Here is a 288,358-nt window from a genome sequence, read left to right as displayed (position 1 = left end):
TCTAATATTTGATGACCCGCTCTACTTGTCCAGCTCAATTTCGAATAGCCGGCAAAGAGCTATCCAGAGCTTAGAGGTAAACTGGACTCTGCAATCATAAACAATATGCCAAGGTAGACAATACAAGCGGAATATGTGTCTAACGAACAGTTTAGCAAGTTCAGCAGCCGAGGGCAGTCCAGTGCATCATCTTGGAGAACCGGTCCACGACCATCCAGATAGCTTTACATCTGGCAGAAGAGAGCAGATCTATAACAAAGTCCATGGCAATGTGTTTCCATGGGGCATCAGGAACAGGTAGAGGTAACAACAGCACAGGTGGTTTGGTCCTGGACACCTTATTTGTGCAGGCAGACTCATAATCACACACATCCTTAGACAGTGTGGGCCACCAGTAGTGGCAAGACAAAAGTTCTGTGGTTTTGCAGATCCCTGGGTGACCAGCTAGTTTGGAGTTGTGCCCCCAAGCTAGAATACGTTTTCTCTTGGCAGATGGCACAGATGTCTTCCCGGGAGGGATGTCTTTTACCAGGACAGGAGCCACCTTGATCAAGCCAGCCGAATCTACAATGTACTGGGGCTTCTCCTGCTGGTCAGAGAAGTCAAATGACTGAGACAGAGCTGCTGTTATGTTCTTTTTGGCCTGGCAAAAGTGAAACTCATAATTAAAATGGGAGAAGAAGAGTGCCCATCTGGCTTGTCGAGGGTTCAGACGCTGGGCCGTCTGCAGATATGTAAGGTTCTTGTGGTCGGTGAAGATTATCACTGGATACTGGGCCCACTCCAATAGATAATGCCACTCCTCCAAGGAAAGTTTTATGTACAGTAATTCCTCTCAGCAGGGGAGAAGAGCTTGGAGGAAAATCCACATGTAAACACCTTGCCCTTGGAACCTTTCTGTAGTAAAAAGCACCGGCTGCTATGAAGGAGGCGTCCACTCCTAAAAAAAATTGGCAGGAGACATCGGGGTGATGCAGAACAGGTGCAGAAGCAAAGGACCTCTTTAATTGGATGAAGGCAGCTTCCGCACCAGGTGTCCAGACTCTGGCATTCACCCCTTTCTTAGTAAAAGCGGAGATCGGAGATGTAAGAGATGAAAAGTTCGGGATGAACTGACGATAGAAATTAGCAAATCCTAGGAAGCGCAGTATAGCACAAAGACCCTGTGGGCGGGGGCCAGTCCATTACTGCATTCAATTTTTCAGGATCCATCTGCAACCCTGCATTCGAGATTTCAGTATGTATCTGAGGAATGGAACCGTAGATTTTTCTAAGATGCATTTCTCGAGTTTGGAATAAAGTCGATTCTCTCTCAACCGCTGTAAAACTAAACGTACATGCTTCCAGTGAGTGGACAAATCTGGAGAATAGATCAGCATATCTTCCAGGTTTACTATCACTTAGACATAGAGCAGATCCCAGAAGATATTGATTACAACTCCTGGAATACTGCGGGAGCATTGCACAGAACAAAGGGCATGACGAGATACTCGTAGGGTCCATCAGGAGTGTTGAAAGCAGTCTTCCACTCATCGCCCTATCGAATGCAAATAAGGTTGGATGTGGCAAATTTTCTGAAGACTAGGGTTGAGCGAACCCGAAAAGTAAAGTTCGGGTTCGTACCGAACTTTAGGATTTTTGGACCCCGGACCTGAACCCGAACATTTCAGTAAAAGTTCAGGTTCGGTGTTCGGCTATTTTATGGCACTTTTTGAAAGGCGGCAGAGCAGCCAATCAACAAGCGTTTAACTCTGTGCCCTTAGAAGCCATCACAGCCATGCCTACTAATGGCATGGCTGTGATTGGCCAGTACAGCATGTGACCCAGCCTCTATATAAGCTGTAATCACGTAGCGCTGCACATCACTCTGCTGTTACTAGTGTAGGGAGAGGATGCTGCTGCTGTGAGGGAGAGAATAGCAAAGAATCTTTAATCAAAAGTGCTTGTTAACTCAGCGATCTACCTAGGTTTAGTTTTGTGGGTGCAGTGCACAATCTGTTTACCCTGCCCTGAGCCCAGTGACACAGAAAAAAAACTTTTAGCCGTCTGTTAGTTAGGTGGGCGGCGGTGGCCATTTTATGCAAGCTCAGGACACCAGCACAGCATATGTGCTTTTGTGACATTCAAAGCCATGCTTGAAATACTTAAAAAACACCCATTTTTGGCAATACCTTCCATCTGGGGCCTCTGCCGCATTAGTCAGTGTGCAATTTAAGCTAGAAATACAGCAATAATTTTCTGGGTTTTAAAAAACACCCTTTTTGGGCAAAATACTCAATTTTACAGCCCTTGCTGCATCTGTCAATGTGAAATTCAAGCGTTATATACTGCTGTCGTAATCTGTTATAAAAAAAACTCCCATTTTGGGCAAAATACTTAATTTGCGGTCTTGTCTGCATCTGTCAGTGTAAAATTCAAGCGTTATATACTGTTGTCATATTCTGTTATAAAAAAACACCCTTTTTGGGCAAAGTACTTAATATTGCAGCCTTTGCTGCATCTGTGATTGTTAAAAACAAGCTTGAAATACTTCAATAATTTTCTGGGTTTTAAAAAACACCCATTTTTGGCAATACCCTCCATCTGGGGCCTCTGCCGCATTAGTCAGTGTGCTATTTAAGCTACAAATACATCTATAATTTTCTGGGTTTTAAAAAACACCAATTTTTGGCAATACCCTCCGTCTGGGGCCTCTGCCGCATTAGTCAGTGTGCAATTTAAGCTACAAATGCATCTATAATTTTCTGGGTTTTAAAAAAACACCCTTTTTGGGCAAAATACAAAATTTTACAGCCCTTGCTGCACCTTTCAGTGTGAAATGCAAGCGTTATATACTGCTGTCATATTCGGTTATTAAAAAAACCACCCATTTTGGGCAAAATACTTAATTTGCGGCCTTGTCGGCATCTGTCAGTGTGAAATTCAAGCATTCTATACTGCTGTCATATTCTGTTATAAAAAAAAACTTTTTGGGCAAAATACTTAATTTGCGGCCTTGTCTGCATTTGTCAGTGAGAGATACACGCTTTTAATACTGCTGTGCTATTCTGGTATTAAAAAAACACCCATTTTGGGCAAAATACTTAATTTGCGGCCTTGTCTGTATCTGTCAGTGTGAGATGCACGTTTTAGATACTGCTGTGCTATTCTGGTATAAAAAACACCCATTTTGGGCAAAATACTTAATTTGCGGCCTTGTCTGCATCTGTCAGTGTGAAATTCAAGCGTTATATACTGCTGTCGTAATCTGTTATAAAAAAAACTCCCATTTTGGGCAAAATACTTAATTTGCGGTCTTGTCTGCATCTGTCAGTGTAAAATTCAAGCGTTATATACTGTTGTCATATTCTGTTATAAAAAAACACCCTTTTTGGGCAAAGTACTTAATATTGCAGCCTTTGCTGCATCTGTGATTGTTAAAAACAAGCTTGAAATACTTCAATAATTTTCTGGGTTTTAAAAAACACCCATTTTTGGCAATACCCTCCATCTGGGGCCTCTGCCGCATTAGTCAGTGTGCTATTTAAGCTACAAATACATCTATAATTTTCTGGGTTTTAAAAAACACCAATTTTTGGCAATACCCTCCGTCTGGGGCCTCTGCCGCATTAGTCAGTGTGCAATTTAAGCTACAAATGCATCTATAATTTTCTGGGTTTTAAAAAAACACCCTTTTTGGGCAAAATACTAAATTTTACAGCCCTTGCTGCACCTTTCAGTGTGAAATTCAAGCGTTATATACTGCTGTCATATTCGGTTATTAAAAAAACCACCCATTTTGGGCAAAATACTTAATTTGCGGCCTTGTCGGCATCTGTCAGTGTGAAATTCAAGCATTCTATACTGCTGTCATATTCTGTTATAAAAAAAAACTTTTTGGGCAAAATACTTAATTTGCGGCCTTGTCTGCATTTGTCAGTGAGAGATACACGCTTTTAATACTGCTGTGCTATTCTGGTATTAAAAAAACACCCATTTTGGGCAAAATACTTAATTTGCGGCCTTGTCTGTATCTGTCAGTGTGAGATGCACGTTTTAGATACTGCTGTGCTATTCTGGTATAAAAAACACCCATTTTGGGCAAAATACTTAATTTGCGGCCTTGTCTGCATCTGTCAGTGTGAAATTCAAGCCTTATATACTGCTGTCATATTCTGTTATTTAAAAAACACCCTTTTTGGGCAAAATACTTAATTTGCGGCCTTGTCTGCATCTGCCAGTGTGAAATTCAAGCGTTATATACTGCTGTCAGATTCTGTTATTAAAAAATAATAATTTTACACCCTTTGCTGCATCTGTCACTGTGAGATACACCCTTTAGATACTGTTGTTCTATTCTGCTATAAAAAAAAAAATATTTAGGCCAAAAATCTTAATTTTGCAGCCTTTGCTGCATCTGTCATTGTCAAATACACCCTATAGATACTGTTGTTCCATTCTGCTATAAAAAAAATCGTAATTTTGCAGCCTTTGTTGCATCTGTCATTGTGAGATACACCCTTTAGATGCTGTTGTTCTATTCTGCTATTAAAAAAACACCCATTTTGGGCAAGATCCTAAACTTGAGAAATATGAGGTGAGCGTCAAATAAGGGACGTTGCCCCGATCGTGGTGATTAGTGGAGCTCCTGTTGCAGGGAGAGGACGTGGTCGATCTGTGCCTGCTACATGCACAAGTAAAACACCTTCCTCAGGTGCGACTAGGCGACAGAACCTTCAGCGGTATTTGGTCGGGCCTAATGCGGCTCTACGAATGGTGAGGCCAGAACAAGTACAGGCTATAGTAGATTGGGTTGCTGACAGTGCCTCCAGTTCATTTACATTGTCTCCCACCCAGTCTCCTGCTGAAAGATCAGAGTTTGCACCTGCAGCCGATGTCGATCAGTCTTTCACCTCACCCCCTTGCAAATCAGCCAAGCAGTCTGAGCCCCAAATCATGCAGCAGTCTCTTCTGCTTTTTGATGACTCTGCTAGCAGGTTTTCCCAGGGCCATCCACCTAACCCTACCGCAGAAGTGGAAGATGTTAAGTGCGCCGATGCCCAACCACTTATGTTTCAAGATGAGTACATGGGAGGACCACTGCAGCTTGTTTGGGATGATGACGAAACATAGGTGCCAACTGCTGTGGCTTTCGAAAGTGTGCAGACCGACAAGGAGGGCAGGGGTGAAGACTGGGTGGAAGATGATGTGGAGGACGATGGGGTCCTCGACCCCACATGGAATCAAGGTCATGCGAGTGACCTGTGTAGTTCGGAGGAAGAGGCAGTGCTCGCACACAGCCACCAGCATAGCAGAAAAGGGAGCAGGGTGCAAAAGCGAAGCGGCCATCGCCTAGACAGTATGCCTGCTACTGCCCACCGCAGCAAGGGACCAAGCACACCAAAGCCAGCCCCAAGGAGTTCCCTGGCGTGGCAGTTCTTCAGACAATGTGCTGACAACAAGACACAAGTGGTTTGCACGCTGTGCAATAAGAGCCTTAAATGAGGCATAAACGTTCTCAACCTGAGCACAACCTGCATGACCAGGCATATAAGTGCAAAGCACGAGCTGCAGTGGAGTAAACACCTCAAAAACCGAGAAAGGTCTCTTGCTCCTCCTGCTTCCTCTTCTGCTGCAGTCTCGGCCTCTTCATCCACCTCTGGAGTGACAGTGCCACCTGCCACCCCGCAAACAGAGGATCTGACAGCAACACCACCACCTGGGTCACCAAGCATCTCCACATTGTCCCACGGAAGCGTTCAGCTCTCGATCTCCCAAAAACTGGAGCGGAAGAGGAAGTCCCCCCTCTAGCCACACGCGATCCCTGGCCCTGAATGCAAACATTTCTAAATTACTGGCCTTTGAAATGCTGTCATTCTGTCTGGTGGAGACAGGACAGAGTTTTAAAAGCCTTATGGTGGTGGCTGTCCCACAGTACGTCGTGCCCAGCCGCCACTACTTTTCCAGGTGTGCCATCCCTTCCCTGCACAACCAAGTGGGGGACAAAATCAGGTGTGCACTGTGCAACGCCATCTGTGGACCAGTAAGCATGGTCAGGGACGTTATATCTCCATAACAGCACACTGGGTAAATGCAGTGACAGCTGGGCCTGAGACGGATTGCAGGGTGCTTCAGTGTGCCTCCTGTTGCTTCCTCCTCCTACTCCGCTTGCTCATCCTCTACCGGCTCCTCATCCGGTCAGCGTAACATCTTCACCACCAACTTCAGCACAGCCAGGGGTAAACGACAGCAGGCAGTTTTAAAACTTATCTGTTTGGGAGACAAACCCCACACCGCGTAGGAGCTGTGGACGGGCCTTGAACAACAGACCGATGAGTGGTTGTTGGCAGTGAGCTTTAAGTCCGGTCTGGTGGTGTGCGATAATGGGCGAAATCTCGTAGCAGCTCTGGGACTAGCTGGTTTGACGCACATCCCTTGCCTGGCGCATGTGCTGAATTTGGTGGTGCAGAGGTTCCTTAAAAATTACCCCAATATGTCAGAGCTGCTGCATAAAGTGCGGGCCGTCTGTGTGCGCTTTCGGTGTTCTTACCCTGCTGCTGCTCGCCTGTCAGCGCTGCAGTGTAACTTTGGCCTTCCCGCTCACCGCCTCATATGCGACGTGCCCACAAGGTGGAACTCCACCTTACACATGGTTAATAAGAACATGCTGGCCAGACTGTGCGAGCAGCAGCAGGCAATAGTGGAGTTTAAGCTGCAGCATGCACGGTGAGCCGCTCTGCGGAACAGCACCACTTCACCACCAATGACTGGGCCTCCATGTGAGACCTGTGCTCCAGTTTCGAGTACGCCACCAACATGGCCAGTGCCGATAATGCCGTTCTCTGCATTACTTTCCCACTTCTATGCCTCCTTAAAAAAACGCTGCTGGCGATGATGGAAGAGGATGTGACACAATAGGAGGAGGGTGGCACCCAAACCAGCTCATGGCCATCACTGGTGCATGGCTGGGGGGATACAGAGGACACAGATGATACACCTCCCATAGAGGACAGCTTTTCGTTGCCTCTGGGCAGCCTGTCACACATGAGCAATGACATGCTGCAGTGTCTCCGCAATGACCGCCGAGTTGCCCACATTCTAACTTGTTCTGATTTCTGGGTGGCCACGCTGCTGAATCCCCGTTACAAGGACAACGTACCGTCCTTAATTCCGTCACTGGAGCATGATCGTAAGATGCGTGAGTACAAGCGCACGCTGGTAGACGCGCTGCTGGTGGCATTTCCACCTGACAGCGGGGGCACAGTGGAAGCACAAGGCGAAGGCAGAGGAGAAGGAAGAGGTCACCAACGCAGCTGGGGCACCACCAGCACCTCAGAAGGCAGGGTTAGCATGGCTGAAATGTGGAAAAGCTTTGTCAGCATGCCACAACAACCAGAAACATCAGCTGATATGGAACGTCTTAGCAGGAGGTAGCATTTCAGCAACATGGTGGAGCAGTATGTGTGCACACACTTACACATACTGAATGACATGGTAGAAAAGAACATCGAACGTTGATAGAGCAGATATCCAATTGTATCATGAACATCACCGGGACGTGCGAAATGGTGGGGCAGTATGTGTGCACACGCCTATACGAACTGACTGGTCTGCCCCCTGCAACTTCTGGGTCTCCAAATTGGGCACATGGCCTGAGCTTGCCCTTTTTCGCCTTGGAGGTGCTGGCCTGCCGTGCAGCCAGCGTATTGTCTGAACGTGTGTTTAGCATGACTGGAGGGGGTTATCACATTTTTCCCAATGTTTTGGGGTGTACCCTAATTTAAAAAAATACAAATAAATTTAAAACCAAAAAGCAGTGTAGGCTACCTCCTCCTCCACCGCCGCTTCCACCTACACCACCACATCCACTGCCTGCTCAACCTCCTACTCCATATGGACCTCGTCTTCCTAGACCAAGATTACTATTTTTTATTTTTACGTATTTTATGTTATTTTATGTTATTTAAAGTCATGTCCCTATCCACATTTGTTTGCAGAGCACTTGCTATGCTCTTAACCAAATTTTGATTCCATTTGCAGCCCTCTAGCCCCTAGACATTTTTAGAGCCATTTTAGTGCTCAAAAATTTGGGTCCCCATTGACTTAAATGGGGTTCGGGTTTGGATTCTGGGTCAGGTTCGGGTCAAGTTTGGGTCCTGAACTCAAACTTTTTTGTGAAGTTCAGCCGATCCCGTCGAACCCGAACATCCAGGTGTCCAATAAACTCTAGTGAAGACCTTAGCTTCCCGGATCCTGTCAAAGAGTTTGGAGATTAGCGGAAGAGGATGTCGATTATTGACTGTGACCTTATTCAGACCTTGATAGTCGATACAGGGTCGTAAGGATCAATCTTTTTTCTGCACAAATTAAAACCTGGCACCAGCTGGTGAAGTAGATTTCCGAATAAACCCCATCTTGAGATTATCCTTGATGAAATCAGACATTGCTTGTGTCTCAGGAAGTGAGAATTGGTAGAATCGACCACAAGGAGGAGTAGCACCAGTCATAAGGACGATAAGGAGGTAGGCTCTCTGACTCTTTTTTACTGAAGACATCCGCAAAACTGGCATACTGCTGCAGAAGTCCAGGCAGGTCTACAGGTACAGTAGGCGAGGAAGCAGATAAGACCTCTGATAAGCAAGTGGACTGGCAGGATGATCCCCAATGCAGAATCTGACCGGAACTGGAGTGTGCTGATGCAGCCAGGGAAGACCAAGGATAACCGGATTCACAGACGCTGCCAGCACATAGAAGGAGATCATCTCTGAATGCAGAAGCCCTATTTGCAACTTATGGGGCATAGTAACAGAATGCACAGGTTCAGGGAGTGGCAGTCCATTTACAGAAGCCACTGACAGAGGCCTTTTTAGATGGATTGTAGGAAGCCAGTACTGATAGACCAGAGCTTGCTGAATGAAGTTACCGGCTGACCCAGAGTCCAATAATGCAGGCACAGACAGTGTGATTCCCTTGTGAGAGAGAGTCACCGGAACTGAAAGTTTCGGATAGGACTTCTCCTTGTCTAGGACCACCTCTCCAAGTGATCCAAGACATTGGCGTTTCCCGGCTTCTGTGGACAATTACGCACAAAGTAGGCTTTGCCTCCACAATAGACACAGGTTCTCTGCTTTGCGGCATAAACATTCCTGGTCAGATAATTGAGATGCTCTATTTGCATGGGCTCTTCAGATGCAATGGACACTAGAGGAAGAACCGGCCTCTGGAAGGATGGGGCCAAATGAGGTGGTCTTCTGGTGTATGCAACCTCTTTAGAACATTCCCTAAAAAGCATATGTATATTTGTGGCCAAGGTGATCAGGTCATTCAGAGTAAACGGATGGTCGCAACCAGCTAATTCATCCTTAATCCAGTCAGAAAAGTCCTCCTAGAACACCGCCAGTTGAGTCTCATTGTTCCATGCAAGTTCGGCAGCCAGGGTACGGAATTGGATGGCGTACTGACCCACAGACGAGGAACCCTGTCGTAGGCGCAGCAGAGCTGATGCAACAGAGGACGTGCGGCCGGGCTCTTTAAAGACCAACTGGAAGGTAGTCAGGAAAGAATACAGATTGGTGGTCAATGAACCTTCATTTTCCGATATAGGATTTGCCCAAGAAAGGGCCTCATCAGACCGCAGGGACACAATAAAGGCAACCTTGGACTGCTCAGTGAAAAACTTCTGCCCATGCAAGTCAAAGTGAATCAGACATTGATTCAGGAATCCACAACAGGTTTTTGGATATCCACCATAGTGTGATGGCAGAGGGAGTTGCACACCAGTGGCACACAAATCTGGGTTTACCAGTGTGGGAATTGCAGGAGTAGCAGCGACTGGTGACCCTGCAGTAGCTGGAGAAGAGATGGCATCCAGACGAGCAGCAACATTTTGCATGAACTGCATTATGACATCCTGACGTTTGCTCTGACGCCTCACTTTATGTAACAATTCCTTAACAGCAGGATTAGTGCGATAGGCGGGGTCCATGGCTCAGTGTACTAACCAGCGGGTGTGAACTCACTGTGCCATGTGTCCTACCTCCTCTAAGGGCGTTGTCTAAGTTAATCCCTTGATCTTCACAGTACCCCGATAGACTTTTCCAAGGGGAACACCAGGTCGCTACCTCTTGAGGAGAATTGGCACACAAGGCAGCTGGTCCAGGCGGAACAGGAGGTACCAGGGAAAGGTACCAGAAGTACAGGCTGATTCAGGCAGGCGGAGTCATTACCAGGCGCAACAGTGCAGCACTGAAGGATGAGGCAGAGGCAAAGTCAAACAGGCAATAGGTCAAGGCAGATGGTACAGTTCAGGCAATCCGTCGGCAGCAGGAGAGTTAAGGCAAGCAGGCAGGGATCAAACATGTAGCAGAATCCAGGAATACAACTGCGAGTCAGGAACACAGGAACACAAGCAGATATTAATGTGTATAAAAATAAAGAGGGGCACTCTCTACATAAGGGATCACACAAGGACCAAGTGATTTGGTTATATTATATTACATTTAATATCTTCACTGCAGAATAACAACGAACCAATAGCAATCCCTAAAATACTAAAATAATAAAATTCCGTACACAAAGTATTAAAACTACACCGATCAGTAACACAATATAAAAATGCAGTCAAACATGTGCCTATCTTGTGAATGACAGGTATCAATATGATCCACTGTTTGTATATATATATATATATATATATATATCACTCCTTTGGGATATGTATGTCCTTGGGTACAAAATGTATGTCCTGGGGTACAGATGCAGCACTATATTCCAAGGGATGGTAATTAATGTCCTGGTTTCCTTAAAATATAACAATGCCGTTCAGGGTACAGACATTCAATGCAGCCCAATGTGTGATAATTCAGTTTTGTTCAAATCAACATGGGGTTTGCCTGGGTCCGTTATCGATTACACTGAATGTGTCAGCCAGCCGGCTGTAAGGTGCGCTGTTGGATATAAATTTCTCTTACCGGACTCTCAGGTGTGTCCCTTGCCCACCTCCTGATAATCGGCGTCTCTTACCGGCCTCCCGCTTCACGGCGTCCTCCTCTGTCCTGCTTCTCACCCTTTACGCAGCGTCCCGCGTGGTGACGAAGCTGGCGTCGGCGCAGTGTATCACGTGATGCGGAAGTGACTCTCCTTGCCGGTCAGCTGATTTTTCGGTCAGCTGATTTTTCTTACCGGGGATCCTGGCTGGGCTTAGGCTATTTCATAGACAGGCCTGTCATTAGAGATGGAATGTCCTTTATGTATACATCGATTGTCTGCGCTCACTTCCTGGGACCATACGCGTTTCAGGGACAACCCCTTCCTCAGTGGTTATACAAGCATATATTAATAACCTAAGCAGGACACAATTACCTTGACACTGAGGAATCTGGGAAGGGAACTGAGCCACTTATATATGTGCAGGAGGGCTAGGATTGGTCAGCGATGTCACATGACCTAACCAATAAAGCACAGGAAGTGACACACGCTGGCCCTTAAGGAAATGTTGCAAGGAACAAGCAGCAAGCATGCTGTGGCCAAGGCTGAGAGGAAACTGTGGAGCGGATCCCAGAACAACAGTACCTACACAGAGAGAGCCCAGGACTGCAGCGGTGAATGGGAAGCACTGGCAGCAGATCACCGATGACCGCAGTGATAAGCAGGGGAACAGCGGCGCACAGCAGGCACTGTTACAAGCAGACAGGAAGCAAGGTGATCTGGCACTTGTGAAGAGGTAAAAGAGAGAGATGAGACAACCCCTTTAATGTATTTATATATATTGATGATTACCTAGGTCAGGGTTTCTCATAATTTTTCTTGTAGGCCCTCACTAGCCAGAACATTGTGATTCCTGTGCCTCATCATTAGCTGATGTCTATGCCAAAAAAAAAATTAAAAATCTAACTTTTGTTTTCATTTGTGTCCTTAACCATGTACAACAATAAAATAAGCACCACAAGAGATGGTTTATTGCTGAAGCCAGAGTGTGCTCTTCATTAAATGTTGCTGTTCTTCAAATTATTATTTTTTGTTTATAACTGTATACAACTTACTTTATTTGCCACATTGTGTTGGGATTGTTAGCGTTTTTCTTTGCTTCAAGTAATAGTGTTATATTTTGAAACTGTATAATATATCACAGTCCAGTGTTATGGTGGCAGTTGGCCCAAGCTAAAAGGTAGATCTGGATATCAAGAGGGGCAGGAGTCTTGCAGTTGCTCCAGCAGAAATGATGGTCCATTCTCTGGGTGGCTAGTCAAGTACAGGGTCTACTTTGGTACACTTTAATGATGTTAGGAAACACAGAGTCACATGGACATTGTGACATTGCATACAATGGTTGGGGATAAGAAGCTACTAAATATAAAAAAAATTGGTTCCAGAATGTCAGTTGGTTGCACACCAGGTTTATGAACACTATCCCCAGCAGTGAGGTTTGGTCCCCTTAGTATGACGTAGTTAAAAAAGATGTTGAGACAGCAGCATGTAGAGCCCAAGAAGACAAAGTGGTGGAGAACATAGAGAAGTTCACTGTTCATTGATCATTAAGAGAGAGAGAGAGAGAGAGAAAAGCATGTACAGTACACCCATAGACATAGTGCTTTTAGGCCTGGCCATTAAGATGCATCTTGAAAGTGACTGTTGAGCTCTGCAGGGCCACTTGCAGGAAGTGGGCCCAGAATTGACCAGACATGAGACAATGTATAACTGGAATTCCAGCTACCATGTTGATTTGCTCTGCTGTGCTGACCCATGTTTTCTGGTGTTCAGCAATCCAGACAAGGTCGGGCAGCATTTTTGTGTTCAGTGGCCCACCCGCCGTTTAAAATACAAGGTCCACACATGTGCACAAAGAAGAGTGATGGTGAAATAGGTCCACCACAAACAGGGCAAGACTATAGTTTAAAGAAAAGCACACACAATTTACCATAAGATGGGAAACATTAGGGTAGCCCTCATACTTTTACAACTACATTTAATTTATGTGTCCTGGTACACCATCTTATCTGATATTAATGTCTATTTAAAATCTGTTTCTCTATCAGCCATTTTCCAGGTCTTGTGTGCGCTGCAGTAAGAATTCTCCCCAAAACAGCCTTGTGCCTGACACCCACATAAAGCCTTTATACACGCAGACAATGGACTGGATCTGGATGACAAATTTTAAAATAGACCAAAGGAGATAGACAGTAAGTGAAGAACAAAGGTCAATATACTCTGCATGTTCAGAGCTCTTCTTTTGGTGCCATTTGACCATGGTAATTTTTGGAGAATCAACAAATACCATGAAAAACTAATATTAAAAGGTTTGTCTGACTGTTGAAAAAAGACATCAAATGTTATAAAATATAATAAAAAAAAATATATACCTTTCCAGTCCTCTGCCGATCCAGAACAAACATTTTGATGATCCCCCTGGTATTTTCTTGACAAGAGGCCGACAAGAAACCATTGTAGTCAATTACTGACCTTAAATGTCCATTCGATACTACTACTGACATATAATCGCAGAGGGCATTGATTGGCAGCAGCAGTCACATGACACCCGCTTGTAAACAAAGACCAGGGGGTACCAACAGATCAACTATGCTGAATTGTTGGGGAATAAACCTGTGAGTTTTGAGTTTGATTGTTATTTTAGAATAATTGCTGCTGTTTTTACTTCTTTTAAAGGTCAGATAACACTTTTAAGGCACATTGTGACAAATGTCAACCTCAGCTCTATTACATTTGCTCTTTACATAATGGTTAACAAACTTGTGCTTTACTAACAAAGGTTCCAAGAAATGATTTCCATTCATGGCTCTGCAAATAAATAAAATTGCACGTCCTGTGCATCTGTTAATAGCCTTGGCACATATGGATGAGTCTTGTGTAGTACAATATATCTCTCTATACTTTCTCGACATCTATTAGCACCCGAACAACCTGCACATACATTATCTGCATCATAATGCAATTAATTAGTATGTCCTCATTCTGATGGCAGAGGAACACAAAGGTGGTGTTTGTACAAGTATGTTCATTTATCCACAATTAGGCTCAGAGAATGTTCTCAGAATTCATTTACTTGTTTTTCAAACTTGTAAAATGATTTCAGGAGAAGAAACATTTGCAATTACTTTGAATATACATGTGATTAAATTCTTGTTATATTCTATGATAACTCTATCATTCGCTTTCAATTATATTCTATTGCTTAAGGCTGACGCAATATATTGCATGAATGCAGCAAGCTGATTGGTTAGTATTAGTGTTGAAAGAAGTGACCCGGACGAAGTGGAATTCAATCCGAATTTCAGGGAAAATTAGCCGGTGAAGTTTGCCGTGCATGCAGTTGCCTGGGGCAACGTGTTGTTTCTGTATGTGTGTGCACTGCTCCTGTTTTCTGACCTCTCCCCAGTCTGGTGGTTATGGAGTTAAGGTGTGAATCTGGGTGTGGTCTCATGGCTCTACTTATCCTGTTGCTGTGAGCTTGAGATAAGTTGTGTTCCAGCCTTGGTTGGTGCTGGAGCCTTGCTTCTTTCCTGGATATTCCATCGGTCCACCCCTTTGACAGTGACCTCCACGGGGGCCCACCCCCTTAACAGTGACCTCTACAGCACCCGCCCCTTAACACTGACCATAGGTTACAGTCCCCTTAACTGTGACCTCCACCATAACCTGCCCCCTTAACAGAGAACTCCATAGCGACTGCTCCCTTAACAGTGACCTCCACTGTACCCCGCTCCCTTAACAGTGATTTCACAGTACCCTGCTGCCTTAACAGTGACCTCACAGTAACCTGATGCCCCGTTTAATTGTGGCCTCCACAGTCCCCTCCTCCCTTAACCCCTTAAGGACGCATGATGTACCGGTACGGCATGTTTCCCGAGTCCTTAAGGACCCATGACGTACCGGTAAGTCATGGCTTTAAATCGCAATTCCGCGGGGGTTAATCGGAACAGGATGCCGGCTGAAATCATTCAGCCGAAATCCTGTAAGAACGCGGGGGGGGGGGGGTCATTTGACCCCCTCGTATCGGCGATCGCAGAAAACCGCAGGTCAATTCAGACCTGCGGTTTTCTGTGTTTCCGGTCCATTTGGGTCTCCGGTGACCCGATGAACCGGAAAAAGACTGTGATCGTGGTGTGATTTGGAGAGGCGGTGCTGGCCATGGTGCTGATGCCTGCTGTCCAGGGTGCTGATTGGTGCAGGGGAGAGAGGCGCGAGATTCAAACTTCCTGCGCTCCTCTCTCCCCTCCTCTTCCTGTTCTGCATGAGCACCCTGCAGCACCATCCAGCACCAGCTCCTGAGTCCCGCTAATCGGCATCCATCACCCTCCTGCACCCATCGCCACCCAACACTTGCCCATTTTTTTGCCTGGACTTTTTAGTACGCAAACACCTGTGCCCCCACACACACGCACATAGAATAAAGGTTTCCACACACGCACATATACACGCACACACACCCATGGCCCGCCGGATGTTCTTGGCCGAGGAGGCATATGCCCAGATTGCCTCCGACTCCGAGAGCCCCAGTGAGGATGAGGATGTCCTCACGTTCCTGTTGTCATCTGCATCCTCCTCATCATCATCTGATGACGATGAGCCCCCAAGGCGGCGGAGACGCCGCCAGGCGGAGCCAGGGGCCCCACATGCTAGGGATCCTGTGGCCCACCCTAGTATGAGCCGCCCCGGGGTTTGTACTGGTTTCCCGGCCCACCAAATAAGCCCACCGGAGCCCCCTGCCGATGAACTTAGCTGGTTTACCCCAGTGGACTTTGAGCCTGAGATTCCGGATTTTGCTGGCAATCCTGGAATCCAGATTCCCACAGAGGGGTTTACTGAAATTTACTTTTTTAGTTTTTTTTTTCAGTAATCCACTGGTGAATCTGATGGTGGAGCAGACGAACGTGTACGCCCAACAGTTCGTCGCTCAAAACCCGGGCTCATATTTGGCTAGACCCGGTGGCTGGACGCCGGTCAGTGCAGCCGAGATGAGTACATTTTGGGGCCTCGTGCTGCATATGGGTCTAGTGCAAAAACCCAGTGTCAGGCAATACTGGAGTGGGGACGTCCTATACCAGACCCCACTCTACAGTATGGTCATGACACGTCCCCGGTTTGAGGCCATCCGGAAATGTCTGCATTATTCCGATAATGCAGCATGTCCCCCCCCCCCCGAGGTGATCCTGCCTATGACCGTCTGTATAAGATCACTTCAGGCCAAATTTGAGCAGGCCTACGTCGCGGTTGATGAGTCTCTCGTTGCGTTCAAGGGGAGACTCAGTTTCCGCCAATACATTCGCACAAAGCGGGCGAGGTATGGCGTGAAGCTATACTAAATTTGTGAGAGTACCTCAGGGTACACTTACAAATTTTGTGTGCACGAGGGGCGAGATTCCCGTATTCAACCCCCAGAATGTCCCCCCACTCTGGGTGTTTGCGGGAAACTCGTGTGGGACCTTATGTACCCACTGCTGGATAACGGTTACCACTTGTACGTGTATAACTTTTATACCAGCATTCCCTTGTTCAGGTCCCTTGCCGCCAGATCCACGTTCGCTTGTGGGACCGTGCGGAAAAATCAACGCGGCCTCCCTGCCCACCCCCTCCAGGTACCTATCCCCAGGGGTGAGACTCGTGCACTTACCAGTGGAAACCTGTTGCTGGTCAGGTATAAGGACAAGAGGGAAGTCCTTATGCTGTCCACAATCCACGGTAACAGCACCACCCCCCGTCTCTGTGCGAGGTACCGCGGCAACGGTCCTTAAGCCCGATTGTATCGTCGACTACAATCGGTATATGGGAGGAGTTGATCTCTCTGATCAAGTCCTCAAGCCATATAATGCCATGCGCAAAACCCGGACATGGTACAAAAAAGTTGCGGTCTACTTGGTGCAGGTTTCCATGTACAACTCTTTTGTACTATCCCGAAGTGCTGGCAGCACAGGGACATTCCTCCAGTTCTATGAGGCAGTCCTCAAGGCCCTGATCTTTTCGGACCGGGAAAGAGCAGGCCGGAGTACCTCGGGAACTGGAGGCGCCCGGATCGTCCCTGGCCAACACTTTCCTGGTGTGGTCCCCCATACTGGAAAGAAGGGACAAACCCAAAAAAGATGCAGAGTGTGTCACAAGAGGGGGATACGGAAGGACACCACCACTGAGTGTGACACTTGCCCCGATCATCCAAGCCTCTGCGTTATCGATTGCTTCAGGGAGTATTACACTTCCATGGAGTACAAAATTTTTATAATCCCCAACAGTCCACTAGAGAACATAAAAAACTATGGCTCTCAGACTTTGGAGACACGGAAACAATTTTTTTCCCCAAAAAAATATTTGTTTTAGTGCAGGCATCCTCAAACGCGGCACTCCAGATGTTGTAAAACTATAACTCCCAGCATGCCCAGACAACCTACAGCCATCAGCAGGGCATGGTGGGAATTGTAGTTTTACAACATCTGGAAGGCTGCAGTTTTAGAATGCCTGCTTAGTGTCTCCAAAGTCTGAGAGCCATACATATTGGGCATCAGCGCGTGCGTAAAAGTCGTCGCTATAAAAATAACATTTGACCAAACCCCTCGGATGAACAGCGTTAAAAATATAAAATAAAAACGGTGGCAAAACACCAATTTTTGGGCAAAATTTCCATTTGAATCCTTTTTTTCCGGTAATAAAGCAAGGGTTAACAGCCAAACAAAACTAAATATTTATTGCCCTGATTCTGTAGTTTGCAGAAACACCCCATATGTGGTCGTAAATGGCTATATAGCCACACGGCAGGGCATAGAACGAAGGGACCTCCATATGGTTTCTGGAAAGGAAGATTTTGATGGACTGTTTTTTTTTTACACCATGTCCCATTAGAAGCCCCCCCTGATGTAGCCTAGACTAGAAACTCAAAAAAAGTGACCCCATCTAAGAAACTACACCCCTCAAGGTATTCAAAAGTTACTTTACAAACTATGTTAACCCTTTAGGTGTTCCACAAAACTAAATAGCGAATGTAGAAACAATTTTAGAATTACATTTTTTTGTTACCTTGCCTCAAAAAAGTGTAATATAGAGCAATCAAAAATCATATTTACCCCTAAAATAGTCCCAAAACAACAACCACCTTATCCCGTAGTTTCCTAGATGGGGTCACTTTTATGGAGTTTCTACTCTAGGGGTGCATCAGGGGGCTTGAAAGGGTACATGGTTTAAATAAACCAGTCCAGCAAAATCTGCCTTCCAAAAACCATATGGCGTTCCCCTTCTTCTATGTCCTGCCGTTTAGCCAAATAGTAGTTTACGACCACATATGGGGTGTTTCTGCAAACTACAGAATCAGGGCAACCCATTATGAGTTTTGTTTCGCTGTTAACCCATTTTTTCCAGTAATAAAGTAAGGGTTAAAATGGAAAATTTAAAAAAAAATATAAATTTCTAAATTGTTTCTCCATCTGCCATTAACTCTTGTGGAACACCTAAAGGGTTAACAAAGTTTGTAAACCCAGTTTTGAATACCTTGAGGGGTGTACTTTCTTAGATGGAGTCACTTTTTTAAAATTTATATTCTAGGGGTGCAACAGGGGGCTTCAAATGGGACATGGTATAAACAAAACCAGTCCTGCAAAATCTGCCTTGCAAAACCCATATGGTGTTCCCCTCCTTCTATGTCCTCCTGTTTGGCCAAACAGTAGTTTACGACCACATATGGGGTGTTTCTGCAAACTACAGAATCAGGGCAACCCATATTGAGTTTTGTTTGGCAGTTAACGCTTGTTTTATTCCTGGAAAAAATTGATTATGTTGGAACATTTTCCAAAAAATATAAATTTCAAAATTGTTTCTCCATCTGCCATTAACTCTTGTGGAACACCTAAAGGGTAAACAAAGTTTGTAAACCCAGTTTTGAATACCTTGAGGGGTGTACTTTCTTAGATGGAGTCACTTTTTTAAAATTTCTATTCTAGGGGTGCAACAGGGGGCTTCAAATGGGACATGGTATAAACAAAACCAGTCCTGCAAAATCTGCCTTGGAAAACCCATATGGTGTTCCCCTCCTTCTATGTCCTCCCATTTGGCCAAACAGTAGTTTACAACCCCATATGGGGTGTTTCTGCAAACTACAGAATCAGGGCAACCCATATTGAGTTTTGTTTGGCAGTTAACACTTGTTTTATTCCTGGAAAAAATTGATTATGTTGGAAAATTTTCAAAAAAATAGAAATATCAAAATTGTTTCTCCATCTGCCATTAACTCTTGTGGAACACCTAAAGGGTTAACAAACTTGTAAACCCAGTTTTGAATACCTTGAGGGGTGTACTTTCTTAGATGGAGTCACTTTTTTATAATTTCTATTCTAGGGGTGCAACAGGGGGCTTCAAATGGGACATGGTATGAACAAAACCAGTCCTGCAAAATCTGCCTTGGAAAACCCATATGGTGTTCCCCTCCTTCTATGTCCTCCCATTTGGCCAAACAGTAGTTTACAACCCCATATGGGGTGTTTCTGCAAACTACAGAATCAGGGCAACCCATATTGAGTTTTGTTTGGCAGTTAACCCTTGTTTTTTTTCCTGGAAAAAATTGATTATGTTGGAAAATTTAAAAAAAAATCTAAATTCTTACATTTTATATCCATTTGCCATGAAGTCTTGTGGAAGACCTAAAGGATTAACAAAGTTTGTAAAAACTGTTTTGAATACCTTGAGGGGTGTAGTTACTAGAATGGGGTCATTTTTAAGAGGTTTCTATTATCTAAGCCTCACAATATGACTTCAAACCTGAACTTGAAGATTTCTGAAAAATTTCAAAATTTGCTTCTAAGCCTTGTAACTTCCCCAAAAAATTAAATATCATTCCCAAAATGCTACAAACATGAAGTAGACAAATGGGGAATGTAAAGTCATCACAATTTTTGGGAGTATTACTATGTATTACAGAAGTAGAGAAACTGAAACTTTGAAATTTGCTAATATTTAAATTTTTGGGGCAAATATGGTATTGTTTTGCAAAAAAATGAACTTTTTTGACCCAATTTTAGCAGTGTCATGAAGTACAATATGTGACGAAAAAACAATCTCAGAACGGCCTGGGTAAGTCAAAGCGTTTTAAAGTTATCAGCACTTAAAGTGACACTGGTCAGATTTGCAAAAAATGGCCAAGTCCTTAAGGTGAAATAGGGCTGAGTCCTTAAGGGGTTAACAGTGACCTCCACAGTGCCCGCCCATTTAACAATGACCTCCACTGCGGCCTTCCCCCTTAACAGCAACACCCACAGCACCCTTCCCTTTAACAGTGACCTCAACAGTGGCTGCCCCTTTAATAGTGACCTCCACAGTACCTCAGTCTCCTTAACAGTGATTTTTACAATAACCCGCCCCCTTAAAAGTGATCTCCACAGAGTTCCATTCCTTTAAAATGTGACCTCCACAACACCCCACCCCCTTAACAGTGGTCTCTACAGCACCCAGCCCCTTAACACTTAGCTCCATAGCGGACCGTCTCCTTAACGCTGACCTCCACAATTCCCTGCCCCCTTAACAGAGACAACCACAGCACCCCCCTTTTAAAAGTGACCTCTACAGCATCCTGCTGCCTTAACAGTGACCTCCACAGCGGTCTGCCCCTTTAACAGTGACCTCCACAGTTGCCGCCCCTTTTACAGTGACCTCCACATAACCCTGTCTCCTTAACAGTGATTTCCACAACACCCCGCCCCCTTAACAGTGGCCTCTACAGCAATCTGTTCCTTAACATAGACCTCCATAGCGGACCGTCCCCTTAACTGTGACCTCCACAGCAGCCTGCCCCTAGGGTGGACAGAGGTATGGTTTTAGGCCGGACAGTCCAGCTTTCAGACTCCCCATCCTCCGTCCGGCGCAGGGCCTGGACGCAGTGGCGTCGCCAGGGGGGGGGGCCAGAGGGGGCCACGCCCCCCCTACATCATGCTGTGCCCCCCCATGTGCCCCCCAACTAAAATGCCCCCCCCCCAAGTGAGCCGCCGGGCACTGGGAGATGAGCGCTTCCATTGCGCTCATCTCCATTGTAATCTGCCTGTGCTGCGGCGGTGCAGGGGAGGGAGAGGTGTGTCCCTTCCCCCTCCACATCATCGCGCCGCCTGAGCCTTACAGCGCGGGACACAGGCCGGAAGAGGCTGCATCGCATCGCTGACACTGAGGTAAGTATAATCTTTTTTTGTTTTTTTTAACAATAGTGCTACTGGCAGTCTGGCACATTGGGGGGGCTTATTACAATACTAGCACATGATGGGGGGGACTTAATACTGGCACATGATGGGGGGGACTTAATACTGGCACATGATGATGAGGGGGACTTAATACTGGCACATGATGATGGGGGAGACTTAATACTGGCACATGACGATGGGGGAGACTTAATACTGGCACATGATGATGGGGGGACTTAATACTGGCACATGATGATGGGGGGACTTAATACTGGCACATGATGATGGGGGGACTTAATACTGGCACATGATGATGGGGGACTTAATACTGGTACATGATGATGGGGGACTTAATACTGGTACATGATGATGGGGGGACTTAATACTGGCACATGATCGGGGGACTTAATACTGGCACATGATCGGGGGACTTAATACTGGCACATGATGGGGGGGACTTAATACTGGAACATGGGGGGGCTTAATATTGGCACATGATGGGGGGGCTTAATACTGGAACATGGGGGGGCTTAATATTGGCACATGATGGGGGGACTTAATGCTGGCACGTGATGGGGGACTTAATACTGGCACATGATGGGGGGGACTTAATACTGGCACATGATGGTGGGGACTTAATACTGGCACATGATGGGGGGGACTTAATACTGGCACATGATGGTGGGGACTTAATACTGGCACATGATTATGGGGGGACTTAATACTGGCACATGATGGGGGACTTAATACTGGCACATGATGGGTGGTGCCTTAATATTGGCACATGATGGGGGGGACTTAATACTGGCACATGATGGTGGGGGACTTAATACTGGCACATGATGGTGGGGGACTTAGTACTGGCACATGATGGGGGGGACTTAATACTGGCATGTAATGGGGCTTATTACTGGAACGTAATGGGGGCTTATTACTGGCACGTGATGGGGGGCTTATTACTGGCACATGATGGGGGGCTTATTACTAGCACATTGGGGGGCTCTTGTTACTGGCACGTGATGGGGGGCTCTTGTTACTGGCAGTGGCACGTTATTGAGGGCACTTATTACTGGCACATTATTGGTGGGCACTATAGGGGCATCTACTGAGGCCACAAAGAAGGGTTGTTTTATATGGGGGGCTCTGTACAGTAACATTTTATACTGGGACACATTATGGTGGGTACTATGGGGAAGGGGGGAGAGGAGTACTATGGAGTCATCTACAGAGGGCACTAAGAAGGGGTATTTTATACTTGCAAATTATGGGGGACACTGAGGGCATCTACTGGGGCACGATATATGGAGCATTTTATACTGGTACATTATGGTGGGCACTAGCAGGAAGGGGTGAGAGGGCACTATGAAGGCATTCACTGGGGGCACTATATAGGGGTATTTTATACTGGCACATTATGGGGGACATTAGCTCAACTGGGGGCATAAGGGGGTATTTTTTGCACTGTCACATTGTAAGGAGAATTATTTCTACTGGGGGGCATTATGGTGGGCTTTATTACTCCCCCATGGTATGACCCCTTAGTAGCAGCACCAGCCTCTCCCTGCTCTGCTATCCCTCTGTCCCTTCTCCAAATTCTTATTATGAAATCTTTCTCTTTAGGATGAAACACAACATCAGCTCCGCCGAGCCCCCGGACAAGTGTTGAAGTGGCGTCCGAGATCCCCAAGGGCCAAGCCAAGTAACTGTAAGTGTTCATGTGAAATATGTTTATGTTATATATGTACACTCCTGTGAGAGGCGGGGAGGGAGATCTGTGGATGACACTGTTATGGAGGGGAAAATGGGGATGACACTGTCATGGGGTGGATCTGTGGATGACACATATAGCATAAGATGCTATATACGGTATGTGGCATCCACAGATTCCCCCCCCCCCATAGCAGTGTCATCCACAGATCCCCCTCTCTATAAAAGTGTCATCCACAGACAGCTGGACTTTTCTTTCCTGTTGCGGTTTTAGGTAATGGGTAAAGTATCGCAGCATTTCTAAGCGTACTTGTGTAAATGTATCGTTGTTATAGCTGCCCCCCCTACTTTTCTCCTGGCCCCCAGTGTGCCCCCCCAAAATTTAAAAGCTAGAGACGCCACTGCCTGGACGGACTCATGGATGTCCTTTTGAACAGCTCACTCTCACACAGCAGCATTGTGCTGTCTGAGCGTGAGCTTCAGGTAGAAAGTCATCCTCCCTCCCACCCCTGCAGCTGACAAAGCTTTTTGCCTTCATTTTTTCAATCCCTGTAGACTGTGGAGTGGAAAGAAGCGTGGCTTAGCAGGTCCTGGGGTTTTTAAGTATGTCTTTTTTGAGGGTGGCCTGAATGGCCACCCTACCTGCCCCCTGAACTGTAACCTCCACTCCAGACCCTTAACAGTGTCATCCACAGCGCCCTGCACCTTTAAAGCTGACCTACAGCAGTGAAGAAAAATGGCTGGATTGTTATGGAAACCTGGTGTAAAACTGTGTGTATGTGGAGACTAAGTGTCTGCGAGCATCTATTGGCTGATAAGGGACATGTGACCATGTGTATGGCAGGCTTCTATTGGCTAATGCATTTTTTGGGAATATCTCAGGGACAGTACATACTAGAGAGCTGAAACCTGGTCTAAAACCTTCCCGGACAACTGATGTACCTGTGTGATTGTAAGTGCGACTGTACTGTTTTCTTTAGCAAACATACATATTTGAACCGAGGGCAAAGCAGAAGAAAAAGAACGCACATGCAGTGGTCAAGAAAAGAACGCACACGCAGTGGTCAAGTACAAGAAAAATGCATTTACTAAAGGTTAATAAAGGCAAGTTAAAGGTAAAAGAGCAGGGAGAAGGACAAGCAAAATACAAAGCATAGCATGAACAATTTAAGGCAGATTCTGCAATAGTTTCCACTTTTACTGCGTCTGCTTCTACAGTACGGACACTAAATAAACAATATTCCCAAAACTATCCCCAACTGACCAGAATGTCACAGTTGGGTGCACACCCCTTGTTTCCCAGTGGTCCAAGTGGACAGCTTACAGTCCATAGAAGTGCGCAGTGGGGCCCAATGTCGTTCCTTTCTTTGATAGCGAATCGTCCTCTCCTCACAGTTATCGCAATACCCGAAGCAATGAAATCCTCCTCAGCAGGCAGGGATACCAAATGGATGCAGTGGAATCCAGCAGCAGGTATCACTCAGCACACTGACAGTCCTGCAGAATCCATACACTGAGGTGTCATGTAAGCCGGGGTTTTGCACTTACTGTCCGGTACTCAACAGCACTGCGATTCTCTAACTTTGGTGCAATATACACAGCCACAACGTCTGTTTCACTGATTAGCCACTGGGCACAGTCCTCCACTAAACGTACTGTCTCTTTATACTCCGTCCGTCTCTGGACTGAAATACATACAGCTTGGCTGCACAGGAAAGTCCTCTAATATCTCTACACACTCTCGATACAGCACAGACACCTGTCTTATATCTTGCCAAGATGGCTGCTGCTCCCTGTCTCGTCTCTTCCTGCTTCTCTTCTCACACTCTGACTGCAAAAGCGGCAGGCTGACATCATTGGGGGCATGTCACTCCAGCATCATATTACAATAGCTGCTGTCTCAAAGGACCAGATTCACAGACACACAGGGACACATATACATTCAACTTTAACACAGTTTAAACAAACTAGTGAAACTTGGGACATCATTGGGCTGTTTCTTACACGTACACACATATACTCAGCTTTATATATTAGATATTACTTTTGAGACGTTCAGGGACAGCTTAGAGATAATGTAGGGAGCAGGGGCGTACATAGAAATCACTAGGCCCCATAGCAAGAATCGAAATCCCCGTTTATAGCCCCTCCCACTACCCATTCCATGCCTCTCTCTTTGTTCCGTGAACTATTCTTGCTGCTGCGTTTTATAATTTATGCCACCAGGGCCGGATTGGGATTACAAAACAGCCCTGGCACACAAAATAGGTATAATAGATGCAGTGTGTACAGATGTATAGAGTATACAGCAGTGTACTGTTATGTGAGGTACGAGGTATAATAGATGCAGTGTGCACAGGTATATAGTATATACAGCAGTGTACTGATATGTGAGGTACGGGGTATAATATATGCAGTGTGTACAGATATATAGTATATCCAGTAGTGTACTGATATGTGAGGTACGAGGTATAATAGATGCAGTGTGTACAGATATATAGTATATATAGTATATACAGCAGTGGACTGATATATGAGGTACGACCTGTAATTTATACCTCATACCTCACGTCAATACACTGCTGTATTTACTCTATACCTGTACACACTGCATCTATTATACCTCGTACCTCACATATTACACTACCGTATATACTATATATCTGTACACACCGCATCTATTATACCTCGTACCTCACATATTAGTACACTGCTGGATATATTATATATCTGTACATATTGCATCTATAATACTGTGTAATATATGCAGTGTATGTGTATATACATATATATATATATATATATATATAGAGAGAGAGAAAAAAAGAAGTCCAGTGGGAGCACCAGCCAGAGCGTGAGTGCACGGTCCAACGTAGGGTAGCGGCAATCCCCAGTAGTATAGGAAAAGAAGAAGTAGGACTGCACTCCGGAATAGTGATAAAAAGCAAACTGAAGTTTATTCACCCATATTATGGCAAGTTTTGCGACGTTTCGGCTCACAAGAGCCATTCTCAAGCATGAGACATGCTTGAGAAAGGCTCTTGTGAGCCGAAACGTCGCAAGACTTGCCATAATATGGGTGAATAAACTTCAGTTTGCTTTTTATCACTATTCTGGAGTGCAATCCTACTTCTTCTTTTCCTATATATATATATATATATATATATATACATACACTCACCTAAAGAATTATTAGGAACACCTGTTCTATTTCTCATTAATGCGATCATCTAGTCAACCAATCACATGGCAGTTGCTTCAATGCATGTAGGGTTGTGGTCCTGGTCAAGACAATCTCCTGAACTCCAAACTGAATGTCAGAATGGGAAAGAAAGGTGATTTAAGCAATTTTGAGCGTGACATGGTTGTTGGTGCCAGACGGGCCGGTCTGAGTATTTCACAATCTGTTCAGTTACTGGGATTTTCACGCACAACCATTTCTAGGGTTTACAAAGAATGGTGTGAAAAGGGAAAAACATCCAGTATGCGGCAGTCCTGTGGGTGAAAATGCCTTGTTGATGCTAGAGGTCAGAGGAGAATGGGCCGACTGATTCAAGCTGATAGAAGAGCAACGTTGACTGAAATAACCACTCGTTACAACCGAGGTATGCAGCAAAGCATTTGTGAAGCCACAACACGCACAACCTTGAGGCGGATGAGCTACAACAGCAGAAGACCCCACCGGGTACCACTCATCCCCACTACAAATAGGAAAAAGAGGCTACAATTTGCACGAGCTCACCAAAATTGGACTGTTGAAGACTGGAAAAATGTTGCCTGGTCTGATGAGTCTCGATTTCTGTTGGGACATTCTAATGGTAGAGTCCGAATTTGGCGTAAACAGAATGAGAACATGTATCCATCATTCCTTGTTACCACTGTGCAGGCTGGTGGTGATGGTGTAATGGTGTGGGGGGTGTTTTCTGGGCAAACTTTAGGCCCCTTAGTGCCAATTGACCATAGTTTAAATGCCACGGGCTACCTGAGCATTGTTTCTGACCATGTCCATCCCTTCATGACCACCATGTACCCATCCTCTGATGGCTACTTCCAGCAGGATAATGCACCAGGTCACAAAGCTCGAATCATTTCAAATTGGTTTCTTGAACATGACAATGAGTTCACTGTACTAAAATGGCCCCCACAGTCACCAGATCTCAACCCAATAGAGCATCTTTGGGATGTGGTGGAACGGGAGCTTTGTGCCCTGGATGTGCATCCCTCAAATCTCCATCAACTGCAAGATGCTATCCTATCAATATGGGCCAACATTTCTAAAGAATGCTATCAGCACCTTGTTGAATCAATGCCATGTAGAATTAAGGCAGTTCTGAAGGCAAAAGGGGGTCCAACACCGTATTAGTATGGTGTTCCTAATAATTTTTTAGGTGAGTGTATATACACACAGAGCAGTGTATTGATGTGAGACATACAAGGTATAATACTATAGATGCATTGTTTACAGAAATATGTGGTCAGTTATACATTATGGTCACTGTGTGTGTGAGGTACATGAGGTAGTGGTCACTGTATCTGTCTGAAGTATTATACATGAGTGAGCAATGAGTAAAAACAGGGCATGGAGTGGGGGGGGGGGGGTAAATATTGAGAAGTGGAGGACCTCTCTTACCATTCCATTACAGTCTGTATGGATCAATTGTGAACTTCTAATACTTGCTGTTAGGGGTTGAAGGATCTGTGATGATGTCATCACAGGTCCTGGCAGATGTACCTATTAAAACTAGGAACTACACCATTTTTGGTGCAGTTTCTTTGCTACATCCTGCAGGACCTGTGATGTTGAAGATTATGTCATCACAGGTCCTGGCAGATGCACTGTTCTAACCTGGGAACTACACTTTACATTGTGCAGTTCCCTTACAGGACCTGTGATGACATCAAAGGTCCATTAGCTTTAGAAAGATAGACAGAAGTAATTAGGGGGCGGGGCCTCTCCTCCGCTGCGGGGCCCTCTTCCTCACGGGCCCCATAGCAGCTGCGTGGTCGGCCTATATGGTAGGTACGCCACTGGTAGGGAGGCTTTATCCACACGATAGGGAGAGAACAGGGACCAATTGAACAGTTTAAAGCTTGGCTATTAGAAAATCTACTCTATAAAATCTGCCACACTAATTGGGGTTAAAAAGCATTCTAATAGTACTGATTTTAGGTTGTTCTCATTCTCTTACACTTAACTAATTCCATTAATCTTTGATTCTGTTATTGGTGTGAAACTGGGGTCTGAGACATTTTTTTTGGGGGGTGTTCATGTTCTTTTATTCATACAGTAAGTAAATCCATTCATCCTAGATTCTGGGGTAAAATTGTGGCCTTATACTACAGATTTTGGGGTGTTTACGTTCCTTTATACATAAGTAAATCCGTTAATCCTTAATTGTGTAATTAAAGTGACATTGCTACCTGATACTACACATTTTGGGGATTCACATTCTTTTATACATAAGTAAATCCGTTAATCCTTAATTGGGTAATTAGAGTGAAATTGCAGCCTGGTATTACAGATTTTGGGGTTCTTTTATACATAAGTAAATCCATTCATCCTTGACCCCATTCTTGGGTGAAATTACTGCCTGCCGCATGAGGCAGCAGCTGAGCCAGCAGGGTGCGTGAGTCAGCAGAGTGGCAGCAGTCTGAGGTCTGGAGCCAAAACGCGCCTGGGGTAGACCATCAGGAGCCTACCTGTCTAGAAAAAACTAGCGGTGCATGGGTTCACAGAGGCAGCGGCAGCAGGCAGTCAGCACACAGTGGTGGGGGAAAAATGCCATACTCTGTGGGCAGAAGGTGAAGCATGCCCGGGGTGCCAATGTGGGTACCACAGCCCTGCATCAACACAAACAGTGTCACCATAAAGTGGCCTGGAAAAACCGTGGAGCTAATGTTTTTGTACAGCCTGACACAGCAACCGCCGCATCTCCCAGTGGCCTGCATCCCTTCTCCAGCATTCAAGGCTACACTATGTCAGCAGAAGGGAAATGTGTTTCCTTACCATCATCTACTGGTCCTGATGCTCCTCCTCCTCCTCCTTGTCACTCATTTTGCCAGCAATCGATCCTTGAGGGGATTTAAAAAAGACAATAGTATGCGTGCACTCATCCAATGGCGCAGAAGCTGAACGTGCTCCTGGCCAATTTTCTGGTACTACAGTCCCTCCCTTTCCATATGGTTGACTCTGCATCTTTCAGAGAACTAATGGCTTGTGCCAAGCCAACGTGGAGAGTCCCAAGCCGTCATTACTTCTCCAAAAAGACTGTACCAGCCATGCACACGTATGTTGAGCAGAAGGTGGGCCAGTCCCTGTCTGTGTCTTCTAATGTTCACATTAGTGCCAGTGTGTGGAGCTGTAACTGTGGTTGACGACAATATATGTCCTTTACTGCCCCCTGGGTAAACGTGGTTCCTGCCCAGCCACACTAACAAGCTGGCCAGGTGACTGCACTGCTGCCTCCGTGTTCTCAAGCTGTCAGCCAATGTCCTCCCCTGCCTCCTCATCCTCCACCTTGTTCTCAGCCTCCACTGCAGGCACAATTTGCAGTGCTCCTCCAGCATACCACCTATACAGAGCACGGTGGTGTCAGTCTGTTCTACACCTAGTTTGCCTGGGCAAACGGAGCCTCACCGGGGAGGAACTGCTTCGCGTCCTTCAAGAGGAAATTGAATCCTGGCCAATTGAATATCAGAACTATGGTAACCGATAATGGGAAGAACGTTATGTCGGCGCTGCTTAAAGGGGGGCCAACCCATGAGCCCTTCACGGTGCATGTCTTTAATCTGGTTGTAAAGCGGTTCCTGAAGTCTTCCAATCAACTGCAAGACATCCTGAAAATGGCCAGGAAACTGTATGCACTTCAGCCACTCTTACCAGGCAGAATAGCGTTCCCCAACATCGCCTCATATGCGACGTTTCTACCCATTGTAACTCCACCCTCCACATGTTGGACTGACTATATGAGCAGAGGAAGTCCAGGAACGATTTCTTGATGATGCAGGCGGACAGGAGCACTCCCCTGTGTAACTTCGACATTGACCAGGGGCAGCTCATGTGTGACATCTGCCGTTTGCTCAGGCTCTTTGAAGAGGCTATTTTATTTGTCAGTCGCCAGGACTATGGGCAGGGGAGGATTGGGAAAGTAAAGTGTCCGTGGAAAAATTACTAAAATTGGCTCTGTTTAGTAGTTGGGTACAAAGTGATGGAAGGCAGGGCCAGGGATACCATATTGTGGCACATTATACCACCCCAACAGAGCCAAATACCACAGTCAATCACAAAATACTGCCAGAAGCACAAAATACATCCCCAAAAACTTCCACTGGCAGGCTGTGAGGAAGGCCCAGGCAGCCCCCTGGGCATTGGCCCACCGGAAAATTTCCCTCTAAGGTCTAAGGCCAATCCACCCCTCACTACGGGATGAACAATGTATTTCCACTCCTTCACGTCCTGGAGCAGATGCTGAAAAATCTGTCCGGCCAGCGGACAGGAGATGTGGCGCCTAAATCTCACGGCCACCTGAGCCCTGTGGAGGTTGAACTGGTGGAGGAGGAGGTTGACATTCACACATAAGCAATGTATACAGGAATGGGTGGCTTATCTGCACACGTGACAGGAGAGAAGCAGGAAGAGCTAAAGGGTGATGAGAAGATAAGGAAGACCAGGCAGATGACCCCGACACGCCATGGCAATATGCAGTGGAGATGGAGGCATCCCTCTAAATACCTTGCACAAATGGCCAGATGCATGCTGAGTTGCCTTTATAGTGACAGCCGCATTATCACCATTTGGCAGAGGGATGACTACTAGCTCTCCATGTTAGACCCTCGCTACCAGGCCAAAATGGAGGCCCTTTTTACACCTGTTGAGCGGGATGATAAACTCAACTACTATATAGAAATTCCATGTAGTCAGTTGGTCACTGCCTATGTGTGCCATCACCCATCCTCACTAAGGTCTGAATCTCTGTGCTTATGCTTCACTGCCATGACTACTGGAGCGGGGTGGAAAGAGCAACAGCTCCGTCAGCTGTAACTTGAGTCTCCAGTCTGATGAGCATGTTTCTTCACCCGCCTACTGAAGAAACCAGCCAGCAGCAGCAGGACATGGAGCAGACCGTGAATCTGCAGGTGGTGACATACTTGAACTGCACCTTTTCCCCGCAGATCCAAGATCCCATGGACTACTGGGCATCCAAACTTGAATTGTGACCGCAACTGGGCATTCTGTGACTGGGCCACTGTGTTGACTGCTCATGCATTTGCCACCCTGACCATTCTGTGACTGGGCCACTGTGTTGACTCCTCATGCGATTGCCACCCTGACCACTCTGTGACTGGGCCACTGGGTTGACGCCTCATGTGGTTGCCACCCTGACCACTCTGTGACTGGCCACTGTGTTGCCACACTCACCAGTCTGTTGTGATGACACTGTTTATTTTGCCATTCTCCTGACCTGTCATGGACCGTTGGGCTAACAATTTCCATGTTGTGTCATCATTGTTTAGGACACACTCCTGCTTTTGCCTTACCAATACTGATCAAATACTGATGCAAAAAACTGACCAAATACTGACTGTGTGACAGAGGCCTTTAAGGTCCTGCATGCAGGACACAAATGGCCAAAACTCATGTAAATTAAGCGTAAGACCTCTATCACACGGTCAGTATTTTGCATCATGATTTGGAAGCCAAATGCAGGAGTGGATCCAAAACACAGAATACATGCAAATATTTCCTTCACGTGTAATCTCTATTTTGTAGCAACTCCTGTTTTTACTTTACCAAAACTGATCAATTACTGACCAAATACTGACCATGTGAAGGCAGATACTCAAAAGACAGTATATGTTTTGTTTGGGGTGTTCTTCTGATGGATCAGAAGAAGGCAAAAAATAAACACTGACGTCAAAACAAACTTACTGCTGACACCCTCTCCACTCTGTCATAGCACCACTAGTTGCATCAGTTGGGTAACAGAACAGGTTCTCTAGCAATCTATATGGAAACAGCAGTATAAAATTAGACCTCTTTTTCACTGTATAGTAGAATGAGTGGGTAACACAATACCTTATCTATCAATCAATCAGTGTGGACACCCCACAAACAGTGAAATGAGACAGCTCTTTTACAATTTAGTAGAATTGGTGGCTAGCAGGTTAACTAGCAATCTATGTGGAAACGGCAGACAGTATAAAATGAGACTGCTCTTTCAGTCTATAGTAGAATTTTGGGCCACTGCAAGGTTAAGTATATTATACCTGACACAAATATTGACATGTAAGACTCAGTTCACAGTTAAGATATTTGGTCAGTTAATTCCAGCAGTTACTCTGGTGGCATTATAGGCAGAGCACAGTGGTGAAGTGAAATGAGAAAAATATATAAATAAAACTATTGTTTAGAAATGGAAAACAGAAAATTGGCATGTGCATATGTATTCACCCCCTTTGTTAGGAAGCCCATAAAAAGGAAGACATATAATAACAGATGTGGCAGATAATGGGCACGTAGTGAATTTATTTGAGTATATCAAGGGGAAAAGTAAACACACTTCTAAAATTACCTTTATTAATATTTTAAGAGTAACAGGTAAACAAAATACCCTAATAATAACCAAAAAAGATGACAGAAGGGCTCTCGCCTAACAAAACAATTTAAAGACAGATATACTAACAGGGATAGTACAGGTAATGATGAGCGTATCTGGGGTAGCAAAGGCTGGAAAAACAGGTAGATGAGAAATCTATCCCTGTTCAGCCCTAGGAGTAATCTCTGCCCAGGGATACCCCCTGATGGTGGAGGCACCCTGTCCCCGTGCCTAAAACCTGAAGAAAGCCCTGCTTCACGCGCCAATGTTTGGGGAGATATTGCGGCTAGTAAGCGGACGCCAGCACTCAGAGTTTAAGCGCAGACGCCACATGGAACTTCCGAACGCCAGAGAAGATACTTCCGGCCAATGGAGCACATAGATGAGGCGCAAACACGTGACTTCCAGTACTTGGAGCGCATGTGTGGAACGCAGGGCTGCAAAATCAGAAGTAGAGAAAGCACGAGGTTAAATATAGGATGCAAACGGGTATAGGTGCCTTATAGATGCTACCAAAGGATACTTATAATCGACCCCTTATTTTATAACGACATGACAAGTGTACAAACCTATTATTACTAGCTACATATTTATACATTGGAAGGGGAGAGAAGTAAAAATTGATAATAAAAAGATTAAAATGAAGGGGACTCCATATTGTAGTGGGGTACCTACAATCACTATAAAGAGGATGAGGGGACCTACAGTAGATATATGGGTCACCATAAATATTGCAGGTGCTTCTCGCGCCATCATGTTCATGTTGGGAACAATAAAGTTACTAGAGGTAGAATCTATAGTTGAAAGGAGAAACAGTTCAAATAAAGCAAGTGTAGGTCAGTCTTTCATTAAGGCCGCCTGTTGACTGGGAGCGAAAACAATATATCCATTCAGTCTCCTTCTGGAAAAAATTTCAGTCCCAGTCACCCTTTCTAGGAGGCATTGGAACAACCTCAAGTGCTGAAAAAATGATGGAGTTGAGGTTACCCCCATGGTCTTGATTAACATGATTAGCAATGGGGGCATCATTACGTTTGATGATGTCATTAGTGTGTTCGCACACTCTCCTTCTAAATTCTCTATATGACTTTCGAATATAGTCCTTGGGGCAGGTACATTGGCATATATAAATGAACCCCTAGTCTTACAATTAATGAAGTCTCTAATTGTATGAATGTGGTTAGTCACCAAGCAGGTTACAGTTTTTGTTGTTTGTATAAACTTGCAGGTGCCATATCTAAAGACTCCTATTGGTCTTCTATCTAGCCATGTACCCTTTCTTTTTGGACCAGTGTAATGACTATGCACCAAACGGTCCTTTAGACTTGTACCCTTTCGGTATGTAATCTGTGGGAAGGGTAGGATGACTTTAGAGAGATGCTTATTCATGGGTAAAATGAGCCAATAGATTTTTAGAATAGCCAAGATTTCCTTGTTGGCTGTGTCAAATGTTGAAATTCGGACGAATCAGATTGTCATCTTTTTTATCCCTAGCTTTGGGTACCAAGAGGTTGCTCCTTCTACTTTTCTCCGCTATCTGGAAAGCTTCTTACAATATAGAACTGGGATAGCCTCTCTGAGATGGTCTATTTTGTAATTTTTTTGATTCATTGTGAAAATTCTCATTTATTCAAACAATTCCTGTGTATACGCAGGTATTGCCCCTTGGGGATACCTCTTTTTACTGTGATTGGGTGATGACTACTCCTGTAGGATATTGTTGGTAGCGGTGGGTTTTCGAAACACCGAGGTTGTCAGGTTGCCAGTGGTAAGTCTCACTTCTACATCCAAGAAAGTGATACATTCAGGTTGTATTTCATAAGTAAAGATCAGGCCAATATCATTATCATTGAGAGAAATTATAAGGTCATTAAACTCCTCCCTGTCACCATTGCAGATCAAAAAGGCATCGTCAATATAAAGAGTCCAGAAAAGTATCTTATCGTTCCACCAGACATGATGGTCTGGGAAGACGTATTTATCTTCCCACCAGCCCAGAAGAAGATTAGCACAAGGGCTCCCCAATGCTGTCCCCCTGAGCTGGTGGTAAAATGGTCCATTAAACAGAAAGAAGTTTTGGGTAAGTGTGTATTCAAGAAGGACGCAAAATGAACTGATTGTGGTTCTGGAAATGAGTACCTCTGGTCATGAGATAGTGTGCTGTTGCTGCCATACCTCTATCATGGGATATAGATGTGTACAAAGATTCCACATCTATACTAGCAAGAAGGCAGTCAACAGAGATTAGTTTCAATATTGCGTAAAAAGTCCATGGTGTCTCTTGTATATGATGGCAAAGACAACACAAAATCCTTCATGACCCTATCTAAATAGACTCCGCAGTGATGGGTGAGGGAGTCAACCCCAGACACAATGGGGTAACCCTTAAGAGCATGCAGCCCCTTATGCACTTTCGGGAGACCATAGAAGGTCGCCAATTGAGGAGACTTTGGAACAATAAACAGATATTCAGTTTTATTGATGACTCCCTGTTCAAGACCCTCCTAAAGGATAGATTTAAGTTGTGTCTGGAACATACGGTAGGGATCGCTCGGGGAAATCCTGTAGCTGTTCTTGTCATTTAACAGATCTAAGCACATTTTCTGGTATTTTGGATGGTCAAGTATAACCAAGTTACCTCCTTATCAGTTTCAAGGCTTCTAAGAGCTATTAAATCACAATGGAGACAAGTTGTGATGTGTTGATTGGTTACTACTGAGTTGCTCTAAATCGGCAACTACCAGCTGTAAAAAAATATTTATATGTTCCGAGTTCATCGGCGGTGGTAATCTATTGCTGGTTGGATGAAGATTAGTGAATGGACCGTCACCTGGTTCTCTCGATCCCTCCTCCCAGAGGTCCATCAGGGTCTGCAGGTCAGGAAAGTCATCTAGGTTGATTCCTAGTTCAGTACATGCTTGTTTATTGGCCTGCAAGTTTATACAAACAACAAAAACTGTAACCTGCTCGGTGACTAACCATTTCACCTTCCAGCATAACAATGACCCCAAACACACTGCTAAAGCAACACTTGAGTAGTTTAAGGGGAAACATGTAAATGTGTTGGAATGGCCTAGTCAAAGCCCAGATCTCAATCCAATAGAAAATATGTGGTCAGACTTAAAGATTGCTGTTCACAAGCACAACTTGAAGGAGCTGGAGCAGTTTTGCAAGGAGTAATGGTCAAAAATCCCAGATGTGGCAAGCTCATAGAGACTTATCCAAAGTGACTTGGAGCTGTGATTGCCGCAAAAGGTGTCTCTACAAAGTATTGACTTTAGGAGGGTGAATAGTTATGCACATTGACTTTTCCTGTTATTTTGTCCTATTTGTTGTTTGCTTCACAATAAATAAATAAAAACATCTTCAAAGTTGTGGGCATGTCCTGTAAATTAAATTATGCAAATCCTCAAACAATCCATGTTAATTCCAGGTTGTGAGGCACCAAAATAGGAAAAAAGTAATGTGGGGTGAATACTTTTACAAGGCACTGTACACGCTTCCTGCAGGCCAAAATATACTTTAGCTGATTTAACATGCTTCTTGTCGAATTAAATCAGAATGAAGCAGATTCTTTTGGAAAAATTTGTCGAAGCATCCGATTTTCAAAAACTTCGCTCATCTCTAGTGACTGGCTGAGCAGTCACATGAATGATGGACATTAGGAGACCAGGACCCACAGTGGGACCCTGAGATAGGACCCGCAGTGATCGACCAGAGTAAACTTTAGCAGGTGAATAGCAGTTTTATATTTTTTTTTTATAAGGCTGTCTGTTGATTGGTTAATTGACCAATTAAGGTGATTGACAACTTCTTTAATTTATAACAACACTTTTAAGTATGCTTAATATGGCATTGAAACATTCACACATGTGATTATTCTGTCATCAGCATATAGAGTAGCTAACTACGACTAATTATTCATAAGTATAACCCATATATTTTTATTTTTCATTAGTACAATAGTGAGTGGTTCTATCGGCAGGTTGAAAATTAGAGGTAAACCCTATCTTGGACCATTGGAAATGTTTGTCCAGACTGTAAAACTATGGCTACTTTCTTACAATATCACAACACACCTGTCCACACGTTTTGTGTAGTATAATAGCTCAGCCACATTCAGTCCAATGGAGCTGAGTTGCAATACCAGTAACAACCCATGGACATATGTTGGGATAGAGTTATGTGGAGGGAATTCCAATGTATTCTTCAGCATTAATAGAAAGGAAAACACTGGGATAGAAATAGGTGAATCTATTTGAAATCTCGGGGATATGCAAAGAAGAATATGATATCTAAGTCCCATTATGCGAGGGGTATAAGCACAACAGCAATGCTACAGTATTTGTATAAGAAGAACCTAGCTTTAGAACAGTGGTCTCAGGTTTAAGTGACATATTATATATATATATCTTTTGTAAATTTCTGTTCCCAAGGACAGAAAGGTGAGCTAGATGAGCTTGAATGGAACTCTGTAGAAATCTGCCATTACTTACAATATTTTTTCATAGAAATGACTTAATTCAGACTCTATATCCAGTACAGGATAAGCCTGGGGACAACTTGCTTTGAAAGTGATTGAAGGCATCTATTCTATGAAACATTAATATTATTCAAAAGCCAAAATTGACTTAAGTAGTGCATCAGGCACCAAAGGCTTTGACGCGCATAAGCATTAACCGGAACTTATCTTATTTGGATTCTGCTTTCACAGCTGCGCTCTTGTGGAAAAGAATCTGCATATGCTGATGTGCCGAGCTTGTCTCTGGTTGTGCATCTGCGTTTCCACCACCTGAGGGCCCCGAGTGATTGTTTCCAGTTTTATTTTCTTACAAGACACTGATTCTTTGATATGGAGTTCATTGAAAGGGTCCTTTGAACATTGCGAAAACATATTTTTCTGTAAACTATTTAAAGCTACATTTTTATTGGCCTTAGAAAATAATGTACAAATATAAAAATAACACTGTGCATAAGAGGCGCTCAGGTATTTTCAAAGTTTTAACTTAGTAAATATGTTAGCGTTAAATATGCAGTTGAGTTTTTTGTGATGTGTAAATTCCCAAAGTAATAGTTTCATTATGATGATAATGATTATATTCTTCTTATCATTAATAGAGTGCCATTATCTTTATGGTGCTACACAATTTGTTATAAAAACATAAGTACAAAGAGAAACCATGCCATGGCCGGAAGAGCTTACACTTAAAATCAATAAGGCCTAATAACATGAAGTATTATGCATACTGCAGTGAGTCTCTGACACAGTATACACATTATTAGGTTATCAATTTCAGGGCACATTGAAAACCAGGCACCAGTACAATGTGAAATGACACAGGTCCATCAAGTCCAACCTATAATCCTGCTGTGTTCCTCCAGACAAAGACAAAAACCCCAATGCTTTGGATGCTGAATGCCTCATATTAGGGGGAAAAAATTGTTCTTGACTCTAATATGCTAATATGGGTCTAATTTTCTGAAATTTAGTACCAATAATATGTATAAAGAAAGCAATTTAGGAGTATCTATTCTTATGACTTTATGTTGTGCAATACCTGTATATGACAATAAAAGTTAATCCCTGGTAAGTAAATCCATAGTACCCATAAACTGTAATATTATGTTTTTCAAGAAATACTGCATTATTAGTTATAGTAGTATAAGTAGTAAGCAGGGGAGCAATGAGGAATTTTGGCTAGGGGGATTCCAGGAGGAATAAATGTGACGCATGTAAAATTTTAGGCATTGACCATTACTATAAACCCCTCCTACATATAATAGGCCACTACCAATAAACCATATAGCTGAAATTATATAACTATACCATCATGATTAGGGATGAGCGAACTCGAACTGTATAGTTCGGGTTCGTACCGAATTTTGGGGTGTCCGTGACACGGACCCGAACCCGGACATTTTCGTAAAAGTCCGGGTTCGGGTTCGGTGTTCGTCGCTTTCTTCGCGCTTTTGTGACGCTTTCTTGGCGCTTTTTGAAAGGCTGCAAAGCAGCCAATCAACAAGCGTCATACTACTTGCCCCAAGAGGCCATCACAGCCATGCCTACTATTGGCATGGCTGTGATTGGCCAGAGCACCATGTGACCCAGCCTCTATTTAAGCTGGAGTCACATAGCGCCGCCCGTCACTCTGCTCTGATTAGCGTAGGGAGAGGTTGCGGCTGCGACAGTAGGGCGAGATTAGGCAGATTAACTCCTCCAAAGGACTTGATTAACTGATCGATCTGCAGCTGTGGATCATTGAGCTGCTGATCCTCAATTGCTCACTGTTTTTAGGCTGCACAGACCGTTTGTCAGTCACATTTTTCTGGGGTGATCGGCGGCCATTTTGTGTCTTGTGGTGCGCCAGCACAAGCTGCGACCAAGTGCATTTAACCCTCAATGGTGTGGTTGTTTTTTGGCTAAAGCCTACATCAGGGTGAAGCTGTCACACCAAGTGCATTTAACCAGCAATAGTCTGTTCATTTTTTGGCCATATACAAAATCAGGGGCAAGCTGCGCCTGTCACCAAGTGCATTTAACCCTCAATGGTGTGGTTGTTTTTTGGCTAAAGCCTACATCAGGGTGAAGCTGTCACACCAAGTGCATTTAACCAGCAATAGTCTGTTCATTTTTTGGCCATATACTAAATCAGGGGCAAGCTGCGCCTGTCACCAAGTGCATTTAACCCTCAATGGTGTGGTTGTTTTTTGGCTAAAGCCTACATCAGGGTGAAGCTGTCACACCAAGTGCATTTAACCAGCAATAGTCTGTTTATTTTTTGGCCATATCCCAGTCTAATTCTGTCACTAAATCCATACCGGTCACCCAGCGCCTAAATACTAGGCCTCAAATTTATATCCAGCTAAATCTGTCCCTAGTGCTGTAGCTGGGCGAGTTATTTAGTGTCCGTTCAAGCACATTTCTTGTTCTGGGTTGAAATACAATTCCCAATTTAGCAATTTCATAATTTAGTGGTTTCTGCTATATCAGAGCTATTTGAAATCTATCCCTAAAAGGGTATATAATATTCAAGGTGCACATTGGGTCATTCAGAATAACTTCACACACACCCGCTACTGTGTATTTCCAAGTCTAATTCTGTCACTAAACCCATACCTGTCACGCAGCGCCTAAATACTAGGCCTCAAATTTATATCCAGCTAAATCTGTCCCTAGTGCTGTAGCTGGGCGAGTTATTTAGTGTCCGTTCAAGCACATTTCTTGTTCTGGGTTGAAATACAATTCCCAATTTAGCAATTTCATAATTTTGTGGTTTCTGCTATATCAGAGCTATTTGAAATCTATCCCTAAAAGGGTATATAATATTCAAGGTGCACATTGGGTCATTCAGAATAACTTCACACACACCCGCTACTGTGTATTTCCAAGTCTAATTCTGGCACTAAACCCATACCTGTCACCCAGCGCCTAAATACTAGGCCTCAAATTTATATCCCGCTAAATCTGTCCTTAGTGCTGTATCTGGGCGAGTTATTTAGTGTCCGTTCAAGCACATTTCTTGTTCTGGGTTGAAATACAATTCCCAATTTAGCAATTTCATAATTTAGTGGTTTCTGCTATATCAGAGCTATTTGAAATCTATCCCTAAAAGGGTATATAATATTCAAGGTGCACATTGGGTCATTCAGAATAACTTCACACACACCCGCTACTGTGTATTTCCAAGTCTAATTCTGGCACTAAACCCATACCTGTCACCCAGCGCCTAAATACTAGGCCTCAAATTTATATCCCGCTAAATCTGTCCTTAGTGCTGTAGCTGGGCGAGTTATTTAGTGTCCGTTCAAGCACATTTCTTGTTCTGGGTTGAAATACAATTCCCAATTTAGCAATTTCATAATTTAGTGGTTTCTGCTATATCAGAGCTATTTGAAATCTATCCCTAAAAGGGTATATAATATTCAAGGTGCACATTGGGTCATTCAGAATAACTTCACACACACCCGCTACTGTGTATTTCCAAGTCTAATTCTGGCACTAAACCCATACCTGTCACCCAGCGCCTAAATACTAGGCCTCAAATTTATATCCCGCTAAATCTGTCCTTAGTGCTGTAGCTGGGCGAGTTATTTAGTGTCCGTTCAAGCACATTTCTTGTTCTGGGTTGAAATACAATTCCCAATTTAGCAATTTCATAATTTAGTGGTTTCTGCTATATCAGAGCTATTTGAAATCTATCCCTAAAAGGGTATATAATATTCAAGGTGCACATAGGGTCATTCAGAATAACTTCACACACACGCTTCTGTGCATTTCCAAGTCTAATTCTGTCACTAAATCCATACCGGTCACCCAGCGCCTAAATACTAGGCCTCAAATTTATATCCAGCTAAATCTGTCCCTAGTGCTGTAGCTGGGCGAGTTATTTAGTGTCCGTTCAAGCACATTTCTTGTTCTGGGTTGAAATACAATTCCCAATTTAGCAATTTCATAATTTAGTGGTTTCTGCTATATCAGAGCTATTTGAAATCTATCCCTAAAAGGGTATATAATATTCAAGGTGCACATAGGGTCATTCAGAATAACTTCACACACACGCTTCTGTGCATTTCCAAGTCTAATTCTGTCACTAAATCCATACCGGTCACCCAGCGCCTAAATACTAGGCCTCAAATTTATATCCAGCTAAATCTGTCCCTAGTGCTGTAGCTGGGCGAGTTATTTAGTGTCCGTTCAAGCACATTTCTTGTTCTGGGTTGAAATACAATTCCCAATTTAGCAATTTCATAATTTAGTGGTTTCTGCTATATCAGAGCTATTTGAAATCTATCCCTAAAAGGGTATATAATATTCAAGGTGCACATTGGGTCATTCAGAATAACTTCACACACACCCGCTACTGTGTATTTCCAAGTCTAATTCTGGCACTAAACCCATACCTGTCACCCAGCGCCTAAATACTAGGCCTCAAATTTATATCCCGCTAAATCTGTCCTTAGTGCTGTAGCTGGGCGAGTTATTTAGTGTCCGTTCAAGCACATTTCTTGTTCTGGGTTGAAATACAATTCCCAATTTAGCAATTTCATAATTTAGTGGTTTCTGCTATATCAGAGCTATTTGAAATCTATCCCTAAAAGGGTATATAATATTCAAGGTGCACATTGGGTCATTCAGAATAACTTCACACACACCCGCTACTGTGTATTTCCAAGTCTAATTCTGGCACTAAACCCATACCTGTCACCCAGCGCCTAAATACTAGGCCTCAAATTTATATCCCGCTAAATCTGTCCTTAGTGCTGTAGCTGGGCGAGTTATTTAGTGTCCGTTCAAGCACATTTCTTGTTCTGGGTTGAAATACAATTCCCAATTTAGCAATTTCATAATTTAGTGGTTTCTGCTATATCAGAGCTATTTGAAATCTATCCCTAAAAGGGTATATAATATTCAAGGTGCACATTGGGTCATTCAGAATAACTTCACACACACCCGCTACTGTGTATTTCCAAGTCTAATTCTGGCACTAAACCCATACCTGTCACCCAGCGCCTAAATACTAGGCCTCAAATTTATATCCCGCTAAATCTGTCCTTAGTGCTGTAGCTGGGCGAGTTATTTAGTGTCCGTTCAAGCACATTTCTTGTTCTGGGTTGAAATACAATTCCCAATTTAGCAATTTCATAATTTAGTGGTTTCTGCTATATCAGAGCTATTTGAAATCTATCCCTAAAAGGGTATATAATATTCAAGGTGCACATTGGGTCATTCAGAATAACTTCACACACACCCGCTACTGTGTATTTCCAAGTCTAATTCTGGCACTAAACCCATACCTGTCACCCAGCGCCTAAATACTAGGCCTCAAATTTATATCCCGCTAAATCTGTCCTTAGTGCTGTAGCTGGGCGAGTTATTTAGTGTCCGTTCAAGCACATTTCTTGTTCTGGGTTGAAATACAATTCCCAATTTAGCAATTTCATAATTTAGTGGTTTCTGCTATATCAGAGCTATTTGAAATCTATCCCTAAAAGGGTATATAATATTCAAGGTGCACATAGGGTCATTCAGAATAACTTCACACACACGCTTCTGTGCATTTCCAAGTCTAATTCTGTCACTAAATCCATACCGGTCACCCAGCGCCTAAATACTAGGCCTCAAATTTATATCCAGCTAAATCTGTCCCTAGTGCTGTAGCTGGGCGAGTTATTTAGTGTCCGTTCAAGCACATTTCTTGTTCTGGGTTGAAATACAATTCCCAATTTAGCAATTTCATAATTTAGTGGTTTCTGCTATATCAGAGCTATTTGAAATCTATCCCTAAAAGGGTATATAATATTCAAGGTGCACATAGGGTCATTCAGAATAACTTCACACACACGCTTCTGTGCATTTCCAAGTCTAATTCTGTCACTAAATCCATACCGGTCACCCAGCGCCTAAATACTAGGCCTCAAATTTATATCCAGCTAAATCTGTCCCTAGTGCTGTAGCTGGGCGAGTTATTTAGTGTCCGTTCAAGCACATTTCTTGTTCTGGGTTGAAATACAATTCCCAATTTAGCAATTTCATAATTTAGTCGTTTCTGCTATATCAGAGCTATTTGAAATCTATCCCTAAAAGGGTAGATCATATTGAAGGTGCACATAGGGTCATTCAGAATAACTTCACACACACGCTTCTGTGCATTTCCAAGTCTAATTCTGTCACTAAATCCATACCGGTCACCCAGCGCCTAAATACTAGGCCTCAAATTTATATCCCGCTGAATTTGAATACAATACATTGGGCCAAATAATATATTTGTTGTTGTGGTGAACCATAACAATGAGAAAAACATCTAGTAAGGGACGCGGACGTGGACATGGTCGTGGTGGTGTTAGTGGACCCTCTGGTGCTGGGAGAGGACGTGGCCGTTCTGCCACATCCACACGTCCTAGTGTACCAACTACCTCAGGTCCCAGTAGCCGCCAGAATTTACAGCGATATATGGTGGGGCCCAATGCCGTTCTAAGGATGGTAAGGCCTGAGCAGGTACAGGCATTAGTCAATTGGGTGGCCGACAGTGGATCCAGCACGTTCACATTATCTCCCACCCAGTCTTCTGCAGAAAGCGCACAGATGGCGCCTGAAAACCAACCCCATCAGTCTGTCACATCACCCCCATGCATACCAGGGAAACTGTCTCAGCCTCAAGTTATGCAGCAGTCTCTTATGCTGTTTGAAGACTCCGCTGGCAGGGTTTCCCAAGGGCATCCACCTAGCCCTTCCCCAGCGGTGAAAGACATAGAATGCACTGACGCACAACCACTTATGTTTCCTGATGATGAGGACATGGGAATACCACCTCAGCATGTCTCTGATGATGACGAAACACAGGTGCCAACTGCTGCGTCTTTCTGCAGTGTGCAGACTGAACAGGAGGTCAGGGATCAAGACTGGGTGGAAGACGATGCAGGGGACGATGAGGTCCTAGACCCCACATGGAATGAAGGTCGTGCCACTGACTTTCACAGTTCGGAGGAAGAGGCAGTGGTGAGACCGAGCCAACAGCGTAGCAAAAGAGGGAGCAGTGGGCAAAAGCAGAACACCCGCCGCCAAGAGACTCCGCCTGCTACTGACCGCCGCCATCTGGGACCGAGCACCCCAAAGGCAGCTTCAAGGAGTTCCCTGGCATGGCACTTCTTCAAACAATGTGCTGACGACAAGACCCGAGTGGTTTGCACGCTGTGCCATCAGAGCCTGAAGCGAGGCATTAACGTTCTGAACCTGAGCACAACCTGCATGACCAGGCACCTGCATGCAAAGCATGAACTGCAGTGGAGTAAACACCTTAAAACCAAGGAAGTCACTCAGGCTCCCCCTGCTACCTCTTCTGCTGCTGCCGCCTCGGCCTATTCTGCTGCTGCCGCCTCGGCCTCTTCCTCCGCCTCTGGAGGAACGTTGGCACCTGCCGCCCAGCAAACAGGGGATGTACCACCAACACCACCACCACCACCTCCGTCACCAAGCGTCTCAACCATGTCACACGCCAGCGTTCAGCTCTCCATCTCACAAACATTTGATAGAAAGCGTAAATTCCCACCTAGCCACCCTCGATCCCTGGCCCTGAATGCCAGCATTTCTAAACTACTGGCCTATGAAATGCTGTCATTTAGGCTGGTGGACACAGACAGCTTCAAACAGCTCATGTCGCTTGCTGTCCCACAGTATGTTGTTCCCAGCCGGCACTACTTCTCCAAGAGAGCCGTGCCTTCCCTGCACAACCAAGTATCCGATAAAATCAAGTGTGCACTGCGCAACGCCATCTGTGGCAAGGTCCACCTAACCACAGATACGTGGACCAGTAAGCACGGCCAGGGACGCTATATCTCCCTAACTGCACACTGGGTAAATGTAGTGGCAGCTGGGCCCCAGGCGGAGAGCTGTTTGGCGCACGTCCTTCCGCCGCCAAGGATCGCAGGGCAACATTCTTTGCCTCCTGTTGCCACCTCCTCCTTCTCGGCTTCCTCCTCCTCTTCTTCCACCTGCTCATCCAGTCAGCCACACACCTTCACCACCAACTTCAGCACAGCCCGGGGTAAACGTCAGCAGGCCATTCTGAAACTCATATGTTTGGGGGACAGGCCCCACACCGCACAGGAGTTGTGGCGGGGTATAGAACAACAGACCGACGAGTGGTTGCTGCCGGTGAGCCTCAAGCCCGGCCTGGTGGTGTGTGATAATGGGCGAAATCTCGTTGCAGCTCTGGGACTAGCCAATTTGACGCACATCCCTTGCTTGGCGCATGTGCTGAATTTGGTGGTGCAGAAGTTCATTCACAACTACCCCGACATGTCAGAGCTGCTGCATAAAGTGCGGGCCGTCTGTTCGCGCTTCCGGCGTTCACATCCTGCTGCTGCTCGCCTGTCTGCGCTACAGCGTAACTTCGGCCTTCCCGCTCACCGCCTCATATGCGACGTGCCCACCAGGTGGAACTCCACCTTGCACATGCTGGACAGACTGTGCGAGCAGCAGCAGGCCATAGTGGAGTTTCAGCTGCAGCACGCACGGGTCAGTCGCACTACAGAACAGCACCACTTCACCACCAATGACTGGGCCTCCATGCGAGACCTGTGTGCCCTGTTGCGCTGTTTCGAGTACTCCACCAACATGGCCAGTGGCGATGACACCGTTATCAGCGTTACAATACCACTTCTATGTCTCCTTGAGAAAACACTTAGGGCGATGATGGAAGAGGAGGTGGCCCAGGAGGAGGAGGAGGAGGAGGAGGAAGAGGGGTCATTTTTAGCACTTTCAGGCCAGTCTCTTCGAAGTGACTCAGAGGGAGGTTTTTGGCAACAGCAGAGGCCAGGTACAAATGTGGCCAGCCAGGGCCCACTACTGGAGGACGAGGAGGACGAGGATGAGGAGGAGGTGGAGGAGGATGAGGATGAAGCATGGTCACAGCGGGGTGGCACCCAACGCAGCTCGGGTCCATCACTGGTGCGTGGCTGGGGGGAAAGGCAGGACGATGACGATACGCCTCCCACAGAGGACAGCTTGTCCTTACCCCTGGGCAGCCTGGCACACATGAGCGACTACATGCTGCAGTGCCTGCGCAACGACAGCAGAGTTGCCCACATTTTAACCTGTGCGGACTACTGGGTTGCCACCCTGCTGGATCCACGCTACAAAGACAATGTGCCCACCTTACTTCCTGCACTGGAGCGTGATAGGAAGATGCGCGAGTACAAGCGCACGTTGGTAGACGCGCTACTGAGAGCATTCCCAAATGTCACAGGGGAACAAGTGGAAGCCCAAGGCCAAGGCAGAGGAGGAGCAAGAGGTCGCCAAGGCAGCTGTGTCACGGCCAGCTCCTCTGAGGGCAGGGTTAGCATGGCAGAGATGTGGAAAACTTTTGTCAACACGCCACAGCTAACTGCACCACCACCTGATACGCAACGTGTTAGCAGGAGGCAACATTTCACTAACATGGTGGAACAGTACGTGTGCACACCCCTCCACGTACTGACTGATGGTTCGGCCCCATTCAACTTCTGGGTCTCTAAATTGTCCACGTGGCCAGAGCTAGCCTTTTATGCCTTGGAGGTGCTGGCCTGCCCGGCAGCCAGCGTTTTGTCTGAACGTGTATTCAGCACGGCAGGGGGCGTCATTACAGACAAACGCAGCCGCCTGTCTACAGCCAATGTGGACAAGCTGACGTTCATAAAAATGAACCAGGCATGGATCCCACAGGACCTGTCCGTCCCTTGTCCAGATTAGACATTAACTACCTCCCCATAACCATATATTATTGGACTCCAGGGCACTTCCTCATTCAATCCTATTTTTATTTTCATTTTACCATTATATTGCGATGCTACCCAAAGTTGAATGAACCTCTCCTCTGCCTGTGTGCTAGGCCTAAATATATGCCAATGGACTGTTGCAGTGGTGGCTGACATGAAGCCTGATTCTCTGCTATGACATGCAGACTAATTCTCTGCTGACATGAAGCCAGATTGTCTGTTACGGGACCTCTCTCCTCTGCCTGGGTGCTGGGCCTAAATTTATGACAATGGACTGTTGCAGTGGTGGCTGACGTGAAGCCTCATTCTCTGCTATGACATGCAGACTGATTCTCTGCTGACATGAAGCCAGATTGTCTGTTACGGGACCTCTCTCCTCTGCCTGTGTGCTAGGCCTAAATATATGCCAATGGACTGTTGCAGTGGTGGCTGACGTGAAGCCTGATTCTCTGCTATGACATGCAGACTGATTCTCTGCTGACATGAAGCCAGATCCTCTGTTACGGGACCTCTCTCCTCTGCCTGTGTGTGTGCTGGGCCTAAATATATGCCAATGGACTGTTGCAGTGGTGGCTGACGTGAAGCCTCATTCTCTGCTATGACATGCAGACTAATTCTCTGCTGACATGAAGACAGATTCTCTGTTACGGGACCTCCCTCCTCTGCCTGGGTGCTGGGCCTAAATATATGCCAATGGACTGTTGCAGTGGTGGCTGACGTGAAGCCTCATTCTCTGCTATGACATGCAGACTAATTCTCTGCTGACATGAAGACAGATTCTCTGTTACGGGACCTCTCTCCTCTGCCTGGGTGCCGGGGCCTAAATATCTGAGAATGGACTGTTCCAGTGGTGGGTGACGGGAAGCCAGATTCTCTGCTATGGAACCTCTCTCCAATTGATTTTGGTTAATTTTTATTTATTTAATTTTTAATTTAATTCATTTCCCTATCCACATTTGTTTGCAGGGGATTTACCTACATGTTGCTGCCTTTTGCAGCCCTCTAGCTCTTTCCTGGGCTGTTTTACAGCCGTTTTAGTGCCGAAAAGTTCGGGTCCCCATTGACTTCAATGGGGTTCGGGTTCGGGACGAAGTTCGGATCGGGTTCGGATCCCGAACCCGAACATTTCCGGGATGTTCGGCCGAACTTCTCGAACCCGAACATCCAGGTGTTCGCTCAACTCTAATCATGATGTCTAAAAGAGGACACTTGGCTAGACACTTTTTTAAACATTTTAGACATGAAACACGTTGTTCTAAACTTGAGAATTCTTGTTCATTGTGAAGTTCCAAGTGTCCTCATTTTGACAGCACTACCAACCACCCAGCTTTTCTAAGGTTCTGCGGGTATAACCTGGGTATCTCCAGTATATAATTATATATGTACAGCTGGTATAAGTTAGAAATCTGCTTGTATATAGTGATATGAACCATGCTGGTATAACCTGGGTATCTCCTGTATATAATTATATATGTACAGCTGGGGCTGAAGCAACCACCAGGGGCCCATGGGGCCGGGCAGCCGCTGGGATGCGAACCTTAGAATTAAGGACGGCTGGGGAAAAGATTGGGCCTTAACCCAACGGGTTTAGTAAGCAACTGGGACACGATAACCTAGAAAGACAAAGACATGGACTCGCATAACCTCCAACAGAAACCTGGGACACTAACCAGCCTACAACCATGTCGTACCCTTAACAAACAAAACATGAAAAGCGGTCTAGGGGCCCCTGGAGCCATGAGGCCGGATCGGTCATAGGGCCCCCGAAGCCAGAGGGATGACGCTGCGGTGACGATAAGTAATTAAAACGTAAGCCGGACCTGATGGCATATGAAGCGACTTGAATGATTGGATTGGCTAGAAGGTGGCCTAAGAAACATGACTGCCAACAGGCGTTAAAAATATAGACATTAGTAATCCGAAGCACGTACATACATAAAACACTAACCACCGCGAACCATAAACGTAAACATGAAATGCCTGGGGCATTGCAAGTTCGCTAAGAGAAGTCTCTTATCGTGACAAACTAATGAACAGCTTGTGAAAACATAGCAGGAAACGTACTCCTATCGGCCCACTGACCTCCGCTGAGGAGCTGTTTGGTGAACTGGGGCAGGAGACCAATCTGAGTGAATACGAACCAGAAGTAAAAGGAGACCAGTCTGAGTGAATATGAACCAGGATTAAACAGAAAGTAGGCCTATGGAATGTAACAGACCACTGAGGAAGGGAACGTAAGCCTGAAAAGAACGCAGTTATGTTTGTCAGGAGAGAGGTACCAGAGCGGTGGGTGCAGACTGCCCTGGTGAGATTGAGCAAAACCATGATGTAGCAATAAACAGGAGAATGCAGCTTTGGATGTGAGTGGTACCTAAAAACATGGTATAGGTGCAGCTTTGAGTATGGGTAGCGCATGAAAAGCATGGTATAAAGCAGACGTATAAATGCAACCTGAAAGTGATCAGAGTATTGACGTGATGCGAAAGCAGACATGTGGACGCAGCTCTAGTAGTGAAAGGAGTATAGGACAAGATGTGAAAAGCAGACATGCGGACGCAGCTTTGGATGTGAACGGAATATTAACTTGATGTGACCGCAGACATGGAAAGCGGCTTTGGTGAGTGGGGTATACAACCTGGTGTAGCAGTAGAAGTGTTAACACAACTTTGGGTATAAGCAGAGCATGAAAATTGGCATAAACGCAGCTCTAGTTGTGAGTGGAGCAAGGTGGGAACACCAGGGTGGTGCGTCCAGAGCATGAAAACGGAGTAACAGTAGCAGCTATGGCTGTAAGCCGAGTATACAACATGTAATAACAGGCATGTAATACGGATCCGGCTGTCGGCTGGGGACGGAATGAGATGTAACAGCCAACAGGTGAGAGCAGCTTGAATGTGAGACCAATCTGAGTGAATACGAACCAAGAGTAGAAAAGTGCAGTACAGTGAAGACGTGCGGATGCAGCATAAGACATTAAATAAAAGCCGAAAGTGTAAATGCCGCTCAGGATAACAGCGGAGCATGAAAGTATGAGATTGTGGATAAGCTCTGCCTGTATATTTATGTTTAAATTGTACTGGAGCTGTCATTTGGCATTCCGGGCACTAGAGGCCGCTGTTTTGCAGCACAGTCAGCATGCTTCTGGGTGAACCAGTAAGTGTTGATCTGACATGGAGGAAGGATTGTGCTGTGAGGGGCTGAATCCGATTCCATCCTGGCTTGCGGATGTCCGGCAGTGAATGGAACTCAAGGGAAGGAGAGTATCTGCTGTCCCCTTTCTGGATCCAGCACTTTGAAAGAGAGGTTGTCCCAGGAGGAAGACCAGTTCCAGTGTATGGACAGAAAACCTTAGCATCAAGCAAGGCCGCACGGTTGCTGAGAGCTTGGTGGCCATCCCGGGTAAGCGGAATCCTAGGGCCCAGAACGGATGCAGGTCAGTACACCTGATTACCAATTGTACTTTACTGTTTGGTGCCTAAAGTAACAGAGACTAGCCTAGGCCTTGTATCAGCTAGTTAGATAGGGTTATAGCTTTGTTAGGCCTTACTGTACTGGACTGCAGTGCAGTAATTGACTTGCAGGCTCTGCTGCATCTGCCACCAGTTAGGTGTGTCTTCTATAGCGGCACAGTGCGACTTGTAGGCTCTGCTGTGTACGCCAGCAGGCTAGGCCTGTCCCTCGGACAGGGACGGTGACTGTGGGCCTGGGGTATTACTTATACTGTTTGTACTTGTGTTAATACTGTTTCCAAAGTAAAGTTTATATTCTTGCATATAAAGATGGTGTTAGTGATGCTTCCATGTCTGTGACTTTGCTGTATCCTGGGGAGCCCACCCCGGTACACGGCTTACAAAAGTGAAATACATGAAGTTTAAAGATGGTGGTAGCGGGGGGAGGCGGGGGGGAGACACATGGCAAGGAACAGCTACAGCAAAAGGCCTAAACAATAAACGATGCGTCCGGGCTCCAAACATGACGTCACGTGCAGCCCGGGTAACTCTTACTTCAGCCGGATTGCTGTAAAGAAACTTTTCATACGAGACGAACGAAGCAAAGTGAAACTTGTAAGATTTATAGGAACCAACTCTTATTACCAACAAACAAAAATGAGAGCAAATGGAAGTAGAAGCTAGTGTGCTAATGGCAACCAGCAGCAGCTGTGCACCTGAAAACACACACCTGTGAGTGAGGGTGTGGCTCGTATATGAAGAGCCTCCGCCCCTCCCACAAATGCAGGCTGACTAATCAGCCTTACCAACATGTACAGCAGGTATTAGTTATACATCTTCTTGTATATAGTGATATGGACCATGCTGGTATAACCTGGGTATCTCCTGCATATAATTATATATGTACAGCTGGTATTAGTTATACATCTTCTTGTATATAGTGATATGGAGCGTGCTGGTATAACCTGGGTATCTCCTGTATATAATTATATATGTACAGCTGGTATAAGTTATACATCTTCTTGTATATAGTGATATGAACCATGCTGGTATAACCTGGGTATCTCCTGCATATAATTATATATGTACAGCTGGTATTAGTTATACATCTTCTAGTGTATAGTGATATGGACCATGTTGGTATAATGTAGGCATCTTCTGTATATAATTACAGTATATACTTATGTACATCTGGTATAAGTTATACATATTCTTGTACTGATATGGGCCATGCCGGTATAACCTGGGTATCTTCTGCATATAATTATATATGTAAATCTGGTATAAGTTATACATCTTCGTGTATATAATGATATGGACTAGTGTTGGGCGAGCATGCTCAGCCTAACACCTTTTTCACTCTAGCCAATAAACGTGCGGGGAAGTGGTGCCACTCACTGTAATGCCGTAGCCATGTTGGTTACTGGCATTACAGTGATTGGCTGGCTGGAAAGCGTCATCAGGTACTATATAGCACCTAATGACATGAGGCTGGCTCAGACTTAATCAGGACGAGATGCAGCAGAAGGGACAGATAGTGTAGTGAGAGTAATATATTTATTTTTTTAGGGAGTTTTGAGTGTTGAAAGGTGTTAGAGACCCAACAGTTCTTTTAAGGACTATTGTTTTATCTGGCTGCAAAATATATTAGCGCAACATGTGCTTAATTGCATGCCACTGTTTGGCTGCTGGTGAAAGAAGCGACATTACCTGCGCTACATCTCCTGTATAACCTTTGTGCATCATAAAAATCTGTGACATACAGTTACATTTTTTTTTGCCGCTAGTGACAGCAACATTACCTACGCTACATCTCCTGTATAACGTTTGTGCATCATAAATAACAGTGCATTCAGTTAAATTTTTTTGCCACTGGTGACAGCGACATTACCTGCGCTGCATCTCCTGTATAATGTTTGCGCATCACAAATATCAATGATATTCAGTTTAATTTTATCGCCGCTGGTGACAGCGACATTACCTGTGCTACATCTCCTGTATAACGTTTGCACATCCTAAATATCAGTGACATTCAGCTTCATTTTTTTGTCGCTGTTGACAGCGACATTACCTGCACTACATCTCCTGTATAACGTATAAGCATCCAAAATATCAGTGACATTTCGTCAAATTTTTTCGCCGCTGGTGACAGTGACTAGTGATGGACGAACGCACGAACGCCATCAAACGGTCGCGAACAGCAAGTTTGCGGCAGGCCCCATTCACTTTAATGGCAGGCAAACCTGAAAAACCTCCAGCTCATATTTGAAGCCACCAAATACTTAGTAGAAGTGCACAAATAGTCCCACAACATGGACACTGACATACTTGAGGGGGATCATTGACAAAATTCCAACCAAAAATATGTATCTTAATCAGGGGACATTTTTATGCATTTTAACCACTTCAGCTCCCCTAGCTTAAACGCCCTTAATGACCAGACCACTTTTTACAATTCTGCACTATACTACTTTCACGGTTTATTGCTCGGTCAACTTACCACCCAAATGAATTTTACCTCCTTTTCTTCTCAGTAATAGAGCTTTCATTTGGTGGTATTTCATTGCTGCTGACATTTTTACTTTTTTGTTATTAATCAAAATTTACTGAAATTTTTGCTAAAAAATTTCATTTTTTACTTTCAGTTGTAATATATTTAAAAAAAAACTACATTTCTATATACATTTTTCTCTAAATTTATTTTTCTACATGTCTTTGATAAAAAAAAATGTTCGGGTAAAAAAAAAATGGTTTGGGTAAAAGTTATAGCGTTTACAAACTATGGTACAAAAATGTGAATTTCCGCTTTTTGAAGCAGCTCTGACTTTCTGAGCACCTGTCATGTTTCCTGAGGTTCTACAATGCCCAGACAGTAGAAAAACCCCACAAATGACCCCATTTAGGAAAGTAGACACCCTAAGGTATTTGCTGATGGGCATAGTGAGTTCATAGAACTTTTTATTTTTTGTCACAAGTTAGCGGAATACCTTGGGGTGTCTTCTTTCCAAAATGGGGTCACTTGTGGGGTAGTTATACTGCCCTGGCATTTTAGGGGCCCTAATGCGTGAGAAGTAGTTTGAAATCCAAATGTGTTAAAAATGCCCTGTGAAATCCTAATGGTGCTCTTTGGAATGTGGGCCACTTTGCCCACCTAGGCTGCAAAAAAGTGTCACACATGTGGTATCGCCGTACTCAGAAGAAGTAGGGCAATGTGTTTTGGGGTGTATTTTTACATATACCCATGCTGGGTGAGAGAAATATCTCTCTAAAAGTCAACTTTTCCCATTTTTTTTATACAAAGTTGTCATTATAGAGAGATATTTCTGTCACCCAGCATGGGTATATGTAAAAATACACCCCAAAACACATTGCCCTACTTCTCCTGAGTACGGCGATACCATATGTGTGACACTTTTTTGCAGCCTAGGTGGGCAAAGGGGCCCAAATTCCTTTTAGGATGGCATTTTTAGACATTTGGATCCCAGAATTCTTCTCACGCTTTAGGGCCCCTAAAATGCCAGGGCAGTATAAATACCCCACATGTGACCCCATTTTGGAAAGAAGACACCCCAAGGTATTCAATGAGGGGCATGACAAGTTCATAGAACATTTTTTTGGGGCACAAGTTAGCGGAAATTGTTTTTTGTTTTTTTTTCTCACAAAGTCTCTCTTTCCGCTAACCTGGGACAAAAAGTTCAATCTTTCATGGACTCAATATGCCCCCCAGCGAATACTTTGGGGTGTCTTCTTTCCAAAATGGGGTCACATGTGGGGTATTTATACTGCCCTGGCATTTTAGGGGCCCTAAAGCATGAGAAGAAGTCTGGAATATAAATGTCTAAAATTTTTTACCCATTTGGATTCCGTGAGGGGTATGGTGAGTTCATGTGAGATTTTATTTTTTGACACAAGTTAGTGGAATATGAGACTTTGTAAGAAAAAAATAAATAAAAAATTTCCGCTAACTTGTGCCAAAAAAAATGTCTGAATGGAGCCTTACAGGGGGGTGATCAATGACAGGGGGGTGATCAGGGAGTCTATATGGGGTGATCATCACCCCCATGTAAGGCTCCATTCAGACCTCCGTATGTGTTTTCCACGGATCCGCAAAACACATACGGACGTCTGAATGGAGCCTTATAGGGGGAGAATCAATGCCAGGGGGGTGATCAGGGAGTCTATATGGGGTGATCACCCCCCTGTAAGGCTCCATTCAGACGTCTGTATGTGTTTTGCGGATCCGCGGTGTCCGTGTTTTGCGGATCCACGGATCCGCAAAACACATACGGACATCTGAATGGAGCCTTGCAGGGGGGGAATGAATGACAGGGGGGTGATCACCCCATATAGACTCCCTGATCACCCCCCTGTCATTGATCACCCCCCTGTAAGGCTCCATTCAGAGGTCCGTATGTGTTTTGCGGATCCACAGATCCATGGATCGGATCCGCAAAACTCATATGAACGTCTGAATGGAGCCTTACAGGGGGGTGATCAATGACAGGGGGGTGATCAGGGAGTGTTTATGGGGTGATCACCCCCCTGTCATTGATCACCCCCCTGTAAGGCTCCATTCAGACGTCTGTATGTGTTTTGTGGATCCGTAAAACACATACGGACGTCTGAATGGAGCCTTACAGGGGGGTGATCATCCCATATAGACTCCCTGATCACCTCCCTGTAAGGCTCCATTCAGACGTCCGTATGTGTTTTGCGGATCCGATCTGTGGATCCGCAAAACACATACGGACGTCTGAATGGAGCTTTACAGGGGGGGTGATCAATGACAGGGGGTGATCAGGGAGTCTATATGGGGTGATCACCCCCCTGTCATTGATCACCCCCCTGTAAGGCTCCATTCAGACGTCCGTATGTGTTTTCGGATCCGCAGATCCATGGATCCGTAAAAAAAATACGGATGTCTGAATGGAGCCTTACAGGGGGTGATCAATGACAGGGGGGTGATCAGGTAGTCTATATGGGGTGATCAGGGGTTAATTAGGGGTTAATAAGTGACAGGGGGGGTGTAGTGTAGTGTGGTGCTTGGTGCTACTTATTACAGAGCTGCCTGTGTCCTCTGGTGGTCGATCCAAGCAAAAGGGACCACCAGAGGACCAGGTAGCAGGTATATTAGACGCTGTTATCAAAACAGCATCTAATATACCTGTTAGGGGTTAAAAAAATCGCATCTACAGCCTGCCAGCGAACGATCGCCGCTGGCAGGCTGTAGATCCACTCGCTTACCTGCAGTTCCTGTGAACGTGCGGGCCTGTGTGCGCGCATTTACAGGAAATCTCGCGTCTCGCGAGATGACGCATAGATGCGTGACTCTGCCTGAGACAGCCGCCTCCGGAATGCGATCCTGCGTTAGGCGGTCCGGAGGCGGTTAAAGGGAAATTCTCTGAAATGTGCCCTGTTGAAGCCTAGAAAAATGTTATTTTAGGCCACGGGAGTATGGGCCTTAAAAATTAGGCATTCACCTGACATAAAAGAAATTCTGATTATGTGGCTCGAGGTACATTATGCAGTCAATGCATAAAGATTTTACTGTAGGCCACTGGACTACAGGCCCCAAACATTAGGCATTCACCGGACAGAAAAGATCAAGTGATTATGTGGCCGGAGGTATATCACACGGTCAATGGATATCAATTTTACTGCAGGCCAGTACAAATACAGGTCAAATACATATGTTTAAAAGAACTAAAAATATAAAATTGGATTACAAACATGGCTAACGAAATCCCCTCTCTTGAAAAAAAAACTAATGATAATAGTTGAAATTCGATAACACGTGGTCATCACTGGTGTTGAATTCCTCCGAGGTCCCAACAATTATTCATTCACTGTACGGAAAAGAACAAGTAAGTATGTGGCTGGCGGTATATTACACGTCATTGGATATCAATTTTATAGCAGACAAGTGTACTACAGGCCCCAAAAATTATGCATTCAGCAGACAGAAAATAAGAAGTTAGTATGTGGCTGGAAGTAGATTACACGGTCATTGGATATCAATTTTACAGCAGGACAGTGGACTACAGGCCCCAGAAATTATGCATTCACCGGACAGAAAAGATCAAGTTATTACGTGGCTGGAGGTATATTAGACGGTCATTGGATATCAATTTTACTGAAGGCCAGTACAAATACAGGTCAAATACATATGTTTAAAAGAACAAAGATGATAAAATTGCATTAAAAACATGGCTAACGAAATCCCCCCTCTTGAAAAATACCCTAATGATAATAGTTGAAACACGTGGTCGTCACAGGTGTTGAATTCCTCCGAGGCCCAAAACATTAGGCATTCAACAGACAGAAATGGACTTTTATGCCTCATTATTTACATAAGACATGGACCATTCTTTGTTCTTGGTGTTGTAGGATATGTGTGGGCTGGCATGAGGAAATTCAATTAAAAGTGGTCATTGATTTCCTCCGAGATGCATGCCTCATTCATTTTTATAAATGTGAGGAAGTCCACACTGTCGTGAGCTAGGCGAGTGCGCCTATCGGTCACGATCCCCCCTGCTGCACCTGCCTAACCCCTACCACCCCTGCGGAATGGCCTGTCTCTTCCTCTGCCTGTCATTTTCAAAATGACCCTGTGGCAAAAGTCCCTATAGAAGAGCAGTAATTGTGGAAGAAGGTATATCACACCCCTGCCTCAATCAGTTTTTTTGGAGAGCATCTGGTATATCACCCCAGTAGAAATAATTTGTTCAAATAGCGTTTGTCACTCTGTGTAGCTGCAGTAATGCAGCAAAACCGCAAACAAATGCTACACTACCCAAATGGACTATATAGAAAGTATATTATTGGTATTTCACACCCCTGCCTCAATCAGTTTTTTTGGGGGGGCAACTGGTATATCACACCAGTTCAAATTATTTGTTCCACTAGCTTTTTTTCACTCTGTGTAGCTGAGGTAACGCCAGGGGCGTAGCTAACGGCTCATGGGCCCTGGTGCAAGAGTTCAGCTTGGGCCCCCCTTCCCTCAGTGCATTGTGTGTCTTCTTATGTGGCACAAGGGTCTTTGGGTCCCCTCAGGCTCCTGGGCCCAGTAGCGACTGCTACCTCTGCACCCCCTGTAGCTACGCCCATGGCTCTGGCGTCCACATGTCTGTTCCGATTAGCTAGGCCTGATGAAGGGCTACAAATAGCCCGAAACGTTGCCTAAATTTATGTCCGGCTGAAAAAAAATCACTGATTACTTCACCTTCAATTTCAGAGTCCTGTCAATTTGTATATATATGGATGAAAGTGTTCCTGAGGTGGAGCTGGGAACGAAATTAGACGAGCACCCAGGAAAAGCCAGTGAATGCATGAGTGCTGTGATCATTTGAATTGTATTATCAACCATATAGACCTGATGCAGCATTTTGATCATATATCTACCTGTGCATCTGGGATAAACATTGTTTATGGTGAAACTCCTATAATGTCTCATGAAAACCACTTTTGCTTGTATACTCTATTATTGCTTATGGATATCACATGGGGGTCCCCTACTTGGGACCCCCTTCCTTTGTGATCAAGCCATTCTACTGTACAGAGGGATCTCCCATTCTTGCTGATTCATGTCCACATCTAATTACATGGTCTGTCGTTCATTTGAAAGCATGTCCTGTAATACTACATTCTTGCAGGTAATACACAGGGCTGGCTCGCCAAATCCCATCATCAAGCTGGGCTAGCCAGCGCCTCTGCTCTGCTCACTGCGCTGCCGCCACCTGTCACTAGTCTCAGACTCAGAGTCAGAGAGATTAGAGACTGTAGAGCCGAGGGCCGGGCCGAGCCGAGGCTAGTCAAGAAAACTCACCTCGCGCGCCGCACAGTCACTGCCGCCTGCTGATTCTTCTGACAGTATCTGACTGACTGGGAGCCGGAGATGCGCGCAAACCACGCCTCCGGCTCCCAGTCACTCAGACCTCACGCTGCTTCCGCGGCCGGCGCCACCCCCTCTGACACACGTGGTGAGCTGAGCTGCCTAGTGCCTGCCTACTACAGCCTGCGCTGCGCCGTGCGCACTGCCCCGGGCCCCGGCACTATTAGATAACATTTTGAATAGGAGGCGGTGGGGGGGGCCGTGGGCCCCCCTGGCTCAGGGGCCCGGTCGCAATTGCGACCGCTGCGACCCCTGTAGCTACGCCACTGGGTAACGCAGCAGAACCGCAAACAAATGCTGCACTACCTAAATACACTATATAGAAAGTATATTATTGGTATATCACACCCCTGCCTCAATCAGTTTTTTGGGTTGGCAACTGGTATATCACACCAATAGAAATGATTTGTTCCAATATCGTTTGTCACTCTATGTAGCTGCGGTAATGCAGCAAAACCGCAAACAATTACCTGAGCTACATCTCCTGTATAATGTTTGAGCAGTTCAGTTTCATTTATTTGCACATACACTTACAAAAACTGAGCTACTGTATGTGTAACATACTTGCAAGCATATATACCATTTAATATGCGCAAGGCGAGCAGTAAGGGACGGGGACGTGGCCGTGCTACTCATGGTGCATGCAGAGGCCGTGGCCCTGGGCGCAGTGAAACTGTGCCTGCTGCCAAAGCACAAGAAACACACTCATCCACGATACCTAGCTTTATGTCCCAGTTTGCAGGGCAGCGCAGGACACCACTCTCAAAGTCACACCAGTGCAACCAGGTGGTCTGTTGGATTGCAGCAGATAATGATTCTAGTTGGTTAAGCACCACCCTGTCTTCCACAAAGTCCAGTCTCAGTAGTCATGAGTCCAGTCAAAAAAATCCTCACCTTGATCCTCTTTCCTCCCACCATGGAGAGTCTTGGCAAACAAATAATCCCACACTCGGATATTCTGAGGAGCTCTTTTTATCGCCATTCCTTGATTTGGGCCTCTCACCAAGCCCGCTTGAAGAGGGACATGAGGAGATCTTGTGCACTGATTCTCAAACTCTTGAGCATCCACAGTCAGAAAAAGATGAGGGTGGGGAATGGCAATTAGTGTTTCACGAGGTGGATGATGATGATGAGACACAGTTGCCAATACATCAACCGCAATTAGTGTATCAAGAGGTTCATAATGAGGATGAGACACAGTTCTCAATAAGTGAGGTTCTTGTTAGGTCAACAAGTCAGGAGGATGACCAGTGTGAGGAAGTGGAAGAGGAGGTGGTGGACGATGAAATCACTGACCCAAACTGGGAATGGCAAGCTGAGCGAGGACAGCAGTACAGAGGGGGAGGAATCAGCAACACCGCAACATGCTGGAAGAGGCAGTGGGGTGGCAAAAGGCAGAAGGTGGGCCACACCAAACGGGCCCGCAACTGTTCCCCGGAGCACCCCTTGCAGCAATTTCCCTTGCCAAAGGGAAGGTGTTCTGTAGTCTGGCGCTTTTTTGAGGAAAGTACGGACGATAAAAGAATTGTCATTTACAACCTGTGCCATACCAAAATGAGCAGGGGGCGTGAACACTAGCAACCTCACCACCACCAGCATTATCCGCCACATGGCATTAAAGCACTCAAATTGGTGGACCGAACGCCTGGGTCCACAATCAGTGTCTGTGGGTCACACCACTGCCTCCTCTTACCTTGTGTTATGTGCTTGCCAATCCCCTTTCCAAGACGCAGGCCCGGATGCCTCCCACCCTGCACCTGGACCTTCGCAAGCACCATCAGCTAGCACATCCACTTTTGTAGCGTAAAGATGTCCATACCCCAGGCTTTTGAACGAAAGTGCAAATACCCAGACACCCACTCACAGGCCATAGCACTAAATGCGCACCTTTCCAAATTTCTAGCCCTGGAAATGCTGCCATTTAGGCTTGTGGACACTGAGGCTTTCTGCAGCCTGAAGGCGGCGGTCCCTCGTTACTCAGTCTCCAGCCGCCACTATTTTTCCTGTTGTGCCATCCCCGCCTTACACCAGCATGTGTCCCGTAACATCACCTCTGCCCTGACCAAAGCAGTTATTGGGAAGGTCCACTTAACGACTGACACATGTGCAAGTGCTTGTGGCCAGGGATGCTATATTTCCCTGACGGCACACTGGGTGAACGCTGTGAAGGCCGGGAGCGAGTCGTACCCTGGGATGGCACAGGTGCTCTCGATGCCAAGGATTGCGGGCCCTTCTTTCATCAAGATGTCCGTATCCACCTACATTAATGGCTGCAACCCCCCCATTCTCCTCCTGCACCTCCTCCTCCACTTCCACCTCTGAATTCTCATCTTGCAGCACCAGTCAGCCATCAGTCAGTAGCTGGAAGCAGTGTAGCACTTCAGTGGGGAAGCTTCAGCAGGCCATGCTGAAAATAATTTGCTTAGGTGACAAACAGCACTCCGCCGCAGAGCTGTGGCAGGGTATAATGGACCAGACTAAGCTGTGGCTCTCGCCACCCAACCTACAACCAGACATCGTTGTGTCTGATAATGCCCGTAACTTGGTGGCAGCTTTGGAGCTCGGCAAGCTCACACACATACCATGCCTAGCCCACGTGTTCAACTTTATGGTTCAGCTGTTTCTCAAAACCTAAACCAATTTGCCTGAACTACTAGTGAAGGTTCGCCGCGTGTGTGCCCATTTTCAAAAGTCATCTACAGCTGCCAATGGTCTGGCAACGCCTCAGCAGCGCTTGCAATTGCCAGCTCACCGACTGTTGTGCGAGGTGAGCACGCAATGGAAATCAACATTCCACATGTTGGCCAGGCTTTGTGAGCAGCAGAGCGCAGTAGTGGAAAACCAGCTGCAACATGGTCGTCGCCTTTCCAGTCAGCTTCCGCTCTTCACCACCCTCAGTTTGTCTTCTCAGCGCGAATTGAATGATAATGATGAGGACTTGCTGGAGACGGTAGCCTCCGCTACAGAAGTTAGTACCCATAGCAGGTTTATTCCATCTGTTCAGCGTGAATGGCCGAAGAGGAGGAAGAGGATTAGGAGATTGAGAGTCATCCTCTTGACGAGGACAGCAAAGTCTTGTCTATTGGGACTCTGGCACATATTGCTGACTTTATATTATCCTCCCTTTCCCGTGACCCTTGCGTTATATGCATTTTGGCCAACGCGGATTACTGGTTGTTCACCATTCTAAACCCCCCACTGCAAAGAGAACTTTTCATCTCTCGTTCCTGTGGTGGAGAGGACTAGCAAAATGGTGCAATACCAGAAGGTTCATGTGGAAAAATAGCTCCAAAAATTTCCAGCTGACAACACTGGCAGCAGAGTACGTAGTTCGTTGGGCAACCAAGGATTGGAGATGAGGGGAACACATAGCAGTTCGAACAGAGGCAGGGAAACACTCTCCAAGGCCTGGGACAATTTTATGACACCCTGCCAGCACCCTGATACGCAAGCCTAGTGTCACAAGAAGTGAAAAGTTTTGGAAGATGGTGAAGGAGTACGAAGAAGACCGTGTCAGCATCCTCAGTGATCCCTCTGTGCCTTACAACTATTGGGTGTCCAAACTGTACACGAGGCACGAACTGGCATTCTACGCCTTGGAGGTGCTGGCCTGCCCTGCTGTCAGCGTTTTGTCAGAGCGGGTATTTAGTGCTGCTGGGGGCATAATAACTGATAAGTGCATCCGCCTGTCAACTGAAAATGCAAACAGGTTGACTCTTATCAAAATAAATAAGGCCTGGGTTGCCCCTGACTTCTCTACTCCACCAGAGGAAAGCGGCTGAACATAAAGGCACTTTAAATGTGTCTTTTATCGTGTATTGAATACATTGTATTACCATGCACCTGTTCCATCAGTAAATAGGGTATTTGGTTCAATCTTCCTTTTCTCATCCTTCTCCTCCATCATATCAACATGCTTATTAGGCTGCCCTTGCTCCAAATGTTTTAGAGGGTCCGCTCAGCAGCAGACCCTCACCCCTAATGTTTTAGAGGGTCACCAGCAGGCCCTCGCCCATAATGTTTTAGATGGTCAGATCAGCAGCAGGCCCTCACCCCTAATGTTTTAGAGGGTCAGCTCAGCTGTAGACCCTCACCCCTATTTTTTTAGATGGTCAGATCAGCAGCAGGCCCTTGCCCCTAATGTTTTAGATGGTCAGCTCAGCATCAGACCCTCACCCCTTATGTTTTAGATGGTCAGATTAGCATCAGACCCTCACCCCTAATGTTTTAGATGGTCAGATCAGCAGCAGACCCTTACCTTTAATTTTTTAGATGATCAGCTCAGCAGCAGACCCTCATCCCTAATTTTTTAGATGGTCAGATCAGCAGCAGGGTCTCGCCTCTAATGTTTTAGAGGGTCACCAGCAGGCTCTTACTCCTAATTAGGGATGAGCGAACTCGAACTGTATAGTTCGGGTTCGTACCGAATTTTGGGGTGTCCGTGACACGGACCCGAACCCGGACATTTTCGTAAAAGTCCGGGTTCGGGTTCGGTGTTCGTCGCTTTCTTGGCGCTTTTGTGACGCTTTCTTGGCGCTTTTTGAAAGGCTGCAAAGCAGCCAATCAACAAGCGTCATACTACTTGCCCCAAGAGGCCATCACAGCCATGCCTACTATTGGCATGGCTGTGATTGGCCAGAGCACCATGTGACCCAGCCTCTATTTAAGCTGGAGTCACATAGCGCCGCCCGTCACTCTGCTCTGATTAGCGTAGGGAGAGGTTGCGGCTGCGACAGTAGGGCGAGATTAGGCAGATTAACTCCTCCAAAGGACTTGATTAACTGATCGATCTGCAGCTGTGGATCATTGAGCTGCTGATCCTCAATTGCTCACTGTTTTTAGGCTGCCCAGACCGTTTGTCAGTCACATTTTTCTGGGGTGATCGGCGGCCATTTTGTGTCTTGTGGTGCGCCAGCACAAGCTGCGACCAAGTGCATTTAACCCTCAATGGTGTGGTTGTTTTTTGGCTAAAGCCTACATCAGGGTGAAGCTGTCACACCAAGTGCATTTAACCAGCAATAGTCTGTTCATTTTTTGGCCATATACAAAATCAGGGGCAAGCTGCGCCTGTCACCAAGTGCATTTAACCCTCAATGGTGTGGTTGTTTTTTGGCTAAAGCCTACATCAGGGTGAAGCTGTCACACCAAGTGCATTTAACCAGCAATAGTCTGTTCATTTTTTGGCCATATACAAAATCAGGGGCAAGCTGCGCCTGTCACCAAGTGCATTTAACCCTCAATGGTGTGGTTGTTTTTTGGCTAAAGCCTACATCAGGGTGAAGCTGTCACACCAAGTGCATTTAACCAGCAATAGTCTGTTCATTTTTTGGCCATATACAAAATCAGGGGCAAGCTGCGCCTGTCACCAAGTGCATTTAACCCTCAATGGTGTGGTTGTTTTTTGGCTAAAGCCTACATCAGGGTGAAGCTGTCACACCAAGTGCATTTAACCAGCAATAGTCTGTTCATTTTTTGGCCATATACAAAATCAGGGGCAAGCTGCGCCTGTCACCAAGTGCATTTAACCCTCAATGGTGTGGTTGTTTTCTGGCTAAAGCCTACATCAGGGTGAAGCTGTCACACCAAGTGCATTTAACCAGCAATAGTCTGTTTATTTTTTGGCCATATACTACATCAGGGGCAAGCTGCGCCCGTCACCAAGTGCATTTAACCCTCAGTAGTGTGGTTGGTCAAGCTGTGACACCAAGTGCATTTAACCAGCAATAGTCTGTTCATTTTTTGGCCATATACTACATCAGGGGCAAGCTGCGCCCGTCACCAAGTGCATTTAACCAGCAATAGTGTGGTTATTTTTTGGCCATATCCCAGTCTAATTCTGTCACTAAATCCATACCGGTCACCCAGCGCCTAAATACTAGGCCTCAAATTTATATCCCGCTAAATCTCTCGTTACCGCTGTCCTGTTGTAGCTGGGAAAGTTATTTAGTGTCCATCAAAGCACATTTTTTGTTCTGGGTTGAAGTACAATTCCCAATTTAGCAATTTCATAATTTAGTGGTTTCTGCTATATCAGAGCTATTTGAAATCTATCCCTAAAAGGGTATATAATATTCAAGGTGCACATTGGGTCATTCAGAATAACTTCACACACACCCGCTACTGTGTATTTTCAAGTCTAATTCTGTCACTAAACCCATACCTGTCACCCAGCGCCTAAATACTAGGCCTCAAATTTATATCCTGCTAAATCTCTCGTTACCGCTGTCCTGTTGTAGCTGGGAAAGTTATTTAGTGTCCGTCAAAGCACATTTTTTGTTCTGGGTTGAAGTACAATTCCCAATTTAGCAATTTCATAATTTAGTGGTTTCTGCTATATCAGAGCTATTTGAAATCTATCCCTAAAAGGGTATATAATATTCAAGGTGCACATTGGGTCATTCAGAATAACTTCACACACACCCGCTACTGTGTATTTCCAAGTCTAATTCTGTCACTAAACCCATACCTGTCACCCAGCGCCTAAATACTAGGCCTCAAATTTATATCCTGCTAAATCTCTCGTTACCGCTGTCCTGTTGTAGCTGGGAAAGTTATTTAGTGTCCGTCAAAGCACATTTTTTGTTCTGGGTTGAAGTACAATTCCCAATTTAGCAATTTCATAATTTAGTGGTTTCTGCTATATCAGAGCTATTTGAAATCTATCCCTAAAAGGGTATATAATATTCAAGGTGCACATTGGGTCATTCAGAATAACTTCACACACACCCGCTACTGTGTATTTCCAAGTCTAATTCTGTCACTAAACCCATACCTGTCACCCAGCGCCTAAATACTAGGCCTCAAATTTATATCCTGCTAAATCTCTCGTTACCGCTGTCCTGTTGTAGCTGGGAAAGTTATTTAGTGTCCGTCAAAGCACATTTTTTGTTCTGGGTTGAAATACAATTCCCAATTTAGCAATTTCATAATTTAGTGGTTTCTGCTATATCAGAGCTATTTGAAATCTATCCCTAAAAGGGTATATAATATTCAAGGTGCACATTGGGTCATTCAGAATAACTTCACACACACCCGCTACTGTGTATTTCCAAGTCTAATTCTGTCACTAAACCCATACCTGTCACCCAGCGCCTAAATACTAGGCCTCAAATTTATATCCTGCTAAATCTCTCGTTACCGCTGTCCTGTTGTAGCTGGGAAAGTTATTTAGTGTCCGTCAAAGCACATTTTTTGTTCTGGGTTGAAATACAATTCCCAATTTAGCAATTTCATAATTTAGTGGTTTCTGCTATATCAGAGCTATTTGAAATCTATCCCTAAAAGGGTATATAATATTCAAGGTGCACATTGGGTCATTCAGAATAACTTCACACACACCCGCTACTGTGTATTTCCAAGTCTAATTCTGTCACTAAACCCATACCTGTCACCCAGCGCCTAAATACTAGGCCTCAAATTTATATCCTGCTAAATCTCTCGTTACCGCTGTCCTGTTGTAGCTGGGAAAGTTATTTAGTGTCCGTCAAAGCACATTTTTTGTTCTGGGTTGAAATACAATTCCCAATTTAGCAATTTCATAATTTAGTGGTTTCTGCTATATCAGAGCTATTTGAAATCTATCCCTAAAAGGGTAGATCATATTGAAGGTGCACATAGGGTCATTCAGAATAACTTCACACACACCCGCTACTGTGTATTTCCAAGTCTAATTCTGTCACTAAACCCATACCTGTCACCCAGCGCCTAAATACTAGGCCTCAAATTTATATCCCGCTAAATCTCTCGTTACCGCTGTCCTGTTGTAGCTGGGAAAGTTATTTAGTGTCCGTCAAAGCACATTTTTTGTTCTGGGTTGAAGTACAATTCCCAATTTAGCAATTTCATAATTTAGTGGTTTCTGCTATATCAGAGCTATTTGAAATCTATCCCTAAAAGGGTATATAATATTCAAGGTGCACATTGGGTCATTCAGAATAACTTCACACACACCCGCTACTGTGTATTTCCAAGTCTAATTCTGTCACTAAACCCATACCTGTCACCCAGCGCCTAAATACTAGGCCTCAAATTTATATCCTGCTAAATCTCTCGTTACCGCTGTCCTGTTGTAGCTGGGAAAGTTATTTAGTGTCCGTCAAAGCACATTTTTTGTTCTGGGTTGAAGTACAATTCCCAATTTAGCAATTTCATAATTTAGTGGTTTCTGCTATATCAGAGCTATTTGAAATCTATCCCTAAAAGGGTATATAATATTCAAGGTGCACATTGGGTCATTCAGAATAACTTCACACACACCCGCTACTGTGTATTTCCAAGTCTAATTCTGTCACTAAACCCATACCTGTCACCCAGCGCCTAAATACTAGGCCTCAAATTTATATCCTGCTAAATCTCTCGTTACCGCTGTACTGTTGTTGCTTGGAAAGATATTTAGTGTCCGTCAAAGCACATTTTTTGTTCTGGGTTGAAATACAATTCCCAATTTAGCAATTTCATAATTTAGTGGTTCCTGCTATATCAGAGCTATTTGAAATCTATCCCAAAAAGGGTATATAATATTCAAGGTGCACATAGGGTCATTCAGAATAACTTCACACACACCCTCTACTGTGTATTTCCAAGTCTAATTCTGTCACTAAACCCATACCTGTCACCCAGCGCCTAAATACTAGGCCTCAAATTTATATCCTGCTAAATCTCTCGTTACCGCTGTACTGTTGTTGCTGGGCAAGATATTTAGTGTCCGTCAAAGCACATTTTTTGTTCTGGGTTGAAATACAATTCCCAATTTAGCAATTTCATAATTTAGTGGTTCCTGCTATATCAGAGCTATTTGAAATCTATCCCAAAAAGGGTATATAATATTCAAGGTGCACATAGGGTCATTCAGAATAACTTCACACACACGCTTCTGTGCATTTCCAAGTCTAATTCTGTCACTAAATCCATACCGGTCACCCAGCGCCTAAATACTAGGCCTCAAATTTATATCCCGCTGAATTTGAATACAATACATTGGGCCAAATAATATATTTGTTGTTGTGGTGAACCATAACAATGAGAAAAACATCTAGTAAGGGACGCGGACGTGGACATGGTCGTGGTGGTGTTAGTGGACCCTCTGGTGCTGGGAGAGGACGTGGCCGTTCTGCCACATCCACACGTCCTAGTGTACCAACTACCTCAGGTCCCAGTAGCCGCCAGAATTTACAGCGATATATGGTGGGGCCCAATGCCGTTCTAAGGATGGTAAGGCCTGAGCAGGTACAGGCATTAGTCAATTGGGTGGCCGACAGTGGATCCAGCACGTTCACATTATCTCCCACCCAGTCTTCTGCAGAAAGCGCACAGATGGCGCCTGAAAACCAACCCCATCAGTCTGTCACATCACCCCCATGCATACCAGGGAAACTGTCTCAGCCTCAAGTTATACAGCAGTCTCTTATGCTGTTTGAAGACTCCGCTGGCAGGGTTTCCCAAGGGCATCCACCTAGCCCTTCCCCAGCGGTGAAAGACATAGAATGCACTGACGCACAACCACTTATGTTTCCTGATGATGAGGACATGGGAATACCACCTCAGCATGTCTCTGATGATGACGAAACACAGGTGCCAACTGCTGCGTCTTTCTGCAGTGTGCAGACTGAACAGGAGGTCAGGGATCAAGACTGGGTGGAAGACGATGCAGGGGACGATGAGGTCCTAGACCCCACATGGAATGAAGGTCGTGCCACTGACTTTCACAGTTCGGAGGAAGAGGCAGTGGTGAGACCGAGCCAACAGCGTAGCAAAAGAGGGAGCAGTGGGCAAAAGCAGAACACCCGCCGCCAAGAGACTCCGCCTGCTACTGACCGCCGCCATCTGGGACCGAGCACCCCAAAGGCAGCTTCAAGGAGTTCCCTGGCATGGCACTTCTTCAAACAATGTGCTGACGACAAGACCCGAGTGGTTTGCACGCTGTGCCATCAGAGCCTGAAGCGAGGCATTAACGTTCTGAACCTGAGCACAACCTGCATGACCAGGCACCTGCATGCAAAGCATGAACTGCAGTGGAGTAAACACCTTAAAACCAAGGAAGTCACTCAGGCTCCCCCTGCTACCTCTTCTGCTGCTGCCGCCTCGGCCTATTCTGCTGCTGCCGCCTCGGCCTCTTCCTCCGCCTCTGGAGGAACGTTGGCACCTGCCGCCCAGCAAACAGGGGATGTACCACCAACACCACCACCACCACCTCCGTCACCAAGCGTCTCAACCATGTCACACGCCAGCGTTCAGCTCTCCATCTCACAAACATTTGATAGAAAGCGTAAATTCCCACCTAGCCACCCTCGATCCCTGGCCCTGAATGCCAGCATTTCTAAACTACTGGCCTATGAAATGCTGTCATTTAGGCTGGTGGACACAGACAGCTTCAAACAGCTCATGTCGCTTGCTGTCCCACAGTATGTTGTTCCCAGCCGGCACTACTTCTCCAAGAGAGCCGTGCCTTCCCTGCACAACCAAGTATCCGATAAAATCAAGTGTGCACTGCGCAACGCCATCTGTAGCAAGGTCCACCTAACCACAGATACGTGGACCAGTAAGCACGGCCAGGGACGCTATATCTCCCTAACTGCACACTGGGTAAATGTAGTGGCAGCTGGGCCCCAGGCGGAGAGCTGTTTGGCGCACGTCCTTCCGCCGCCAAGGATCGCAGGGCAACATTCTTTGCCTCCTGTTGCCACCTCCTCCTTCTCGGCTTCCTCCTCCTCTTCTTCCACCTGCTCATCCAGTCAGCCACACACCTTCACCACCAACTTCAGCACAGCCCGGGGTAAACGTCAGCAGGCCATTCTGAAACTCATATGTTTGGGGGACAGGCCCCACACCGCACAGGAGTTGTGGCGGGGTATTGAACAACAGACCGACGAGTGGTTGCTGCCGGTGAGCCTCAAGCCCGGCCTGGTGGTGTGTGATAATGGGCGAAATCTCGTTGCAGCTCTGGGACTAGCCAATTTGACGCACATCCCTTGCTTGGCGCATGTGCTGAATTTGGTGGTGCAGAAGTTCATTCACAACTACCCCGACATGTCAGAGCTGCTGCATAAAGTGCGGGCCGTCTGTTCGCGCTTCCGGCGTTCACATCCTGCCGCTGCTCGCCTGTCTGCGCTACAGCGTAACTTCGGCCTTCCCGCTCACCGCCTCATATGCGACGTGCCCACCAGGTGGAACTCCACCTTGCACATGCTGGACAGACTGTGCGAGCAGCAGCAGGCCATAGTGGAGTTTCAGCTGCAGCACGCACGGGTCAGTCGCACTACAGAACAGCACCACTTCACCACCAATGACTGGGCCTCCATGCGAGACCTGTGTGCCCTGTTGCGCTGTTTCGAGTACTCCACCAACATGGCCAGTGGCGATGACACCGTTATCAGCGTTACAATACCACTTCTATGTCTCCTTGAGAAAACACTTAGGGCGATGATGGAAGAGGAGGTGGCCCAGGAGGAGGAGGAGGAGGAGGAGGAAGAGGGGTCATTTTTAGCACTTTCAGGCCAGTCTCTTCGAAGTGACTCAGAGGGAGGTTTTTGGCAACAGCAGAGGCCAGGTACAAATGTGGCCAGCCAGGGCCCACTACTGGAGGACGAGGAGGACGAGGATGAGGAGGAGGTGGAGGAGGATGAGGATGAAGCATGGTCACAGCGGGGTGGCACCCAACGCAGCTCGGGTCCATCACTGGTGCGTGGCTGGGGGGAAAGGCAGGACGATGACGATACGCCTCCCACAGAGGACAGCTTGTCCTTACCCCTGGGCAGCCTGGCACACATGAGCGACTACATGCTGCAGTGCCTGCGCAACGACAGCAGAGTTGCCCACATTTTAACCTGTGCGGACTACTGGGTTGCCACCCTGCTGGATCCACGCTACAAAGACAATGTGCCCACCTTACTTCCTGCACTGGAGCGTGATAGGAAGATGCGCGAGTACAAGCGCACGTTGGTAGACGCGCTACTGAGAGCATTCCCAAATGTCACAGGGGAACAAGTGGAAGCCCAAGGCCAAGGCAGAGGAGGAGCAAGAGGTCGCCAAGGCAGCTGTGTCACGGCCAGCTCCTCTGAGGGCAGGGTTAGCATGGCAGAGATGTGGAAAACTTTTGTCAACACGCCACAGCTAACTGCACCACCACCTGATACGCAACGTGTTAGCAGGAGGCAACATTTCACTAACATGGTGGAACAGTACGTGTGCACACCCCTCCACGTACTGACTGATGGTTCGGCCCCATTCAACTTCTGGGTCTCTAAATTGTCCACGTGGCCAGAGCTAGCCTTTTATGCCTTGGAGGTGCTGGCCTGCCCGGCAGCCAGCGTTTTGTCTGAACGTGTATTCAGCACGGCAGGGGGCGTCATTACAGACAAACGCAGCCGCCTGTCTACAGCCAATGTGGACAAGCTGACGTTCATAAAAATGAACCAGGCATGGATCCCACAGGACCTGTCCGTCCCTTGTCCAGATTAGACATTAACTACCTCCCCATAACCATATATTATTGGACTCCAGGGCACTTCCTCATTCAATCCTATTTTTATTTTCATTTTACCATTATATTGCAAGGCTACCCAAAGTTGAATGAACCTCTCCTCTGCCTGTGTGCTAGGCCTAAATATATGCCAATGGATTGTTGCAGTGGTGGCTGACGTGAAGCCTCATTCTCTGCTATGACATGCAGACTGATTCTCTGGTGACATGAAGCCAGATTGTCTGTTACGGGACCTCTCTCCTCTGCCTGGGTGCTGGGCCTGAATTTATGACAATGGACTGTTGCAGTGGTGGCTGACGTGAAGCCTGATTCTCTGCTATGACATGCAGACTGATTCTCTGCTGACATGAAGCCAGATCCTCTGTTACGGGACCTCTCTCCTCTGCCTGGGTGCTGGGCCTAAATTTATGAAAATGGACTGTTGCAGTGGTGGGTGACGTGAAGCCTCATTCTCTGCTATGACATGCAGACTGATTCTCTGCTGACATGAAGCCAGATTGTCTGTTACGGGACCTCTCTCCTCTGCCTGGGTGCTGGGCCTAAATATCTGACAATGGACTGTTGCATTGGTGGCTGACGTGAAGCCTGATTCTCTGCTATGATATGAAGACTGATTCTCTGCTGACATGAAGCCAGATTGTCTGTTACGGGACCTCTCTCCTCTGCCTGTGTGCTAGGCCTAAATATATGCCAATGGATTGTTGCAGTGGTGGCTGACGTGAAGCCTGATTCTCTGCTATGACATGCAGACTGATTCTCTGGTGACATGAAGCCAGATCCTCTGTTACGGGACCTCTCTCCTCTGCCTGGGTGCTGGGCCTAAATTTATGAAAATGGACTGTTGCAGTGGTGGGTGACGTGAAGCCTGATTCTCTGCTATGACATGCAGACTGATTCTCTGGTGACATGAAGCCAGATCCTCTGTTACGGGACCTCTCTCCTCTGCCTGGGTGCTGGGCCTAAATTTATGAAAATGGACTGTTGCAGTGGTGGGTGACGTGAAGCCTCATTCTCTGCTATGACATGCAGACTGATTCTCTGCTGACATGAAGCCAGATCGTCTGTTACGGGACCTCTCTCCTCTGCCTGGGTGCTGGGCCTAAATTTATGAAAATGGACTCTTACAGTGGTGGGTGACGTGAAGCCTGATTCTCTGCTATGACATGAAGACTGATTCTCTGCTGACATGAAGCCAGATCCTCTGTTACGGGACCTCTCTCCTCTGCCTGGGTGCTGGGCCTAAATATCTGACAATGGACTGTTGCATTGGTGGCTGACGTGAAGCCTGATTCTCTGCTATGATATGAAGACTGATTCTCTGCTGACATGAAGCCAGATTGTCTGTTACGGGACCTCTCTCCTCTGCCTGTGTGCTAGGCCTAAATATATGCCAATGGATTGTTGCAGTGGTGGCTGACGTGAAGCCTGATTCTCTGCTATGACATGCAGACTGATTCTCTGGTGACATGAAGCCAGATCCTCTGTTACGGGACCTCTCTCCTCTGCCTGGGTGCTGGGCCTAAATTTATGAAAATGGACTGTTGCAGTGGTGGGTGACGTGAAGCCTGATTCTCTGCTATGACATGCAGACTGATTCTCTGGTGACATGAAGCCAGATCCTCTGTTACGGGACCTCTCTCCTCTGCCTGGGTGCTGGGCCTAAATTTATGAAAATGGACTGTTGCAGTGGTGGGTGACGTGAAGCCTCATTCTCTGCTATGACATGCAGACTGATTCTCTGCTGACATGAAGCCAGATTGTCTGTTACGGGACCTCTCTCCTCTGCCTGGGTGCTGGGCCTGAATTTATGACAATGGACTGTTGCAGTGGTGGCTGACGTGAAGCCTGATTCTCTGCTATGATATGAAGACTGATTCTCTGCTGACATGAAGCCAGATTGTCTGTTACGGGACCTCTCTCCTCTGCCTGGGTGCCGGGGCCTAAATATCTGAGAATGGACTGTTCCAGTGGTGGGTAACGGGAAGCCAGATTCTCTGCTATGATATGAAGACTGATTCTCTGCTGACATGAAGCCAGATTGTCTGTTACGGGACCTCTCTCCTCTGCCTGGGTGCTGGGCCTAAATTTATGAAAATGGACTCTTACAGTGGTGGGTGACGTGAAGCCTGATTCTCTGCTATGACATGAAGACTGATTCTCTGCTGACATGAAGCCAGATTGTCTGTTACGGGACCTCTCTCCTCTGCCTGGGTGCCGGGGCCTAAATATCTGAGAATGGACTGTTCCAGTGGTGGGTGACGGGAAGCCAGATTCTCTGCTATGGAACCTCTCTCCAATTGATTTTGGTTAATTTTTATTTATTTAATTTTTATTTTAATTAATTTCCCTATCCACATTTGTTTGCAGGGGATTTACCTACATGTTGCTGCCTTTTGCAGCCCTCTAGCCCTTTCCTGGGCTGTTTTACAGCCGTTTTAGTGCCGAAAAGTTCGGGTCCCCATTGACTTCAATGGGGTTCGGGTTCGGGACGAAGTTCGGATCGGGTTCGGATCCCGAACCCGAACATTTCCGGGATGTTCGGCCGAACTTCTCGAACCCGAACATCCAGGTGTTCGCTCAACTCTACTCCTAATGTTTTTGAAGATCACCAGCAGGCCATCAATTATAATTTTTCAAGGGTGTTTATGATGCCCTACTTTATGTGTAATAAGGGGTGTATTTCGAGTGCCAGTTCCTTGCAATTTTTGGCAGCCCTTTCACTTAGTGCATAAGCTTTATGATTGTCGGAATCCCACTACCTGAACAATTGTACCACAATGTGAATGAGGCCCTCCTTTATGTGATATACAGGTTGTATTGGAGTGCCTCTTCCTTGTAATTTTTGGCAGCACTTGCACTTTTCAGGAGGTGGGTAATCTAAAATATAACATTTATTAATAATGCAGATAAAATATAGAGTAATTCCTAGATAAAGTGTGCAATAACAAACCCTGGGATAGAACAAGTTGGTGTACACTGGAAATAGCCTAGGTGTCTATCCCAAATGAAAAATACATATAAACACTTAAATAGTGCACGGCGGCACCAGTAACCAGTTGTCCTACCGGTACAGGATGCGGATCGTTCACCCCCGACAATTCGCCTATAAAAGCTTCTTCATAAATGTTGACAAATGAAAAAAGTGATGTCAGGCAGTAATACACAGGAATGCAGGGTCCCTGTATAGGCCCTATGGCTGACTGACAATTATTTCCCTAATTCTAGATATAAGTAGCAGCCTCACCACAGGGCACTCGTCCTTACAAGGACGACCCCGTCCGGAACCTGGCCCTGAAAGATAATACTAAATGTCCCTAAAGGATCTAGAAAAAAAAAAGCTCCCTACACGCATGTTTCACTGCCTGCAAATTTTTTTTATAACAAGCAGTTCATCAGGGGAGATGGAGGAAAGAGCACTAGGGATAAATATAAAATAAATATTCAATCCCTAGAGACCAGCCTGACAAGATTCGTCGGCCAGTAATGGAGGTTTGACCAGATGGTGGACATCTCCTGGGGCGGTCTCTATAGATGGAGAGACTATGGTATTTGCAGCTATGTGATGCACAGAAAACTGCACCTGGGACGCCAACTTTACTGGCGTTCCCACCATTTTTAAATAATTACCTGGCTGCCGCCTCCGCCGTCCACAATGTAGAAAGGCCAATGGGCGCATCCGTGCGTTCGCATGTCAGTGCCGCGCATGCGCCCATTACAGAGGCAGGAGCGAGGCTTGAGACGCACGGAAGTGCCCTGGATGCCGGCTACTTCCTGCGCATGCGCGGCATCGCTGGATCTCGCGATGCCGCGGCTGCCAGCTGAATTGAAAGCGGCACTTCAGACAGAAGATGATGCCACTCTTGCCTGTAATCGCTGCTAGGTAGCAGGGCAATCGGAACTCGCTCTGCTGCCACAGCGCTTAGGCCCCCAATTGGACCATCAGAAAATATACAGTATTTGGGCAACTGGTCTAATATAGACCAAGATTAGATATCTGGGCAATGACAAGCACTAGTACATCAGTATGGTGACCAATGAATATGCTGCTGACATGAACAAATTGAAAAAGGTTGTGTATTCAACAGTTGAGGAGAAATTAAATACATTTGGAAACCTTGAAACAGGGTCTATATAGATATACAGGCTGTACCTAGCTAGTTCAATTACATAGATTGGCTAGGTGGACCTGAATGAACATTGGATCTGTCTAAACAGAACTAGACCCGGCTGATTCCATCACAGAAAACAGCTGAAATTCAACTGTTCATTCAGGCCCGTCGGTGCGACTGTCCGTAGGAGAAAGATCCAACGGGCTTCCCGCTGTAATATGATTTTGTCCCAGTCACCTCCATGTTTTGGGGGAGCAACTGCTTCGATACCATTAACTTTAATGACCCGCGGATCACCTTGATGGAAATCACACACATGGCGGGCCACAGCCGTGTCCCGTCGTTTCTCTATATCAAGGAGATGTTCTCCTACTCGCCTTCGCAGCTCGTGTTTGGTTTTGCCAATATATTCTTTATCACAAATACATGTGATTTTGTATATCACGTCTACAGTTCTACAAGAAATGAAATCCCTAATATCAAAAGTACGTTTGAGATTATTGCACTTGCACTTTATATACAAGTAAATATACAGAAAAGAATGTTTCCTAACAATTTTTCTTAAAATCGATTTTATCTTCGGTTTGGTGCATATTATTGTCAGTCTGTAAAAGTGGCGTACTACTCGGACAACATCATTCCCAGCAGCGCGACCTGGGAGTCCAAAATGCATCCACACATCCTCCCCATGCTCATCCTGAACAATTTCAGTGGTGTTTCCATCAATTTCTGAACTTTTCCAATGAACCAGACACCCTCCCCTCTTCAGAGCAGGGGGTGCCTGGTTTAATGCTTGGCTTCTCCCATTGACTTCCATTGTGCTTGAGTGCTCTATAGAGCACCCAAGCATCCCAAAGTGTTCTACTCGAACACCCAAGCACTTTGGTGCTCGATCAACACTAATATGGACCATGCTGGTATAACCTGGGTATCTCCTGTATATAATTATATATGTACAGCTGGTATAAGTTATTCATCTTCTTGTACTGATATGGACCATGCTCCTGGAGATACACAGTTTACACAAGCATGGTCCATATCAGTACAAAAAGATGTATAACGTATCCCAGCTGTACACAGATACAGGAGATGCCCAGCCAGATGCCCTGATGTTATACCAGTGTGCTCAATAAATAACCAGAGTACTGGCTACAAGCGCATGCTGGAAGATGGCGCTGCCGCCTCCCTGTTACCATGCTGCTGAGTGCCCAAGGAGATGGCAGTAGCAGTGAGGCAATATCTGGTAGGTGGTGCCTGAGCGCTGGCAGCACTGGGATGGGATGAATAATACTAATAAAAAATGGACTGCTTCTAGCATATGCGTGCCTGAGGGCTAGCAGCACTGTAATCATGGGATAAAAATAAAATGAAAACTGGACTGCTTCTGGGGGGAAGGGGTCTAGAACCTCCCTGTGTGTACGTCCCTGGTAGTAAGTAGTAGTATAAAGAAAGGGGGGAGATTTAAAGAGAATTAGTAACCTCTCCTGCCATGTCTATTTTATTAACTACTTGTACAGTACCCCATGCAATAACAACTCAGGATCATCTATTCTTATGACTTTATGTTGTGCAATTTCTCTACTATTCCTATATTGTACGATAGGTTTATGAATGGTTGACAGCAGTTTGCAATACAAGACCATCTGGGCATTGCCAGATGGCATTGTGTCCCCTGCACAGTCTGTCACTGTCCAGTCAATTCTGCCAATGTCACACTGTGTAGGGACCCCCCTCCCTTTCAAACTGGTAACACCTACATGGAACTATTTCTGGTAATTAAGTCATAAGCTTCAAATAGGAATAGTAGAGGAATTACACATCACATACTTATATGAAAGCACTCAAGAACTGTGAGGCTTAGAGGAGATCTAAAATGCGCAAGATTTTATTGTAGCATTTACCATTATTTTGGCACAAAGTAATGGTGTAATCATTGCATATAGGTGAGAAAAATGTCTAACATATCTAGCAAAATATGACAAATGTATCACACCAGGCACCACTGTGATAGATTTGGCACCACTTCTACCTTGTCTAGTTTTATACAGTCTAAATTTAGAACAGTAATAATAAATCTCTCCAATTTCTGGAAAAAAATTCAGCAATAATGGCTACATTAACTTCCTAAGAAAACAGCCAATTTTGGCATGGAGGATGCCGAGACCTTTTCATTATGAATGGTGTAAGCTCACCAGATTTATCACAGGGGCTCAGGCTGGATGACATTGATAAATCTGGTGCCAGGTCAGACACTCATCTGTCTCTATACCAACTTTTGGTTGGCTTACTTTGAGACAGAATTGTGGTGCAATGTGGTCATGCCCCTTCCCCTGTGAATTTTTTTTTTATACATTGAGTGTGTCATGCTAGTGTCATCAATAACATGAGAACGTCAATAAAATTGGAAACATTAGTAAAGACCACAATTATAAAGGCATTCAATACTAATAGTATATAAATCCTTCAGAACTGTTTTTTGCTACCAAAAATCCATAAGGATCCGTAAACTATGTCAGGCATTCTGACAATCTCTCATCGTCATGCCACTCTGTGGCCTCCTCATGTTGCTGCCACCTCCACATTCTTTCGTCGTCGTGCTACTCTGGCCTCCTCATGCTGCTGACACCAACACAATCTCTCGTTGTCATGCTACTCTGTGGCCTCCTCATGCTGCTGCCACCTCCACAATCTCTAGTTGTCATGCCACTATGTGGCCTCCTCATGCTGCTAACACCTCCACAATCTCTCGTTGTCATGCTACTCTGAAGCCTCCTCATGCTGCTGCCACCTCCACAATCTCTAGCTGTCGTGCCACTCTGTGGCCTCCTCATGCTGCTGCCATCTCCACAATCTCTCATTGTTATGCTACTCTGTGGCCTCCTCATGCTGCAGACACCTCCACAATCTCTCGTTGTCGTGCTGCTCTGGCTTCCTCATGCTGCTGCCACCTCCACAATCTCTCGTCATCGTGCAACTCTGTGGCTTCCTTATGCTACTGCCACCTCCACAATATCTTGTTATTGTGCTACTCTGTGGCCTCCTCTTGCTGCTGCCACCTCCACAATCTCTCGTCGTCGCACCACTCTTTGGCCTTTCTCATGCTGCTGCCACCTCCATAATCTCTCGTCGTTGTGCTACTCTGTGGCCTTCTCATGCTGCTGACACCTCCACATTCTCTCATCATCATGTTACTCTGACCTCCTTATGCTGCTGACACCTCCACACTTTGTCGTTGTACCACTCTGTGGCCTCCTCATGTAGCTGCCACCTCCACAATCTCTAATCGTCGTGCCACTCTGTGACCTCCTTATGCTGCTGACACCTCCACAATCTCTCATCGTCGTGGCACTCTGTGGCCTCCTCATGCTGCTGCCACCTCCACAATCTCTCGTTATTGTTCTAATCTGTGGTCTCCTCATGCTGATGCCACCTCCACAATCTCTCATCGTCTTGCCACTCTGTGGCCTCCTCATGTTGCTGCCACCTCCACATTCTTTCATCGTCGTGCTACTCTGGCCTCCTCATGCTGCTGACACCTCCACAATCTCTCATCATCGTGTTACTCTGACCTCCTCATGCTGCTGACACCTCCACACTTTGTCGTCGTGTCACTCTGTGGCCTCCTGATGCTGCTACCACCTCCACAATCTCTCATTGTCATGCTACTCTATGGGCTCTTTATGCTGCTGACACCTCCAAAATCTCTAATCGTCGTGCCACTCTGTGGCCTCCTCATGCTGCTGCTACCTCCACAATCTCTCATCGTCGTGCCAACTCCTCCACAATCTCTCATGGTCGTGCCACTCTGTGGCCTCCTCATGTTGCTGCCATCTCCACATTCTTTCGTCGTCGTGCTACTCTGGCCTCCTTATGCTGCTGACACCAACACAATCTCTCGTTGTCATGCTACTCTGTGGCCTCCTCATCCTGCTGCCACCTCCACAATCTCTAGTTGTCGTGCCACTCTGTGGCTGCTGCCATCTCCACAATCTCTCATTGTTGTGCTACTCTGTGGCCTCCTCATGCTGCAGACAACTCCACAATATCTCGTTGTCATGCTATTCTGACCTCCTCATGCTGCTGCCACCTCAATAATCTCTCGTCATCGTGCCACTCTGTGGCTTCCTTATGCTACTGACACCTCCACAATATCTCATCATTGTGCTACTCTGTGGCCTCCTCATGCTGCTGCCACCCCTAAAATCGATCATTGTCATGGTACTCTGGCCTCCTCATGCTGCTGACACCTCCAAAATCTCTCATCGTCATGCCACTCTGTGGCCTCCTCATGTTGCTGCCATCTCCACATTCTTTCGTCGTCGTGCTACTCTGGCCTCCTTATGCTGCTGACACCAACACAATCTCTCGTTGTCATGCTACTCTGTGGCCTCCTCATCCTGCTGCCACCTCCACAATCTCTAGTTGTCGTGCCACTCTGTGGCTGCTGCCATCTCCACAATCTCTCATTATTGTGCTACTCTGTGGCCTCCTCATGCTGCAGACAACTCCACAATCTCTCGTTGTCATGCTACTCTGACCTCCTCATGCTGCTGCCACCTCAATAATCTCTCGTCATCGTGCCACTCTGTGGCTTCCTTATGCTACTGACACCTCCACAATATCTCATCATTGTGCTACTCTGTGGCCTCCTCATGCTGCTGCCACCCCTAAAATCGATCATTGTCATGGTACTCTGGCCTCCTCATGGTGCTGACACCTCCACACTTTGTCGTCATGCCACTCAGTAGCCTCCATATACAGCTGCCAACTCCAGACTCTGTCATTGTGCCACTTGGTGGCCTCCTCATACTGCTATAACCTCCAGACCCTGTCATTGGGCCACTCTGTGGTCTCCTAAGGCTGCTTCCACCTCACTACTATGTCATAGGTCCACTCTGTGGACTTCTCATGCTGTTCCCACCATCCCTACTTCATAACCATTTTAGCTTTCAGCCTGGCTGACATAATTTATTTGACCTTTCTTCTGATCTGTCAGAAGGAAGGAAAAATGAGACGCACAATGGATCCTGTCTGTGTAGCAGCTGTAAGGCCTGTATGGTTCCCATCAGAATTGGATTATGATTTGGTAGCCAAAAGCAGGAGTGGGTACAAAACACAGAAGACATGCAAATATTCCATTCACGTGTGATCTCTGTTTTAGATCCACTCCTGTTTATTTTTTTGCCTTTAGCAATACTGATGGATTATTGAGCAAATGCTGACCGAGTGAAGGCGTATGCTCCACAGACAGGATCCGTTTTTTGTTGGTTATTGTTCTGACAGTTTAGAAAAAGGGCGAATTAATGAGTGACGTCTACACAAACTTACTGCTGACACCCTCTGTACTCTGTCAGGGGGGCTCTACTTGTATAAGTGTTTATTAGAACAGGTTCTGTAGACATATATGTAGAATCAGCTGACAAAGGTGTAAAAGGGGTGCACTTCTTCTTGGCACTAACATCGACCTGTGAGGCTGAGTTATTTGGTCAGTTTTGGCCCCAAATAAGTGAAGTGTGCAGTGATTCTAAGAGTGACACCTGTCATCTGCATGTCATACAGACTCACAGTATTATTTCAAAGCAGACTCTCTATGCATGTTACTGCAAGACACAGTGTTCTACACCACTATAAAGGCTCTCTGCAGCCAGGAAATAGCCGTTTTTTTAACATAATTCGCCACAAATTTATTCAGTTCAAACCAAATTTTCCCCAAAAAATTTGTCGAACCGGCAAATAGATTTTTTTTATTTTATTTGCTCATCTCTAATGTAAACTATAAGGGGGGCATTTAACAAAACTGGTCTTAGGAAAGCTGGCTTAGTTTCCCAATCCCATTCTATGTTTCTTTATACAAAGCTCCTTTGGAAAATGAAATGATGCATCTGATTGTTTACTATGGGCAACAAAGCCAGTTTTCCTTAGCACCAGTTTTGATAAAAGCCCTCCTTTGTGTATTATAAACTGACATGTCAACGTCAATTTCTTAATGAAAATTTTCAATAATTAGTTGTTGTTTTTCTTTAAATACCAGAACCTAAGTGGAACCCTGGTGGATCTCATGAAAGTCAATGTGGTCTATCAGTCACTGTTTGGGATCAGGAAAATGAATCCAGCATAGCTTTATAACGGTGAGAAAGAGAAATTTAGGAATATTTGTTTATAGCCAATTCTACATCACTTACCGCTTGTTTGTATCCCTTTCTGCACAGAGGAGAAACACTGACGTACAGTTCTCATATATGAGGTGACAGGCCTTATATATGAGGTAAGATATGTGTCTCCTAGAATGGTGCAGGAAACTCCAGGTTTCACAGGTGGCCCATGTCCACGGTTCTCATTTAAAAAGTCAGCAACAATCCTCAGGTGTGAGAGGAATTGGGAAAGGAAGCCTGCAGAGGCTCTGTGTGGTCCCAGCAAGGAGGGCTGTGGGGCTACAAGACTGAGGAAGCCTGAATTTGGGGGGCCCAACGACGCCTGAGGAAAGAGGTGTCACCCGGTTAGAGTCGGGAGGACTCTTGGACCATATCCCCCCAAGGTATTGGTGTGGTAACAGCCATGAGGCTGCTGGACCGATTGGCTGAGTAAAGCCGGATCTCACCCCTTGTGTGAACTGTGTCTTAGAGGTGAATTAGGGAGACCTTTGTATTAGGTAGAGCCCAGACGGGCAGCTGTTTATTTTGATATTTGTGGTGCTGGTGCTGGACCCTTACCCAGTGACGTGATAACTAAAAAAGATCAGCTGTACTGCTTAAAGTGATACAATACAGCACTGTTTGAGCTTGAAAACCCCTTGTTTGATGAGAAGTCTGTGATTGCTGACCCCCTAAAAGAGAGAGCGATCCGTTACAATATATATACAGGTGAAACTCGAAAAATTAGAATATCGTGCAAAGTTAATTTATTTCAGTAATACAACTTAAAAGGTGAAACTAGCATATGAGATAGACTCGTTACATGCAAAGTTAGATATTTCAAGCCTTTATTTGTTATAATTTGGATGATTGTGGCTTATAGCTTATGAAACCCCAAAGTCACAATTCTGAGGTCCCCTTTGCTCAGGGGATATGGATTAATTAGCGGACTAGAGTGTGACACTTTGAGCCTAGAATATTGAACCTTTTCACAAAACTCTAATTTTAGGCTGCATTAATGAAACTTATTTGCATTTCATTTGCATTACTGAAATAAAAAAACTTTTGCACGATATTCAAATTTTTCGATTTTCACACACACATATATATATATATATATATATATATATATATATATATATATATTAAGGCTTATAATGCCGATAACTACTAAAAAGTCCAATTTCCTAATGTGGCTTCATAGACTTGGGAGGTCTGGAAAGTGTAATTATGTAATAAATGTAGCACTTTGGGAGTGCTCTAATGCAAATCACTTTTTTATCTTTCTTCTTCCCTTCCAACTTAAGTACTTATTTTAAAGTCCTGTCAGGCTTTTCTTTTTTTCTCCTACTGGGGAACAGTTACAGACCAGGAGGCGTGACCAGAGTACAGAATAGCAGCACTCATTTCCAGGCAAACAACACAGAAGCCGCACAACAAAGCTAGACCCAAGCAGAGCAGCAATTGGGACCAGGCACACACACATACACAAAGGAGATACAAGGCAGAGAACCGCACAGCCTGCCAACATGAGGTTAGTAAGAAAACTCACAAGGTGCAGGAGAAACATTGAGAAGTCATAACCTGGAGATGATTTATGATGAGTGTCTGACTGCTGGAGTGCGGCAATTGAAAGTTATAAAGAGTTTATTTAGAATCTGTTATACAGTAGCAATTGCTGCTTGTAGTTGTGTAGCACAGTTTGTCTGCTTGTTTAGCTAGCACGTGCCATTATATTATTGCTTCCTTCTATTATGCATCTAATCTATTGGTGAAAAGTTAAAAGAAAACCGACAATAACAATTTTCCTATAAAAGTAGGAGATTTATCAGCGATATAGTACAGTAGGTTTCTGAGTTATTTTACTGACATATTTTTCATATGTTCTCTATAATTAACAAATGGTAAAACGGACATGTGTAAAATAATATGATATCATGTGGAATGTGCACAATGCATATGTAAATCTAAGTAGGTTGCTGTAGTCTAAGTAGAATGTCTCACAAAAACGTAATGTAAATAAGTATTATTCAATATGCAAATGTAAAAGGCCACAGTATGGTTCCAGAAGCCACAGTAGTACTGTAGCCCATATACTAGGGCTACACAGTACTACTTTAGTTTATATAGAAAGACTTCAAAATAATACTACTACTACTAAAATAATAATATATTTTTTGATAAAGAAAATGTTGCACGAAAATAGTGATAATGATTTCTGAACATGGGGCATGTGCTTGAGCTATTTTTCGTGCTAGATCTATATTATGGGGGTCATTTATTAAACATAAATACTCCTAAATTAGGTGTATTTCTAGCACAGACTGCGGTGCAAAGGACTTGTACTTATATTTGTACTTTTGACATTTTAAAGAGAACCTGTCATGCCGAGCATGGTGTCAGAGCTGAAGGCAGCATTTTATAGAGCAGGAGGATCTGAGCAGATTGATATATAGTTTATGGGAAAAGATTCAGTAAAACTTGTAATTTATTCATGTAAATTCCTGAACATTCTGGACTTTGAAGTCAAGGAGGCGGTCCTATCAGTGACTGACAGCTATCTCTGTATACACAGTCATGGAGGAGGTCCTATCAGTGACTGACAGCTATCTCTGTATACACATAGAAGGAAGGATGTTAATCACTAGTAGGACCGCTTCCTTGACTAAAATGCCCAGAATGAGCAGGAATTTACATGTATCAATTACAAGTTATATAATGTTATGAGAAAAGATTCAGTATATTAATTTGCTCAGCTCCTCCTGCTCTATAACATGCTGGCTTCGGCTTTAACACCATGCTCCGTGTCACAGGTTCTCTTTAATGTTCACAGATTCTTAGATTTGGAACTATGGTATCTTCATTTGGCCCAACTTGTGGCAATGAAGATTTATCTTGCATTGCAGCTTCTGTTAAATTTCTCTCAAACAGGGGATGTGGAGCCTGATGTTGATGTTCCTCTATTTTTGGACTGTTTAGAGAAGATCAGGCAGTAGATGTTCCAAACATCAGTCATAGTCTAAAGCACCACAGTGTTCTGTTAAACACTCAGGTTGTACATTAGAGATTTTGATCAGGAGCACAGATGGTCATTTTTGTCTACAGGCCACAGACAGAGCAGGAACGTATCACAAAAAAGGAAGGTTCATTCCCGATTAATGATTCCTTGTTAGGCTACTTTCACACTTGCGTTCAGAGCGGATCCGTCTGGGGTCTGCCCAGACGGATCCGCTCATATAATGCAGATGATGGATCCGTTCAGAACGGATCCGTCTGCATTATATTGTAGTAAAAATTCTAAGTGTGAAAGTAGCTTCAGACGGATCCGTCCAGACTTTACATTGAAAGTTAATGGGGGACGGATCCGTTGGAAAATTGAGCCATATTGTGTCAAATTCAAACGGATCCGCCCCCATTGACTTACAGTGTAAGTCTGGACGGATCAGTTTGCCTCCGCACGGCCAGGCGGACACCCGAACGCTGCTCGTTCAGGTGTCCGCCTGCTGAGCGGAGACCAAACGCTGCCAGACTGATGCATTCTGAGCGGATCCACATCCACTCAGAATGCATTAGTGCTGGACGGATGATCACTGCTGTTTGGGGATGAACAATCTGTACTACAATGATTTTTACTCCTACAGTTTCCTTGCCTGGTAGCAGCATATGTGCTCCAGAGAACCTATGATTTTTACCTTTATTTTTTAGGCGTGGTCTAACCAGATCAGGGGCATGGCTTAGTGGGACCTGTGGGCGGGGTTTTTTAGTTTGTCTTTTGAGAGTGGAAACATTGTGGCAGGGGTCGTGTCTGGGCTCCTTCCTGCAATAGTGACGCCCCTCTGGGCACCTTACTGGCTCATTTGCATACCAAATAAACTGGATTATAAAAACATCTATTGCTGGCACATCTTGAAATAAGGTACTAAGTGCTATTAGGCCATGGCTTTACTTCAATAGCGATTATCCTAGTGACAATTTCCTGTAAAGCTCACCTACAGCAGTGAAGAAAAATGGCTGGGTTGTTATGGAAACCTGTTGTAAAGCTGTGTGTGTGTGTCTGTGGAGACTGGCCTGCGAGCTTCAATTCGCTGATAAGGGTCACGAGACCAAGCTTCTATTAGCTAATGCATTTTTTGGGGAATATCTCAGGAACCGTACACCCTAGACGGCTGAGACCTGGTCTAAAACCTTCCCGGACACCTGATGTACCTGTGTGCCAAATTTCATGATTGTAAATGCGACGGTGCGGATTCCTTTAGCGGACATACATACATACATACACACACACACACACACACACACACACACACATACACTCAGCTTTATACAGTCCTGATCAAAAGTTTAAGACCACTTGAAAAATTGCAAAAAATCATATTTAGCATGGCTGGATCTTAACAAGGTTCCAAGTAGAGCTTCAACATGCAACAAGAAGAAATGTGAGTGCGATAAAACATTTTTTGAGCATTCAATTTAATTGAAAACAACGAATAAACTGAAACAGGCTGTTTTTCAGCTGATCAAAAGTTTAGGACCACACCTCCAAAAAAAAACTAAACCCCCCCAATACAGAAATCCAACTTCCAAACATAAACTCAGTAATGAGTAGCTCCGCCATTATTGTTTATCACTTCAGAAATTTGTTTCGGCATGCTTGATGCAAGCGTTTCCATGAGGTGAGTGGGAACATTTCTCCAAGTGGTGAAGACGGCCGCACAAAGGCCATCTACTGTCTGGAACTGTTGTCCATTTTTGTAAACTTCCCTTGCCATCCATCCCCAAAGGTTCTCAATTGGAACACGCAGGAAGGGCCAAAAGAGTGATGTTATTCTCCTGGAAGAAGTCCCTTGTCCTGCGGGCATTGTGTACTGTAGCGTTGTCCTGCTGAAAAACCCAGTCGTTACCACACAGATGAGGGCCCTCAGTCATGAGGAATGCTGTCTGCAACATTTGGACATAGCCAGCAGCCGTTTGACGCCCCTGCACTTCCTGAAGCTCCATTGTTCCACTGAAGGAAAAAGCACCCCAGACCATTATGGCGCACCCTCCACTGTGGCGCGTAGAAAACATCTCAGGTGGGATCTGCTCGTCATGCCAGTAACGTTGGAAACCATCAGGACCATCAAGGTTACATTTTTTCTCATCAGAGAATAAAACTTTCTTCCACCTTTGAATGTCCCATGTTTGGTGCTCTCTTGCAAAGTCCAAACGAGCAGTTCTGTGGCGTTCAAGGAGACAAGGTCTTTGAAGACGTTTTTTGTTTTTGAAGCCCTTCAGTCTTAATTGCCATCTGATGGTTATGGGGCTGCAGTCAGCACCAGTAAGGGCCTTAATTTGGGTCGATGATCGTCCAGTGTCTTGACGGACAGACAATTGGATCCTCCTGCTCAGTGCTGATGACATTATTTTGGGTCTTCCACTTAACTTTTTTGTTCCATAACCCTCAGGATCATTTAAGAAATTCCAAATGACTGTCTTACTGTGTCCCACCTCAGAAGTGATGGCGTGCTGTGAAAGACCCTGCTTATGCAGTTCAACAACCCGACCACGTTCAAAAAGGGAGAGTTTTTTTGCCTTTGCCATCACAACGTGTGACTACCTGACGGAAAATGACAATGAATCCACATCTTTGCACAGATTTGGCCTTTTAAAGGCATGTGGTCCTAAACTTTTGATCAGCTGAAAAACAGCCTGTTTCAGTTTATTTGTTGTTTTCATTAAATTGAATGCTCAAAAAATGTTTTGTCTCTCTCTCATTTCTTTTTGTTGCATGTTGAAGCTCTACTTGGAACCTTGTTAAGATCCAGTCATGCTAAATATGATTTTTTGCCATTTTTCAAGTGGTTTTAAACTTTTGATCAGGACTGTATATTAGATGTGCAAGTGGTGAGCATAGTGTGTCGTGAGGCCATATCCACTCACCCTCCTAGGCAGCTAAGGAAGTGGTGGCAACCAGTCCTACTCACAAGCTAGGACAGGTTGGTGGCGTCCATTTTATTACATTCCTGGAGAATCCTTTTAATTTGTATATTTCTTCACTTCGTGTTCAGTGAGTTTTTCTTGATGTGTATGTCAGTTATTGAGGCTTTTAAACCATTGATTTACAATAAATGTACTTTGGCCTCTGGGTAGAAAACATTTCTGATTCTCCTATAGTGCAGGTAAGGAAACATTAACCTTTTTAATATAACTTTTTTAATGTGTTCAAGGAAAACAAAAGTATTTTCATTCATGATTGTTTTTTAGTTACATCCAAAATCTTACAACTGTCGCACCAGTCTGAATGCATTCATTTACACAATATGAGCCTCTCAGTGAGACCCTGGCTCCGGGTCACTACAAATGCAATTGACTACTTAGCTGTGACCCGGCAAAGTCCTGCAACAGTTACAGTTCAGTAAAACTGAATGGGAAATGTAACAATTGCAATTCCTTCCTATTGGAGCACAACTCAAAGGGGGTAAATTTGTGTGAATTCAAAGATGACATTTCTATGTAGTCAGGGACTTTCAGTTCATTTCAATTTAAGTTTGAGAAAGGAAAACTGTATAAAACCTGTGTGTTTTTGTGACAACATGTGGAAGCATAAGTCACTAATATTTATACTTGCGGTCCCACTCTTGTGCCTTTTTTAAGCAGTGAAATTATTGTTTGCCTGCAGGATGTTTCTCATGCTGCCGCTCTTCTATACGGTCATGGCTCCAAAACTGGCCTTTTAGACTTTCTTAAACACATGTAAAGAATGCTGTGTGTTTTTATACCATTATAAAATCTCCATTAAGTACAAATGCTATTCAATTATTTTTAAAGCAGTTTAAAAAAAAAATATTATTACTTCTGTTTCTGGGGGGGGGGAAGCATGTGGGGGTTGGAGGAAGCCATACAATACTAAATAAAAAAAAACTACATAGTCACCTGATAAATCTTCCTTCATTCCAGCACAACCCACTCAGGTGGGCCCCATCATTCTTTGCATGCTGTGCTACAACAATGATGTGTCCAACTATCCTGATAATTCTGCATTTACACTACCGTAGTCCCAATAGCTGCCTGCTCATCAGTGAGGCATGCAGCAATCACTTCCACTGTATGAGGATGGATGAGCAAAGGCTACTGCCATCACTCATCCTCATAAAGATTCATTGTTTCTGAACAGCAGATTGCTGTTCACACAGCACTGTCTGCTGCCCAGAAGCAATGATTAATGTGTTGCACCAATGATATTTCAACAAGCATTTTCTAATTTATTGGGTGATCGTGAAGAGAGTTACATGGGCTTATTATCGGTAACAAGCTGTCACGGCCTCGGTGTTGTGCGCCGTGACACTTTAGCTGTGCATGCTGGTTGCCAGGGGCAACACGTTGTTGTCGCAGCATGTATGTGCTTTGCTGCCCTTCTCCTGGTTCATCCCCTGTTTGGTGTCTTTGGGGTTAACCATCTGGCTGGGTGTGGCCACTGGGTTCATATTGCCTGTGGCTTGAAGGCTGGAGTTAGTTGTCCTCCAGCCTTGGTGTGTGCTGGAGTTTCTCCTGTCCTGGTTATGTCATCGGTCCAGCTTGAGGGCCACCTAGTTGGAGATCAATGTCACCTTGATGTCTCCCCTTTGTTCCGCCGTTTTGGTACCCTTCCTTTCATGTCTCTTTGTTTGGTGTGGGTTTATGTAATGGTGTGTTTTAATGTCTAGTTTGTTGTTACATGTCTTGTCTGTAGTCCAGCATGTTTTCTAGACATGTCCCCTGTGTTGTGTACCTCTAGAAGGGGGGTCTCAGGGTTCCCCAGAGGGGGAACCACAAGTCAGTGTGCAGCTCTTCCGGGGGCCGATATGCATCCTGTTCACATGGGGGTCCGGTTGCCATTGTCGTGGCAGGTAAGTGCTTGTTGTTTGTTGGCTCTTGCCTGCTGATTTAGTAGTGGTGCACTGTCCGTTCCTTCTCTGGCAGCTAGGTCAGTGAGACTCCTGTTCATCTGTGTCTGGGATAAGCAGGTTGTCTCATCCCCTTTCTCTATTTGAGGGATAATCAGGGCAATTCAGGGTCCTAGGTTTCCTGGGTATGAGCCGTCCTACCATCCAGGTCTGCTCATACGATGAGAAGTTAGGGCAAGGATTAGGGCTCTGTGATCCCGGCATCTAGGCCTAGTTGCTTTCCCATCTGCTCCTCATTATATGGTGGGGAGTTTTCCCCCACTTCCCACCGTGACATTCATATTAATGTCCGTTCCCAATAATTGTCCCAAAAATTGGGCTTGTGTAAACCAAACTTAACCCCAATGCAAATCATTGGCCCCAGCAGTTTACATTATGAGATAACTGAGAACAGTGGTTGGCTGCAGGTCATGTGGGTATATGGGCACATCATTGCTACAGCACATTAAACATAGACTGATTGGGATCAACAGAGTGGTAGTGCTAGAAGGGTGAGAGCATTACTCTGGGGTTTAAAAGGTTTAAAATTTTTACTGATCTCAGAAAAACCCTTAAAGTTCTATTAAGAAGCCTATTTAGAGAGTTTTCTAAAATAAAATGACAAACCTCACTTTATTTTGTATGTCTTCTTCTTTACAGATAGTCTTAAGTATGATAGTATGACATCAGTTATAACATTTTCATATATTTGTGCAACACTTTTGTATCTCCGAACAAATAAAGGTTAGTTTATTATAGTCCAATTAGAAAGTAGAACACAGCAAAAACAAACAACACATCTCGTTGCTTGTATTCCAAGGATAATGTAAGATTGCAGGTATTGAGTCGTGTGATGTAACAGTGATTGATGTTATACTGTCTTCATATTGATTTTCCTTTTGCTTAATTTAATATTCCTCTCTTTGAAAATCTCAATAAAAATATTATCACCAAAGAAAATAATAAACCTAAAATATATACTTTACATTGTACATCTGAAATAACAAGCATAAGATGCGCAGATTCTTCCAAGTTACTGTTATTGAGTGGATATGAGAAAACATAAATGCACACATTTTGCTTTGTTTGAGAAGATGATTGCAAATAATTGCAGCCCTGCACTGAAGTAATTTCTTTCATAAATCTCCCCAAACCTTTCTGGCACCAAAACATTATGTCAATAAAGGTAAAGTAAGTATTTTAGAGTTAGCAACAATACTATATACACCAATCAGCCATAACATTAAAACCAATAATAGTGATCATCTCACGGTGGCTCAGTGGTTAGCGCTGGTGCCTTGCAGCACTGGTGTCCTATGTTCTAAGCTAACCAAGGACAACTTCTGCATGGAGTTTGTATGTTCTCCCTGTGTTTGTGTGGGTTTCCTCTAGGTACTCCAGTTTCCTCCCACACTCATAAGACATACATATGAGAAACTTAGATTGTGAGCCCCATTGGGGATAGCTTGATGTTAATGTGTATAAAGTGCTGTGGAATATAGCACTTTATACAAGTGCTATACATAAATAAATAACCTTATGAAACTGATATCAGTGAAGGGGTGGGATATTCTAGGCAGCAAGTGAATATTTAGTTCTGCAAGATATTGTGTTGAAAACAGGAAAATGGTCAAGCACATGGATCTAAGCAACTTTGACAAAGAACAAATTGTAATGGCAAGATAGCTAGATGACGAGAAGTTTTTGGTATTTAGTGGTTAGTACTAGAGATGAGTGAAGTTTTGAAAAATTTGATTAGAAGGCTTTGCTGAATTTCTCCAAGAAATTTGCTTTATTCCAAATTAATTCATCAAGAAGCACGTTAAATCAGCTATTTCCCGGCCTGAAGTTAAACTTCAGGGAGAGTGAATCTCGGTGTACATCACTGTGCATTGCAGCTACTTGCACAGCTAGTCCTTTCTGGTATTGAAACAGTTACTGTGACAGGTAGGTACAGTATATAGACATGTGCATCGTCGTGGAGGCTACCAACAGTCCTAGCTAATCCCTAACTAAACTAAAAGAAAAGCATACAGCAGCCTTCAGTAAAGAAAAAAAAACACTGTGCATCCCTGCAGGAGCTGTGTCCTAATGACTCTTTAGTGGAACAATAGAAGGACATGGAGGCAGTGCCAATAAAGAAGTGGAGACATTTTTTTTTCTTTTAAGCCATGTTGTAGCAGTGCAAACACATGCTTTTGAATCACTTCTGTTAGCTGTAGAATGACTTTTGTCACTATTAGCCCCGGTTTGCAATTCACTTATTTGTTTAGTTACAGGTCAAAAACACAGTATAAGGCATCAAAATAGTGGTCCAGTTACAGAGTACGAAGGATGGAAACAGCACAAGGTTTTACAAAAGTTGCCCAGTCACAGAGTGGGGAAGGGGGGCAACAGCAGTGGCCGTAACAGCACAAGATGGTGGCAGTAGGAGAAGATGGCAGCAGAGGCAGCAAGCAAGTGGCATTAGGCAGGTGGCAGTATCAGAAAGGTGGCAGCAGCATGTGGGCAGAGGTAACAGGCTATTTTTCACAATGTTATGGTGTGGAAGCACACTGCAGAATGATGTACAGTAGTCTGATGCCGAAGACACCAATGTGTGGAAATCCTGGCTGATTCACTCCTGATTCATCTCTATAAAGATTAATCTCTCAACATTTTGTGTTGAAAAGTGAGTTCTCTTTGGGGTAACTATGCCCCCCACTATACTAAACACCCAGGGCCGGCTCCATGTTCATGTAGGCCCTTGGGCGATAAAGTCTCAGTGGGCCCCATTGTGGCATTTTGCACTGCGCTTACAGCAATGAAACTGCATGTTTTATAGATTAAATACCTTACACAGTACCATATTATGGGTGATCTTGTTTTCCCGGGCTTCCTACTTTCACTTTGTGACATGTGTAGCTGCCATCTTAGGAAAAAATTCTTTGTTACCTTGAAGTGTGAGGAAATTCGGATTCGTAGCAAATTACATTTTAAGATTCATATTTTCCTAAATTTCGGATCGAATTCCACCTCAGTTGCTTCAATTCGCTCAACACTAGTTAGTACCTACCAAAAATGTTGACAAAAATACAACCAGTGACCTGGAGACAGGGTAATTGGTACCCAAGGCTCATTCATGCATATGGTAAATGAAGGCTTGTCTGTTTGATATGGCTCAGTGGTTAGCACTGGGGTCCTGGATTTAAATCCGACTTAGGACAATATCTGCATGGAATTTGTATGTTCTCCCCGTGTTTGCGTGGGTTTCCTGCAAGTACTCCTGTTTCCTCCCACACTCCAAAGACATACTGATAGGGAACTCAGATTGTGAGCCCCTTTGGGGACAGTTGGATGATAATGTTTGTTATATATATACCAAGCACACTATAGATGTGTACTTGGTATATATATATATATATATATATATATATATATACAGTACAGACCAAAAGTTTGGACACACCTTCTCATTTAAAGAGTTTTCTTTATTTTCATGACTATGAAAATTGTAGAGTCACACTGAAGGCATCAAAACTATGAATTAACACATGTGGAATTATATACATAACAAAAAAGTGTGAAACAACTGAAAATATGTCATATTCTAGGTTCTTCAAAGTAGCCACCTTTTGCTTTGATTACTGCTTTGCACACTCTTGGCATTCTCTTGATGAGCTTCAAGAGGTAGTCACCTGAAATGGTTTTCACTTCACAGGTGTGCCCTGTCAGGTTTAATAAGTGGGATTTCTTGCCTTATAAATGGGGTTGGGACCATCAGTTGCGTTGTGGAGAAGTCAGGTGGATACACAGCTGATAGTCCTACTGAATAGACTGTTAGAATTTGTATTATGGCAAGAAAAAAGCAGCTAATTAAAGAAAAACGAGTGGCCATCATTACTTTAAGAAATGAAGGTCAGTCAGTCTGAAAAATTGGGAAAACTTTGAAAGTGTCCCCAAGTGCAGTCACAAAAACCATCAAGCGCTACAAAGAAACTGGCTCACATGCGGACCGCCCCAGGAAAGGAAGACCAAGAGTCACCTCTGCTGCAGAGGATAAGTTCATACGAGTCACCAACCTCAGAAATCGCAGGTTAACAGCAGCTCAGATTAGAGACCAGGTCAATGCCACACAGAGTTCTAGCAGCAGACACATCTCTAGAACAACTGTTAAGAGGAGACTGTGTGAATCAGGCCTTCATGGTAGAATATCTGCTAGGAAACCACTGCTAAGGACAGGCAACAAGCAGAAGAGACTTGTTTGGGCTAAAGAACACAAGGAATGGACATTAGACCAGTGGAAATCTGTGCTTTGGTCTGATGAGTCCAAATTTGAGATCTTTGGTTCCAACCACCGTGTCTTTGTGCGACGCAGAAAAGGTGAACGGATGGACTCTACATGCCTAGTTCCCACCGTGAAGCATGGAGGAGAAGGTGTGATGATGTGGGGGTGCTTTGCTGGTGACACTGTTGGGGATTTATTCAAAATTGAAGGCATACTGAACCAGCATGGCTACCACAGCATCTTTCAGCGGCATGCTATTCCACCCGGTTTGCGTTTAGTTGGACCATCATTTATTTTTCAACAGGACAATGACCCCAAACACACCTCCGGGCTATTTGACCATGAAGGAGAGTGATGGGGTGCTGAGCCAGATGACCTGGCATCCACAGTCACCAGACCTCAACCCAATCGAGATGGTTTGGGGTGAGCTGGACCGCAGAGTGAAGGCAAAAGGGCCAACAAGTGCTAAGCATCTCTGGAAACTCCTTCAAGACGGTTGGAAGACCATTTCAGGTGACTACCAATTGAAGCTCATCAAGAGAATGCCAAGAGTGTGCAAAGCAGTAATCAAAGCAAAAGGTGGCTAGTTTGAAGAACCTAGAATATGACATATTTTCTGTTGTTTCACACTTTTTTGTTATGTATATAATTCCACATGTGTTAATTCATAGTTTTGATGCCTTCAGTGTGAATCTACAATTTTCATAGTCATTAAAATAAAGAAAACTCTTTGAATGAGAAGGTGTGTCCAAACTTTTGGTCTGTACTGTATATATATATATATATATATATATATATATATACAAACATTTCATTTGTCTAATACTAACAGATGTCTGACTATTTGGGTGCAATTGAACAAAGATATACATTATGCACACAAAGTTCATAATATAGACTTTATAAAAATGACTGTGTATGTATGTGACTATATGTATGTATTCATACTGTCAGTTTTTGGTAATTGTTTGATCAGTGATTCCCATCAGTGATTGTGAGTCAAACCAGAAGCAGATCCTATATAGAATTAAGGTATAATGGAAAGATTTGCCCATTTTCTGAGTATTTGACTCACACCTGGTTTTGGCTAACAAATCACTGATAAAAATCACTGATCAAAAAATGGTCAAAAAGTAAGTGAAAGCAGTCTTAGGGTACTTTCACACTTGCGGCAGGACGGATCCGACAGGCTGTTCACCATTAGCGAAAAAATATGGGTGGACAGCACTCCTTGGTAATGATGTATTGGGTGCTCGTCTCCAGGAGGGGTGGTAAAAAGCCCCTAGTAGAACAACTTGTAGATATCCAGAAAAATAAAAAACGGAAACAGCACGTCCAAAAAGCATGCTTGAAAAAGGCTAACACGCAGCCGAAACGTTGCATCCGGAATAAATTCCACTTTTTGCACCTTTTTGGACGTGCTGTTTCCGTTTTTTATTTTTCTGGATATCTACAGGCTGTTCACCATGTCGGATCCGTCCTGCGGCTATTTCGCCGTGCCCGCGGACCGCCGCTCCGTCCCCATTGACTATAATGGGGACGGGGGCGGAGCTCCGGCGCAGCACGGCGGTGCACGGAGAAAGCCCGCCGGACTAAAATTACTGCATGTCAGGCTTTTTAGTCCGGCAGCTTTCTCCGTGCACCGCCGTGCTGCGCCGGAGCTCCTCCCCCGTCCCCATTATAGTCAATGGGGATGGAGCGGCGGTCCGCGGGCACGGCGAAATAGCCGCAGGACGGATCCGACATGGTGAACAGCCTGTCGGATCCGTCCTGCCGCAAGTGTGAAAGTAGCCTTAATGTGTCATCTTATAATTTAATAAATATAGCGATACATTGTATACATTTATCTTACTGTATATAATTAATGTCACATAAGGAGTGAAATAAAGAATTTGCTATTGCTATAAGTTAGTACAGTAATTACTTTTTTGTTTGCTAGTCTGTTTCATTTATATTTTTCTCTCACAACCTGCATTTAAGCTGCCAGGACAGGCTGAAAATAAGTGTTTATACTATATATTTAAAAAATACAGAAAATAAAAAGCAGCAGAAAATGAAACAATGGAACAAAGAATGCAGAGTGTTCTAATAAATCCAGTGTCAATTTACTAAACTGTATAATTTTGTTTTCTGCAAGCTTCTAATTGTCACATATGTTTATTCCTCTACACACAAATTGGAATCTTAAATCACTTGACTTACTCCTAAGATTTCTTTGAAGAAACTCATTTACATAAGAATTATGTGCAGCAAGACTGACTCTCATGCACAAAATGGAAATCATTCTCGCAAATGTCTTGAGTTGTAGAAGAAAATCTTTGAAATGCAAAATGCTGCAGTAATGAAATCATTCTCACGAATACGCTCAGTTGTACAAGTCTGAAGCTTCCATTCCCACTCTGTTATCCTTGAAATGTATAATTCTGTAATAGTTTATATACAAGTCATATAAATTTACTAAGACTGTATTTTCTTGATCAGAAAGTTTGTTGCTATTAAGGGCATGTCTTGAGTGACTCCTCATCTCACATATTTTAAAGCCTATTAAGAGATCTCTTATTGATTTTTTTCATAGATCAATGCATTATAGTGGGGGTCAGCAATCCCTGACACCCCAGCTGCTGGGAAACTACAACTCTCAGCATCTACACTAGTGATGAGCGCAGTGGCAATATTCAAATTTGCGATATTTTGCAAATATTTTGTAGAATATTCGTCAAATATTCGCAAATTCAAGATTATATTCTTGATTGCGAAAATCGGCAATGTAATATTTGCGTCATGCGCGCAAAATACAGGTGTGGGTCACTTATGCTACATTTTTCAAGCTGGTATAAGTTTCCTGAGACTGGAGAAAATGGTTGGCACGGCAGAACATTAGAATAGCTTTAGATGCAGATAGAGTGCTCCAATATATTTGCGCTTGCAAATTTTTGGCAACTTTTCTATTGGTTGCTAGGGATGTTGCTAAGCTGTGATAAAGCCTTCTCCTTGGCCCACAAGCTTAAAGAAGGGAGGGATGATCACCTGATTTGTACTGTGTTAAAAAAAAATATATATATATTCAATTTTACAAATATATATATATAGCGCTATATTCTAAATATTTGCAAATTCTCCAAGTGCAGATATTCGCGATAAAAATTCGCTATTTGAATATTCGCGCTCAACACCAATCTACACTTGCTTAGCTGATCTCAAAACTCTCATAGAAATTAATGTGGCATGCTGGGAGTTTTAGTTTCACAACAGCTGGAGTGCCGAAGGTTGCTTACCTCTGCAGTATAGAAATATATACAGCCTGAAACCTTGTTGAAAAGACATAGTTTACCAATATTTTGCTAATATATTTCATTGTCTCTGTCCTTTGATATAGTGCTTCTTAATTTACATTCAATAACATGATTTAATCAATGGTTTCCTCATTATATCTTAATAGTTACATTAGTCATGTTTTGTCGGCATTAGTTTACAGTTGATAATTCATTGCTTATGTTTTCACCCTTACTCTTAAAGGGGAATTCTAGATATAAAAAGTTATTCCTTCGGTAGTATAGGGAATAACTTTAAAATTGGTGGAAGTCTTATGTTCGGCATACCCATGGATAACGAGAACCAGGGTCCCCATACCCAGACATGTAAGGAGCGGCTGGTCATGCATGCGTCCTGCTGCTCATTCCATTCTCTATGGTACTGGTGGAAATAGCTGAGTGCTAGATTTAGCTATCTCTGGCAGTTTCATAGAGAATGCATTGAGCAGCAGGCTTCTTTACTGTAAGAGCAGTGAGACTATGGAACTCTAGGTTATAGTTATTAGATCTCTGGAGAAGGGCTGTTGATTGCGGGAGTTATTCTGTCTGATTGGAGTTGGGAAATAATTTCCCCCCTAAAATGAAGAAAATTGGCTTCTACCTCACAGTTTTTTTTGCCTTCCTCTGGATCAACTTGCAGGATAACAGGCTGAACTGGATGGACAGATGTCTTTTTTCAGCCTTACAAACTATTGGGGTTATTTATTAAACTGGTGAACTGTCTCAGCCTTAGTTCTCACTTCAGTTATTTGGTCAGTTATTGTGAGCCAAAACCAGTAGTGAAGCCTATTCAGAAATCAGGTGTAATGATCTGATTTGCACCCATACTTTGTTTTTGACCAGCACCTGGTTTTGGCTCATAATAACTGATGGTAATAACTGAAGAGTGAACTCAGCCTTAGTTGCCCATAGCAACCAATCAGATTCCACTTTTCATTGTTGACTGCTCCTTTGGAAAAAGAAAGGTGGAATCTGATTGGTTGCTATGAGCAACTAAGCTAGTTCTACTTCACACCAGTTTGATAAATGACCCCATATGTTACTATGATGCATGCTGCTGCTGCTCCATTCATTACAGGGTATGGGTCTCCTGTCAGACCCCCAACATTATCCCTTATCCTATGCACTTTACGTGTTAGTGTCAATGAATTGAGCAAAGCTAGTCGCTGCCAGATACCTCCGACACCATGTTATATCCTAAATGAACAAATAATCAGACATGTCGTCCACAGTCCATCATGCCAGATTGTTATTTCTCTCAACATCTGCTGTTAGGGGGGGGAGTCAGAAGAATCCTTTACATATTAGAAAATTGGCCAACTTTCATGTAATTTGGATGAGCACCTTTACATTACAGTCATTTAAGAAAATTATATTTGTAAAGGAAAAATATAAGAGAAAGAAATATAACTCGGACATAAAGACTATAAATTAAACTTCCATGCAGTGTTCCAGGACTCTTGGACTCCTCATAATAATAGTCTACTCATGACAAGAATTTATACATTCACATTTCCATGCATGATGGGGCCCCTTTGTTAAAGCTCTGACTTGTTCTTTCCTGTCAAAGTGATTTAAGAAAACATGAAACCTCTAAGAGTAGCCGGTGGACAGATAGCGTTTGATGTCTTGTGTGCTGTGCCTGCTGTTGATGTATTAGAGAGTTACTTTACATAAGTTTCAGACAGCCAGAGTCCCCAGTGCTGTTCACAGGGAACAGAGATTACTCTTTTAAATCCTGAATGTAGTATGGCTCATTTAATGGAAAACAAAGTATTTTATGTTTTATCCTATAGACGTTATAGATTTCTCAGGCAAGAGAAGGGTTAAAACCATTGTTTCATTTTTCCTCCTTATTCTAGTCACATGAATCATGATGAATTAAGTTTTTATGGATTATTTAAAAATACATTTGGTCGAAATTGTAAATTCTGTACTGTGTATTCACGTGATCAATCTTTTGAATATGCAGTATAAAATAAATTGGCAAAAATACCATATTTGCTCAGTAGAAATTAGAAATGTTTTAGAGACTACTGTGAAAAAAAATGTTTTCAAAATTATCTTTAAAGGAGTATTCCTATCTCAACATTGATGGCATATTGCCAGGATAGTCAATGTCAGATAGGTGTGGGTACCACATCCGGACCAGCTCCTACCCCCCGAAGGTAACAGGAAGTAGCCATGCAGGCATGGCTACATCTCCATTCCCTACTACGGGACTGCAAAACATCTCAGCCCATAGCTGAATTCAAATCTCTCGCAATTTGATTTGCATAAATTTCTAAAGAAAGTGTCCGCCATTATACAGTTCAAAAGACACCGAAGAAGGAATCTACCACCAAAAAGGGATAATTAGCAGACCACATTGATGCTTATTATACAGAGCTCAGAAACATATAGGGATTCCCTCATACTGCACTGCCAACTTAGTTAATTCAGGCAACAGACAATACTAATGTGCATTCCCCAAAATGCCAGAAAGAACAGGCAAAAATGACATACAGTAAAAGGGAAAGTAAGACTTTTTTTTGTGTCTATAAGCATAAAGGTATATGTGTATAACTTTGTATGTGTTTATAATGTGTTTGTAATATTCTTTTGATTTTCTTCTAGGTTTCTTCTTGTTTTCACTCCTTTTCTGTGGTTGCTCTGTAAAGGAGATGTCATTGTGCTCACGGAGATGTATGGTGAGATCAGAACACCGAGTTTTCCAGATTCATATCCCAGTGAAACAGAGCTGACCTGGAATATTACTGTACAAGAGGGATTCAGGATTAAGCTGTACTTCATTCATTTCGATTTGGAGCCCTCGTACCTATGCGAGTATGATTATGCCAAGGTAAAATAAATATCTGGAGACTTTACAATAGACAGTATTCATAAAAGCTTATTCATCTTACTTTGTGGTTGATGTGGCTGTTACTTAGTTTGGACGTTTATCCCTGGTGAATAAATGAAGATATTTTACTTGAGCATGGGATCAGATGGACCACCCAGTTGAGGCTCCACAGTGACAGTGAGTTGCACTAAAGTTTCAGGCCTTTTGAAAAGAACAGACATAGGAAATATAAAAGTTGCAGCATGGTTGCATTTATCCCACAGTTTTACAGTGACTCACGGGCAGGGATAGAATACTGAGGGGCATAGCTAGAAAAGGCTGGGCCCCATAGCAAATTTTTGAATGGGGCCCCCTCAAGCAAATTTCCTGCAACCGTCCTACCACAGCCAGTTAAGCCCAGCCATGCTCACCATACAACCCCCACCCACTTAGTAATGTAAAAAATATGAAAATAAAACACAAGTGCTGGACAGGAGGAGGAGTCGAGTTTACTTTATATTATGATGTCTGGGCTCTGTGTGCCCCCCTTAGTAGCTATCCCTCTTATGCCACCTTCATAGTAATGATGCCCCATTTAGTGCCCCCACACAGTAGAATGCTCCCTTAGTGCCTCCTTCACAGTAGTGATGCTTTCTTAGTGACCATACACTGTACAATGCCCTGTTAGTCCCTCAACACAGTAGCTATGCTTCTTTTTTCCTCCTATACAGGATTGTTGCCCCTTAGCGCCCCCATGTACAAGTCCCATTTAGTGCCCAAACATAGTAGAATTCCCCCTTAGTGTTCCCTTACGGTAATACTGGCCCCTTAGTGCCACCACGCCTGGGACGTAATGGATGACAGACACAGCAACCATACTTGGGCCTGAGTCCATCATGGCTGGGACTTGCCCTGCTATTACACACACACTGCTACTGCAGGCCCCATAGCCAGCAGTAGTTCTACCCTTGCTATGGGGCCTTAGCCATTTACTTCTGAATGAGAAACAGGATCTCTGTGTGCTTCCTTACAGCCTCCTGCTCAGGACCAAGTGCATAAAGCCTGTGCAGGGGGCTGTTGTCTAACTGTTGCAGATATTCTGAGAAAATGGAAATTATAAGCAACTAGACTTAAAGGAGGATATTTATCAAGACTGGCCTTCTCTATATCAGTTTTGATATCCCCTGCGCTGCGGGGGGGTATGCTTGATTTATGTTTAGGTGTACTCCCTTGTCATAAGTTAAGCACATCCCCCGTCAGTCCATGCCCCTAGAATGAAATATATTTCAGCCAAATTGCAGATCTCAGCCATCAGTTGTATGTCATCAGGGCGAATGTTCCTGACACATGTGACTGTGTCAGAACATAACCTTACAAAGAAAAAGCTCCACTTTTAGGACCATGTGACAGGGAGTGAAATCAGACCATCCATACAGTTAGTAAAATGAAAGTCTATTAGTAAAATTCTTTATTTCACACTAGCAGAGCAGTGAAGAACTATTTATGGTGTTGGACAAGTCCTTTAATGCATAAAAAATAGATTCTAGTTGCAAGCAATTGTCACTAATGTCAGCTCCAAATGGAGTTGTCTTCTGCTAGACATTTGGAGCCCATTATTGTGTTAAAACCTAGATGAACAGTAGGTCCATTGTAGACCTATTGATGCTCTCGTGGACCAGTCTGAGTATTGGGGAAAGCCATCTCACTGCCCATGTTCTGTCATAAATCTATGCAAATTATGATGGGAGAAACCAGGAATGTGGTTTTGTAGAAAATCTGTAGTATAGGATCTTATCTGAAAAAGTGTTCATTGAAGAGAATACAAACCAGAGAAGTGCCCTCTGCCCTTAAATAAACACACTGGTCACTGGTTGAGTTAATATTTGCCATTTCCTGTCCTATCTCTTTTCACTGGCTGATGGATGTGCATAGAGAGGTTGTTGCTAATGAAATGTTTTTTTCTTTAACCCAGATAATGATGTAAACATGTTAATATGATTGACAGCTCAACCGTTCCTCTTGTGGGAGATTTTCCTTAACCGCAAAATAGGGATTATGTGGACGTTGGGGGAGGGTAATACGCACGTAGAACATTCAGTTATTTCATGCTTGTAATGTACTGTTCAGTTTCATGAAAAGTATAATGTTTAACTATCGATGCACTGATTGATTAATGATAAATCTTCAAGGTGCATTATTTTATTGTGAGTAGTAATACGTTCCTGCTCTTTGTCAGCAGTTTACACATCTCTGTTCATATTGTTCCCTGGAGCCAAGGACTTTGTGAACTGTTCCCTGCTGATTTGTCACAATGGTCAGCGCTGCTATCTGCCTGAAAGTGGTCTCTTTTTGTTCCTTTTCTTTTGCCCTCCGCACTCTCACACAGCTTGTATAACCTTTGCCCTTAAAATATGAGATTGGATTCAAGAGGATCAAGTGGAGCTGCATAATTTGGAAGAGAACGAGATTCCCAAAACATATCAGCCCTCCTTTTCTATCTCTTTCTTTTCCTCTGCCCCTTGCTCCCTACTGAGTGGTTTCTACTTCTCCTTTTGTTGAATTGATAGATGGTACCTGTAATTCATTCAGTGGCAGAGGATCTGATGTGTGTGCATGTCTTTTGGAATGTTCTTGACTTGACTTGCAGTTCTCTTAACTTGTATGTAAATTTGTAGTATCTCCAACATCTCAGGAGATACTACAATAGATCTTCCAACTCCTTTAAATCAGTTGTCCCAGTTCAGTGGCATTTATCATGTAGCGAAAGTTAATACAAGCCACTTACTAATGTATTGTGATTGTCCATATTGCCTCCTTTGCTGGCTTCATTCATTTTTCCATCACATTATACAATGCTCGTTTCCATGGTTACATGCCACCCTGCAATCCATCAGTGGAGGTCGTGCTTGCACACTATAGGAAAAAGATCTCAGCCTCTCTGGTGGCCAGGACCATGGGAAAGCATTTAGGCTAGTGCTTTTTTCCTATATTGTGCAATCACGACCACCACTGATGGATTGCAGAGCGGTCTGTAACCATGAAAATGAGCAGTGTATAATGTAATGCAAAAATTAATTCAGGAAGCAATATGGCTAATCATAATACATTAGTAAGTAGCTTGTATTAACTTTCTCTACATGATAAATGCCACTTACTGAAGTGAGACAGCACCTTTTAATGATCAAATGATTAAAAGGCTTTTCCAGGAGTATAATATTGATTGCCTATCCTTAGGATAAGTCATCTATATGTGTTCAGTGGTGGTGACTCAGTGATCCACTGTTTGAAGAAGTTGCATTTCAGAGAGTGTTGCAGCGTCTTTCTAGGCCAGTGATGTCATGTTCATCAGGTTAATATGCAGTTTATTCCCATTTAAGCGATTGGGTCTGAGCTGCAATATGAAGCTCACCCACTAAACAATGGACTGTGCTGTGCTTGATATGTTGTGACAGGGCTCCAGCACTCACTGGAACATCATGGCACATCTATTTTGGGTAAGATTAGTGATGAGCGAGCATGCTCGGCCAAATATATGTTCAGCTCGAGCATCGCTATGCTCGGCACGTGGCGGTACTTGACCGAGTACCGCATGTGCTCGAGCGCAATGCTCGAGTCTCCTCCCCGAATGTTTTGTGGGTTTTAAGCAGCCAATAAAGGTGCAGGTAAGTACTGCCCTCACTGTAATGCCAGTAGCCATGTTGGCTGCTGGCATTACAGTGATTAGCTGGACGGAACGCGTCATCGGGTGTTATATAGCACCCGATGACGCATGTTCGGCTCAGACATAGACAGGGAGAGCAGGAAGGGAAAGGCAGTGTAGGCAGCGAATTTCACAGTTTTCATTCTGAGAAAGCTTTTCCAAGACCCAAAAGTCATTTAAGGACTACTGTGTGTGTGTGTGTGTGTGTGTTTTAGAGGAGCAATCTATTTACCTGCAGTCTCATGGACAGTGCTGAGGAAGGGACAGAAATTTGCTGTTTTTACTACCAAAAGCTTTTCAATGAGCCCAAAGTCCCTTTAAGGACTACTGTGTGTGTTTGACAGCAGCAAGATATTTTTATTTTATACCTATTAGTGACATATACTGTATATCATCCGCAGACTGTGTCTTTAATAATCTTGGCCACATCTAGTGTACATAGTTTGTGGCTTTGTGTAAAAAATACTGAACTTCATCAGAAAACTGTGTCTGTATTGCAAATCCAATAATCTGGGCCTAATATAGTGTCCATAATCTGTGGTGTTCTGTAACCAATACTGTACTTCATCAGAAAAGAGTGTCTGTATTGCAAATTCCAATAATCTGGGTCTAATATAGTGTCCATAAGCTGTGGTGTTCTGTAACCAATTGTCACGCCCTGCCCTGTGGGTGTTCTGAGGAGATCTGTCAGAATTTCAGCGTGTGACTCGATCTGACAGTTTGTTTTGTTGTGAGTTTGAGCAGAATCCCACCTCCTCCCAGGTGTTGGTCTTTAGGTAATTGGTGAGGCTATTTATTCCTCTCTCTCCCTATAGCCTTTGCAGGTTATAGTTCTGCCTTGTGTGAGCTCTGAAGTTTGGTGGATCGTCTGGTCCAGCACATCTCTAGATAAATCATTTTCCCTTATTCCTTCTGTGTCTGTTTTGACTAGGCCTCTAGGGAGACGCTAGCTCCTTCGGTTGTTGAAGGAGCTCGGTGTCTCTTTCACTTTTCCCTACAGCTGAGGGTTTGGTTCAGTGTGTTTTAGTCTTAGGTACGTGGGCATGTGCATGTCTACCACGTAGATATGCACATGGGCTTAGCAGCTTAAGGAATGTGTTTTTTAGGGATTGCTAGGAGGTGACCCCTTTGTTCCATAGCTTTTGGGGCCTAGTCAGTTGTTTTGTTTGCTTTGCCATGTTCTGTTTCCTTCCCTTATCTTACCTACCGTGACATTATAACCCGACCTACCGTTATTTTTACCTTGCTGTTTGCAAAATGGAAGCTATTGATGCTATGGTTGATCGCATGCAGGGATTGTCTTTGGAGGTAGCTGACCTCCGCAATTCGGTAGCACGGTGTCAGAGTACCTTGACGTCTGGTGCTATCGGTGGAAACCAGGTCTGCCTGGAATCTAAGGTCACTCTCCCTGATAGGTTTTCTGGGGGAAGTGATAACTTTGTCCGGTTCAGGGAGTCCTGTAAATTGTATTTTCGTCTGCGTCCGATTACTTCTGGAGACGAAAACCAAAGAGTAGGGATTATTATTTCTCTTCTAAAAGGTGATGCTCAGTCTTGGTCTTTTTTTCTGCTGACCGGTTCACAGTCCCTCCTGTTGGTGGATACATTTTTCAGAGCCCTGGGCCTAATTTATGATGACCCAGACCGGGTCTCTATGGCTGAATCTAAGTTGTGCAGCTTGAGCCAGGGAAAACGTACTGCAGAGTCGTATTGTGCTGAATTTACTGTAGAAGATGGGTGACTGACTCGGAATGGAATGATCCTGCACTCATTTCTTTGGCCGTACGGATTGATAGACGTCTTAGGGAGATGTGCAAGGTTTCCCACGAGCAGGGGGTGCTGTCTGGTGGGGAATCAGTCCCTTATGTCCCTCAGGGTACTATGACACTTGAATCAGGGACTGGAGAGGAGCCTATGCAATTGGGTCAGGTTACTTCTTGCTTTGGTAATAGGAAGTTTAGAAAGCTGAATAGATTGTATTACTTCTGTGGTAAAGAAGGTCATTTCGTTAATGTGTGCCCTTTTTATTAAACCTTGAAGTGGTAATGAAAAACAAATAGGGGATTACTTCAAAGGAAAAATAAACTCCCTTACTCTTGGTAGTGTGAATGGGGAGTCAGAGCAGGCATATTCGTATCCTACCTGCAGTACCCTATTCCTCCTGCCTGCCATGGTGGCGCTAGACTCTGGAAATTTTGAGTTAAAGGTATTTGTTGACAGTGGTGCAGGGGTTAATCTTTTTGATTTTCAATTTCTTTAGAGTCATGGTTTTAAAATTAGCGCATTAAGCTAATACCAGTGTTTGCTACAGATTCCGCCCCCCTCTCGCAAAGATGTCTAACTCATATTGTTCAGGATATTCATTTGATGGTAAGTGATTCTCATGTTGAGTTCATTTCTTATTTTGTTATGAAAGGTTTGCCTGCTCCGATGGTTCTGGGTTTACCATGGTTGATAAAAAATAACCCTACCATTGACTGGCAAACAAGACAAATCAGTAATTGGACTGTATGACTGTATCAGTAATTTTGTATGAACAACTGTCTTAGTTCCTCTATTTCGGGGGTGTCCACTAAGGTGTTGCCTCAGTTTCTTTCCGATTTTTCGGACGTATTCTCGGAGGGTGGAGCTCAGGAGTTGCCCTCTCACCGAGAGTATGATTGTCCGGTCAATCTTATCTCCGGAGCAAAATTGCCAAAATCTCGGTTATATAATCTTTCTCAACCCGAAAGAGTAGCTATGCGGGAGTATATTGCCGAGAGTTTGGCAAAGAGACATATTAGACCATCTAAGTCTACTATAGCCGCTGGCTTCTTTTTTCGTAAATAAGGACGGATCACTTAGACCGTGCCTAGATTTCCCGGAACTGAATCTCATTACTGTCCGTGATCCTTATGCCCTTCTCTTGATTCCGGATCTATTTGATCAGATTGTCGGTGCCAAGGTGTTTTCTAAGTTGGATTTAAGAGGAGCTTATAATCTGATCAGAATCATGGAAGGAGATGAATGGAAAACGGCCTTTAATACCCCCGAGGGTCACTTCGAGAACCTAGTTATGCCCTTTGGTTTAACTAATGCTCCAGCAGTCTTTCAGTGCTTTATCAATGACATTTTTCATCATTTGGTGGGGAGGTTCATTGTTATTTACCTCGATGACATACTAATTTACTCACCTGATATGAAGACTCATCAGGATCATTTGAGACAAGTGTAATCGATCCTTCAGGAGAATAAATTGTATGCTAAGTTGAAAAAATGTGTGTTTGCTGTTCAGGAGCTGCCGTTTTTGGGGTACTTGCTTTCTGCCTCCGGTTTTTGTATGGATCCCGAAAAAAGGTCCATGCGGTACTGGAATGGGATCGGCCAGAGAATCAGAAAGCTCTGATGTGGTTTTTCATCCTGAATTATTCCACCATTGTCAAACCTTTGACAGATATGACTAGGAAGGGCGCTGACTTCTCTGTCTGGTCAGATGAGGCATTACAGGTTTTTTCTGCTATTAAGAAATTTTTTGCTTCTCCTCACATTCTGATACAACCTGATGTGTCTCAACTCTTCATTGTGGAGTTTGACGCGTCAGAAGTGGGAGTCGGAGCAGTTTTGTTGCAGGGTCCCTCTTCTAGCAAATGGTGCCCGTGTGCTTTTTTCTCCCAGAAACTCTCGGACGCCGAAAGAAGTTATGATGTTGGGAATAGAGAGTTGTTGGCCATCAAATTGGCATTTGAAGAGTGGTGTCATTGGCTAGAAGGGGCTACTCATCAAATTACGATATTTACTGACCATAAGAATCTGGCTTACCTACAATCTGCAAAGCGTTTGAATCCTAGGCAGGCTAGATGGTCATTGTTTTTTACCAGGTTAAATTTTGTGGTCACCTATCGCCCTGGGATTAAAAACGTCAAAGTGGATGCGTTGTCACGTAGCTTTCCTGCGGAAGGGGATTCAGAGGATCCCGCTCCAATTTTGGCTGATGGGGTAGTGGTTTACACCGAGCTGGAGATGGAAGTGTTAGGTGCTCAAGAGGACGCACCTGATTCAAGTCAAGTAGTTTGTTCCTTCTGAACTGCGATACAAGGTGTTCAAGGAACATCATGATACTGTCCTTGCGGGACATCCTGGAAGTAGATCCACTGTAGATCTTATTTCCCAGAGATTTTGGTGGCCAGGGTTGCGTAAAGGTGTTGAAGGTTATGTAGCAGCTTGTGAGACCTGTGCACACGCGAAGGTGGCTCACAATCGGCCATCAGGATCTCTTCTTCCTTTGTCCATCCCATCTCGTCCTTGGACGCATTTGTCCATGGACTTCATTACTGATTTGCCGAGTTCCTCTGGGAAAACAGAGATTTTTGTGGTAGTGGACCACTTCAGTAAGATGGCTCACTTTGTTCCATTATCAGGTTTGCCCAATGTGAAAACTCTCACTCAGGTTTTTATTGATAACATTGTGAAATCACATGGCATTCCCTCTCATGTGGTGTCTGATAGGGGGACGCAATTAGTTTCCAGGTTTTGGAGGGCGTTTTGTTCTCGTCTGGATATTCAATTGTCTTTCTCTTCGGCTTTTCATCCTCAGTCGAATGGTCAAACTGAGCGCACTAACCAAAACCTGGAGACCTATTTAAGGTGTTTTGTCACTGAGAATCAGGGTGAGTGGCCCTCGTTCTTGTATTTAGCTGAGTTTGCCTAGAATAACCGCAGGTAGGAGTCAACTGATAAGTCACCATTTTTTGGCGCATATGGTTTTCACCCTCAGTTTGGTACTTTTTCTGGGACCGAATCTTCTGGGATACTGGAAGAGGAGAGATTCTCTTCCTTATTGTCATCTATCTGGATGAAAGATTCAAGTTAATTTGAAAAAAATGGGTGAAAGATATAAACGGATGGCTGACAAGAGACTTATGACTGGTCCGGACCTGTGTGTGGGTGATTTGGTGTGGTAGTCCACTGAGAACATTAAACTGAAGGTACCCTCTTGGAAATTGGGTCCAAGATTTATTGGCCCTTAGAAAATATCAGCCATTGTCAATCCGGTGGCGTTTTGTCTGGAACTTCCGCAGGCCTGGAAGATCCATAATGTGTTTCACAGGTCCTTGTTGAAGAAATATGTGGAATCTGTGGAACCATCTTCATTGCCACCTTCCCCTGTCCTGGTGGTGGCAATTTGGAGTGTGAGATCTCTAGGATTCTCGACTAACGTGTTCTTTGGGTTCTCTTCAGTACCTGGTGCACTGGAAGGGATACGGTCCCGAGGAAAGAATGTGGGTTCCGGCTACTGATGTTAGTTCTAGCCACCTGGTGATGGGCTTTCACAGGGCACACCCAGATAAAGTTGATCCGGGGTGTCCGGAGGTCACCCGTAGAAGGGGGTTTACTGTCACTCCTTACCCTGTGAATGTGCGGAGGTCTGTCAGACTGTTTTGGTTGATGGTAATCTGGAGTTTGAGATCTCTAGAATTCTCAACTCACGTGTTCTTCGGGGTTCCCTTCAGTACCTGGTGCATTGGAGGGGATACGGTCCCGAGGAAAGAATGTGGGTTCCAGCTACAGATGGTAATGCTAGCCGCCTTGTGAAGGCCTTTCACAGGGCACACCCGGATAAAGTTGGTCCGGGGTGTCCGAAGGTCACCCGTAGAGGTGGGTACTGTTACGCCCTGCCCTGCGGGTGTTCTGAGGAGATCTGTCAGAATTACTGCACGTGACTCGATCTGACAGTTTGTTTTGTTGTGAGTTTGAGCAGAATCCCACCTCCTCCCAGGTGTTGGTCTTTAGGTAATTGGTGAGGCTATTTATTCCTCTCTCTCCCTATAGCCTTTGCGGGTTATAGTTCTGCCTTGTGTGAGCTCTGAAGTTTGGTGGATCGTCTGGTCCAGCACATCTCTAGATAAGTCAGTTTCCCTTATTCCTTCTGTGTCTGTTTTGACTAGGCCTCTAGGGAGATGCAAGCTCCTTCGGTTGTTGAAGGAGCTGGTTGTCTCACTCTTCCCTACAGCTGAGGGTTTGGTTGTGTCTACCACCAAGATATGCACATGGGCTTAGCAGCTTAGGGAATGTGTTTTAGGGATTGCTAAGAGGTGACCCTTTTGTTCCCTAGCTTTTGGGGCCTAGTCAGTTGTTTTGTTTGCTTTGGCATGTTCTTTTTCCTTCCCTTATCTTACCTACCGTGACATCAATACTGTACTACATCAGAAAACTGTGTCTGTATTGCAGATTCCAATAATCTGTGCTTAACATAGTGTCCATAATCTATGGTGTTCTGTAACCAATAGTATACTACATCAGAAAACAGTGTCTGTATTGCAGATTCCAATAATCTGGGTCTAATATAGTGTCCATAATCTGTGGTGTTCTGTAACCAATACTGTACTTCATCAGAAAACTGTGTCTGTATTGCCAATTCCAATAATCTGGGCCAAATATAGTGTCCATATTATGTGAGTTTCTGTGACATATACTGTTCTGCATCCAAAAACGTTGTCTTTAGCGGACAGTAAAACAATCTGCACCACATCTAGTGACAACACCATTAATATGAAGAAGACAAGCACTAAGGGACGGGGAGGTGGGCGTGATGTTGATGGTGGATGCAGAGGCTGTGGCCCTGGGCGCAATGAAACTGTGCCTGCTGCCAGTGCAACAGAAAAAAAAATTCCACTGTACCCAGCTTCATGTCTAACTTAGCTGGGCAGCGCAGGACAACACTGTCCAAGTCAGACCAGTGCACACAGTTGGTCGGTTGGATTGCTAAAGATAATGCTTCCGGACGGTTAAGCACCACCCCCTATTCCACCAAGTCCAGTCTCTGTAGCCAAGAGTCTGGTCAACCGAATCCTCACTCTGATCATCCTTCCTCCCACCATGGAGAGGCTTGCTAAACAAGTGATCCCACACTCGGATATTCCGAGGAGATCTTTCCAGCACCACTATTATATTTGGCCCTCGCTTGAAAAGGGACCTGAGATATTGTGCCCTGATTCCCAACCTCATGAGCCTTCACAGTCTCAAGAATATGACGGTGGTGTACGGCAATCATTTGTTCACGAGGTGGATGATGATGAGACACAGTTGTTAATCACTGAGGTTGTGGTTAGGTCAAGTCAGAAGTGGAAGAGGATGTGGTGGACAATGAGGTCACTGACCCAATATGGGAAGGTGAAAAGCCGCACGAGGACAGCAGTACAGAGAGGGAGGGATCCTTAGCACCGCAACAGGCTGGAAGAGGCAGTGGGGTTGCAAAAGGATGAAGTCGGCCTACACCAAACAGGCCCGCAACCGTTACAGCAAGCACACCCATGCGTAAATCTACCTTGCCAAGGGGTAGGTGTTCTGCAGTATGGCGCTTTTTTGAGGAAAGTGCAGACGACAAGAGAGTGGTAGTTTGCAACCTGTGCCATACCAAAATGAGCCGGGGCATGAACACTAGCAACCTCACCACCACCAGCATGATCCGCCACATGGCATCCAAGCACCCTAATAAGCGGGCCGAACCCCTGGGTCCACAAGCTGTGTCTGAGGCTTACACCACTATCTCCTCTTCGCCTGTGTTACGCACTGCTGGCCAATCCCCTATCGAAGGCACAGGCCCGGATGCCCCTCGCCCTGCACATGGACCTTTGCATGAACCATCAGCAACAACATCAACTTCCCTGTCCCAGTGCAGCGTCTAAATGTCCATAACAAGTCATTTGAACGCAAGTGCAAATACCCACCCACAGGCCATAGCACTAAATGCGCAACTTTTGAAATTACTGGCCCTTGAAATGTTGCCATTTAGGCTTGTGGACACTAAGGCCTTCCACGGCCTGATGCCGGCAGCCTTCCCTCGGTACGCAGTCCCCAGCTGCCACTATTTTTCACGGTGTGCCGTGCCTGCCTTACACCAGCATATGTCCCAGAGCATCACCCGTGCCCTGACCAACACACTTACTGGGAAGGTCCACTCATGGACAAGTGCTGGACGCTACATTTCCCTGACCGCACACTGGGTGAATGTTGTGGAGCGCCAGGAGTGAGTCGTACCCTTGGATGGCAAAGGTGCTACCCACGCCCAGGATTGCGGGCCCTATGTCTATCAGGGTCTCTGCCAGCAGCTATGTTATGGGTTCCAACACCCACTTCTCCTCCTCCACTTCCACCTCCAGCAGCAGTCAGCCATCAGTCGCTAGCTGGAAGCAGTGTAGCACTGCTGTGGGTAAGTGTCAACAGGCCGTGCTGAAGCTGATCTGCTTAGGGGACAAACATCACACCGCCGCAGAGCTGTGGCAGGGTATAAGGGACCAGACCGAGCTGTGGCTCTCGCCACTCAACCTACAACCAGGCATGCTGGTGTCTGACAATGGCTGTAACCTGGTGGCGGCTTTGGAGCTCGGCAACCTGACACACATCTCATGCCTAGCCCATGTCTTAAACTTAGTGGTTCAGCGGTTTATCAAAACCTACCGCAATTTGCCAGAGCTACTAGTGAAGGTGCGCTTGCACAGTCATCCACAGCTTCAGACGGTCTGTCAGCGCTGCAGCAACGCTTGCGGCCTCCAGCACACGACTGTTGTGCGACGTGAGCATGCACTGGAACTCTAGGTTCTACATGTTGGCAAGGCTTTGTGAGCAGCAGAGGGCAGTTGTGGAATACCAGCTGCAACATGGTCGTCACCTTTCGAGTCAACTGCCACTATTCACAAGCGAGGAGTGGGCATTGATGTCAGACCTCTGTGAGGTTTTAAAAAACTTTGATAAATCCCCACAGATGGTTAGTGGCGATAACGCTATTATCAGCGTAACCAACCCACTGCTGTGTCTACTCAAACAAGCACTGCTCATAATTAAGGATGACGCTCTGAATGTGGCAGACGAGGAAATGGGGGAGGACATTAAACAGGGTGATAGCCAGACCACCCACAGTCCGTCTTCTCAGAGCGAATTGGACCATGAAGAGAAGGAGGATCTGGAGACAGTTGCCTTTGCTACAGAGGTTAGTACCCATGGAACTTTAATTCAATCTGTTCAGCATGGATGGGCAGAAGAGGAGGAGGAGGATGAGGAGATGGAGAGTCATCTTGATGTCGACATCAACATCTTGCCTGTTGGTACTCTGGCACACATGGCTGACTTCATGTTAGGCTGCCTTTCCCACGACCCTCGCGTTATAAGTATTTTAGGTAACACTGATTACTGGGTGTTCACCCTTCTCGACCACCGCTACAAAGAGAACTTCTCATATCTCATTCCTGTGGTGGAGAGGACGAGTAAAACGGTGCAATACCAGAAGGTACTTGTTGAGAGTTTGCTCCAAAATGTTCCATCTGACAACGCGGCTGGCAGAGTCCCTACTTCCTTAAGCAAACGAGGAAGGGAGATAAGGGGAACACACAGCAGTTCCAACAAAGGCAGGGCAACACTCTCCAAGGCATGTAACACTTTCATGACACCCCGCCAGCAACCTCACCCTGAAGCGCGGCCTAGTGGTACAAGGAGGGAAAAGTTTTGGAAGATGGTGAAAGAATACATAGCAGACCGTGTCAGCGTCCTGAATGATCCCTCGGTGCCTTAAAACTACTGGGTGTCCAAGCTGGACACCTGGCACGAACTTGCGCTCTATGCCTTGGAGGTCCTGGCCTGCCCTGCAGCCAGCGTTTTGTCTGAGCGTATTTAGTGCATTATAACAGATAAGTGTATCCGCTTTTCCACTGGCAATGCTGACAGGTTGATTCAGATAAAAATGAACAAGGCCTGGATTGCACCTGACTTCTCAACTCCACCAGAGTAGAGATGAGCTGATGATAAACATAAAGGCAATTTCAATCTATCATTTATAATGTACTCAATCTACTGTAGTGTATTCCCATGCACCTTTTCCACCACAAAAAAAAAGAGTATATGGTTGTTTCTTGTTTTCTCCACCTTCTCCTAATCCAGATTCTATATATTCCCTCCACTCCATTTTTTTAAAGGGTCAGCTCAACTGCAGGCCCTCAACTAAATTTTTTTTATAGGGTAAGCTTAACTGCAGGCCCCCAACTCAAATTTTTTATAGGGTCAGCTGAGCAGCATGCACTCACATATAATGTTTTAGACTGTCAGCTGTACAGCATGCACTCGCATATAATGTTTTAGAGCGTCATTTGAACAGCATGCACACGCATATAATGTTTTAGAGCATCAGCTCACCTGAAGGCACTCGTAAATAATGTTTTAGAGCATTAGCTGAACAAAATGCACTTGAAAATAATGTTTTAGAGTGTCAGCTGTACAGCATGCACTCGCATATAATGTTTTAGAGCGTCAGCTGAACAGCATGGACTCGCATATGTTTTAAAACGTCAGCTCACCAGCAGGCACTCACATATAATGTTTTAGAGCGTCAGCTCACCAGCAGGCCCTCGCCCCTAATGTTTTAGAGGGTAAGCTCAGCAGCATGCCCTCGCCCCTCATATTTTGAATGGTCAGATCAGCAAGCCCTTGCTCCAAATGTTTTTGAGGATCACCAGCAGGCCATCAATCATAATTTTTCAAGGGTGTGTATGATGCCCTCTTTTATGTGTAATAAAGGGTGTATTGTAGTGTCGTTTTCTTGTAATTTTTGGCAGCCTTTTCACTTAGTACATAGGCTTTATGAGTGTAGGAGTCCGACTACCTGAACAATTGTACCACAATATGAATGAGGCCATACTTTATGTGCTGTACAGGCTGTTTTTGAGTACCTCTTGCTTGTAATTTTTTGCATCACTTGCACTGTATATGCAATTGAATATACAGGAAAGAATGTTTCCCAACAATTTTTCCTGTAAAATGATTTTTGGGGGGGTTTTGTCCGTATTTTTGTCAGTCTGTAAAAGTGGCGTACAACTCGGACAACATGGTTCCCAGCAGCGACCTGGGAGTCCAAGATGCATCCAGACATCGTCCCCATGCTGTTCCCGGTCCATTTCAGTGGTGTTTCTGTTACTTTCTGACCTTTGCCAATGGACCAGGCACCCTCCCCTCTTCAGAGCAGGGGGTGCCTGGTTGTCTCCCATTGACTTCTATTATACTCGGGTGCTCGGTCGAGCACACAAATATAGCAATGTGTTCGGGCCGAACACCCACATTTTTTGGTGCTCGATCATCACTAGGTAAGATGTCCTGTGTATTTACACATTTATTATCACAATTATACACTATTTATATGCTGTCAGTATTTCTTCATGACTTTTTAGGCTGACTATACTGGCGAGTCCCATAAACCTCTATGTACCACCATACAATACTCTATCACTAGACATTTTTTATTTCAGATTTATGTAGTACTACCTGAAGGACCCGGCTTCACTCAGGTATATTTAATCTATTTCATTTAATGTTTGTATGTGTCGTTAAAAGATATCGACAGTATCCACTGTAACAGTGACATCTACAACACCACGCCCTGAAATCAGTGACCTCCACAGCCCCCCACCCCTTAACACTGACCCCCCCACAGTGCCCCATCCCTTAAAATTGGACCTCCACAGCAGCCCACCCCCTTAACTTTGACCTTTACAGTAGCCTTTCCCTTTAACAGTGACTTTCACAGCATACCACCACCTTGACAGTGACCTCCACAGGGGCCCGCCCCTTAACAGTAGCCTTTACTGGATCGGGGGCATGTCCTTTTGAACAGCTCACTCTAAGACAGCAGCACTGTACTGTCTGAGTGTAAGCTGCAGGGAGAAAGTCACCCTCCCTCCCACCTCTGCAGCTGACAAAAGTTGATTTTTACCTTCATATTTTCAATCCCTGTGAGCTGAGGAGTGGAGGTGGCGTGGCCTAACCAGATTGGTGCGTGGCTTAGCGGGACCTGGGGCCGGGTGGATTTTAAGTCTTTTGAGGGTGGACACATTGTGGCAGTGGTGTGTCTGGGCTCCTTCCTGCAAAGGGGCGTGGCTTAGTGGGACCTGGGGGCGGGGTTTTTAAGTCTTGTTACTGTCAGTTAAGTCAGTTACTGGCTCATTTGCATACCAAATAAACTGGATTTTCATAGAATAAAAATATCAATTGCTAATACAAAGGCACATCTGGAAATAAGGTACTAAGTGCTATTAGTCCATGGCTTTACTTCAATAGCAATTATCCTGGTGACAGATTTCCTTTTTAAAGCTTTCCTACAGCAGGGAAGATAAATGGCTGGGTTGTTATGGAAACCTGGAGAAAAACTATGTATGTGGAGGCTGGAGGACCTGCAAGCTTCTATTGACTGATAAGGGTCATGTGACCATGCTTCTATTGGCTAATGTATTTTTTGGGAATATCTCGGGAACGTTACTTCCTAGAGAGCTGAGACCCCGTCTAAAACCTTCCCAGACACCTGATGTAGCTGTGTGCCAAATTTCGTGATTGTAAATGTGACGGTACAGATTCCTTTAGCGGACAGACATATATACACACATACACTCAGCTTTATATATTAGATACAGCTGGAAGAAAAAAATCCCTCTGCATGCTTTCTAATGAAATCAAGAACCAATCAACTCATATTTTTGAATACGCCATTTAGGAAACACTTAAAGTGTTGATTATTTTTGTCTCTTTATCTGAAGGCATTATACTGGCTAGAAACAAACTAGCAAACACACTCATATGGGGCTGAACCTTAAATAGGACCTTTCATACCTTTCATGGGTCCAAACATTGTAACTAACTATCAGGATATGTAGAGTGGCACCCAGGGATATCACTGCACTTACTATTATTCCTGGGTGCCGCTTCGTTCGCCCGCTGTAGCCCCTGGTATATTCTCCCACTCTGTATGCTAATTGCTAGCATCGGAGCAATGCGGAGGAGACTGCTCTTTTTCTCAATGGGCGTTCCTTTTCCCTGGCTGTATCGCTGGCCAATAAAAAAAAAACTCACCTTCACCGATAGTGAATGCTATTTACAAAATGATGCCAACATAAAGTAGACATATGGTGAATGTTAATGACTATTTTGTAAGTTGTCACTATAAGTCTGAAAAGCAGAGAAATTCAAAATTTTCTGTACATTTTGGATTTTTTAATAAATAAAAGTAAAACATATCAATTCAAGTTCACAACTATCATGAGGTACGATGTGTCATGAGAAAACAGGCCTGGAATCGGTTGGATAAGTAAAAGCATTTCAAAGTTATTACCACATAAAGTGACACACGCCATATTTGCTAAGGGGTTAATCCTGTCAGCAAACAGTACATGAATAAATATACAGATTGAATGATGAAACTCCTCATGCCATGTCAGTCTCCTGTCCTATGCTTGGCCTTCCTGTTCAGGGCTGTATTTCGTTTCATAGAACACAGTAGTGTGGGGAAGGGACAAATAATTGCCAGCTTCTGTCTTATAAAGGGGGGTCTTAGCCCCTAGTGAAAAGTCAGAATGAGATGAGGTATTTTCAGAGAGTGCCACTGTGCATAGATCATGATGTATTGCAATAGATTACAGAAAATCTGGTCTTTATGGGATGGTTCACTAAAAGAAATGGTCTTCTGAGGGGTTTCTTGGATAATGAATTAGGCTCCTTTCACACTAGCGTTCGTCGGTCCGCTCGTGAGCTCCGTTTGAAGGAGCTCACGAGCGGACCCGAACGCCTCCGTCCAGCCCTGATGCAGTCTGAATGGAGCGGATCCGCTCAGACTGCATCAGTCTGGCGGCGTTCAGCCTCCGCTCCGCTCGCCTCTGCACGGACAGGCGGACAGCTGAACGCTGCTTGCAGCGTTCAGCTGTCCGCCTGGCCGTGCGGAGGCGAGCGGATCCGTTCAGACTTACAATGTAAGTCAATGGGAACGGATCCGCTTGAAGATGTCACCCTATGGCTCAATCTTCAAGCGGATCCGTCCCCCATTGACTTTACATTGAAAGTCTGAACGGATCCGCTCAGGCTGCTTTCACACTTAGAATTTTTTCTAAGTTATTAATGCAGACGGATCCGTACTGAACGGAGCCTCCGTCTGCATTAATATGATCGGATCCGTTCAGAACGGATCCGATCGAACGCTAGTGTGAAAGTAGCCTAATATTGTTACTGTACATTCAATTCATTTCCCTTAGTCATTATACATTCCTTCTATACTTGTTTTGTCTTCTTAGTATTAGTGTAGTCTGTGGGGAGATTTAGCAATCCCTCTGTGCCAAAATAGTGGTGCCAAAAAGTAAAAAATGTATGCATGACAGTTTTTACCCTTTATGCCTTGCTCACCACTTTTGTAAACAAAACTGGGCATGATTGGGAGGGGCTAGAGAGATAGATTTCAATTCTGGAGTATGAATGGATTGACGTTTATCAGACCACGCTGCTTTAGATCCTCAGGAAGTGTTTCTTTTTAGGTTAGGGCCATATGCACCTTCAGACATAGGAAAACATCGATCTCCACACGAATCGCCCTCCTTCTCAGTGAGCCATTCTGTGAATCATCAAAGAGGTCGCACCGAAACTGAAGTACCATTGACAAGGGTCAAATCGTAAAAGATTTATTATACTCACAGACGTAATCAAGTTTAAAACATATCATAAAACACTGCATAACCCTCGTGTTCCTGCCCATCCCGGGTTTTGCTCACGCTTCGACAAGGGCGAACACTCCACCCAGTTTTGGGTTGTCTTATCCACATGAATCCCTCCTCCCCACCTTAGTCCAGCAAATTAGCATAAACTTCATTATAATAAAACCTACATATGCCCTATAAAATCTTTACATAGATAACTATCCATTCCTCTAGTTTCATAGTCCAGATTTCTTTTCCCCAATGAAATACTAAAACTTTATTCCTATCCACCATATACAGAATATTATGCCCCAGCTACTACTACTTATACTCCACTCTCATGATTCATTCAGACCACTCCGGTATCGCTTCCATTCATAATTCCTATTCAGCTACTAGGTCCTGGTCACGTGGTTAATTTCAGCCAATCAAAGGTTACAACCTTTCAATCACAGAACTATTACTCTATAAGGCTCCTCCCTCAACCCAAGGTATTGTACTCCTTGTTCTTTAGCTTTCCCATCTCATTCACAACTCATACCTCTCTTAGTTCCCTAGCTTTCTCAAACTTCCGCATATTTATATAACTTATCGGGTCGCAACCTCCCTTTTATATAGTTAGTACACATTCCCATCTCCATCGCTATTTCTCTGGTTCTACTATGGTTAAAAACAGGAGCAATTCCGTCACATCAAGCAGGGCTTGAGATCAAATTCCACATTTTAACCCCTGTGTTTGCATCGTCTCCAGTTTATAGATCTATTCAACTTCACAGCGGTTAATAGGGTCCCCACCCCGCCAGTGCGGTTTAACCAATTCAGCACCACTGAATATCAAACCTTTCAGATTTTTCTAATGCACTTCTTTAAAATGGAGGGAAACACTATGGGCCAGATTTATCATTAGCTCAAGTCAGAATAATAGAGTGAAAAAGTCGCAAATTTTTGCGCAATCGCTTAAGCTGCGCAAAAATATGCGACTTTTTTCTGCTCTGCACTGTGCTCGCCAGTTTTCTGAAAGTGCGCGTGTTTTCTTATGTAAATGAATCTCTAGACAGATTTAATATTGGGACTATTTAAAAAGTCGTAAAAAAGTTGCAATTTCACTCCAGTGAGGACCATGCTTATCTTATGAGACTTTTTAATAGAACATGCGAGTTTTTCATAAAAATGTGTGACTTTTGTAAAGCTGCTTACTGACGGATAATCTGCTACCGTCAAACCACATTTATTACAGTCTTAAAGGGCCGATCATAAATCTGACTTGGCTAAAACTGACTTTAGCTGTATGTGAAAGTGGAGTGAGCTGTCAGAGTCATGATAAATCTGGCCCTGTGTGTCTCCAAGCCTTTTTTGATGTTTCGGATATGCTCCTGAATTCTTGTTTATAATTTCCTCATTGTCCGTCTCACATAATGGAGGCCACAAGGGCACTACAATAGGTAAACGACCCCTGCATGTTCACATGTAATCTCCCCTTTGATTTCAGATCTTTTATATTAGATTGAATTGTTTGTACTTTTTTTTTTCTTCTTTTGTTCTATTTCTACATGGGGTTAGAGCCTACAATAACCTAAAAACAGTACCTCACTCCCCAACCTACTGCAACTTGTACAAAAAAAGAGCAAGGATTTTTACAAGGTAAAAAATCTCATTTTATTCAATATACATCACATGATCATTACAGGTAATGCACAAATGGGACAGGACATGGAGACTGAGCCACAAAGGGCTATACAATGTGGAGAATCACAATGGGGGATGATGTGACCATACCTAGCAGAGAACAACAATTTACCAGAGGCCGTGAGCAAAAGTGTAGCTGCGGGTGCAAATGCTAATCCCTTAATATAAAACAACTACTGACTATTGCTCACAACCTCTGTCCGAGGATGCTGTGAGGTGTCAATGGACGGTGCAGTACTACTAATAAAGATGGCATATAACAATGAACTGCAAACCTCTCGTCCCACCCTGACCCAGCTACCAAGTTACCTACCCATGTTGCTGCTGTAGAATGGTAACACGACTCCCCCACTGCTTCAACCTCGACACGTGTTTCGCCACGTAGGCTTCGTCAGAGCTATTTCTACATGGGGGACAGAAGCTGCACCATGTGAATCGGGTCCCGTCTCTCCTGGAATACAACTGCGCACCAAATCGTTGCATATATTTGGGGCTTTCTTGTATGTTATGTCTGGTTGATCAGGGATCACCTTTCCCAAAACTGGATCATTTTTTTAAATTGCCCAGTTTTTCCTAATGGCGTTTTTCATACATCCAGCATTTACATTATACTGCATAAAGAAGATGAAATGAAAATCCTTTTCTTTCTTAACCACTTTTGTCCCCCCCTTATTTTCACTTCCTACTACATCTTTACTGCATCTAATAGGATCCTCTCTCAAATTGCCCTTTTATTTAAAGCGGTTTTGAATAAGTTGGCTTTGTACTTTATAGACCTCAATATCTGTGCAGTTTCGATAAACCCTTTTTAATTGCCCCTTTGGTATACTGTATTTTTCAACCAAGGGCCATAATGACAACTGGTAGTTTTTATATAGGCATTTATATCAGTTTCAAAAACACAGAAATATAGTGGCAAATCTGGGGGAGCTGCTCAACCCCCTAACACTGTAGCGTGTTTTTCATTGGGGGAGCAGCCCCACCGCATGTGGACCGCAGCAAACGACTATCCCCAGCAAAAAATATTTTGCATACGGTGGAGGATGTCGGCGCGGTCCACATGCACCACAAAGGCATCCTACACAAAACGGAGCATTGTGCGGATGAAAATATAATCATAAATCACAGAAAAAATGCACCACACGGATATGCCACTGACTATACTGGCTAGTCATAAATGCAGATATTAAAAGCTGAGACTTTTGCCAATATATTCCTGTCAGGAAGATATCGGAGCCCAACATGCACCACGTCACGGTTCTCAGCATGGCAAGGGGTCATACCACTACGCTACCTATGGTGTGAACAAGGTCTGAAGGTGATGTAATCCAGCTCACAGCCAAGCTTCCACACAACCGCCTAGCAGGACAACTAGTGCAATGTGAACAAAGCCAGACTGTAAGCCACACCCATATCAGACCATGTGATGGAGGTTACCAGGTGCAAAGGAGAGTGTTTGAATGCCAGGTAAAGGCACATACACTACATATAAAACAAGACAAAAACACAGAAATATAGTGGCAAATCTGGGGGAGCTGCTCAACCCCTAACACTGTAGCGCGTTTTGTGTAGGATGCCTTTGTGGTGCATGTGGACCGCGCCGACATCCTCCACCGTATGCAAAATATTTTTTGCTGGGGATAGTCGTTTGCTGCGGTCCACATGCGGTGGGGCTGCTCCCCCAACGAAAAACACGCTACAGTGTTAGGGGTTGAGCAGCTCCCCCAGATTTGCCACTATATTTCTGTGTTTTTGTCTTGTTTTATATGTAGTGTATGTGCCTTTACCTGGCATTCAAACACTCTCCTTTGCACCTGGTAGCCTCCATCACATGGTCTGATATGGGTGTGGCTTACAGTCTGGCTTTGTTCACATTGCACTAGTTGTCCTGCTAGGCGGTGGTGTGGAAGCTTGGCTGTGAGCTGGATTACATCACCTTCAGACCTTGTTCACACCATAGGTAGCGTAGTGGTAGGACCCCTTGCCATGCTGAGAACCGTGACGTGGTGCATGTTGGGCTCCGATATCTTCCTGACAGGAATATATTGGCAAAAGTCTCAGCTTTTAATATCTGCATTAATGACTAGCCAGTATAGTCAGTGGCATATCCGTTTGGTGCATTTCTTCTGTGATTTATATCAGTTTCCTTAAAAAAGGTTTTTGTTTTAAAGGTAGTAGCTAGAGTTGAGCGGACACCTGGAAGTTCGAGTTCGACGGGTTCGGCTGAACTTCGCAAAAAAGTTTGAGTTCAGGACCCGAACTTGACCCTGAACCTGAACCCCATTGAAGTCAATAATAACTTTGGAACACTAAACTGGCTCTAAAAAAGTCATGGAAAGGGTTAGAGGGCTGCAAAAGGCAGCAAAATGAGGTTAAGAGCATGGCAAGTGCTCTGCAAACAAATGTGGATAGGGAAATGACTTAAAATAACATAAAATACGTAAAAATAAAAAATAATAATCTTGATCTAGGAGGAGGAGGTCCATATGGAGTAGGAGGTTGAGGAGGCGGTGGATGTGGCGGTTTAGGTGGAAGAGGTAGCCTACACTGGTTTTTGTTTTTTATTTTATTATTTATTTATTTTTGTTTAAATTTAGGGAGACCCCAAAACATTGGGAAATATCAAAAATAAAACAAAGAGAAAGTGCGCTGGAGTACAACAACGGCTGGGTGAGGCCAGTATACATGTCTATTCTGCACAAAGTACGGACAAGTCCTGTGCGATCCCTGCCTGGTTCATTTTAATGAACATGAGCTTGTCCATGACTGGGGACAGGCGGTTGCGTTTGTCTGTGATAACCCCCTCCTGCAGTGTCCAATGTTTAATTTGGATGACCAGCAGAAGGTAACATTGAATTTAAAATTTGTTTCTTATCATTTTAATCATGTGGTGGTGCAGTTTAATATTTTACACAGACTTTATGTTACACCTCTCTGGCTTAATAGATGTGGGATTAGGAATGATTCTAACTGTCCTAGATGCGATGCTCCTGAAGCAGATTATTTGCATATGATTTGGTCTTCTGCAGAGTTGAAACCCTATTGGGGGGCTGTCCATAAATATACAGAGGGAAAATTAAAGGTGCGAATCCCTTTCTCCCCTGAATGTTGGGTATTGGGCGAATTGGCTAAGGTGTTCTGTCAGCAAGACAAAAAAACTCTTTTATTCAAGATAATGTTCTTGGCAAGACTTCTGATAGCACGTTCGGATAGCACGGTTTTCGCATAACAGCCTCAATTTAAATACATGGTTAAATCTGGTGAGTACTACTTAGAGATATGAACAAATTTTGTATAAGCAGAGAAATGCAGAGAAAAAATGGATCGGAATCTGGGGAGACTGGACCTTATAGAAGCTCTCTCCGCTCTCCACCCGTCAACCCCCCTCCTCGGTCTTAGAACGGAGGGGTGGGGTTGAAGGAAGACGCATCGCAGGGGGGGGGAAGGGAAGGGGGTTTGGGGTTAAAGGATTAAAAAAAAAAATGTTAATAATGATTATTTGTTGGATTATCAGAAAAAAAAAAAAAAAGGAACAGACGTTTTTACTAAATTTTGTTCCCTGTCAGCAATGCAGAGCGGGTTTTTTTCACCGGCAAAAATGGGTTAATGTCAACCAGCAATGTTAACAGATGAATTTTAGAAATTTTGGTCCCTGTCACCTATGCAGAGCAGGGGTTTATTCACGGCAAAACTGTTTTGATGTCACCCACTAATGGACCAGACGATTTTACAAAAATTAGGTCCCTGTCACCTATGCAGAGCAGGGGTTTATATACGGCAAAAATAGTAAAATGTCACCCAAGAATGTAACAGATGCTTTTGCACCCTGCTCCCTCTTTTGCTGTGCAGGTGCCTCTGTGCGACCACCGCCTCTTCCTCCAAACTGCACACTTCACTCACATGACCTTGATTCCATGTGGGGTCTAGTACCTCATCATCCTCCACATCATCTTCCACCCACTCTTTACCCCTGCCCTCCTTGTCTGTCTGCAGACTGCAGAAAGTCACAGCAGTTGGCACCTGTGTTTAGTCATCATCAGACACGTGCTGCGGTGGTCTTCCAATGTCCTCATCCTAAAACATAAGTGGTTGGGCATCAGTACACTCAACTCTTCCACTTCTGTGGCAGGGCTATGTGGATGGCCCACGGAAACCCTGCCAGCAGAGTCATCAAAAAGCAGAAGAGACTGCTGCATGACTTGGGGCTCAGACTGCTTTCCTGATTTGCAAGAGAGTGAGTTGAAAGACAGATGGCCATGGGCTGTAGGTGCCAACTCTGAGCTTTCAGCAGGGGATACCTTGGGTTGAGGGAGGAGCCTTATAGAGTAATAGTTCTGTGATTGAAAGGTTGTAACCTTTGATTGGCTGAAATTAACCACGTGACTGGGACCTAGTAGCTTAATTGGAATTATGAATGGAAGCGATACCGGAGTGGTCTGAATGAATCATGAGAGTGGAGTATAAGTAGTAGTAGCTGGGGCATAATATTCTGTATATGGTGGATAGGAATAAAGTTTTAGTATTTCATTGGGCAAAATAAATCTGGACTATGAAACTAGAGGAATGGATAGTTATCTATGTAAAGATTTTATAGGGTATATATAGGTTTTATTATAATGAAGTTTATGCTAAATTGCTGGACTAAGGTGGGGAGGAGGGATTTATGTGGATTTGTAAGACAACCCAAAACTGGGTGGAGTGTTCGCCCTTGACGAAGCGTGAGCAAAACCCGGGTCGGGCAGGAATACGAGGGTTATTCAGTGTTTTATGATAGTTGAGATGTTTTAAACTTGATTACGTCTGTGAGTATAATAAATCTTTTACAATTTGACCCTTGTCGATGGTACTTCACTATCAGTGTGACCTCTTTGATGATTCACAGAGTGGCTCACTGAGAAGGAGGGCGATTCGTGTGGAGATCTATGTTTTCCTATATCTGAAGGTGCATATGGCCCTAACCTAAATAGGAACACTTCCTGAGGATCTAAACCTTCGCAGACTTTTTAATTGTATGAATGGATTGAGTTGCAACACAATTGTTAAGAGGTGTGTGGGTCTTAAAAATTGTGGTGCATATCATACCAGTGGACCACAGATTAAGACTGGTGTATAAAATGCTGGTTTTAATTAATGTTTTGACAAAGTCCTGAGTTTTAGGATCTTTTCACCTAACATTTTGGAGAGTCACTCTCCTATAATTATTTTTTAATCAAAATTATTTTGGTTGAACCTGATGAACATATGTGTTTTTTCAACTTTACTAACTATTGTAACTATGTGTAATCAAGGACTAGATCACAAGGCATAGGGGAAACATTCACAAAGGAAATATGGAATGTGTCCTGTCTCCCTTGTCTTGTTATCCGATCCTCTATTTCATAAAAAAATAATACGGAAGAGTGGATCTGCCAGGTGTAATGTTAAAGGGGAATTACCCTTGATAACCAAATGAGTTTGACCAGTAATATTGAATCTCTAATGGTCACTTTGTGGGCCTGAAAGGGGTATTCCATAACTTAGGTATTATTTGCTCCTCCTCAGAATAGGTCATCAATATCAGATCAGCTGTTTTGGTCAGCTGCCAGTGCTGGAAATTATACGGAAGGACCCGTCCACTGTGTAGTTTCCAGCACCAATATGCTGTGTAAGAGCTTTCATTCACTTGAATGGTAGCCAAGATTAAATACTTTGGCAAAGCCACTACAAAGTGGACAGAGCCATGTGCTTGTGTTAAAAAGGGGTTGTCTAGGACTGGAAAAAGATTTCCTTCCAAAACAGCACCACACCTGTCTACTGTTTATGTGCAACACTCCAGCTCAGCCCCATTGACTTCAAGCAGAGTTGCCATACTAGGCACAGCCAATGGACAGATGTGGGGCTATTTTTGGCATAAAACCGACATCTTTTTTCTATTCCAGGACAACCCTTTTAACCACTGTGTTCATATAAAATGTTTTATTAGTACATATGTGGAATTTCAGGCTGAGCTAATGAAGTTTTTGTGGAATAGGGCAGTTAGTGGATCATTATAATTTTAGTTGTGGTAGAGGCTAAAGGTAACTGACGAGGAGGAGCACCTAAACCTTTGTCCTAAGCTGGCTGAGTTGTGCCGGGAGCCAGGAGCGTGGGTAAGCCTAGAAGTGGGCAAAAAGAGCGAGTAAACTGGAAGTGTGAAACCATGTAATATGCCGTCGGAGCACAAGGTTACAAAAGCCTGGGATATAATGACATTGGGGTCAGGAATGTACCTGGCAAAACAAGAGGGCCCATCCTTTGATACGTGGTCCAGGACCCTACTTTTGGAAGCCCCCCCAATACAGAATGAATGACCAGTGATGGTGAGGGGGTTATACCCGAGGCCTGTCGCCAAGGTCCTAATATGGGATGTGAATTGAACAGATGACAGACTACCTTCATGAAAGGCAACAGCGGGAATTCAGGGGGAGCGTTTTGTAGCATAACCACAACTGTTGAAGGACCCCGACCGGACACTAAGCATTGGAGGTACTGAAAACTGGACCTCCGAGGAAGGGCCATGTTGGCTAGCTTTGGCGAAAGTAGATGGAGAATGAAATGGTCCTGGGCCCAGGTCAATTGCTGATGCTGCCGCACTTCACGCCTGGAAGTGGCGTGAGTGAATTCGCCTGGCCTGAGGAAATCATAGAACCCAAGGTACACTGCTGCCTTGATGACTAAGCTGCGAGAGGGGCCAAAAGGATGACCATCCAAAGCAGCAGAAAGTCTTCTAAACATTTTCCGGAGACAAGTTGTCTACAGCCAGTGGAGGCATTCCCGCTATTCTGGATTCCCCGGAGTGCAACCTTGACAGCCTGAATCAGAAATTGAACCCCTGCCTGGACTGTGGGGCATGGAGCAGTGCTGGATCCCCGCTAAATACAGTTTGATTTTATTGTATGAAAGCTTGCGGTGGAGATGGCAATGGGCGATAAAAGCCAATAATTAGGGTATATCATCCAGGGTACCTTGCGGGTGAGACCCGCAAAATAACTTATAAATTTTGAGGGCGGCTTGGTAATTCCTGGCGGTGTTGGGAGAGAGAGAGAGAATGATGAAGTAGGTTCCTGGCGTGTGAGAGAAGGGATTCTAATCCATCGCCAGGGAATTGAAGGCTGGGGGTGGGGACCCCGTGGGATCTGCTTCTGGCATTACTTGCGGAGAAGGGACATGACCTAGGGGGATTTCGCCCTGCGTTTCAGAATAATGTCGACCAGAGCCAGATTATCGGTGACAAACATGACAGACGCGTTGGCCCACTGGTGCCCCCACACTTGGGCGGCCGCCACAACAGGATAAAGCTCCAGCAGGGAAGAGGAGCACAGACCTTTGGGAACCGACCAGACCTCATCGGGCCACTGGCCGGCCATCCAATGGGTCCCGAGGATAGCAGCGAACCCGCGGGAAAAAACTCGGGAATTGAGAGCTTCCTTTTGAGTCGCGCGTCCTTGGCCCTGAGCATGAGTGAAACATCGCCACAGTTGATCACCCTGGTCTCGGGCGCGTCTTGAGAGGTGATGAAAATGGACGCCAAGTTCACGTCCTTCCCTGCCAGAATGTCTTTCTTATACAGTCGGGAATTAAATGCGAAGGCGCCACCTGGGGGCTGAGGCCGGGCGTACCTGATGAAAACACCTGTGAAGCCATGGGAACCGCCAAAGGGTTCAATGCCTGGGGGGGCCCGAGATTCCAGCACCGTCACCCTGGACTGTACGTCCGCTACCGAGCTGACCAGGGAGTTGATGGTGCTTGTAGCTGGGACACCCGCCGGACTTGGGCTGGTCATCAGTAGCTTATATAATTCCGCCTTATGGGCGGAGGCCGGTTGTGGAATCTCTCCTGTTGAGTTCCGCCACCAGCTTCGGGATCGTCCAACTTCTTAAGGACATTGGGCCGGACTGGCCTAATACTGAAGATTCTGGAACTGACATGGCGTCATCCATGTCCGAGGCCCGTGACATGCTTGGACCTGAATTTGCTGGAAAAGCCTGAAAAGACGTATGACGAACCCGAACCTGGCAACGAGCCGGACGAAGTTGCCGGCTATAACCTGGAAGAAAAAGGGGGGACCGTGCATGCAGACTGACCGGGGACCAGACGGTACCAGTCGATGAATGAAACCCGCGCGAGCCGGCAACGGGTGTGTCTGGCAGCTAGGGTGTGCGGAAGGTAGAAAAAGGGCGGACTGGCCATAAATTGAAGAAACTACCCCGCAGTTGACCGGAGTGATTGAACCAGGACCGAAGCGCAGGAAGATGCGGAGCGATCCCTGCACCCTGGGGGACCAAAGTCATGACCGGGGGGCCCTGAAGAGATATTTGAGCGAAGACCCGTGGAGCCGAGGTGAGGCTGAATGGACGATCAGAAGAAGGGAGATGAATGAACGCGGCCAGCGTGAGTGAACGGGGTGCCTAACTGAAGGGCGAGAAATACGGACCGGGCCGAAATCCAGAAGTGCAGAACCGAGGTGAGAATGGCAGGAGTGATGACGTACGGGCCTGAGTGAACTAGGGGAATTGACACGAAGTGGACGAGGCTTTGGTGAACCCGGAAGATGACAGCCAGAACCTGGATGAACCTATGCGATGGTGAACCTGGGAGAACCAGAACAGGTGAGATACGCAGGCAGACCGGACCTGGAAGTGCCAGGTTGACAAGTGAACAGAGGCTGGGCGAACCAGACTAAAATGAGAGATGGGGCCTGGCAACCAGCCAAACCGGAGTGGACCGGACCAGGGTGCGCTGGAAGGAGGTATCACCGCAGCGGACTGAGACTGAGGAACTTAACACAGGAGGTCAAGAACAGGATGAGGCGGAAAGGACGAGACAAACAGAGGACGAGCCTGGGCGATCCAGGCGGACAGGGGCAGGACGGGCCTGGGCGATCCAGGCGGACAGGGGCAGGACGGGCCTGGGCAATCCAGGCGGACAGGGGCAGGACGGGCCTGGGCAATCCAGGCGGACAGGGGCAGGACGGGCCTGGGCGATCCAGGCGGACAGGGGCAGGACGGGCCTGGGCGATCCAGGCGGACAGGGGCAGGACGGGCCTGGGCGATCCAGGCGGACAGGGGCAGGACGGGCCTGGGCGATCCAGGCGGACAGGGGCAGGACGGGCCTGGGCGATCTAGGCGGACAGAGGCAGGACGGGCCTGGGCAATCCAGGCGGACAGAGGCAGGACGGGCCTGGGCGATCCAGGCGGACAGAGGCAGGATGGGCCTGGGCGATCCAGGCGGACAGAGGCAGGACGGGCCAGGACGGGCCTGGGCGATCCAGGCGGACAGAGGCAGGACGGGCCTAGGCGATCCAGGCGGACAGAGGCAGGACGGGCCTGGGCGATCCAGGCGGACAGAGGCAGGACGGGCCTGGGCGAACCAGGCGGACAGAGGTAGACCGACAGGATGACCCCCGAACCACTACAAGAACCGGCAGACAGACTGCCATATGATGAGCCAACCGCAAGTGAAGCATGGAAGCCAGGCCTGACCTGTTGACAGCTACAATGATGCAACCCAGAAGACAGGGAGTGGGGGAAAATATATGTAGACGCATAATACGACCACGGCATAATCCCCAGGTCGGCCGTGACCTGAACAACTACCCAGCCGCGCAGTGGAACACGGGGGTAACCCTGCACCAGCTGGCAAACTGACCAAGAGGACCAGGCAGAACCTGGTCCAGGGACCGCGGGCAGCCACCAAGCAGCGAACTAATGTCCCAAGTGTGTTGAATTAATCACCCAGGAACACCATAACTTGGACGTGAATGGAACATCCAAATGGCGTACAGTAAGAGCGCACGCTGCGACGGAATGTATGGTTTAGCAGGAGATGATGGGATGTACAGAAAATGGCCACAAGCTGTTGGGAGAGAACAGGGCGACCCTGATTATCCCAGATGACAATTTGCAGACATGAGGTTATGGAGATAAAGGTAATGTGGGGGTTAATGCAATCGTGAGTGGAGCTGACAACCAGAGTGATTATGCACAATCCTAGCCATAGGCCTCATGGGACCTTCACATTTAGGCGGAAGGAGGAAAAAGAAAGGAATTCAAAAACAAAACCCAACATACAACAATAATCAGACTGCCGATGCAGTGGAATATGGAGATCCTAGGCGTGCGTTCCACGCTGGAACACACGCCGAATCGCGACTGAGGTGTGTGTTCCACGCTGGAATGCACGCCGAATCGCAACCGGAAGTGCCGCTGCTAGGAGAGCAGATGCGAGCGCCGGCTGGAGACAAGAAAGTGAAGCGGAGGAACGAGGCTCACCCGACCTGACAGAGAGACGTGGGAGGCGACGAAGCGGCGAGCAGACCACTGTGGACTCCAGGTAAGAGGCTGAGACCCGGAAGCACTCCAGGCGGACCACTGAAATCCGGAAGCGCCCTGAGGAGACGGGGGCCGGCGCTTAAGAGAGGGCAGACGCCCCTCCCACAAATCCAGGCTGACATGTCAGCCTTCTAACTTGTGCTCCGTGGTGACACAATATTTGAATTTCTGCTTAAATAGTAGTTTATTGGAACAGATCTCCTCTACCTTTGAGAGCACCCCAATAACAACCACAGCCTCAAACATTTGGGCACAATGGATGTGCCAGCACAGAGAAAGGACATCATTGTCCCTACCATAAAATAAGATGACCCTGACCAGCCTGTCTAAAGAAATTGTGCTTTCAAACTGATCGTGCGAACTATGGAGCACAACTGCAACTTGCCTAATGATCCATCAGCCCCCATACAATTTATATAAACTATCTACACACTGTAACAACATGAGAAAAAAAACTCCACCAATGAAAACTCAGTATTTCTTAGTCTCTGAGTACTTTAGTTTTCTCTCACAGGTTAATTAACTTCCTATAAAATTGGCCCCAATGTGAGTCCCATTACAGAAAGAGACTGATGTGATGATGATATTTTCACAGATATGAGAAATACGTTGGTACTATATAGACAATTAATCAAATCTATACTTTAACACATTCAATAAAACATTCTGCATTTATGAACTTGTGTTTGTAAAGAATATTAAAGGAGCACTACCATTTTTTTTTTCTTTTTTTACAAAAAAAGGCAGACAGGTTGCAGTATATAATTTTTTTTATGTTACTTCATGCATTCTACTTCCTGTCCTGACTTGTAACTTCATCTTTTGTTTGGCCTTTAGTATGGTGAACAGTCTTGCTTGACTTTGTCAGTCCAACTATTTGCTGTGGCCAGTGAGAGAAGGGGGAGAGTGACTCAGTTAGAGCTTCACATATTACACTAAGTGCAATGCTCTTCTGTGTCCATCTTTATCTAGGCCTATCAAGAAGACAGTTGAGATATCATACTATTATCCTAATGCTAATCTACAATTTTACTAAAAGATAGCATCTTTACCTTACAGCAGCAGTAAAATGAGAAATGAGATTCCTATCTATATAGGTGTTTTAGCCCTCTTTTCTGACTGCTAAAGAAGGGCAATATTTTGCATTCCATTTTCAATGGTATAGCACTGCCAAAATGAAAAAGAAAAACAGCCTTGAAAAAAGGTTTTCTATGAATGTTAAGCTTAAAAAATACCCCTTTCTGACGGGAATGTCCCTTCAAAGAATGTATTAGTCAATGTCTTCTCATCTGTGCTGGGATTTCATCAAGAGTTGAAAGGTTTATCACTGAGTGTTTACAGTTAGTGATAATGACCTCAAGGTTAACGTCCTACCAAGAATAGAACAGAATGAACAGGACAAAATGAACAAGCAAACCATTGGAAAGAAGAGCTTTCCTTAATTGGCTATTTTCATTAAAATACATTTTTACATTCATTTTACAAATACATAGTGTGGGGATTTGTTCTGGTAGACAGGCTAGTGGATTCAGTATAGAGGCAACCACAAAGTCTTTAACCTAAACAGTTCAGTGTTTTATTCACACATAAGGAAAAACAAAAAGTGACGTTTTGCAGTCTAGCTGTTTGTTCACACCATGAAAAGTCCACAGAACAAAAACCTTTACCTGATTTGCAGTTTCTCCACCTGTGATCCACAGCAGGCTTTAGGGCCTGTTTCCCAGCAGGCATCTCTCAGCCCTTTTGCACGGCACAAGTTTTCAGATCCCATAACACACTGGGACTGACAGCGCTCCACTGTCAGAGAGGAGTAATCCACACCCAGCTGAGACTGCTGGCTGGGTTTCATATAGGCCAGTAAAGACCTAGCCTGAAGCGTGGGGAGAAGCCACCCACCCAGCACTTTGGCTACTCCCAGTAAGAGCCGGCCCGTATCAGCTTACAGCCATACTAAAGTAGCAATTTGTTAACCAGCACTGACAATTGAAAATACCGGCTCTTACTTCACCGAGGCCAGGAACCTTGGTGACACATACCTTCCATCAACGACATACCATTGCGCCTTTCTACAATAGTTAAAAAAAATATTGTCTAAACCATAGTAGAAAAATGAGCAAATTCCCAATAACACATAGTTGATTAACCCCATAGTGATGAATGACATGAAATGAAATTAAAGTGTCACCGCAAGTATACCTGCGGTGACACCGGCATCTTAACCGGTGTAACGGACAGCAGAGCTATCTGGGCACCCGTCAAGGAACCAATCACAGCGGTCCCTGTTTCCCGATCGCTGTGATTGGTCACTCAGATCTTAGTGACCAATCGCAGCGAGTGCTGCTCTTCGGCAGGAAAAAAAATCACACAGCGCAGCTCCGATCTACTCATTCTGACAGTTTCACTTCAGGAGATCGGAGCTGCTCTGCCCTAGTCTCCTGTCAGAGTGCCCCCAAGCAAATAAACACCCCACAGTGCCTCAAACACACACTGTTCTCTTGACACCCCATCCTCCAAACACCCTTCCTCCCCACAGAACCTCAGTGTTTTGTTTTGTTTTAATAAAATAGTGTAGTATATAGATTAATAGGTAGTTTGCAATAGTTGAGGTTAGTGTTAGAGTTAGGCGTTTGTAAAAAAAAAAATATATATATATATATATATATATATATATATATATATATATATCTATATATAAAAAAATAATGGTAATTAAATAGCTTTAGTTATTCACCAGAGTATTGGCAGTTAGCTAGAAATAGTTTAGGCGTTTGAAAAAAAAAAAAAAAATATATATATATATATATATATATATATATAAAAAAATAATATATATAAAATTACTGGTAATTAGCCGTAGTTAGCCTGAGTACTGGCAGTTAGATAGAAATAGTTTGTAGTAGTGTTAGGGTAAGAGGTTTGAAAAAAAATAAAAAATATATATATATACACAAAAAATATACTAGGTACATATACAGTACAGACCAAAAGTTTGGACACACCTTCTCATTCAAAGAGTTTTCTTTATTTTCATGACTATGAAAATTGTAGATTCACACCTAAGGCATCAAAACTATGAATTAACACATGTGGAATTATATACATAACAAAAAAGTGTGAAACAACTGAAAATATGTCATATTCTAGGTTCTTCAAAGTAGCCACCTTTTGCTTTGATTACTGCTTTGCACACTCTTGGCATTCTCTTGTTGAGCTTCAAGAGGTAGTCACCTGAAATGGTTTTCAATTCACAGGTGTGCCCTGTCAGGTTTAATAAGTGGGATTTCTTGCCTTATAAATGGGGTTGGGACCATCAGTTGCGTTGTGGAGAAGTCAGGGGGATACACAGCTGATAGTCCTACTGAATAGACTGTTAGAATTTGTATTATGGCAAGAAAAAAGCAGCTAAGTAAAGAAAAACGAGTGGCCATCATTACTTTAAGAAATGAAGGTTAGTCAGTCCGAAAAATTGGGAAAACTTTGAAAGCGTCCCCAAGTGCAGTCACAAAAACCATCAAGCGCTACAAAGAATCTGGCTCACATGCGGACCGCCCCAGGAAAGGAAGACCAAGAGTCACCTCTGCTGCGGAGGATAAGTTCATCCGAGTCACCAGCCTCAGAAATCGCAGGTTAACACCAGCTCAGATTAGATACCAGGTCAATCCCACATAGAGTTCTAGCAGCAGACATATTTCTAGAACAACTGTTAAGAGGAGACTGTGTGAATAAGGCCTTCACGGTAGAATATCTGCTAGGAAACCATTGCTAAGGACAGGCAACAAGCAGAAGAGACTTGTTTCGGCTAAAGAACACAGCATAATTGTCCCAGGGCAACATTTCCCATCAGAGGCGCCCCCTACTGCAACAGAGCTTGACAAATTTCCTTGGAATCTAGGAGCCAGCTAAAAAAGTTTGGAGCCAGGCTGAGCCGCGTCATAAAGCCCCTAGTAGGTGCCCCCATAGTGCCCCCCCACTTTTCCATAGAGCCCCCCAATAATGCTGTATACCATGTTACATATACCGCAGCTCCGTACCTGGACCCTATTGACTATAATGGGGACGGGGGTGGAGCTCCGGCGCAGCATGGCAGTTCGCGGTGAGAGAGCGCCGGACTAAAAACTTGGACATGCAGTACTTTTAGTTCGGCGGCCTTTCACCATGCACTGCCGTGCTGCACCGGAGCTCCGCCCCCATTATAGTCAATGGGGACGGAGCGGTGGTCCAGCGAAACAGCGGAAGGACGGATCCGACAGGGTGAACAGCCTGCCGGATCCGCCCTGCCGCAAGTGTGAAAGTACCCTTAGTTATATAGCTACTGAATGAGACAGAAGAAGGGATGCCTTTAACATATATATCTCCTTGAGAAGCCAATTTGATCCTAAAGGGTTAATTCAAACTGTAATCTATACTGTGTCCTGTCACTTCTCTTATCTCTCTGCTCCTGTCCCTTATCTTATCACAGCTGCAAAAGCATCAGCCACAGCCTCAGTGTAAACTGTTCTAGTGACTCACAGCTCTTTTAACTCCAAGAATCGAATGAGTCACTAAATCGGATCTTTAGATTCTTTTAACCTGAGACTCATTCAATTCTTTCTTAGATTCCCTGTACTTGTGTCAGTGACTCAGACTCAGAGCTGCTAGTGCTTGCCTTGCCTCAGCTCTGATTGGTTGGTGGGTGGGAGGGGAGGGGCTGGCAGAAGCAGCTTCCACTCTAGGATCAGATTACACTCCTCCCGAGCCCCTCCCCTCCCTGCTGCCAGCGGCTCTGCTGTTGTGTGCTGTGACCAAGCTGTTTCAAACGGTGCTGCCTCCGGACAGAACGGCAGCTCCGCACCCATCGCCCGGGCACCTTTGAAAACGGGCTGACAAATTCCCAAGCGCCAGGACTAAATTCCTGGTCGCCATGGTGACCTGGCGCCTGGGATTTGTCGAGCCCTGTGTTACAAGAATGGGATACAGCGAGATACCATATATCAATGTGACACCTGTCCAGATAAGCCTGGACTTTGCATTAAACATTGTTTCCGCATTTACCATACTTCCCTAGATTATTAATTTAATAGATTTAAAAAAAAAATCTTCTTTTATGCACTTTTGGCCGTTTTTTTATTTATCATGCAATCCACTGTTTTTTAACACTCCACATTTCATTATATTATTAGACAATTATAATTTAGAAAATTAGACAAACTCCAAAATGTAAATTCTCATTATACCCCTAGATGAATACCGTAAAATAATACAATTTTCACTACACCCCTAGATGAATACTTTAGGGGGTGTAGTTTCCAAAATGGGGTCACATTTTGTGGCACTTCAGGGTAACTTAAAATGCGACACAGCGCCTGAAAATTATTCCAGTGAAAGCTGCCCTCCAAAAACCATATCGTGCTCCATCTGTTCTAAGCTCTGCCGTGCGCCCATGCTGCAGTCGACAACCACATATGGGGTGTTGCCGTATTCAAGAGAAAATGGGTAACACATTTTGTGGTGACTTTCTCCTGTTACCAATTGGGACAATGAAAAACTTGGGCCTAAAGTTCTAAATTCTATGAAAAGCATATTGGGCCAAAGTGCTCACTACACCCCTTGAAAATATCCTTGGGGGTGTAGTTTCCAAAATTGGGTCACTTTTTCAGGGTTTCCACTGTGGAGTACCTCAGGGTACCTTCAAATGCGACACAGTACCTGAAAATTATTCCATTGAAATCTGCCCTCCAAAAGGCATATTGTACTCCATCTATTCTAAGCTCTGCCATGCGCCCATATAGCAGTCGACAACCACATATGGCGTGTTACTGTAAACTGCAGAATAAGGGTCATAGATATTGAGTTTAGTTTGACTGTTAACCCTTGCTGTGTTACAGGATTTTTTTTTTATAAAATGGAAAATCTGGGCGCACCTAAAGGGTTAACAAAGTTTTTAACATCAGTTTTGAATAACTTGATGGGTACATGTCATAATCATTGCAACAACAGAAGGAGTAAACTTGGATTGTAAAATGTCCCTATGTGTCCATTCCTCCCACCTCTCATCCAACTCACTTTTTAAACAGCTACAATCTGGTGTAAAACTGCACCACTCAGTTGAAACTGCCTTAAAGGGGTTGTTTCATCTGGACATTTATGGTATATCGAAGGTATATGCCATAAATGTCTGAGAGGTGCAACTCCCACCTTTGAGAACAAATCCTCTCTCAGCAACAGGGCCCCAAAATTTATGGAGATTATGTTAAGCATTAACAGCATCCTCTCCAATTACTATGGGACTTGGTATGGGAAATCCCGCTGTGTATGTGTGCCCACACCACTATGGGACTTCTAAAAGTAGCCGAGTCAGAGGTTGGATAGTTTCAGAAGTCCCATAGCAGCAAATGGAGGGGTCACACGCCTGTATGGCTTGCTGTCTTTCATGGCAGGGCCCTGTTCTTGAGAAAGGAGCAGGTTCCAGAGGTGGGACTCAAGCCTATCAAACATTTATATTTTATCCTGTTAATATGCCATAAATGTCTAGATGGGAATACTCCTGTAGTCAAAGTCATTAATGATCGGCCAACCGCCACAGCCAAACAATATTACTTCTAGACCTGACTTCTGTCTTTGACACTTTTGACCACTTCCTCTTATTACAAGCTTTCTTATTCCTTGGAAAGACTTGAACTTCCTCTGGATCTCCTCATACCTCACCAACTGAGCATTCAGTGTTTCCCACATACATACCTCCTTGTCTTGCGCTTTCACTGTTGGTGTCCCTTATGGTTCTGTCCTAGGACCACAACTTTTCTCCATCTATACCTGAAAAACATTTCTAGATCTAGAATCCTCAATCCTGAATAAATAAAAAGGCAAATGCCCTTATAACCTTATTCCTTGACTAAAATACTTCTCTATGGACTCCCATCTAGCACTCTGCTAATCCGTTAACTGACTACCTATTGATCAACAAATTAAGTTTGTTCAAATTATTAAAGTATCACTGTTATACATGGTTGTCCACAACCTCTTCCCCTCCATGTATTTCTAATCTACTCTCCGGTTGCTTTCCAACACCTTTGCTCTCCTCTTGTCTGCCACATCAAAGCTTTATCCTCAACTCCACCTACAATAATGCTACCTTACCTACTGTCTCTTTCCCCATTCCCTTGTGAACTGTAAGTCCTCAGGGGTTTTCAGGGACCCAGCAGATGCTGCAAATACACTTTAATTACACAGAACACACCTGTAGGATAAAGTTTGAATATACAGACCATTCTGAAGTTGCATTGATCAGCCTCCAATAACTTGACACTCCTCTTCTGAAACTCCAGCTATTCTGAGATCACGACCTTTAACAGGTTTCCAGCTTGGGCTATGGATGGGACATCACTTCCACTATTGATGGGGACAGAACCATTCCTCTCCATGGTGCATGGGCAAACTCTTGAATCCACCTCATCTGTGCATGCGCCAGTTACAGGAAAAAATTCCAGCTATGTACAGTAGGTCATCAGATCAGTGGGGGTCATATACTTGACACTCCCACTGATCAGTTGTTTTCAGCATTCACTTTAATGGCCGCTGAACTGCAGTTTGCAGTCTACACAGTGGAAAGAACCTTCTACTTATGGCTCTGCCAACTGTTTAGTGTCTAGGCTGCTGACTATAGCTGACTGGTAGGAGTTTCGGACTACCACTGATCTGATATAGATAACTTATCTGGAGAATAAATGGTTAAATCGAGGATACCCGCGCTGCCGTCTAAATAAGGGAATAAACCCACACAGTAGGGAACTATGTGTGAGTTGCGATGCTGCAGGGTTCCAATAAGGGGTTAATTGCCAAAGTAACCCAATGTGTAGGGAAAACCTAAGGAAAGTAAAAATAAAGTGAGACCCGCGCTGACTGGTAAATTGGCTCTTGGAATGAGATGATAAAGAGTAATAATGAATACAGTTTGTTTAGGTACCTGATACTGACTGGATATATAGGTACTAACTAATAAAGTCATGTATTGCAGTATCGAAGAAGGTTAAATGTAACAATAATCTCTGGCAAGTGAGAATACGATACAGTCAGACACAATGTATGTGTAAAAATAGCCGACAGCCACTTACTAGTGTGCGCACTGAGAGGCGCATCTGTTGCTGTAGGCTGGACTCGTTTGTCACTTATTGCAATCCGCCTGTTAGTCTCTCTCCCGATTCTGTCTTCTGCTCACCTCGTGGCACGCGCGTAGCTTGCACGCGCGCAGGGAAGCATTGTTTACTTGTTATCTTGGAAACCTTTCGTGTGATGTCACACTTGAAGCTCTGGATGCCTCTAGGGTCCACAATACCACCAATGCGTTTCGGAATAAACGTATTCCTTCCTCAGGGATCTTGCAAGAGATTAACTATCTGGAGAATAGATCATCAGTGCCTAAAAGCTGCAATACCCTTTAATATTTCTCAATTAGGGTCAGACCTCTGTTTTTAATACAATGCAATACTCTCAACAAACATACTATGTTACCTCAGGCCAGGGTTGTAATAACAAAGGAAAAAAATAGTTGGTTGCTCAATAGTTGGTTTTCACCACTTCAAGTGCTGCTTCTCTTCTGCCTCTCTCCATTCTTTTGCTGAATGCAGTGGTGACATGCGCATATATATTTGAACACTGCAGTCACGCACTTGCCTTAGCAGTCTCATGCCATATATACTACATTTCAGAAAGTTTACTAATATATAAAGTATATTATTAAAAAAGAACTCTGAGCAGGAGCCAAAAGGTAATTTCCAATGTACAGTCATGGCCAAAAGTTTTGAGAATTACATAAATATTGTAAATTGGAAAAGTTGCTGCTTAAGTTTTTATAATAGAAATTTGCCTATACTCCAGAATGTTATGAAGAGTGATCAGATGAATTGCATAGTCCTTCTTTGCATGAAAATTTACTTAATCCCAAAAAAACCTTTCCACTGCATTTCATTGCTGTCATTAAAGGACCTGCTGATATCATTTCAGTAATCGTCTTGTTAACTCAGGTGAGAATGTTGACGAGCACAAGGCTGGAGATCATTATGTCAGGCTGATTGGGTTAAAATGGCAGACTTGACGTGTTTAAAAGGAGGGTGATGCTTGAAATCATTGTTCTTCCATTGTTAACCATGGTGACCTGCAAAGAAACGTGTGCAGCCATCATTGCGTTGCATAAAAATGGCTTCACAGGCAAGGATATTGTGGCTATTAAGATTGCACCTCAATCAACAATTTATGGGATCATCAAGAACTTCAAGGAAAGAGGTTCAATTCTTGTTAAGAAGGCTTCAGGGCGTCCAAGAAAGTCCAGCAAGCGCCAGGATCCTCTCCTATAGAGGATTCAACTGCGGGATCGGAGTGCCGCCAGTGCAGAGCTTGTTTAGGAATGGCAGCAGGCAGGTGTGAGCGCATCTGCACCAACAGTGAGGCGAAGACTTTTGGAAGATGGCCTGGTGTCAAGAAGCGCAGCAAAGAAGCCACTTCTCTAAAAAAAAACATCATGGACAGATTGATCTTCTGCAGAAAATATGGTGAATGGACTGCAGAGGACTGGGGCAAAGTCATATTCTCCGATGAAGCCTCTTTCCGATTGTTTGGGGCATCAGGAAAAAGGCTTGTCCGGAATAGAAAAGGTGAGCGCTACCATCAGTCCTGTGTCATGCCAACAGTAAAGCATCCTGAGACCATTCATGTGTGGGGTTGTTTCTCATCCAAAGGAGTGGGCTCACTCACAATTTTGCCCAAAAACACAGCCATGAATAAAGAATGGTACCAAAACACCCTCCAACAGCAACTTCTTCCAACAATCCAACAACAGTTTGGTGAAGAACAATGCATTTTCCAGCACGATGGAGCACCGTGCTATAAGGCAAAAGTGATAACTAAGTGGCTCAGGACCAAAACGTTGACATTTTGGGTCCATGGCCTGGAAACTCCCCAGATCTTAATCCCATTGAGAACTTGTGGTCAATCCTCAAGTGGCGGGTGGACAAACAAAAATCCACTAATTCTGACAAACTCCAAGAAGTGATTATGAAAGAATGGGTTGCTATCAGTCAGGAATTGGCCCAGAAGTTGATTGAGAGCATGCCCAGTCGAATTGCAGAGGTCCTGAAAAAGAAGGGCCAACACTGCAAATACTGACTCTTTGCATAAATGTCATGTAATTGTCGATAAAAGCCTTTGAAACGTATGAAAAGCATGTAAATATATTTCACTACATCACAGAAACAACTGAAACAAAGATCTAAAAGCAGTTTAGCAGCAAACTTTGTGAAAACTAGTATTTGTGTCATTCTCAAAACTTTTGGCCACGACTGTAGCTGTATATGTAAAACTAACATAATTTTGAGAATTTTGACACTGCTTCACTTGTCATATTTACAAATTAATGGTTATTTTATGTGTTGGTTATCATGGCAACCGATAGTATCTTGTCAATGACATTCAAAATTCATCATTTGTTTTCTCACCGAGCAGCATTAAATATACAATCACATATATATATATATATATATATATATACATATATATATATATATATATATATATATATATATCAAGTACTACTGCAAACAGAACAGATCTCTTTTAAAAGCTATGTACACATTTGTGCTTATTTTGGGAGAGGATTTTTTATTTTTTTATATTTATTCTTACTGAAATTTTCTGAGAATTGATCTGATGGCTTTATTTGTAGACTTTGGCCCTGATTCATTAAGACAGGCCTTGGTGTGCAGGCCTCACCATAAATGACAGTCTGTGCGGCAGTATAATTTCTATAGTAGCTCTGAGCTGCCTTAGATTTCAGTCATTGCTCAAGTCAGTTTCTGTAGTTTCTGTAGGGCTAAAAATAGGCGGTAGATGGAATAATGAATTTTCCCCTTTATCTCTTGTTCGTTGACAGCTGATATATGCTCATTTAAAAAAAAATCTGATTAACTTGATCATAATGTAGCTTAAAACATGTTTATAAGCTGTCAGAAGTGTAGAGATAAGGGCTACAGATCAATCCCTCAGAGCAGCTAAGAGAGAGAGACAGATTTTGATCCCAGAAATGATATAGCATCTATACATTTAAATAATTTCTGTAGATTTTTATTTTTATTTTTTTTGCTCTCTGAAGAGCATCCTTCGGTTGGGGAAATTGCCCTTCTTGAAATTGTTTTTGCTCTCCCAGCCCCAGTATGCTTTTTATAGTTTAGGGGAAATATAAGTATATTGTGGTCACTATTACTAAGTGTTTCACAAACGTTAAAATTTCCACAAGCTCTGCATTGTTAAGAATTACCATATCCAACAGAGCATTGCCCCTAGTGAGATATTCTACAAACTGTCCCATACAGTGGTCCTGTAGCAAGTTGAGGAATCTTCTCCTCTTTGCGGTTGAGGCAGAACTCATGACCCCAGTCAAGGTCCGGGAAGTTAAAATCTCCTATTATGACCACTTTACCAGCCTGTGCAGTAGGAATCGACCGATTATTGGTTTTACCGATATTACCGGCCGATATTAAGGATTTTGAACGTTATCGGTATCGGCATCTATTTTGCCGATATACCGTAACGTATGGGGAACAAGGATCGCGCTGCTGACAGCGCTCTTTGTGTTCCCTCAGCAGCACAGGGGAGAAGGAAGCAGTGTCTCCCTCCCCCTGTGCTGCTGCTGCTGCCACCAATGAGGGGAGGGAGGACAAGAGGAGAGGAGGGGCTGTGGCCACTGCGCCACCAATGAAGATAAGTCTCTCATTAATTCAGATACAGGAGGCGGGAGCTGGCTGCAGAATCACATAGCCTGCTCCCGACCTCTATGAGCGGTAGCTGCGATCCGCGGTAGTTATCCCCTCAGGTGCCGCGGATCGCAGCTACTTGTCATAGAGGTCAGGAGCCGGCTATGTGATTCTGCAGCCAGCTCCCGCCTCCTGTATATGATTTAATGAGAGACTTATCTTCATTGGTGGTGCAGTGCACCCCCCCCAACCCCAGTATTAGACATTGGTGGTGCAGTGCGCCCCTCCAAACCCAGTATTAATCATTGGTGGAGCAGTGCGCCCCCCAAACCTAGTATTAATCATTGGTGGCGCAGTGCACCCCCCACCCAAGCCCCCCAGTATTAATCATTGGTGGCAGTGGCCACAGGGTCCCCTCTCCCCTTCTCATTGGTGGTGCAGTGGCAGTTCCGATCGGAGCCCCAGCAGTGTAATCCTGGGGCTCCGATCGGTTACCATGGCAGCCAGGACACTACTGAAGCCCTGGCTGCCATGGTAAGCTCCATGCTGCTGTGTGCACTATGCACAGAGCAGCAGGGACAGTGTGAGGTCCTATTCACCCTGATAGAGATCTATCAGGGTGAATAGGACAAGGGTTCTAGTCCCTAACGGGGCTAATAGTTAGTAAAAAAAATAGAATAAAAAAACCACACCAAAATATTAATTATAAATAAAAAATAAAGATTTACAAAAAAATAACTACACGTTAACAATAAACATTCATTTTCAGCAGATTTGAGTAGGAATTTTTTATATTTTATTTCAGAAATGAAAATTCACAGAATATCGGTATAAATTATCGGCTATCGGCCGGAGAGTTCACAGATTATCGGTATCGGCCCTAAAAAATCAATATCGGTCGATCCCTACTGTGCAGCCTTCTCTTTTTGGTTGTTCAGCTGAACTACTATCTCCACTGTGATGTTAGAGGGTCTATAGATTACACCAAGTATTATTTTTTCAGAGTTTATTTCCCTTTGGAATTCCACCCATAAGGTTTCAACATCCTCACCCACAATTGCCTCTTTCACACTTACCTTCATATCTCTCCTCACATGCACTCACATGCCACCGCCTTTTCTATTTTCCCTGTCTTTCCTAAGGGTATGGCTATACGGTGCGGTCGTGAACCATTCAGGGTACAGCCGTCTTCAGTCGTTAACCAAGCGGCCAGTTAGGCCACAGCTGCCTCTTATTTAACTAATGAAGACCGCACTGTATAACTGGTCTTCATTGTTAATGGCCGCGGAGTTTTAAAGTCACATTCAATACTGGGTGGTTATTAATAATGAACACCAGATAAATTGTGTAGTCTTCATTAGTTAAATAAAAGGCAGCTGTGGCCCAATTGACAGTGAGGTTCCCAACCCGCAAACCATGTCTCAGCCACACCAACTACATCTATGTGTTTCTCTAGTACCGTAAACTCCAGCTCCCCCATTTTTCTTGCTAGATTTCTTGTACATTTTTTATTTTCAATAGCAAATCAAAGGCTATTATATTTTTTCTAAAACAACAAGATGTTTTTCTCTACATCTTATTATCATAGTCAAAGCAAGAACATTTCATTACAAAACAATTGTATACAATATATGTTTGAAGTTGATTCACTTCAAAGAAATAATCATCGATTACAAGAAATAAGATGATTTCAATATTAAAACAAGAGAGAAGCACTGACAATGAAAAATAAAAAGAAAGACAAAGACAGGGGGTGGTGTTGGAAAAGAAAGGGGAAGGGTAAGAGGGGGATAAACGGTACAAACAGAAAACAAGGGAAAAACATGAAGACAATACCAGTCATCTAATTGAATAGCATGGATAAATGTTATATAACCAAGGAGTATTATCAATAATCATTCTTCCAGAATCATAAATTCGAACCAGAATACAAACGTAAGTACTTTTCTGGGGTCAAATAGTTATCCCAAGAGTACCAAATATCACTATATTTCGATAGATTCTGCGCCAGAGTCCATTTGAGCTTCTCAAAATCACGTATCTTTAACACTTCTGCTATCCAGTCCTTTATCGATGGTGAGTCCTGTTGAAGCCAATACTTAGGGACCAATATTTTGGCCGCGTTGGAAGAGATTTAAACAGAGTTCAGTTTTAACAGCTACCTGATTAATATCAAACAGGTAAAACAGAACTAACTCTGCAGAAATTTTGACCCTAGTCTTAAAAACCTCATTGATAACATCATTAAAACTATCCCAAAAGGGAACAATCTTAGGGCATGTATACCAGATGTGAGTATAATCTCCTATTCCTTCTTTACATCTCCAACATAAATTCAAAATTTCTGGATTAATCCTATGTAGCAAAGTAGGAATCTTATACCAGCGCGTAACTAATTTATATTGCATTTCTTGGTATTTATAGGAATGAGAGATAGTGTCTTCCTCAACAAAAATTCTGTTTGCGTCTCACTAAAATGTTTGTTACGTTCCTTATTCCATTTTTCAAAATGGGACGGGATTGTATCTGAGTCGTTCAATATTTTGTAACACTTGGAGATGAAATGGTCTCCAGGAGTGTCATTTAATAGTAGCCGATACAGAGGAACAGTATCTAATGGATCAACATGATCCTTAAACCATGTCGTCAATTGGGTGGACAATAAAGAATGGAGTATTTCCAAAATTGGTGAGAAAATCCTTTATGGGAATCAAGAGTCCACCTCTAAAAAACTTTCTCACTTGCATTCTCCCCAATTTCTTATTATCTTTGAGAAATTTGGTTAAGACATGCCAGTCATTGGGTATGAAACCCGACAGAGATGCCCTGGTATCTTTCCGGGTTGATATTTTTAGAGAGCGTACTATAGAATGACACTTCCTGAGTGTAGCCTTGGTAATCTGATTATCTACCACGGCAAGGTTTTTGGAATATTGGGGGGTTTTCCAAAGCAGGGCAAATAATGAGGTCTTAACAGAATCTTGCTCTAGTTCTACCCATCTTTTGGTAGTAGGATCCGGGATCCAATCCAGTATCCTAGTCAGAATTGACGCCTTATAATAAAGTTCAAAATCCGGTAACCCGATATCTCCATTAGATTTATGTCTAACCAGTGTAGCATATTTAATCCTATTTTGTTTGTTCTGCCAAATGAATTTAGTCAATATTAATTTGAGTTTCTCAAAAAAAGCAGGTGGGATTTCCACCGGAAGTGTCTGAAACAAACACAAAAATCTAGGTAAAATTTCCATCTTAATTAGGTTAACTCTGCCAAACCAGGAAATCCAATAAGAGCTCCATTCCTTCAATAAGACTTCAGTGTTATTCAATAAGGGAAGAAAGTTTTTGTGATACGTATCTGAAATATCTCTGTATACCTTGACACCCAAGTAAGTAATAGAAGTTGACGTATGTTTTAAGGGACTCCCTATAAAAATTTTGTTCCAAGTATTGGCATCTATATTGATATTAACCACTTCAGCCCCGCTAGGTGAAACCCCCTTCATGACCAGAGCACTTTTTACACTTCGGCACTACACTACTTTCACCGTTTATCGCTCGGTCATGCAACTTACCATACAAATGAATTTTACCTCCTTTTCTTCTCACTAATAGAGCTTTCATTTGGTGGTATTTCATTGCTGCTGGCATTTTTACTTTTTTTGTTATTAATCAAAATGTAACGATTTTTTTGCAAAAAAATGACATTTTTCACTTTCAGCTGTAAAATTTTGCAAAAAAAACGACATCCATATATACATTTTTCGCCAAATTTATTGTTCTACATGTCTTTGATAAAAAAAAATGTTTGGGCAAAAAAAAAAATGGTTTGGGTAAAAGTTATAGCATTTACAAACTATTGTACAAAAATGTGAATTTCCGCTTTTTGAAACAGCTCTGACTTTCTGAGCACCTGTCATGATTCCTGAGGTTCTACAATGCCCAAACAGTAGAAAAACCCCACAAATGACCCCATTTTGGAAAGTAGACACCCTAAGGTATTCGCTGATGGGCATAGTGAGTTCATAGAACTTTTTATTTTTTGTCACAAGTTAGCGGAAAATGATGATGATTTTTTTTTTTTTCTTACAAAGTCTCATATTCCACTAACTTGCGACAAAAAATAAAAAATTCTAGGAACTCACCATGCCCCTCACAGAATACCTTGGGGTGTCTTCTTTCCAAAATGGGGTCACTTGTGGGGTAGTTATACTGCCCTGGCAATTTAGGGGCCCAAATGTGTGAGAAGAACTTTGCAATCAAAATGTGTAAAAAATGACCGGTGAAATCCAAAAGGTGCACTTTGGAATATGTGCCCCTTTGCCCACCTTGGCAGCAAAAAAGTGTGACACATCTGGTATCGCCGTACTCAGGAGAAGTTGGGGAATGTGTTTTGGGGTGTCATTTTACATATACCCATGCTGGGTGAGAAAAATATCTTGGTCAAATGCCAACTTTGTATAAAAAAATGGGAAAAGTTGTCTTTTGCCAAGATATTTCTCTCATCCAGCATGGGTATATGTAAAATGACACCCCAAAACACATTCCCCAACTTCTCCTGAGTACGGCGATACCAGATGTGTCACACTTTTTTGCTGCCAAGGTGGGCAAAGGGGCACATATTCCAAAGTGCACCTTTCAGATTTTGCAGGCCATTTTTTACACATTTTGATTGCAAGGTACTTCTCACACATTTGGGCCCATAAATTGCCAGGGCAGTATAACTACGCCACAAGTGACCCCATTTTGGAAAGAAGACACCCCAAGGTATTCCGTGAGGGGCATGGCGAGTTCCTAGAATTTTTTATTTTTTGTCGCAAGTTAGTGGAATATGAGACTTTGTAAGGAAAAAAGAAAAAAAAAGAAAAATCATCATTTTCCGCTAACTTGTGACAAAAAATAAAAAATTCTAGGAACTCGCCGTGCCCCTCACGGAATACCATGGGGTGTCTTCTTTCCAAAATGGGGTCACTTGTGGTGTAGTTATACTGCCCTGGCAATTTAGGGGCCCAAATGTGTAAGAAGTACCTTGCAATCAAAATGTGTAAAAAATGGCCTGCGAAATCCGAAAGGTGCACTTTGGAATATGTGCCCCTTTGCCCACCTTGGCTGCAAAAAAGTGTCACACATGTGGCATCGCCGTACTCAGGAGAAGTTGGGCAATGTGTTTTGGGGGGTCATTTTACATATACCCATGCTGGGTGAGAGAAATATCTTGGCAAAAGACAACTTTTCCCATTTTTTTATACAAAGTTGGCATTTGACCAAGATATTTTTCTCACCCAGCATGGGTATATGTAAAATGACACCCCAAAACACATTCCCCAACTTCTCCTGAGTACGGCAATACCACATGTGTGACACTTTTTTGCAGCCTAGATGCGCAAAGGGGCCCAAATTCCTTTTAGGAGGGCATTTTTAGACATTTGGATCCCAGACTTCTTCTCACACTTTCGGGCCCCTAAAAAGCCAGGGCAGTATAAATACCCCACATGTGACCCCACTTTGGAAAGAAGACACCCCAAGGTATTCAATGAGGGGCATGGCGAGTTCCTAGAATTTTTTTTTTTTTTGCATAAGTTAGCGGATATTGATTTTTTTTTGTTTTTTTCTCACAGTCTCACTTTCCGATAACTTAGGACAAAAATTTCAATCTTTCATGGACTCAATATACGGAATACCTTGGGGTGTCTTCTTTCCGAAATGGGGTCACATGTGGGGTATTTATACTGCCCTGGCTTTTTAGGGGCCCTAAAGCGTGAGAAGAAGTCTGGAATATAAATGTCTAAAAATGTTTACGCATTTGGATTCCGTGAGGGGTATGGTGCGTCCATGTGAGATTTTATTTTTTGACACAAGTTAGTGGAATATGAGACTTTGTAAGAAAAAACAAAAACAAAAACAAACAAAAAATTTCCGCTAACTTGTGCCAAAAAAAATGTCTGAATGGAGCCTTACCAGGGGGGGGGGGGGGTGATCAATGACAGGGGGGTGATCAATGACAGGGGGGTGATCACCCATATAGACTCCCTGATCACCCCCCTGTCATTGATCACCCCCCTGTAAGGCTCCATTCAGACGTCCGTATAATTTTTACGGATCCATGGATCGGATCCGCAAAACACATGCGGACGTCTGAATGGAGCCTTACAGGGGGGTTATCAATGACAGGGGGTGATCAGGGTGATCACCCCCCTGTCATTGATCACCCCCCCTGTAAGGCTCCATTCAGACATCCGCATGATTTTTACGGATCCATGGATACATGGATCGGATCCACAAAACACATGCGGACGTCTGAATGGAGCCTTACAGGGGGGTTATCAATGACAGGGGGTGATCAGGGTGATCACCCCCCTGTCAATGATCACCCCCCCTGTAAGGTTCCATTCAGACATCCGCATGATTTTTTACGGATCCATGGATACATGGATCGGATCCACAAAACACATGCGGACGTCTGAATGGAGCCTTACAGGGGGGTTATCAATGACAGGGGGTGATCAGGGTGATCACCCCCCTGTCACTGATCACCCCCCCTGTAAGGCTCCATTCAGACATCCGCATGATTTTTACGGATCCATGGATACATGGATCGGATCCACAAAACACATGCGGACGTCTGAATGGAGCCTTACAGGGGGGTTATCAATGACAGGGGGTGATCAGGGTGATCAGGGTGATCACCCCCCTGTCAATGATCACCCCCCCTGTAAGGTTCCATTCAGACATCCGCATGATTTTTTACGGATCCATGGATACATGGATCGGATCCACAAAACACATGCGGACGTCTGAATGGAGCCTTACAGGGGGGTTATCAATGACAGGGGGTGATCAGGGTGATCACCCCCCTGTCACTGATCACCCCCCCTGTAAGGCTCCATTCAGACATCCGCATGATTTTTTACGGATCCGTGGATACATGGATCGGATCCACAAAACACATGCGGACGTCTGAATGGAGCCTTACAGGGGGGTTATCAATGACAGGGGGTGATCAGGGTGATCACCCCCCTGTCAATGATCACCCCCCCTGTAAGGTTCCATTCAGACATCCGCATGATTTTTTACGGATCCATGGATACATGGATCGGATCCACAAAACACATGCGGACGTCTGAATGGAGCCTTACAGGGGGGTTATCAATGACAGGGGGTGATCAGGGTGATCACCCCCCTGTCACTGATCACCCCCCCCCCCTGTAAGGCTCCATTCAGACATCCGCATGATTTTTTACGGATACATGGATACATGGATCGGATCCACAAAACACATGCGGACGTTTGAATGGAGCCTTACAGGGGGGTTATCAATGACAGGGGGTGATCAGGGTGATCAGGGTGATCACCCCCCTGTCAATGATCACCCCCCCTGTAAGGCTCCATTCAGACATCCGCATGATTTTTTACGGATCCATGGATACATGGATCGGATCCACAAAACACATGCGGACGTCTGAATGGAGCCTTACAGGGGGGTTATCAATGACAGGGGGTGATCAGGGTGATCAGGGTGATCACCCCCCTGTCAATGATCACCCCCCCTGTAAGGTTCCATTCAGACATCCGCATGATTTTTTACGGATACATGGATCGGATCCACAAAACACATGCGGACGTCTGAATGGAGCCTTACAGGGGGGTTATCAATGACAGGGGGGTGATCAGGGTGATCAGGGTGATCACCCCCCTGTCACTGATCACCCCCCCTGTAAGGCTCCATTCAGACATCCGCATGATTTATTATGGATCCATGGATACATGGATCGGATCCACAAAACACATGCGGACGTCTTAATGGAGCCTTACAGGGGGGTTATCAATGACAGGGGGTGATCAGGGTGATCAGGGTGATCACCCCCCTGTCAATGATCACCCCCCCTGTAAGGCTCCATTCAGACATCCGCATGATTTTTTACGGATCCATGGATACATGGATCGGATCCACAAAACACATGCGGACGTCTGAATGGAGCCTTACAGGGGGGTGATCAATGACAGGGGGTGATCAGGGTGATCAGGGAGTGTATATGGGTGATCACCCGCCTGTCATTGATCACCCCCTGTAAGGCTCCATTCAGACGTCCGCATGTGTTTTGCGGATCCGATCCATGTATCCATGGATCCGTAAAAATCATGCGGACGTCTGAATGGAGCCTTACAGGGGTGTGATCAATGACAGGGGGGTGATCAATGACAGGGGGTGATCAGGGAGTGTATATGGGTGATCACCCGCCTGTCATTGATCACCCCCTGTAAGGCTCCATTCAGACGTCCGCATGTGTTTTGCGGATCCGATCCATGTATCCATGGATCCGTAAAAATCATGCGGACGTCTGAATGGAGCCTTACAGGGGGGTGATCAATGACAGGGGGTGATCAGGGAGTGTATATGGGTGATCACCCGCCTGTCATTGATCACCCCCCTGTAAGGCTCCATTTAGACGTCCGTATGCGTTTTGCGGATCCGATCCATGTATCCGTAAAAATCATACGGACGTCTGAACGGAGCCTGACAGGGGGGGTGATCAATGACAGGGCGGTGATCAATGACAGGGGGGTGATCAGGGAGTTTATATGGGGTGATTATGGGTGATCAGGGGTTTATAAGGGGTTAATAAGTGACGGGGGGGGGGGTGTAGTGTAGTGTGGTGTTTGGTGCGACTGTACTGACCTACCTGAGTCCTCTGGTGGTCGATCCTAACAAAAGGGACCACCAGAGGACCAGGTAGGAGGTATATTAGACGCTGTTATGAAAACAGCGTCTAATATACCTGTTAGGGGTTAAAAAATTTGGATCTCCAGCCTGCCAGCGAGCGATCGCCGCTGGCAGGCTGGAGATCCACTCGCTTACCTTCCGTTCCTGTGAGCGCGCGCGCCTGTGTGCGCGCGTTCACAGGAAATCTCGCGTGACTGTGCGCAGGGCTGCCACCTCTGGAACGCACATCTGCGTTAGGCGGTCCGGAGGTGGTTAAACAGCTCGTATTTATTCAAATTAATTTTAAAGTCAGAGACTTCATTAAACGAATTAAATTCTTTGAGTATTTCTGGAATCGAAATCAATGGTTCAGATATAGTAAGAAGCGTATCATCAGCAAACTCTGCAATCTTATGTTCGCTGGAATGAGCGGGGAAACCTCTAGGATTGGCTCTTATTTTTATTAAAAAAGGTTCTAAGCATAGGACAAATAATAACGGGGATAAGGGACATCCCTGTCTGGTTCCATTTGCTATTGAAAAAGGAGAGGACAATACACCATTAGCCTTAACACAGGCCGAAGGTGAAACATATAGGGACATAATTTTATCAATCAAGATTTGTGGTAGTTTTACCTTATGAAGTACCGACTGAAGATAGTTCCAGTTAAGGCGGTCAAATGCCTTTTCGGCATCGGTTGAAACGAGGACTAGTGGCATTTTTTTAATTTTAGCTTGCTGAATCATATGGAACACTCTGATGGTGTTGTTTCTGGCCTCTCTACCCACTATGAAACCCACCTGGTCAGGGTCCACTAAAAGGGGCATCAGCCTTTTCAATCTGTCTGCAATCAATTTAGCAAAAATCCGTTTAATAAAGAAATGGGTCTGTAGTTCATACAGAGCGTATTGTCCTTTCCTTCTTTCGGGATAACAGAAATGTGGGCCAGCGTCGATTCTGTTCTGAGGGGAGAGGCCAAAGAGACACCATTCAGATACTGTTCTAGATAAGGGGCCAATACATCTTTGAATTTCTTGTAATAACTGGCTGAAAAGCCATCTGGCCCAGGACTTTTCCCATTCTCTAATGAGTTAATAACCTGTTTGATCTCATCTAGTGTAAAAGGGACCTCTAACTGTTCTAATTGAAATTTAGACAATTCAGGAAAATTCACATCTTCAAGGTATTTACTAATTGCTTTTTTCCTGACCTCTGGGTCAATATCTTTTTGTGTTTAAATTATAAAGTTTAGTATAATATTCTTTAAAACATTCAAAAATCTTTTTCAACTCATAAAGAATTTTATTTGAGGTAGGTTCCGGTTTAATTTTGGGAATAATCATGGCAGCTCTAGTCTTACGAACCAATGTCGCCAGGGCCTTCCCGCATTTATTCGCATGCATGTAGTGCTTATATTTTGCCATAAACAAGATTTTCTGTGATTGAGCATTTAGAATTTCCTTCAATCTTTTTCTTAGGAGTGAAATCTCCACTTCACTCACGCTATTAACTTGTTTTTTATGCGATGTTTCTAAAAGTCTAATTTTATTCAATATTTCGTCCATCTCCTTTTGTTTGGCCCTTTTCTCTCTAGTGCCCATCTGTATTAAAGCACCTCTTAAAACCGCCTTGTGAGTTTCCCAGACAAGGGCGTTACACTTACTACCTCCCAGGTTTTCACTAAAAAAATTGGTAATATGTCTGGTTAACAGGTCTAGATTTTCTTTTTTTGATAGCAAGCTTTCATTTAGTCTCTCCATTCCTGGAGTTTTATTGATAGGGCCGAATGTCAAGGTCATCCTAAGGGGAATTCTGGCTAGATTTCTGGCATTTGTGAACATACATTTTAAGTTAGTATTTAATTTTGGTTTTCATTGTTGGTTTGTAACAGGTTGATGTTACCAGCAGCTCTGTTTTTTATAGGTGTAGAATCATTCATAGTCACCTCCCTACTTCCTTCACTAACCCCAACCCCCACTATATCACATTCTCTATCTACTCTATCTAACCCCATATTGGTATGACCCAGCTTCCTCCCTAGTAACTCTATAATTCCTGAATGGCTATAAGACACTTTTCTGCCATACAAGTCACACATTTCCATGCAAACCTCATTTCTGAGGTTCTCGTTTCTCACTGTTGACAGAGAAATTGATTGGAGCTTAGCAGGATAGGGTTTAGCCTCCCAACAGGTTTACCATACATTTTGGTAAATTATGGCCCAAGTTTACACCTGCACTTTTCTGGCACACTGAAACCTCATAGATGCACCAAAGGTATGCACATCTTAATAAATTTGATGCATGTTCCTCCAGCATACTTCAGCTTAAGACTAGTGTATACAATGCAGGTCTTAATAAAATCCTTCCATTGTGTTCTTTTAGAAATGTTTTCTTTCAGAAAAGATTTATCACAATTTAAACTAATGCTGGCCTTTAATACATGAACACATCACAATTTAATACAAAATACAACACCCGTCTGATCTATTAAGAAGTTAGAACCAGAAAGATACATGATTTCAATGAAAATTGTTTTTCTGATAATCTTGCAGAGGATAATATGTTTAGACAAGACGTTGGCAACATTGGCCGAGCCATCATAATAACTTTCAAGATGACTATCTGTAATTGTGCTGTCGCCATTGTATGAACATCGGATGAATAATATGTTGTGTTTTTTATTTTATTTTTTCAGGTGGAAACTGATGAACAAATATTGTCTGTTTTCTGTGGAAGGGAAAGTACTGATACTGAGCAAACTCCAGGACAGCAGGTTATTGTGTCACCCGGGAACTTCCTGAGCCTTACCTTCAGGTCTGACTTTTCCAATGAAGAACGTTATACAGGCTTTGATGCTCATTATAGTGCAGTTGGTAAGTTATACCAGTTCCAGTAACATGTAACCTTCCTGGAGCTTCTTAGCTGCCAAAACCTAAAATCCATAAATCCTGATTTATAGTCACAGGAGATAATTTATTAATGAAATGCCAAAACATACTCATATTTTAGGGAATGGATAGCTTCTCCAAAATTCCCTATAATTCCCAAATAAAAATTAATAGTTTCTCTAATGGTTAGGGGTAAATCTGATCTTGTTCTTAATTTGCTTTTTACGTTTATTATTAACTGGGACTGTATTAATTTTCCATAGATGGTACATTTGCATTCCAACTATTTCAAAGATTTTATAATTTAAACATAAATTAGTTTATGTACTTTTGATTTTGTGAAGGTGAGCTTTGTTCCTATTGACTTCAAGTCTTAAAAATTCTTTATTTTGTCATGGGGATTATGGTTTCTACAGAACAAACACTCAAAATGTAATATTGCTTCTTTAAAGCAAGCACAAAATACGTGATGAAATCCAAAAGACAGTAAAGTAAAACCAATATATTATCAGTGAGCTGGAGCTAGTATCATTGTGACAATGTTTGCACAGGTGGCAGCTAATTCCTCTGTATGATGTCTTTTTTCAGATGTCGATGAGTGTGCAGAGCGAAACGATGAAGACATGGTCTGCGACCATCATTGTCATAACTATATTGGTGGATTCTACTGCTCATGCAGATTTGGTTACCTTCTTCACTCAGATAACAGGACATGCAAAGGTTTTTCATACTTTTCTTCTTTATTGTGGCTTTTTATATCCATGTCTAAACCAGCTGCTTTGCTTAGAAATAACCCTCAGTTATGAGTCACTTCTCCATATTAAAAAAATAAGAAATATAAAAATACAGGTAAAAATAACTGGTTACATTTACAAATGAGTGAATTGATTCTAATTAGGAATTTGACCCAAATTTTGCTAAAAGTTTATGTTTCAATAAATTCCATTTTTTAACTCAGTATAAAAAAAATTCTGATTAAATCTCTGTGATTAAGGTTCATGTTCCAACATTTAGTTCTGGATTAAAATAAAAAGGAAACATTGGATGGAATGTTGTTTGTAGGTTAGGCTAAATTTGCCATGTATTTGAGCACTACTTTCAGAAATGCTCCCATCATACATATATATCTAATGTACCACTATAGTTCTTTTGACCTGTACCAAAAGAGTGTCTTTTTGGCAAACTGTACGTTATACGTGCAAACAAACAATGATCAGCTCAATAGTCATTTAAGTTCAAGCTTCCATCTGTACATGGACAATTGTAGAAGCAATCCAATGTGAACAGGTAAATATAAAAATCTAGCACCAGATCAAGAGCTAGGCCTTAAAGGGAACAATAAAACTGGAGAAAATTAATAAACAAAATGACAGGCAGGCGTGGAGGGGTAAATACACAAACAATGCAAATACAAGCAGTGGTCAAAATTAGGGCTGCAACGATAAATCGAAGTTATCGATAATATTCGATAACGGGATTTGTTGTCAATGAATCCAGTTATCGAATAATCGCCGATTCGTTGCTATGCGGGGCGGGAGCGGGAGGTCAGGGTCCTTAACCAGCAGTAACTTTTACTTTAACTTTAAATCAGCGCATCTTTACTAACTTACAATGAAGCTCCGGTAACAGGCAAAGCGGGTGGCGGCGTTACGTCACTTAGTCACGTGACGCGCCTGCTCCGCCTGCTTCATTCGTAATTGTATTTGTAAGGTAATAAAGATCATAGAGCTGATTTAAAGTTCAAGTAAAAGTTACTGCCAGTTAAGGAATAGTCTGAATACTTATGTGGCCGGTGTATTGGGAGATCTGTGGATTGCACTGTTATGGAGGGGATCTGTGGATGGCACTGTTATGGGGGGATCTGTGGATGGCACTGCTATGGGGGGATCTGTGGATGGCACTGCTATGAGGAGGGGATCTGTGGATGGTACTGTTATAGGGAGGGGATCTGTGGATGGCACTGTTATGGGGGAGAGCTGTGGATGACACATATAGCATATGATGCTATATAGTGTCATCCATAGATACCCCCCATAGCAGTGTCATCCACTGACCCCCCTCCCCATAACAGTGCCATCCACAGATCCCCTCCCCATAACAGTACCATCCACAGATCCCCTCCTCATAACACTGCCACCCACAGTCCCCATCCCCATAGCAGTCCACAGATCCCCCTCCCCATAACAGTGCCATCCACAGATCCCCCTTTCCATAACAGTGCCATCCACAGATCCCCCTCCCCATAACAGTGCCATCCACAGATCCCCCTCCCCATAACAGTGCCATCCACAGATCCCCCTCCCCGTAACAGTGCCATTCATCACAGATCCCCCTCCCCATAGCAGTGCACAGATACCCCTCCCCATAACAGTGCCAACCACAGATCCCCCTCCCCATAGCAGTGCACAGATCCCCCTCCCCATAACAGTGCCATCCACAGATCCCCCTCCCCATAACAGTACCATCCACAGATCCCCCTCCCCATAACCGTGCCATCCACAGATCCCCCTCCCCATAACAGTGCCATCCACAGATCCCCCTCCCTTAACAGTGCCATCCACAGATCCCCCCATAACAGTGCCATCCACAGATCCCCCCCATAACAGTGCCATCCACAGATTCCCCCCCCCATAACAGTGCCATCCACAGACCCCCCCCCCCCTTCCCATAACAGTGTCATCCACAGATCCCCCATAGCAGAAACATAGAAACATAGAATGTGTCGGCAGATAAAAACCATTTGGCCCATCTAGTCTGCCCAATATACTGAATACTATGGATAGCCCCTGGCCCTATCTTATATGAAGGATGGCCTTATGCCTATCCCATGCATGCTTAAACTCATTCACTGTATTTGCAGCTACCACTTCTGCAGGAAGGCTATTCCATGCATCCACTACTCTCTCAGTAAAGTAATACTTCCTGATATTACTTTTAAACCTGTGCCCCTCTAATTTAAAACTATGCCCTCTTGTAGCAGTTTTTCTTCTTTTAAACATTCTCTCCTCTTTTACCTTGTTGATTCCCTTTATGTATTTAAAAGTTTCTATCATATCCCCTCTTTCTCGTCTTTCTTCCAAGCTATACATGTTAAGTTCCTTTAATCTTTCCTGGTAAGTTTTATCCTGCAATCCATGTACTAGTTTAGTAGCTCTTCTCTGAACTCTCTCCAAAGTATCAATATGCTTCTGGAGAAATGGTTTCCAGTACTGAGCACAATACTCCAAATGAGGTCTCACTAGTGCTCTGCGGCATGAGCACCTCCCTCTTTCTACTGGTAATGCCTCTCCCTATACACCCAAGCATTCTGCTAGCATGTCCAGCTGCTCTATGACATTGTCTGCCTACCTTTAAATCTTCTGAAATAATGACCCCTAAATCCCTTTCCTCAGATACTGAGGTTAGGACTGTATCACTGATTTTATATTCTGCTCTTGGGTTTTTATGCCCCAGGTGCATTATCTTGCACTTATCAACATTAAATTTTAGTTGCCAGATTTTTGACTATTCCTCTAGTTTTCCTAAATCCTTTTCCATTTGGTGTATCCCTCCAGGAACATCAACCCCGTTACAAATCCCGATACAAACCCCTGTGTCCTCAACAAAAAGACACACCTTACCATCGAGGCCTTCTGCAATTTCGCTGATAAAGATATTAAACAATATGAGTCCCAGAACAGATTCCTGAGGTACCCCACTGGTAACAAGACCTTGGTCTGAATATAATCCATTGACTACAACCCTCTGTTGCCTGTCCCTCAGCCACTGCCTAATCCATTCAACAATATGGGAGTCCAAGCCCAAAGACTGCACTTTATTGATAAGCCTTCTATGTGGGACAGTATCAAAAGCCTTACTAAAGTCTAGATAAGAGATGTCTACTGCACCTCCACCATCTATTATTTTAGTCACCCAATCAAATAAATCAATAAGATTAGTTTGGCATGATCTCCCTGAAGTAAACCCATGCTGTTTTTCATCTTTCAATCCATGTGAATTTAGATGTTCCACAATCCTCTCCTTAAGTATGGTTTCCATTAATTTCCGCACTATTGATGTCAGGCTTACTATAGTTGCCCGATTCCTCCCTACTACCTTTCTTGTGAATGGGCACAACATTTGCTAATTTCCAATCTTCTGGGACGACTCCTGTTGCCAGTGATTGGTTAAATAAATCTGTTAATGGTTTTGCTAGTTCACCGCTAAGCTCTTTTAATAGCTTTCGGTGTATCCCATCAGGCCCCTGTGACTTATTTGTATTAATTTTAGACAGCTGACTTAGAACCTCTTCCTCTGTAAAGACTCATGCATCAAAAGATTCATTAGTCTTCTTTCCTAACTGAGGTCCTTTTCCTTCATTTTCCTTTGTTAAAACTGAACAGAGTATTCATTGAGGCAGTCAGCTAGTTCTTTATCTTCTTCCATATACCTTCCTTCTATTGTTTTTAAATTTGGTAATTCCTTGTTTTAGTTTCCATTTTTCATTTATGTATCTGAAGAATGTCTTATTGCCTTTTTTCACTGACTGAGCTAATTTCTCTTCTGCCTGTGCTTTAGAAGCTCTTCTTTGTTTGGCCTCTCTCTGCCTAATCTTATAAATTTGCCTGTCATCCTTGTTTATTTTTATTTTTTTATAATTACTAAATGCTATCTTTTTTTTTATGATTTTGGCTACTTCTGCTGAGTACCACAGTGGTCTCTTCCTTTTTTTGCTTTTACTGACAAGCCTAATGCAATTTTCTGTTGCCTTCAATAGTGCCACTTTTAAGTAGTCCCATTTCTCCTGGACTATTGCCATCTACAGATCACCCCCATAGCAGCGCCATTCACAGATCCCCCATAATAGTGTCATACACAGATTCCGCATAACTTGTCTTTTTTACATTGTAATGCAAAATTTTAATAATTATGTAACTCCTAAATTAGTTTTAATGTTGCCATCATTTTTCAAGTAAAATCATATAAGCCCCTTTTTTTGTAATTTTGGTGCTTTTTCCCGATTAATCGATGAAATTATCGACAACTAATCGATTATTTAAATAATCGTTAGCAGCAGCCCTAGTCAAAATACAGGACAAAAGATACATATAAAAGAGTAAGCAAGGTCAAAACAAGCCGAGGTCAGTACCAGGAGATCATGTCAGTACAGAGGAATAACCAAATTATAACAAACACAAGTCAAGGTCCGAATGCCTGGATGTCACGTCAATACAGAGGAAACAGCAGAAGCGGGGTCAAGGAAACAGCCAAGGTCAAGGTACAATGCCAATCAATACAGAGAATGAAAATACCTTATTCGCAGGCAACCTGTGTCTAGCAGGCTGCTTAAAGGGAACCTGTCATGTGGATATTTGATTATAATCTAACTAATTATATACAATCATTAACTACTAAAAAGTACCTTAGATGTATTGACTTACTGGTGTGACAGATGGTTACCTCATAATATACACACAAAGATGCCCCGCATGCCACATGCTAATGAGCTGATTCGAGTCCTGCGTGATGTCATTGAGTCCAGCGTATATTTAATTCAGAGCTATAGCCACTCCCCTGCCCACCTGCTGCTGATTCCTATGGAAACAAACTGTCATTCAGCAGCAGGTAGGCAGGGAGAGTCAGGAGCTCATAAATATTCATGACTCATCATTATCAGCTGGAGCTTTTCAATACAAGATGTTGGCAGATTGACTGGGTCAATTAAAGAAAGTGAGCCAGCATTTTGCTAAGAGAATCAGTCACTTATTTATGTTGCCCTTAGTTAGGACACCATAAAACTGGTGACAGGTTCCCTTTAAATAGTCCTGGCTGGTGAGTCACATGACGTGGCCGGTGTAACGTGACTCACAGCAGCCCAACTCAGCCGATCACTGATCATCCTTATCGGCGCTCGGCTCTCCTGCAGCTCGCCTGCTGTCATAGAGACGAGGACGCAGGCTACATCCCTGTCCCTCTCCTTGCGCAGGGTGCCGGTGGTGCTGCAAAGGAAGAGGTGTTGACAAATTTACATTTATTTTATTTATTTATTTATTTTGTTACTCAAATGGTAGAAATTTTAATAAATACAAATTGTAATAAAAAGTTGCCTTTGTTCTCACCTCTTTATTCGACTTTTATGTTGGAAAAAATAGAGCAGGTGCTTCAAATAAATGGAGCTCTTCTGAACACCATATTTCTCAGTGTATTTACACCAGAAAACTGAGGTGATAAATCAGCTTCTCTTCTATCACAAAGCTAGCTGACTGCCTGCAGCCATCACGGGAGCGCTCAGTGAATAGGAATTAATACAACTACCATGGAAGTTGTAATAATTTCTTTGCATTGAACTCCCCCTAGTGTTTGCAGCTTGAAAATGCACTGTTTTCAAACAGGGAAGAGAAGACCAAGTTCTGTGCCAGGTGCCCCTCCCCCCAGGCCCCATAGCAGTCGTGTGGTCTGCTCTATTGCAGTTATAAGAACAGAAGGATGAGTAGGGGAGGTGTATCTGTTGGGTTCCACCCAACTTAAGTAGTTGAGGCAGGCACAGGAGACTACCAGCAGATGAATAGTAAGAGTTTTATTGATGGGTAATTTTCAAAAACAGACAACGGGTTTTGGGGTTCTAGGACCAAGTCTTTTCCGATTTGTGGATATGGTGGGTGCTAGTATAGTACTCAGCATATTTGTACTGTTCCTTATTACAAGGTGACCAGCAGTAAGGGCTTCTATGCACGCTACACAGTGTGGTGGGAGGCCGTGCAGCTGCTGGGTCCTAGAACCCCGAAACTGTCTGTTTTTGAAAATTACCCATCAATAAAGATTCTTCTATTCACCTGCTGGTCATCTCATGTGCCTACCTCAACCAGTTGATTTGGGTGGAATGCAACAGGTACACCTCCCCTACTCACCCCTCTGTTCTTGTGATATTCCTCCGGCTGTTTGGCGACTTTGCCTGGCACTGGCTGCAGCAACCTCATCATCTCCACATACGAACCTTATATCTCAACGCACTCACCACACCAATACAGGTGAGCGCATAACCATCCCTTCAGGGATTGAGATGCCTTACGTACTTAACCTATGAGCACCTTCTCTCTCACCATTGTACACTCTATTGCATTGATTTTTATATTTAACTGTACATTATACGGTACAGTATAAGTTGGTAAACTGTTTCTTTATCTACAGTATATTAGCAGCATATTAGAAGCATTGTTGACTTTAGCTATATTGACTACACTTTTCGTCTCCTTATTGATATTTCACAGTGGAATGCAGTGATAATTTGTACACTCAGAGGAGTGGAATCATTTCCAGTGCGGATTTTCCAAGCCCATATCCGAAGAGCTCTGACTGTCTGTACAGAATTGAGCTGGAGGAAGGATTTGTCATTAATCTTCAGTTTGATGACAACTTTGATATTGAGGACCACCCAGAAGTATCATGTCCATATGATTACGTAAAGGTACAAGTTCACTTTCTTGCAATTTCACATTTCTCCATGATCTATAGATGATTACATTATTTTAAAGAGCTTGTCAAATTAAATAGATCTAATAGAGCTATATTTGTTTAAATTGAAATTTTTAGTGCTGATTTATGTAGGTATGCACTGGACTTTTGGGAGTAGGGTAACATAGAGTAAATGTCCTCTTCCCATACATACTGAATGCTCTGTGTAGAAACTTCTATTCTTTGGCCATGTAGCATTGTCATGTGATGCCATCTACCATCAGAACAGGTGCTGTATTCCTAGAGTGCCAGATCTATTACAAGGTGACCACAGTATTGAGAGCCCTATACAGAGCCTTTTGTTCATGTAGAAAAGGAGGACAAATATGAGCTGGATCGTGGCTGCAATGTACACACACGTTTTAATTAGTGTTGAGCGCGAATATTCAAAAAGCAAATTTTTATCTTGAATATAGCAACTTCGAGAATTCGGGAATATTTAGAATATAGTGCTGTATATTAGTTTTTTGAATATTCGTCATTTTTTCCATCTGAAGCCATCATTCCTCCCTGCTTAAATTGCTTTTTGGGCCAATAACTCATTGACCCACAAGCAAGAAGCAGGAAGGAATCATGTGTTCAGATGAAAAAAATTACGAATATTCTAAAAACAAATATATAGCACTATATTCTATAGTGCTATATTCTAGTTTTTGACTCACGCCTGTTTTGATCTCGTAATATTTGCATATTAAGCGATCATTGCCTTGCCGATTTTCGAGTGAAAAAAAAAAGAATGTAGAATATAACGAATATTCAAATTTGCGAATATTCGACGAATATTCTACAAAATATTAGCGAAATATTGTGAATTTGAATATTGCCCCTGCCGCTCCTCACTAGTTTTTATAGCACCATTTATATTACACATCATGGAAACTCTTTTAATGAGTGAAAGGTTGTAAAGTAGTACTACATACACTTGAAGTCATATTTTCTCTTCTTTTACCTGCACATATTGTGAAGCATTTTCATAGGAATATGTGGACGTACATTTGATTGCACACCTACTATAGGTTAATAATAAGACAATTGGCAAAGCAAGTATTCATGCAGTTTCATATGCAAGATCATTCAGTATGTCTGTTGTGTCACTTGATCTGTCATCATCTATCACCACTTCATTCCGATGAAACCACTGGTAGTATTATCAAGGACTCTGGATGTAAGGAAATGTCATGCAGTTTTTACTGATGTTACTTTTTGTATGTTACATTCAGTTATAATAACTGTGTTAATCCATGAATGGTTAGATCAAAGCTGGAAAAAAGGAATTTGGTCCAATATGTGGAGAGAAATCACCAGGAAGAATAGAAACAGAAAGTAACAGTGTTCAGATCCTATTTCATAGTGATAATTCTGGGGAGAATGGAGGATGGAGACTGTCTTATACTGTCACAGGTACCTTTATGATAATTAACATCAGTGTGTGCTCTGGCAATATCATATGCCTAATTCGTTCAATCATACAATGTACATCACACAATCTCATTTCTAGTCTCAATTGATGTATCTCTGGCATACTCTTTCCTGCATAGTGTAACAGAATGTCATTTTAGGAGTTCCTTGTCCTGACCTACGGCCACCCACAAATGGGAAAATTGAACCTTCTCAATCAGAATACACCTTCAAAGACCAAGCAGTTATCACCTGTAGCCCTGGATATCGAATTATAAAGGTGGGCCATAGTTATCCCCGTCCATAATACGGACACCTACAGTATTCTAATCCAACCAACCAAGTTATGAGATCATGTGCAGTCAGAAATTATGGAGTATATTAATGTTAGCATTGACATTTATTTCTATAATATGGAATCTTGAAAGGACATTTGGATCTATGGAAACTGTTCAGGTTATATACAGTATAGATTAGGTTATATACATTATAATTTGCTTAAATGTTGAGTAACTTTTCAATACATTACTTGTCTACTAATCCTGATTTTTGGCTGCCTATAGACTACATCTGTTTTCCTGTTCCTCTTGGGAGAAACAATCCCAAAGTTTTACTTATTCAAAGTCACCATATTAAGGCTAATTTCTTGAATTTTTTATGCTGTTTTTGTGCAGATGTTTTGCATACATATCCACTTAAGTGTGCGATCAGAGGATCTCACAAAGTAGTGTGAAGGCAGCCTGAGGGTACGGCCACACAGAGTTTTTTTGGGATGAACGTTTGAGGCAGATTTGCCTGCAGGATTTTTTGCCAAAGTCAGAAATCAGAAATATAAAGCAAGGATTTAAACTTCTCTTTTCTGGTGGATCCACATCTGGCTTTGGCTGAAAACCCTGCGGGAGCTCTGCCTCAAAGCTTCTTCCGAAGAATTCTGTGTGGCTGTACCCTTACAGTCTGTATTATATTCCAGTGCTGCATTCTCAGTTCTGCTGATCATCATTAGAAACAGCTGAAAAGCTGAAATATTTTGTGCGAAATGGACTTTACATTAAAATTGGCAACACATTTCTGGTGCATAGGATACATTTCCCCAAAAATGTTTAGTTCAGCTTCAATAATGTGGTGAAAACGACTATTTTTTCAAAATCCGATTTCTGTAACGTGGCTGTAGTAAACATGACACTTCCGGCAATGAAGAAGACTGCTGGGAGTTTTCAGATCTGAAGCCTGCAGAATTGTGAATGCAGCTCTCAGAAGAGAAACCAAACCATTTATTTGTATTTATGGGTTAGAGGCTCCTGTTACATATAAGGATGTTACAGATTTTTTATGACTGCATGGATTGTAGATCTATAAATTTACCATGTTCTAGTATAGAATCTAAGAGTAGATGCGAGCATGAAAAGGGTCTTATATTACATTCCACTGAAATTTCATAGTATAAGTCAAAAAGATATTTGGAGTGGGTAGTGAGTCGCTACTTTCACACTAGCGGCAGCCTTCTCTGGCTGGCTGTTGCGGCGGGGGAACAGCCTGCCGGATCCATGCTGCTGCTAGTGCACGCATGCCGCCGGAGGTCCGTTACGGCCCCATTGACTATAATGGGGGAGGCCGGAGTTCCAGTGGCAGCACGGCAATCAGGCTGAGAGGCCGGAATAAAACTACGACAGAATGGTGAATAAGAAGGCTGCCGCTAGTGTGAAAGTAGCCTTAAACGGTCCCGTTTAATGGACCAGCTATCTAATGTCACTTGTGTAAGAGGTTATGTCACTGGGAATCAATGGGTTAAAAAGAGGGGCTGGTGCCAATGTTTGTTCATTGCCACCCCTTGTTTGCGTTTTGGTTTTCAGATCCAGTCTGTTGTCCTTATGAGGACTAATGGTTGTAAGAGCGTAGGTTAGGTGCACCCATCTGTTTCAGTGATATATGTAAGGAAAGCCTCAAGGGACTCATTTTTGGTTATTTATCTTATCAAATACATACAGACCTGACTTAGGTAGCATTTTAAAATATCTAGTTATACTTTTGAAGGAACAAAACTTTCTCAAGGTTTTTCCTCCCCATCAAGGATTCAAAGCATGTATAAGTTGTTTGCAGTAGTGGAATGTAATTTGTTTTATAGATATCTGTCCAGTCATGACTGCCTCTGTATTTACTATCCACATTCGCCATTTCATATATAATCTCATCTGTCAGCTAAAGATTTCCCTCTCCTTATGCTTTTACAAGGATTTGCTGCATTTCTTCATATCTACTTCTTCTACTGATGTTCATTGTTTCCATTCTCCATGGACTACCTAAACTGTTTGAATTTTAACTTAAAGTGGTACTCTCATCACAGACATTTATAGCATACTTACAGGAGTAATTTAGCAGCTGTGGAAATGCTGTTTACGTAACTCCCATTCATTTCTATGGGAGTTACTTCTTTTGTACTCCATGCCTCCTCTGCTTTTGATCTCATGATGGATGTGGCAGTGAGTCACTGCCTGGATTGGGTTGGGGGATCACCATTCTTGAGATGGTTGCAAATCCAAAAGTTGATACCCATATATATCAGACATTTATAACATATCCTGTCAAAATGAAAATTATACAATGAACAGAATGAAAGGCTGAAATGAAAGCATGTTTTTTTTCTCTTTTACTAGGACAGTGTGGAAATTGAAAGTTTCCAGCTTGAGTGCAGGAAAGATGGGACATGGAGTAATGAGGTTCCAAGATGTCAAAGTAAGACACATGCTACTGTCTGATATATATAGAAGCAGAAAATATCTTCAGAACATCATTACCTCTTATTGTCAGGACTTTAACGGACTACTGAAACTTTTTCAGCAAGCACAATTTTTGATGCCAAGAATCATTTGCTGTTTTCTATAGCTCTTTTAAGCTTCATTTAGGATGATAGAACTATATTTTCAGGTGCATTCTTCCTAATTTATTAAGACACAGGGCAAAAAACTCTACCTACAAAGGCGGGTATGAATTTTTTAAAAGATGGAGTTGAAAAGAATTGTCCATATTTCTATTGCTTTAATGTTCATCTTAAATGTAGCATGAATATTTCTCTTGCTCTTTAAACTATTGTGTAAAAGGATTCTCCAGTAATTGGAACGGAACCAATTTTCTTCACTACCCTATTTATTATTTCTGTCCTGCAAAACAACTTATTCGGTGGAAATGCAACCCTCTACCCTCTTCCTTGCTCCTGCCTGTGGAGGAATCAATTTATTTCTTAAGAGGGCTCGTGATAGCTGTACTCTGGTGGTTGGTTTTCTGCATGGGGCTTGTTTGCATGTATACTAATCTCCCTTTCCTCTTTTTGTCTCCCTTCTACAATATTTTTACTTCTTTGTTGCTTTCCTCCTTTTCATGAACCTACAGAGAAGGATGTCAGGATGAGCTGAAGACTGGAATGAGAACAAGCTGTCATGGGCCTGTTGTCATTTGTCCCAATGTTAAAGAACACTTTGTTTACCTCATATTTTAACCTCACAAGACAGATGATTGTGTGAATAGCAGCTGGAGGTTTCTGACTACAGTCAATGCATACAATAAGCAGGCAGCTCCTGCTTCCAGTTCAGCCTGTTGCTCTCATTAACTACTCAAAGCACATATGCCAGAGGAAAGAATTATTATTACGTAGACCGAAAAGCCTGTCTGCTGACTTCCTCGCCCTCTAAAATGTAATTTGCATATGCTTAGCTGTAGCTTTATTATTTAAAGAGCATTCTTTTCAATAAAGGGCAAAACACATATCTAGGCATGCTGACAGAATTATCAGTCTTGAAATTCTTGAAATTCCAATTATAACAAATCGGTTGGCAGATTCGGTCGGAAGATTTAACCCCAATTGAGAGTGCTCGTATTGTCCTGACAAGTTGTGGATGACACTCTGAGGTCTCTAAAAACTGTATGCCACTCATTTCAAGCTATTTAATGCCAAGACAGCATTAGTAATGTCAAAGTGACAGTGACATACAGTACTGTTCAAAATCTTTAGGCAGGTGTGGGAAAAATTCTGCAAAGTAAAAATACTTTGAAAAACAGAGAATTAAATGGGTTGTGCAGTGGGTACATATTGATGACTTATCCTCAGGACACCTGGTACCCCCCACGATCAGATGTTTGAAGAGGAGGTAGCGCTCATCTAAGTACTACTTCATCTTGATTACAGAAGTGGACCCCCACAATCAGATATTGATGTCCTGAGGATAGGTCATCAATAGTTTACTTTGATCAGTTAACAAAATGTAAAGTGAATGAATAAAAAAGAAATCCAAATCAGACCAATATTTATTGGGACACTTTTTTGCCTTCAAAACAGCATCAGTTCTTCTAGGCAAACCTGCACAGTTTTTGAAGGAACTTGGCAAACAACTTGGAGATCTAATCACAGATCTTCTGTGGATGTAGGCTTCCTCAAATCCTTCGCCAAGTAACGGGTGCAATGACAGGGAGCTGCTATAGCGCTGCCCCCTTCAATGTACCCCTCAGATGCCGGGTTCATACATTATCGTGGTATCTGAGTGTAAAATTAACAATAAAATTTTTTAAATCAAACTTACCACCTCCATTTGCTTGCGACGGGCCGGCTATCTTCATCTTGCATGAAGATCTTGAGTGAATGGGATTTCAGACGAGATCTTCAATCAAGATGGAGGCTGGCAGCCCGTCATGAGTAAATGGAGGAGGTAAGTTAGATTTTTTTTGTTTTTTACACTATTTCAGGTTAAATTGATTTGCTGACATGAAGCACGAGGAAATTCGGCTACGAGGCGAATCAAATTTATCCTGAAATTCGGATCGAATTCCACTTTGTAGGATTCGATTCGCTCATCTCTAGTCATGATCCAAGGCAGTGTCTTTGTGTATACACACCAGCAAGCATTTGCCACCAATAAGCAAAAATGTTTACGACCATTTAAAAACTGCATAAAAAATTCTACTGTGCAGTTTGTTTTAAAGAGGCTGTTTGTTACCACCCCTAGCCATATGTTTATCCATAGCCATATATGTTACTGTCACTTTAAGATTACTAACACTGTCTTGGCATTAAAGAGCTTACAATGATTTGCATACAACTTTAGAAGCCCCCAGAATGTAGTCCATATCTTTTCAGGGCAGTTGGAACATTTTCGATTCAGGTCAAATTTATTCAGACCAAAATTGAATCTACTGGCTGATTCAGCCGAATCAAATATGCATTTCAAGAAATTTGAGTATTACTAATAGCTGCAATTTTGAGAGATTCGACGGTATCGAATCACAGAAGATTTGGGTAAGTCTGGAATCCAAAGTTTTGGGAAATTCAAGAGAAATTCATCAATTTGCTCATCTCTATTGATATCATTATTATATTTATTATCTACATGTGTACAACTCCTTCAACTATGCTGTTGTGCAATGGGCATTATGAATAAAATGACTGATAAAGACTAGTTTTACAAGCTAAAGTGGATAGTATGTAGTTCCATGAAATACTGTCATGAAAAAATAAATGCAATTATTTCTAGTTTGTTTAAGCTGTATTTATTATTCAGAAAGCCAGGGCTTTTACTGTGCACATATATTTTAATACTATATGTTGCTTCAGTCATAAGGAGGAGAAGAAAAAAAATGAATTCAAAATATGATGTAAGTGACTGGATTAGGAGACAATGTCCATTGTAAATGGAGGAATTAGGGGAGTATATTTTTGTGCACTCGACTGTTCAACAGTACATGATGTGTGCTAAGGATTCTGATGGCTCTGTGATAAGGTGTCATACAGCCTCCATGCACACAACTCTTTTTAGGCTTTTTGTGAGCATTTTATATACATAGCATGTGAACAGAACAAGTAATGATGGCACTTGCCAATTGCTAAGGAGATGCAGTTTAGGCTTCAAACGATGTCCATACAAAAGGATAGTTTATCAGCATCCAAACATAATGTATGTTTTATGGACATCATTACTTATGATACACCACATATAGCCCACACATTTATTTTGCAAGATCCCTAATGTACTGTGTATGTGATCTATGTTTCAGTGTCAATAAAAAAAAACATTGGGGGTATTTAACAAGCCCTCCAGATTTCTGGCTTCAACAAGGCACAAAAGAGGGCACAAATGTCACAAGTTCACTCCAGGGGGATGAGGGTGGTATAAAAACTGAAGTATCTCTAGACACATTTAGAGATGTACCAAACGTATCATACAACTTGTGATGTTTGATAAAATTGGTGCATATGTTGGCAATGCAGACTCAAGTAAAGCTTACTTCAATAATTCACCTCATGATACATTCTTCCATTGGCTTTGAATGTTAGTCCTCTTGTACACATCAGTATTTTGGTGTTTTAGATCAGCAATTGGATATCAAATCTAGGAGTGGATCAAAAATAGTGAGGAGGTACACATTTTTTCATTATACTTTTCTTTATGTAGGATCCACTCCTGGGTCTGGATTATTGAGGCAAAATGCTGACCAAAGAGGCCTTAGTCTGAGCATGGAAAACATGCTCAGAACTAAGTCATAAGAGATCTACCAATACAAAATCTTGACTAGTAGGCAATATGGAGTGAGGATCAGATTATTAAAGGGAGTCTGTCAGCAGTTTTGACTATGCAGGTAGTGCTAGGCAGGGGCCCTGGAAAGCCTTGTAAATCTACAGTATCTACTGTAGCTGAGCGGTTATAGTCTCAGCATTACTTTTAAATATATATTTTAATTAAGCATGCAGCCCTCCCATAAGCACTACATCCATCACTCAGCCCAGAGGGGAGAGGTTGTGGAGCTGCTTGAGTAATGCTGAAATTACAGCCACTTACATAGGCATGTTTAAGCAGCTCTCCAGTGCCCCTACATAAAACTGTAAAAACTGCCCACAGAGACTGTACCTAAATTATTCAATGCACTCTTTACCTCATGTATAACAACTGACTCGTGAGAAGAAGGGTCAATAATTATACTGGAGACATGGTAATGGGAATAATTATACTGGAGATTGTTAAGAACGTCCTTACATATCAGATATATTACAGTAGGTGTTGGGAGAAGTAAGCCCTGGACTTCAGAACTCTGTCTTTAATAAATCGCAAATATGTCTTTGTGACTTTTTAGGGTTATTTGCGCAAACATTTTTACAACATTTTTTATTATTATATCACTCACTCCAGTTTTAAAGAATTGGTGGGAAAGTAGGTGTGGGCTTATAAACACAACCAAACTGTGCATTGGTCATTGCCAGATAGAGATAATGGTACCAAAAAAAATCACACAAAATATACATAAATATAATTGGATACCTTAAAACGTAACTTTTATTCTATTAACAAAATAAATCCCTAGATGCTTCAGATAACCACTCGCTGTGCCATTGGTAACCAGGAGCTAGGGATAATGGGTAGACGGTTACTGGGTCTCTTACAACTAGTCTATCCCTACAATGGATACACCCTGAGGTGGGAGTCAGAATATCCACAGTAGAATCCCACAGCTGCCCGTGGACACCTAGCAGGCCCTCCCTGTCCCTGCGCAGCAATGGAGACTGCCCAGCTTCATCACACTGTGGTGGAGGGCCCTGTTAACAATAAAGTATTTCTTTATGTCCCTAATTAACGAGCCAACGCGTTTCGTTGGACATTAGTCCAACTCATCAGGGGACCAGTTAGTTATGATCCCAGTTTCTGAGGCGGTAATCCAATTGAAGGGCTGTGCTGGTAACGACACAGACCCAAAACTGCCTCTTCCCGCTGGGTCAAAATACACACAGATCAGATAAAAAAAGGGGAATGTGGGTCCCAATATGCTGATCCGTTCAATTGTATAAGAGTCAATACTTATCTTAGCCCCACCATGTCTCGATCCACAAGGATGCGGCTGTGTTCTGGCGTGTGGCAGCAACACTGCCACAGGTGAGGTAGCACCTTTAAAAGACTGCCGGGAACACCGGCTCGCCTACCTCACCAGTCAGCTGTCTGCCGCGTGACCGGGTCATGTGTGGGTAGCCCATCAGGCTGACCAAGACAGTTTTATCAACTGTGACATTTTAAAAAGACACAAAGTGTTGCAATCTTACCCTCGTAAAGAAGTAGCATAGAATGTGGAATAACATCTCAAGACATAAGTAATGGGGACCTTTATCAAGATTGTTGTCCCAAGTTATGGAGCGAATATAGAGTGCACCATCATTTGCAATTTTTGACGCCATAAAAGTAATGTAAAAGCTTAATAAATCCCCCCTTAAGACCTAAATTTCTCAAACAGTATCCTGCAAAAATGACTTTAAAGAACATCTGTCATCAGGCTCAATCCTATTAAACCAGGCACAATGCCTGGTGGGTTTGATTCTGGTGAGTAAAACAATATGTTTTTTACATTTTATCTGTCTCCACTATGCCATTAATGATATGTCAATTAGCCATCCGGTGCACCGTGGCATGTCCTGCACCTCTGGCCACTGAACCGTGCCTCTAATTCACAGGGCCATGCATCTCCCCTGGCTCTGTAACCTCTAACCTGTGCCATAGTCTACACTATTGACTCATGCGCAGTGCATCTGTCTCTGCTTCCCCAGCAGCATAGAAGACTACTGCACATGTGCTGACTGGCAGGGAGTACAGAGCACAGGAGCTCTGGTGCACCAAAAATCTAATTGACACAGCTCTAAAAAGTTATTCTTCTAAGGAACTGTGTCACGGAGGCAGATAAATTAAGTATTGTTTTACTCATCAGGGTCCACCCAACTGGGCATTTTCCCTGGTTTAATAGGGCTGATTCTTATGGCAGATGATCTTTAAAAATTTCCCACATGATAAATATCTTCCACTACTATATCTTCTGAATTACAGGTAAGTCCATGAAAATTAAGTTGAAATGCGGAGAGGAAAATATGTTATATAAATGCTTAAAAAAATGTAAAACCCCCCAATTTAAAAAAAAAATAAATAACCTGGATTTAAGCAAATATTTGTGATTTGCATTCTCTGGAAGAACAGTCTTTACATCAGGATTTGTGCAATAATCTGATGTAGAATGTGGTGCAGCATGGATCTTTAACAGAGATCTTTAAGCAGTCAGTAGTATATATGTTGAAACACAGATATGACATTGATAGTCAAGTCACAATGTAAAAAAAATTAAAATCATAATACAGAAAGTATCTCATGAATACGGCATTTAAAGGAGGATGACACAATTTCTTTGTCACTGACATTTTTGGGTGCCTCCATATAAAATTAGAGCACATGAAGGTTAGAATAGTTCTACAGAACTTTATTGAATGGATCCATATAGCTGTGTGTATAAGGCACACATGAGGAGTTATTTTTAGTTTACCAGGCATAAGGCTAAAAGACACAACTACCTAAACCTGACCTGTTGTTTTGTTCCTTTTCTAGTTGTTGACTGTAATTTGCCGAAAGAACTTGAGAGTGGATATGTGACTTTCTCGACACCAGAAAACACCACCACCTATCAGTCGACTGTCACATATTTATGCAAAGAACCTTACTACTCAATGGTACCAAACATTACTGGTATGTATGTGACAATATTATATACTGCACAATGAAATACATTAATACCAATAAACATGTCAGGTCGAGCATGGGCATTGCTGCGTGAGAGCGCTGGAGATAGCCAAGTAGCTCTCAAAGAGAATGTATGGAGCAGCAGGGTGCATGCTCCGCCAGTCGCTCCATCAGAATAGGGGGTCAGTGGGGGTCCCTGCATTCGGACCCCTGGCAATCAGTTAATTATCCCCTATCCTGTGGATGGGGGATAACTTATAAACTTAGCACAACCCCTTTAAAGGGAATCTGTCACTCTGATTTTAGACCATTATCTACATTAATACATGAGTAGTACTGTAGATATGGTGTTCAGGTCAAATTTTTTGCCTCCTGCCCTTCATTTCCCCACTGTCAGCACACAGAGCTGCTTTGAATTACATAGTCAGGGGCTGCAGCGCATGCACATGCAAGTCCATTATGTAACAGCACAGCAGTCTGGACTGTGTATCTCAGTGCAGCTTTGGGCGCTGACAGCAGGGGTAAGGGAGACAGTAGGAAAATACAAAATAGTGATCTGTGCATAACAGTCGGAGAGACAGATTGCCTTTAATCTTCCAGTCTAACAGCAATGCCAAAAAGAAGCCAGAAATGGCTACAGGATAAACTGTTTACCAGCAGGCATTGGATTCCTTAGTATTCTACTTTGATAGATGATTTACCAGAGAAGATCAATGAAGTTCAAAAATAATCTAGATATATTTTGTCATTTAAATAAGCAAAGCTATGTAACTTAATTAAATTTAACAGAGAATAAAATGGACTTTTATTTTCCATCCCTCACACAGTATGTATAAAACTGTGCAAGTAAAGTATGCAAAAAATGGTGATTCAGGTTTTCATCTCATCACCGATTAGAGGAAATTTCATACAGGATAATTTGTATTCAACTATAAATGAGGCTTTTAAAAGTAAACTATGAGGCTATTACTCATTTTCAATTTACATCAGCAATGACATGAAACTAAATAATATAATAGGAGCAGGACAAACTCAGAGGTCCTCCATGAAGCTGAAATAATTATTAAATTCTAGTCCTATGATGCTTAAATTGCTAAAAATTACCTTACCTTCCTGTGATCCACTATCACTGCTCTGTCTATTTTCTCGGGCTGCAGTGTTGATGTTCCATATACCGCCCCATTGGCTTGGACCAAAAATTTATCTGTGGCACATTTACACAGGGAAATTATCTGGAACAAGCATAATAAGATAATTTCCTCGATTGGCCAGCGTAAAAGGATGGTACCTATCTAATGGGTTGTTTTATTTTGTCATGCAGCTGGATACACCTGCAACGCAAATGGAGTGTGGATAAATTCTGAGATAGGAGATAAACTTCCAGTGTGCCAGCCAGGTAGGCCGTGGAGACAATAATATGCAAAATTCATTGCCAATGTGTTGTAATTGTTTTTATCTAATAATATGCTATAGCTTTTGCTTTTAAAAATAACATTGCAGCTTGTGATGCAATATGTAGTTTATCAACCAAGACAAGCTACGATATTCATACACCACTCTATCTTCTTCATAAAAGTGTTGCATATCTATTTGTCAACTCCACCACAAATCACTATATGTTTATATTCATTAACATTAGTTATTAAAAGCATTACAACCACAGCAAGAAAAGTATATATTCAAGTATGAAAATAACATTTCTTCCTTATACAAAGTAAATTATTATTGTCCATTCGCGGAACATCTTTTGTTACTGTTGATATTTCTTTGTGGTGCACTATACCCTTCATTTTCCTACTTCCATGTTTTGAGAACTCCATTCAGGCTTAGCTGATGCTTGCTTTGTACAGTGAAACCTCTTTGGGACAACCACCCAAAACTGCATTTCAAAATAGTCTTCTAAGGTGGTGGCCTTCTTAAGGAAGATGGTCAGTAAGTATCAGTGGTGTAGCAAGAAATGACTGGGCCCCCCAGCAAATTTTTGAATAGGCCCCCCTCCTCCAGTCATTTTTTTGCAACCCCTTCCTTTCATGCCGCCCCCATTCCTGTGGCTGGTAAAGATCGCTCTCTCAGACCAGGCCCGGCAGCTGTTTCTTTCAGTTTTATACACTGTCTATACTGTCACTATATATCATTTCATTGTTTAATAATGTTGAGGGGGCCCTGACAAAATCTTTTTAGCCCTCCTCCTCCTCCTGGATAGACCCCTTCTGGGTCAGGGCCCCAAAGCAGCTGCTTCCCCTGCTTCCCCTATTGTTACGCCCCTGGTAAGTATGCATAATATATGGTGAACTAAACATCTGTCAAAGGAGATCTGTTCTAGATAAGGGAGTGGTTGTCCTAAAGATGTAGTCTTTAGGAGAGGTTTCACTGTATATCATTTATTAATACTCACTTATATGAGCTTTAGGCTTTGTTGTTTTTTTTTGGCTTTTTTTCACAAGACTTGTGATTCATGCAATGAGTTCCACCCTTTTCGCATGTTCTTTTTTGTTAACTACACGTTGGAATTCCAAATATATTTTGCAAATGTACTGATCATAGGTCATAAGGCTGTATTCAGTGAGGCTTAAGGGAACTCTAAACCTAGAAATAAGTTCTAAAAGTAAACAAGAAACATAGTTGCCTTCACTGTTTTTCCATCTGCAACACTTTATGTATGATCCTAAAACAGTCTAGTAGAGATCCTGCAGAGAACAAAGGTTCGGCTCCAGACCAATAAGCCCCTCAACAGTCACATTAAAACTAAAACAAAAAAACCTCCAGAAAGTGTCACTTTTCATTGTAGATTTAGAATTTATGTCTGACGTAAAACTAGTTGTCGCATAACTCAGGGGACAAGTGCATTTTTTAGCATTACCATTAATAGCATGACTAATTTTAGCCTTAAGTAACATTTTATCCCCTCTGTGTTCCTTCAGTTTAGCTGTATGAGACCTTGAATTTTCGTGACAAGTTTTATTTTATTTTAGGAACCATTTTGGGGTTCATATGGTGTATTAAATAACTTGTAAAAACACAGCACTGGTAACATTATTTTGTCAGATTTATTTTCTGGCATTCATTGTGGTACAAATAACAGGATAACTTTATTTTGTGGGTCACTATGATTATAATGTTGCCAAATTTTCCAAATTTATATGTGTTAAATTTTCTTCTCTTCTCCCTGCAACCTGTCAGCGCCTCCATTTCCCTTCTACTTCTCTAGGTCGGCTGATTCACTGCCAGCTGAAGGAGGGCTGATTTAACTCTTCATAGTTCAAGCTTGGTAACAGATAAAATAGGATATGTGATGATTGTTTGAAATCTGACATTCTTGGCTTTAAAACAAGATCAGAATATCAGCATTATCTCCTCTACATAGGGAAATCGGGTCAGTAGTGAAAGCAGCTAAATGTTGGTTTCCTAACAGCTACAGTATATATCCCAATGTAGAGGAGACTATGCTGCAATTCTTAGGCTGTCAGATTTCAAATACATCCAGTCTCATATATCTAGCTATTACCAAGCCAGAGATATGAGGGGCTAATGCAGGTTCTTCTCTCCCCCAGAACTGTTAGACCCTTTTCTCAAAGCCGGAGCAGAGTTCGGGCAAAACTGTTAAGGGGTTAAAGAGGTTATCCCATAAATAAATAAATAAATTGACTCATATGGGACCACTTCCAATATTAGGTGGCACAAGCAAAAAGATGATTTTTTTACTTTTCTCTGGTTGATAGCTATTTGCATATTATTTTCTCATGAAGCCAAGATAGTCTCCTAAAGGAGCATCAGTTCTTTCCATTACCTGCGTCCAAGACATTTCAATTAGCCAATCAGTACCCTATTCTGCAATGATGAGGGGCAAACACAGTGAAACAGCTGTCTGAGGATGAAATATGGCATGGCTATTTTCTCTTGTCATGTTCCATGCTTGTCAAAAAGTGGAACATTTAGATTAGGCACTAACATGACAGCTCTCTTTCCTTAGGAGATACTTCTTTGCATAGATGCATTAAATTCATCCTCCAGATTTCATTCCATTAACATTGCTGCTAGTATTGCTGGTGTTTTTTTTTATCATAAATCCATTAGCAATGTACAATAATATAGTATGTTCTGGTAGTTCTGCCTCAGCTTCAGACTGAGGAGACCATAATTTCCAGCAATTCCTGTTTCCATAGAGATCTCTGTTTGTAAGTGATCTTGTGGCCAAGAATTCTGGAACATAGTTGTGGTTGAGATGTAGGCAATAGCATTTATTGCTTGGCTACAGCTTTCTGCTCTTGATTTTCCTTTAACGGTTAAACCAGGTCTGCCATATTTCACTTTCTCTCCTATATCATTATTATATCACAACTTTTTTATTTTCAAATCACTCTTATGAAAAACGAAGTTAACCTTCACACTGCATGCATGAATGAAGATCTTCCTCACCCTGTTTTGAGTTTCCGTTCACACACGAATACTGAAGAATATCCTTTGTAAACTTTTGTTGCTATTTTCCTGACATTTGGAGGCATGTCATTCAGGTTCATGCTGGAATGGACTAATGTCACCACTGGCAGGTATTCAAAAGTTCAAATGTGCAATGATGTATTAAACCTTGACTGATACATCATTGATAGTAGATTATGCCTGGAGAAAACTAATTTGTCTAAACATATTTCACAACACACAACATAACCCAAACATGGATTACTTAATTATTATAAAGTTGAATAGACAATCTAGTCAAAGTAATTCTCCTCTATAAGGAAGAAAACTATTCCTCAAGCGATACCTCTAAACAGTTACCCTGTCCAGCCCTTTTGAGAGCTCTGAAACATGAGTCAGGTGACTTGAAAAACCCTAGTCAGGATTCAGGGCTCATTAAGTGCTCTGATATTGACTTAGAGAGTAGCTACCTATAAGTAGCAATGGAGAGAGACAGTTTTCCTCCTTTTTTAGGTGCTTTTTCCCAGGGAACATTGCTTTAAAGACTTCTTGCAAATGGATCTCTGCAAGATGTATAAGTAACCTCAGAGAAACAAAGATAGACAAAGAGATAGATTTATAGATGCATGCGCTGCTACACTTCCAGATACCCAAATATATAGCGACACATGCATGGTTGCTACTCTGGTAGAAGCAGCAGAGCCTCTGCACTTGTGCAACTACTCTGAGCAACAGTGCCAGCGCGAGATTGACAGAGCCAGGATAGATGTGCAGTACTGTCAATCAAGGAGAAGGGGAAACCCCTTGAGAAGTCGGGACAGTCCCTCACTATACAGTAACTCTAATAAACAAATCGAATAGTACAAAAAGATTTGTTCATGTCTAGTAGATAGATAGAGGGCTAGACAGAGAAAAATTTAAGCTGTGCTGTGAGTGGTTGCTATGACCAAAGACAATTATTCTACCTCTAAAGCCTAAACAATCCTACCAACCATAGTTTAATAAATTTTTTAAAAAAAAGGCATAATCTACTTGACAGTGCATTACCAAACATCATTAGCTATAGTTTGTTACCTATTGACGGTGCTTCTACCCTACATTTTTGTTTCAACAGTTTGCGGAAGGCCTACACAACCCCTCCCAGGAATAGTGAAACGTATCATTGGTGGACGTAATGCAGAACCTGGATATTTTCCTTGGCAGGTTCTAATTGTGGTCGAAGACATGTCCCGAGTTCCTGAAAACAAGTGGTTTGGCAGTGGAGCATTGCTGTCTGACTACTGGGTGCTTACTGCAGCTCATGTATTGAAATCTCAACGACGTGATAACACTGTAATTCCGGTTTCAAAGGATCATGTCACTATCTATTTAGGGTTACACGATGTGAAAAATAAAGATAATGCTATTACCAGAACAATAGAGAAGATAGTACTACATGAATCCTTTGACCCACAGATTTATAACCATGATATAGCACTGGTAAAATTGAAAGAAAAGGTAGTAATGAACCAATTCATAATGCCAATATGTCTACCAGAGTTGGATCATGAGTTGGAAGGTCCTCAGCCCAATACTCTTGGTCTTGTAGCTGGTTGGGGTATCTCTAATCCTAATAATACCATAGATGAAGTCATTAGCTCTGGCATGAGAACATCTTCAGATGTGCTGCAATATGTGAAACTCCCAGTAGTCCTTCATGCTGAGTGTAAGGAGAGCTATGAGTCCCGCTCTGGGAATTATAGTGTAACGGAAAATATGTTTTGTGCAGGATATTATGAAGGTGGGAAGGACACCTGCCTGGGAGATAGTGGGGGTGCCTTCATAATTCAAGACTCTGACTCAAAGAGGTGGGTGGCACAAGGGCTAGTATCATGGGGAGGACCTGAAGAATGTGGAAGCAAACAAGTTTATGGTGTATATACCAAAGTGTCAAATTATGTAAACTGGTTGGATAATCAGCTCAATTCATAAAGAGCGTGTTATTTTGGAACTAATGGGAAGGGAATTTTAAAGGGCTCCTGTCATCACATTTGCCATATGCAACTAATAATATAGTGCCAAGGTTGACACCATAGCAAAATTATTGCTTTGTCTTTTAAAGCTCTCAGCCTTGGCATCTTGATGTAATTCCACTTTGAAAGTGTGTCTTTCCATATGTAAATGTGGGTCATAGAGTCATCTGGGTGTCTTCTTACATTGCCTGAGTCACTGCCACAAATTTCACTGTGATTGACAGCCCCTGATATTCCGGCACGCCTGAAATCTTGTGCGTGTGCCATAGATAGTCTTTCCCTTCTCCTCTAATGGTAAGAGTAAGCTGACATGCATACTGTATACCAAAGGAGAATCAGAGAAGAAGGGAATAAGTATTTATGGCACACACAAGATTTCAGACACACCGGGGTGTCAGAGGGATGTCATTGACAGTGAGAAAGGCTAGCTAGCAGCAGTGACTCAGGGCAGTTTAGGAAGACCCCCCAATGACTACAGCACCATATCATTAGTTGCATATGGCAATGGCATATGTGATGACAGGATCCCTTTAAAAGTTAGTGATGTATGTTCAATTCTAGAAGACTTCTAAACCACTTAAAAACAATTGCCAAACATCCCATGATAAAATGCCACTTTATTTTGGCACAGCAAACTGTTTACAGTTACTCAAGTATCAGTTAGGGTTCTTAACATTAAAGGAGTTCTCTGGACCTGTGCCTAAAAAGCTTTTGTTGGCTAACCTGTGGAGCAGTACTTACCCTTCTGTCACTCCAACGATTCTACGATCCCAGCTGGGAACATGTGACTGCGACTGGTTGTGGGATTTTCCTCTGTTGTTGCAAACAGATGTGCTCCTCTTTCTTCCTGTTGAGCTACTTCTACATTATGCAGATGAAAATAGAGGAGCACATCCAATCACAACATCAGAGAATCTCAGAATCAGCAGAGCGATGGAAGGATAAAGTACTACTCAAAGTATCTTTTGTCCACAGTTTAGCAGAAAGAGGATTTTTAGGCACAGGACCAGAGAACCCCTTTAATGGGTTCTGCGGAGCCTTTGGCTAAATTCTAGCTTTCATACAACCTGTTGAAGGAGGATTATTTCACCACTACCCTTCCATCGCATCTCTGATTCCACAATCTGGGCTCTGCTCTTGTGGCCTCCTGGCTGGCTGCAGGCTATTCCACTGATATCTCAACTGGATTTGTATATCTGGGCAAGAAATCAGCAGAAGAACCCACAGCCAGTTAGGAGGACATGAGAGCACAGTCCAGATTGTAGTATCTGCAGTGTGATTAAACGGCAAAAAGTAGTGAAATGATCTTCCACAGGTTGTATGAAAGTTTAAATTCAATCAAAGCCCCAGAGAACCAATTGGTTTAGACTGATTCTTTTCTGAAAATTAAATACGCTGTATAGACACTAATAGAAATGAACAAAAGGATCCAAAAGTAAAACTTCAACTGCCTAATCTTCATCTCCCCCAACATCTGCAGTCAGGGGTAGAGCCTTGGGTAGCTCCTGTACACATTAGATAGTTTGGTCAGTCTCATCAAAATTGGGGGGGTCACTCGATATACATGTAAAGTGTATGGCCAATTGAAGTGTGGGAGCAGTTAGGGGATTTGAAGGGGAGTACATATTTTTGTTACTTTAACAAAAAAGCTGCATATTCAATAGGTCTGAAAACTTTAAGACACTCCAAACATTTATGAAAATCAATTCCAGTTGACAATGACCAACAGACCTCACACTGCAAATGAGATGAGTTTGAAAAAAGAGAAGTGTTTTATGTACTGTAATTTATTTATATTGGCTAACAGAATTGCTGTTTTTATAGATGGAAAATCTGTTACACTGACAAAAAGCCATGAGACGTGCTTTAAATATTTCTTTAGGTTGGATTTCCATGAGGCGGCTATGATGTGTCAGCCACATCAATATCCATCCATGGCAGCTAATGGCAGCACAAATTGAAATATAATATCACGCAAATTCATACAGCAAATTGCGGGTGGGGTTGTGGCCACCATGGAAATCAGCCTAGTGGCATTTCTTATTTAAGGTAAGAAAATGGCCCTGATTTATCAAGACTGATGTAAAGGAAAACTGACTTACAATAGCAACCAATCAGATTCCACCTTATATTTTTCTGAGCTGCTTTGAAAAATGAAAGGTGGAAATTGATTGGTTGCTATGAACAATTTTCCTTTACACCAGTTATGATAAACCTCCCCCCACCAAAAACCTCATAAAAATGCTTCATATTGCTGACTTTTCTTACAGGACAATAATCCTGTGAAAGAGCCCTACAGCCACTTTTTACGTAGGGTATTTTAATCAATTTATGTTTCAGTATATGTAAGCCAAAACCAGTATAGCAATATAATAGGAGAAAATGTATAATGGAAAGATTTGCATCTCGTACATCTTTGTCTGTTTTAGACTCCAGATTGGTTATCGCCAATCATAGACATTAGCCCTAAGCCTCTGCTCTTGGAAACAGCAGAAATCTGGCAGCTATGGCGCCCATTGTGCTTGCGCTAAATTTAAAGTGACAACTTTCGCCATACATGAACGGCGCTAGTCATCAAAGAGTTAATTGGGCACAAGTTCCAATAATTTGGGTTGTCGGATCCTAAGCCAGACAGCCTCTTTAAAAATAACATCACCAAAAGTGATTTACTTAATAAATAACTTTCTGATTACACATTACCTTTACAAGTACACATAAAAAAAATAGCATGTGTGATTCCAAGCAACACTGAACATTTACCATTTTGTCTTGTTCTCCATTTATGCCTATTAAAGGAGTTGCCCGGGACCTCCCTATTGGACCTGTGAAGGGAAGCATACTTACCTGCTCCCTACATTTTATTCTGGCTCCATCAGTCCTTGGCTGTCTCATTGCACTTTGGTCGCCACATTTAAATATTCAACTCAGATTGGGGAGCTTTGCCACTGCTTGTCCCTTTTAAGCAGTTATGGAGGGGCTGGCCACAGAAATGAGTGGAGCTTGGGTCCAACAAGAGCAATGGTTAAGCCCTCATTGCACCAAATGCGTAATTTGCATATTAAAAGTATCATAACTTGGGAATAGAGTCTCTGATGAAGAAATGAAAAACATAATCTTAATCAGGTGAACCACAGCTATGTGTCTATGCAGAAAGTTGGATAGGGAGGTCGCTGGTCACCGAGTACAAAAAATCACAAATCAGCATAATAATTGATGTTTTATAGTGTTCATCTACCCAGTTACTATATCAATAAGTCTCATTCTATAATATTCATACAGTAGTATGTGTAGAAAAATAAGTACTGTGTCTTAATCCTATACCCAAGGAATAGTGTTCTACATTATCATTGCCAATCGCTAGACATTTTTCTATCTCAACTTTATTACAACACAGATCTGGAGAAACGTATTAATTTTAACCCAATTTCCGAGTCTACTACATTTTATGTTTTCAATTATGTTTAAGGGATTGTTAAAGGTGTCCAGTCTTTATTGGACAAATCAATCAACCGATGTTAATCATTTCTTTCTATTTTTATTCGTGCCTGAAATATTTGGAATAGAAATAACAAATAGGAATGTAATTGCCAGCAAATATAATCTGGAATGTGGTGCGGACTCCAGTAAATGGGATCTGGAAAATATTTGCAAAAAAAAAATTGTCATTATAAATAAATAGGATTGTATATTTTTTAAACCTTTTTCTACTGTTTATAAAAGGTGTGCCCTGTAAAACACTGCAGTTCTTGCCCTTTACAGCAACCTGAATCTTCATCTGTTTTTATACAATGTATGTGTGTATACATATATATATATATATATATATATATATACTGTGTATAGTTTTTTATATTTTATATCTCCAGATTTAAGGTACATTTGAACCAGAAGATTTGCAATTGATCCGCACATGGATTTGGATTCAATGGAACTAATCCTTGTGTGGTTTCCATTGCAATAACTTTTTTTTTTGTGCATTGTGGATCTCAAATCTGCACCTGGGAAATATCTATGCTGTATGAACAAGTGCAAATTTCCATTTAAATAAATGGAACACTTATCTTAAAGGGGTTGTCAAGTTTTATAATACTGATAACTGTCATCAAAATCAGATCAGTGGAGGTCCAAATTCAAGGATCCTTGCTGATCAGCTGTTACAGAGCCATGGCACTGGTAGCAAAAGTGTAGTATAATTACAGCTTTTCATCCCATTCACTTAAATGGGAGAGAAGGCTGTAATGACTGTACCACCACTACAATCTAGAGGGCGAGCAGGTAAAGATTGAAGAGCACACAGCGCTAGTATGAGCGCCACAGCTCCTTCAAACAGCTGGTCAGCGGGAGTGTCGGGAATCAGACACTTTTTTAATGAAAATACTCTTAGCAAATGTAAACCTACCAAAATATAATTATCCATTAAAGTAGTAATAAATATGTGAACATATTATGCTATTGCCTGCATTTTGTTATACTACAATATACCAGTGTTGCATTTATGTATGTTTTTGTACTTACATATTATTTGTACTTTATTTTATTTATTCATTTGTATCATTGTCTTGCTATGAAAAAGCTTTGAAGCCAAACGCGAATGAAAGTGTGGTTACACCGACCATCTGAGCACATTTGAATAGGCCATTAGTTGTATTTGAAGCCAATTTCCAGGTAAAAGTTGTAAGATGATTGCAGCCAACTACCTGTAAACTGCCTTTTATCTTATCACACACAATGGGCCAGATTAATTATTTGCTCAAGTCAGAATAAGGGAGTGTAAAAGTCGCAAAAAAATGCGCAAACACTAAAACTGCACACAAATTTGCTACTTTTTTCTGCTCTGCACTATGCTCGCCAGTTTTCTGAAAGTGGGCGTGTTTTTTTATGTAAATGAATCTCTAGACAGATTTACTATTGGGACTATTTAAAAAGTCGCTAAAAAATGGGCAATTTCACTCCAGTGAGGACCATGCTTATCTTATGAGACTTTTTAATAGAACATGCGACTTTTTCATAAAAACGTGCTACTTTTTCGTAAAGATGTGCGACTTTTGTAAAGTTGCTTACTGACAGATAAACTGCTACCTAAAAACCACATTTATTACAGTCTTAAAGGGCCGATCATAAATCTGACTTGGCTAAAACTGACTTTAGCCATATGTGAAAGTGGAGTGAGCTGTCAGAGTAATGAAAAATCTGGCCCAATGTGTTATTATAAACCTAAGTGTAAAAAATAAGAAATGTGTTAGATTTGTATACTGTATCTTGTTAAAACAATATCTAATGTCCATTGTGTTATTCAAATAAAGTGTATTTTGGATCTGAAATTGAAATTGGAGACTTTTGGTAATTTTGTATTTAAAGGGGTTAATCAAAATGGGTTGTGATCCTGTGCAGTGGCCACCTCTGGGATCGATGGGCACGTGACCCTAGCCTGTGGTTAGAACCTGCAGCGCATGTGTAGGTCTGGATCTCTCTCTAGTGGTTTGGTGTGTGAGTCAGACTCATGCTTGTGCTGCAGGTTCTAATCCCAGGGTAGAATCACGTGTCTAATGTAAGGAATGTGATACTGGAAGTGGCCGCCGCGCAGGATCGCGTTGCAACTCAAATAACCTCTTTAAGGTTTAAAGTTGCTGTCCTGCTTAGGACATTCATTGGCTGAGTGGTCATACTTCCTGTGTCAACATGGACCAGAAAGTGGATACCACAGGGGAACTTTTTTAAAGAAAAGTTTACCGAACGGACACCTACTTTACCTAGAGTAATTGCATTTGAAATATGTTTAACCCTTTAACTCCATAATACAAAATGATGTTCGTAATTTGTATGTTGGAAATGTATGGAGGGGGCTCACGAGCTGAGTCCCCTCTATATGCGATGGGTGCTGGCTGTGTAATATAGCCGACACCCAGATGCAATAATGAATAACTCCAATACTTTGATGTCTCAGATGCTGCTGTCAATTGCAACTGTGGCATCTGGGTGATTAGACAGAGGAAGGTAGCTCCCTCTGTTCTCCAGTCAGACCCTCATGGTGAAATTGTGGGATTTCGATTAGTTGCTATGGCAGCCTAGCGCATGGGCGTCCGCAGGGGAGGCAAGGGGGGATCCCTGAGTTCTGTCTCTGTTCTGCAGCACTGGGGGATCCAGGGGGGGGCAAACTTGTCAATTTCCCCCCCGAGCTGCTCAGAAGTGTGTGGGGGGGGGGGCGGCGGGGCACAGGGAGATGAACGCTACCATTGTGGAAGCGTTCATCTCCATAGTCATCTATATCGCCGTCCTCAGGACAGCGATACAGATGACTGTGCTGAGGCAGGGGAGGGAGAGGCATGACCCTTTCCCATCCTCTGATAGGCTGCAGGCACTAGGCCGGCAGCCTATCAGAGGCCGGCGCTATGACGTCATCGCTCCGTCTGAGCCGTACAGCGCGGGACACAGGCCGGAAGAGGCCTGCATCGCATCGCTGCCAAGGAGGTAAGTATAAGTGTTTATTATTTTTGTGTACAATACTGGGGGCTACTGGCACATAATGGGGGTCTCTGGCTACTGGCACATAATGGGGTCTCTGGCTACTGGCTTGGGGGGCTCTGGCTACTGGCACTTAATGGGGGGGCTGTCATTACTGGCACATAATGGGGGGTTGTCATTACTGGCACATAATGAAGGGGGGCTATCATTACTGACACATGATGAGGGGCTGTTATTACTGGCACATGATAGGGGGCTGTTATTACTGGCACATGATGGGGGGGCTGTTATTACTGGCACATTTAAAGGGTTTTTCCATGACAAAACTTATCCCCTGAACGCAGGGTAGATGATGAATGTCTGATCGGCAGTGCTTCAACCTCTGGTTCCCTCGCGATCACTAGAATGGAGTCCTGTTTTCCCTATTTGAATGGCCCTGTGTAAGTCTGCCATTCATTTCAACTCTATATGACTACCGGACATAGCCGAGCACTTTTACTCAGCTATCTACGGCAGCCCCATAGAGTTGAATGGAGCACCGGACATACATGCCTGTCTGCCAGTCCATTCAAATGGGGAACACAGACCCCTGTTCTCGCTAGGGGCACCAGTAGTTGGACCCCAAATGATCAGCCATTTAACCCCTATACTGTAAATAGGGGATATGTTGTTGTATTGGGACAACACCTTTAATCTTTTGACTGGTAGGTGACGCAAGTCACTAGTCTGTAGCTATATCTTCTGATGATACTGCATTAGCACTCGTTGTCAGGCAATTTAGCAGGATCAGGCATGGTGCCCAAGGACAATATGTTTAGTGGATTATAATCCTTTCTGTATTCTCTTTTTCAGGCTACATAGCGATGAACAGAACCAGATCAGCTCTGCCTGTGACCGTAGTCACGGCTGATTTGTCCCGTAACTGTGACTCCTATGGATGCTATAGTTACAGTGGAAAACTGCAAAATAAAAAAAGATAATAAAGTGTGAATGTCCTCCATGTGTCTTATAGTCTCATGGCAGACACAGTGGGGGACATTTACTAAGCATGTTGCACCAGAATTATGAAGTAAAACGCGCCAAAAAGAAAAAGGTTTTGGTTTGGACCAAATATATCAACTGTTTTGTCCAGAATTTTCACCATAAAGAATGCATCATGCAACAAATGAATTATAAATGTCAAAATGGGCAGGACTATCAAATTGGCGCATAATACGCCACATTTATCATTCTCTTATCTGCAGAAATGGCTCAAATTGTTGCCGACAATTAGGCCAGCTTATATGGTGGTGTTTTGTGTAAAAAAATCACATTTATGGCAGAAAGATGTGACTTTTTGTCAAAAGTCACATTTATGAAAGGAATAAGCACCATGCCGTGGGAACAAGTGATAGGTAAGTTAAAACAGGAGGCATTTATTTTTATCTAATATAAATGAGCTAAACAACAGGGTTTTGTCAGTAAATTGATATTTAACAAAAACAAAACAATAACAAAAGCGTCCCGAGTCTAAGACAAAAGTCACAATTTACCAGTGAAAATGTTACAAGTATGTTTCAAAAGTCACAAATATATTTCAAAAGTTGCAAGTGCAGTCTGGCAGGGTTGTCTGAAATGGCAGATTTCAGTTTAAAAAAAGTCACATTTTAGTGCTATTGGCATTAAAATTACACAAATGGAGAGAAACAGGCGATAATCAAGTTTATATTTTTAAAAAGTTACATTTTAAAAGTGGCATGTTCCTTTTGATATATAAGGTGAAACAGTTGATTTGTAATGTATTTTTTTTGCGCAAAATACGCCATTATTGATAAATGTCCCCCAGTATGTAACAAAATACTTACATATACAAGAAAATGATATAATAGAATACAAAAAAAAAGGCAAAAAATGCCCACGCCAACGCAAGCTGTTGCCATAGCAGCCCATAACTGATACTATACATCCAATGAATCAAAACAACAATAATACAATAGGGAACACATTTCAATACATTATTCTGATGTAAATTTGCAAATTGAAAAGAAAAAAGGAATAAAACATCTTTTTTTTCACTTTTGGACAGTTTACCCTGAATAAAATTTTTTAAAATAAACTCTATATAAAGTTTTAAAGGAATCATCCAGAATTTTAATATTGATGGCCTATCTTCAGAATAGGCCAGCAATATCTGATCAGAAAAAGGCCAACATCCCCTCCCCCCCAGCAGTATTGGGGTAGCTCTAGTGCAGGAAGTTGGCACCATAATGACACAGATTGAATTATTGTGAAGTGCGTAAAGCTGGTCAGCAGTGATGGCCAGTTCACATTGTTCGCCCGCGAACACATGCGGGCTGCCATCTTTTCTCACAAGTCCGGCAATGCACAGGTAAGCCCTTACCTGTGCCTGTACGCGAGCCGGTCTGAAATCAAATGCGGTCACAGGGAGCAGGCAGTTCCGAGAACAGCCACCGGGGGCCTTTACCGGGCTGTTCTCGGAACTGCCTGCTCCTGCTGACCGCATTTGTTTCAGACCGGCTCGCGGCACAGGCACAGGTACAGGTAAGGGATTACCTGTGCCTCGCCGGACTTGTGAGAAAAGATTGCAGCTCGCATGTGTTTGCAGGCGAACAATGCGAACTGGCCATCATTGCTAGTCAGTGCAGCAATGCTTTCATTCTCTTCAATGTTAGCAGTGCTGCAGTAACCAGCTCAATCCACTACACAGTGGATGGAGCTGTACAGTTTTGGCACCAGTGCTTCTGGAGAATAGTTGATCGGTGGGGTTGTGGGGTTTCAAACCCATCAGATTTGATGGCCTCATGAGGATAGGCCACCAACAGGCAGCGCCTATAATAAACAACAATATATAATTCACAGTAATGTTAATGCATATTTGGGTAGGTATATAATCTATAAGTCACTGAAAAATGAAACCTACTTTAAAACTTAACTTTTATATAAGATGATAATTAAAATAAATCCCACAAGACAATATATGTTTTCGATAGCTGCAGATGATTATCTAGCGGAGTACATAGACAGGGTATGCAGTACCAAGGACATATAGATAACACACTGTCATACAGTACAGACCAAAAGTTTGGACACACCTTCTCATTCAAAGAGTTTTCTTTATTTTCATGACTATGAAAATTGTAGATTCACACTGAAGGCATCAAAACTATGAATTAACACATGTGGAATTATATACATAACAAAAAAGTGTGAAGCAACTGAAAATATGTCATATTCTAGGTTCTTCAAAGTAGCCACCTTTTGCTTTGATTACTGCTTTGCACACTCTTGGCATTCTCTTGATGAGCTTCAAGAGGTAGTTACCTGAAATGTTTTTTTTACATGACCACTCACGGTTCAGACGTATAATACTATGGACGTCTGTGCTGGATCCAGTTCAAGGATTCGAAAGCCCGGTCTTCTATTCTTTTGCTCAGGCTGTGAATGTAGTCCTTTCACTGCACGTGTTCCAGGTGGTTCAAGATGAAAAAATTAATTACATTTTTTCATCTTGAACACCTGCAGTGAAAGGACTACATTGGACTACATGAGCAAAAGGATAGAAGACCGGGAGCTTTGGAATCCTTGAACTAGATCCAGCACAGAAGTCCATAGTATTATGCTATGACTCAGTGTGTTATCTATATGTCCTTGGTACTGCATACCCTGTCTATGTACTCCGCTAGATAATCATCTGCAGCTATCCAAAACATAAATTGTCTTGTGGGATTTATTTTAATTATCATCTTATATCTACTTTTATAAAAGTTACGTTTTAAAGTAGGTTTAATTTTTCAGTGACTTATAAACAACAATATATGTAGCAAACAGGCACAAAAAATATCACAACAATGAAAAATTAAGTTAAGCCACCATAGTGCAAAAATGCTAAAGAGTGTTTGGTGATTAAGCCTATTTTTGGAATGGTGATTAAGGGGTTAATACATCTTTTCAGCCAAAGCAAGGAGTGAATACAAAAAATAACTAATTTTCTTCATTAGAATTTACTTCTGATTTTATGAAACAAATTGTATGAAATCCTGTATGGGAACTCCATCGCCATGTGACTGCCACAGCTAGCCAATCGCTATACTCTGCCATCAATAGCAGTCTTTTAGAGATAAATGGAGTGGCCCCTTGAAAGCACCACTACTACTGATGGATGTAACCACTGCAAAGGGTTGTCCTATTTGGGGTAATGTCCTATTGGGGGTAATGTGTTTTTCTTGTGCTCTAATGTAATTCCAAGAGCTGTTTATAGATGGCACCTCTCCTGCATAACGGAAACGGGACGGATCCGTTATGCAGGCCATAGACTTCTATTATGACGGAATGAATAACGGAATACCTATGGTCTGTATTATGGTAACAGAATCCATAACGCAATTCTGCTTTTACTGCCAAACGAAGCGCAAATGAATTTAATAACATGAAATTCGCTGGTTATGATTAGACACCATAATAGGACTCCCATTTGATTGCATGGGTATCCTCCACTGTACCTCTATATGATTTTGATTTCATTGGATGCATATGGATGAGAATATTCTAGAAGTAGTGTTTCTATGAGGGTAATAGCTCATATACCAGCCAACAGAGCCTGTATGGCAGCACACAGGAGCAATCCTGCTTTGTAGTAGAACCACAGTATGTTTGAACTGCAGTATACAAGCGCTATACACTGCCAGATAGGCTGCATACATAAGACTCTGCTCAGTCAGCCTCTGCATCTTCAGATTTCTTTTCAAGGCAGATACTGTCAGTGTAAATTATAATGCTTCAGAATGTGGTGGTTCCCTTTCAGACATTGTAGTCTCCATAGCATGAGGGAAACCCACTCATCCTCCAATCTGTACCAAGATTTTATAGCCTCCAGCAATGTTAATCCATCTTATAATTTGTGTTGATCACGAATATTCGAATTTCGAATTTTTATTGCGAATATAGGTACTTCGAAAATTTGCAAATATAGTGTTATATATTTGTAATTGCGACTATTCGATTTTTTTTTTAATCAGTACACATGATCCCTCCCTGCTTCTAGCTTGTGGGCCAATAAGAAGGCTGCAGTATATTTGACTTTAGGAGTAGTGTTTTTTGCGAATTTTCGTAATACGAATTTGTTATTGCAAATTTTTCAACTTACAACTATTAGACAAAGAAGATTATAGCACTATTAGCTATATTGCTCTATATTCGATTTTTTTTTTTCGACTATTCGCTATATTGCTATAACTTTGTTTTTTCAAATATTCGTAATATTCTAAAACAAGAATGTATAGCAATATAACGAATATTCAAAAAAAAAGAATATAGAGAAATTTTGCTAATATAGTGCTATAATCTTCTTTGTCTAATAGTTGTAATTTTCTTCTCATATGAAGTTCAGATTGGAAAAAAATTACAACTATAAAAAAAAAGATTATAGCACTATATTAGCTAAATTGCTCTATATTTGTTTTTTTTTAGAATATTCGCTATATTGCTATATATTCTTGTGTTAGAATATTACAAATATTCGTAAAAACGAATTTATAGCAATATAGCAAATATTCTAAAAATAAAAAACTAATATAGAGAAATTTAGCTAATATAGTGCTATAATCTTTTTTTAGAGTTGTCATTTTTTTCCAATCTGAACTTCAGATGAGAAAAAAATTATAACTATTAGACAAAGAAGATTATAGCACTATATTAGCTAAATTGCTCTATATTCTTTTTTTTTCGAATATTCGCTATATTGCTCTAACTTTTTTGTAATATTCGTTTTCAATATAGCAAATATAAAAAAAATATAATAATATAGATCAATTTAGCTAATATAGTACTATAATCTTCTTTGTCTAATAGTTGGAAGTTGAAAATTCGCATTACGAAAATTCGCATATTACACAATCATTACCTTGCCGATTTTTGGAGTAAAAAAAATCGTAGAATATAACGAATATTCGAATTAGCGAATATTCGATGAATATTCTCCAAAATATTCGTGAAATATTGCGAATTCTAATATAACCCCTGCCGCTCATCACTACTTATAATTCATGAATTATGAAAGGTGGAGATGTAGGATACTCCTTCTTAGATTTTGTCAAAAAAGCAGGACAAAATAGTGCTGAGCTCCCTGTGAAAAACCTGACAGGACCCAATTTTAGTAAATATGGGCACTGTTTGATCCTTTAATTTGATTGATCTGTTATTTCATTCTTCTTCGCAAAAAACTGAAATATTAGTGGAAATGTGAAGAGACCCTTACTCTGCTCCGGGATTAAGGTACATGTCATACAGTAGTATAAATTAAGCATGTGCTTATTTCCAAAAAGCCCATGACATGGTTTAAGCCAGTGTATCATCAAAGTATCAATTTCTCTAAGAATTTAAGTGCACTTTAGGAATTGAGTGTCAAAGCATCACAGCACAAATCTACAGTTATGGCTACATAAAATCATATTTGAGGGAATATCCCAAAAATCCATCTTTCATTTCTCAAAGGGCCCTTTGAAACATGAGTAGCATCCTCGTTGATTGCTAAGGGCCCCCACTTCACTTTTTCATTGCATTCATTTTGGAAAATATCAACAATATTTTTGATTTAAGTTTATTTTTAAAGGGGTTTTCCTGGATTTTGATACTGATGACCGACCCCCGTCACCTCCGCTGATCAGCTGTTTGAAAAGGTTGTGGTGCTCTGGTTAGTGTCGTGGCCTCTTCCTAGGTCATTGACATCAAGTTTATCAGCTCATTCCTATTCAAATGAATGAAGCTGAGCTGCGATACCAAACACAGCCGCTATCCAATGGACGGTGCTGTGCTTGGTGAACTGCAAGGAGGATGCAGCGCTCACTGGAGCACCACAGCCTCATCAAACAGCTGGGGGACCCACCAATCTAATATTGTGATAGGTCATCAATAGAGATGAGTGAATCGAAGCTGACGAAGTGAAATTCATTCCGAATTTCTGAAAAATTCAATTCGCACCAAAGCCGAATTTCCTCGTGCTATGCTTCGTGGTAACAAATCACATTTTTTCCTAAAATGGCTGCTGCATGTGTGAGGACATGGAGAAAGGAACTCTGGGAAGGCAGGATCACCCATAATGCCATGCATGCAGCTAATCAGCAGCCAGCCAATCCTATGATGTCACAGCCTATAATTAGCCTCAGCCATCTTGGATTCTGCCATTTTCCAGTGTATTTAGTGCAGGGAGAGACGTCACCAGGCGCCAAGGACAGTGCTAAAAAAAAAACGTCATTGTGCTAAAAAAAAATATTTACAAGTGCAGGGAAAGATTACTCAAGGTGCAGGGAAGGGATAGGGAAGAATCATTCCACAGTATTTATGTTGAACAGGGTTTAGTAGGGGAGGTTACAGCCTGGGTAATAGGAATAATCCTATTATACCTTGCTGCACTGGGGATCCAAATTGCAATTATAGAGCTCTGTAATTCCAGAAATCCGTTCTTGTTATTGGGGGGCAAGTGCTGTTTAATACAGCCATTAACAGGGCTTATTACAAGGTAATATTTCTATGTTTTATTTGGCCTTGCGCGGTGCAGTTATATGTTCTAAAGCATTTTTTGGCTTGTATTAGTGGGAAAAAAGGGCCTTATTAGGCCTTATTGTGGTGAAGTGCTAACATTACAGCCCTTTTTGTCGTGTATTAGTGGCAAAAGAAAAATATATTTGCCGCTCAGCCGTGCACTTATCTGTTCTAAAGCCTTTTGTGACGTGTATTAGTGGCAAAATAAAAATATATTTGCCGTTCAGCAGTGCAGTTACCGTATTTTTCGCCCCATAAGACACATTTTTCCCCCCTCAAAAGTGGGGTCGAAATGCCCCTGCGTCTTATGGGGCGAATACTAATTAAGTGCTTCCATTATGCTTCATTAGTACTGGAGGACCAGGAAGCAGTGAAGGCTCTGTACTTACTGCTTCCTGGTCCTCGTCTGTCAGCTGTGCAATCACAGCACAGCGGACAGCAGGAGGAAGATGATTGCGATAAAGGTGAGGAGCAGGAGAGGTAAGTGGGTTTTTTATTTTATAAAACATGAGGCACTATGGGGCTGTTCGGGGATGTAATCTAAGGCAATATGGGGATGCTGGGGAGGTAATATGAGGCACTATGCACGCTATGAGGCTGCTGAAGGGGTAATATAAGGCACTATGGGGCTACTGGGTGGTAATATGAGGCACTCTGGGGCTGCTGGGGGGGTAATATGAGACAATATGCGCACTATGAGGCTGCTGGAGGGGTAATCTGAGGCACTATGGGGCTTCTGATGGGTAATCTGAAGCAATATGGGGCTGCTGGGGGATGATTTGGTGCAATATGGGGGTGCTGGGGGATGGTTTGAGGCAATGGGGGCTAAAATCAAAGGCAATGGGGCTGCTGGGGCTGATATGAGGCATGAGGCTCTTATCTGAGGTCTGATTGGGGGTCAATCACATTGGGGTCTGAGCTGAGGTCTGTTTGAGGGTCTGATCTGAGGTCTTGTTGGGGTCTTATTAACATCGGGGGTCTTGTTGGGGCTGTTAGCTGAGGTCTGATTAGCATTGGGGGTCTGATTGGTGGTCTGACCTGATGTCTAATTAAAAATATTTTTTTCTTATTGTCCTCCTCTAAAACCTAGGTGCGTCTTATAATATGGTATATGTTAGAAAGCCTTTTGTGGCGTGTATTAGTGGAAAAAAATTAGGGCCTAATTGCCGTTCAGCGGTGCAGTTATATATTCTCAAGCCCTTTTTGCCCTGTATTAGTGGCAAAAGTAAAATTACATTTGCCGTTCAGCGTTACACTTATATGTTGAAAAGCCTTTTGTGTAGTGTAAAAATGAAAAAAATTAGGGCCTAATTACCGTTCAGCGGTGCAGTTATATATTATAAAGCCTTTTTTCCCCTGTATTACTGGCAAAAGAAAAATATATCCGCCATTGAGCATTGCACTTATATGTTGAAAAGCCTTGTGTAAAAGTGGGAAAAAAATAAGGGCCTATTTGCCGTTCAGTGGTGCAGTTATATGTGGTAAAGCCCTTTTTGCAGTACGGACCAAATTACGTAGTAGTGAAATTTTTTATGTGAAACAGGCTTTTTTGGGGAAAATTGATGGGTGACTGTACACCTCCTTTTGCTCTATGGACCGAATTACATAGTGGTGACATTTTTTTATTTCAAACATGTTATTTTCCGGAAAATTTATGGGTGATTGTACACCTCCTTTTTCTGTATAGACCGAATTACATAGTGGTGAAATTGTTTATTTCAAACATGTTTTTTTCAGGAAAATTAATGGGTGAATATACACCTACTTTTGCTCTATGGACTGAATTACGTAGTGGTGAAATTTTTTATTTCAAACATTGTTTTTTCCCCAAAAATGTATGGGTGATTGTACACCTCCTTTTGCTGTATGGACCAAATTATGTAGTTTTGAAATTTTTTATTTCAAACATGCTTTTGGGGGGAAAATTGATGGGTGATTGTACACCTCCTTTTGCTGTATCGACCGAGTTACGTCGTCGTAGGTCCTGCAGTAAACATAATGAAGACGCTCATGACAACACACCAGCAGACTTTGCCTTTGCCATCTATTCACAATTAAATCAAGCAGCTTCTGAAAATATTCATGTGTTTTTATCTGCTCCGTCTGCATTCGATCTCCACAGCACACAAGACACGACAGGAGAACCTCTGCTTTGTAGTCCAAGTCCAGTTTCTTAAGATCAGGAGTTCCATCAGAATTGTGCGTAGCATTCTTGCTCCCTGTGCAAAGCCATAACAAAAGGACTCCATAGGTATACACATCAGAGGAAGCTGAAGCTGGTTGCCACAATTTTAATTCAGGAGCAAATAGAGGTGGTTGAACTCCACTGCTCTGTATCTCTTGTGAAGTCAAGGTCTCCAACTATGCCCCTCTCACGATTTACAGCAAATACATTATTTTCATGTAGAGATCCAAGAATTATGTTGGAGGCATGTAGTGTATGCAAGCCATATGCGACCCCCCTCATCACTCTCATGCTGTTCTGCACCTGGTTTGCCTCAGCGAATGGAATCCACACACTATGTCACCTTGCCACTCTGTGGCCTCCTCATGCCACTGCCACCTTCACACTATGTCACATTGCCACTCTGTGGCCTCCTCATGCTACTGCCACCTCCACATTATGTCACTTTGCCACTCTGTGGCCTCCTGATGCTGCTGCCACCTCCAGACTATGTCATCTTGCCACTCTGTGGCCTCCTCATGCTGTTGCCACCTCCACACTGTCATTGTGCCACTCTGTGGCCTCCTCCTGATGCTTCTGCCACCTCCACACTATGTCACCTTGCCACTCTGTGGCCTCCTCATGCTGCTGCCACCTCCACACTATGTCATTGTGCCACTTTGTAGCCTCCTATTGCTGCTGCCACCTCCACGCTATGTCACCTTGCTACTATGTGACCTCCTCATGGTGCTGCCACTTCCATACTATGTCACATTGCCACTCTGTGGCCTCCTCATGCTGCTGCCACCTCCACACTATGTCAACTTGCCACTCTGTGGCCTTCTCATGCTGCTGCCACCTCCACACTATGTCACCTTGCCACTCTGTGGCATCCTGATGCTGCTGCCACCTCCACACTATTTCACCTTGCCACTCTGTTGTCTCCTCATGCTGCTGCCACCTCCACACTATTTCACTTAGCCACTCTGTGGCCTCCTGATGCTGCTGCCACCTCCACACTATTTCATCTTGCCACTCTGTGGTCTCCTCATGCTGCTGCTACCTCCACACTGTCATTGTACCACTCTGTGGTCTCCTCATGCTGCTTCCACCTCACCACTATGTCATAGGGCCAATCTGTGGACTTCTAATGCTGATCCCACCCTCCCACTTTATGACTGGGACACTTTTTAGCTCTTTCAGCTTGGCTGACATAATTATTTATTTGACCCTTCTTCTGATCTGTCAGAAGGAATGAAAAATGAGACACACAACGGATCACATCTGTATAGCAGCTGTAAGGACTGTATGGTCCCATCAGACTTGGCCTATGATTTGGTAGCCAAAAGCAGGAGTGGGTACAAAACACAGAAGACTATGTCAAGTTGTCACTCTGTGGCCTCCTGATGCTGCTGCCACCTCCACACTATGTTACATTGCCACTCTGTGGCCTCCTCATGCTGCTGCCACCTCCACACTATGTCACCTTGCCACTCTGTGGTCTCCTTTTGCTGTTGCTACCTCCACACTATTTCATCTTGCCACTCTGTGGCCTCCTGATGCTGTTGCCACCTCCACACTATTTCACCTTGCCACTCTGTGGTCTCCTCATGCTGCTGCCACCTCTACACTATGTCTCCTTGCCACTCTGTGGTCTTCTGATACTGCTGCCACCTCCACACTGTCATTGTGCCACTCTGTGGCCTCCTGATGCTGCTGCCACCTTTAGACTCTGTCATTGGGCCAATCTGTGGACTTCTCATGCTGCTCCCACCCTCCCACTTTTTGACTGGGCCACTTTTTAGCTCTTTTAGCTTGGCTGACATAATTTATTTGACCCTTCTTCTGATCTGTCAGAAGGAATGAAAAATGAGGCACACAACGGATCATGTCTGTATAGCAGCTGTAAGGCCTGTATGGTCCCATCGGAATTAGCCTATGATTTGGTAGCCAAAAGCAGGAGTGGGTACAAAACACAGAAGACATGCAAATATATGCAAATAATAAATAAATAATAAAGCAAATAATAAATAATAATAATATCCAGTTCACGTGTCATCTCTGTTTTGGATCCACAGTTTTTTTGGGCATTAGCAATACTGATGGATTGCTGACCAAATACTGACAGAGTGAAGGCAGATGCTCCACAGACAGGATCCATTTTCTGTGGGCTATTGTTCTAACGGATCAGAGGAAAGGCAAAATAATCAGTGACATCAACACAAACTTACTGCTGACACCCTCTCCGCTCTGTCGGGGGCTCTACTTGTATATAGAACAGGTTCTGTAGACATCTATGAGATACATATATCTCAGCTGACGACAGTGTAAAAGGAGTGTGCTTCTTTTTTACGCTAACATCAACCTGTAAGTCTGAGTTCATATTTGAGTTATTTGGTCAGTTTTGGCCCCGTGACTGACCAAAAAAGTGAAGTGTGCAAAGATTCTAAGAGTGACACCTGTCATCTGCATGTCATACTGACTCATAGTATAATTTTACTAACACATCAGACTCCCTATGGGTGTTAGGCACAGTATTCTATACCACTATAAAGGCTCTCTGCAGTCAGGAAATAGCCATTTTTTTATGTTATTCGCTGCGAAAAAAATTGCTCACCTCTAGTCAGCAATATCAGACTCCCTGAAAACCCCTTTAAGTCTGGTTATTCGCAAAGTAGCCAAACAATAAGTCGCTAGTTCGGTAGTCAATAGCAACGACATTTTGACACCAATACACAAAAACATATAAATATTCAAAGGTGAAAAATTGAATAGCTAAAACTTAACTTCTACTGTATACATTAAAATAATAGGTGCAATGCTACATAAAAGAGACTCCACTGAGTAACTAGAGTGGATACTGTGGGGATTTACTCTGGTATACAAGCTTGCAGACGCAGTATAGAGGCAACGACAACGTCTTTAACTTAAGCAGTTTGGTTTATTCACACATAAGGATAAGCAAAACAAAAAGTTTCAAGGAAAACAATAACTTTGAGTCTGGTGTTTGTTCACACCATGCAGCAATGCAAAAGTCCTTGGACATAGCAGAAACCACCTGCTCTCACGCCAAGAAGGTAGCAGACCTTTATCCAGGCCCAAATTCCCAGGTCCCAACACAGAGACTGACAGAGCTTCACTGTCAGAGAGTAGTAAATTCCTACCACCTGACAGTGCGGCCTGTATTTTATAGCCCAAACCAAGACCCAGCTTGGAACGTGGGGAACGTGGGGAGCAGCCACGCACCCTGCACTTTGGCTGCTCCCAGTAAGAGCCGTCCCAGATCGCCTTTACAGCCATACTAAATAGAAAAACCATGTAATCCAGCAATAGCTGCCGCTGACACATGAAAATTACCGGCTCCTACCTCACCGAGGCCAGGAATCTCGGTGACTTATACTTTCCTACACACTCCCCCTTTGTTCAACCCTGAGGGGGTGAACATTTGCCAGAGTGTATCCGGGACAGGGCATCTGCGTTTCCCTGTAAGCGGCCTGCCCTCTGTTCCACTGAGAACTTGAAATTCTGTAACAGCAAGAACCATCTGGTGACCCGAGCATTCCTCTCTTTGGCTTGACTCATCCACTTGAGAGGGGAGTGGTCGGTCACCAGACGGAACTTTCTCCTGAACAGATAATAGCAGAAAGACTCGAGTGCCCATTTGATGGCCAGGCACTCTCTCTCCGCATTACTGAACCTAGTCTCGGCTGAGGTAAGCTTTCGGCTCAGGAAAATAACAGGATGTTCCTCCCCATTGATGTCCTGAGAGAGTACAGCTCCGAGGCCTACTTCAGAGGCATCGGTCTGTACCAAAAATTCCCTCTTGAAGTCAGGTGTCACCAATATCGGGGACCACACAGGGCAGACTTCAAAGCGGAGAAAGCCTTTTCCGCCTGGTCATTCCACTGAACCGTCACTGACTTTCGTCCCTTCAAAAGACTTTACTTGCTGAGTAGTGACAGGTCGGGGCCAATTCCTAATTGCCTAAATTTTGTTCACCTGAGGTTTGATCATTCCGCGCCCAATTACATACCCCAGGTACTTGGTCTCTTCTAACCCTATCGCGTACTTTTTGGGGTTAGAGGTTAAGCCAGCCTTCCTAAGGGAGTCCACTTTAGATAGGTGACTTTCCCAGTCGATGCTATGGATAACGATATCGTCCAGGTACGTCGAAGTATACCGACGATGTGGACGTAGTACAGCGTCCATTAGCCTTTGAAACGTGTCTGGAGCGCCATGTAGACCAAAGGGTAATACCTTTTACTGATATAGCCCCTCTGGTGTGATAAAAGCCATTTTTTACTTGGCAGCCTCCATCAAGGGTACCTGCCAGTACCCTTTGGTGAGGTCCAACACAGAAAAATATCAGGCTTGGCCTATCTTCTCAATAAGCTCATCTACTCGGAGTATGGGATATGCGTCAAACATGGACACCTCATTCAGTTTGCGGAAGTTGTTACAGAACCGCAATGTCCCATCCGGCTTGGGTATTAAGACTATTGGACTGGCCCATTCACTTTTTGACTCCTTGATGACATCTAGCTGGAGCATTAGCTGCGCTTCCTCCGCGATGGCTTGTCACCGGGCCTCGGGTACCCGGTATGGTATTAACCGGACTTTTGCCTGAGGCTCAAAGTCCGGTTAATACCATACCGGGTACCCGAGGCCCGGTATGGTATTAACCAGATTATGGACGTGCATCCAGGGAGGTCTGAGAATACATTTGTGTTCCGAATAATGAACTCCATGGCTTCCTGAGCCTGTTTAGAGGAGAGACTGTCAGCAATTTTCACTGAGGCAGCGGCTTCCCTTGCTACAGACAGAGGGGCCGAAACTTCTTCCCCTAAGAACCCTGGTTGTGGGCTGTCTTCCGTACAGGTTTCCTATCTCTCCATGGTTTGAGTAGATTCACATGGTACACCTGCTCAGGCTTTCACCTCCCTGGCTGGTGTACCTTGTAATCTACCTCTCCAATTTTTTCCAAGTACCTCGTAGGGCCCCTGCCACCTAGCTAGGAACTGTCTACAGTCGGTACCAGAACCAACACCTGATCACCCGGGTTAAAGTTCCAGACCCGGGCCTGACGAATTTAGACCCTACTCTGGGCTCGCTGTGCTGCCTCCATATGCTCCCTAACCAGAGGTAACACTGTTTCCATCCGTCCTTACATCTGGGAGACGTATTCAACAGCATTTTTGTGTGGTGTGGGTTGTTGTTCCCATGGCTCTTTGGCCACGTCCAACAGACCGCAAGGGTGTAGAGGCCTGGGGCCCTTCTCACACTGCGAACATGAGATAGGGCAGAAGAAGGTCCCAGTCCCTCCCATCCTTAGACACCACTCTTTTTAACATATTTTTTAATGTTTGATTAAACCTCTCTACCAGGCCATCTGTTTGCGGATGATACACGGACGTCCGTAGCTGTTTTATGTGGCGCAACTTACAGAGTTCCCTCATGACCTTGGACATAAACGGGGTCCCTTGGTCAGTCAGAACCTCCTTAGGCAGACCCACTCAAGAAAACATCTCCATTAACTCCTTAGCTATGAGTTTGGCTGATGTATGACGCAGTGGCACCACATCCGGGTACCGAGTGTCGAGTAGTCGAGGGTGGCCAAGATGTTTTGGTGCCCTCTAGTGGACTTCGGTAATGGGCCTATGAGAGCCATAGCGATCTGCTCGAATGGAACCTCAATAATCGGGAGAGGGACCAGAGGACTACGGAAATGTGGCTGGGGGCTGGTTATCTGGCAGGTTTAGCAAGACTTGCAATTCTCTTCCACCTCTCTGAACCAGAAGAACCGCTGTAGAATCCAGTCCTGCGTTTTCTGCTGGCCCAGGTATCCCCTAAGAACATGTTGGTGGGCTAACTCCAACACGAGCTAGCGATACGCCTTGGGCACCACCAGCTGTTCAATATGCTCACTCCGTAGTTGATTTACCTGGTACAGCATCTTCTGTTGAACCACAAAACGGGGGAACATAGATTCAGCCCCCGGTTGTTGCGGCTCACCCTCTACTACTACCACATTCTCCCGGGCTCCGGATAGAGTCAGGTCCTGGTGCTGTGCTGTACCAAAATTATCTCCGGAGACGTTGAGGTCTACCAACTCCGCGGCATATCCTCCACGTCTCCCACCATCACACTTAGCGGGGTTGTCTCCCCCTCTTCCACCGAAGTGGGGTCACCCCTACCGCTGGCCCTTTGGACTCATGTTCCCAGGGTTCTGGTCTCCCCCCTGAGCCGGGCCACTCTGCTAGGGTTACGTCTGTCTCCTGGGTATCAGTAACTTTCGTATCTGGCCATAGTGCCTGCAAACAGGGGAAGTCTCTCCCAATATGAGTTCATACTGTAATTTTGTGGCGACAGTCACCTCATGAGTCCACCTGCCAGCCACTGTTGATAGAGAGACCAGGACGGTGGGATAGTCCTTTAAGTCTCCAAGAATACAAACTATGCCGACCTTTTAGCCAGTATACTTGGCGGGCCGTACCAGGGCAGCTGTTACCAGAGACACCAGGCTCCCTGAATCCAGCAGAGCCACCGCCAGAGTGTCCCCCACTTCCACCTAGCACAGGTGGCTATTGTCTATAGCCTTGGAGGTTCCTGTGGCACACAACTTCCTGGCATATAATGAGTGGCGGTAGCCATAGTTGGTGTCCATGGGTTCACCCTGATAGGGACAGTCGGCCCTTATGTGTCCAGGCTCCTGACATCGTTAACAGACCACCGGGGCTGGGTCTACAAGCGGTACGTCCCGGGCAGGTTTGGCTGGCACCGGCCGCCGGGTCTGGGGTGGAGATTTCCGGGGTTTGACTGGCCCCCTCCCAAAATAACCCCTCTGTAGATTTCTGGTGGCCTCGTAGCGCTCCACCAGGTCGACCATCTCCAAGGCATTACACGGAGACACCTGGCCGATCCAGTGCTGGAGGGGGTACGGCAAAGCCCTCCAGAACGCATCCACCAAGAGATGGTCCCGCAATGCAGTGGGGGTCAGTACTTCAGGCTGCAGCCATTTTTGCAAACGGTGTAACAGGTCATAATACTGCGGTCTGGCAGGTTCAACCGGGTTAAATTCCCACTGATGCACTCGCTGGGCCCGGACCAGCAAATTCACCCCCAGTCTCGCCAGGATCTCACCTTGTATGGTCAGGTAGTCGGCCGCTTGATCATTGGGAAGGACGAAAAAAAATTGCTGGGGTCCAGAAGCCAGGAACGGAGCAACGACCTCAGCCCTCTGGTCTCAGAGTAACTATTCCCTCACTGGCCACCTTTTCGAACACCGTCAGATAGGTCTCAACATCATCCGAGAGAGTAATCTTAGGAATTGTCGCATGGACAGCTTGCATTGCCATCACATGTTGCAATAGCAGCCGGTTAGTTTTCTGCTGCTGCTTGTTAGCCTTCCGCTGATGCAAGTTAGCCTCTACAAGGGCCCTCACGACCGCCTCCATTTTGTCAGGGGGCACGGGTCATAACCTTTCCGGCTTAATGTAGGACATGCACTTGTGCCAGGGAAAGCAAAAACTTTTGGGACTTAAGGCCTGCCTCACTGCGTTTGCACGCATATTCCACCAATTGTGGGGATTTGCTCTGGTAGACAGGCTTGCGGACGCAGTATAGAGGCAACGACAACGTCTTTAACTTAAACAGTTCAGTGTGTTATTCACAAATAAGGAAAGTGACAACAAAAAGTCAATTTCAATGACAAAACAGTCACCTTGAGTCTGGTGTTTGTTCACACCATGCAGCAATGCAGAAGTCCTTGGACATAGCAGAAACCACCTGCTCTCACGCCAACAAGGTAGCAGGCCTTTATCCAGGCCCAAACTCCCAGGTCCCAACACAGAGACTGACAGAGCTTCACTGTCAGAGAGTAGTAAATTCCTACAACCTGTGCGGCCTGTATTTTATAGCCCAAACCAAGACCTGGCCTGGAACGTGGGGAGCAGCCACGCACGCTGCATTTTGGTGGCTGCTCCCAGTAAGAGCCGTCCCAGATCGGCTTTACAGCCATACTAAATAGCAAAACCATGTCAGCCAGCACTAGCTGCCACTGACACATGAAATTACCGGCTCTTACCTCACCGAGGCCAGGAGTCTCGGTGACACATACCTTCCGTCAATGACGGACCCTTGCACCTTCCTACAATACCCAGAAAAAAATTAGGTAAGATAAATGCCTTAAGTATGGAAGGATCACATACGTCTTACCGGTCCTGTCGTGTTGGTCTATAGGTGCAAACCACACCCACAATCCTGGATCTGGTGATGGTTAGTTGCATATGGAAATGTTGGTATGACGGGGACGCCTTGGTGGTTAAGGCTGAAAAAGTGTAAGGGCAACTGGTGTAAAGTTCCCTGTTATGTCCTTAAGGGACGGGGAAAATTTCTAGATATACCTTGCCTATCATATACAGAGCATCGGTCCCTATTCAATATCCCACCTTTGAATATTTATATGTTTATTGGCAAAGTAAAAACACATTTCCATTGTTGAACATTAATACATTCTCAGTAGCATTTTGCAGAAAAGAAACCACAGCCCTTATATTTAAAGTATTTCTTTCTATCCAAAGTTTGCTCATAAAAAAAATACATTCTTAAATCCTTCAACATCATTTCCAAATTTCAGGGAGTAAATTCACAGCACATTTTAGCATTTACAAAGTACCATTAAATCAGTTTGCTAACATGATGCTGACATATTGTGCTATTTAATGTGGCAATCAGATCGGGCATAGATTTATTATTTGGCTAAGAGTCATATTCATGCAAAAGCAAAGATGTGTGGCAGGTTGTTTCCAGACAGTGAGACTGCAGAGAATAGGAAAACATTTGGTAAAGAACATAGCCACAATAGAAACGCAACGTCAGTATTTGCATTCTTCAGTTTTTCCAGGGCTGGAAATTCTAAATGAATTCCCAGTAGATTAACGCCATCCAAGCACCTCACAAAGTAGGCAAATACTATCACCTGCCTGAATGAGCAGCAGCGATATTTGTGGCCCAGGGAGTTGCTGTAATGATTTTTGCTACTCTGATATACATATTGTAGAACAGGCAAGTCTAGAAGATAGATAGTTCAGATTAATACTTGATATAAGGCATCCTAAGGGTAAAGCAAAGCTGACAGGTCATTAGATATTAAGGGGGAAAAGGCAATTTTAAGTTTGTGAGGTTTATTTTGGCTTCAAATAATGTACTTTATTAACACTATATTATTTTATAGAGGTTATGTAGGAAGCAAAGCAAATACCCTATCAATAGGTTTTATTTACACCTGGGGCCCTAATGGGCACTCTGCCTTAAAGGGGTTGTCTGAGTTCAGAGCTGAACCCGGACATACCCCGACTTTCACCCCTCCAGCCCCCCTGATATGACCATCTGAGCATTTCATGCTCCAATGCTCTCCCTTGCCCTGCACTGGATCGTGCTGGGCAAGGGCTGTTTAAATATGTTTTTAACACTATTGGGCAGAGACATCCACCCAGCAATGTTCCAGGTGATATTACCGCCTTGATGGGCGGGCCTGTAAAACGGCTAGGGCAGCGCTAAAGCCTGACCATTAGTACCGGTGATGTCACTGGGCTCACTGCTAAGGGGAAGCCTCTGCCTAGCTCCTCCCCATGGAGAGCCCGGTACGTCACAGGATCTCCTAAAAAAGCCCTTGCTCTGCACGATTCAGGAGAGCATCAGAGCATGAAATTCTCCCATGCTCATATCAGGGCGGCTGAGTGGGGGGAAAAGGGGATATGTCCAGGTTCAGCTTTGAACCCGGACAATCCCTTTAAATATTTAAATGATAATTATTTCTGCACTGTTAGATCCCTGTTTATCATCAGAGAAGAGCGAATTTTCCAAGATGTGTTTCAGGTCCAGTTTCGTTGAATTAGCCAAGCAGATTTGATTCGGTCCAAATAAATTTGGTCAGAAGTGAAAGTGCCCCAATTGCCCTGAAAAGTCATATATCATACCTTGAGGTCTCCTGGGACTGTATCCAACCCCTTTCCAGCTCTTTAATGCCAATACATGTATAGCTATGGGTAAGCTATGGTAGACAGCAGTAACAAACGGCCTGGTTAAAAACATGATTTTTTTAAATTAAAAAACAGTCCAAAAATAAATGATCCCTTTTGGTGGCAGATGCCTTCTTCTCTGTCTTCTGATCTCTGATCTTCTGATCTCCATTTTGAGCGATTAGTGCGGGATGAATCTTAAATGTTTCAGATTCAGTGGATTTCAAATCCTTTGGGAGATTTGATTTGTGTAGAATTCATTCACTCATCTCTATGCATTATCCTTCTGTCTTTGACATACCTATCAGCATTATGTTTTAGCTTTATCACCATGGTTAAAAGCTCTTTCCAGTGACTGTGTTAATTACCCCTAAAGCATGACATCACCAAATTCCTTACCTCTGTACTGTGACATTACTGTGGGCATTATTCCCATACTCAGACATCAATATGTCCAATAATCTTTTCCATGGTGGCCTCACAGTGTGTCTTATTCATGTACTGTGACATCACTCGGTTGGTTATTCCTGCATCATGTTCAGAATCATCCCTGAATTTTCTTGTGTAGACAATATCTCTGTATCGTGACATCACTGTATTTAAAGGGGTTATCCGATATTATAAACAACCCCCCATGTGCCGGGCCCCTCACACAGAATATACTTACCCCGCTCCCATTGCCGCTCCTGGTCCCCGCACCGCCGCTGCTGCTTCTCCCTGTACACGGATGAAAACATCCAGTGTCAGTGGGGGGGAGAGCAGGCAATAGAAGGCGGGGGTGGGCCTCCCTAGCATCCCGGGTGACACTAGGGAGGCTCGTCCCCATCCCCGCCTTCTATTGCCTGCTCCCCCCCCCCCCCGACACTGGATGTTTTCATCCGTGTACAGGGAGAAGCAGCAGCGGCGGTGCGGGGACCAGGAGCGGCAAAGGGAGCGGAATAAGTATATTCTGTGTGAGGGGCCCGGCATATGGGGGGGGGCTGTTTAAGATATTGGATACCCCCTTTAAGTTACATCTCTTCTCCTCCTGGTTTTGGTTCTAGATTCATTATCATATTTTGCTTTTGGTAAGGATTCTGTGGTCTGAGTTTGAAACTGTTTCTTTTCTATATATTTATTAGTTAGACTTTAATCAAAACTGAAAATGTATAAAATACTGTACATTTTTGGTGGAAAAAGAACTCATGATAGATCAGTCGATCAACCTTGTGAGACAAAATGCTGACAAAATGCATTAGTTTGCAGCTACCCACAATATGTTTGAAAGAAAGCCACTAGTGAAAGGCCTCTAACCAGTATCGCTAAAGCACAGAGATACATCTGCATTGACAGAGGTTCTAAACATACATTTTGCTGTTACTTCAGTGACATCTAGTGGGCAATTTGTGAAATATTATCTACAGTTAGAATACAATAAGTAAAACGATAAAATTAATACGTGCTTTTATTAGGAGTGACTATTAATAATACATTCCTCTGTTAGCTCCCCTTTATTATGGACTCCTAGACAAGGGTACATACATTGCTCTGTACACCTTGCCACATGACCACATTCTCCAATACATCTGGTGCTGTAAGTGGGCCGATTTGGCGTTTCTGGGGCCCCAAGCCCCAAGTTTTGTCTGGGTAATCCTAAGCTCTACACCGTCACTCCATTAAGCTGTGCCCCCATTGACCAGATAAGCTACAGTCTCAACTTAGCATTTCCAAAATGCTGAAGTCTGTCCCTGGTGCTGTACATATTTTCTACTCCTATACAAAGTTGTTAGGAGAACCTGTGAAAACCAGTGCAGTGACCTGAAGGGAAGGCATGGGGCAGAAAGTATGGGAGTGGTGATTGTGGCTCTGAGAGGGGTAGTAGTACTCACAGTTCACAGAGGCAGTCCTCTCTCTGGTGCTCCCTAGGGCCGTGCAGTAAATGGAAAGCTCACCCTTTTTTACCTGGAAGCACACCCTGGTGTTGGGGCTCCTGCCTGATGGTAGTTGTCCTTGATGGTGGATCGTTGGCAGGGTGCAATGCAGTATGGCAGATGCAGGGCAGACAAATGGTAGAGACAATAATCAAGCTTGTTGGTTGCAATATCGTCTTTCTATACTGAGTTGATGATAGGAGTAGTACAAACCGGATTCCCAAAAATCGTGAATAAAAACTGAATGCAATGATGTGGAGGTGCCAACTTCTAATATTTTATTCAGAATAGAAAATAAATCACGGAACAAAAGTTTAAACTGAGAAAATGTACCATTTTAAGGGAAAAATATGTTGAATCAGAATTTCATGGTGTCAACAAATCCCCAAAAAGTTGGGACAAGGCCATTTTCACCACTGTGTGGCATCTCCCCTTCTTCTTACAACACTCAACAGATGTCTGGGGACCAAGGAGACCAGTTTCTCAAGTTTAGAAATAGGAATGCTCTCCCATTCTTGTCTAATACAGGCCTCTAACTGTCCAATCGTCTTGGGCCTTCTTTGTTGCACCTTCCTCTTTATGATGCGCCAAATGTACTCTATAGGTGACAGATCTGGACTGCAGACTGGCCATTTCAGTACCCGGATACTTCCCCTACGCAGCCATGATGTTGTGATTGATGCAGAATGTGGTCTGGCATTATCTTGTTGAAAAATGCAGGGTCTTCCCTGAAAGAGATGACGTCTGGATGGGAGCATATGTTGTTCTAGAACCTGAATATATTTTTCTGCATTGATGGTGCCTTTCCAGACATGCAAGCTGCCTATGCCACACGCACTCATGCAACCCCATACCAGCAGAGATGCAGGCTTCTGAACTGAGCATTGATAACAACTTGGGTTGTCCTTGTCCTCTTTGGTCTGGATGACATGGCGTCCCAGATTTCCAAAAAGAACTTCGAATCGTGACTTGTCTGACCACAGAACAGTCTTCCATTTTGCCACACTCCATTTTAAATGATCCCTGGCCCAGTGAAAACGCCTGAGCTTGTGGATCTGGCTTAGAAATGGCTTCTTCTTTGCACTGTAGAGTTTCAGCTGGCAACGGCGGATGGCACGGTGGATTGTGTTCACTGACTATGGTTTCTGGAAGTATACCTGAGCCCATTCTGTGATTTCCTTTACAGTAGCATTCCTGTTTGTGGTGCAGTGTCGTTTAAGGGCCCGGAGATCACTGGCATCCAATATGGTTTTACGGCCTTGACCCTTACGCACAGAGATTGTTCCAGATTCTCTGAATCTTCGGATGATGTTATGCACAGTTGATGATGATAGATGCAAAGTCTTTGGAATTTTTCGCTGGGTAACACCTTTCTGATATTGCTCCACTATCTTTCTGCGCAACATTGTGGGAATTGGTGATCCTCTACCCATCTTGGCTTCTGAGAGACACTGCCACTCTGAGAAGCTCTTTTTATACCCAATCATGTTGACAATTGACCTAATTAGTGTTAATTGGTCTTCCAGCTCTTCGTTATGCTCAAATTTACTTTTTCCAGCCTCTTATTGCTACTTGTCCCAACTTTTGGGGGATTTGTTGACACCGTGAAAATTAGAATCAACGTATTTTTCCTTTAAAATGATACATTTACTCGGATTAAACGTTTGATCTGTCATCTACGTTCTATTACAAATAAAATATTGACATTTGCCATCTCCACATCATTGCATTCAGTTTTTATTCACAATTTGTTTAGTGTCCCACCTTTTTTGGAATCCGGTTTGTAGTACATGTAGCAGAAAAAGGCACAGTTCCAAAGTATATCACAGTGTAGTGGTCTCCCAATAGCTGTGTATAGGCAGCAACAATGATGGAAATAGGTGTACATGTGAAACTCGAAAAATTAGAATATCGTGCAAAAATCCATTTATTTCAGTAAGGCCTCATGCACACGACCGTTGTTGTGTCCCGTGTCCATTGTTCCGTTTTCCGTGATTTTCTGCGGACCAATTGACTCGGCTAATGCACCGTTTGTCATCCGTGTCCGTGATCCGTGTTTGCAATCCGTGAAAAAATAGGACCTGTCCTATTTTTTTCACGGACAACGGTTCGCGGACCCATTCAAGTCAATGGGTCCATGAAAAAACACGGAGGCACACAAGATTGTCTTCCGCATCTGTTTTTCATTTGCATGGCAAACTTGACTTAGATTTTTTTTTTTATTTCCTTCATGTCTGGAGATCCTCCAAAAATAAAGGAAGACACACGGAAACAAAAACGGACATGGATCACGGAACAACGGAACCCCTTTTTGCGGACTGCAAAAATATACTGTTGTGTGCATGAGGCCTAATGCAAATTAAAAGGAATTGTATTAATGCAGCTTAAATTTTTTTTAAAAAAGGTTCAATATTGTAGGCTTAAAGTGTCACACTCTAGTCAGCTAATGAATCCATATCCCCTGAGCAAAGGGGACCTGAGAATTGTGACTTTGGGGTTTCATAAGCTATAAGCCATAATCATCCAAATTATAACAAATAAAGGCTTGAAATATTTCGCTTTGCATGTAACAAGTCTATCTCATATGTTAGTTTCAACTTTTAAGTTGCATTACTTAAATAAATGAACTTTGCACGATATTCAAAATTTTTGAGTTTCACCTGTACTTCCTAACTCTCCCTCAAAGGACACTTTGCATTCTCTCTATATCACCACAGATGAGCTATTCTGTTCTTGTTAACTCTTTCTGCAATTCCCAAGCTGAGGGGTGCAATTCCTAGATCCGGATGAGCACTCTGTCCTAAAGACTGCTGGGTGTCGGAGGCAATATACCCATTCCATAGCAGTCTTTAATGTCATTAACGAGCGGTACCTTACTCATATGACCTTGCATGACCTTGATGGTTTGGGCCATTCTAAGATGCCTGATCTCAGAGAGGAAAGTTCTCTGGACTAGGACATAGTTTGCAGGAGTATGCACATGTAAGTCTTGTCTGTAGCTCAGCTCAACTGAGACTCACTAACCAGGGGGCGGACAAAGTCCATCACCTTGGTGACCTAACCAAATCTACCAGTGTTAACCATTTGTTGTCCACATATTGTTAGGTGTACACGGTGCATAAAGATATATAAATTGCAACAGTTATCTCAGTAACAGTAAATGAACTCTTTAAGCAATAATGAACCCTTTGCAGTAGTCCTCTGGGGCAGTGCACCAGCAGCCATTGACAATGACTTAATTTGTACAGTCAGTTTTACAGTTCAAAAAGGGCAACGGGATGAAAGGCCCTGCTCTAATACCTACAATATAAAAGGAATGAGGGGACTGACAGACACAAGAGTCATACTACAGTTCAGCTATGAACAAGACACATACTAAGATATGTGAATATGCTAATTTATATCAGTCGACCAGCATGGTTCTGTGTTTAAAAAAAATGTACCCCCCCATGTAATCTAATTTTAAGAGAGGCATTTTAATACAGTATATTGAATATAACAAACAGTGCAATGATTTAGCAGTTTAAACTTTATCTGTCACCTAAATCAGTTTTAGGCTGCTTTCACACTAGCGTTCGGGTGTCCGCTCGTGAGCTCCGTTTGAAGGGGCTCACGAGCGGACCCGAACGCAGCCGTCCAGCCCTGATGCAGTCTGAATGGAGCGGATCCGCTCAGACTGCATCAGTCTGGCGGCGTTCAGCCTCCGCTCCGCTCGCCTCCGCACGGACAGGCGGACAGCTGAACGCTGCTTGCAGCGTTCGGGTGTCCGCCTGGCCGTGCGGAGGCGTGCGGATCCGTCCAGACTTACAATGTAAGTCAATGGGGACGGATCCGTTTGAAGATGCCACAATATGGCTCAATCTTCAGGCGGATCCGTCCCCCATTGACTTTACATTGAAAGTCTGGACGGATCCGTACGAGGCTATTTTCACACTTAGCTGTTATATGCGAAAATAATGCAGATGGATCCGTTCTGAACGGAGCCTCCGTCTGCATTATTATGATCGGATCCGTTCAGAACGGATCCGATCGAACGCTAGTGTGAAAGTAGCCTTACTGTGTAAAGGCAGCAAATTACAGGACAGGTCCTTTCTTCTATTAACTAACATGGCACAATAAAAGTATTGTACCACTTGGCTACTAGGAGCGATGAAATAATAACACAGACTTACAGATGTAACAGGGTTAGCACTCAAGCTCTTAACTCAAATTTCTTAACTCATCGCGTTATCTTGAGACAAAAGCCATTGAAAAGCAATTGAAGGTGTTGGCTTAATGCATTTAGTTTAGTTAACGCGTCTCATAAATCATGAGTGTTAACTCTACTACATCCGTAGTTATGAGTCCCCATATTCATAATGGAAGCAAAGGCTGAGCCTCTCACCCCTGCTGTCACGGAGGTTCCTGCGACAGGTGGCAGGAGATCGGTGAGACTGGCAACACGAGGTTTAATCTGACAGGTTTTCCTTGTGGATCAATATGTATCTGTGTTGTTTCTGGTAATGGCCACATCCCTTGCCCCAGGTGTTGCTAATGTGGTAATTTAACCTTCCTTATTTATAGTTGCTTCTCCCACTATGCTGTGCTGTTTATAGCTTCAGTTTTTGTGTTGGATTGCTGGTGTGTGGATCTTGGCTGAGTTCCTGATGCTTCCATTGCTTCTTTGAAGTTAAGTCTTTCCTTTCCCTTTTCGTATTTTGTTTGAGTTCTGTGTGTTGCATTTCCCTGTCATTTGTTTTAAGGCCTGAGGGAGACTCCTGTTGTCTCAAAGGAACATGTTGTCTCAGTCATGACAGTAGCACCAGGGTCCTATAGGGTGAGTTAGGACATTAAGTATTCCTGTGTATGAACTCACCTACCTCTGGGGTCTGTTCATACTGGTAGTTAGTCAGGACTTTGATTAGGGTTTTACTAGGAGGTGTTCATCTCCCTTTCCCTAGTTTCCAGGACTTGTTCCCTCACCCCTTTCCTTCCAATGTTCGGTGTGGTGTTTCCCTCCCACACCCGAACGTGACACCTGCCTCTCAGCGATTATTGACAGGCTGTTTTGTATAGAGTATAAGTGGATGGCCATCCTAGCAGATTAAATGCATATAAGCGCTATCAAGCTGATAGAGGTGTATGTTTTGAGCTATATTCCATCAGAAGCAGTAATATAGAAGGCACTGTAAATCTGCTTTGTATCTCAGGACGCCAAAGTAAACTCAGTGTGACATTAACCCCTTAATGACCGGGCTCATTTTTACCTTAAGGACCAGGCAATTTTTTGCTAATCTGACCAGTGTCACTTTATGTGTGAATAATTTTAAAACGCTTTTACTTATCCAGGCCATTCTGAGATAGTTTTTTCGTCACATATTGTACTTCATGACACTGGTAAAATGGAGTAAAAAAAATTTCATTTTTATTTTGTCATGGATGATGTTTTAGATAACTGGAAGTTATGAATAAACGTACGACTGGCTTGATCCCAAACTAAGGAGCATATAGGTGACCCCTATAAAACCCTAAGAGCACACCCTGACTGCTAAGCACATACAAGGGTCTCAAAGGTAGACGATTGTATGCCCCCGTACCTAAGACTGTTTGACACCTGAAAACCCTATAATAGTGAGGAGACACAACCACCGGCTCCATGCACTTTATACAGAGGGAGTCAGGGTCACCTAGAATCAACTCAGCAAGGAAACACAATACATGAAAGGACTTATCTGAACAAGCAGCAGCAGAAGTCTCCAGAAGTGAACACTTCAATCCAGGAAGTAGTATAAACCGCAAAGTGAGGCAGTATGGGAGGGAATATAAAGGAAAGAGGATTAGTCTAAATAGGGGACACCTGGGAGAAGGAAATGAGATGAGAAAGTGAAACCAAAACAAAGAACATCATGCAATAGGTAGAGAAGGATGTCTGTCAGACCTCACAGAAGTGGCGGTGACATATGTATAAAAAAATACCAAATTTACCAAAAATTTAGAAAAAGTTTCAATTTCTATACTTCTATAATACATAGTAATACCTACAAAAAGAATTATTACTTTACATTCCCCATATGTCTACTTCATGTTAGGATGATTTTGGAAATGACATTTTATTTTTGGGGGATGTTACAAGGCTTAGAAGTTTAGAAGCAAATCTTGACATTTTTCAGAAATTTTCAAAAACCCACTTTTAAGGATCAGTTCAGGTCTGAAGTCATTTTGTGAGGCTTACATAATAGAAACCACCCAAAAATACAAAGGTTAACAGCTAAACAAAACTCAATATTTCTGTAATTTGCCTAATATGTGGCCGTAAACGAATGTGCGGGCACACGGTAGGGCGTAGAGGGAAAAGTGCGCCATGTGGTTTTTGGAAGGCAGATTTTGCTGGACTGTTTTATTTACACCATGTCCCATTTAAAGCCCCCTTGATGCACCCCTAGAGTGGAAACTCCATAAAAGTGACCCTATCTAAGAAACTACACCCATCAAGGTATTCAAAACTGATTTTGCAAACTTTGTCAACCCTTTAGGTGTTCCACAAGCATTATTGGCAAATGGAGATGAAAATTAAGAGTTTAAATTTTTGGGCAAATTTTCCATTTTAATTTATTTTTTTTTCAGTAACAAAGCAAAGGTTAACAGCCAAACAAAACACTATATTTATTGCCCTGATTCTGTAGTTTGAAAAAACACCCCATATGTGGCCATAAACTACTGTACAGGCACACGGTAAGGCATAGAGGAAAAGGTGCACAGTGTGTTTTTTGGAAGGCAGATTTTGCTGGACTGGTTTATTTACACCATGTCCCATTTGAAGCCCCCCTGATGCACCCCTAGAGTAGAAACTCAATAAAAGTGACACCATCTAAGAAACTATTTACACTATATTATCCTGTTCTAAACAAAAAAAAAAACATTTAAGTATCTCCATAGTCTAAGAGTCTTTTTTTTTTTTGCTTTTAGCCGATTATCTTAGGTAGTAAATACCATTTTTTGCACAGTTTTTTTTTTTTTTTTTAAACCATGTTCATCTGAGGGGTAAGGTCATGGGGTATTTTTATAAAACAGATTCTTATGGACGCGACGATACCTAATATGTCTATTTTTTTCACATTTATTTAGGTTTTACACTATATTATCCTTTTATTAAAAAAAATATATATTTTGTATCTCCATAGTCTGAGAGTCATTTTTTTTTTTTTGTTTTTAGCTGATTATCTTAGGTAGGGGCTAATTTTTTGCAGGATAAGAGGACGGTTTTATTGGCACTATTTTGAGGGGCATATGACTTTTTGATCGCTTGGTATTACACTATTTGTGATGTAAGGTGACAAAAAATACATTTTTTTGCACCGTTTTTATTTTATTTTTTTGACCGTGTTCATCTGAGGGGTTAGGTCATGGGGTATTTTTATAGAGCAGATTCTTACAGACGCGGTAATACCTAATATGTCTTCTTTTTTTATTAATTTTAGTTTTTCAAAATAATATTTTTTCCGATTGTCAGTGGCTGAATGGAATTAAAATTGGGGAAGGGGATTATAAATTTTGTACTCCATGGAAGTGTGGTACTCCCTGAAGCAACCAATAATGCAGAGGCCCAGATGATCGGGGCACGTGTCACACTGAGTGGTGGTGTCCTTTCGTATCCACCTCCTGTGACACACTCTGCACCTTTTTTGGGTCCGTCCCTTCTTTCCAGCATGGGGGACCACACCTGGAAACTTTTGGCCAGGGACGATCCGGGCGCCTCCAGTTCCCGAGGTACTCTGGCCTGCTCTTTCCCGGTCAGAAAAGATCAGGGCCCTGAGGACTGCCTCATAGAACTGGAGGAATTTCTCTGTGTTGCTAGCTCTCCGGGACCGCACAGAAGAGTTGTACAAGGCAATCTGTACCAAGTAGACCGCAACTTTTTAGTAGCATGCCCGGGTTTTGCGCATGGCATTATAAGGCTTGAGGACTTGATCAGAGAGATCAACTCCTCCCATATACCGATTGTAGTCGACGATACAATCGGGCTTGAGGACCGTTGCCGTGGTACCTCACACAGGGACAGGGGTGATGCCCTTACCGTGATTTGTGGACAGTACAAGGACATCCCTTATGTCCTTATATTTGACCAGCAACAGGTTTCCACTGGTAAGGGCACAGGTCTCACCCCTGGGGATAGGTACCTGGAGGGGGTGGGTAGGGAGACCGCTTTGATTTTTCCACACGGTCACACAAGCGGACGTAGATCTGGCTAACACCCAGAGTGGGGGGACATTCTGGGGGTTTAATACGGGAATATCGCCCCTCGTACACATGAAACTTGTAAGTGTACCCTGAGGTACTCTCACAAAGTTTGTACAGCTTCATGCAATACCTCGCCCGCTTAGAGGGAACATACTGGCGGAAAAGGAGTCTCCCCTTGAAAGCAATGAGAGACTCATCAACCGCAACCTCCCTTCCAGGTACATAGACCTCCCAAAATTTTGCCCCAAAGTGATCGATGACCGGCTTGATTTTGTACAGGCGGTCATAGGCAGGATCACCTTGGGGGGACCTGCTGCATTATCTGCATAATGCAGGCATTTCCGGATGGCCTCAAACGTGTCATGGCCGTACTGTAAAGTGGGGTCTGGTAGAGGACGCCCCCGCTCCAGTAATGCCTGACACTGTTTTTTTTTGACTAGGCCCATGTGCAGCACAAGGCCCCAAAACATCCTCATCTCGGCTGCACTGACCGGAATCCAGCCACCGGCCCTAGCCAAAAAGGAGCCCGGGTGTTGAGCAATGGACTGTTGGGCGAACACGTTAGTTTGCTCCACCATCAGATTCACAAAGTGGTCACTGAAAAAAAGACTAAAATAGTCATATTCAGTGAAGCCCACTGTGGGAATCTGGATTCCTGCTTGGCCAACAAAATCAGGAATCGCAGGCTCAAAATGCTCTGGGGTACACCATGCAAGTTCATCGGTAGGGGGCTCCGGTGGACTTAACTTGTGGTCCAGAAAACTAGTATGAGCCCTAGCATGGCGGTCCCTTTGCTCCGCCTGACGGTGTCTCAGCCGTCGCTAGATGATGAGGAGGACGCAGATGACAAAAGGAAAGTGGGGTCATCCTCGTCCTCATTGGGGCTCTCGGAGTCGGAGGCAAGCCGGGCGTATGCCTCCTCGACCGAGAAAATCCGGTGGGCCACAGGGGAGTGTGTGTGTGCGTGTGTGGAAATCTCTATTTAGTGTGCGTGTGTGTGGGGGCACGGGTGTTCGCGTACTTATCACTAAAATTAACAGAAAAAAAAAGGCCAAAAAATATGAAAAAATTCTAACTCGCTGATCAGCCGTCCGAAGCTGATCAGCGTTGGGGTGTGTGATGCGCTAACAGTGGCCGGACGCTAAGAGTGCCAACCACAGTCGCCGTATGCAGAAAAAAGAAAAAAAACTGCTTGCGTCCCCAAAAATGTGTGTGGGGGGCAGGGGGGCAAGCAGCAACACCCCTGGGGGGTCTAGGGTCACACAGCTGTGCTGTGGACTCAAGACACCCGATTAGGGTGATGCAAAACTTTTTTTTTTCCACTACTTTCCATGAATATCCTTGCCTAACCTAACCTGTCCCTAACCTTTCCCTAAATACCTTTTAGTGCCAGATGGCACTGGGGAGGGTCAGAAGGGGGTGCTGGGCACAGATGGGGGTGCTGGTTCAGGAGATACGATTGCAGGCTCCTCTCTCCTCGCTCCCGGACACAGAAAGGAGGAGGAGATGAGAGCTGCAATAACTTGAACCTCCCGCCCGCCCTGCAGGCAATCAGTATTATCACACCACCGATCACCCTCCTCTTCCGGGTTATCGGTTCACCAGAGACTCGAATAACCCGGAAACGCAGCAAACCGCAGGTCTTAATTGACCTGCGGTTTGCTGCGATCGCCGATACTCCCATACCGGTACGTCATGTATACTTAAGTACAGGGACATCATGTGTCCCCAAGAGGTAAATCCATGGCTGGAAAATGCTGGTAGAAAATTAGAAATTAATACAGGGATAGACTGGCCAAAGACTCTACTGGGATAATTTCAGATAGGCCAATGCCCAAAGAGTCGGCCGAGCCTTACTCATGGCCGCCGGCCAGTTACGTACCAATCGGAGTTATATACTCAGTTGGTGGCCATAAATGAGGGCTCTCAGGTCAGCGAAGCAATTAAAAACTGTGGTGAGACACGGAAGCCGATCGCACCCTGCCCTGTAGTTCACCCTCATAGGCTTTAGACCTCCTCTATTAGGCCTGAATCTTATGAGACAGAAAATGAAAAACAAAAAAGTTTAGTGGCAATTCTGGAGGAGCTGCTCAGCCCATGACACTGTAGCGTGTCTTTAGTTAGGGGAGCAGCCCGACCGCATGTGGACCGCAGTAATCGACTAACCCCAGCAAAATATGCATACAATGGAGGATATCGACGCGGTCCACATGCACCACAAGAGCAAACTACACAGAATGTAGCAATCATAGAGAACACACAGAGAGAATGCACCAAACAGATATAACACTGACTATGCTGGCAAGACATAAGTAAAGGTATTAAAAGCTGAGACTTTTGCCAATATGTTCCAGTCATGGAGATATCGGAGCCCATCATGCACCACGTCACGGTTTCTCAGCATGGCAAGGGGTCCTAACCACTACTCTGACTATGGTGTGAACACGGTCTGGGGATGATATAATTCAGCTCACAGCCAAGCTCCCCACAATTGCCCAGCACACATACTGTGGTTGTACAATGTGGATGAAGCCAGGCCGTGAGCCACACCCACACCAGACCATGTGATGGAGGTTACCAGGTGCAAAAGAGTGTTGGAGTGCCAAGTAAAGGCAAACACACTCAAATCTAACAAGACAGAAAATGAAAAACAAAAAAGTTTAGTGGCAATTCTGGAGGAGCTGCTCAGCCCATGACACTGTAGCGTGTCTTTAGTTAGGGGAGCAGCCCGACCGCATGTGGACCGCAGTAATCGACTAACCCCAGCAAAATATGCATACAATGGAGGATATCGACGCGGTCCACATGCACCACAAGAGCAAACTACACAGAATGTAGCAATCATAGAGAACACACAGAGAGAATGCACCAAACAGATATAACACTGACTATGCTGGCAAGACATAAGTAAAGGTATTAAAAGCTGAGACTTTACTTATGTCTTGCCAGCATAGTCAGTGTTATATCTGTTTGGTGCATTCTCTCTGTGTGTTCTGAATCTTATGAGGCAGTGGATGGACATAAGTCAGAAAAGGCCCGAGGCCTGCATTGAGAACCGTGGCAAGGAATGGGATTTGAGTATTAGTTTTTTTTTCTTCCCCTGCCCACTTAGGGACCATTGGGGACATCACTGGAGGCACATTACAGGGGTACTGTGAGGGATCTTACTGACAGCACTATGGGGGGGCATTACTAGTGCACTATACGCAACATTACTGGGATCACTATGGGGGAATTTAAAAAACTGGGGACACTATAGGTGGCATTACTGGGGAATTGTAATACTGGGGCACCATAGGGGCTTTAATGGGGGTATTTTTTTTATACTGGGGCACTATAGAGGGCATTACCAGAGCATGTTTTAATAAAGGAGGCACTGTGGGTATTTTACTGGAGCATATAGGGGCATTACTAGAGGTATTTTTATTATTACTTGGGGCACAAAAAGGGACATTAAAGGGAATATGTCACCAACAACTTCCCTATCCAACTGTTTGCATGGACACATAGCTGTGGTTCCCCTGATAAAAACACGTTTTTTCTTTTGTTGATTTGAGGCTCCATTGCTGAGTTATGATACTTTTCTTAATATGCAAATTAGGTATTTGGTGCAATGAGGGCATCATCATTGCTTTTGTTGCACCCAAGTGTAGTACTAGAGACCTGGCGATACTACACTTGGTTTGTAATGTAATATTTTGTAATATTAAAGTTGTCACACTTCATTCTTTACACTTTGTTTACCAGTAGATGGGGTATGGTTGGCAGCGTTTGGCAACAGGATTGGAACTTACCGGTTCATTCCTCCCCTCTTTGTAGGAGTGGGCTGGTCCAACTTCAGTTGAGATCGAAGTGAATGACGCATGACAGAGCATGCGATCCATCTCCCACTCCTCCAGGCCATGTGTTTCACAGAGGCGACTCATCTAGGTGGACATCATTGCCCCAGAGAGACTGCAGGGTTGTAGGCCATGGACGATTTGTAAACTATGGAGGATTTGAGTCAGCAGAGTGATCAAGCAGTCAAGCTATTAAGACTATGCTGCAAGGTGGTGGAAAACATGTAAGGACACCATCACCATAGTTCAGGACAAGCATAGCTAAAAGCCTGCATCATACATTACATAGTTAATACGGTTTAAAAAAAGACATAAGTCCATCAAGTTCAACCAGGGGATAGGTGTGGATGCTAATCCCAGAAAGAATTGAGACTCAGATTTCTACACGTTTTCATAAGCATTAATATTGTTTACTTTTAAGAATTCATCTAAACCTTTTTTTTTAACTGTCCACTGTTCCTGCTGTGACCACGTCCCGAGGAAGTCCATTCCATAGCTTCACAGTTCTTACAGTAAAGAAGCTTTGACGCTTCCGGAGACTGAACTTTTTCCTCTCCAATCGGAGGCAGTGCCCCCTTGTCTTTTGAGCGCATTTTACATGGAACCCTTTTTACCTTGTTTTTTGTATGGCCCATTTATGTGTTTGTATAGGTTAATCATGTCCCCCCCTTAGACGTCTCCTCAAGACTAAATAAATGTAATTCTTTTAATGTTTCTTCATAACTAAGACCCTCTATGCCCCTTATCAGTTTAGTCACTCTCCTCTGTACTTTTTCCAGCTGCAGTGCATCCTTTCTATGGACTGGTGCCCAGAACTGAACTACATATTCCAGATGAAGCCTCACCAACACTTTGTGCGGCCTCATCTGGAATATGTAGCAACCGTACCAACGCTAAAGTAGTAGTATTACATCCCTGCCCCGCGAGTCCATGCCTCGTTTAATGCATGATAGTATCCTGGTGGCCTTAGAAGCACCTGATTGACATTGTATGCTGTAATTTAATCTACCATCCACAAGGACACCCAAATCTTTCTCTATAAGTGACTCTCCCAGTGTTACATCACCTAGGACATATTAAGCACAGAGATTATTACTACCAAGATGCATAACTTTACATTTGATCCACATTTAGCCTCAAGTAGATGCCTAATCACTTAGAGTGTCCAAGTCAGCTTGTAGTTTATGGACATCTTCCATAGACTGTACAACTACATAGCTTAGTATCATCTGCAAAAATAGAAATGGTGCTGTTAATCCCGTCCTCGATATCATTAATAAAAAAATTAAATAGTAAAGGGCCCAGCACTGAACCTTGGGGTACACCACTTATAACCCGGGACCATTCTGAATAGGAATCATTGACCACAACTCTCTGGACACGGTCCTTCAGCCAGTTTTCAATCCAACTACAAACTATGCTTTCCAAGCCTATAGGTCTATAATTACCTGTGAAGGACCTAGATCCTTTTTTTAATATGGGCACCACTTTTGCCTTGCGCCAATCACTTGGCACTGTACCAGTACCCAGAGAATCTTTAAAAATTATAAACAGGGGCACAGCAATGACTGAACTGAGCTCTTTAAGCACTCTGGGGTGTAATCCATCTAGACCCGGAGCCTTGTTCACATTTACCCTATTTAACTTGTCCTGGACCATATCTACAGTTAGCCAATTGAGTATATTACTGGATGTACTAACGGCCCCAGCACCACAGATATCAGCTCATTTCTCTTTTTTTTGTATATACAGAGCTAAAAAAACAACAACATTTAGTAACTCTGCCTTTTCCTTATCAATGGACACCTACAACCACAAGTGCCAGAATAAAGCCATAGGGAAGAGCATCAGCTAGAAAACTTCTGTGTCATCTTCTGCCATATTGCCAGACACCATACTCCATCATCTGGGAGAAAATAAATTGCTTTGAACTGCTGCTGAATGTGCTGCTAACTGTACACTACACTACATTAGGGCCACTAATGGCTGGCTTCAGGTTCATGTGGGCCCTTGGGGGCGATAAATCCCAGTGGGCCCCCATAAAGCATTTTTTTACATTTAGATGTCCCCCAGTGGCCCCCATACAGTATAATGACAACTAGTGGCCCTTCACACAGTATAATGCCCCCCCAATGCCCCCCAACCAGTATAATGACCCCACAATGGCCCTCCATTCAGAATAATGACCCCCAGTCGGGGGGTCAATATACTGTGTAAGGGGCCCTTACAGTGTAATAACCCCCCAGTGGCCCCTCATATACCTATCATTGCTGGAGCTCAGAGGAGCCAGCGGTCCTGTCATTCACTAACCGCAGCTCATCTCACTGCGCTCCTTCTCTCCTCCCGCCCGCTGCAGCAGTGAGACACGTAGCAGGGGTAACACACACACGCTTTACTCAAATATCTTAACTCATCGCGTTATCTTGAAACAAAAGCCATTGAAAAGCAATTGCTTAACGCATTTAGTTGCATTTAAGATAACATGTCTCATAAAGCATGTGTGTTTACCCTGCTACATCCGTATGTCATGACGTCACCGCTGGGCCGGGCCTGGAGGAGAGAAGGAGCTGTACAGTGATGTAGCTAGAACTGACTGGGCCCCACAGCTAATTTTAGTAGCCCCCCCAGTGGGTTCACATCACATTTTTGCTATCGGTTTGATGTATACAAATGTGCAGCACATCACATTTTTGTATCCTACAGAGTCCAGTAAAAAATGCATACGTTAACGTATATGTATTTTTTTTTTACAATGGAACTGTATGGTGAACAGACGCGACTGTATAGCATCAGTCTGAGGCATCTGTTAATGTATGTTTTTGGTATACATTAAACGGATGGCAAAAAATGTGATGTGAACCCAGCCTTAGTGCCAGAATAAGGCTACTTTCACACTAGCGCCTTTGCTGGATCTGGCAGGGATCAGCAAAAACGCTTCCGTTACTGATAATACAACCATCTGCATCTGTTCTGAATTGATCCGGTTGTATTATCTTTAACATAGCCAAGACGGCTCCGTCAGGAACTCCATTGAAAGTCAATGGGGGACGGATCCGTTTTCTATTGTGTCAGATTGTGTCACATCCCAGGACGGAAAGCAAACCGCAGCATGCTGCGGTTTGCTCTCTGGTACGAGAACGGAACAGAATGCATTCTGGAGTATTCAGTTCTGTTAAGTTCTGTTTTGTCCCCATTGACAATGACGGATCTCAATACTGGAAAGTATTAACGTTAGTGTGAAAGTAGCCTAAGCACTAGTACACAGCGGAGCAGCGGGGCAGAGGGGAGGCCGCCATATACTGACAGAGCGCACAACCTGGGCTTGGTGGCCAGCAATCTTTTTTCACACCAGGTCTAAAAAAGGTGACGTGGGCAGAGATGGAAAAACAGTTATTGCCATACAGTTATTGGATACCACCGCCATACAGTCATTGGATAACACCTCTATACAGTGACCGGATAAAAGGGAATAAAAACGCACAGTACAGGGAATGACTAGGGGCACTGTACAGGGTGTGGTAAGAAGACACAATGCAGGGTATAAGGGGGCACAGTACAGGGTGAGGGGCACAGTCACTTGACCCTGTGACGTTAGAAGGTCCTTATGGTGAATGCGGTTCAGACGCCACCATAATAAGAGGCAGGAGTGAGACAGGGGCCCGGGGCCCTGGATGGACAAGAGGGGTGGGCACAGCAATAGGTGGAAGGAGCTCTGAGGGGGATTCATACAAGAAGTAGTGGCAGGAGGTCTGTGCAGGGCAGCAATAGGAGATAAGGGGATGGAACAGGAGCTCTGGATACATGAGGGAGGAAAGGAGACAGCAGGGGCTCCATGACAATGAGATAGAACAGGATATGGGGGGCACAGGCAGGTGTCATGGAGGCAAACTGCAGCAGCTTGAAGAGTTCCCTGACCCCCCCTCCTGCATCTCTTCACACTTCTGCTCCGCTGGGGTCTCTCTCCTCCTCAGGCAGCATGTCCTGTATAGAGGGGGCATGTCTGAAGCTTGTAAGGCAAAATGTCCTGCTCTGCTGAACAGAGTGAAGAGGGGGCGTGTCTGACGCTCCGCAGCACAGGAGCTTGTAAGGGGACAGCAGCAGCCAACTCTGCATGCTGTTGATGCTCCCTTGCTCCATTCTGACGCTGTGGCCCTGCTACTGCTCCTGGGCCCCTTCGGCCTTAGGGCCTGAAGCAGTGGCTTCCACCAAAGCTACACCCCTGGAGCTGCGGATAGTGAATGAAATGACCGCAGCTTCCTGCACTCCAGCAATGAGCGCTTTCATCTGTATTGAGGGAAGCGCTCATAGCAGCGCAGTGGGCCCCCCCCCAGGAGCAGTGGGCACGGCACTTGCTGATGCCGGCCCTGCCAATCAAAGTGCAATAAATTACAGACAGCGAATTTTCTCAGAAATCGATTTACAGATTTGCAATATCTGTTATGATTCAAAAGTTATCAACACAGAAAGTAGCAACAACAACCGGAAATATTCCATGTGATGAATAGCTATTTGATGTGTTCAATATATTGTCCCTGCTGCTGAACACAGAACTTGCTTTGTTGATAACTTTTGAACCAAATGCCATATTGCAAATCTGATTGTGGCTATCGATTTCTGAGAAAATTCAGTTCTTTTCCTTGATATGCTATATGATCCCCCTCCTATTGGAAAAATTTGCCAAGCTGCCTCTGCCCTGTCCTGGTGTGATGGTGATGGTATGTGCTAATAATAAGAAAATGACTAAAACAGTAGCCATCCATGTAATATTCAATATGTTGTTAATCCTTCTTTTAGTGTGTGGGTTACCAACGTTTTCCAGATCAAAACTTGCAAGGATTTCACGAGGAAATATTGCAAAGCGAGGAATCTCTCCCTGGATTGCCATGCTTTCCCGTGCCTCCAATAACAGCCCTTTCTGTGGTGGATCTCTGATTGGTAAGAACATCTGCACAAATATATAAATATAGAATTCCAAGAAATAATTTAAAATAATTAAGTGAAAAATTAACTTTTAAAGGGTTGTCCAATTTATTTAAAAGGAGCCTAAAGCTACCAACTTAAGGCCTCCTGCACACGACCGTATGGCTTTTTCAGTGTTTTGCGGTCCGTTTTCACGGATCCGTTGTTCCGTTCTTTGTTTCCGTTCTATTCTGTTTTTCCGTTCCGTTTTCCCGTATGCATATACAGTATAGAGTAATTGGACAGGGCATAACATCTTCAATAGATGGTTCCGCAAAAACGGAACGGATACGGAAGACATACGGAGTACATTCCATATGTGTTCATTTTTTTTTGCTGACCCATTGACTTGAATGGAGCCACGGAACGTGATTTGCAGACAATAATAGGACATGTTCTATCTATCAACGGAACGGAAAAACAGAAATACGGAAACGAAATGCATACGGAGTACATTCAGTTTTTTTGCTGAACCAATTGAAATGAATTGTTCCATATATGCACCGTATACGGAACGCAAAATACGGAACGTAAACAGGAAAAAAAAACGTTGTGTGCGGGAGGCCTAACTGTGATAAAATAAAAAAGATCCTATACTCACCAGTTAATCCAATGATGTTTCCAGCTCTGCGGCTCCAGCTTTCACTCCTGGTCTTTGTTTACATGGCTGCAGGGGCAATGTAGCCATACACCCCATGTGACTACTGTGGCCAATCAAGGGCCTCAACGGCCTTGTGCATTAGGCCTCTTGCACACAAACGTTTTTCTTTTCCGTCTCTGTTCTGTTTTTGTGGATTCTGCTTGCGGTCTGTATGTGGAACCATTAATTTCAATGGTTCCGCAAAAAAAAAAAAGAATGTACTCTGTATGCATTCTGTTTCCGGATTTCCGTTCTGTTCAAAGATAGAACATGTCCTATTATTGCCGGCAAATCACGTTCCATGGCTCCATTCAAGTGAATGGTTCCGCAAAAAAAAACTGAAAGCATACGGAATGCATCCGTATGTCTTCCGTATCCAATCTGTTTTTGCGGAACTATCTATTGAAAATTTTATCCCCAGGCCAATTTCTTTATGTACTTACTGTTTAAACATTATTGTATGCTTCCATTTGCGATCCGCAAAAAACGGATCAACAAGAACAAAAAAAACGGAACGACAAAATGGAATGGATCCAGAACGGAAACAGAAACACTACTAAAACAAAAAAACTGAAAAAAAAATGATCCATTTAAAACGGACCACAAAACCATACGGTCGTGTGCAAGAGGCCTTAGGCCCCCTGCACACGATCAGGATTGCGTGCGGATTTGCGTGCGGAAAATCCGCACCGTAGGTCATGTACATCGTGTTCTATGAGAATTTCAAATTCTCAATGCACACGATGCGGATTTTTTCCGCGCGGATTTTGACCTGCGGTGCGGATTTTAAAATCCGCGACATGTCAATCAATTTTTTTTTTCCTGACCGGATTTTCTTAATTCACTTAGTGAAATCCGCATGCGGAAAATCCGCACCGAATCCGCACCAAATCCGCACGCAAATCCGCAAGCAAATCCGCACCAATTAATGCGGATTGACCGCACGGATTTGCCTGAGAACACCTGCGGATTTCAGTGCGGATTCTCCGCACATGAATCCTGAACGTGTGCATGTAGCCTTACACTACTGAGGCCACAGCAGTGATGAGATCCCTTTTTAAAAACTCACAATTACTTTAATTAATCAAAGTTTACTGTACACTAAAATAATTTTATAAATATGAAATTTCACAAAATACTATCAATGAATTCCCCTGTATACTTACTGTATGAATGAGTGATCTGATAACAGATGAGGCAGTGTCATCTTCTCAGCACTGGTCTATGACAGCCCCTTCTATGTTAGGCAACATACAGGCTGCTGGGAAACTTTAGGGTCGGTTTCACATTCCATTTTTACACCACTATGTCACTTATTTCCCATAGACCTTCAGCTAATATCTGGAGCTGGCGTTTTCACTTCCAAAAGCACACTCACACACAAAAACCTGCAAAAAACACCACTAGTGTTGGGCGAGCATGCTCGGCCGAACACTAATTTTACTTGAGCATCGCGATGCTCGGCACATCGCGGTGTTCGACCGAATACGATGCTCGAGTCTCCTCCTCCGAGTCTCCTTGGCTACGCAGCCAATAAACATACAGGTAAGTACTGCCATTCACTGTAATGCCGTTGGCTACTGGCATTAGAGTGATTGGCTGGCCGGAACGCGTCATCGGGTACTATATAGCACCCGATGACACGTGTTTTGCTCAGTCTTAGGGTCCATTCACACGTCCGTTTTTTGCGGAACAGATCAGGACCAGATCTGGACCCATTCATTTTCAATGGGTCCTGGAAACAAATCGGACAGCACAATGTGTGCTGTCCGTTTCCGTTGTTCCATTCCGCATGTCCGTTTAAATATAAAACATGTCCTATTCTTTTCCGCAAAATTCGGATCCTGGTACAATACAAAGTCAATGGATCCGCAAAAAACGAAAGACATTCGGATGTTATTCCGTATGTCATCCGTTTTATGCGGAATCCGTTCCTGGAAACACATAACAAATTTTTTATTTTTTTTTTTCAATTTTTTTTTCAAAGAAATCCAAACAACTTTATTTGATTATTGAAATTTATACATGTTTCCGTTTTTTGCGGATCCGCAAAAAACGGATGACATACAGAAACATTTTCAGGAACAACGGATCCGCAAAAAACTGACCGAAAATCGGGATATAGGAAAATACTGACGTGTGAATGTAGCCTTAGTCAGGTAGAGATGGAGAGCAGAATGGAGAGATAGTGTAGGGAGTGAAATAGGAATATTTTCGTTTTTATACTTATAGACCCAAAAGTCCTTTTAAGGACTATTGTTGTGTGAGGCAGCAATATATATTTTTAGTGCAACCTGCACTAAATTGCTAAAACTTGTTAGAGACCGAAAAGTCCTTTTAAGGACTATAGTTGTATCTGACAGCAATATATATTTTTTGCGCAACCTGCGCTAAATAGCTTGCAATTGTTTGGCCGCTGCAGACAGCGACATTATCTGCACTACATCTCCTGTCTAACGTATTCGCAGCCTTAAAATGTCTGTGACATAGAGTGTACTTTTTCGGTAGACGGTGTCCGCTGCGGACGCTTACATTACCTGCACTACATCTCCTGTATAACGTTTGCGTATCTGAAATATCAGTGACATTCAGTCTAATTTTTTTGCTGCTAGTGGCAGCGACATTACTTGCACTACATCTCCTGTATAACGTTTGCCCATCCTAAATATCAGTGACATTAATTCAGTGTAATTTTTATTAGCTGCTGGTGACAGCGACATTACTTGCGCTATACCTCCTGTATAATGTTTGTGCATCCTAAATATCAGTGAAGTTCATTCAGTGTATTTTTTTATTAGGCGATGGTAAAAGTGACATTACTTGCACTATACCTCCTGTATAATGTTTGTGCATCCTAAATATCAGTTACATTTATTGAGTGTAATTATTTATTAGGCGGTGGTGACAGCGACATTACTTGCACTATGCCTCCTGTTTAACGTGTGCGCATCCTAAAAATATCTGTGACATTCTGTGTTCTTTATTTGCGCATACATTTACAAAACCCGCGCTACTGTACGTGTGACATACTTGCAAGCATACTGTATATACCATTTAATATGCACAAGGCGAGCAGTAAGGGACAGGGAAGTGGCCGTGCTGCTGATCGTGCACGCAGAGGCCGTGGCCCTGAGCGTGGTGAAACTGTGCCTGCTACCAGAGCACAAGAAACACACTCATCCACTATACCTAGCTTCATATCCCAGTTTGCAGGGCGGCGCAGGACACCACGCTTGAAGTCAGACTAGTGCGACCAAGTGGCCGGTTGGATTGCAGCAGATAATACTTCCAGTTGGTTAAGCACCACCTTGTGTTCCATAAAGTCCAGTCTCAGTTGCCAAGAGTCTGGTCAACACAATCCTCACCCTGATCCTCTTTCCTCCCACCATGGAGAGTCTTGCAAAACAAGTGATCCCACTTTCAGATATTCTGAGGAGCTCTTTGCAACACCATTCCATCATTTGGGCCTCTCGACAAGCCCATTTGAAGAGGGACATGAGGTCTTGTGTCCTGATTCCCAAACTCTTGAGCATCCACAGTCACAAGAAGATGACGATGGGGAATGGCAATTAGTGTTTCACAAGGTGGATGATTATGATGATGATGAGACACAGTTGCCAATAAGTCAATGGCAACTAGTGCCTCAAGAGGTTGATGATGAGGATGAGACACAGTTGTCAATAACTGAGGTTGTTGTTAGGTCAACAAGCCAGGAGGATGACCAGAGTGAGGAAGTGGAAGAGGAGCACCATCAGCAGCATGATCCGCCACATGACATCAAAGCACCCTAATAGGTGGGCCGAATGGCTGGGTCCACAACCAGTGTCTGCGGGTCACGCCACTGCCTCATCTTCCCCTGTGTTATTTACTGGCAAATCCCCTGTCCAAGACGCAGGCCCGGATGCCTCCTGCCATGCACCTGGACCTTCACATGCACCATCAGCTAGCACATCCACTTCTGTATCCTAGCGCAGTGTAAAGATGTCTATACCCCAGGCTTTTGAATGAAAGCGCAAATACCCAGCCACCCACCCACAGGCCATAGCACTAAATGCGCACCTTTCCAAATTGCTGGCCCTGGAAACCTTGCCATTTAGGCTTGTGGACACTGAGACTTTCCGCAGCCTGATGGCGGCGGCTGTACGCGGTACTCTGTCCCCAGCCTCCAATATTTTTCATGGTGTGCAGTCCCAGGCTTACACCAGCATGTGTCCCGTAACATCACCCGGCCCCTGACCAACGCAGTTATTGGGAAGGTCCATTTAACGACTGACACATGGCCAGGGACGCTACATTTCCCTGACGGCACTCTGGGTGAACTTTGTGGAGGCCAGAAGCGAGTCGCACCCTGGGATGGCACAGGTGCTACCGACGTCAAGGATTGATGGCCCTACTTCCATCAGGGTTTCCGCCGCCACCTACGTTAGTGGCTGCAACCCCCCTTCTCCTCCACCTCCTCCTCCACTTCCACCTCTGAATTATCATCTTGCTGCACCAGTCAGCCATTAGTCAGTAGCTGGAATCAGTGTAGCACTGCAGTGGGGAAGTGGCAACAGGCCTTGCTTAAACTGATCTGCTTAGGTGACAAACAGCACACCGCCGCATTGCTGTGGCAGGGGAAAAGGGACAAGACTGAGCTGTGGCTCTTGCCACTCAACCTACAACCAGGCATGGATTTGTCTGATAATCGCCTTAACTTGGTTGCGTCTTTGGAGCTCGGCAAGCTCACACACATACCATGCCTAGCCCACGTGTTCAACCTAGTGGTTCAACGATTTCTCAAAACCTACCACAATTTGGTTTACTTACTGGTGAAGGTGCGCCGCATGTGTGCCCATTTCCGCAAGTTATCGACAGCTTCCGCTGGTCTGGCAATGCTGCAGCAGCGGTTGCAATTGCCATCTCACCGACTGTTGTGCGACATGAGCACGCGCTGGAACTCGACGTTCCACATGCTGGCCAGGCTTTGTGAGCAGCAGAGGGCAGTAGTGGAATACCAGTTGCAACATGGTTGTCGCCTTTCCAGTCAGCTTCTGCTCTTCACAAGCAATAAGTGGGCATTAATCTCTGACCTCTGTGAGGTTTTAAGAAACTTTGAGTAATCAACACAGATGGTGAGCAGCGATAACGCTATTATCAGCATAACCATCCCACTTCTATGTCTACTCAATGGCTCACTGCTCACAATTAAGGCAGACGCTTGGCATGTGGAAGAGGTGGAAATGGGGGAAGAAAGTACACAGGGTGATAGCCAGACCACCCTCAGTTTGTCTTCTCAGCGCAAACTGGATGATGAGGAGGAGGAGGAGGAGCAGGAGACGGTTGCCTCCGCTACAGAGGGCAGTACCCATGGAAGTTTTATTCCATCTGTTCAGCTCGGATGGGTAGAAGAGGAGGAAGAGGATGAGGAGATTAAGAGTAATCATCCTGATGAGGACAGCAAAGTCTTGTCTGTTGGGACTCTGGCACACATGGCTGACTTTATGTTAGGATGCCTTTCCTGTGACCCTCGCATTGTACGCATTTTGGCCAACACAGATTACTGGTTGTTCACCCTTCTGGACCCCCGCTACAAAGAGAACTTCTCATCTCTCATTCCTGTTGGTGGAGAGGACGAGAAAAATGGAGCAATACCTTGTGGGAAAATTGCTTCAGAAATTTCCAGCTAACAACGCTGACTGCAGAGTACATAGTTCCTTGGCTAACTGAGAAGGGGAGATGAGGGGGAACACACAGCAGTTCCAACAGAGGCAGGGCAACACTCTCCAAGGCCTGGGACAGTTTTATGACACCCCGACAGCACCCTCAACCTGATGCGCGGTCTAGTGTCACAAGGAGGGAAACATTTTGGAAGATGGTGAAGGAGTACATAGCAGACAATGGCAGCGTCCTCAGTGATTCCTTTGTGCCTTACAACTATTTGGTGTCCAAGCTGGACACGTGGCACAAACTGGCGCTCTACGTCGTGGAGGTGCTGGTCTGCCCCGGCACCAGCGTTTTGTCAGAGTGTGTATTTAGTGCTGCTGGGGCATTATAACTGATAAGCGCATCCGCCTGTCAACTGAAAATGCTGACCGGTTGACTCTCAAAAAAATTAATGCCTGGATTGCCCCTGACTTCTTTACTCCACCAGAGGAAAGCGGCTGAACATAAAGGCACTCTAAATGTGGCTTTTGTGATGTATTGAATACACTGTATTCCCACGCACCCCTTCTACCACTAAAAAGGGTATATGGTTCAATCTCCCTTTTCTCATCGTCCTACTCCATCATATCAACATGCTTGTTAGGCTGCCCTCGTCCTAATGTTTTAGAGGGTCAGCTCAGCAGCAGGCCCTCACCCATAATGTTTTAGAGGGTCAGCTCAGCAGCAGACCCTTACCCCTACATTTTTAGATGGTCAGCTCGGCAGCAGGCCCTCGCCCACAATTTTTTTTAGATAGCCAGCTCAGCAGCAGGCCCTCGCCTCTTCCTTGTAATTTTTGGCAGCACTTGCACTTTATATACAAGTAAATATACAGGAAAGAATGTTTCCTAACAATTTTTCCTCTAAAATCAATTTTATCTTCGGTTCGGTGCGTATTATTGTCAGTCTGTAAAGGTGGCATACTACTTGGACAAGATCGTTCCCAGCAGCGACCTGGGAGTCCAAGATGCATCCAGACATCCTCCCCATGCTGTTCCCAAACCATTTTAGTGGTGTTTCTATCAATTTCTGATCTTTTCCTATGAACCAGACACCCTCCCCTCTTCAGAGCAGAGGGTGCCTGTTTTAATGCTAGGATTCTCCCATTGACTTCCATTGTGCTTGGGTGCTCAGTAGAGCAACCGAGCATCCTGTGGTGTTCTACTCGAGCACCCGAGCACAAAAAATAACAAAAGTGCATAGACATTAAAAACCTACATGTGATCTGTGCATCTGTGTCTTGAAAAAAAAAACTGAAAAACAATATTTCCCTGTATTTCATTTCGGCTGAGCAATTGGAGAAAGTATGTAGAATTGATATGTAGAATGTTCAATATTCATGCTGTCTAATCAGAACCTTGATATTCCACACCTGTGAGGTGGGATGGATTATCTCGGCAAAGGAGAAGTGCTCACTAACACAGATTTAGACAGATTTGTAAACAATATTTGAGAATAATGGGTCTTTTGTGTATGTAGAAAATGTTTGAGATCTTTCAGTTCAGCTCATGCAAAATGAGAGCAAAACCGAAAGTGTTACATTTACAGACGTGGACAAAATTGTTGGTACCCTTTGGTCAATGAAAGAAAAAGTCACAATGGTCACAGAAATAACTTTAATCTGACAAAAGTAATAATAAATTAAAATTCTATAAATGTTAACCAATGAAAGTCAGACATTGTTTTTCAACCATGCTTCAACAGAATTATGTAAAAAAATAAACTCATGAAACAGGCATGGACAAAAATGATGGTACCCCTAGAAAACACAGAACATAATGTGACCAAAGGGACATGTTAATTCAAGGTGTGTCCACTAATTAGCATCACAGGTGTCTACAACCTTGTAATCAGCCATTGGGCCTATATATATGGCTCCAGGTAATCACTGTGTTGTTTGGTGATATGGTGTGTACCACACTCGACATGGACCAGAGGAAGCAAAGGAAAGAGCTGTCTCAAGAGATCAGAAAGAAAATTATAGACAAGCATGTTAAAGGTAAAGGCTATAAGACCATCTCCAAGCAACTAGATGTTCCTGTGAGTACAGTTGCACATATTATTCATAAGTTTAAGATCCATGGGACTGTAGCCAACCTCCCTGGACGTGGCCGCAGGAGGAAAATTGATGACAAATCTAAGAGACGGATAATCCGAATGGTAACAAAAGAGCCTAGAAAGACTTCTAAAGAGATTCAAGGTGAACTTCATGCTCAAGGAACATCAGTGTCAGATCGCACCATCCGTCGTTGTTTGAGCCAAAGTGGACTACATGGGAGACGACCAAGGAGGACACCATTGTTGAAAACGAATCATAAAAAAGCAAGACTGGAATATGCCAAACTACATGTTGACAAGCCACAAAGCTTCTGGGAGAATGTCCTGTGGACAGATGAGACAAAAATCGAAGTTTTTGCCAAGGCACATCAGCTGTATGTTCACAGACGAAAAAATGAAGCATATCAAGAAAAGAACACTGTCCCTACTGTGAAACATGGAGGAGGCTCTGTTATGTTCTGGGGCTGCTTTGCTGCGTCTGGCACAGGGTGTCTTGAATCTGTGCAGGGTACAATGAAATCTCAAGACTATCAAGGAATTCTAGAGAGAAATGTACTAGCCAGTGTCAGAAAGCTTGGTCTCAGTCGCAGGTCATGGGTCTTGCAACAGGACAATGACCCAAAACACACCGCTAAAAACACCCAAGAATGGCTAAGAGGAAAAAATTGGACTATTCTAAAGTGGCCTTCTATGAGCCCTGACCTCAATCCTATTGAGCATCTTTGGAAGGAGCTGAAACATGCAGTCTGGAAAAGGCACCCTTCAAACCGGACACAACTGGAGCAGTTTGCTCATGAGGAGTGGGCCAAAATACCTGCTGAGAGGTGCAGATGTCTCATTGACAGTTACAGGAAGCGTTTGATTGCAGTGATTGCCTCAAAAGGTTGCGCAACAAAATATTAAGTTAGGGGTACCATCATTTTTGTCCATGCCTGTTTCATGAGTTTATTTTTTTACATAATTCTGTTGAAGCATGGTTGAAAAACAATGTCTGACTTTCATTGGTTAACATTTATAGAATTTTAATTTATTATTACTTTTGTCAGATTAAAGTTATTTCTGTGACCATTGTGACTTTTTCTTTCATTGACCAAAGGGTACCAACAATTTTGTCCACGTCTGTATATTTTCACCATGAAAAATCACCCTAAACTTCATTAAAGGGGTTGTGCAATGTGATTATATTGATGACCTATCCTTAGGATAGGTCATGATGGGGGTATTGGCTACCTGCCGTCCTACCCCTTCCTTATACTCATTTGCCCTCCACCCATCATCTCCTACCCCTTACCTTTTAATAAAGACTCGGACACCAGGCTGGAATAAATCGGCCACAGCAGCCGTTTTTATTAACAAACAACATAAAATATAAATAACCATATAAATAACCATAGCTCTATAATCAGTTACTTGCAATGGGAGGTCCTTGAAGCCCCAATTAACAGAAATACCTTACCGGGGTTCCATCTTGCCTCCAGCCATTGCCCACCAGCTCGGAAGCACCATTGAATGGCCCCCCTCTTCAATTCCCCCATTACTGGGAGTCCAGCCCCAACCGCGGAGCCCTCCCATCCTTCTAACCAGTGAATAAGACCTCCCCTCGCCACCAACGCGCAAACTTGACCCCTTAAGTCTGCGCGGCCCTCCATACTCTCAAGGCCCTCTCAATACCTTCCTGCAGGGCCAAACTCCACATGTCCAACCTGACCGCATTGTACTCCGTTAGACCTCCAAAACCCCCCAACCCCTTTTTCCAGCTCTGTATGCCTCACCACCACCGCTCCATTCCTGGCCATAAAACGACCCACCGCCCTGTTCAACTTTATTCTAGCTTTATTCACCCCCTCAACCAATCTAGCCCCTCTCCAGACTGTCCTCGGAACTATGTCCGACCAAACTGTTACTAACCTTGGAAACAAAGCCCACAGCCGTAACAAATAAAATTTCATGGTACTCAATAGCTCCCGCAATGGCCGCGCCGCTAAATCATTGCCGCCAACGTGCAGAACAAGAACATCTGGCACCCTATCCAGCCTAGCAAAGCGATGAACCTCCGGCAGTACTCCACTCCAAATCATGCATCTACGCCCCAGCCACCTTACCACCACTTTAATTCAAGCAAAGCCCAGTTGCTGACCGTCTGGCCGAACCGCTGCCCGGACAGCCCCCCAAAAGACATAGGAATGACCCAGGATCCACACCAAAGCTGGTCCCGCACCTGTAACGAGAAAACCATAACACCAAAATGCCACCACCATTAACAACTATCCCCAATACAATACCCTTTTCCCTTCCCCGACCCTTTAACTTAAAAACGATTCAATCACATATGACCTGAACCGCACCGACTCCCACCGCCCAATTCGCTTAATAATCTCATCATCCAACCCCCATTGTGCCGCCTCCGTCGCCGCCCCAATCCTAAACGAATGGCTGGAGTACCCCGCCTGCCCTAACCCTAATTGCTCTAAACATTTAGCAAAAACAGCTGCATACTGAAAACAGGACATAAAAGACCCATCAGCATGCACTAGCAGTGGTCTAACCCCTTTCCCCATAACCCCGCCCCCCCCCCCCCCCCGTGTAATCGCTCAAACACTGCACCGGACACATTCTACAATTTGGAACACTGAACAGCACCCCCCTCTGCCCTTTTCCTTCCACGTCCGTCTTAGACCAACGAATAACAAACTCCACCCTATCCTGAAACAAATCAACATCGTCCCTAAGCAAACCCCCCACCCGACTAACCATCAGAACAACCAGCTCCCCCAAACGCAACGTCCCAAAAATGCAAAAGAAAAAGCCAGCCTACACAACTGTCCCTCCCAAGCCAAACTGCAAACATTCCAAACCTGTTTTCCCAACCCCAAAAGCTATTCAAAAGATACCAGCCTCCTACCATCAACCCTGGCCCCCAACCGACGCCACCTTTTTAAGGCCCTCGAAACCAAAAAGGACTTAGTAAAGTCCGAAATTTTTCAATTTAAATCCAAAAGTCAAACCTGCAATGCATCCATTCATTTTTGCCACCGACCACCCTTCATCCCTACAATGCCCCACAAACGGCAACAGCGGAACTTCCAAATCCACATTCCCAACACCCAGCCTACTACACCATTCCTCCCAGTACCCCCATGCCTTGACATATGTCACCCATGTAGCTGGCGCCAACGATGCCTGAATGAGCTCAGCTACGGTCCCTCCAGAAGCTCCCAAAGACAGCTCGGGCACTTCCTCCCAGACATTTCCGCCTCTGGGGCCAGCTGCCGAAATCGATCCCACTGTGAACTAGAGAGTGCGTCAGCAATACCAATGTCAACCCTTGGCACATGCGCCTCCACAACCCATGCGCCTCCAAACATTCCAAGACCAGTCTCTGTAGCAGCCATACCACCAAGGGCGACAAGGCAGATAACCCATTTATCGCCTGAACTATCCCCAAGTTATCACAGTGGAAATGAACCTTCTTATCCCTGAAACACTCCCCCCACAACATGACTGCTACCACAATTGGAAACAGCTCCAATAGGGCTAAATTCTTTAACCACCCCATCTCCACCCAACTTGCCGGCCATTCCCCAACGCACCATTCTCCCCCCCAGTAAACTCCGAAACCACAACCCCCCGCCACATCAGAAAACAACTCACAATCAAACGAGTTCACCACTTTCCCCATGAATAGCGAGCAACCGTTATACCGTTCCAAGAAGGAATTCCAAACCTGTAAGTCCACTCTCAATTCTCTACCCAAGCGAATGTAGTGATGTGGTGAAACCACGCCTGCCGTTGCCGCCGCCAACCTTCTACAAAAACCCCCCCCATGGGCATAATCTGACACGCAAAATTGAGTTTTCCCAGGAGTGACTGAAGCTCCCGCAATTTTAACTTCTTCAAACGAGTCGCCCTCCCCACCTCCCTACCTCCCTTTTCAAATCCTCCAAATTGTCCTCCGGCAAACTGCCCTCCATTCCAATGGTGTTGATAACAATCCCCAGAAAACTAAATTTCGTCACCTGTCCTACAGTCTTTTCTGTTACCAATGGGACCCCAAACGCCGTGAACACCGTAGCCAGTGTTTTCAGCAATTATGCGCACACTCTCTAACCCGGAGGACCTATACAAAGGAAGACGTCTAAATAGTGAATAATAAAGTCACAACCAGACTAATCCACCACCGCCCACTCCAAAAACAAACTAAATGCTTTGAAGTATGTGCATGACAAAGAACATCCCATGGGCAAACACCTATGTACAAAAGATCCCCCATCCCTAAAACACCCCAATAAATGCAAACAATCCGGATGTACTGCCAGTAACCTAAAAGCCGCCTCAATGTCAGCCTTTGCTAGTAGCGCCCCCCTCCCAAACTTCTTAACCTATGCAACTGCTTCGTCAAAGGAGTTATAGACCACGGAACACAAAGCCAGATCAATACCATCATTGACTGACATCCCCTTTGGAAAAGACAGGTGGTGATTAAGCCGAAACTTATTAATCTCCTTCTTCGAAACCACCCCCAGCGGAGACACTCGCAAATTTTAAAATGGCGGCTCTGAGCCATTCCGCCCTCCTTCTTAAGTTTCTCTGCCACTACCGCCAGATGCTCTGTGGCCGACCTCAAATTTATTTTTAACAACACCGCCTCCCCAGGAACAGATGGAATTTAAAAGCCCAACGAATGCCACCCCTTCCTTATCCAGATATCTATCTAGGAACGGCTCCATCCTTTCCAGACGAACCAGCGTCTCCCCCTTTGCTATTGCTATTCCCCCCTTTTTTGTCTACTACCCCTAAAGCACCTCGGCACACCATGAGATCCCCCACACATGGAGCATTCGTGCTTAAATTTGCATTTAGCCCTGAATTTACATTTCCCATCGTTGAATGAGAAGCACAAGCCTTTTGCGGACGCCACGGCGATGCTTGACTGCCTTCGACTTCCTGGTTCACCCCAAAAGGACTGCCCTGACTTAATGGGCGCAGTCACCTTCAGCCACAAAGCTATATTTTTGTGGTCCCATCTCATCTCCGGACGTACCGCATCGTATCCCATATACCCAATATGACTCCCCAATCGTGTCCATATAACAAAACAATGCCGAACAGCACTCCGGCGCCACTCGCCAATATTGCAAACGCCTGTAACCAGTTTTGGAACATTCGTGGTATTAGCCGATATCTACGCTTCTCCTCCTCCTCTCTTTTTCCCTCTTCCCTCCCCAACCTATCCAAGTTAAACTTATCTAATGGGAGCAAAAAGAAAATTTCTACATAGTCGCCCTTCCAAATACGCTCCCCCTACAGACATAAATTTCCCCCTTTGCTTTATCATCCAACCGTACCGTTTCCTCCTCCGCCACCCCCCGCCTACGTTTGCACTGATGCCACATTGCTCCCTAGCCCTATACCACTTCCCCCCCAGGGCTCCCACCACCCCTCATGCCGGCAACGGGGACACCCCCCCCCCGTACCATAACCAGCTAATAAGCCCGCCAAACCCGCCAACAATTGCCCCAAGCCACTACCTAAATCCGCCTGGGGCCCACCACCTCCCCCACACCCTGCCACTACCTACGCTAAGGGTCCCAAAGAAATCTCACCTGGCTGCCTGGCTGCTGTGACCCCATTAGCCGAAGGTCCGGAATCCTGATGTCCCGTCCTCTGCGCCTATCCTCCAGCTCCTGATCCACCTTAATCTAAACACTGTCCCCCGGCCGCGCTCCAACAACCATGGACGTTAGGGCTGTTCTCCTCCACAGACAGGCCAGGGGGGGGGGGGGGCTTCTCCCTGGCTGCAGGCTGGACGATGGCGATGGAGGCCTGCTGCAAAACTCCCCTGGCACCCCAGCAGCCCCATGTCTCCCGTCACCTTGAACACCCTGAGGGGCACCTTCCTCCCCAGGACATGGGAAGGTGCCCGCCGTTCCAGGTCCTGCCTCTATGCCGCATCCGGATGACGACGGAGGTGACCTGGCTCGGCCACCTCGTGGGCTCCGCCAGCAAACATATAAGGTACTGTATAAATGAAAGATCTGCACCTTTTCTGTTTAGAGCCGCACCTGGGTTTGCAGTTAGATTTTGAAGAAGACGCAGCACTTACAAGAGCGCCATGACCCCGTCAATTAGCAGATCAGCAGGGGTGCCAGGCAGGCGTGGACTGGCCATATACCCTACAGTGAAATCTCCCAGTGGGCCGATGCACAGGGAGCCATTTGAGCCCTCCTCATGGCTGCCGGCTGGATACATAATGATTTGATGTTCTCAGAATTAACTATTGCTATGTACATCAGGTACTTATGCACCTGGCGCAACCACTTTAATTAGTATAGTACATACGGTAGCTTAAAAGAGCCTAATTCCAAATCTGCCATTTTTATCTTTCTGCTCACTTGCATTCCCCCACTGTGTGACTGCAAACGGGCCAAGTACTGCATGCTAATATATATTTTGTGGCAGCTTTTCATACAATTTTTGAACCAAATCCAGCGGTAGATCCAGCAGAATAAATAAGTCATTCCTTTATATTTTCACTACTTCTTGAATCCAACTCTGTATTTGGCTCAAGAAACAGCATGAAAAACTGACACAAAAACTGGACGTATTAAAAAAGAGACATGTGTGAAACTAGGGTGAATGAACAAATACCATAAGTTGCTATAGGCTTTTTTCAGCTCTTTTGCATTTTTTCACATACATTTTTTTGCATGTGAGGCAGTGAGGGACAGGCCTCATATATGAAGGACGGTATGTATCTCCGAGAATGGTGCAAGAAACCTATTAAGGAGATGCATATCGAGGTTTGCTCTGGCACCTGGCCTTGGTGGAGTTAAAGCCGTTAGCTTGTGCATCCACTGGAATAGATAGTGGACGCTCTTGTTAACTAGCATAGCTGGTTTCAGCTAATTCGGGCCTGGCTTTTACTGGGAGTAAGCAAAGAGCTGGGTGGGTGCTTATTCCCCACGATCCACCCCAGGGTTTATACGTGGCTTATGTCCATGATTGTGTTTAAAAGTCAGCAGCATGATGCAGGGTGTGTCTGTTGTGTGAGAGGCTGCAGATCACACCCTGCAAGGCGCGTGTGAAGCAAACACTGGCGTGTGTACGCTTCTAAAGAAGCCCCGAGCCTGCATGACTTTATTGTGGATGACATGAACTGATTACTTGTCCTGGCTGAACTGAACTGTAGGTTGACTGGAACAAGCAATAAACTGTATTGAAGTGACTTTGTTGTGTCCCTGCCTGTCTTTAAAACTGGTCATAAGAGCCAACTGCATTACAGCGTTTAAAATGCCACCTCCAGATGTTAGCTGAAAGACTGTACAAAATGCAGGGCAGAAAAACGTTTATTGCCTAGGGGCCTTTTTATCTAATTCATGGCTTTTCCTGTCTGTTTAGTGGCAAAAAAAAACTGCTGAATAAATTCATGTGGGTGGGGGCTCTAAATTCAGATACTTAAGTAAAAGTATCAGCACATGAAGGCATGCATGATCTACACAATGAGTTTAACTGCAGTAATGTTACAGGTGGTTCCATATGTGACGCTGAAATTTTGAATTCAAATGTGTACATAATCTAGGTGATAAATGGATTGTAACAGCTGCTCACTGCCTGCACGATGAACTGGTGGACGAGAACAGCGTTCTCACACAAGAAGACATTATAACACCATCTTCTTTCAACATTATACTTGGTAAGTGGATATATAGTAGAAGAGTATCTGTGGGTATGATTAAAATAAGGAAACTTCATATTCAAGTTTTTGTTAGTTTTATATATTATATAACATCATAATCATGGGTATACTCAAAAGTACATAAATCAAATACAACTACACAATGCGTGTTCAGTACACACATATACATATATAATTAAAGGCAATAAGCAAAATTTTGGGTAAAACGCAATGGGGGAGATTTACTAATCCTGTAGATGCAATGAATTTAGGCTGTCTGGACCTGCACCAGATTTATCACAGTGGTTCGGGCTGGATGATATATCTGGTGCAGAGACAGATACTTTATCTAGCTCTAAACCAACTTTTGGTTGGCTTACTTTGAGACAGAATTTTCACCAAAATTGTAGTGCAATTTTGGCACAAAATGTTACATTTTAGGCCACCTCTTTTCCCACAAATCCATGACCTCATGCTAAGCTCCAACCCTTTCGATCAAGTCAAAGAAATTGGAGAGAACATAGTTATTCCAAATTACCAAATTCCTAAATAATGTTCATGGTTTAAACTATGATGGCTGATACATTTTTTCATATTGTACTAAGATGTATCCAAAAGGTTTGATGGGTCAGCTGACTGTCCAGAAAATGAGGTTTTAAAGTGAATTTGAGTACGGAGCACCATGTTTATCTCATTTTCCTTTTTCCAGGAAAGCACAGAACTTTGAAAACTGATGATACTGAACAAGTGCTTCAGGTCAAGAACCTAATTCTGCATCCTGCATACAACTACAGTACATTTCAGAATGACCTTGCCTTGCTAGAGCTTTCAAGTAAAGTTTCCCTCAATAATTATGTGATGCCTGTCTGCTTACCAGACGTACAGATTCAGCCAGGTACTGCCGGTTTTGCATATCTCATAGCAAACATGCATGTCCACAAAATGACTGAAATATGTATATGATGCAATGTATATGCATATAAGCAAACACAAGAGCCGTAAATAATAATAATCAGGCTGTCATGAATTTTACATCTTGACTTTCAGATGACTTTGTAGTGGTGAGTGGATGGGGCAAGCAATTCTTAAAGAGACTTCCTGAAGCTCTAATGGAGGTATTTCATATTTCTTTCTAATATACTGTATGATTTGCAATGCACTTGAAGGGATTTGCCCAGTTGACAAACTTTGACAAGTAGTGCATCATTGAACCCCGAGAACCAGGACAGCAATTTTGACAAATTTGCAGCAATCTAGGCTGTTCTAACATAGCTCTTAGGAGGTGTTGGAAGCAGAGATTACATGACAGCACACAAACACGGTAAACAGGCTCTGGAATTCTTAGACAAAACACCAGTAGAGAGGATTGTTTGATCCACTGACAAGCACAAGAAGCTTGCACCGTTTCATTGTCCACAATCCAGACACTGGCCGCACCTTCACTACACACCCCATCTCTGCCTGAACAATTTCCAGGTGCTTTAGCAGAAGGAAATTTGGTGTCACTGCACCCATTACATGCCCTGCCATTGACAGCCAGTCACCATCGCCTTTGGTTGCAGTGGTGTCATGAATGGGAAGCCTGGACTGCTATGGACTGGAACTGTACCGTCTTTAGCAACAAATCCAGGTTCTGTTTGCGATCCCACAAAGGTCAGGTTTGGGTATGGAGGCCTCATAGTGTGCACTTTAATCCTGCCTTTGTTATGGAGTGCCTCAGTGATCTGAGGAGCCATTAAATATGAAAGTCAGTTACCCCTAGTAGTGATATGAGGGATGCTAACAGCTCAGTGATATGTGCAGGACATCCTGCGGCCATGTGTTGCTTCGTAGGTAGAGCTTCGAACTGACATTTTTTAGCAGAATAATGTCCACACACATAAAGGGTTTCCCAGGAATGTCTATGCCAGATTGCAACATTTCCTTGGACTGCCTGGTCACCAGATTTATTGCCAATTGGGCATTTATGGGACCAGCAGGGATGCTAGCTTTGGCAACTTATAAGTGTGCAACATCTACAGGCCCAAAAGCAACATCTGTGGACAAATAAGCCACAGGATATCATACGGAACCAGGGGCATAACTAAAGGCTCATAGGCCCCTCAGGCTCCTAGGCCCTGTAGCGACTGCTACTTCTGCGCCCCCTATAGCTACGCCCCTGTACAGAACCGTATTCCTCCAAGCCCAACCGTGTCTCATCTTGTATCCAGGCTAGAGGTGGCCCAACAGGGTAGGGTGCTAAAGCCTCTTTTCACATGTACAGTTTGCCCCCAAAATATCACTCTAATATTGTAATCATTTACATAGATCATCATTACACATTTTATTTAATTCCAACAACTCCTTCTTGGTGCGTTTTTTTTTGTCCATTGGTGTATATAATAAATATTAGTGTTGGGTGCGACTATTTGAATCGCAAATTTTTATTGCGAATATTGCCACTTCGAGTATTCACAAAGATTTGGAATATAGTGCTATATATTCATATTTGCGAATATTCTAGATTTTTTTTCATCTGAACCTATGATCCCTCCCTGCTTCTTGCTTGTGGGCCAATGAGAAGGCTGCAATGTCTTTGTCTGAGCTTAGCAACATCCCTAGCAACCAATAGGAAAGTTTCCTACCCTGTACTATATAAGAACCTCCACAGCAGCCATTTTCTGCAGTTTTTTTGCAGTCCTGAGAGAGACAGCAGTGACATTACTGTGCTCTCTGCTTTACTGTGTCATTCCATTAGATAGTTAGATAGTTAGTTAGTTAGTTAGTTAGTTAGTTAGTTAGTTAGCTTATATATATATATATATATATATATATAATACAGATAGTTAGGGGGAGATAGTCAGTGTAGGTTAGATGGTGCTATAGTGTAGCTGGTAGGTTCCAGTGCAGTGTGTTAGGTAGTGTGATAGGTTCTGCTGTCCGTACATACATGCTACAGACATAGTGCTGTGATGTCACAACAATACATTGTGCTCCAATCAGTAATATGTAGTCAGACCTGCTAAAATGTGCAGTTGCATGTATTGCGCCAAAATATGTGCATCATTAATTGCCGATTTGCACAATCCCAAATATATTGGAGCACTCTATCTGCATATAAAGCTATTGTAATGTTGTGCCGTGCCAACCATTTTCTCCAGTCTCAGGAGACTTCTAGCAGCTTGACAAATTTAGCAAAAGTGACCCAATACGCGCATATTACATTGCTGATTTTCGCAATCAAGAAAATAATGTTGAATTTGAGAATTTGAGAATTTATGACGAATATTTGCCTAAATATTCGCAAAATATAGCTAATTTGAATATTGCCCCTGCCGCTCATCACTAATAAATATATAATTAATTAAATTAGCAAAAAGTTTATGACTCTAATGCTAATAAACATCTGATGCTGAGAGATCTGTGAGTTCTGGAAGAAGAGCGCTGCATGAATTTAAAATATTGTCCTCTGCTTACAGATTGAAATTCCAGTGGTGACCTATGATACATGCCAAGCTGGCTACATAAAAATGGGCAAAGTACTTACTGAAGACATGATATGTGCAGGTTTTAAACAAGGTAAGAAATGTTGTTAGCGCAGTCTTCTAAAATATCATGCTACTTCTATGTATGTATTAATACATTTATTATAGTTCGGCAACATATGCTGGGCTATGATCACCACGCCTCTGGCCCTGCCCCCTCCCTGCCTTTGCCACACCCTCTTTTTTAACTAAACACATGAATGGCTATAAAGGTGCATTCACGAGACAGATTTTATTAGAGAATTTTTCTGCGATTACAAAGTGGTTCCATTCAATTGAATGAGACTTACACACAGGGGCATATTGGCCATAGACCATACAGGGAAATTTCCCAGTGGGCCGATGACCAAGGGGCCACATGAGCACTCCTCACGGCCAGCCAGTGGAAGTTTTTGGGGATGTGTTTTGTGCTGATGGGGGCAGTATTTTGTGAATGACTGTGGTATTTGGCTCTGTTGGGGTGGTATAATGTGCCACAATATGGTATTCCTGGCCCCGCCTACTTGTGTTGACCCTGCCTTACATCAAATTGGACCCAACTACAAAACAGGGCCACTTTTAGTATTTTTTGCCAGGGTCACTTTAAGTTCCCAGTCCGTCCCTGCTTACAAACATACATGTGCTTTCCGCCAAAACAACCCCAATCAGATTAATGGAACTGATTTTCAGTTGCAGAAAATTTCTGCAACCAAGTCTGCAGTGTGTAACGGAGAGGAGGTGTGTGAATCCTTCCTACTGACTTGTTTTTTTTAGACATTTTAAGTGGTTTTTGGTGCATTTTGGCTCCTGTTTTTACAGCTTTTTTATGTAAAAATAAAATAAAATGCACTCCAGACATTATATGAAGGTCCATGAGAAAATATCAAATGCAGAAGAAACATGCTTTTTTTGTTTGCTGCTTTTTAACCCTTGATGTGTACTATATGGCAAAAACCATCATATTCTGCCCTGCTTAATGTCATTTTTTGTATTTGTTCCTGTTCTCGGGTGCTGTGAGATTTTGGCATAAGGTACAGTGGGATGCGAAAGTTTGGGCAACCTTGTTAATCGTCATGATTTTCCTGTATAAATCGTTGGTTGTTACGATAAAAAATGTCAGTAAAATATATCATATAGGAGACACACACAGTGATATTTGAGAAGTGAAATGAAGTTTATTGGATTTACAGAAAGTGTGCTATAATTGTTTAAACAAAATTCGGCAGGTGCATAAATTTGGGCACTGTTCTCATTTTATTGATTCCAAAACCTTCAGAACTAATTATTGGAACTCAAATTCACTTGATAAGCTCAGTGACCCCTGACCTACATACACAGGTGAATCCACTTATGAGAAAGAGTATTTAAGGGGGTCAATTGTAAGTTTCCCTCCTCTTTTAATTTTTTCTGAAGAGTAGCAACATGGGGGTCTCAAAACAATTCTCAAATGACCTGAAGACAAAGATTGTTCACCATCATGGTTTAGGGGAAAGATACAGAAAGCTGTCTCAGAGATTTCAGCCGTCTGTTTCCACAGTTAGGAACATATTGAGGAAATGGAAGACCACAGGCTCAGTTCAAGTTAAGGCTCGAAGTGGCAGACCAAGAAAAATCTCGGATAGACAGAAGCGACGAATGGTGAGAACAGTCAGAGTCAACCCACAGACCAGCACCAAAGACCTACAACATCATCTTGCTGCAGATGGAGTCACTGTGCATCGTTCAACCATTCGGCGCACTTTACACAAGGAGATGCTGTATGCGAGAGTGATGCGGAGGAAGCCTTTTCTCCGCCCACAGCACAAAAAGTGCCGCTTGAGGTGGGCTAAAGCACATTTGGACAAGCCAGCTTAATTTTGGAATAAGGTGCTGTGGACTGATGAAACTAAAATTTAGTTATTTTGCCATAACAAGCGGCGTTATGCATGGAGGAAAAAGAACACAGCATTCTAAGAAAAACACCTGCTACCTACAGTAAAATATGGTGGTGGTTCCATCATGCTGTGGGGCTGTGTGGCCAGTGCAGGGACTGGGAATCTTGTCAAAGTTGAGGGACGCATGGATTCCACTCAGTGTCAGAAGATTCTGGAGACCAATGTCCAGGAATCAGTGACAAAGCTGAAGCTGCGCCGTGGCTGGATCTTTCAACAAGACAACGACCCTAAACACTGCTCAAAATCCACTAAGGCATTTATGCAGAGGAACAAGTACAACATTCTGGAATGGCCATCGCAGTCCCCAGACCTGAATATAATTGAAAATCTGTGGTGTGACTTAAAGAGAGCTGTCCATGCTCAGAAGCCATCAAACCTGAATGAACTAAAGATGTTTTGTAAAGAGGAATGGTCCAAAATACCTTCAACCAGAATCCAGACTCTCATTGGAACCTACAGGAAGCGTTTAGAGGCTGTACTTTCTGCAAAAGGAGGATCTACTAAATATTGATTTCATTTCTTTTTTGTGGTGCCCAAATTTATGCACCTGCCTAATTTTGTTTAAAGGGATTCTGTCACCTCCCCTCAGCCAAAAAACGATTTAAAAGCAGCCATGCAGCACAGCTTACCTGGATTAGGCTGTGCTCTTTTATCTTGAAATCCGTCCAGCAGTTACTTCAAAAAACGACTTTGATCAATAAGGAAATGCGTCCTGAAGGTGCCCAGAGGGGCGTTTTTTTCTTCTTAGTGAGCCCAGTACCGCCCCTCTTTCAGTGCCCAGCCCGCCTTCCTTGTACTTTCTAACCGCCGCCCCCAGCCTGCCACAGCCTCCCCTCCCTCTCCTCCCCCTCCCTCACGCCGAACGAAGTCTCGCACAGGCGCAGTACCCACTGAGGGCTGCGCCTGTGCGATCATCAGGAGACTGAGGGCGGCAGCTTCATCCTCGTCACTGGGCATGCGCCGAGCCCAGTGACGTCCGATGCTCGCTCTTCCCTGCTGACTGAGGGAAGAGCGAGCATCGGACGTCACTGGGCTCGGCGCATGCCCAGTGACGAAGATGAAGCTGCCGCCCTCAGTCTCCTGATGATCGCACAGGCGCAGCCCTCAGTGGGTACTGCGCCTGTGCGAGACTTCGTTCGGCGTGAGGGAGGGGGAGGAGAGGGAGGGGAGGCTGTGGCAGGCTGGGGGCGGCGGTTAGAAAGTACAAGGAAGGCGGGCTGGGCACTGAAAGAGGGGCGGTACTGGGCTCACTAAGAAGAAAAAAACGCCCCTCTGGGCACCTTCAGGACGCATTTCCTTATTGATCAAAGTCGTTTTTTGAAGTAACTGCTGGACGGATTTCAAGATAAAAGAGCACAGCCTAATCCAGGTAAGCTGTGCTGCATGGCTGCTTTTAAATCGTTTTTTGGCTGAGGGGAGGTGACAGAATCCCTTTAAACAATTATAGCACACTTTATATAAATCCAATAAACTTCATTTCACTTCTCAAATATCACTGTGTGTGTCTCCTATATGATATATTTAACTGACATTTTTTATCGTAACAACCAACTATTTATACAGGAAAATCATGACGATTAACAAGGTTGCCCAAGCTTTCGCATCCCACTGTAGTAGTGTGTAATGTGTAATTATGACTTATTTCATGACTATATATTTATTTTAACCTTCTAGGAGGGAAAGACGCCTGCTCTGGAGACTCTGGTGGTCCAATGGTCACATTCAGTCATGGAACAAACAACTGGTTCCTAGCAGGAGTTGTGTCATGGGGAGTGGGCTGTGGGGAAAGTAATAAGTATGGAGTGTATTCAAATGTCTACAAGAATGTTGACTGGATTAAAAATAAAGTGGGTTAAAATAATTATGAACATATAAAATGATGGCACAATCTCTGGGATTATTTCTACACACAAAACTCATCATAACTGGCTATGAAAATCATACATCAGGGTTATACAAAAATATGCCCCGATAAAAATAATGCCTAATAACCTTGTATGGATGGGTTATTGAATGTAATTAAAGGGGTATTCCACTTTCAACAAATGCATTTTATTTTGTGCATAACAAGGTTATTGTCACGGCTGAGGATGGGGAAAACCCTCAGCCGTGCGGTATCAGAAGGCGGATGGTCAATGCCAGGCCAGGACAGGAATCAGGGAGCAGGTTACCTCCTACACATGCCTAATTCTGACCCTGTCTCCTATCCGTATGAGCCAAACCTGATATTCCTGCTAGCCCTCAGGGTGGCCCTGGACTAGGAGCAGGGTAAGACGACCTGTTCCTCCTAGACACGGAGGAACTGGAGTCTCACTGGCCAAGCTACAAAGAAAGGGGAACATGAACAGACATATGGCAATGACAGGTAAGTGAGACTAGTACCACACTTACCTGCCACAGACACACAACCTGGAACCCACGTGCAAGTGCTGCTGTCCACAAACAACACAAAGGACACCGCACACACAGACATCACACGGGAACCCAGGAAACCATATTCTGCAATAAATAAAGACCAAACAAACATCTTCTAAACACCATACTAAAACCTATGACCACAAGGGTGGCCCCCACTGGCAGATGGAATTACACAGGAGGCTGCTCCAGCTAACCATAGCTGAAGTACCCCTCAGACTAGTGATATACACTGAGGCTTTATAGGCCCAAGTAGCCACACCCACACAGACACACCCAGTGTTCACACACACAGAAGGGATTTAACCCTTCCAACACCAGGCAAGGGAATACGGACACTTAAAGGGGAAGTACACACATAAACCCACACTTCACCTGTTGCCACAGGCAACGGCATGCGTGGCAATCATGTACTGGGGATCAGCCATAGGGCTGAGACACTGCCACCACATGCACACAACACCACACGTTGCCACGGGCAACCAAGTGAAGGAAAGTGTCACAAAACACAGCATAGGCCGTGACACTCTCACCCCTCAAAGCCCCCTCACCCACACAAAAGGGAAAACAAGTGTGGGACCCCAAACATGGAAGGGGGAAGGGAAAAAATAGCAGGATCAGTCTCAGCGAGTCTCCTCAGGACTGCTGCCAGCCCCTGGAACAACAGGGACCAGAGACCAGCAAAGAAACAGCCCGGAGAGACCGCACTGAACACTGCGTCCACTCTCAGCACACGGTTCCCACAAAGTCGCTGCCAGCATGCATCCTCTCCCAGCACACACTAAAGCCAGTCCAACGAGGACTGCAGCCAGCCACACCAACAAAAGGAAGAGAACCACTGAGATGTGGACGAGGAGAAACCCAACCACAAGTGCCAGTTCACACACACTGCAGCCACTGCTACAGAGAACTGCACTGTACTAGGGTTCCCCTTTCACCCTCCCTCCGGAGGATAAGCATGTGTGCCAGAAAGCGGCAGGCGCCACATGCTGCGCCCTCTTCCGAAGGCAGGATACTCCCACCCCTCAAAGCCCCTCCCAACAACAAAAGGGGAAAGTTGGTGAGGCACAAAAACAATGGGAGGGGGGAGGGGAATGACAAACAAGGGGACACCAACGCGGACAACGGTGAGAAAGGAATGGCGGGGAATGCCACTCACTGCGCCGTAAACGGTGAAACCCCCATAATGCTCTCCCTCCGGAGAACGCGCATGCACCCCATCCGCAGATGGCGGTGCATGCTGCCCCCTCTTTCGAGGGAGGTGCCACATGAGGAGCCATTGTGGTCATACTGTCAGGGCTGAGGATGGGGAAAACCCTCAGCCGTGCGGTATCAGAAGGCGGATGGTCAATGCCAGGCCAGGACAGGAATCAGGGAGCAGGTCACCTCCTACACATCCCTAATTCTGACCCTGTCTCCTATCCGTATGAGCCAACCCTGAAGGTAGGAGGGCTCATACTCCGGAACCTGATATTCCTGCTAGCCCTCAGGGTTGCCCTGGACTAGGAGCAGGGTAAGACGACCTGTTCCTCCTAGACACTGGAGGAACTGGAGTCTCACTGGCCAAGCTACAAAGAAAGGGGAACATGAACAGACATATGGCAATGACAGGTAAGTGAGACTAGTACCACACTTACCTGCCACAGACACACAACTTGGAACCCACGTGCAAGTGCTGCTGTCCACAAACAACACAAAGGACACCGCACACACAGACATCACACGGGAACCCAGGAAACCATATTCTGCAATAAATAAAGACCAAACAAACATCTTCTAAACACCATACATAAGCCCATAACCACAAGGGTGGCCCCCACTGGCAGATGGAATTACACAGGAGGCTGCTCCAGCTGAAGTACCCCTCAGACTAGTGATATACACTGAGGCTTTATAGGCCCAAGTAGCCACACCCACACAGACACACCCAGTGTTCACACACCAGGCAAGTGAAGACGGACACTTAAAAGGGAAGTACACACATAAACCCACACTTCACCTGTTGCCGCGGGCAATGGCATGCGTGGCAATCATGTCCTGGGGATCAGCCATAGGGCTGAGACACTGCCACCACATGCACACAACACCACACGTTGCCACGGGCAACCAAGTGAAGGAAAGTGTCACAAAACACAGCATAGGCCGTGAACGTTATACAGTTTTTGATTATGCTTTCTGTATTATTGTCTCATTTTTAAGATTTCTGCTTGCAGTTATTCAGTAGGAACTTTCATTGTTCACTCCCAGGGGTGAAAAAAGACTTTACTGGTCATGAGATGTTGACAATTACAGTCATGGGTTACAGTCATGCAAGTCTATTTTGAGCACGAGTATGAAAAATAGTGAGTAGCTACCGTCATAACCCACGAAAAAGGTGTGTGAATAGTTCATGATGAGATTAAAACTGAAGGGGTGTAACTGGAAGGGAAGTATCTCCTCCCTTTTAAGGTCTCTTTTGAGAGAGATGGAACATGTCAGGGTCTGTACAGTAAAAAATTTATAATTTTGAGCACAAGTTAAATCAGTTTTGTCTAAGATTGCATTCAGTGTTTCAGTCTTTTCCATCAGTGTTGCATCCGTTTTACAAGTTGGAAGGCTGAAAAGTCAGCCTGAATTTGTGGGAGGGGCGTCTGACCTTCTTAAGCGCCAGCCCCCAGCTCCTCAGGACGCTTCTGTTCATACGCTGGATAAGAAGTCGCCCACTACCACAACCGCTGCCGCCTTGTACTTCGCAGGTTTTCATCCCCAGGGAAGATAACGTATTCATGTCCTCTCGTTCCCTCCACTGGGCTCCTCGAGCAGCGGTCACAGGCTTCCGGCTTCCGGTCACGAGGTCGGCGTGCGTTCCAGCGAGGAGAGCACGCCAGAATTCACTCACAGGCCCGGCGGTCTTACCACGGTCAGGCGGCTTCAGGACTGGTAAGCTCTGTCCCCGCAAGTTATTCCCCCCACAGGAGCCCTCCGATCCGGGCCCCCATGTTCCAGGCTTCTGATCGCGGGGTCGGCGTGCGTTCCAGTGTGGAACGCACGCCGATATCTGCTCTCAGACCCGGGTCTCCCGCTACCCACATACGGCTCGGGACGGGTAGGCTCCGTCCCTCAGTTCACCCCTCCACATGGCCATCCCCCACCAAGCAATCTTCTGGGGGTAGGTTGGCGTGCGTTCCAGCGTGGAACGCACGTTAAAAAACCCACTGCCTCACATATGGACTAGGTAGGAGTGTCCAGCCCCTGAGCAGCAACTATTTCTGACTTGTAAATGGCAGTGCAGAAAGTGCACACTCTGCCGTGCTATGCATCGTTATGTAATGTGATGAAAAGCTATTCTCTGTCCCCACTCGTAGGAGCGTCAGGTGGGAGGACTCCTGTGTTTCCCGTTATGCATGCTGGAAGTGCACCAATTACAGTTTCTGAGGTTGAAGAGAGTTGGGGGTCTCGTCAGATGTAGATTAGGACTTTACCTCACCCCATACGTGGTCGTCTTTCACTGATCATTCACTGCAATTGTCCGTACTGATCTGTAGTGGCGGCAGGGCCATGTGATATATGTATGTGCTTTTACGTTGCATGCTGTTGTTTCCTGTTTTCCGCTGGATCACCCAGGCTCACACCTATCTCTATCCCCTTGATCGCCCAGGCTCACACCTACCTCTGTTCCCTGGATCGCCCAGGCGCATACCCGCCTCTGTCTTCTGGATCGCCCAGGCTCACACCTATCTCTGTCTCCTGGATCGCCCAGGCTCACACCCATCTCTGTCCCCTGGATTGCCCAGGCTCATACCCGCCTCTGTCTCCTGGATCGCCCAGGCTCACACCTATCTCTGTCTCCTGGATCGCCCAGGCTCACACCCATCTCTGTCCCCTGGATCGCCCAGGCTCATACCCACCTCCGTCTCCTGGATCGCCCAGGCTCACACATACCTCTGTCTCCTGGATTGCCCAGGTTCATACATACCTCAGCCTCCTGGTTCGCCCAGGCCTGTCATCCTCCCCAGCTATTCTCCCTTCCGACTCTTATGGATTTGTTCTCCCAGGACCGTTTCATTTGACCGTTTCATTTACCCGACATTTACCCGACATTTGACCGAGGTCAGGTGACTCAAGACATCAGCACAGGTATTAGCCATTAATCTCAGGTACATTACCCAGACTGACACAAGCCTTTTTCGTGGGCACCGGTCGTGCTACATTCCGGTCACATATAGTTATCCAGGACTATTTCTTTCATTGCAGATTAACCACTTCAGCCCCGCTAGCTAAAACCCCCTTCATGACCAGGCCACTTTTTACACTTCTGCACTACACTACTTTCACCGTTTAACGCTCGGTCATGCAACTTACCACCCAAATGAATTTTACCTACTTTTCTTCTCACTAATAGAGCTTTCATTTGGTGGTATTTCATTGCTGCTGACATTTTAACTTTTTTTGTTATTAATCGAAATTTAACGTTTTTTTTGCAAAAAAATGTCATTTTTCACTTTCAGCTGTAAAATTTTGCAAAAAAAACGACATCCATATATAAATTTTTCGCTAAATTTATTGTTCTACGTGTCTTTGATAAAAAAAAAATGTTTGGGCAAAAAAAAAAATGGTTTGGGTAAAAGTTATAGCGTTTACAAACTATGGTACAAAAATGTGAATTTCCGCTTTTTGAAGCAGCTCTGACTTTCTGAGCACCTGTCATGTTTCCTGAGGTTCTACAATGCCCAGACAGTAGAAAAACCCCACAAATGACCCCATTTCGGAAAGTAGACACCCTAAGGTATTCGCTGATGGGCATAGTGAGTTCATAGAACTTTTTATTTTTTGTCACAAGTTAGCGGAAAATGATGATTTTATTTAAAATATTCTTTTTCTTACAAAGTCTCATATTCCACTAACTTGCGACAAAAAATAAAAAATTCTAGGAACTCGCCATGCCCCTCACGTAATACCTTGGGGTGTCTTCTTTCCAAAATGGGGTCACTTGTGGGGTAGTTATACTGCCCTGGCAATTTAGGGGCCCAAATGTGTGAGAAGAACTTTGCAATCAAAATGTGTAAAAAATGGCCTGCGAAATCCGAAAGGTGCACTTTGGAATATGTGCCCCTTTGCCCACCTTGGCTGCAAAAAAGTGTCACACATCTGGTATCGCCGTACTCAGGAGAAGTTGGGCAATGTGTTTTGGGGTGTCATTTTACATATACCCATGCTGGGTGAGAAAAATATCTTGGTCAAATGCCAACTTTGTATAAAAAAAATGGGAAAAGTTATCTTTTGCCAAGATATTTCTCTCACCCAGCATGGTTATATGTAAAATGACACCCCAAAACACATTCCCCAACTTCTCCTGAGTACGGCGATACCAGATGTGTGACACTTTTTTGCAGCCAAGGTGGGCAAAGGGGCACATATTCCAAAGTGCACCTTTCGGATTTCGCAGGCCATTTTTTACACATTTTGATTGCAAAGTTCTTCTCACACATTTGGGCCCCTAAATTGCCAGGGCAGTATAACTACGCCACAAGTGACCCCATTTTGGAAAGAAGACACCCCAAGGTATTCCGTGAGGGGCATGCCGAGTTCCTAGAATTATTTTTTTTTTGTCGCAAGTTAGTGGAATATGAGACTTTGTAAGGAAAAAAGAAAAAAAAAGAAAAATCATCATTTTCCGCTAACTTGTGACAAAAAAATAAAAAATTCTAGGAACTCGCCGTGCCCCTCACGGAATACCTTGGGGTGTCTTCTTTCCAAAATGGGGTCACTTGTGGCGTAGTTATACTGCCCTGGCAATTTAGGGGCCCAAATGTGTGAGAAGTACCTTGCAATCAAAATCTGTAAAAAATGCCCTGTGAAATCCGAAAGGTGCACTTTGGAATATGTGCCCCTTTGCCCACCTTGGCTGCAAAAAAGTGTCACACATCTGGTATCGCCGTACTCAGGAGAAGTTGGGGAATGTGTTTTGGGGTGTCATTTTACATATAACCATGCTGGGTGAGAGAAATATCTTGGCAAAAGATAACTTTTCCCATTTTTTTTATACAAAGTTGGCATTTGACCAAGATATTTTTCTCACCCAGCATGGGTATATGTAAAATGACACCCCAAAACACATTGCCCAACTTCTCCTGAGTACGGCGATACCAGATGTGTGACACTTTTTTGCAGACTAGATGCGCAAAGGTGCCCAAATTCCTTTTAGGAGGGCATTTTTAGACATTTGGATCCCAGACTTCTTCTCACACTTTCGGGCCCCTAAAAAGCCAGGGCAGTATAAATACCCCACATGTGACCGCACTTTGGAAAGAAGACACCCCAAGGTATTCAATGAGGGGCATGGCGAGTTCATAGAATTTTTTATTTTTTTGCATAAGTTAGCGGAAATTGATTTTTTTTTGTTTTTTTCTCACAAAGTCTCACTTTCCGCTAACTTAGGACAAAAATTTCAATCTTTCATGGACTCAATATGCCCCTCACGGAATACCTTGGGGTGTCTTCTTTCCGAAATGGGGTCACATGTGGGGTATTTATACTGCCCTGGCTTTTTAGGGGCCCATATGTGTGAGAAGAGGTCTGGAATATAAATGTCTAAAAATGTTTATGCATTTGGATTCCGTGAGGGGTATGGTGAGTTCATGTGAGATTTTATTTTTTGACACAAGTTAGTGGAATATGAGACTTTGTAAGAAAAAACAAACAAAAAATTATATATATTTCCGCTAACTTGGGCCAAAAAAATGTCTGAATAGAGCCTTACAGGGGGGGTGATCAATGACAGGGGGGGTGATCACCCATATAGACTCCCTGATCACCCCCCTGTCATTGATCACCCCCCTGGTAAGGCTCCATTCAGACGTCCGTATGATTTTTACGGATCCATGGATCGGATCCGCAAAACACATGCGGACGTCTGAATGGAGCCTTACAGGGGGGTGATCAATGACAGGGGGTGATCAGGGAGTGTATATGGGTGATCACCCCCCTGTCATTGATCACCCCCCTGTAAGGCTCCATTCAGACGTCCGTATGATTTTTACGGATCCATGGATACATGGATCGGATCCGCAAAACACATGCGGACGTCTGAATGGAGCCTTACAGGGGGGTGATCAATGACAGGGGGTGATCAGGGTGATCACCCCCCTGTCATTGATCACCCCCCTGTAAGGCTCCATTCAGACGTCCGTATGATTTTTACGGATCCATGGATACATGGATCGGATCCGCAAAACACATGCGGACGTCTGAATGGAGCCTTACAGGGGGGTGATCAATGACAGGGGTTGATCAGGGTGATCACCCCCCTGTCATTGATCACCCCCCCTGTAAGGCTCCATTCAGACGTCCGTATGATTTTTACGGATCCATGGATACATGGATCGGATCCGCAAAACACATGCGGACGTCTGAATGGAGCCTTACAGGGGGGTTATCAATGACAGGGGGTGATCAGGGAGTGTATATGGGTGATCACCCCCCTGTAAGGCTCCATTCAGACGTCCGTATGATTTTTACGGATCCATGGATACATGGATCGGATCCGCAAAACACATGCGGACGTCTGAATGGAGCCTTACAGGGGGGTGATCAATGACAGGGGGTGATCAGGGAGTGTATATGGGTGATCACCCGCCTGTCATTGATCACCCCCCTGTAAGGCTCCATTCAGACGTCCGCATGTGTTTTGCGGATCCGATCCATGTATCCGTGGATCCGTAAAAATCATACGGACGTCTGAACGGAGCCTGACAGGGGGGTGATCAATGACAGGGGGGTGATCAATGACAGGGGGGTGATCAGGGAGTTTATATGGGGTGATCATGGGTGATCAGGGGTTCATAAGGGGTTAATAAGTGACGGGGGGGTGTAGTGTAGTGTGGTGTTTGGTGCGACTTTACTGACCTACCTGTGTCCTCTGGTGGTCGATCCTAACAAAAGGGACCACCAGAGGACTAGGTAGCAGGTATATTAGACGCTGTTATCAAAACAGCGTCTAATATACCTGTTAGGGGTTAAAAAAATCAGATCTCCAGCCTGCCAGCGAGCGATCGCCGCTGGCAGACTGGAGATCCACTCGCTTACCTTCCGTTCCTGTGAGCGCGCGCGCCTGTGTGCGCGCGTTCACAGGAAATCCCGGCCCTCGCGAGATGACGCGTATATGCGTCGTTGTGCGCAGGGCTGCCGCCTCCGGACCGCACATCTGCGTTAGGCGGTCCGGAGGCGGTTAAGCATGTCGCATGCTTCAGATGTGGAGGACACCATGTCACTCCCTGGAACGTCCGTCTCAGGCCAGGCTGGCACCGTGTCCCTGAGAAGCTGGATGATTCCCAGGCTCATCGCTGAACTTAATAGGAGAGGCATCCCTCACCCGGCCTCTGCTCGCAAAGCAGAAATATACAATTGATGACCACCCCGGGCCCGTCAGGTGTCCAGCCAGGGATCACGGACATTCAGCAGTCGCTGACACATCTACAAGCCACCATTGACTCCCTGGTCTGCGCGGTGGCTGACGCTCAGTCCAGGGTGTCGTGCTGGAATCTAGGGGCCCTGGCCCCCCCCAGGCGTCCCACCCTCCGGCAGAGTCCGTTGTTCCTCAGGTGTCCTCGCTAGGTGTTACTATTTTCACTCCCCAGGTGGCCCCGGCCTATTTCATCCCGGACGGTATTAAAAAAGATATCTTGGCTGGGAAGGATGTGAACCTGGCTTCCATCCTTATCGCCTCACAAGATCTCCCTGAGAACAGGGTCATCAACTGTGGTGACGTCTCCCTCGTCCTGAAGGCCAAAGACGCAAGGCTTGACAGGAAGCTCACCATCCCGGAATTTGTGTTGGCGTTTAGCCTGTTCAGGGATATTGTGTGCTCGGCCCAGCCTAGAAGGAGGGAGGAATTAGATTCGTACCTCTACCTTGTCACAGACCTGGGGCACAAGTATGGTGGCTCGTCATTTTATGACTACTACCGCTCCTTCTCGGCTAAGGCGGCTGCTGCCCTGGTTCAATTCCAGTTTGTCACCAACTGGGCCAACATCGATATGGAGCTGTTTTTACGCCACTTTGCGGGTCTCAGGGCCCCGTCTTGTTCAGTGTGCCAGTCCATTTTCCATTCCTCGGACTGGTGTCCTAACTCGGTCAATCCCATCCAGGATAGGTCCCTGCCCGGTCCCTCGGGTCTCCAACTGGGCGCCCCCGGAGTTGACAAGCTGGTTCGGCCCATAGTGTACCTGGGTAAGAGCCAGGTCTGTAACAATTTTAACGCGAACGGTTGTGTCTTCAATGGTTGCAGGGTTCTCCACATTTGCTCGTTTGCTTCAGGGCTCACCCTCGTCCCGCCTGTCCCAAAAGGTCTGCAAAACAGTCCTGACTAGCCGACATTGACCTCGATCTCCTTGACGTCCTTCTGCGGGATCATCCCTTATCGCCCTGCCGCAGATGTCTTGGGAAGGTGGCAACCTGAGGTCTGCTTCTGAGGACCCAGTGGCAGTTGAAGAGTTGCTCCAATCCGAAGTTGACATGGGTTTCCTCATCGGCCCGCTTGAGTCCATACCATTCTCTTCCTGGCGCATTAACCCCATTGGCCTGGTGTCTAAGAAAACTTCAAATAAAAAGCGGTTAATCTATGACCTGTCCGCGTCTCATGCCTCTGCCGTTCCCAGCCTCAACTCGCTTATCCCATCCAAGGAGTTCTCCATGCAGTATTCCTCTATCGACGAGGCAATTAAGGACATTGTGAACTCCAGCAGGGGTTCCTGGTTGGCGAAGGTGGATATCGCAGACGCCTTCAAGCTCCTTCCTGTTATGGGGTTACTACGGGCTTAGATGGGCCGATAGCTATTATTTTGCGAACAGACTCACCTTTGGTTTGAAGAGTAGCCCATGGTTGTTCGACAAAATTGCCAAGGCCTTGCATTGGATCCTCGCCCATCATGGCGGTTTACCTACGGTCATCCACTATCTCGATGATTTCTTGATCATCGAGGGTCCACACGGTGGGTCGGGCAATCTGGCTACTCTTCTCCAAATTTTTTCCAGCCTTCAGGTCCCAATAGCCCACGCCAAAACAGAGGGCCCCGCCAATAGGGTGACGTTCCTAGGCGTCATTCTGGATTCCATCCGGATGGAGGCCAGCCTCCCGGAGGAGAAACTGGCTAGTTGCCGATCGGCAATTTCCCACGCCATGTCCGTGGGCTATCTATCCAGGGTGGAGCTCCAATCCTTGCTGAGGCGTTTCAACTTTGCCTCCAGAATCATTCCCCAGGGCAAGGCATTCACCTCCAGGCTGCTCTAGTTGTTGCCTTCGGCTCCTGACCAGGACAGCATCGTCCATTTGGACAGCCAGGGCGGACTTGGCCATGTGGTCCCTGTTCCTATCCTCCTGGAACGGTATTTCTCTTTTTGTGCCGTCATGGGTGCCGTCATACCCCACCATTTTTTCGGACGCAGCAGCATCTCGGGGTACGCTACTATTTTCGGGTCCCATTGGATGGCTGGTCAGTGGCCCGTAGATGTCCGGTCAGACCCCGAAAGTCTGAGCTCTTCCTCCCTCCTGGAGCTTTACCCCATTGTAGGCGGTGACTCGGGTATGGGGTCTTCGGTGGGCGAACACACCGGTGATGTTCATCACCAATAACCAAGCATTAGTGGACATTATCTCGAAAGGTCAGGCGAAATCTTTCAGGATCATGTCCCTCCTGCGCAGACTGGTTTGGCTCTCTCTCACCCATAACTTCCATGTGTTCTGCAGCCACATCCCAGGGGTCGAGAATGTAGCGGCGGATGCCCTGTCTCGATTTAATATCCCCCTCTTTTCCTAGGTGCTGCCAGGAGCGGATCCCGCGGGGTCCCCTCTCCCGGTCTTCCATTCCCTGGTGATGGATTAGAGTCCCTCCTTTCTCACACCAGGACCCTGGTATAACATTCCGTCTCCTCCAATACCATCAGGAACTACCAAGCCGGCTTTAAGGTTAATGAAGTTTTCTCCAGGTCCCACCCGCAAGGTTGCTTGGACCATATCTCCTACATCCTGGCGTTCATAGCCCACTGTCATCGCAACCTCAGGCTGTCATACAACACCATCAAGCTGTACTTAGCCGGGATACATCACTGCTCCATGCTTCGTAATCCAAACGGAGGTTCCATTTTCTCAGTGCAGGCAGTCAAGGCTGCCCTTAGGGGAATCCAGAAGAGCGGGGATGCCCCTCCCGCCCGTAGACAGCCTGTCTCCAGCGAGATGTTTAGGAGATTTTCGTCCGCGCTGGATGGACATTCTTTTGGGCACTCTCCTAGTTTGGTCATTAAGGCAGCTATGTACCTCGGGTTTTATGGGTTCCTTAGGCCAGGCGAGTTCACCAGCACCTCCTCTAAACATCAGGGCTTGCAGGTTCAGGCAATTGTCCTGGGTCCATGACCATTTTGTCCTCCGGCTACCATCCACGAAATCCAATCAACATGGGCCTCCCTCGGAGGTCGGGTTTTTGAAAACTTCCAAGGATTGGTGTCCGGTCATGGTCCTCCAACAATTGCTAGCTCTGCTACAAGATACCCCCCTAGATGGCCCGCTGCTGTCTTTGCATGGGAATTTCCTGACTTCAATCCAGTTCGTGTCTCACATCAGAACGCTGGCTTCAGGTCTCGGTTACAACCCGCTGGCCATCACTGGGCACTCGCTCCGGATTGGGGCTGGGTCCGCAGCGTCAAAAAATGGGGTCCCGGCGCACGTGATTAAAAGCATGGGTCGCTGGTGTTCGTCTTGTTTTACGAGGTACATTCCAAACCCGAATGTCAAGATTTCCCAGGCTTTCTGTAACCTCGTGCTCTGAGAGAAATTAAATGTTTTTGACACTACTCTGCTCTCCTCGTCTCTTTTTGCCCACTGCTAGGCTTACCCTCGCTCCTGGCTCCCGGCACAACACAGCCAGCTTAGGTCAGTGGTAAGCGCTTCTCCTCGTCTGTTGCCTTAAGCCTCTCCCATAAGTTGGAAGGCTGAAAAGTCAGCCTGAATTTGTGGGAGGGCCGTCTGACCTTCTTAAGCACCAGCCCCCAGCTCCTCAGGGCACTTCTGTTCATACCCACCCCACCACCCTTTATTTTTCAAACTCCCTTTAGGGTACGCCCACTGCTAGGCTTACCCTCGCTCCTGGCTCCCGGCACAACACAGCCAGCTTAGGTCAGGGGTAAGCGCTTCTCCTCGTCTGTTGCCTTAAGCCTCTCCCATAACTGCTTTTCAAGCATGTGAAGAAAAACTGAAGAATAACACACAGCATATCTTAGCAGCCATCAGTGAAAACCATATTGCATCTAGATGCCATGTGTATGCTGTCAGTGTTTTTTCACTGATCCATTCACTTGAATAGAGCAGAACTGTGTGAAAAACGTATGAAGATAAAACATGCTGTTTTATTTTTCGCAAACAGAAAGGTGATCGTGAAAAACAATGCATGGGTCAGGGTTCCAATATGGATGCTGACATTTCACAAAACAGAATGCATCCGGATGGAAAGCTCACTTTTGTGAAATTAGCCTAAGCCACGCAGACGGTGAAGGGCCTACAATTTTTGAGTGGTTTGGCATGACTGATTCCAAAAGAACTCCCATAGTAGCTTTGCTTAGGGATACCCCTGTATAGTTAATTTTAATTTTTTTTGGCTCTAGTTTTTTAATTTACTGCCAGGTAGTGAACTCAGTACCTTGTATATGGCAGACAGAAACTTTTGTCAGTGAGCCTATTTGTACAGTAGGAGGGTTTTCTCTGACAAAAAAAACTCAATAGTACAGTTGTGGGCAAAACCTAACATGGACTTTTGTGCATCCAATCAGGCCCCCCACTTCAGTTAAAGCATATTTCCTCTCTGATAATAAAATAATCGCCCATCTAATCCCCTCTGCACAGAATTAGACTGTTTTATTGATGCCATGACCCAGAAATATACCAGCATCCTGATCACAGCATCAGATAAGTTGAACCAAACACACAGACTGTAGTAAAGTTTCCATGCGACACTGTCCCTTCTGTCCGTACTGGATCTGTAGTGTAAAAACTGAAGAGCGCTTCTCTATCAATACCCATTACATGCTGCAGTAATAGGCAGGACCACTATATATAATTTGTGGTAGAGGCTAAAGGCAACTGACGAGGAGGAGCACCTAACCCCTGCCCTATGCTGGCTGAGTTGTGCCCGGAGCCAGGAGTGTGGGTAAGTGGAGTGGAGGGCACTCAAATGGCTGGGTATATAGATTTAAGACAATACAGTTTGATATATAAAAGGTTGTTTAATAATGTGAATATAAAATGTAAACTACAAATGGTAAATAGAACCACAAGTGGGTCCTAACGTATTCAAGTATGTGGTACTCAGATAAAATGTACCACAAAGTAATGTGGTGTTCAAGTATAGATTACGTACTGAGATAAAATATACCACAAAGTAATGTGGTGTTCAAGTATAAATTATGTACTAATACAGGTGATCAGTCTGTATAGTAGGTCTTCTAGTATTTATGTCAATGTCCACAGTATACAGTTAGCAATGACATCTCGGATATCCAGTTTAAAAGAAGAGATAAAACCGTGGGTAAGGTTATGTCAGATGACTGTACTTAATATGGATATTGATATCCCTTTTTGTATCCTGGATATAGTTAAACAGCTGTATAGAGTCTGAAACAGTCTTACCACATTTGTAGTGGGTCCCAAGTGGCGGCTGTCGGCGCTGTGTGCTGACGGTCCCTTGGTCAGTAGGGGCAATGGTCCGATCCTGAGAGGCGTTGGTGCGCACGTGTCCTGCTGCTTCCTCTGCATCTTTCTCCGCTGCATCATCTCTTGGTTCCGGCGTCTCTGGTTGCGTCCCACATGGTATGGAAAATGGCGTCCCACGTGACACGAGAGATGTCTGCATCACTGCGGTCAGCTGAGCAAATACGTCAGCTGTTGCGGCCGGCTCTGTTAGATAGCTTCAGGTTGCAGTCTCTGTTTCAAAAAATCTTTGGCTACTAAACTATTTAATAAATGGATCGGAATACTGCCTGTAATAGAACCAAACGTGTTTCGATGCACTCTTGCACCTTCATCAGTGGTAGGCTAGAAGGGGGCATACCCTAAAGGGAATTGAAAGAAAAAGTGGTGGGGGGTGTAAACAGTAAGCACCCAGAGGTGACAGGAAACGGCGCTTATGAGGGGTCAGACGTCCATCCCACAAATTCAGGCTGACATTTCAGCCTTCCAACTTGTGGTAGAGGCTAAAGGCAACTGACGAGGAGGAGCGCCTAACCCCTGCCCTATGCTGGCTGAGTTGTGCCAGAGCCAGGAGCGTGGGTAAGCCTAGAAGGGGGCAAAAATAAAGCGAGGAGACTGGAATAGCGGTAAACCATTTAATTCTCCCTCAGAGCACGAGATTACAAAAAGCCTGGGATATCTCGACATTCGGGTTTGGAATGTACCTAGCATAACAAGAGGACCGCCACCTCCCCATTTTTTTGATCACATGGGCCGGGACCCTGTTCTTAGAAAAGCTGCCAAAGCTCCCCCGATATGAAACGAGTGACCAGTGATGGTGTGTGAGTTATACCCTGATGTCAGGGTCCTGATATGGGATATGAACTGGACAGATGACAGAAAACCTTTGTGGAAAGGCAACAGCGGGCAATCAGGGGGAGCGTCTTGCAGCAAATCCAACAATTATTGAAGGACCTTGACCGGACACCAATTATTGGAGGTTCCGAAAAACTTCACCTCGGTGGGTGATCCGTGCTGGCTGATTTTGGTGGAAGGTAGACGGAGGACGAAATGGTCCTGGGCCCAGGTCAGTTGCTGCCTCTGCAAACCCTGATGTCCGGAGGTGGAGCGGGTGAACTGGCCTGGCCTGAGGAAACTGTAAAATCTGAGGTACATCGCTGCCTTGATGACTAGGCTGGGAGAGGGCCCAAAAGGAAGACCATCCAAAGCTGAAGAAAGTCTCCTAAACATCTCACCGGATACAGGTTGTCTACGGGCAGGAGAGGTGTTCCCGTTTTTCTGGATTCCCCAAAGCGACGCCTTGACGACCTGTACTGAAAAAATAGAACCTCTGCCTGGACTGTGGAGCATAGAGCAGTGCTGGATCCCGGCTAAGTACAGTTTAATAGTATTATAAGATAGCTTGAGGTGGAGATGACAATGGGCGATGAACGCCAATATGTAGGAGATGTCATCAAGGGTACCTTGCGGGTGAGACTAATTCATGGGATTCTAATCCATCACCAGGAATTCTAATCCATCACCAGGAAATTGAAGGCTGGGGACCCCGTGGGGTCTGCTTCTGGCATCACCTGGAAAAAAAGGGGGTAATTAAAGCGGGACAGAGCATCTGCTGCTACGTTCTCAGCCCCTGGGATGTGGCTACAAAAAATATGAAAGTTATGGGACAGGGAGAGCCACACTAATTTGCGGAGGAGGGACATGATAAGGGATTAAGGGATTTCGCCCTTAATCCCTTATCATTAAGGGATTTCGCCCTGCCTTTCAAGATAATGTCGACCAGAGCTTGTTTGTCGGTGACAAACATCAGGATCTTCAGGATCCGACCGGACTTCCCCGGGCCACTGACCAGCCATCCAATGGGACCCAAATATAGCTGCGAAACCCGCAGGACGCAGCTGCATCAGAAAAAAACGGTGGGGGGTGAAGGCCCCCAAGAAGGAACAAAGAGGGAAATGCCGTTCCACCAGGAGAGGAACAGCGACCACATGGCCAAGTCCGCCATAGCATGGCTGTCCAGATGGATGATGCTGTCCTGGTCAGGAGCCGAAGGCAGCAACTGGAGCAGCTTGGAGGTGAAGACTGGAGGTGAACGCCTTGCCCTGTGACATGATCCTGGAGGCGAAATTGAGTCGCCCCAACAAGGATTGAAGCTCAACCCTGGAAAGGAAGCCTGAGGACACGGCGTGAGAAATCACTGCCCGGCAACTAGTGAGCTTCTCTTCCGGAAGGCTGGCCTCCATCCGGATGGAATCCAAGATGATGCCTAGAAACGTTACCCTAGTGGCGGGACCCTCAGTCTTAGCATGGGCCACCGGGACCTACAGACTTGAAAAGATTTGGAGCAGAGTAGCCAGATTGCCCGACCCGCCACGCGGACCCTTGATGATCAGAAAATCATCGAGGTAGTGAATGACCGTAGGCAAACCGCCATCTTGAAGGAGGACCCAATGCAAGGCCTTGGCAAATTGGTCGAACAACCAAAAACTACTCTTAGAGCCAAACGTGCGCCTATTCACAAAGTAGTAGCAACCAGCCCATTTAAGTCTGTAGTATCCCCATAACTGCGGTTGGACAGGGAGGAGCTTGAATGCATCTGCAATATCCGCCTTTGCCAACCAAGAACCCTTGCCGGAGAGCACGATGGACTTAATTGCCCCATCAACAGAGGAATATTGCATCGAGAACTCCTCTGATGGAATGAGCGAATTGAGACTAGGTGTGGCAGAAGCATGAGGAGCGGAAAGGTCATAAATTAAACGCTTTTTATTAGATCATTTTTTAGAGACCAGACCGATAGGGTTGATACGCCAGGAAGAAAAGGGGATAACTTCAAGTGGGCCAATGAGGAACCCCTTGTCGACCTCTGACTGGAGCAATTCCTCAACTCCCACCGGGTCCCCAGTGGCAGACAGCAAGTTACCACCCTCCCAAAACGTCTGAGGAAGGGCAATAAGGCCTGTGTGGAAGCCTTCCGTAAAACCAGACAACAGGAATTGAACAAACTCCCTGTCATGATGATCCTGCAGAAGGACACCTAGTAAGTCGATATTAATGTCGGCTAGTCAGGACTGCTTGGCAGACCTCTTGGGACAGGCGGAACGAGGGTGAGCCCTGAAGCACAAGGAGCAGACGTGGAGAGCCCTGCAGCTGCTGAAGGCACATCCGCCCGCGTTAAAGTTATTGCAGATCTGGCTTCTACCCATGTACACTATAGGGCGACCAAGCTTGTCAACCCCGGGGGTGCCCTGTTGGGAACCCGAGGGGCGGGCAAGGAACTATTCTGGGTGGGGTTGACAGTGTTGGGACACTAGTCGGAGGAGTGGAATATCGACTGGCACACTGTACATGAAGGAGCCCTGAGACCCGCAAAGTGGCGGCAGAATAGCTCCATGTCGATGTTGGCCCAGTTGGGGACGAAATGAAACTGAACCAGTGCAGCCGCAGCCTTTGCAGAAAAGGAGCGGTGGTAGTCGTAAAACGTCGAGCCGCCATACTTATGACCCAGGTCGGTGACAAGGTAGAGATAAGTGTCTAACTCCTCCCTCCTTTCGGGCTGAGCCGAACAAATGATGTCCCTGAAAAGACTAAATGCCAGCACGAACTCAGGGATGGAAAGCTTCCTATTAAGCCGTGCGTCCTTGGCCTTGAGCAAAAGTGAGACATCACCACAGTTAATGACTAGTGATGGACGAACATCTGTCGGGGCGGTTCGCAAATGCAATCGCGCGAACACGATCAAAACAGCAAGTTCGCAGCGGGTCCCATTCATTTTAATGGCAGATGAACCTGAAAAACCTTCAGCTCATATTTGCAGCCAAGAAATAATTAATAGAAGTGCACAAATAGTCCTACAACATGGACAGATGTATTATTCGAATTTGCGATCTCCATTAATTATTTTTTTTATGCGAAATATCGTCAATTCAATTTTCGCATACGCGCATGCCCAAATGCACTATACAGTACCGAAATGCACTATAAAGAAAGTACATTGGTATATAACACCCCACTTCAATCTGTTTTTTTTTGGGGGGGGACTGGTATATCACACCAGTAGAAATTATTTGTTCCAATAACACTTGTCCCTCTCTCTAATATATAACAGTGAAGCAATATTGGGAGGTGCGATCATTAAAACAATGCATAGAACAAAAGAAATTCCCTAAAGGGTTAATGCTCTCTAATATACCAGCACAAGACTTGTGCTGTGAAACATTTAATAAAGAATGGGAGGCCCTACTATTCTCACAGTCTAGAATAGAAATATTAGAATAGAAATATTAGAACATTTGGCTAGTGAGATAGAAAAAATGAAAAAACTAATAGATACACTTCTGAAAGGTAGAGACTTAGAAGAGTGGCAAGAAAAACTCTGTAAAGGTTTGGATAGGTTAGAAATGGAAATAATGAACAAAAAAAACAAAAAATATAAAAATCACCCCAAATTAGGGTCTAGCCATACCTAGATAAAAACACAGAAATATAGTGGCAAATCTGGGGGAGCTGCTCAACCCCTAACACTGTTCATTGGGGGAGCAGCCGCATGTGGACTGCAGCAAACGACTATCCCCAGCAAAAAAATAATAATTTGCATACGGTGGAGGATGTCGGCGCGGTCCACATTCACCACAAAGGCATCCTACACAAAACGGAGCATTGTGCAGATGAAAATATAATCATATAAATCACAGAAGAAATGCACCAAACGGATATGCCACTGACTATACTGGCTAGTCATAAATGCAGATATTAAAAGCTGAGACTTTTGCCAATATATTCCTGTCATGGCAAGGGGTCCTACCACTAAGCTACCTATGGTGTGAACAAGGTCTGAAGGTGGGGATAGTCGTTTGCTGCGGTCCACATGCGGTGGGGCTGCTCCCCCAATGAAAAACACGCTACAGTGTTAGGGGTTGAGCAGCTCCCCCAGATTTGCCACTATATTTCTGTGTTTTTGTCTTGTTTTATATGTAGTGTATGTGCCTTTACCTGGCATTCAAACACTCTCCTTTGCACCTGGTGACCTCCATCACATGGTCTGATATGGGTGTGGCTTACGGTCTGGCTTTGTTCACATTGCACTAGTTGTCCTGCTAGGCGGTTGTGTGGAAGCTTGGCTGTGAGCTGGATTACATCACCTTCAGACCGTGTTCACACCATAGGTAGCTTAGTGGTAGGACCCCCTTGCCATGCTGAGAACCGTGACGTGGTGCATGATTAGGCTCCGATATCTTCCTGACAGGAATATATTGGCAAAAGTCTCAGCTTTTAATATCTGCATTTATGACTAGCCAGTATAGTCAGTGGCATATCCGTTTGGTGCATTTCTTCTGTGATTGTTGAGCCGCTCCCCCAGATTTGCCACTATATTTCTGTGTTTTTATCTTGTTTTATATGTAGTGTATGTGCCTTTACCTGGCATTTAAACACTCTCCTTTGTACCTGGTAGCCTCCATCACATGGTCTGGTATGGGTGTGGCTTACAGTCTGGCTTTGTTCACATTGCACTAGTTGTCCTGCTAGGCGGTTGTGTGGAAGCTTGGCTGTGAGCTGGATTACATCACCTTCAGACCTTGTTCACACCATAGGTAGCTTAGTGGTAGGACCCCTTGCCATGCTGAGAACCGTGACGTGGTGCATGATGGGCTCCGATATCTTCCTGACAGGAATATATTGGCAAAAGTCTCAGCTTTTAATATCTGCATTTATGACTAGCCAGTATAGTCAGTGGCATATCCGTTTGGTGCATTTCTTCTGTGATCTAGCCATACCTAGACCAAACAACGACCACCACCCATTGATAGGGAAGAACTCCCACAAAGGGAAATAGTAGGCATTAATGAAATAAATGGGAATGAAAGCTACAGCATACCAATACAAAACAGATATGAAGCTTTACAGGAACAAATTAAACCCCCTTGATGACCAGACCACTTTTTACAATTCTGCACTACACTACTTTCATGGTTTATTGCTCGGTCATACAACTTACCACCCAAATTAATTTTACCTCCTTTTCTTCTTACTAATAGAGCTTTCATTTGGTGGTATTTCATTGCTGCTGAGTGCTGACATTTAAACTTTTTTTTTATATTAATCGAAATTGACCGAAATTTTTGCAAAAAATGAAATTTTTCACTCTTGTAAAATGTTTCAATTAAAACTACATTTCTATATAAATTTTTCTCTAAATTTATTGTTCTACATGTCTTTGATAAAAAAAAATGCAATAAGTGTATATTTATTGGTTTGCGTAAAAGTTATAGCGTTCACAAACTATGGTGCAAAAAAATTTATTTACGCACTTTGACTTTCTCAGCACCTGTCATGTTTCCTGAGGTTCTACAATGCCCAGACAGTAGAAACACCCCACAAATGACCCCATTTCGGAAAGTAGACACCATAAGGTATTCGCTGATGGGCATAGTGAGTTCATGGAAGTTTTTATTTTTTATCACAAGCTAGAGGAAAATGATTATTATTTTATATTTTTTTTCTTTTCTTACAGTCTCATAGTCCACTAAATTGTGACAAAAAATAAAATCTTCTATGAACTCGCCATGCCCCTCAAAAGTGATCTTTATAGCACCGCAACGATTTTACGGTGTTTTTGCAGTGATCAGAAAAAAATACAATTCTGTCACTGCAGTGGGGTGGACTGAACGCAAGTGTGCGCACAAGATCAGGCCTGATCAAGTGAACACTACGTTTTTTGTAGAGCCTAAAACAGAGATGACACGTGAATGGAATATTTGCATGTCTTCTGTGTTTTCTACCCACTCCTGCTTTTGGCTACCAAATCATAAGCCAATTTTGATGGCACCATACAGGCCTTACAGCTGCTACACAGACAGATCAGAAGAAGTGTCAGATAAATGATGATGTCAGCCAGGCCAAAAGGCAAAATAGTGGACACAGAGTGGACATATGACAGAGTGGTTAGGTGGAAGCAGTATGAGGAGGCCACCGAGTGGCACAATGACCGAGTGTGGAGGTCACAGCAGCATGAGTAGGCCACAGAGTGACACAATGACCGAGTCTAGAGGTGGCAGCAGCATGAGGAAGCCACAGAATAGCACAATGACAGAGAGCTGGCCAGCTAAGACGTGTCCTAGGTTGCTAGTATAGCTTATATGTGTATACAGCTAAACTTGCCAATAGCCTAAATACAGTTCCTATGTTTAAAGAAAAAAGCTGAGTTATTTATTGTGACATCATGTTTTTGGATGTCATATTACTGTTATATTTTGTGTTCACAGAAGCAGAAAAACATAATATGCCTTTAAGATTTATTTTGTAATGTAAGGTAAACTCAGTGACACAGCAGAAACAACAAAAAGCATAGTGTTAATCTGTTGTTATTGGGCAGAAGTTTAGACCAATCAAAACCAGCTTCTCATACAGCAAGAGTTTTCACCAATCACAGCCAGCCTCACAGACAGCCTGTCTGGGAATTCCCCCAGATCCTGCTGCTAGAATCATTATTCACCAGAGACAGGAGATGAAGAGACAATCACTCCACTGAGAGCTGAGTTTTATGGGAACAAGAGGCCAATATAGGTATTTAAAACAAGTTATATAATGTTCATATTGTTAGAATTGTGTTTAGCACTGTATACTGAACTACATATAAATGTGTTTACTTACAGTTCCACCAATTGCAATCATATAAATTCAATTGCAAAGTACAAATACAAATTGCAAGCTACAGTTGCAAACTGTGAACTACTACAAATACCATACAAATATATTGCAATACAAATTGCATACAATCATACCAGATCACTCAACCAATCTGCAAATAGTCACTGCTAACTGCATACTGCAAGTGAACTATTAGTTAGACCAGATATACATCTCAGAGAGATCATAAAGTACTTAAAAAAATTAAAGTGAGAGTACAGATACTCGAGAGAAATATATAACCTCCATTTTATGTTGAATGACAAGATTGAACAGTTGAACCACCATCTTATCCATACCGCCATTTTGTGATATATTTTCAACACGTGTAAGGTACATGGACTATCTGCTGCGGAGGCGGCAGTTTTATATATGAAGAAAAGTTATTTGAAGCATTTGGTGTGCTCTTTAAACATGCTGTTTCCATAGAACGGCGCTGGAGGATTTACAGAGTAATAAACCGTCTGGTTAGACTAAAATGCCACAGCGCAAAAGGCACTTCATAGTGTGTTGATCAACCAAGATAATTCTGGTGAATCTGCCTGGCATGAACAGGCCTCTAGTAGCTACAGACAGTGAGAAGACAAAACATTAAGATAGCTTTGAGCCCAGAAGAGTCGGGAAGTTCATCAAGATAAGTCGCTAAAGATTTTACCGCATATAATGGCAGGGCTGACCACTGAATTAATTTTTCGACCGACATACTTCAATAAAGATTTTACCACATATTACTGCAGCGCTAAACAAAATATGTTTTTCCACAGAAATACTTCAATAAAGATTTTACCACATATAACGGAGCACGGCGATGGAGAGGGTCTTCGGATTCCCAGCAGCTCCTGGGAAGGTCATGGAGTGTCCCGTCATCTGGCATCTATTCGCCCCGCTGGAGGCGAATAGAAAGTGTGTATAAGCCACACGGGGCCCCCACGCTGCAGATTTATCATGGAGACATCATGGTGATTTTACCGCATATAACTACAGCGCTGAAAAAAAATAGTTTTTCGACCACAATAAGTCACTAAAGGTTTTGCCACATGTAACGGATCTCCTGGCACCCCAACCGGGTACCTCCGTTGATGGATGCTCCTAGTGCTTCCTGAGGACTCCAAGCACTCCACTCGACACCGTAACCACCACAGACCCCACGAACCGCCGCAGCTTGGTTGGAGTCTCACCATCCTCCACCCACGCTGACCCAAGACCGGGCTTCCACTTCCAGTGGGTGAACAGCTTCTAAATCCAGAGAGCAGGAACATCTCTTACAAGAGCTAGTAGTTATAGCCAGGGGAGTATAGCAAATCTTCAGCGTATAGCAATCCCCAGTGTCGATCAGTTACCTAAACACCAACCTCAACATGATGAAGGGTAAAACAGGAACTCTCTTTATTAAAGATCAACTAAGTATATATACAGTTCAAGAAGTCTAACAACATAACGCAATCAACCATGAACAACATGCAAACAGACATCGTCACCCCCTCCATAATGAATGAATAGGGAGAGAGGAGACACATGTGATGGGGTTATCTCCTGAGTGTATCATAGGGTGATCTACTCATCTAGGAGTTTGCTGCTCCTATAATCAGCTATCTTAATCCCATCACTAACACAATCAGTGGGAGTCTTAGTGCAGAGTTAACCCTTTTTGTGTTGCTGAATCCACACCATGCACCTTTAATGGGCAATAGGAAATATGTGGCATATAAATTCCACACATAAATCAGGGTTCATAGTTCCTTGTTCAAAAAACTGGACTTTCCCTTTAAGTGTCAGGATGCGGTGTTTTATACAATAAACATTAACTAGTGTCCCTAGGACTGATTTACACCTGTTGATCCTACACTTACCTCTATTCCTAAAACTTAACCTTTATTATTATACTGTTTATAATGCTAGTTCCTAGCTATATATTTAAAATTCCAGTACGTTGCAGCCATTAGTGTATGTCTGTTTCCTATTAGGGGTCTCCTAACTAAATATACTGGTCCAGGATAGATCGCACTCGTACCTTTCTGGCTGCGCGCTGCCAGTAGTAATCTGGGTGCTGTGTTACTTCCTGTTAAACTGGCTGCATCAATGTGCTGTATTAAATCTAAAGCTCCTCACTGCCCCCCGACATGTTTCGCCGATTACCGGCGTCTTCAGGGGTTAGGGCAGAGTGTGAGTATATTCCCTTCCGGCCGGCTTTATGACCTTAGTTGGTGACGTCATCTCTGTGGGCTTCGCCTGTGGGTGTGGTTAGGGTCGGCACTATGGAGTCATCGGTGACGTTTCCAGGGGTGCCTCCCCCTAGTACTTCCGCCCTCCTGTATTCAATATTCTTATTGGCTTAGAGCCGATGATGTCAGAGGGTGGTGCTACGCATGTCTGTGGACTTCGCCATTTTCAACTCCGTCCATCTTACTGCGCATGTCAGCCAACTTAGTCCCCGTCCACTTCTGTTTTCTAAATCTGCGCTTTACACTGCGCATGTTGTGGGATTTAGTTACTGGCACTAATATTCCCTGACTCTGCGCATGCGTCCGATCTTGCCATCCAAGTGCCTTATCTACACCAGGGCGCATGTCAGCGGACTTAGTTTCTTCTATGATCAGGATCTAGCATTCTGCTTTTCAGGGTGCCTGGTTGTCATGGTGAGTTGACCGGCCCCTAACATGTGTTCCTTGTAGCCCCAAAAAGTCTGGGGGGTCTCCATAGTTCTGGGTCCATAGTCAATAGGAAGGAGGCTGGCCCTCAGGCTTCTCCAGCAGCCCCAATGATGGTTCAGTCCATCACATTTATCCACTCCCAACAGTAGACTAACCAGGTATAGGGAAAGAGGAGACACATGTGATGGGATTATCTCCTGAGTGTATCATAGGGTGATCTACTCATCTAGGAGTCGGCTGCTCCTATAATCAGCTATCTTAATCCCATTGCTAACACAATCAGTGGGAGTCTCAGTGCAAAGTTAACCCTTTTTGTGTTGCTGAATCCACACCATGCACCTTTAATGGGCAATAGGAAATATGCGGCATATAAATTCCACACATAAATCAGGGTTCATAGTTCCTTGTAACCCCAAAAGGTCTGAGGGGGTCTCCATAGTTCTGGGTTCATAGTCCGTAGGAAGGAGGCTGGCCCTCAGGCTTCTCCAGCAGCCCCAGTGATGGTTCAGTCCATCACACCACATATACCTGCAACAGTGAACACTGAATATATTTTGTTTTTGTACTGAAATAAGTGGAATACGTATATATTTTTCATTTTGTACTGAAATAGACAACTAAATGCTTTTGCCACAAATAAATGCACCAGTGAAGTGCATATATATTTTTCTTTTTGTACTGAAATACGTCACTAAACGTTTTCACCACATATAACTTCAGAAGTGAACTGCGTATATATTTTTATTTTTCTACAGAAATACGCCATTAAACGCTTTCACCACATATACCTGCAGAAATGAACTGAAAATATATTTTTCTTTTTGTAATGAAATACACCACAAAACCCTTTCAACACATAGCTGCAGAAGTGAACTGTGTATATATTTTTCTTTTTCCACAGATATAAGCCACTAAAGGCTTTTCAACGTGGCACTTGCACCCCAAGAACAAATTGCAGGAATGACAGAGCTGTATAATGGCTATTTGGATCCCAAATTATCTTTCCCTGCATTGTAAATCGCTTTTCTAGCACTGTCCCTAGCGCCTTCTGACGTCTCTCCCTGCACTAAGATGCTGTGAAATGATTCCTCCCTATCCTTTCTCTGCACTTATAAATAGTTTTTTCAGTTTTTTTTTCTCACAATGAGGTTTTTCCAATTGCTGTCCCTGCACTTAGAATGCTGGAAAATGTCTGATTCTAAGATGGCCACCGTATTTATAGGGCTGTGACATCACAGGGGTGGCTGGCTGCCGGTTGGCTGCATCATGCATGTCAGTCTGGGTTATCCCGCCTTCCTATACTTCCTTTCTCCATGTCCTCACACGTGCAGCAGCCATTTTAGGAAAAATGCGATTTGGTACTACGAAGCACGAGGAAATTCGCATTAGTCAAGAATTGAATTTTTTCTGAAACTCGGATCGAATTCCACTTCGTCAGCTTCTCTCATCTCTATTTATAATATAACAAATTTGAAAACCTTAAAGTAATCAAATCCACACATAGATAAATACAAAAATGACATGTTTATTAATCAATACAACAATGAATAAAAATTGCAGGGAGTGTTGAATATGGGAAAAAACAGGCAAACCCCAAAACAGAGGTAATAAATATATTTTCTGTACAGTGAATGCATAATTTATGGGGCCTGTAATACACTGGCCTGCAGTAAAATTGATATCCAATGACCGTGTAATCTACCTCCAGCCACATACTTACTTGTTCTTTTCTGGACGCTGAATTAATAATTGCCGCTGATCACAGCGCCCTGTCAGAGGTCAGGTGGTAATGTTTTTCTGCCGCTTGTATTTGTAATGTATTAAACGTTAGTTATCATTGGTGGCGCAGTGGCCACAACCCCTCCCCTCCTCTGCCCCTTTGTGCTCTCATCAGTGGCAGCAGCAGCACAGGGGGAGGGAGAGACTGCTTCCTTCTCCCTCAGCTGCTGAGAGAAAATGGCCGCGCTGAGAGCAGCGTGCTCATGTTCTCTGATACTGGGCTAATATCGATAAAAGGCAAATCCCGGTATTGTATCGATACCGGGACAAAAGTATCAACTGAGTATCGAAAGTTTGATATTTTAAACAACTCTACCTTTAGGTGTTCCACTTGAATTAATGGAAAATGGAGATGAAATTTCGAAATTTCACTTTTTTGGCGGATTTTCCATTATAATAATTTTTTTACGCTAACAAAGCAAAGGTTAACAGCCAAACAAAACTCAATATTTATTGCCCTGATTCTGTAGTTTACAGAAACACCTCATATGTGGTATTAAACTGCTGTATAGCCACATGCAGGGAAGGGTGCAGAAGGAAAGGAACGCCATATGGTTTTTGGAAGGCAGATTTTGATGGACTGTTGTTTTGACACCATGTCCCATTTGAAGCCCCCCTGATGCACCCTAGAGTAGAAACTCCAAAAAAAGTGACCCCATTTTAGAAACTACACCCCTCAAGGTATTAAAAACAGATTTTACAAACTCTGCTAACCCTTTAGGTGTTCCACAAGAATTAATTGAAAATGGATATGAAACAAAGCAAGGATTAACAGCCAAACTAAACTCTATTTTTATTGACCTGATTCTGTAGTTTACAGAAACACCCCATATGTGGTCATAAACTGCTGTATGGCCACACAGCAGGGTGCAGAAGGAAATGAACACCATATGGTTTTTAGAAGGCAGATTTTGATGGACTGTTTTTTTTACACCATGTCCCATTTAAAGCCAATCTGATGCAACCCTAGAGTAGACAATCCCGAAAAATGACCCTATTTTATAATCTACACCCCTTGAGGTATTCAAAACTGATTTTACAAACTTTGTTAACCCTTTAGGTGTTCCAAAAGAATTAATTGAAAATGGATAGGAAATTTCAGAATTTTTGGCAGATTTTCCATTTTAATCATTCTTTTCCACTAACAAAGCCAGGATTAACAGCCAAACTAAACTCAATATTTATTGCCCTGATTCTATAGTTTACAGAAACACCCCATATGTGGTCGTAAACTGCTGTATGGACACACGGCAGGGCGCAGAATGAAAGGAACGCCATATGAATAATTTTAACTTGCCATGTCACATTTGAAGACTCCCTGATGCACCCCTAAAGAAGAAACTACAAAAAAGTGACCCCATTTTGGAAACTACGGGATAAGGTAGCAGTTTTATTGGTACTATTTTAAGGTACATTTTGGTTGCTCTATATTACATTTTTTGTGAGGCAAAGTAACAAAAAAATAGCTGTTTTGGCACTGTTTTTATTTTTTGTTACGGTATTTACAATGTTCATCTTACAGGTTAGATCATGAGCTATTTTTATAGAGCAGGTTGTTACGGACTCGACAATACCAAATGTTGTTTGTTTCAGTTTTACATAAGCATTTTTTTTCAAATGATTTTTAAGTGTCTCCATATTCTGAAAGCCATAGTTCTTTTAATTTTTTGAACGACTGTCTTATGTAGGGGCCATTTTTTTTTAGTATGAGATGAGGGTTTGATTGGTACTATTTTGAGGTGCATATGACTGTTTGATTGCTTGCTATTACACTTTTTGTGATGTAAAGTGACAAAATGGCATTTTGATATCCTTTTTATTAGTTTTTTTTACGATGTTCAACTGAGGGGTTAAATCATGTGATAATTCTATATAGCAGGTCGCTACGGATGTGGCAATACATAATATATATACTTTTTTATTTATCTAAGTTTTATACACTAATATCATTTTTTAAACAAAAAAAAACATATTTTAGTGTCTCCATAGTCTGAGAACCATAGTGTTTTTATTTTTTAGGCAATATGTAGGGGCTTATTTTTTGTGGGATGAGGTGACGGTTAGATTCATACTATTTTTGGGGGCATACACCTTTTTGATAGCTTGGTGTTGCGCTTTTAGTAAGGTGACAAAAATTGCCTTTTTGACACAGTTTTAATTTTTTATGGTGTCTATCGGATTGGGTGGATCATGTGATATATTTATAGAGCCACTCATTATGGACGCGGTGATACCTAATATGTGTGTTTTTTCTTTTGTTTTTCTATTTTTTATTATAAAATCAGGGGAAAGGGGCGTTTTTTTTCTTTTTTTAATTTGAAAGTTTATTTTTTTATTGAAAAACCCTTTTTTTTTTAAACTTTATTTCTGTCCCAGACTTAAACTTTTGGGGGTCTGATCCCCTCTGCAATAAATTACAATACATCTGATTTGTAATGCATTGCCTGTTAGTGTACTACACAGAGTAATACACTAAGGCCCCACACAGGTGAGAATTCCGTGCGGGTGCAATGTGTGAGATGAACGCATTGCACCCGCACTGAATCCGGACATATTCACTTCAATGGGGTTGTGTACATAAGCGGTGGTTTTCACCCATCACTGGTGCGTTGCGTGAAAAACACAGCAAGCTCTATATTGTGCGGTTTTTACGCAAAGCAGGCCCCATAGAAGTGAATGGGCCTGCGTGAAAATCGCAAGCATCTGCAAGCAAGTGCAGATGCGGTGCGATTTTCACACATGGTTGCTAGGAGACAATCGGGATGGGGAACAGATCTTCATTATTTTTCCTTTATAACATGGTTATAAGGGAAAATTAAAGCATTCTTAATACAGAATGCTTAGTAAAATAGTGATGGAGGGGTTAAAAAACTATTAATAAACCCACCTTAATCCACTTGCCTGGCATGTCTTCTTTCTTTTTTTTATAATCTTTATTGAGCCATTCAATAACATACAAAAGAAAAAAGAATAGTGGAAAACTGCAAGTCTCCACTACTCTTAAACAAATCAAAACAAATTCCAGGTTTGTCACATATAAATCATGGAGCAAATTGAAATCCGGGTGGTTATTCACCAGGACGTCAACATTTCACATCACTTTTGGATTTGAATCTACTTTACAGTACATATTTGAGATTAATAGATAATCAAAACATTTGATTGATATAACTGAGGAGTATATCCGAAAATCTCCTTTGAGGAGCGCATCCGATAGATAGCATCTGTGCTGAGAAGGACTAGGGGGAGTTTTTTTTTTTTAACATAATGGATGATATTGAGGATCCAGGCCGTATTATCCTTTCCTTCCCTTTGTTTTACAAAACCCACTTGATCTCTGTGGATTAATGACGGAAGGAGTCCCGCCAGTCTATTTGCGAGTAACTTGGCTAAAAGTTTTAAATCAATATTAAGAAGGGAGATGGGTCTATAATTGGGACATAATGCATGGTCTTTACCCTCTTTAGGGATTAGAGTGATGTGGGCTCTAGTCATATCAGCTGATAGAGGAGTACCTAATAGAGTGGCATTATACACCGGTAGGAGGTGTGGGATCAATATCTCGTGAAAAGCCGCATAGTAAGGGATCGGGAGTACATCAGGGCCTGGACATTTCCCCCTGGGGGAGTTTTTGATAGCCTCAAGTAGTTCTTCTGGGGAGAATGGGGATGATAAGAGTAATTTGCTTTGTTCTGGTAACGAGGGAAGGGCCAGATTATTTAAATACCGAGACATGGGTGATGACAAGTTATTGTCGCTCGAGGGGGATTTTTGTGAGTTAAGGTTATAGAGAGATTCATAATAATCTCTAAATAGAGAGGCTATTGCATTGGATTCGAAGGTTAAGTCACCATTTGGGGTTTTTAATTTATGAACATAATTATACATTTTCCTGCTTTTGAGCCTAGACATCATAAAGCGGGAGGCCTTGTTTCCGTGAGCAAATATTTTAAATTGGGAGTGCAGGTAAAACTTGGCGGAATTTAAATTCAATATATTTTTGATAGATGCCCTACATGAGGACAACTCCTGTAAATGTGACTCTAATAAGGAGATCTTATGGGCCCTTTCTAATAAGCTAATTTTTTTCTAAAGGGAATCTAATTGCCTTTGTCTTTCTTTCTTAAGATGAGCTCCTAGGCTAATGCAATGGCCCCTTATGTATGCTTTGTGAGCATCCCAAACCGTATGTGGAGAGACCTCAGGGGTGCAATTATTACTAAAATATTCTCCTAACAGGAGTTTCAGTTTGGAAATGCTCTCCGATGAGTTGATAAGTTGTTCATTAAACCTCCAATGGCAATTATTTCTATGATTCGGAGGAGGCTTCATATGGAGATAGATAGGGGCATGATCAGATAAAATTATAGATCCTATTTCAGCCCTGGAACATAACTGGAGATGTTCTTTTGAAACAAATAAATAATCTAGCCTCTGATATGACTTGTGCATTGAAGAATAACATGTGTAATCCCAGGAATCTTGGTGTATGGTACGCCAGACATCAATCAGGTGGGCCTTGGCCAGAGAACGTAGTAAAGAGCGAATGCCTTTTTGGGATTGAGCAGATTTTTGGGAGGAGGAGTCAATAAGGGGGTTTAGGACCAAGTTAAAGTCCCCTCCCACCACCGTGACGCCACATCTAAAAGATTCAATTTTTAGTAGAGTTGAATTCAGCCACTTAATTTGGTGATCATTTGGGGCATACAAATTCACAAAAGTATAAAGGTGTTGTCCTATTTTTCCTTTAATCATTAAGTAGCGGCCCTCAGGATCACAAAGTTGATCATCTAGGATAAATGGAACTTTATTCTGAAAGCCTATACTAACTCCTCTAGAATTTGCAGTAGGGGAACCACAGTGATACCAAGTGGGATAATATGAGAAGGACAGATTGGGAAAATGTTGTATCTTGAAATGTGTTTCCTGTAGGAAAATTACGTTTGCTTTATCTCTCCTCAACAGTCCAAAAATCTGGCTCCGCTTGGAAGGTGAATTACATCCCTTAACATTATAAGAGGCGATACTAATAGCCATCATAGGAATATCGAGGATAGACAAAGTGCTGAATAGAATTAAAAAAGGAGTGTGTTACTTTAATAAGTTGAATCTTGGACTTAACTTCTACACGGAATGTTAGAAATATCCGACTTAGTCCTGGTGATGAAATGACCCGTCTCGGATGGATATAATCTTGAATATGTAGAGACCTGGAAATAAAACAATAAAATAAACAAAAATTGAACAAGTGAAAAACAAGAGCGATCTTAACAAATGGGTCCCGTGGGACCTGACCAGAAGGGGGTATAGGCATACGCCAATTATGGACCCAGCCGTCTATTATAAAAGTCATAGATGCCGCTAGGCTTATATATGAAATAATAAGGGTTAGTGAGATTGGGCAATTTAAACCCTGACATTACACAGCCCAAAGGCGCTGAATACATAAGATAGCCCGAAGGCACTGAATACAGTATAGAGCCTAAAGGTGCTAAATATATAAAATAGCCCAGAGGCGCTGAATACACATTATAGCCCAAAGGCACTTAACATTAAATAGGGCCTAAAGACTCTGAGAACATATTATAGTTCAAGAGCGCTGAGTACATAATATGGCTTGCAAGATGCCGGCTACACAGTGGCCCAGCTCGCCAGAATATGAGTATTGAGCCAATGTACAGCCGGGGTCGCCTCCAGGGATTGTTGGGTACAACTCAAAAAACATGTATAATGAAAAGATTCGGGAAAGGAAGACCCCGTTTGTTACAAGGGTTTTAAACCCGTGGGTTACTGGATATTTTTGATGATTGGGCAAACAAGGAACCCATGGGGCTCTTCTCTGTCAGATGTCCTATGGACCAGAAAAGCCGCGTTTAGACTAGTGCTGGGGACTGACCTACCTCCTTAATCGCATAAAGCTAGGTAACTAGTGAGGTCTAGCCTCAGGGTATAGCTGAATTCCCTTCGCAGCATAGTGTCAGGTGCGTTGCATCAATTGCAATACCCTGCGAAATACACTTGCGAAAGGAGCCGTGAGGCCAGAACTCACAAGACATTTTCGCATCGCAGCGACTAGGAGTAAATCGATGTCTAATGCGAACAAACGGTCTCCCGGATCCCTCTATGTTAAACATTAAAGAGCAGGAAGAGTTAACACATTACGTTACGGGAGAAGAGTATGGAAAGGAGAGATTGAGAGAATTATTCTCAACGTAGATGACATTAGGTGAAGAGAAAGAGTTAATATACTCCTCAGAAGACGTCCGAGGCGATGCGTCTTGGGGTGAGAGGTTGGACCTTCTTCTTATCTCTTTGTCTCTGTGCCTTAGGGGTGCCTTTTAGTTCAAATGGCACTATTCTAGGAAGACACGGCAGCGATGATATATCTTGGACTGTATCCCAGTCTTCTATCACCAAGGGGGAAATGTCCATAAGTTCGAATGCAGGGCCTAAGTCCAGGTAAGACTTGATGGTAATCCTTTTGCCCTGGTATGAGAAAGATATTCCGAACGGGAATTGCCAGCGATAGAGGATCTTATGGCTTCTGAGCCAATCTGTGAGAGGCTTGAAGGTTCTTCTTTTCTGAAGCGTCATAGGAGCCAAATCTTGATAGATGTTTATCTGGACTCCTTTGTACAATGCTCCACTTGGCAAGCGCGCTTTAGCTATAATGTCCTCCTTAACCTGAAAGTGAAGAAAGCGACAGATAATGTCTCTAGGGGGTTCATTGCCTTTTGGTCTTGGGTGCAAGGCACGATGAGCTCTCTCTATTACAATCATTGCTGCGCGTTCTGGGCCCAGTAGCCCCTCGCAAACATCTGAAGGGTCTAGGGGAGAATCGAGCTCAGGAACTCCTCTAAATCGTAAGTTATTTCTTCGTCCCCTATTTTCTTGGTCTTCCAACGCATTAAATGCTTAATTTAGGCGCACTTGGCATTTCTGCAGGCTGATGGCCGTTGCTTCTTGGAAATCCAGGATCACGGCCTGGTTGTTTTCTAGGGTTTCAACCCTACTTCCCACATGTCTGATGTCTTGTCTGAGGGACGACATTTCACACACGAGCGGCTCCATAGCTCTCTGTAATGCAGAGTCCAGGTATTTTCTGGAAATCAGGAGGTGCTTGCGGTGTTTAAGGTTTTCAACATCGCTTTTTTTTTTATGCCTGGAGATCCGGCTCACTGTCCTCGGTCTCCTTGTTAGGCTCCGGCGCCATCTTAGCTTCCCGGGCTGCACATATTGCCGCAGTTTTTTTAATGAACTTGTCCATGTCCCCACAGTTTGATGATTGTTTGTGGGAGAGGGATGAGTCCCCTGTTCTTTGCTGGCTGATTTTGCCCATGATATATGCCTGGCAGCTATCGTTAGCTCCTGAAAGACCGGGTCCGAGCAGCAGAGCTCAAGCGCACACGTCCATTCAGGTCTGGCGCTAGCTCCGCCCCCCTCTTCTTTCTTTTTTGATGAAAAGGACCTATGGTGACGTCACTGCGCTCATCACATGGTCCATCATATTGTCCATCACCATGGGTTAATCCGCCGGCATCAGCTTTTACAGCGATGCTGGAGGATACAGCAGGGGCCTGGCTACCAGGGACTGCCAGGCCCCTGCAGTGATCGGGCGCGCACCACTCTGGTGCCCGCCAGATCAGCCCACCGTGCATGTACGGCAGAATGCATTCTGGCAATTAATCCCCCGCTGTGCATGCACGGCCTTTTGCGTTAAGGGGTTATATAAATCATGTGATGGAGCTGGTGGGCTGGTCGAATGGGGTCACATGATATGTCATGTGACGTTTCCATATTATTTTTGGCTTGTACTTTGTTTTCTCCAGCACCCTGGTGATCATGTGAGCGATCATGTGACATTACGGGGCGGGGTGACTTCCCCAACACCAACGTTCAGCCCGGCGCCGCGTGATGAGGTGGGATAAGCCCATTAGAAATCTGTTGGGTGTGCATTGTTTGAGTGAGATATATAGGTAAGTATAGGACATGGCAAGACACGCCCCCTGGAAGAAGCGCACTTTGTAAAACGTACATCAGGCTTTCGGCTCTCCCCAAACTGGTTGGTATTTATTACAGGTATTTTGCCTCTTGTATTTATGCTCAGGGTATGGTTGGTTGTTGGCTGTGTTGGGTGTCGGCCATGCCACCACATATACCCTGCTATACCCAGTTTTTCACACAGTGAATTTTGCTGTTCACATTGAGTTGCAGAGAGAAATTTTTCCTGGGATAAAGGATGATCTTTTTATGGGGTAGATAATTTATGTTCATTGTCACCCCACTATCAATACCTGGTATCCCTATGCTACTGCTACTGTATTTTATCTCATTGATCAGTATTTTCTGTGTTGGATTAACTGATGATACAATATGACTCAAGTTATGGTTATATGCCTATGAAATATTTATTACCACATACAGTATTACCTCTGCTTTGGGATTTGCCTGCTTTTTCCACTATTCAACACTCCCTGCATTTTTTATTCATTGTATTGATTAATAAAGATGTTATTTTTGTATTTATCTATGTGGCTTTGATTACTTTTATGTTTTCTGATTTGATCCCACACATGTTTTGTTATATTGTGTACCTATGGATAAATATAACAAACTTATCACAAAATAGTTGCAGTATTGAATCCATATAATCCGTCAATTAATCGTCCTTTCCTAGATCTCGATGTCTGGTTAACATAACACATGCCACAAAGGCTTTTTAACATACTGTATATATTAGTGATTTTTAGGGATGAGCGAATCAAAGTCGATTTGCATAAAACTTTGTTGTAATACTGTACGGAGCAGGAGCTTCCTCAGTTTTAGAATGTATTGGCTCCAATAAGCCCAAGTTATTATTTTGCAAAGTCTCACGAGACTCTGTGTTATAACTTTGTGAATAAATTTATTACTGTAAAAAACCTTGATACCCAACTCGGGTTTGGTTCTGTCAGAGATCTGGTCTCACCAATTAATTGCTTTACCTTTTGTGTGAGCAATCATTACTTGTTCTTTAACCCCTTAATGACCCGCACGGTGAGATGTGCCCGCCCGATCCGTGGCAGGGGTCCGGCAGTCACTGATAGCTGGACCCCTACTGCATGCAGCCGGCATTATGTGTAGAGATGTCCCGAACTATTCGCTGGCGAACAGTTCTTAGCGAACATCGCTTGTTCGCGTTCGCCGCGGTGGGTGAACATATGCAATGTTTGGTCCACCCCCTATGCATCATCACTGAGCAAACTTTGACCCTGTACCTCACAGTCAGCAGACACATTCCAGCCAATCAGCAGCATACCCTCTCTCTCAGACCCTCCCACCTCCTATCAAAAAGCAAGGACAGCATCCATCTTAGATTCATTCGGATGCTGCAGTGTTAGTGAGAGCAGGGACAGTGCAGCTGCTGCTGATTTAATAGGGAAATCATTAGCTAGGCCAGTGTATCTGGTGTCACAGTAGCTTGCATTTTAAAAAAAACAACACTTTTTTCACTGTAATATAATTACAGTTGCCTGCCAGCGTGTGTGACAGGCCCACAGCGTGTACTGTGCCCACTACTCATATCTGGTGTCACAGTAGCTTGCATTTAAAACATTAAAACAATTTTTTCTCTGTAATATAATTGCAGTTGCCTGCCAGCATGTGTGTCAGGCCCACAGCGTGTACTGTGCCCACTACTGCCAGTGCCCACCACTCATATCTGGTGTCACAGTAGCTTGCATTTAAAACATTAAAACAATTTTTTCACTGTAATATAATTGCAGTTGCCTGCCAGCATGTGTGTCAGGCCCACAGCGTGTATTGTGCCCACCACTCATATCTGGTGTCACAGTAGCTTGCATTTAAAACAGTAAAACAATTTTTTCACTGTAATATAATTGCAGTTGCCTGCCAGCGTGTGTGTCAGGCCCACAGCGTGTACTTTGCCCACTACTCATATCTCGTGTCATAGTAGCTTGCATTTAAAACAGTAAAACAATTTTTTCACTGTAATATAATTGCAGTTGCCTGCCAGCATGTACTGTGCCCACTACTCATATCTGGTGTCACAGTAGCTTGCATTTAAAACAGTAAAACAATTTTTTCTCTGCAATATAATTGCAGTTGCCTGCCAGCGTGTGTGTCAGGCCCACAGCGTGTACTGTGCCCACTACAGCCAGTGCCCACCACTCATATCTGGTGTCACAGTAGCTTGCACTCATAGTACCACAAATCGAAAAAAATCATGACAGACAGAGGCAGGCCACACCGCAGGGGCCGTCGTAGTCGTGGTGCTGTGATTCCCTTTGGCTCTAAAATAATGCCCAGTGTTCAGAGGCCACGTACCCTGAACTCGAAAAGGACATAGTTGACTGGCTAACACAGGACACCCAATCTTCTACAACTTCCGGTCAGAACCTTGACGCACCATCCTCCTCCAGCTCAGCTTCGGGCACCTCTCAAGTTGCCACTCGCCTGCCTGCCTCTACCGCCAACACTAGCACCACAGCTGCTTCACTTGATCTGTCAGAGGAGTTATTTACACATCAGTTGGAAGAAATGAGTGATGCGCAACCATTATTGCCAGAGGATGTAGATAACAGGGATATGTCTCAGTCAGGCAGCATTACACACATGGACGTACGGTGTGATGATGATGATGTTTTACCCGCTGCTGCTTCCTTTGCTGAGTTGTCAGATACAAGTGAAGCGGTTGATGATGACGATGTGTCCGTGGATGTTACGTGGGTGCCCGCTCAAAGAGAAGAAGAACAGGGGGAAAGTTCAGATGGGGGACAGAGAGGAGGAGGAGACGAGTTGGAAGCAGGGGGAGGTCGTTGCAAGGAGCTAGTGGCACAGTCAGACAGCATGTATCGGCACCCGGGGTCAGCCAGACAGCACGCCAATCAACGCATGCTGTTGCCACCACCAGAATGCCGTCATTGCAAAGCTCAGCAGTGTGGCATTTTTTTTGTGTGTCTGCCTCTGATAACACCGATGCCATTTGCAACCTGTGCCAAAAGAAACTGAGTCGTGGGAAGTCCAACACCCACCTAGGTACAACTGCTTTGCGAAGGCACATGATCTCACATCACAAACGCCTATGGGATCAACACATGATGAGTACAAGCAGCACACAAACTCAAAGCCACCATCCTCCTCCTGGTCCAGCATCTTCAGCCACGTCAACCACTGCTGTCCTCCTTGCCCCCTCTCAACCACCCGCCACTCCGCCTCTCACCTTCAGCAGTTCCTGCTCATCTGCCCACAGTCAGGTGTCTGTCAAGGAAATGTTTGAGCGTAAGAAGCCAATGTCACAGAGTCACCCCCTTGCCCGGCGTCTGACAGCTGGCTTGTCGGAACTCTTAGCCCGCCAGCTTTTACCATACAAGCTGGTGGAGTCTGAGGCCTTCAAAAAATTGTAGCTATTGGGACACTGCAGTGGAAGGTACCCAGCCGAATTTTTTTTTCACAAAAGGCAATCCCTAACCTGTACTCTATTGTGGAAAAGGAAGTCATGGCATGTCTGGCACACAGTGTTGGGGCAAGGGTCCATCTGATCACTGATACCTGGTCTGCAAAGCGTGGTCAGGGCAGGTATATCACGTACACTGCCCATTAGGTAAACCTGCTGACGGCTGCCAAGCATGGAATGCGTGGCTCTGCGGAAGAGTTGGTGACACCACCACGACTTGCAGGCAGGCCTGCTGCCACCTCCTCTACTCCTCCTTCTCCATCCTCTTCGCTAATCTCCTCGGCTGAGTCCTCTTCTGCTGCGTCTTGCTCCACATCAACTGGACCCCCCCAGTTCCCCAGGGGCTATTCCACATCCCGGATACGACAGTGTCACGCCGTCTTGGGGTTGACTTGCCTGAAAGCAGAGAGTCACACCGGACCAGCACTCCTGTCTGCCCTGAACGCACAGGTGGATCAGTAGCTGACTCTGCACCAACTGGAGATCAGCAAAGTGGTGTGTGACAACGGAAGCAATTTGTTGGCGGCATTGAATTTGGGCAAGTTGACACATGTGCCGTGCATGGCACATGCTAAATAATTCAGCGGGCATCCTGTCACAACGCCGTCACGTGTCAATTCAGACCTGCGGTTTGCGGCGGCTATCAGGCGGTGCCATCGGGTCCCCATGCAGCTGTAGGGGGGAAGCTGTATGAGTAATACACACTGTATTACTCATACAGCCAATGCATTCCAATACAGAAGTATTGGAATGCATTGCAAAGGATTAGACCCCCAAAAGTTCAGGTCCCAAAGTGGGAAGAAAAAAAAAGTTTAAAAAATAAAGTTTTCCCACCAAAAAAGTAAAATTTTTAAGTAAAAATAAACAAAAATGTCATTTTCCGAAAATAAAGAAAAAAAAATAGTTGAAAAATAGGGGGGGGGGGGGTGAACACCGTAAAAAATTAAAAACTGTGCTAAATAAACCATTTTTTTGTCACCTTACATCACAAAAAGTACAACAGCAAGCGATCAAAAAGGCGTTTGCCCACCAAAATAGTACCAATCTAACCGTCACCTCATCCCCCAAAAAATAAAAGAACTATGGCTCAGAATATGGAGACTCTAAAACATATATTTTTTCTTTTAAAAAAGCTGTTATTGTGTAAAACTTACGTAAATAAAAAAAAAGTATACATATTTGGTATCGCCGCATTCGACCGGCTCTATAAAAATATCACATGACCTAACCCCTCAGATGAACACTGTAAAAAATAAAAAATAAAAACTGTGCAAAATAAACAATTTTTTGTCGCCTTACATCACAAAAAGTGTAATAACAAGCGATCAAAAAGTCATATGCACCCCAAAATAGTGCCAATCAAACCATCATCTCATCCCGCAAAAAATGAGACCCTACCTAAGATAATTGCCCTGCAAAACTGAAAAAAATATGGCTCTCAGAATATGGAGACACTAAAACATGATTTTTTTTTGTTTCAAAAATGATATTATTGTGTAAAACTTACATAAATAAAATAAAAAAGTATACATATTAGGTATTTCCGCGTCCGTATCGCCCGGCTCTATAACAATATCACATTACCTAACCCCTCAGATGAACACCGTAAAAAATAAAAACTGTGCTAAATAAACCATCTTTTGTCACCTTACATCACAAAAAGCGTAATAGCAAGCGATCAAAAAGTCACACGCACCCCAAAATAGTGCCAATAAAACCATCATCTCATCCCGCAAAAATCATACTCTACCCAAGGTAATCGCCCAAAATCTGAAAAAATTATGGCTCTCAGACAATGGAAACACTAAAACATGATTTTTTTTGCTTCAAAAATGAAATCATTGTGTAAAACTTACATACAAAAAAAAAAGGATACATATTAGGTATCGCCGCATCCGTATCGACCGACTCTATAAAAATATCACATGACCTAACCCCTCAGATGAACACCGTAAAAAAAAAAAAAAACTGTGCTAAATAAAGCATTTTTTGTCACCTTACATCACAAAAAGTGTAATAGTAAGCGATCAAAAAGTCACACGAACCACAAAATAGTGCCAATAAAACCATCATATCATCCCGCAAAAATCATACCCTACCCAAGGTAATCACCCAAAAACTGAAAAATGTATGGCTCTCAGACTATGGAAACACTAAAAAATGTTTTTTTTTGCTTCAAAAAAGAAATCATTGTGTAAAACTTACATAAATAAAAAAAAGTATACATATTAGGTATCGCCGCATCCGTGACAACCTGGTCTATAAAAATATCACATGATCTAACCTGTCTGATGAATGTTGTAAATAACAAAAAATAAAAACGGTGCCAAAACAGCTATTTCATGTTATCTTGCCTCACAAAAAGTGTAATATAGAGCAACCAAAAATCATATGTACCCTAAACTAGTACCAACAATACTGCCACCCTATCCCATAGTTTCTAAAATGGGGCCACTTTTTGGGAGTTTCTACTCTAGGGGTGTATCAGGGGGGCTTCAAATGTGACATGGTGTCAAAAAAAAAAACTGTCCAGCAAAATCTGCCTTCCAAAAACCGTATGGCATTCCTTCTGCGCCCTGCCGTGTGCCGGTACAGATGATTATGACCACATATGTGGTGTTTCTGTAAACTACTGAACCAGGGCCATAAATATTGAGTTTGGTTTGGCTGTTAACCCTTGCTTTGTAACTGTAAAAAAATTAATAAAATGGAAAATCTGCCAAAAAAGTGAAATTTTGAAATTGTATCTCTATTTTCCATTAATTCTTGTGGAACACCTAAGTTAACGACATTTGTAAAATCAGTTTTGAATACCTGGAGGGGTGTAGTTTCTAGAATGGGGTGGTTTCTATTATGTAAGCCTCGCAAAGTGACTTCAGACCTGAACTGGTCCCTAAAAATTAGATTTTTGAAAATTTAGGAAAAATTTCAAGATTTGCTTCTAAACTTTTAAGCTTTGAAACATCCCCCCAAAAAAAATATAATTCCCAAAATGATCCAAACATGAAGTAGACATATAGGGAATGTAAAGTAATAACAATTTTTGGAGGTATTACTATGTATTATTGAAGTAGAGAAATTGAAACTTGGAAATTTGCAATTTTTTACAAATTCTTTGTAAATTTGGTATTTTTTATAAATAAAAATGTTTTTTTTTACTTCATTTTAACAGTGTCAAGAACTACAATATGTGACCAAAAAACAATCTCAGAATGGCCTGGATAAGTCAAAGCGTTTTAAAGTTATCAGCACTTAAAGTGACACTGGTCAGATTTGCAAAAAATTGCCAAGTCCGTAAGGTGAAATAGGGCCGAGTCCTTAAGGGGTTAAACAGGCAACCTGCTGGGCACAGGTTGCCTTGATTGGTTTTGTTACCTCACTAGCAGTCTCTGCATGTGTGACTACTTTTGTTTGACCTCGGCTTGTATTTGAATTTAATCTTGTGTTACCCCTTGTACTGACGCGACCTCTTGGCTCATGTATTAACTTTGATCTTGAAATACCCCTTTGTGCCTTGTTACCTCCTGGGTCATGACCTTGGCTTCCATTGGTTTCAGTTGCAGTTTTACCCAGTCTGGGAAGCCCGTTGCTTCTGTTGTAGAAATATTAATAGTTGAATCAGCTTGCATCAAAGTTTGTGTAAGGAAAAAGTTAAATCCTCTTTCCTTCAGCCGCAGTCAGAGACAGACCCAGTTGTTACCATCTTGCTTGAAATTCTGAGCAATTCCTCTCCTCCCTGCTCAACCTGTTCCTTTTATTTACTCACAAAAGGTGTAAAAGGGGCTGGCCCAAGACAAGGATACAGGAAGTGATGACATGTCAAAGGACAGGGAGGGGCAATCAATGTGGCTGGACAGACAATGCACACACCCCATCCCTGTATAAGGAAGGATGAGTCATGTCCATTGTCTGACCAGACAGGTGGCCGCCCACCCCCCATCACTGTCAGCATGGACCTCATTCAATACTGCTCAGAAGTGATCAGTATCTAATAAAGATCATTCTACTGGTTCTTATAGGTTTGAGATTATCTGCGGGACATTGCTACGGCTATTGTCAGTATACGGTACGAGTATACCGACAAGGCACATATGCATGTCTTAAAAGCAGACATATATCCAGAAAGGGATAGCGAAGCCGCAGCAGAGGTATAATATGTATCTCTCATTATGCAGACTTCACTTTTTTAATGTGTATAGACATTTGAAGGGAAGAAGCCCAGTGCTTGCACTTAGTGCTCACAAACCGGCAAACACGTCTCCAAGCCCATGAGAATGTTTTCATACTGGTCCCAATTCAGCCAAAGTACCCTCTGCTAGAGCGCTCTTTGGCTGAATCCGACACAGGGAGACAGATGACAATCTATAAAAACACACACACGTCCTAAAATAAAATGTCCGCATAATAAATTTCCACAACACTTCTGTGTTTTCTGTCCTTGTCTTTTGCTTTCTACCCTTGTTGTTTCCTCTCTTTAGGCCCCTGCACATACGTTAGCTAGGGACTGCCGCCCAGTTGTACCCCGTCGGTTAGGACGGACCATGCAAGTAGGTAGGGATAGGGGAGTGGGTGGAGTTTAGTGCTGCACTTATCCCTACCTTTTCATGACAGTAGGGAACCAGTCGTTCCCTTGTTCCACCGGCGCTGCCGCATGCTCAATT

General features: G+C 43.9%; 1 protein-coding gene across 2 annotated transcripts; it reads left to right on the top strand.

The window, feature by feature from the left end:
* Positions 1 to 82,144: 82,144 nt before the first annotated feature.
* MASP1 (MBL associated serine protease 1) lies at positions 82,145 to 245,993 on the top strand. Of its 2 annotated transcripts, XM_044289609.1 has the most exons (16): positions 82,145 to 82,282; positions 98,844 to 99,069; positions 152,369 to 152,546; positions 153,150 to 153,281; positions 159,809 to 160,005; positions 161,306 to 161,453; positions 161,612 to 161,730; positions 164,102 to 164,180; positions 170,840 to 170,977; positions 172,293 to 172,367; positions 222,341 to 222,481; positions 238,468 to 238,581; positions 239,273 to 239,458; positions 239,611 to 239,678; positions 242,022 to 242,121; positions 245,675 to 245,993. In XM_044289609.1, the coding sequence occupies exons 1-16, from the start codon at positions 82,278 to 82,280 to the stop codon at positions 245,854 to 245,856; spliced, it is 2,088 nt and encodes a 695-aa protein (XP_044145544.1). In that variant the 5' UTR covers positions 82,145 to 82,277; the 3' UTR covers positions 245,857 to 245,993. The 2 variants fall into 2 exon arrangements, with proteins under 2 accessions (XP_044145544.1, XP_044145543.1); XM_044289608.1 differs by lacking the exons at positions 222,341 to 222,481; positions 238,468 to 238,581; positions 239,273 to 239,458; ... (1 more) ...; positions 242,022 to 242,121; positions 245,675 to 245,993 and adding an exon at positions 176,502 to 178,591.
* The last annotated feature ends 42,365 nt before the right edge of the window (positions 245,994 to 288,358 follow it).

Source organism: Bufo gargarizans, chromosome 4, assembly GCF_014858855.1.
Source record: "Bufo gargarizans isolate SCDJY-AF-19 chromosome 4, ASM1485885v1, whole genome shotgun sequence".
Classification (NCBI taxonomy): domain Eukaryota; kingdom Metazoa; phylum Chordata; class Amphibia; order Anura; family Bufonidae; genus Bufo; species Bufo gargarizans.
Note: the sequence above shows the minus strand (reverse complement) of the source record. Positions and strands in the feature narration are given on the sequence as shown.

Excerpts from the sequence above, each read along its gene's own strand:
- MASP1 (XM_044289608.1), top strand. Across the intron at positions 99,070-152,368 it reads GCGAGTATGATTATGCCAAG|GTGGAAACTGATGAACAAAT; the intron begins GTAAAATAAATA and ends TTATTTTTTCAG. Across the intron at positions 170,978-172,292 it reads AATGGTACCAAACATTACTG|CTGGATACACCTGCAACGCA; the intron begins GTATGTATGTGA and ends TTTGTCATGCAG.